General features: G+C 38.2%; 1 protein-coding gene across 1 annotated transcript; it reads right to left on the bottom strand.

Annotated features, from left to right (window-relative positions):
• Positions 1-41,024: 41,024 nt before the first annotated feature.
• On the bottom strand, positions 41,025-210,378 carry MAN2A1 (mannosidase alpha class 2A member 1). Its single transcript, XM_046666313.1, has 22 exons — positions 209,291-210,378; positions 181,810-182,064; positions 179,362-179,506; positions 160,383-160,554; positions 141,767-141,894; positions 134,620-134,793; positions 131,668-131,854; positions 127,639-127,816; positions 121,673-121,872; positions 118,475-118,657; positions 114,291-114,399; positions 112,938-113,005; positions 84,652-84,817; positions 83,112-83,330; positions 82,259-82,381; positions 78,767-78,881; positions 64,378-64,511; positions 61,445-61,586; positions 59,724-59,857; positions 54,352-54,546; positions 45,412-45,522; positions 41,025-43,766 (listed from the first exon to the last, which is right to left on the bottom strand). Exons 1-22 carry the CDS (start codon positions 209,423-209,425, stop codon positions 43,614-43,616), a joined length of 3,426 nt encoding a protein of 1,141 aa, XP_046522269.1. The 5' UTR covers positions 209,426-210,378; the 3' UTR covers positions 41,025-43,613.
• Positions 210,379-288,358: the final 77,980 nt, after the last annotated feature.

Genomic DNA, 288,358 nt, shown 5'->3' on the forward strand with positions numbered 1-288,358 from the left:
TCAGATAAAATGCTGTGTAAATTCAAAAGAGGAAGTTACTGATCACTTCTGACTCAGAGGATCATTTGGCATTTGAGCTGTACCTTAAAGGGCAGGTATGATTTGGACCTATCTGGAAGGCATTCTAGAGGCAATGAAATTTGCAAGCTTTTTTCCTAATTTTTGAATAGTAAATATTCTAAAATAAATACCTGATTTTGTTTTTCAGATAAATTTTCTCTGTGGCAAGAGAGATCTGGGACCAGCCAGTGTTTCATCAAGTACCACACCAAGCACTTCAGAAAAAAGGGCAGCAAAGCAGTGGGAGAGCACAAGCCAGACCAGTGAACTTTCCGGATTCACGTTTTTCTTGCACCAGACAAAACTTTGATGTAAGTGATAGGAGCTGATGTTTCTCAGTAACTCCTTTGGGAGATATACAGTTGTCCTCCCATGTCCACAGTTTTGCTTTCTGTGATTTCAGTTATTCATGGTCAACCACAGCCTGAAAATATTAAATGGAAAATTCCAGAAATAAATAATTCATAAGTTTTAAATTGTGTGCCATTCTGAGTAGTGGGATGACTCTTGGGTGTCCTGCTCTCTCCTAACCAGGGCACAAATCATTCCTTTGTCCGGCAGATCCACACTGGTATACACTACCCATCCATTAGCCACTTGGTAGCCACCTCAGTTATCAGATCACTGTCGTGGTATTTCAGTACTTGTGTTCAAGTAACCCTTATTTTAGTTAATAATGGTCCCAAAGCACAAGAGTAGTGATGCTGGCAATTCAGATATGCCAAAGAGAAGCCATAAAGTGCTTTCTTTAATTGAAAAGGTGAAAGTTCTTTGCTTAATAGGGAAAAAAAATTCATTTGCCAAGGTTGCTAAGATCTACTTTTATTACAGTGTATTGTTATAATTGCTCTATTTTATTATTAATTATTATTGCTAATCTCTTACTCTGCCTAATTTACAAATTAAACTTTATCGTAGGTATGTATGTATAGGAAAAAACATAGTATATACAGGGTTCAGTACTGTTTGTGGTTTCAAGCATCCACTGGGGTCTTGGAATGTATCTCCCAAGGATAAGAAGTAGGTACTGGATGACCAATGGAGATATGGGCCCCAGAAGGGCAGGGGGTCCAAAGCCCTGCCTATGGCTGGGTGTGGGGGCTTGGGGAGGGACTGCCTTCAGGCTGGAGGGATATATGGGAAAGGTGGGCCGGCTGTGGCGAACAGTCCAGCTTTCTAGAGTTGTCAATACAAAGACAGCAGGTGTGATGTCACAGAGAGCCTGGGGCACAAGGTCGAATCTAGCAGTTCCTTGAGATACTGAGACTGATTACAGCACCTTTTTTAAAATTTTTTTTATTTCTAGTTGTGATAAAATATACATAAAATTTACCATCTTAACCATTTTTAAGTATACAGTTCAATAGTGTTAAGCTCATTCAGAGTTTTTTACAGCCAATCTCCAGAATCTATTCATTTTGTAAAACTGAAACTTTATACCTATTAAACAACAACTCCCCATTTCCCCCACCCCTAGCGCCTGGAAACCACCATCCTACTTTCTGTCTCTTAAATTCGACTACTCTAAGTACCTCAAATAAGAGGAATCATACACGTTTTGTCCTTTCGGTGACTGGCTTATTTCACTTAGCATAACGTCAAGTTTCATCCATGCTGTAGCATGTGTCAGAATTTCCTTTCTTTTTAAGGCTGAGTAACATTCCATTGTATGTGTATACCACACTTTGTTTAACCATTCACTCGTGAATGGACTCTTGGGTTGCTCTACTTTTTGGCTACTGTGAATAATGCTGCAATGAATGTGGGTATACAGACATCTCTCCAAGACCCTGCCTTCAATTATTTTAGGTACCTATCCAGAAGTGGAACTAGTGGATCATATGCTAATTCTATTTTTAATTTTTTGAGGAACAACCGTACTGTTTTCCACAGCAACTGCACCATTTGACATTGCCACCAGCAGTGCACAAGGGTTCCAATTTCTCTATTGTTATTTTGTTATTTTCTGGTTTTTTGAAAGTAGCCATCCTAATGAGTATGAGGTGGCACAGAGACTCAGAATATTGTGCCCAGTGGACAAGCCTGCTCGTACAAGGAGGGAGCTCTCAGACATCAGAGTTGGTACAGTTTCATCACCTAAAATAACAGTGCCCCTCAGCAAGGCTGCAAAATAAGGTAGAGGGAGACTTCACAGAGGAGGGTTGCCTGCCTGGGTCAGGCCCACTGGGCTCATTCTGAAGTTCCTGAGATGTGCATGTGCCACCCACAGCCTGAAGCTACTGTCCTGCAACTCAATGGACCAGTTTCAGCAGGTAAGGCCTGTGTTTGGCCCCGTGGTGGAAGGGGAACATATTGCTCAAAGAAGCAGTTGTTAGGTGGTGAAGCGGAAATGCTTAACCCCTCCTCTGAGGTCTGATATCCAAGCAGCAGGCAGTGTCACAGGCATTGCTGAAGGAATCCCAATCAATGTGTGGCCAGACGAGAGACTGAAGGAGCAGCTGGTTCTATCCTGAGCCTAAAACAGTACATAGGTCATAGAACCAAAACTTTCTTAGTGACATTGGATAATACAATTAGCCCATCATATTGTACCACAAACTCTTGTAGGGAGGAGGGTACTGAATATTTTTTTACAACAACGCCGTGCGTGTTTTTGAAGGGGACAAACTGGTGTTGAACTGCTCTTCTGGCCCATTTAGAGAAATCCCCAGGATTCTGGTAAAAGCTTCAACAGAAGCATGACTCCTTTGGATGTAGCTGGGCCCCTTTTTTGCTGGCATCTCTAACCCTGACATCACACCGAAATTTCCCAAAAGGCCACTGTTCTTTTAAATAGGCCACCATATCTCAGCCCACGTGACCTCTGTCTACCAGCGGTCAGTGACCAGATGCTAGGTTCCATCAGTGTAATCTGAAAACATATGCATCCAAGCAATTCTTCCCCTGGTTCAAAATGATATTTTGGGACACAATCTGCTATTTAAAACAGCTGTTGTTGATTTACTTGGGGCACATGCTGATTTCACGTCAAACAGAATGTCATGCAAACTTCTCCAAGGAGTCCTAGGGAATAAAAGAAGAGCACAGACCATAAGAAGAGCATTTATAAATGTTTGCCTATATTTGAAATCCCCTGTATAAAATTTTTCAGACGCTCTGAGAAACAATGTGCCTACCTGACTTCGGGTTTCCTGTTTCGTCATCCATGAGCCTATGCTGATGTGACCCAAAGAGAAAAAGGAAAAAAAATTTCCTATTGACGGTGAAGCACTAGCTACACTGATGAAAACTTTGATAAATACTGAAACAATAATGGGAAAAAAATAGGACAGTTCTCTATTTTCAAGGAGGCATGTTACCTCCTCAAGAATTCATTTGCTGTTCCACTTTCCTTTTGTCCCCTAATCGCAATAAATTTTCTCCATCTTTATCTTTCCTGAAATTAAACCAAGTTTATTTGGCTTAACAGAGGTTTCCTGTGCACGTAGGTTTGTCGAGGACAAGGAGCACATCAGACTGCGAGCACTTTGAGGACGCAGAAGGGATCTTTAGCTTCCTATCAGAAAGCCTGGCAGATATAGGCACTTAATAAATCCCTAAATAATTGATTAAGTTGAATGCAGAGTGTGGTGAGTGCCCCAGAAAGAATTATCTGAGGAACTCCCCAAGTGGAAGTTTGCCTCTCCTTTACCACTATGCCCTCCCTCTTACAGAAGGCTATCTACTCCTGCGGCTCAGCGCCATGATCATCTCCCTCGCCTTGCCATTGACCGTTAGTAGCCTCCCACCTTCCAGCCACAGGGCCTCTCTGCTCTGCCTTCAGGTATCATATTGGTCTGTGCCCCAGGCTCTCAGTTCTTCTTTCTTCAAAGTGCTGGGACCAACCCATGACCTGGCTTAATCTTTTGCCAACCCACTCTCCTCCATTCTCAAGTCTAATTGCTTCAACCCACAGATACCATACTGACACATGTGTGTTTCAGGAAGGTGACCAAAAAAGAAGAACCCAGTTTTTTTATAGTTTCACCAAAAAGCCAATTCCAAAGCACATCCAGGTGGTCAATTTCCCTTGTGATCTGTGATACACTGACACTTCTAGGACTCCTTAGGGAGGAAAAAAACACAGGAGTTAGAAAAGAATCAGCCACTAAATAAACACTGCTATTCAACATCACTACGACAATAAAGAATAGCACAGTGGAGTTAGCCAATACAGCAGGCATCTTCTGACACCATAAGGGAGACCTGGTCTCCTTATGCATCAAAAGATAAACATACCAAGGCAATTTTGAAAGAAATTTAAAAGGTGTGGTGAATTAATAAGACGCCCCTCAAAAAATCACTATGGAGCATGTCTTAGTGTTTGGGCTTTTCTAACAAAATACTGGGTAGCTTATAAACAACAGAAATTTATTTCTCACAATTCTGGAGGCTGGGAAGTCTAAGACCCAGGCTCTGGCATGGTCACATTCTGGTGAAAGCCCTCTCCCTGGTTCACAGCCAGCACCATCTCGTTACGTCCTCACGTGGTGGAAGGGGTGAGGGAGTGTGGGGAGTCTCTTTTATAAGAGCGCTAATCCCTTTCACGAAGCCTCCATCCTCACGACCTAATCACCTCCCGAAGGTCCAACTCCTAATACCCTCACTTTTGGGGGTTAGGATTTCAACATCCGAACACAAACACTGAGGCCCTAGAAGAGCACCTACTACGTGCTAGGTTTATTCTAGGTGGTGAAGATCCAAGAGTAAATTTAAAAGTCCTTGCCTTTCAGGAGCTTACATTTATTTGGGAAGAGAGAGAAAAGCAAATAAAAATAGAATGTAAAAGATATAACTTCAGATACTACTAAATGCTCTGAAGAAAATATACTCTGGTTGAGAGACAGTGGTGAGACAGTGGGGCCTAAGGACTCTTTTAGATATGATGGATGGTCGGGGAAAGATCCTTCATGCAAACTCTTTCAAAGATCTGGAAGAGACACTTCAGACAGAGGGAAGAGTAATTGCAAAGATCCTGAGAAGGAAATAAGCCTGGCAAGTTCATGGAACCTAAGAAAGCCCACACGACCAGAACAGAATATGTAATGGGGACCAAAATAGGAAATTAGATTAGAGAGGCAGCTGGAAGCCATATTATGTGGGATTTGTTGCCCATGGTAAAGAATTTGGGTTTTATCATGGGTATGACAGGAACATATCGGAAGATTTTGAGTGAGAAGTGACAGGATCTGACTTAGATTTTAAAAAGATCACTGAGGCTGCAGTGCGGAGATTGGATCTGGGGCAGTTGCAAGCAGAAGAAAAAGATCTATAAGGATGCTTTCGCACTAGTCCAAATGAGAGACGATGGTGATACAATAGGATGGTAGTCTTGAAATTGAGGAGTAGTTAGGTTTAAGGTGTAATTTGAAAAACAGGCAGGATTTGCTGATGGATAGGATCTAGGCTATGAAGAAAGCAAAAGATTAAAAGCTGTCTCCTGTAGTTTTGACCTGAATAACTGAGTAGATTTACTGGACATGCTAAGTTTGAGAAATTTGTTTGACATTGGAGGTGCCAACAAGGCACCTTGATGTGAGTTTGGAGTTCAGAAGAGGGTTGAGGCTGGAGACGTAGGATACTCGTAATGTTTAAAGACATGAAACTAGATGGAATCATGTAAGGATATAGAGAAGGCAGATCTGAGACGTGAGCCCCAGAGCACCCCAAAATAGTGGTCAGAAAGAAAAGGAGGAACCAGCAGAGAAGCGTGAGAAGTAGTTGAGGATATAGAATGAATATCGGGAAATTGTGATGGCCTAGAAGCCAAGTGAAGAGTGTTTGGAAAACAAGAAGAGAAAATTTATATCAAATGATGTTAAGAGAGTTCACAAAAGATGAGGGCTGTAAGGTGATCACATAATTTGGCAACATGGAACTGACTGATGAACTTAACAGAATGGTTTCAAAGGAGTGTAAGGATAACACCCACGGGAATGAATTAAAAAGAGATTCAAAGATGAGCAAGTACAAGCAGAGAATAGACAACTCTATTGGCTGGTTTTTCATCAAGATTAGCAGTGAAAGTAGGTAATAGGTGGAGGAAGCCATGAGACTTGGGGGTCAAGGAAGATTTGTCTACAGGGTTTGTTTTAAGATGGCAAACATTAAGCATGTTTGCACATCTATGGGAATAATCCACTAGAGAGGAGAAAATTGATGAAAGATGCTATGGACCGAATTTTTGTGTCCCCCCGAAATTTGCATGTTGTCTAATTCCTAATCCCCAGTGGGATGGCAACTGGAAGAATGGCCTTTAGGAGATGATTAAAGCATGAGGGTGGAGCCCTCATGAATGGGATTAGTGCTCTTACAAGAAAACGCAGGACAGACATGATTTCTCTCCACCATGTGAGGATATAGCAAGAAGGCCGCCATCTGTGAACCAGGAAGAGAGCACTCACCAGGAATTAAATTTCAGAAAATAAATGTCTATTGTTTAAGCCACTCAGTCTGCAGTATTTTTGTTATAGCAACCTGAACTGACTAAGACAGTGAAGAATTGCCAGAGTTTATAAGTAAAAGAAGATAAGCTCCAGTGCCTAAATGGACAGAGAAGTTGGCTTTGATAGTACAAATTTTGGTAATCTAAGTGCTTTTCTTCCAGGATAAATATTCTAACTGCTCTCATTTGTCTCTCCTTTAATAAAGACAATCCTGTGGGTTCTATATAAAAGGTAGGTATTATTTCTTTCGCTTTCCACATACCAGGAAACTGAGAAAATACAGTTAAGCAACTTGCCTGAAGTCAAATAGGTAATATCAGTATCAGAGCAGGACTCACACTCTGGGCTTCTGATGTCCCATCCATGGTTCTTTCTGCTTTTCCACACAGCACGTGTGTCAGTGATAGGCAGTGGAAATCTCACACTCAGGGGGCCAATTCAAAGTCACTGGTTTAGTATCTTGTGGAAATTAAGTAAGGCAAACTTTTGACAAATTCATTCAAAATGAGTGTTTTCAACTTTGATCTGCAGCTGCCTTTTCCCCACCAGCCTAGCCCAGAGACTCAAAGCTGACAGATGGTTGTTACGACTTATCAAGGGAGCATTCCTATCCCTTCTCTTCTGCCAGTCCTTCCAGATGCATTTCTTCTCACATGGCAGTCTTATCAAGGGTATAGTTCATTCTGCTAGCAAATAGCCAAGGGAGGGACTAGAAACATATTAGACAGCAGAGGGAAGATGGTCTGGAATTATAATTTGCTGAGCCTAATGCTCAAATTAGCAGTTAACAATTGTTCTGGGTTGGGCACAGTCCTGTAATGGTCAGATCAAGGCACAGTCTACAGTATTTAAATCTGGGCATTTGCAATTCTTCTCCCCTTCATATAAATTAGGAAGTTGGAGCCTTTCTCTCTTAAACAGATTTTTCTTTTTCCTTTTTTTTCTTTTTCCATCTCTACCACCACCTAACTTGCCCTTTAAAAATATGCTCAGATTCTTCCCAGGATAAAACCAGAGTGAGCGACAAAGAGGATATGAATCTGAAAGGTGGTCTTTGCTGTTTTGCCACATCTGCTTGAAATTCCACAGCTGGCACTGAGTCCTAGAGACTACCGGAATGACTAATGAGTCACACAGCTCCCAGTCTTAAATGTGCTTGTGAAAATGTTCAGGGATTTGACCACGACTTTTCAACATCAAGAATGAGAAGTGTGAGAGCTCCCACGTATCAGCTAGCTCATCTCTTGCCCGGTCTGGATTTTTCCCTTCTGGATAAGATTCTAGCAGATGCTTTAGCTAGTCTTGTTTTAAATATCTTAAATGATGGCACTCCCTCCCCTTTCCACTGAAAGGCTATTTCACAGTCCAGTGGATCTTATCACCAGACTGTGTTTTCCAGAAAGTTGCCTGAAATTCATCTTTTGTTAATTTCTTAACATAACTCATGTTCATTCACTCTGGCAACTCACCTGTAAGCAGCCTCTCTCCCTCATTAGCAATTAAGCAAGTAAATCTACAAATGAGAGATCATCAGCCAATCGCTTCCCTCTATTCGTTTTCCTGCTGGATAAATCCAGCATGCTGAGATGCCCTGGGCACTGAATACCCAGTGGTTTTCTGTGCTTTTTACTCTGTCTCTTCAATTATCACCTCACCACTCTCAGCAATGCATGGACTGTTCCCATCTACCAGGCTTGGCAGGGGACTCAGTCAGGGACTCAGATATCAACACAGTGCAGTTATTGGCACCGATTCCCTCCCTGGCCTTGACCCCACAAGGATTCTTAACAAATTTCACAGTCACGGATTGCAGAGTGGGGACAGTCAGCAGAAGGTACACACTGCAAAGATGGTCAGAGTAGAAGACTCCTTCCATCTCCCTCAAGGGCTTCCACATTTCCCACTGCCAGAGGTCTTGTCCTTTCTCGGCCAGCTCCTCTCTACTCAGACTCGCTGGTGCTCTTCTTTCAGCTCATCCTCCTCAGTCTAGTCACTACATTTGGCCCCTTTGCTCTTTACTTTCACATTTTCACTGAACCTACATTTCCCCCCTGCACATCACCCCCAACCCCCAAATATAGTAATCACTTTCATCTTTTTCTCCTTTGATAGAGTCAATCCTGTGGGCTATATAAGACAGATAATATTTCTTTCACCTTTTAACGTACTGGGAAACTGAGACGACACGGTCAAATGTCTTGTCTGAAGTCAAGCAGCTGCGACCAGCATCAGAGCAGGACTCACCCTGAGCCTCTGCTGCCCCATCCATGTTCTTCCTACTTTTTCACACAACACGTGTCACTGACACTCAGCGGAAATAGGCTTTGCTATTGACTCCTCTGTTTTTCTAGGAAGCTGTTTCTCACCTAAATATACTTATTTTACGTGCCATAAAGAATCAACCTTTTAACTTGTCTTTTTATAAGAATTGTCTGTGTTGGATGCTATTTTAAATGATTAAAAACAAAGGAACAGTTTCTCGCCAAGTTAAATTTTTTCCCTTTGTGTTTAGGCCAAAAGTGTTTCACTGTCTAAAAATGCTTAAGTACATTCTATGATGATTGAAAAGTAGCTTAATAGAATTTACATTTTGAATCCAAGAAAATTCCGTTAGACTAAGGACTTATAAAGACAACTTTTATTTTGCTCAGTTCTTGCTTGAACGAAACACCCACCCAGACACAATCAAACGAAAATCTTCTTTTGTCTTCGTGAACTGAGGTCACTTGAGTTGTTCTGGGTTAGAATCCACAGGACTAGAATGAAAGAAAAAAAGCAGGAACTGGAAAGCGAACACGATCAGGAGGATCTGACTAACATACCTGCGTACTGCTTACTTGCTTACTAAATCGCTTTGAATTTCCACACAGTATGGTCACACTGTATTTTAAGACTTTTCGCTTCACTACTCTGGTTTAATTTCTAAAAAAAACACAGGGTTTCACAGTTATGGCCAACTGCTTATCCCAGGCAAATTAAATTAAGCCCCTGGCATGCAACTAAAAGTTTGTTTCGCCTAATTGAGCAGCTAATGGGTATGGATGAATTTGAGGTACAGATAAAAATATTGTTTTCAAAGAGCCATTCTGATTAGCATGCTCTGAAGTGGGCAAACAAAAATATTTATGCAGCCATTTTTATAAGCATGTTCAAATCTATTCGTTAAGCTCCCGGGAAAATTTCACAGGGCACTGTCCTGTCTTTACATGATGTGATCCGCTCCTTGCTAAAAGAGGGCTCCTTGTTAAAACCCTTCACCACAGACCTTCTGACATTCTGCTATACCAATACGCAGCCATCTTTAGGAATGCCACTTTCTCATTTCCAGCTTACGTCTTCGTTCAAAGATTGAGTGAGTCTCCACTCCAATGCAATTCCATTGTTTCGTCTAATAAATGGCCTCATCTAATAATTGGCCCTAGTGCCACTAAAGCAACTGTTAGTGGGTTGGAGGAATGAAGAAATCAATTGTTGAGGAGAATTCTCTGAAATATTAACGTTCTGGAACTCGTTGCATCAGTTCTCTAGCATTTTGCTGTGTTTGCTTTTATGGTATTGAATGTCAGGGCAGATGGCCATTTCTCCCCATGAATCTCCTACTTCAATATTGGGTCCTTTTAAAGTAAGCTTTCATTAACAGCAAAACAAAATACATGTTTTATTTCCCAAATGTTACAATCATACAAGAAATGAAAAAAAATGCAATGCTGATCCAGTTCACATGCCATTTTAAAGTCAGTTAAACAAAACTTTAAAGATGGCTGTTTTAAATGACAGCTATCATTTAAATGACAGCTATCAGAATTACTCAAACTCCGTCTATTATTCCTGTGCATATACAAGCTCCTGAGGCTTTTATGTTTGTTTGTTTCTTTTAATTTTGGTTGTCTTTTTAGATCTCCTGTCCATTTATAGTGAAAGAATGGAGGAAATACTATGGGTAGAGACTAGGATCCTCAAGACACCCAGATTATGTCCCAGAAGCTACATTCCTTCCCTGAAAACTGAAGTCAGCTTGTTGTGGGGACACTTCTCCTACAAATGCTTGCCTCTGTGGTCTTCTATGCTCTTACTTTGTTTGGTCCACAGGTGAACTTCTCACATTACATTGATAAGGGGAAGTAAACCTTACTGTTTCTGTTACTTCCTGAACCTTCAGAGAGCTTCTACTAGAAGTATTCTGTATTCAAGTAATCGGGTTTTCATACCTGTATCCACAACTGATTGTCAGAGACACAAAAATGACCATCTTAATATAATTTGGCCCAACTTTTGCTGAGCTAGGAGCATAACATCTAGCAGAGACTTTCAAGTTTCAGATCTGTAATGAAATTTGGTTAAATTATATCTCCCACAACCATTCCAAATTCATATGTTGAGGTCCTAATCCATAGTACCTCAGAAGGTGACCGTATTTGGAGAGAGGTCTTATAGAGATAAGAAAATTAAAATGAGGACATTAGTGTGGGCCCTAATCAGATATCACTGGTGTCCTTATAAAAAGTGGAAACTTGGAGACAGATATATATAGAGAGAGAGAGAGGGAGGACGGTCTGAAGACACAGGGAGAAGACAGCCATCAATAAGCCAAGAAGGGCCTGGGACAGATCGTTCCTTCACAGCCCTCAGAAGGAACCAAACCTGTTGACATCTTGGTTTTAGACCCCTAGCCTCCAGAACCGTGAGACCATCAATTTCTGTTGCTGAGTAATGCAGACTGACCTGAAAAGGCTTCCACATCTACCAGTGGAAATCCCTCACTCTTGGCTATCAATCAATCTTTAACAAAGAAATTCTATTTCTGTACTACTCATCCACCTGCCTCACAGTAAATTCATTCTTATTCCTGGCTTGAGTAAGGAAATTCCACTTTTGTTTGCCCCTTTAAAGCTGTAGAATGTTTTCTCCTACAAAGTGACATTAGCCCAGCAAGTCATCTCTCTCCACATTGAGATGCAGATTCCAATTACATTCTCTTCTGGGTGCAAAAGTAACAAATGCTAATTGCACATCATTTTATTGTTCACTTACTACATCAAAATGCATAGCAAATATAAGTTTACCTTTTTGTAACACATGTACACCACTGAGTCTTATGCACATACCTGTATACACACATGTATCAATCTACTTTCCCCCTTTCCACAAATTCTAGCTATGTACCCTGAAGCGGTCCACCCTGGAGGTCACAGATAGAGCTCTCACCTAGAATGGGAAGGAAGAGAGGCAGGAACTTAACTGGTATTTACCATCTACTATATGTATGTAAAGTTGACATATATTATCTTAATTAGTACAACAACCCTCTGAGGTATGAATTATTATTTGTACAGATAGAAAGAAAATAAACTCAGAGTGGTAATGGTCACTCACATTTGAGTGTCTTGGCCAGGACAGACACCTTCCTTTTTCCCCAAGTCTTCATTGCAATCCCACCCATGCACATATATCCAGGCTTCCTCCTCCAACAGTGGAAACTTCTGAAAGGTCCAGAAAAGGAAGCACTGTTCAGGCCTCATGACCACAGCAGAATTTCCTCCTTGAAAGTTTCCATGATAGGGCCATTGACTGGGGCCAGGAGCACCTGGAGGCGGGAGAGCTCTTCTCCCTACCTGTCAGGACTTGGCTTACACGCCATCCATCTCACAGGCCCAGAGAGTGTTTAATGAAGCCGATTTGGATCAGTGGCGATCAGGGCTTAGGCCATTCTCCAAGACCTCTAAAATGGCTGGGAAACATGCTCATTTTTGGCAAGGAGTCTAGTGCTTTTTGTGGCTTTATTTTTAAATAAACCTCGCTAACATTGTTTTAGTTGCCTGTACTATTGAAAGCTCTTTCAATTATTCACATCAATTCCATCAGAACTTATCAAGCACCTATTCTGTGCCAGGCACAGCAGAAGTATGAAGAGATCAGTAAGACACTGCTCTAGGAACTTGAGGAACTAGGAGCATGCAAAAAACCCACAAATAATGCTAAGAGGCAAAGACGAGAGCTAAAAAGGAGGACAGGTACAAGAGCTACAGGAATTCAGACAAAGGAGATATCGCTTCTGGGTGGGAAAAATCAGAAAAGACATCATGGATAAGGAACTAGCATTTGATACAAACGTTTAGGAATTCATTCATTCAGCCAGTCAGTCAACAAATATTTTATGAACATCTACCATGTGTCAGGCATATGCTAAGAATTGGAGATACAAGAGGGACATAATCCCTACCCTCAAGGCATCTGCATTCTAGTGATGACTTAGACAATGAGCAAGTAAACAAATTCAGTAATTATAGCTTTTTATGGATACTAAGAATTGAATGAGCAGAATGCACTGGTAGTATTAACCAGGGCCGGTGGTGCTGGTGGTGGGGCAGGGTATCTACTTTGGCAAAGTGTTCAGGGAATTTCTTGCTAAGGAAGTAATTTTTAGTAGAGATCTGAAGAATGAGGAAGAACTAGCCATTTGAAAAGCAGGGGTGGAATGTTCAAGATACTGTGAGCAATAGGCGAAAAGTTCCTAAAAAGGAAAAGAATTTGAGATAATCAAGAAAGACTCAAAAGGTCACTGTGGCTGGAGAATGGGAACAATGGGCAGGCCAGTTTGAGAAGAAGCTGGAGAAGTCAGTGGAGTTCAGGTCTTGCAAGGTATTTGATGCTGGGAAGGTGTCTGAATTTTCTCCTATTGCAGCAGGATCTTTGAAGGATTTAAAGCTGGGCAGTGGCACGAGGTCAATTTGTATTTTGAAAAGAAAAGTCAAGTCAGAATGCCATGTGGAGAAAGGGCTAGAGCTGGCAGGTGAATTAGGAGACTACAGCTTTGGTCCATTTGCAACAAGGTGTTTTACACAAGAGTGAAGCTGGGAGATACAAAGGTAGATATATCTGAGATCTATTTAGGGAGAAGAAACAAGAATTGACCAGATTGAGGTGGAGCAGAGCATTTAAGTAGACAAAACAACACAAGCAAATATTCAGAGAAGAAAAATGGTGGGTCTGTGTGGGCTTCCATGAGACTAGAACAGCATAATTCTTCCTTGCAACAGAATGCTAAGGCATGGAATAGCACTATGACCACTCCTTAATTCCAGCTTTATTTCCCAACCCCCCCCCCAACCTCCGCTCTCCACACATGACTCATTATAATAAAAAAAGTAAAGGTTGCTGGAGTTCATAGACACCTAAGCAAACACTGAGGTCAACATTCCCCAAAATGTATTGTGTCTAATACTTGTTACAGGAGATGCTGCTTGAAAAACAGGAGGCTTTGTAGTCAAATACATTTAGAAAATGACTATCACATCCTCTTCCTAGAGAATTACAAGCACATTGACATACCAAAGACTTTAAGATGTCCTTCAACACAGAAACCTATTTAGCTTTGTTGTTAACTCATTTTTTTCCAAACTAATAGGACTTAGGGTCCCTATTCCACAGAACAGCCCTAAGGATCCTGTGGAATCACTGACCTAGCCCACAGGACCATTTGCATAATTTGCAGGGCCCAGTGCAAAATGAAAATGCTCAGCCCCTTATTCAAAAACTATTGGAATTTCAAGAGAGTGACAGGATAGCACTAACCCAATTATGGGGCCATTCTAAGCATGGAGTTCTGAGGGACCACACAGAGCTAGCACAACCACAGACCCAGCCTTGAAGGCCCATTATCTTCAAGATACAGAAGAAGAAACAAACCCAGAAACATGAAGTGGACTCCCCATGATCTCACATTAGGTCAGTTGTGCACCAGATCTGTCCCCTGGACCTTGTGATCAATTACAGTATTCCAGATTGGCTTTTACAAGGTGAACCAGACATTTTGGGAGATGGTTCTTACTGCTACATTTGTTAATTGATGTCACTCCCCAGGGTCCAACTCTGGCACAGGTTACCTCTAACTTGCTGCTGACGCTAATTCCACTGTTCTCTCTACTCATCACTCTGGTTTATTGCAACCGGTCACAGAACCTATTTACCACTCTATCAGCAGTGCAGGGGACAAGATATGGCTTTAAAAATATTGTGAAATGGACTGGCCCAGTGGCATAGCAGTATGTTTGTGCACTTTGCTTTGGCAGCCCAGGGTTCATGAGTTCCAAACCCCGGGCGTGGACTCACACCCCACTTGTCAAGCCATGCCATGGTGGCTTCCCACATACAAAACAGAGGAAGATTGGCACAGATGTTAGCTCAGGGACAATCTTCCTCACACACAAAAAAATCATGACTGATTAGAGGCAAGTAAGAAAGTAAGGTTAGGAGAGGGGAGGAGAAGACCATGATTATCTGACTCTTGCCCTGTTCCTGGGAAGGAACCAGGTATTTCCTATCCATATTCCATAAAACATTTAACAGAGCGTTTTGTACATAATAGGTGCACAAAAAAGAAAATGCCCTTTCTCCCTTAAAGTTAGGGAAGCTAAAGAAGTCAATGTGGAAACAGAATGAGCAAATTGTGAGGAAAGTCCAGTGCCCTGTGAAACTAAAGTGGGTGATGCCTAGTTCTCCAAGAATAAAATAAGGGAGGACTTTAAAGGAGAGGATAAGAATGAGCTCTGGAATAGGCTCCCCACATGTTTCAGAGATAGGAAGGAGAGAATGCAAGTAGATAGAACACAGGCCTTCAAAGGAATAGAGGCTTAGAGAGGAAATGGAGAGTGTAGAGGGTTTCTACTGTTTTGTCTGCTGTATTAGCGTTCTCCACAGAATCAGAACTAATAGGATATATATACATATATAAATGTAAAGAAATTTATTATAAGGAATTGGCTCACATCGTTAAGAAGGTTGACAAGTCCCATGATTTGCCAGAAGAGTTGACAAGCTGGAGATCCAGGTGAGCTGATGGTGTAGTTCTGAGTCTAAAGGCCTGAGAACCAGGAGACACAATGGTGCAAGTTGCAATCTGAAGACAAGCAGGCTCAAGACCCAGGAAGAGCTGGTGTTTCAGTTCAAGTCTGAAGACAGGGAAAACCCACGTCCCAGTTCAAAGGCATCTAGGCAAAGAGAAGTCTCTCTTACTAGGAGGAAAGTCAACCTTTTTGTTCTATTCAGGCCTTCAACAGATTGGATTATGCTCCCCTACATTATGCTTTACTCAGTCTACCAATTTAAATAGTAATCTCATCCAAAAACACCCTCACAGAAACACCCAGAAAAATGTTTGACCAAATATCTGGATACTCTGTGACCCAGTCAGGTTGACACAGAAAATTAATCATTACACCTGCCCAACAGCCATTCCTTCCTATTTTAACTTTATGACTCAACTTTTCTTTAGGGAATTACCCATTGTCCACACTCAATCTGTATAGTTGGGCCAGGGCTGACCTGAACTCTGAAGTTCTAGAAATGGGCGATGAGAGCATTCCAACCCCCTGGATAGAGTGACTGATTCTGAGACAGACCAAGGAGTCTCAGATCCCAAACCTGGGCTATAAACTGTTAGTAAAGAGAAAAATAAAATGAAAAGAGAAGATTTCTGCTTGGGTTAATATGCTGGTGGTATATAGGGCAGGAACTGCTGGGGACCATTATGTAGAAAGGATCTACCTAAGAATGATGCCAACATGGAAGAACAGAGTTGAGACATGAGGAGAGAGAAAAGAGAGAGAAAGAGAAACTGAGTTCTGGTGACATGGTTTGGTTTGAGCTCCTGACTTAACTTTACCTGGACTTTTTAGTTGTATGATTTACATGAGGTAGTTACTTGAGTTTCATTTTGTGCTTCAGTTGATTTAAGGTAAGTCCTCTTCTTTTGAAAGCAATGAGTCCTGACAGATGCTGTGAGCACATTATGCTCAGAGAATAAGCCAAGGGAATGGGCCTCCCTTATCTAAGGAGCAGTGACCAAGCAGCTGGCAGCACAGCTTTCCAAATGGTCCTTTTGAACTAAGTTACAGTATCGCTGGCAGATGAGTGAGCTGGACTTAGCTCCTGAGGCTGAAGCTAAGTCTATCAACTACTAATGTCACTCTATTAACTGGAAATGGTTCTGTTCCTGAAATTGCATTGCTTTGACAATAAAAATCATCTGGTGTCATTTAATATTAGCATATATAGTGTACTGTCAGGCTGGGATTAGGGAGAGTGAGCATAGCGCTTAAAATCCCATTCCTATTACTCTGAGCCATGGGAACAGAATTTGGAACCCTGGATGGTTCCAGGGATAAGTTAAAAGTACAAGCTGGGGCTCTCTTGACATTAGCAAGATGGTGGAACAGGAAGCCCTGCACTCTCCTCCCTTCCACAGACACAATGATTCAACAGCAACACATGGATGAATACCCTTTCTGAGAAATCCAGAGACTAGTTGAGAGATTCCTGCACCTAGGGCAAGTGCAAATCCAGTCACATCAAAACCAGTGGGAAAAACAGAGAACCTCCTCTCGCCATAATCTCCACCCGTGGAATAGGACCATATGATCAGGAGGGAGGATCCAGCTCCAAGTTCCTCCCTCGGGAGCAAAGGAGTTGGAACTCGTGTCCCAACTTTTCTAAGTGCTACCCAAGGGATTGGCTTTTATCATGCCTATGTCAGAGAGTTGACAGGACCCAGCATTTGCTAGTCCCCTGGGATTACAGAGAACAAAGCAATAGTTTGAACTGGTGTGCGACACTCACCATAGCTCCTCCCTTCAGCTCAGCACAGAGTGAAAGGGCAACAACCCCCAGCTCCCAGCTTCTCCCTGAGGAGGGAAAGAGTTGAATCCCACATCTAATGTTCCAACTTTCCCTAGTGCTGCCTAAGGAACTGGCTTCAGTCTCGCCTATCTCAGAGCACTGATGGGACCTGACACACATTTTACCCCTGTGGGCTACAGAGAAGTGACAGTTTGATCTAGCACACAACTAGTCACCACAGCCCCTCCTCCCAACTCAACACAGAGCAGAGGCAAAAATCCCTGATCCCAGCTTCTCTCTGAGGATGGAAAGAGTTGCACAGAGCATTCAACCATCCAACTTTTGGGTTGGCTGCCCTAGGAAGTGGCTTCAGTCTCACTTGTTTTGGAGTACTGATAGGACCTGGCATACACTAGAAGCCTGTGAGCTGCTAAGATCAAAGAAAATAGGTTAAATTAGCACACAAAAGTTGAGAGGCCTCCAGAATCTCTGGCTGGACATATTGGTGAGAGTATTCTCCAGTACAAGCTCAGTCCATGAAGATGGAGACAAGTGATTGTTTTATGTAATGCATAGACACCAACACACAGAGTCAAAGAAAGTAAAGAAACAAGGAAACATGTTCCAAAGAAAGGAACAAGATAAATCTCAAGAAACTAACCATAATGAAATGGAGATATATGATTTACCTGATAGAGAATTCAAAATAACCAGGATAATGATGCTTACTGAGATCAGGAGAACAACGCATGAATAAAGTGAGAATTTCAATGAAGAGATAGAAAATATTTTAAAAGTACTAAATAGAAATCAGGTTGCTGAAGAACCCGCTACTTAAACTAAAAAATATACAAGCCAGACAAAGACACCACAAGAAGAGAAAACTAAAGGCCAATATCCTTGATGAACATAGATGCAAAAATGTTCAATAAAATGCTAGCAAACCAAATTCAACAGCACATTAAAGGAATCAAAGACCATGATCAAGTGATATTTATCCCAGGGATGCAAGGATGGTTCAACATAAAAAATCAATTAATGTGATATACCACATTAAGAGAATGAAGGATAAAAATCACATAATCATCTCAACAGATGCAGAAAAAATGTTGGGTAAAATTCAACCCCCTTTCATGATAAAAATGCTCAACAAACTGGGTACAGAAGGAATGTACCTCAACATAATAAAAGCCATATATGAAAAGCCCACAGCTAATACCATACTTAATGGTGAAAAACTAAAAGCCTTTCTACTAATATTAAGAATTATGCAAGGATGCCCATTCTTGCCACTTCTATTCAACATAGCACTGGAAGTCCTAGACAGAGCAATTAGGCAAGAAAATGAAATAAAAGGCATACAAATCAGAAAGAAATAAGTAAGTGCTCCTGTTTGCAAACGGCATGATATTATCTATAAAAAACCCAAAGATTCCACAAAGAATTATTAAAACTAATAAGCAAACACGGTGAAGTTTCAGGATACAAAAATCAACATATAAAAATCAGTTACCTTTCTATACACTAATAATAAACTGCTTGAAAAGGAGATTAGGAAAACAATCTCATTTACTATAGCATCAAAAGAATAAAATACTTATGAATAAACTTGACTAAAGAAATGAAAGACTTGTACATTGAAAACCACATAGCATTGATGAAAGAAGTTAAAGACAGAAACAAGTGGAAAGACATCCTATGTTCATGGACTGGAAAACTTAATATTGTTAAAATGCCCATACTATTCAAAGCAGTCTACAGATTCAATGCAATCCCTATCAGAATCCCAATGACATTTTTTACATAAATAGAAAAAACAATTCTAAAATTCATATGGAACCACAAAGGACTAAATAGCCAAAACAATCTTGATGAAGGAGAACAAAGCTGGAGGTATCATACTTCCTGATTTCAAAATACATTACAAAGCTACAATAATTAAAAGAGTATGGCACTGGCATAAAGGCAAGCATACAGCCCAAGAGAAAAAAATAGAGCCCAGAAATAAATCTATGCATATATGGTCAACTAATCTTTGCCAAAGGTGCCAACAGTGCATAATGGGGAAAGGATCGTCTCTTCAACAAATGGTGCTGGGAAAACTGGAATAGTCACATGCAAAAGAATAAAATTGGACCCTAATCTTACACCATACATAGAGATCAACTCAAAATGCATTAAAGACTTAAACATAAGAACTGAAAGTGTAAAACTCCTAGAAGTCTACACAGGGGAAACGCTTCATGACATTGGTCTTGCCAATGAGTTCATGGATCTGAAACCAAAAGCACAGGCAACAAAAGTGAAACTAGACAAGTGGGACTACATCAAACTAAACAGGTTCTGCAGCTAGGAGTAAATCAACAGAGTAAAAAGGCAACCTATGGAATGAGAGAAAAGATATCTGATAAGGGGTTAATTACCAAAATATATAGGGAACCCATAGAACTCAATAGCAAAAAACAAAAACAAAAACTGAAAACTTGATTAAAAAATGGGCAAATGACTTGAATAGATCTGAGTCCAAAGAAGACATACAGACGGCCAACAGGTACACAAAAAGATGCTCAACATCACTAATCATCAGGGAAAGGTAAATCAAAACCACAATGAGATATTACCTCACACTCATTAGGATGGTTCTTATCAAAAAGACAAAAGCATGTTTTGGTGAGGATGTGGAGAAACTGAACCCTTGTAAAGTGTCAGTGGGAGTGCAAAATGGTGCAGACAACATGTAAAACAATATGGAGTTTCCTCGAAAAATTAAAATTGGAACTACCATATGATCCAGCAATCCCACTTCTGGGTATTTATCCAAAAGAATTGAGATCAGGATATCAGGCAGAGATAGCACTTCCGTGTTCACTGTTGCAGTATTCATATGAGCCAAAATGTGGAAACAATCTAAATAGCCAAGTATGGATAAATGAATTTTAAAGTGTGATATATATATACAAGGGAATATTATTCAGCCTTAAAAAAAACTTGGATGTGACATATGTGACAACTTGGATGAGCCTTAAGGACATTATGCTAAGTGAAATAAGCCAGTCACAGAAAGACAAATCTTGTATGATTCCACTTATATATCTAAAATAGTCAAATTTATAGAAGCAAAGCATAGAGTGGTGGCTCCTGTGGCTGAGGGGAGGAGGAAATGGAGAGTTGTTAATCAATGGGTATAAAATTTCACTTATGCAAGATGAATAAGTTCTGGAGATCTGCTGTACAACATTGTGCCTATGGTTAACAACGCTGTGTTGCACACTTTAAAATATGTTAAGAGAGTAAATCTCATGTTAAGTGCTCTTACTACAAAAAGAATAAGATAAAATAGAAATTTAAACTCAAAAACAGCATAGGATGGGAAGCTGGAGGCATTTGCACATCAGTGCTAACTTCAGACAAATCCATGTTGAGTATTAGATTGTTTCCTTCTCTCCCTCTCTCCTTTGCCTCTCTTTTTCCTTCTTTTTTTCACAATTTTTGAGCCCTCTACTGTTCCAAGCACTATGCCAGTCACAAAGATTACAAAAACAAGCACTAAAGAAGTTGACAGGCTGAGACTGGGAAGGTCATGGTAGTGGGGAGAAGGCAAAGCGTGCATCACTGTTATACCACAGTACAAAGAGTGTTGTAACACTGACTCAAAAATACCTTGGAAACACAAGAAGAGAGTGACTCATTCACCATTCGTAGGGATGTAGTCAAGGTATTTATCCAAAGAACACGAAATCAATAATTCAAAAAGATATGTGCACCCTTATGTTCATCTCAGTGCTATTCACAATAGCAAAGACGTGGAAGCAACCTAGGTGCCCATCAACAGGAGAATGGATAACGACCATGTATATAAAGACATATAATGAAATAATGGGTAGTAGGAATGTAAGTAATTTTTAAAGCAGCTTTCTTTTTTTTTCTCGGTTGTCTACAATAAGTATATGTTAACTTTACAGGCAACACTAACAGCTTTTAAATGGACAGGAATTAAAAAAAGAAAAAAGAAATTTCATTTCCTTTGTATACTTCACTGATCTTCAGCGAGAAAGAGGAAAAGGGGAAAAATACATTGAAGAGGTATGTATTTAAGCATCCTATTCCTAAAGCAACCACAGAAAAGATGGTCCCTCCAACTTGCATCTCTATTCAGGCAGGCAGCCATGGAACGGGGCCTTGCACAGCCTGCATACAGCCATGTCTCCTGTGGCTGCCTCACGGAGAGGGTAGAGTCCCCAAAAACGTTGTCTTTGCAGAGGCTCAATTCCCTTGTCTTCTTGCAGCCATTTCCAGCCTGGCCAACCTCACAGAATGAAGGCGGGTCAGAAGTTATATCTAACCTTGGGTTGACATCAGACTAGATACTGAGGAGCTGGATGAATGTGAGCCTGGCTAACAGAGATGCTGCATTGATCCGCACAGGGAAAAAAGCCTGTGCTTTGGCATCTTATGAGTCAGGTTCTGCCTCCTCTCTGTCTCCTAGTTGAGTGGCCATAGCAAAACTCCTTAACCTCCTTGAGTCTCAGTTTCTTCCACTATAAAACAGAGATTAAAATCTCATCCTCATAGCGCTGTGAGCAGGGCCTCTATCCAGGCAGCACACACTAGTACAGCTGTATGGATTGTTAAATACTGAAATTCTGCTGTACAAGCTGGTAAATAACCACCACCCAACCCGCTCAGTGTTCCTCACGGTCCCTACTCATGCTTCTCCATATTCTTCCAACTAAAGACATGGAGGGGCCACCAGGTCCCTGCTCCAGCACTATTCCAGGGTGCCACTTGAATCATCCATGCAGGTGCCTTATTAGTTGTTAAATATTTACCTCTAAAAAGATAAGGACTTGAGGAGAGGTTGAAAGAGCAGTGAACAGTGTGACCCAAAAGCAACTCTCTTGGTGTTTAGGCACTGCTCACCCTGAGCCCAGAGGAGTGGACAAGTTCATCGGGCCTCGTTATGTAGTCACCAGAAGTGACCTTCCTTAACCTCATTACTTGCATATGAAGAATAGAACTAGCTTTTAACAATAAAATTAGTTTTTCTGAAGAGGCAATACTTGGCCTTAGATTTTAATAGATCATCTGAGAGTTTTTGACACTGATAAAGTTTAAGAGTTGAACTTCTGGCCTATCTTGCCTCAGGGCTGGGCTGCCAACTCTTCAGAAAACAGAAGCTCTAAGAAAAAAAACCATGAATTTATGATTCTGGTCTTTTCTTGAGGGCATTTTGTCTAATCCTTAGAAAAGACGGCCTAACATGGTCTGCTCACAGATATTTCATGGGAGTGATCACTAATTCTGGTAGACACCCCTCATAAGGGACAATCAACACTCTTACCTTTCCCCAAAACATTTTTTTTGTTCTTTTATGAGATAATTTTGAGAAACCTCTGGATGCAGATAATCTAACATAAATTTGTTAAGAAAAAATATTGTCTAGATTTTCTAGAAATATGCACATTAATGATGCTGAAATGAATACAATTTACACAAGAATTACTTCATTCTTGTTCTTGATTAATGTCCTACAAAAAATAACATGTAATACTAAACTGGGCAGCTTCCAGGGGCATTGTTATTTGGTTGGAGTGAGAATTATTCTAATCTGAGCACATTTAAATCGTATAGAATTTAGATACTTTTTCCACGTGCTAGGTTTCCTATTTAAAAGGCAACTGTCTTAACACTCTTATGTTCTATTCATTCTCACATTCTCAGTCCTTGCAAAGTCCTGGGGAAAAGAGAACAATCCAAATTCTTGTGCCCATGTCTTTTTTTGGACACAATTTGCACACCTGCTATACCAATTTGGAATACTGATACCCAAAAGGCTTCAGCCCCTAAAGACAATCTCATGAACTATTATTGAGTGTTTTTTCTCCAGGATCAGAAAACCTTCCGAACCTCATAACCAGGCTTTGGATGAGGGCAACTTGCACTTTTCACAGGTGTTCTTGTCTATGACAAAGGACAAATTAATTCTCCAAAAAGACTCATCTGCCAGCTTTTTTCTGACGACTTCTATTTCAAGGTCTTCTCTCTCCAATTATCCTCCCCAAATGGACTGTTTAATGCATAACTAATCTCAAACTTGCTCTTTTCTCTGACTGAAGAGAAAATTGCACTTCATTTTGTTGAGCTATGGTGCTTATGTTGCACATTGATCAACGAGTGATATTTTAGAATTCTACATGGCAGCTGTTCAGAGTCTCTTCATTGACAATATTAGATTGGGAATTGCTAATGGTGACTATATAAACCCTCATTAATATGCAGTTTAATAAAAATTGCTCTAAATATTTAGCTTCTTAAATTCAAGTTATTTCCAAATTATTATATTGGTCTAACATGAACAAGAAACATTATTTTTTAGAATGTAGTGGAAAGTTGAAAGCATTTATAACATTTATCATGTGGTCAAATAAATTATTGATAACAATGCAATGCAATGTGTTGATTTTAACATCATCCTAGCTGTGCATCTACATCATTTTAATCTATTTCTATTATTTTCTTTTCAGTGGTAAATAAAATACTTAAGAAAAAATTTTAGTCTGAAAAAAAATGGCCATGTTTGCTTTGTGCTGTTTTACCAGAGTCATTTTTTAAAATTTGCTTTTGTTTATTTTTCTACTGCAAGTAAAAAAGTGGAACAAAGTACATATGTATAAGTTGAAATACAACTGGCAAACAGAGTTCACAAAATGATTTCTTTTAATGCTTGATACCACCCTAAACAACAGCATCTCTTCTGTCCCTACAAGCAGGCAGAGTTCTCTTGAAGAGAGCAGGAACCTGTGGAGGGACTGGATGACAATACTGAGGGGAGCAAGAGCCCAGGGTACTGGAAAACCCTCCCTAACTTCCCTACCAAGAAGCCCTTACCTATTTATAGGAGCTTGAATTGTATTGACAGTAGGAACAAAAGCTAGAAATCCTTAGGTTTGGGGACGGGGAGGAAATATCAAATTGGGAAGAATCACAAAACCAAAGAATGAATAATGGTATGAAATAGGTGCTGTGGGTTGACTTTGCAGAAGGAGGAGGCACTTAGCTGGAAGAGGAGAAGACAAAGTCGCAGATGAAAGAAAACTCAGAGGTGGATGAGCAATCAGAGGCTATGTACACACCATCCCACCGCCCCATCGTACAGATCTGTCTCCAGCTGAACACAACAGGAAGGTAAAATTGGACTTGGTCTCGGTTCAGGCTGAGGCTCTAAGACAATAGGTGGAAACTGCTCCCAGATTCCAAAATGATGCACAAGACTACCTCTGCAAGACTTGTAATGGACATGGTCCAAATCCAGTTGTGTCTTTCTCAAAAGAAGGGTATTAAATGGTTGAAATTAAATACCTGGAAAATAGCAATTAGAGAAAAAAAATTTCCTTAGAGAGATTTGTCACAGTGCTAAGTCTTATCCCTTCCTGCACCCCATACCCTCCCCGAGCCTCATTGGGAGAAATATCGATGTTACTTTCTCCTGCCTTCAAGTCTAACGAGAGGGCTTAAAGTAAGACAAGTAGAAGCTGCAGTGTGATCGCTGATAACAGACTAGTATGTGACTTGTGCCTGAGAAATCTAAAAGTTAACTGTATGCTTGAGGCTGCATGCCTACCAGTGGCTAAAGGAAAAATGGGCTGTGTTTTGGTAAGATATCGCATTCAAAGATGGAGATGCACTACAAGATACCCAAGGGGCTGCAAGAGGAAGCCAAAGCGAATAGCAAGAGCATATGCCCACATCAAGGGAAGGGTTGGTGAGAGATTCCCAGCAATGGGTATTCCCAAAGAACCCTGGAAAGTGCCCCAGGACAAAGTCAACTTTAAGTGTCTAAATGTCTATGTTTATTTATTTATTTTCCTAAAGATTGGCACCTGAGCTAACATCTATTGCCAATCTTTTTTTCTTCTTCTTTCCCCCAAAGCCCTCCAGTACATAGCTGTATATTCTAGTTGTAGGTCCTTCTGGTTGTGCTATGTGGGACGCTGCCTCAGCATGGCCTGATGAGAGGTGCCATGTCTGCGTCCAGGATCCGAACTGATGAAAGCCTGGGCCACTGAAGCAGAGCACACAAAATTAACCACTCGGCCACGGGGCTGGTTTCTAAATGACTATGTTTAAATGGTGTAGATTTATGTCAGTCAACAAAGACCTTCTCCAGCTTTTTGCCTCTTCTCCCTCCCTCTCATCTTGTCAGGGATTGTGGAGGAAGGTAGAAAAGAGCTGGCAGAGTAATGAAGCCAATCACACCCCACTCACCTTCTCATTTTGGGCCCTTACAGGCTGAAGCTGGAGGAGAGAAGAGAGTTAATTTTGAATAACGTTTAGAGTTTTGACTGGACATCTAGTTGACTGAATTGAGACTCCTCTGGAGATTAAAGGATATTTTATTTTCTAAGGAAAACCAATGGTACCTACTCCCAATTTCATGTGGGGACAGAAAAGAACCAGCCCTTGGAATGAATTTTGTGTCACAGTTGTAAAAGAAAAAAAAATAAGCTACTTTATGATTGTTCCTTAAAAGCCCTGTTTGTTCAACACAATGGTAACATAAAAATGCACTTAAACATATAAACAGGTAGGTGAAAGTAGGCTGTAGAACAACTCTAGAAACGAGAAAGCATTCCATGGAAGAAAAGTAAAATTAGGAAAACTGAAAATCTGCTAGAGATTCAAAGACAAAAATCTGCATTGCATTTAAGAAAATAGAGGAATGGAACTAAAGTGGCCTCTGATAACAGCAACTGGTTCACAGCAGCTGTGTCTTTTAAAAGAAATTGTCTCTGGACTTAAAGCCTAACTTGTCTTCTCAGGCAAAACGAAATAAGAGCAATCTACTGGTGGAATAAGCATTCCTCAGTGAATCCTTCAAATAAGAAGGGGTGACATTTGTGGATGGATGACTGGTCTTGGTTCTGGGGCCACATGTACCTCCCATATAATGCAGGAAATCGATACAAAGCAGTCATGGGTGAGTTTGGGTAATAAGGCAGCTCTTCCAGAACCTCATCGTTGGAATTCTTTCAGGTTCTTCCAGAACCTCACCACTGGAATGTTTTGACCATCAAAATTCTTGTGTCACTGGACTGAGAATGCAATTCCCAGCTAAAAGAGTTTACTGACCCAGTCACATCCATATGAACAATAGCTTAAAGAGAGCCATGGTGTGGAGTGTAGGAAAGAAATGAGCATTATGAGACTACAAGCCAAGATCAATCAGCCTGGTATATCTCATACAATCACTCCTACCATCTTTCCATCCTCTTTCTCCATACTGTGTATAGAAACTGACTCCTTCCGTTAATGAACTACCGACAAGCATTATTAGACAACAACCTGGCTCGTCTACTAACCATTGGAGTGATCAAGACCAAGTCATTCACTCTTCCCCTGTTTTCTCATCTGCTAAATGAGGAGCTGAACTACATCAGTGGTGTAGGGGTCATAAAGGAAATCTGTTATTTAAAATGCAGATCCTGAGCCCATCACTAGAAATTTATGATTCAGGAGATAAAGGGTAGAATCTGCATTTGAGCACATTTAAGATGATTCTGATGTAGATGATCCAGAGAAACATTAAAATACATGACTTCTAAGGTCTCTTGCAATTTAACCCTCTCCTGCTCTACTCTATCACAAATATTTATTGAGCATTTACAGAATGCATTTACAGGAACTAGCATGTTCAATTAATGTATTTGTATTTGAAATCCATATTCACTGAGTACTACGATTGGGTAACAAAGCTTCCAGTCGTCTAGCACATCACAGCATTCTTCTGGCTGCACATGGTAGGCTCATTTTTTCGCTGGTATTGGCTGAACTAGATGGTTTGACTAAAAGATCACCATTAACCACGAGATGCTATGATTCTTATTCTATTTCTGCCATATCATTAGGTATACTATCAGGAGTTGTTAATTTTTCTCTGTTATTTGGCTAAACACACATTCACGCTCCCAGAAGGTCTCCAAGAAGTTCTCCATGTGGTTAAGAATACCGTTGTAGAGAGTTCAAAAGTTACACACTCTGAGTAAAAATAAACTTTCTTGATTCTCTATTTGCTATCTAAATATGCCACAGTCTTAGATTGTTCAGAATTTGATCTCCTCATCCTGCTCAAGATGGCATCTGGACATAAAAGTAGCTTGTGTGTGACACATCCAGTAAATGAAATGTCCTTAGGGTCATGTACAGCCCTCTGGATTCTTGGTGGTCTCTGATACATTGTAGCTTGTTTGTTCTGGGGCGCAGGTAGCAGTGGCGGCATCCACTGAAGTGTGCTTTTCCTTATGTTGTTCCTTCAAAGGCCATGCTGGCATCCTCTGCTGAAGTCATAGCTCTAGTTGAAGGTCATACTTGTGAAATCTTCTTTCTAATCCTAGGCCTCTTCTGGTCCTCTGCTTCTTTCATTTCCCATCCCAGCCAGGGATATAGCATACAGTAGGATATAAAGAAATGGAGTAATATCTAAAGCTTAGCCCTCTAGACACCTCCCTCAGCCATTTCCAAAATCCTGTCTGGCACCATGTTAGATGTAGTATCATGCCAACTGTGGGGATGCTCTCAAATATATGCTAGGATAAGCCCACTCTTCTGGAACGTATTTCTACTGCAAACTCCAACGAAGTTCAACCCAAAGGGGTCCAGACAGCTGAGATATTGCTGTGTGATAACTTATATTTCTTCTTTCTCTGCCCAGCCACCTCCTCTCAGACATAGGAAGGGCTTTCCCTGTTCCTCTCAGGTAGAAATGTCATATATCAGTCCTCTCTACACGACGGCTTACAATAAAATTCAGTGAGCCAGATTCCCTAGGTTTAGCATTTGATTTGTAAAAGGAAGTTTGCCAAATTTAAACAACCTTTTTTTCTCTCTCAACAAAGCCTGAATTTCAACACTATGGTCTCACTGTAAATTTTTCAAAATACGGTTTTCCACTCACAGCCAAGACATGACTTCTCTGTTCCAAACTCCTGTGAAATGATGAAGTCCATTGATTTAATAAGTGTAGAGCCACATAGCAACGTGATTTCTGGGAATGCAAAAATGTCAGTTTAATGTTTGCAAAAATATTATTCCTATGAAAATAATTATCTAAACAGATCTGCCTTTTGGAAACTGGAAGCTAAGAAAATAATTTATGCAAGTGCAACCTTTTCATCTAGGGCCATAGACGGTTAACTGCTTAAGACCGAATATTGCTGAGTTTCTTTACTGTTGGGTCTCTTGCAGATGCTAGGATCACAAAAGCATAGGGAGTATGGGACTCTAGAGATCATTACAGAGAAATTTGGTACAATGAGAGATGACTTCTCTTAGGAAACCAATAAGATTAGTAGTGTCCATTCTTTCACAACTTGGCCCCTATCTAGCACTCCAGCCTTATTTGTCACTCTTCTCCCATGTCAACTTCTCTTCCAACAAAGTCAGCCAACCTATGGACCTTCTGACCCACCAACTGCATTCCTATGTCTGTGTCTTTGCTCACACAGTCCCCTCAGTGGGAATGCCCTTAGGTTAAGGCTTTAATGAGTAGTGAGTAAACCCCTGAGGATTAAGCGAGTATCAAAAATCTTGCCTCCTGCTTATATTTCCATCAAACAGGGGAATTTTGTGTTGTTACAAGAATGGAAGTACCATATTTAGTTAGATTCATTTTGCAAAAAAAAAATTGGATCATAGCGGTATCTTACTTTGAGGGAAGAAGAGATTATGTTCAATTTCTATTTGCTAGAATTTATCTATTCTTTTCAAAAGGACTTCTGAGTGGGAGCCATAAAGCTAAGTCTGGTTCAGAAGAGAGGGAAAAAATGGGAGAATAAACACTGAGCAGGAAGCAGGGAGAACACAGTTGTTACCATAGTGATGAACATCCAGTCCGGATGGTGCTGTTACCGGCTTGTGCTAGTGTGTGGGAGCAAACCACCCTCCTTCTGGACTAGTGTAGCTGAGAACAGAAAAGTCTGAGATGACCAATTTAACTCTCTACTTGAGAGCTTGAATTGTATCTCTGTAGATATGGCCAATGTTTATTAAGCACCCACTAAGTGGTTGGCAATGTGCTGGGTATATTAGAAGATTTAATGTACGTAAACCCAGAACGTTAGGGACTAACATCCCCATTTTAAACATGAAGCAAGTAAGGGGGCTGGCCCGTGGTTAAGTTTACGCACTCTGCTGCAGGCGGCCCAGTGTTTCGTTGGTTCGAATCCTGGGCGCGGACATGGCACTGCTCATCAAACCAGGCTGAGGCAGAGTCCCACATGCCACAACTAGAAGGACCCACAACAAAGAATATATAGCTATGTACCTGGGGGCTTTGAGGAGAAAAAGGAAAAAAATAAAATCTTTAAAAAAAAATATGAAGCAAGTAAGGTGTCAAGAGGGTAAATAATTTGTTATTTAATGACCTAGCTAGCAAAAGTGCAGGGACAAGATTTAAATTCAGATCCTTAATCTAATTAAATTTATTTTTAGTGTAAACTTATTTCCACCAAGTCACAACTATGCCTGTCAAGTGACATGGCAGGAAAATCATATCCCTTTTAATAATGCAAATGTGAGAATCCATGGTGGTTACCCCAAGTTTTGACATTTTATAGTTTTCCCTGTCTTGCAAGTTTTCTAGGAAAATAACTGATTGTTAAAGTTTTCTTTCCTTCATTTTTAAACTGAATTGGTTTTCTGAGAACAGCTTAATTAATTGATTAAGAAGGGATCCCAAATGACAGCTTTCAATGTATTTTGCATTAATGTGACAGTGTGAACAATTTACTCACTGTAAACATTGTCTGGTAGACAGACAAAGTCTTGGAGTTATCTCATACATTCTTTTTCTTTCAAAACAGAAGTACCTCTGAATTTTCAACATATTACTAGTAAACGCAATAAACAGTATGGAGAAATTAAAGGCCCCTATAGTTCTATTCCTATTCTCACCCTGACTCTAAAATAATAACTGATGGTGTTTGTCTTTTTTGAACGTCTATGCATTTAAGAGTGTGGATTCACATTCCAGCTTTGCCACTTATTAGCTGCGAGACTAGGCAAATTAAGATCTTAGTCTTCAATTTCTTATCTGTAAAATAAGGATAATAATACCACCTACCACATCTGAATATTATATGGAATAAGTGAGATAATGAGATAAATTATGCCAAGTCCTTAGCACAGTAGTTTGCACACTGTAGCATTTCATAAATGCTTGCATACATATGTATATCTCTCTTTATATGTTGTTTACATAAATGGATCATGCTATACATATTGAGTTATAATTCTCACTTTAAAAAAGTCATTAGACACATTCCCATGTCTATGTGTAAGAGTCCACCCTATCAGTTGCTGCATAATACTCTCTAATATGCTATGTCCTCACACGGCCTTTCCGCAGTGTGAGGCTGTGGCACGAGAGAGCAAGCTCTCTGGTGTCTCTTTTTATAGGAGCACTAATTCCATCATGGGGGATCTACTCTCATTACCTTATCCAACACTAATTACATCCCAAAGGCCCCCAGCTCCAAAGACATCACATTGGGGGTTAGGGCTTCATCATAGGAATTTTGAGGGGACACAAGAATTCCATCCATAATATATTGAAAAGAGGAGCAGACTTTTAAATTGTAAATGTTGATTAGCATCATCAGATTTTCTACAATTTACACTCCTACCAAAGTGTATGACAGTGCCCAACTCCTTACATTTCATCATTAGTTTTTATTGTAACTCATTTTATTCCTTGATAATCTGATGGAAAAAACACGATATCTAATTTTGATTTGCCTATCTTTGATTATTCATGAGGCTAAACATTTTTTCATATGTTTATTGGTGAACTACATTTCTTCATTTGGGAATCTCCAGTACAAATCCTTGGTCAATTTTTCTATGTTAGTATTTTTCTCATTGATTTCCATGAGTTCTTTATACATTACAGATGTTAACTCTCATCTGTCAATACTCATCCCATTATACTTTCCTATGGCATCCAGACTTGACCTTCATAATACTCATCATACTCAAAAGTACTTGTTCAATGTGGGTTCCTCACTCACTAGACCACAAGTTCCACAAGGTCAGGCCTGTGCTTGTCTTATTCACTGTTTTGTTCTCAGCACTGACTACAGTGGCTGGCCCCTAGTTGGTGCTCCAAAACTGTTGACTATGTTAATGAATTACACTTATATTGCAAATATTTACCACTGTATATTGCTTTGTGTAAGATTTTTCTTTTAAATCTCTTTGTGGCATCTGTGTACACAGTATTTTTAATTTTTATAATTGACGGCCTATTTTTGTTTACAGCTCTGAAGTTCATGCCATGCATAAAAAGGTCTTCTTCACTCCCAAATGATTAAAATAGTCTCCTGTATTTTTTCTACTATATTCATAGTCTTAATTTTTGCAATAGAATCTCTAATCTTCAAATTATTTTTGCATACATTTGAGGTAGATACACAAGTTAATTTTTCCCCAAGTAAAGACCATACTATTTATTAAATAATCTACTCTTCACCACCAACATGATATGCAATCTTTATCATACTCTATAGTATCATACATAGTATAGATACATATGTTACATTTGAACGTTTTTTAATGTGATAGGGCAAATTTCTACTTTTCTTCTTTAGAACGTTTTTTTTGCTAGTCTCATGCAAGGACACTTCCAGGTAAATATGGTGTCAATTTGTCAAATCTCTTTTGAGACCAGTCATTACCTACAGAGTAAACCAGTGACCAGGGCATTGGATCAGAAAAAATCATCTGGCTTTCTCATTAGCTCCTGGCTTTAAGATGCACAGCATTAAAAGATCCATAATTATACCTGTCTGACCTGCTTCACGGAGTTATTGTGAGACTTGAGAGAGAAAATTGATCTGCATATCAGAAGTGCCCTAAAAATTAGAAGTTCCTGAGAAGTAAAAATTATTCATATTCTCTATTATTGACAAGTATCCAGTGATTTCATCTTGAGAAGACTTTACTCAAATTGGAACTAGATGAGTAACATTCTGCAGTAAATGGTGGCAAATCACTGAAAACATCTTCCTGTTTTTATTCCAAGTTGTACTCTACACTGCCGGTGGATAAGTAATCCTACAAAATGAATCAAATGCTGAAGGGGTTCTTGTCTAGCTCTGTGCCTGTTTCATTTTGGCACAGTGCTGTGTCTGTCACAAATCAACATAATCCCGCAGCCCTTCATTCTGACAGGATCCCAGGGACGACTGGGGAAAGCCCTGGCGTGCTTCTCCAGAAGGGCAGTGGATGGATTGGATAAGTGTATTCTGAGCACTATATTAGTTTCCTGAGGCTGCTGTAACAAATTACCACAAACTGGGTGGCTTCAAACAGCAGAAATGTATTCTCTCACAGTTCTGGAGGCCAGAACTCTGAAATCAAGGTGTCAGCAGGGTCACGCTCCCTCTGGAGGATCTAGAGAAGCCTTACTTGACTCTTCCAGCTCTGGTTGTAGCTGGCATTCCTTGACTTGAGGCTGCATCACTCCAGTCTCTGCCTCCATGGTCACATTGCCTCCTCTTTGTTGTGTTTTCTCTTCTGTCTCTTATGAGGATATTTGTCATTAGGTTTAGGGCCCACCCAGATGACCCAGGATGACCTCATCTCAAATTCTTTAATTATATCTGCAAAGGCCCTTTTTCTACATAAGGTAACATGAGCAGGTTCCAGGGGTTAGATCATGGACATATCTTTTTGGGGCCCACCATCCAACCCACTACCAATGCCTGTATCTTAAGAGGAGGTCAGGCTCAGGACGTGCACTGCTTCATCAACTTGAGTCCCAACAGGCCACAGCTGCTATTAGTCAAATGGAAGTTGTGACATTTTGCTGTTCCTAAAATATACATATTGCTTCTCTCAGACTCAAATTTGACTGAGGTTGAATTCAAAGAATATGTACATTTAATTATCTCCTTCTTGCTCCCACTCCAAATCTTCATACTCTAAAGAGAAAATAGTCAAGACAGGATCACCAAACCAACACGTTTCTTGCTTCAAACCACCACGATGCATCATGGAACAAGATAAAGGCCCCATCAGCAGCCTTCTCATCAAGTCCTCTTTGCATAAGACAGTAGCTCAGGCACTTCTCACAAGGCAGCTTATATTTTTTCCTAAGGAGTCCTTTCCCTTAATCTTTCAGGATAAAGTGACATCAGAACTGATTTTTAACCAGAGACACCAAAGACTAAGATTTCTTGAAATCTGAAGTGATTTCCTGTCTTAGTCCTTCAATGGAAGAATCTCCTGTTCCATAGCTCCTTGCACTGATCTGAAGCTCATGGCACGTAGGGGCTGCTGGCGCTGATTCACAGGCTGAAACTCAGTGGTTTTCAAATAATCCTTTTAGAATTTTTCCCATTACCCTTCAAATTCAGTCTTCAATCTCCTTAGGGAAAGCTTCAGACTTAGGTTGTTTCAGTGGAAGGAAACACTGGCATTCTCGAAAACAAAACAAATAAAAATAAGTTTTTGCATTAAACAGATAATTCTATTCCCATCCTCAAACACCTATCTACCCAAAGTGGCCATAACCAACACATGGAGAAATAGGGCTTCACAAGGTTATTGGCAAGAGCTGTGAGGGTTGCCATGGAGAACCTGTACAAATGCATTTTATTTGATCTGCTGAAACAGCTTTTTGCAAACCAGAAAAAGTATTTAGGAAACTTTCTAATTTGGAAACCTGGCAGTGTAGCTTTCATTAGTAGCTCAGGAAAAAGATTTCTTAGGAGGTGGAGTGACTTTTTCAAGGTCCCGTGGCTACTTTTTGACAGAATTGAGACCAGAATCCAGATTTCCAGGCTCCCAGTCTAGGGCTCTTTCCACTAGTGTTGCCACATTTTCCACTATCTTTTATAATTAAAAATATAACCTGAAGTGACAACTCCAGGGATTCCACATCAAGTGGACTCTGTAGTCAGACAGGCAAGAGATCTATTTTTTTCTCTAGAGGACCATTAGTAAATATTTTCAGCTTTGTGGGCCAATGGTCTCTGTTGCAACTATTCCACTTTGCCTTTGTTGTCATACAGCAGCCACAGAAAGTATGTAAACAAATGGTAGGACTGTGTTCCAATAAAACTTTATTTACAAAAAGAGGTGGGGGGCTAGCTTTGGCCTGTGGACTATAATTCTCAGACCCCCAGATAGACCAAGGTTGGAGTTCAATTTCATTAACCTTCACTTTCCTGTTCTATAAAATGAGTATAATAATAGTCCAGCCTTTACTGGGTGGCTGTGAGGATAAAATGACCTAAGCATGCCATGTGTTTACAGTACCTGGAACATAGCACTCAGTAAATGTTCCCAATTATTATTATCATTACCATTATTTTACTTCTGGGCATGTCTTCTGAAAAAGGAAGAGAAACAAAGGAATAAACACTTAGGGATCTTTCTTGCTCCCTTGCCCCAGACAAATCAAGATCTTCCCACTGCCACGAGGCCCCTGCTGCTTTACAAACATTATCAGGTAGCTGATTGTCACAATCACACAGATGGCAACGTCACTCTGAGCTCCCAGGGCCCCACAAGCCCCGACAGACAGTCTGCCTTTTATTTGGAATCCTGGCAAGTCCTGAACTCCTGCAGCCTCCTGCCTCCGTGACACCAGGTGCCCAGATAGGTAGTGCTCTTTTTAAATATTGAACAGCTTTCATTTTCATTGTTTATTTCTAGAGATTTTAATGAAGCCAGGTGCACAGTTTCGGAGACCAGTCATTTTTGCTGGTGTCACCCTGGCCTTTGTGTTCCCTTCTAATTTGAAATTTTGTCCTCTAAAGAGCTCCTCTTTTCCTGCACTTGTTAAAGCTACAGGAACTGCGCTACACTTTGCTGAAACCTCACTCATCTCTCTCATGCAAACAGGGTGGGATTCAGGATAAGGTGAGCTAGTCTTTCACCGTATGTAGGTTTTACTGAATTATAAAACCTCATCGCGATTACCCTTCAACTACACAGGCCCAAGAGATTGCATTATGACAAGGTTCCACTAAACTTTAAAATATTAGACCCTTTTAAAGCTAAAAGTATTTTAATAATGTGTCTCATTAATTCTTTAAACTCTTACCTGGGTGACAAATATTCCTGAGTTTATGGTTGACAAATTAAACCCTAGAGACAATCCTGAAGGAGATTGACGGTGGACTAATGAAAGGAGCTAGTTACTTCAATACTCTGTAAAATTGTTCCATCCAAGCTTAGATAGACACTATTATTTCACTAACAGAATTGCTGCAGAGTTCTGGAGTCAACAGGCTCATATATAAGAAATTTACATTTCGTAATTGCCTAATCAAGCATCACACAGCTACAATGAAGAGAATCACAAATTTAGAGGTATGTGTCCTTTTCTTCACAATTATTGGCAATTATGTGTAGTTATATTAAGGTTTCCTGAAAACCACACATTTCTTTTTTTCTGAGGAAGATTCACTGTGAGCTAACATTTGTGCCAGTCTTCCTCTACTTCTTAGGTGGGTCATGGCCACAGCATGGCTGACGAGTGGTATAGGTCCATGCCTGGGATCTAAACCTGTGAACCTGCGTCACCAAAGTGGAGTGCATGGAACTTAACGACTACACCACAGGGCCGGTCCCATACACACGTTTCTTTGCTTTTACGTCTTTACGTTTATTTACAAATCAACATTAATGTGCACACCACCAAATATCCATTTTCTTCTGTTGGGTCCAAAGTCTAGATACAGATTCTGGGGAGCCTTTAAATTTGACAAAAACATTTCTAACTTGCAATGATTTCCCTTCACAAAACTTCCACCAGACATGAAATTTCTTGTTTTTGTGCTGTTGGTGTCGTGCCACCCTTCTCTCCCACACTGACTTGGTGATGCATCATATCCTTCCAGGCTCAGCTCAAATCCTCCCACCTCCTCACCTTCCCTCCTCATCACTCCAGACGGAAGCAAAGTCTCCATCCTCTGTACTCCGGGTATCTATCAATTGTGCCGCCGATGCTAACGTGGGCCTCTTGCTCTCCGATCTTATGGCACCTTCACTCCATGCAAGACTTCTCTCCCTTACTTGACAGGAGGGCGGGATTAACAAAATCCTACTTTCCCAGAGCCTAGCACAGGTACCCTGCCCAAATGACAACTTTGGCTAATGTTCATTGAAAGCTCAATGCAAAATCTAAAAGTGATTACCTTCAGGTTCTATTAAAGGGAGCCCCATAAATTCAACGAGGATGAATTTGTAGATTTTACCTAGGAAACACATTTTAACTTCAAAGTAATCTTATTAATTGCACTAAAAAATCCATTTAGGAAGACAAAATAATCACGAGTCAAATGTTTTTCTTGAAAACTCACTTCCATACAGCCAGCCTGAATGATTTCAATCCTGCATGTGGTGAGGAAATCCATCCCAAGAAAGACAAGTGCTCTGATCTTCTGCTTCGGGGGGAGTTTCGGACTAAAACAAAGGCCTCGCGCCAACTTTATATTATGCTTTGAAAGCCAACCAACGAGAGCTCCACTTGGTTAAAAGAGTTTCACATACCCAGACCTTAGAGACACATCTTGCTTGTTAGCATTGCCATTTAGATTTGGGACTGGAAAATGAGCCCTAAGGCTAAGCTTGTGAATAAAAAAATTGGAAGCTATATAGAGCATGGGAGCCAAGAACACTAGGCTCCATGTAAAGCCCTTAAAATACGCCCTTTTAAATAGCACTGTTCCAATTTCCCTCCTTCGCCTGTTTGGAGATTCTGTAATTCACTTATAGTTCTTCAAAGATATATATTTGGAAAAAATCTTAAAATATTTAAAGACTTAGCTGACACACTTCAAAGAAGCTAGCCCCCACTGACCCACTCCCCCCCCCCCCCCACCCAGCCCCTCAGTCTTCTTCCTCTCTGCCTCTAGACTTTGTTTGACCTTTGGAAGGTTCATCTTGCTACACAGGAGCCAGCCCCCATTCTCCATATTTTAACTGAAATGCTCTCCGAGTGTACAGGCCAAAGGAACTCTGAAATCTTCAGGCATTTTGCTAGTACACACATCCTTGATTCACTTCACATTTTTTTAAAACCCTTCTTTTCACCTTATATTTGAAAAAAATCTCCACACAATATAATTAAGTGTAGCTTTATTAAACATTTTGAGCAAAATGTGCACAGTGGTGGGAGCAGTAGGAACAAAGTAAGAGGCTCTGTTCTGAGGAACTGACTTTATGACCAAGGTTTAGTCGGGCAAGAACACACGTACCCATTCGGCCAAGTATCTAAACAAGAAAGCATAGTGCTGAGGCAGCGGTGAGGAACATCAGTTCAAATACTTGCAGCTCTTTGTAACATAACACCAAACTCAAAATGGCGTCAACAGTAAAGTGACTTACTATTTCATCTAACAAGGTTGAAGTTGGCTCATTCAGTAGCTCAACATCATCAGGGACCCAGGCTCTGCTGTTTTTACTTGGTTCTCCAGTTGACTTTTGTCTTCAGGCTTATTTCTGCAGAGTTGCAAAATGGCTGCAGCACCTCCAGCATCAACACTTACACAATACTGCCTTTGAACACTGTGGCGTGAGGGGAAGATGCTCTCCCCCTTTGAAGAGGGAGAAGGCCTCTTCTGGAAGCCTCCAACTGACTTCCCAGAATAGTTCATTGGTCAAAATTGTGTCACGTGTCAATTCCTAAATCAATCATTCAGCCTGGAGAAGGAAATTATCATAACTAATTTAGATGAATAAAAATTCACCTTCTGAGGCTCATGACTGTCTGATATATGAGTAAAATCAGGGTTTTAATAGCAAAGATGGTGGCACAGGGGCAGTGGCTGCTCGATAAGAAGTCACTACAGTATTTTCCATAGGGAGGTCATATCCTTTAGGGGGATTAAGAATATGGTTTGAAACATTTATAATTTAATTTCTGGTAATGAGACCTTCCTGAGGGTTTATAAGCAGGAAAATAACACGAAAAGGCAAAAAACAAGATGTAAGGGACTTTGCAGCTTTCTATTCTGAAAATTCAATTTTTATTTCTCCACATTTACTGGTTATAAACATTTTCATTAATTTATTGAACAAATATTTTCTGAAGCCCTGCTGTTCTGAGGGCGAGGGTACAATGCTGAACAAATGGCTGGGGGTCTTGCCCTCAGTAGAGCTTACATTTTAGTAGAGAAGGCAAACCTACGTAAGTTCAAGTTTGGCTCTGTTAAGAAGACAAGCAGCAAGACAATAAAATCCTCAGTGAAGGGGGCGAGTATAAACTGGCTGTCCAGGGAGATTCTTGAGAAGATGACACTTGAACCAAACCAGAATAACAAGGAGGCTGCCCTGGGAGGATCTGAGGGCAGAAGCTTCAAAGCAGAGGCAACAGTGCAAACTCTGAAGCGGAATAATCTTTGCATGTTAGAGACCCACAAAAACCCTAGACAACAGTGAGGAAGAGGGAGAGTGGCAGAAGCAAGGCTGATCTGGGTCAGGAAAGGACTTCTTAAACAACACATCAAACACACCCCATAAGGCTGAGGTAGGTGGAAGGGACCAACCAGGCCACATAGGGCTTTCAGGCCATTGCAAAAGTTTGTACGTTATTCCAAGTGTAATGGGAAACACAAAATTTTCAAGGAAGCAGCTTTTTGAATTTCACTTTTTGGCTTCTGCGTGAAAAAAAGAAACTTAAAAGGGGCAGGACTGGCAGTAGGCAGAGCTGTTAGGGAGCAAAGGCAGCAGTCCAGGTACAAGAAGGTGGCTTGGAATTGTGTGGCAGTGGGACAAGTAGACAGATTTTATGGAATATTTTCTAGGAGAAGAGATTCTAGGCCAGTGCTTCAGTGTGCCTGTGAATCCTCTGGCGATCTTGTTAAAATGTAGATTACGATTCAGCAGGTCTAGGGTGGGGCCTGAGATGCTGCATTTCTAACACATTTCCAGGTAATGCCAATGTTTCTTGTTTGAAGGCCACACCAAGTAGCAGGGTTCTAGCACAACGTCACTTTAACTTACACTTTGAGTCGTCCTTCCTATTAGTATCTTATACATACCGTGTGCTCCAGACCAGTGCTGTCTGATACAGTAGCCACACGTTGCTATTGAAATTCAAACTAGAATAAGACATTCAGTTCCTTAGTTGCATTAACCACATTTCAAATGTTCAGGAGCCACATGTGGCTAGCGGTTGCCATTTTGGACAGCACATGTATAAATAACCTTTCCCTTATTACAGAAAGTCTTATTGAACAGTGATGGTCCAGGCAGAAGAAACTATTTCTGGTTCTCTAGACTTACTGTTACCATGTCTTTGCTCATTCTGGTCTTTTTTAGGGGGAACACACATATTGTGTCTATCTGCTAAAAGCAAATCTTTTGAGAAGTATTTCAAGTCTACCTCTTCTAGAAACTAGATGTGCTTTCTACTTCCTTTAAATCTACACATTTGTTTTATTGCTGTAATGTATGTCTACTCTATTTTGCCTGTCTAGTACTCAAAGCATCCTAGAATCCACTTCCCTTTTCTCTGGTTGTAGAATCTCATTTTCTATGGGGGTAGGGGGGAGAAGAGGACTATTTCTCATCCATTTTGTCCATGTGATTCAGCTGAACCTAACTACCCCTAGCTACAGCCATAAGGATCTGAGCCAGATGACAGCCAGTGACATCAATCCCAGGACATTTGCTGAAAAATTAGATAAAGGTGTTCTCTTTCCAGAGGTTACTAAACTGTCTGGATGTTAGTCTGGGTCTACTGGTAGTCATCTTGCCATCAAATGTGCAGTCCTTGCCTAGGAATGAGAAAAACTCAGAGGAAAGCAAAAGCAAGGGATACAGACAGATCCTGGATGACATCAGCTCCTACTTGGCTACAGCTATATTTGGAGTGCTCTCTATCTACCCTTGAATGTTAGTTACTGGCGACAATAAATTTCCTATTTTTGCTTAAGTTGATGGAGTCTTGTCTATTACCACCCCTCTTCAGGCGTCTGTGTTCTGCTTTGACATATGGAAGCAGCGTGGTCCTTGCTAGTTCTTCCCATCTCCCTTTCAAGCCACCTCTTCAACCATTCACAGTCACAGTCACTTTTAGTTGGTTTCATATCACAAGTTTGTAGGAGGCATGTGAACATATGCCCATGTAAATTAAATTTTTCTTTACCAGTTTAAATATTCAAATTATTTTGACATCTTGATAATCAAATGTTATGGAGCCAAGGACAATTTTCATTATCTGCTGATAATTTTTGTTAATATTTCTCTAGGTTCTTACAGCTTGTTATCTATATATATCTATATATATATACACGCATATAAAAAACAACTTGATTAATCTCTTTACTGCCTAAGTCACCCATAACAAGTCCAAACTTCCTAGTATGTATCATTTGCCTGGCTAACCTACATGTACCTCCAGGATATTTATCCTTCACTCTCCCCAACCTCTCGACTTTGAAGGAACTCCACTAAAGCCACTAAGCTGTGTGCTGGTCCAGGCCAGCGGGCTGGTGGACCTCCAGTGCCTCCAGACCCCACTCTTCCAACCTGCCTTATCTCTGCATCAGCTCACATGGACCCTCTTAGTTTCAAGTCTTGGCTTACTCTCCTCATCTTTGTCCTGGAACAGACGGAATCTGACCACAATCTGTCCCTCCTAATCGGCTCAGAAGGGCCCCTGGGCACTGTGTTGCTGGGAAGGTTCCTAGACTCCAACCTCAAAGGTGACTGACCCCAGATGCGAAACTCACCACTTGCCCTCTAAAGCTATCCTTTCTAACTACATTGGGCTGAAGAAGGAGCAATTTATTCACAAATGCCCTCACTACTCCACCCCACCCCTCAAACTGTTTTAATATCTCTTGTGTACAAAATAGGATTTAAGAACTACTCTAGAGGACCAAACACAAGATGAGATTTATCTTTTATTAGAGATCATATATTACATATTCCCAAAAAGATATAAAATCTTCCAAGAGAAAATATCAAAACCTATTGATTTCAAGGTAAGCAACATAATCAAAATGAAAGCAAAGATTTTTTCTCCAGACAAAGGAATGTGAAAACATTTCTGCACAAGTACAACAAAGACATGGGAAGGTAATTACAATGTTTTACAACACGTTTTACAGCATTTTATTTTAATCAGTATTTGCAGAAAACAAGGATGCTGAGTTCTCAAACGCTGCAGTTAGAAGCCCAAATTAAAATTTAAAAAAATTAAGAGAAAGTAATGAACTACTTGGTCAACCGAACATCTGCGATAATAAATGTAATAAAACCTAAGCCAACAGATATGTCACCAAGATCACAACTGAAGTATATGGTTTTAGTGTGTGCCAGAGACACTAAATTATTTAATCAGTTCTTGACCATAACCCAAAACAAAAGCATCCTCTCTTCATTTCCCTGACGATTTATTCTAAAAACAAAAAGCAGAAACTTGCTGGTTAAAGAGAATTTCTGCTTTACCTCTGAGCAGCTGGTGGCAACACACACTGAATAAGACCCCAACTGACATGGGACAGATCCATCTCAAACAACTGGAAGTGGCAAAACCGCTGTTATTGCATCAAGAGTTTTTATTTCAACTGATCAGAATTTCCAGAACGATTAAGCACACCCACTTAACCACAGGACACAGTGAACTCCCATAGGAAGGTTTTATATTTAAGATGCAATGAAAATATTGACCTTATTCCTGGGACTTGCTTCAGGCAATCCTAACATCCGTAGGTGTCCACAAAAAGGAAGTCTTTTTTTTTTTAAATTGTTTATCCCCCACAAATGAGGGAGGAAACTTACAGTACGTGATTATTGCATGAAATTACTCCATTGTAATATCTTTACTAACTCTGGTATGTTTCCTTAATTATTAAAGGCGAAAGAAGTTTATGAATTTAACATAACTTAACAATAATCTTAGGAGCTGCATCTTGATTGTAAATCCAGATGATAAGCAGACTACATGGTCAAACAGAAATTAGGTTTTAATTTATCTATAAAGATGTTGGAATGACAGGAGGTAAATGGAAGTTTAAAGTCAGATAATACTAAGTCTATTAACACAAAGAGAATTTTCATACTCAAAGAGTTCTATGCTAAACTGAATGTTCTAAATGATGCTAATGTTGCTTTTATTTATGTCAAGTTAAAAACGATCCCAAATAAGTTTTATCAAAAGTATTGTAACGGCACACAGGCTTAAAACTTCACTTTGAGTTTAGCACATACAAAAGTTTGGAATTAATTGAACAAACATATTCTTTAATGAGGAGCCACATATAAGTGGGTTTCAAAACAGAGTCTATTTTAAAGCATTCTCTCTTTATTATGGTTAACTCCTGTGAAATGGAAACAGTATGTGGATTTTGTAAGTTACAAAATCCTTGCTTCAAGTTGCAGTCTCCTTGGCAGCAGCATATTTTAATTAACAATATTTTTCTTCCTTGTTTTGTTTTCTGACATCTCAGTACATTCAAATAGTCAAAATGTTTAGAGTAACATCACCACAAATTTAATGAAACAGATCCGAATGTGGCCAGCACTGTCAGGCAAAAATTGTACAATTTATGCATCATAGAAAGAACCCAGCCCCTGCCGCCCCCACAGCTTACCCCCTTCCCCAAACACTAATATGGACACCAAAAGATTTAACAAGACTTATAAAAAAATAAGGCACATTTATTTTGATATGGTAATTTTAAAATAGAAAACCCCTTCTCAGAACATCTGTATTCAAATGAGCTGTGTAAAAAGACACCTTGTGGTACCTAAAATAGGTTACGGTACCTATGGAATTGCTTCTTCTAGTTTAGTGACAATGGAATAAATTGCACCTATCCCACATTGTCAAGTAATGAAAATATGCCTCTTATTCGACTATTGAATGATCCAAAATCCCATATTTCTGGAAATACTTACAAAGGGTGGGAAGGAAGGGGTCAAGTGGTACATTAGAAAAAGGTGTAAAATCACCCATGTAGATCATAAGGTTGATGGATTGCACTTTTCCACATATTTCAATACATAAAATTTCTCTAATGTGTATGAATGATTGCAACCATTTTGGCCATTAGCTATTACCCACCAGCTTTTTATTCCATTTTGGTAAAAATCGATATTTTTGTAAAACTAACAAAGGATCAGCAACGTGAACACTTATGACAATCTCTTCACAACCCCCAACACAGATATAATTAGTCAGAATTTAACCTGAGATACAATCTGTTGAGAGGTTGTCTTTAGACATTTCTTCGTTTGTTGCATCAATTCATACCGATGGTGGTAGTTCATGGAAGGAACTTAAGGGGAAAAAAAAGGTTTATAGCATGGCTTTTTTTTTTTCTTACTATATGGGTAAAAAAAAAAAAAAAAAAAAATCACAGAATTCGTGTTCTCACAGTAGCCAGAAGCTAAAATAATGTGCTTCTTTATTGCACGTCAAACCAAGAAGTGTACAAAAGCCAACGCTTTCCAATCCAACCGTGAAAGCCTGCTTCACCTCAACCTGATTCGGAATGTGCTGATTTCCATGGGACTCAAGTTGATCTCACTTATATTTCGGGCATCTGGACGTGAGTGCATCAAGGATAATGATGAAGGTACGAGACTTGCAACAGTAAACTTGCTAAAAAGTTTCTGTACCAATATCTAAAAAGTAAATGATAAAAAATTTGCATATTTAGATCAACTTTGAAGAAAGACTAGTAATGCATCTATATATTCCGTGAAAAATAGTATGAGAAAGAGTAAAACAGTATGTTTGAAGCTCCCTTTTAAGGAAAAAACATGGGGTGGGGAGGGAGATTAAATGTACCTATGCATGTGTGAATTTACAGACTACGTCCGGATGGAGACATAAGCAGCTGGTAACGAGGCAAGAGTGACTTGCTCTGCCTTCCTTTTCTGTATTGCTTGAGAACTTATGTGCAGGGGCCATTTTTTCAATAAAAGAAAAGACATCTAATGACCAGCAAGCTTGAAAAACATCCATATCCTCTTTCAGTCGACACTTCGGCCCTAATAGCAGTGGTTCTCAACCATTTTTTCCTGTTCCGAAAGAGCTGAGAGACAGGACATGGGGCCCCACAAGGAAGGCTCATCATGTCAGTGAGCCCCATTTGCAAGGTGGGGAGTTGTTTGGAAAATACTATCCTTACCCCTGCCATCTTATCCTAATGTCTCTCTGCCTTGTACAACCACCTTAAGACTCAATGCTTTAGTGTCTGAATAAAATGCCCACAACCAAGCACACTCAGATCATCAACAGTAAGGTACAGTGCAAATACAATTAAAAAAATAACAAAGATATCAGTGCTTTCTTGGCACCGACTCTGTGCAGGGTGAGGTTAAAAAAAAAAAAAAAAAAATGGAGACAGTTATCTAAGTAGATTTAGGCCCCCTACCATATTTTCTTTTCTCTTCTTTTCAGATCCCACATATATGCTAATTTGTAGGGCTGGAACTGAATCACGTGAGTCTGGGCTACAGAGTGTCTATGAGGTTTTGGAGAAGAGCTGGGTCAGCTGAGCTGCCTGGTGGGGCAGACCTGTCTATGTGGTAGAACCAACCCAACTGTCTTCTCTGAGTAACGGCCTACTCAAAGCCAGAGACCAAAGACTAGAGGTTTGTTTCCTTCCAAGGAAAGGCTTGATGGAACTGTCAGCAAGACCAACTCGAAGAGAAATAAAAAATGGGCAGCCAGCAAGCAGTGGTCTGCCTGAGGATCTTTTGGCCTGCAGTGTGGACTCATATGCAAATATGGCTTCATCAGAAGATCTAGCCCTGCATTTTTCCCACGGGAAACATCTGACAGGAGCCACGTACAGCTGCCTTGGTGGCTGTGGGTCAATTATGCCCCTGGCCACAGTCTCACTGCTCCCTTTGGCTTTCCTATTGCTACCCCAACCCATTTTAGTTATTCTAAAACTTGCCTTGGCCCCTGGAGGACTTAGGCTTGCCATTCCTGAACTAGATCGTACACGAACATGTTGGGAGGAGGAAATATGGGGCGGGGAGAGAAGGTGCTCTGTAAGTTGGAAACGGAAGGCCTAAGAATGGATGAGAGCACTGTCTTCAAATGCGCACATGTTCTGGCTATACGTTTGTCGACAAGGAGCGGAGACTGAAGGTTGAGAAAGTGCTTTCTTAAGATGGGGAGACAAGTTCGTTTACAGCTGAAGAGAATGAATCAGCAAAGAGGCACTGAAACATTATCTTACGTCAGGATTATTTGCAGAAAGTAAGGATTTCAAAGCACACAAACTTGACAACCAAAAATAACCTCTCAGCTCACCTTTCCCTGGGTTGTGGAACAGAGCAGCCCCGTGTCTCTGCTAGAGAAGCGGCAATCAAACACCTTTCTGTGGAGGATCAAAGCTGCCTCATCCGAAGGCTTGTCATTCTCCTGCAAATGAGAGAGCGCCAACACGTCACAGCCCCATTAAAGCAAATACTGACACTACTGCACATTCCACTGCCTTGATGTCAGCATCCCTAAAACAAAAACGCTCATTTTATTTAATGGTGAAGTAAGGCAAATCCGTTTCCCCTCAGGTTCTGTGGTCACTGTGCATGTACACCTACCATACACCGCTCCCCTCCCCCAAGGAGTCAGGATATTATGTGCTAAGGGTCCTTGTGAAGTCACTCATGCCCTAGTTTCCTCCCTAGTCCTTAAAGACTTGGCTTTCCTTTTGCCTATATATTACATCCTGTTTCATCAGAGTTTCTCCAAATACAGCATTTCATTTTTATTTATTTCTATCATGTACATCAGTTGAATAAAGTATACCTGAATTTAGTCCTCATCTGGTCATTGAATGATGTATCATCCATTTTAAAACTGAAACGTGCTTCTTTACTGAATACTAATTTTTGCTAATTGCATTAACATTTTTAATCTTTAATGTATTGGTTCATTATTTTTATATAAGAGACATTTAAATTGAATTAGTTATGCTTATCACTTGCTAAGCCAACCACGTTTATTAGCTTGATGTATCGCTTAAATTCACATTACAGAAGCTATTCTTCTTGTGCAGGCAAAAAGAAAAATATGAAAGAAGACAAGTCAGCCACAGGGATCAGTACACACTTTCTTGCAATAAAATTTTCTGCATCCATTTAAGTAACGATGCTATGAATGGTTCAGGTCTTTGAGTATTTTAAATTATAATTTTACTCAATAAATTTCATGTTTTCTAAACTGAGGAGATGTTTACGATAATAAGCAAAATAAATTTAAAAATTGTTGGAAAAATTAAGAAGCGTACAGTTATTCAAAGGAGAGCCGTATGCTGCTTGGCACTGACACTGTGATGGAATCAATCCCTTTTTCTCTTCTGTGGCCACAGATATGAATACGCCAGGTTCTCCAACATCCTCACTAGGGAGTAAGATTTCTTAATGTGCTATAGGGACATCTTTTCTGAATAGCTGCCAGCATTCCCACCACTGATTTGATTTTAATGTGCCTGAACAATTTAAAGCTGTCCTCAGCTCAGATTCTTGGCTGGAATAACCTGTTTTATGACATTTCACACTGGTATTTTGCAGTGGTACTGCTAAGATTTTGTTTGAAGGGAGAGAAAAAAGCCATGTAAGGAATTCTGAGTCATTGCAGGACCACATGATACAAGTGGCAAGTTTAAATCTATGATAAAGATTTCTAATGAAATTTCAAAAAATTTCACACAGTCCCAAAATAGCAAGAAACTAGCATACAAGAAAATCCTTCATTTATCATACACATAAAATCTCCAAGAGAATAACAAGAGAACTCTGTCACATGCCAATTGTGAAACCTTGGAATAGTCATTTATTCTTCTTAAGCATCAGTTTCCCCATCTGTGAAATGGAGATAATGCATATCTACCTCCTTCGTGGAGTCACAGGGTGGGTTAACTCACTGAAAGTACAATGTAAAGTAGCCCAGGTTACAGGACAGAATGTGCTAGTGCAGAAGCTGTCGAAATGAGTGGTTCAGAACCTGAGCTGGGAGGGAGACAGCCTGAGATCTGGATCCTGGTCCTGCAATTTACTAGCTGCTGAGTTCAGTAAAACCAGGTTTGTCTTTACCATAAAATGGAGATGAAATGAAATGAAATAGCATTAACAAGGACTTAGACCAGTGTCTGGAGCATAGGAAGCCCTCTGTATATGTCAGCTACATTGTTTCTATCAATAAGATCCATCAAATAAATAATTGTGATTATTTTGATAATAGTTACAAACCAAACAAGATTCTCATTTAACTTCTTATTCATAAATTTCCTTTATAGACATCATAACTTTGTAGCTGAGGAATCAGGAAACCCCCAAATTATATGTCTACAATTATACATCAAAATCATACCAGATTATATACAAAAAACATAATATAACAATCATAAAGTCCTGACTAAACTTCACAGATTAGACGGCCTCTTAACTAGAGTTTTAAAAGCATTATCACTGTTACCCTGAAGCATCTGGGCTTTTTAACTCATTAGACCATCCTTAGAAAAACCATTGATAGCAGGCATTGCTAAAATTCCTGCAACACGTTTGCTCCTGGAATAATGAACGTGTAAGGCCTTTAGCAGACTGAAGGCAACAAAAAAAAGCAGGAAGAGAAACACCTTCGGAATTCTGCCATTGAATTTGATAAGAGACTTAAACAAATAACACAAAAGTAGAGATTAAAGTCATAAAAATTAATTTTCACTGACGGAATACAAGTTATACTTTCTCTAAACAATAAAATTGAATCACTTCCGTGAGGATGAGAACACCAACTGAAATAGCAATCATCTTGTCCAAGTTTTTAAAAATCAAATATTCATGAAAGTATCAGCTTTCAAGCAAAAATACCTGAGGCAAAGCAGCAGTTTTTCAGCTTCAAAGTCTGTCTAGACATTTTATTTCCAAGAAAACTGTTTTTCAAAGTAGAGAAACTGTGAATTTAACTTGAATATGCATGCAAGAAAACAGATACCTTCAAGTAGTCACATTGAATGCTCTAAGACAGTAAACAGATTTTTAAAGGCCTGTTTTTACATTCAATAACGCATTACTAATACCTAGACCTCAGAAAAGAAGGGGAGGGTGTGGGGAAGAAAATTTACAAGTTTTGAAATTACACCAAGCACTGTGCTAGGTGGGCTTCAAATTAAGTGCTTTTGTAAAACAGTTCGGACCACAATTGAGGCTGAATCCCTCCAGGAAGGCTTGGGTGTTCTAAAGTTGCACAGGGAAAACCCACTGCAGAACTTATTTCAGGGGATAAACCAACATCCAGCTAACGGGGCCTATGAGGCTTCTCCATGACTGGGCGGAGTGTGGGGAAGACGATCTGGCTTGCAGAACCATGCCATCAGGCTTAGAGAAAGCTGGATTGGAGCCAGGGTTTGGTTCCACCAGGCACCAGTTAGGTGATTTTGAACCCCTTTGAGGATGGAGGGCCAACCATAGTGAAAATAACAGTAACTGCAGTTAACACTTATTGAGCACTTGCTGTGTGCCAGACCCTGTGCAGAATGCTTTTCACAGATTAGCTCATTTCATCTTACAACAACTGTGAAGTAGTTGAGGTGGTATACAAGTTAGCATTATTATATTTAAATGTAGAGGAACACCCCCCTATCACAAAGCATTCTCTCTCATACTCAAAAAGCAATTACCGCTAATGACTCTACATTAACCCTTCATGATCTTTTCCCACCAGTGGTTGGCATATCCTTCTATGGGTGCCCCATTATTACTGAGTAGACAAGACAAAAATAGCAATGTATTCCCCAACATTTTGAGTACTTTCACTCCCTTTTGTTCCCATGCATGAGGCAGTAGTTTTGGGTAGGGATCTGGAGTCAGACGCCAGAGTGTGCCTCCCAGCACCACCACTTACTGGCTGTGTGACCTGGGAGAGTTACCTACTGTCCTAGGTCAGTTAGTTTCCTCTTCTGTCACGGGGTACAAATATTGCCAACTTTCACAGCGTTGTTGTGAGAGCTAAATAAGACTCACGTAAAGCACTCGGCAAAATGCCTGGCATAGAGACAATTTTAGATATGTTGTTTTGAAATATCTGAGGAATTGGTAATAAAAAAGTATATAAGGAATACAAGTCAAAAGGACATCAACATTGACTTTGGTGATAAACTTCAACTTTCTCCAATTTATAAAAAAGCGCCGATACTTTTACTTCATTATTAGTAACAATCATGACTGAAAACTGCTTGTGACTGAATATCCCAGTTGAGAACCTTTATGTGTGAGGCACTTAGCCCTTGCTACGTGCCAGATGCTGTTCTAAATGCTTGACAAACACTGACTCATTTAATCCTCAGAGCATCTCTAAGGTGGGTACTATTATCATCGCCACGTTCCTAATAAGGAAAGTGGGACTCGGAGAATTACGTGACTTGCTCTAAGTCCCTCAGCCAGCAAGTAGAGGAATGCACTCAACCCGGGGGTCTGACCCCAAAGTCTGTGCTTCCACAGTTGCAGTCTCCTGCTCTTGTTCTAGAATGGATTGGTGCTCACAGATATCTAGCTAGGAGGGGAAAGAGGAGGACTACTTGTGATGTAATATAACAAAAGGCTATAATCTAAAGGAGATCAACACTCTGATTTGAGGCTGGATAAACGGAGTATTCAATCAATGTTTTCAAGCAGGCCTAAAACTATGATTTATCAAAACATATATCAATTCAGAAGTAGGGTTTAGAAAATTGTGATTTCTATCCATCCACAACGTGTTCATCCATCCATTCATCCCATTTTAAATAAAACTTAAGGCCATTCGGAAAATTACATATGCATATGACAGTCTTTCCTAAGAAAAGCAATAGGCAAATGTCCTTCTACTTAAGTGGATGAGAACTCAAAATGTGAGAGTTGTGATATTACTGTTTCACACCTAAAGAAACTTGCCTTGCTCATTACTAATGTGAGGTTCAGAAATTAGTAAACTTCTGGAAACCGTAGTAAACATTACATACACTTTTTCTGAAGAAGAAGAAGAAGAAAGGGACCATAGCTTTGACCAGATTCTCCAAGAGGAATGTGACCCCACCCTCCTCACAGGATGTGTGAGGTGTGCAGAGAGATTAAGATATGGCTAAATACCTGGTAGGAGAATTTCTCCAACCTTATTCAGATTCTTTGAAAATGCCTAACACCGCTAATCTTTCAGTGCATTCCGGCAGCTGGAAAGGTTAGAACTGTACACTGTGTTGAAAGTCCTGAGACAGGAAATAACCAGTAGAAATTCATTTTCTAGGGTACCCATTAAAATGTCCCATGACATTTATCCTATTTTGATCAACAATATAACATGACAGAAGGAAAGGGGAAGGTGAATGGTTATTCTTAGATATGTGCAACAAAGGAAACTTTTTCCACAATTTTCACCTTTCCAGAACCTAGGGAGATCAATAAAGCACCAATCAATTCTTATAAGAAATGCAAAAAAAGGAAAAACTTTAAACTGCCTCTTATAAGAAAAGAAGGGGAAGGTATAAACAAGTGGGAAGAGAAAATCTTACTTAACAAGCAGGGCTGATGTTGAAATGACTGGTTAACTGTTTGCAAGAAATGGTTAAGCACAAATAAAAAGAAACTCCAATTCTATAGAGAATAAAAAGTTAAATATAATATATAGACATAGAGGTAGATATAAAGATATACATATATAAATTAAATAAAAATATATCTGAACATAAAAGCAGTGGAAATAATCTGAAAAAAAAAAATAGTTGAACTACATATCATTGTTCAAAACACCAAGGCAGAATGACTCCACAAAGCCTAGCTGAACGGCTTAATCAAGCTCCAACTCGTCCCTGGAATGTCAACATTGCAGGGTGAACCTATCATTCTAGCCTACAGAACCCCAACCCATGATCCATCCTCCCATGAGATTCTCCCAGCATCCTCTCTACCAAGATTCCCTTCTCCCTTAATCAACACCCTTTCCTGATGACACGGCTTTCCCATTCAGTGCACCTGAGTGGTGATCCTGTTCCCCAGTGTTCAAACTTTTACAGAAGCTTCTTTTTAATATTTCAAACTCTTGGCAGCGCAAGAAAAGGGGGTGATAAAGATAAGATAATTGGAGGCTGGGCCTACAGGAGGAGAAGGCTAGTTAAATTCCTAGACAGTGGCTGGAACCTGGTAGGGCCATACAGCATGAAAAGGTCAGGCAGAAAGAGAGAAGTGCCCTTATCAGTCCAAGGTGGTCCTCAGACAGATTTATCACGGAAATACTGTGAAGCGGTGGTTAAGAAAATGCTTACTTACATATAGGCCAATGTAGACCTCTGGTCTTGCTTGGAACCTGACTTCTATGTTGACATTATTTCAATGGAAAAAATGCATAGCAATCTCCAAATAAATAACTCATTATCTCCAAATAAATAACTCATTACTGTATGCTGTGAGCTACCAGTACACAAAAACAAGAACACAATCCAAAATATTTAGGTTTGGCTTCTGGATTTATTCATTGAGTCATTTTTGTCTTTCTTTTAGTCTAACCATGGAATTACACTTGACACCTTTTAAGTACCAAGCTTTCTTTGAATCAATACCTACGTCAGCTTCCTTCAATGATTATTTTCCTATTATCCGAGGTTAGGGGACAGAGAGCAATCTTTTAAAGAAGCGATTTTGAACGGATCCATCAATACCTTTGGATTACTAGCGGGCTTTAAACAACCGTTAGAAATACTTGCTAAGAGTCAAAGACTAATATAGGGACTGGCACCAATTGATAGGAGGATGCAAAACAGCCCCAAATATTTCGTTCTGATCATGTGCTAGCATGGTAGTTATCATTAGGTATTAACATTTCAGTCTTTATTCTTCTGGCCAAATATCTACATTGTTAAATTATTTTCTATTCCCTCTGCTAAAACCCCAGTTTGCACCTGAGTTGGCATGTACTGTAAGCATCATTAGGATAACAACCTATGTGTACCAAGCACTTCTGTTTTCAAAGGACTTTCACAGCATTATTTCATCTGTGTCTCACATCAGACCTAAAGCAGGCCTACCTGATGTCAGCCTCATTTTATAAACAGTAGCTGAGTCAGCAGTCACTCTGGCAGGAAGTGAATGAAGGTGGTCCACCCGTCCAAACGTGAGAACAATGGGAAGCCAGGAGGCAGCAGTGAGTGGAGCCCAGACTGTAGAGGGCCTGAGTGCTCAAGGGTCTCAACCCATTTAGTAGGCAATGGTATTTTTAACCTGTGACCTGATCAGACTTGTATCACAGGAAGACAGCCAACAGCAGGAAGAATGACAGGAACAGGTAACCACAAAAAAGAAGTGACCTGGAAAATAAGGGCTAGCCTTGGATTGTAGAGGATAAAACCTTATACTCACTGACTCTACTCAGCTGGAGTTGCTTTGAGAAAACAATTCCTTTTAAACGATTTTGGGCAAGAGTCATCTAGAAGTGAAGCTAGGGAACAGCGGCCACCATGCTCCCCAGAAGTTCTCAGATGCTTCAGGTGGCTAATATCCTCTACCACCTATGCCTGGAGGTGACAACCTGAGGCCCAGAGTCTTTGGTGCCCTACACTCTATCCTTTCGTCACCTTTAGCTAATGAATTAATGACAGGTTACCTCAGGAAGGCTGTCCTTCTCTAGTGTGTTCTTTCCATGAGTTGAAAAGTAGACCCACAAAAGACCACAGCAGAATCCTAGAAGGAACACTCACAAGATTCACTCAATCAAAAAACTGTTACTGAGCCCCCACTATGTGCAGGCCCTGTTCTAGGCAGGTGGGTACAGCAAGGAACCAAAGAAAAGCCCAGCTCGCATGCAGCTTCCATTCTGACTACATCTCCCGTCTCTGGGCCTTCACACCTGCTCTTAACTCTGCTGGACCACCCCACCCCAAAAATCTGCATGCGTCTCTTATTCCCTAATCTCCTTCAGATTTTGACTCCATTATCCCCTTTTCTGCAAGACCCTCTCCAACCACCCTATTCACACTTGCATGGCCTTCTAAAATTGTCCCCCTTCTTTTCCCTCCGTAACACTTATCACCATCTCACATATTATGTTTCTCCTAATTTTTCTTCTTTAATTATTTTTCCACTCCTACTAGAATCTACGCATCAGAAAGGCAGGGGCTTTTGTCTGTTTTATTCACGACTGTATCCTTAGTGCCTTTAGCAGTAACTGGCACATAGCAGGCATGAAATAAACCCTGCAAGTTCACCCACATGATCAAACAAGGCTTGTCTTTGACACACAGAGGTATAGACACAGGCCTCTGGCATTCACTTGTATTCATTATTATGAGCCATATGTATTTTCCTACATAGGCATAAGTTCCCTATCTGGGACATAGTTTTAAAAGTCCTAAAAGCCCAAATTTGTAGGCATTTATCCATATTTTATTTGGTTTGCTTTAGTTCTTTGTTCCTAAACTAAACATTTTTCTCCTCTTATATTGTCTTCAAACATGAACATTTTCCTCTTTTCATACTCAGGCCTTTTATTGTAAGATATTTCCCACAGAATCCATAACCACTTACTATTTCCAGCCAAGAGTATGTCAATTCACAATATCAAAACAGCTCTACTAAACATAAAAATGATGTCAAATACCTAATATTTATTCTTTTCAAATGTAATCTCTAACTTTAAATGTAGGCATATATGTAAACTAAGGCAGTCTAACTGAATTAAAATTCCATACCTAATAAAGCATGGCCTACTTTTCTTCTAATATGTCTTTCTATTTCTCCTGCATATTTCTCAATGCAAAGGTTTGAGCTGCGGTGATTTTTAGGAGAAAGATACAAACAAATGTACAAAGCCTCTGATACAGAAATAACTAAACACTACGCTTTCTATTTATCTCCTGAGAAACGCTGGCTAACAATGAGAAATGAGTGGAAAATGCCAGTAGAGCTGATCTTAAGGAAGGCCTGGTTCTCTCACCTACTAATTATGTGACCTCACGCCACTTTGGCTTCTTTATCTGTAAAAAGAAGATGATATTCCCGACCAGCTTACCACACAGAACTTTTGTGAGAATAAAACAAGTTAGTGCAGGGATATGTTCTAAATGATAGAGTGATAGTCAAAGGAGAAGTACAATGATTTTGCCTAAAGGTGAAGTCCTCTTAATCGTTCCTCGAATAACAGTAAAACTAACAGTATGTTTTTCTTCCCACCTCCTCATACCAAATACATTACAAAAGGTAATTTTTTACAGATATATTTGGGATATACCTGTGACTCTATAGTCCTAAGATTAACCAGATGAATGTCACAAGGCAAAGACGACAGTAACGGAGAGAATTCACCAAGCAGCTGAAGAGTGGGCACAGGGATCTTTTCTGTCATTGAAAAGACAGGATGATTCAGGAAAGATGAAGTTATGTGGCTAAGGAGGGAAGGATAACTGACTGACTTCTTTTCTTCTTCCTATCAAGAAAAAACAAACATGCTTTGAGTTACACATTTGCAGTTCTCATAATATTAACTGAATTATCTGACAGGGTTTAAATAGAAAATATAAAAATATGTAAATACTTTGATGTTATATTTTATAAATAACAATCTTAGAAAATGCACAGATTATCAAGTTTAGTTCTAAGCAATGCAAAAAAATGAAGTGTCCATTTCACTTATATATTTTGAAATATCTCTTTTCTAGTGCTTTAATACTAAAAGTCCTGACATTTTCCCCAAACATTTTAGGACAAGGTATAACATTTTATGGAGACTCTTTCTCAATCTACCACAAAACGCTTAGTGTAGATGGGTTGGGATGTTCATATATCTTGCACATCAAATGTTATCTCTTGTCTCTCAGGTTTTATCCATCATATTCTCATGGCTTCATTTATATACTTAACCAGACCATAAAATCATGTATTGATCCAAAGCTATGTTCTATAAATGTTACCCAATGATAGGATTTTTGTAAAAACTCTCAAAATAAGTAACATTTTTAAATAACACAGGTGGTATATTTAGATCACCTGAGTGTTTTCTTTAAATTTGTTAAGTCACTGTCAGTTGCTTCCCTCTATTTTATTCCAAAAACAGGACCTGTTACATATGTTACAGAATAGTTACCACACATTTACATGGCACGCAATTATTCAGTATAATTTAAAAATACTTTAGTCTTTGCCATGGTGTATACTTACAGACAGGCATTTCAGCATGTTCAAACATTAAATAAGTCTACTAGGGCTCGGGATACACATATGGCGGATGACATACACAATTAATTAAATCAATGACTAAGTAGAACCTTAACCAGCAATGCCTAAGGTGTAAAGGCAAACACAGAAAAGCATTAAGGAGAGAAAATAATTTATGTAGAAAGGTCTTTTGATCACCAGTGAGATTTGGAGCAAATTTAATTTCGTATCTTATTTTTTAAAATGACTTTCACTGATATCTTCTGATTTTGCATCCTTTTTGTAATATAGAGCTCAAATAAAAGGCTTGGCTACTTATCTGTGTGAAAAGACAGAATTTATAGAAGATACAGAGCTTAAAATTCAGAATGTCAGATTAGCATTGAACAGAGGGTGTTAGCAAAGAGTGATGAGCATCTTGCCAGCAGCGAACTGTAGATGTCATTACAATTCAGATCATGGCAAGAGGAAAAAAAATTTAAAGGCAGCATAGGGACACTGTAATATTAAGATACTGACAAAAAATATTAGGTCTGAAAGAGTTGTAAAAAAAAATCCATCTATTTCTCATTCTTTTCTTAAGGAAAGATTAAATAAAGCATATAAAATAATATTCTCCAACAATATTGAAATTTAATGCAGCTTGTAGAATAACATGAATAGAGAAGGAACATTTTCAAGAAGACACTTTAAATGTACTCCAAGATCAAAGGACTTCATAATCTAGGTCAGGATTGCTGACAAAATCACTTCTGACTAACAAAAGATAGATTCTAACAGAAAGAAAAACACCTGCCTTATCAGATTCGGGAGGCATTAAGTCCATTCCAGGTCCAGAAACATTCAGAAAAAGCCCTCTGGCTTTGTTCTATGCCCTTTGAGGAACCCCTGGACACTTTAGTGAGTAGGTGGGATACTTCCTGACAGATTATCTATACCTTGGAAGCAGTAGTGTGCATATTTACCATTCCTCAAACCAAAATTGGTTCTCCCAACCCTCAGTGCTTCCCCCAAACTGACCATACCTCACACCTCCCAGTGATTACCACCCGTGTCCTTGTTCTCACTGCCTCTCTGCAGAACACTCGAGAACAGGATTCACTTCCATTTAGTCAGCCAGGATTACTCCCATGAGGCTCTGCTAGGCTCAAGGCTTCCCACTAAAATGCTTCCTATCCAGGGAACATCTTCCCAGCTCAGTTTCTACTATCAATAATTTAGACATTAGAGTCTAAGTTGAAAATAAAAACACTTTCTAGAAAATTTTATATGATAAAAAGTTTTACATGATAAAAATTTTACATCTAAAAAGTTACATGATGTGTAACATTTAATCAAATGTCTTTATAATAAATCTCACTAAAAATTAAAATGTATTTTCTCTTCTCTAGTTCATTTTATATTTAAAAGAAACTATTGATTTAAGCCCAAGAATCTACAGTTGAGAAAAAGAAAAATTTAACCAACATAGGATTATAAAAACATTGGATCAAATTTAAATCAATTTCTATCCAAGGAGTTTTGAATGGGAATACACAAATTATTTAACTTCTAAGTGAAAGCTTTATAGATCTGACATGAAAATTCTTATTGCCATAGTTAAAAGAAGTTTTGTAAATTAGTGTCTATATATAGAGAAAAATCATAAAAGGCAAAAACATTTTCAGGAGGAGCAAAAGACAGTAGCTGCCAACACTCAGACAATAATTTTTCTATGCAGTTTTAGTCCTAATACTAAGCCATCTTGTCAGCAATTGATTTAAACCATGAGTCCCAAGAACTAGTATATATCTTGACATCCAAAATGGATATAAAAATCTTTTTCCTACAAGATTCTAGATACTGGAAGAATTCCTCCCTTTAATTAGATGTTGCCATTTCATTCAATCAACTAGTATTTTATTTATAGAATGCCTACCACAGGCAAGGAGGCCCTGTGGGGCACATGAAAATGAAGTAGACAAGTCCCTAGAATGTAGTAGGGGAAAGAGAACACTCATATGATGACAAGGTGGTAAGCAATTATTACGGTAAACACAGTGGCGCTATCTGCTATCACAGCTCATTCACTTATGCATTTGTGTAGTCATTTATACAACATATACAGAGTGCTTCCTCTGCTAGAAACAATCCTAGAAGTAGAGAGAGACATAGTCTCTACTCTCAAGGAGTTTATGGTCCAAAGGAAGAGAAAGACAATGATCAAATAATCACACACATGCATGAAAGAGAGATGCATGGTTCTGAGGGTACATAGAAGAAAGGGGTTTGATCTGGTGAAGCAGAAGCAGTTGATGATGTGAGCTCTGATCTTAACTATTACCAAGAGTCACCTAGGCAAAGAGGATGAAACAGCATGCACAAAGGTGCTGGGGGGTAGGGTGCATGGGAAGTACTTAGGACCAAAAGAAACCCAATGGGCCCAGAACAGAAATAGTGAGAGTCACGCTAGATGAGGATGGGGGACAGGTAGGGCCCACATCATGAGGGGCTCTATAGGCCATGGTGAGGATTTTGGCTTTTATGTTGAGAGCAATGAGAATACATCAGAGTAACAGGGGACAATGAGGTTAGATTTGGTTTGAAAAACACTCTGCTTACTGGGTTAAGAACAGATACGGTAGAAAGAGGAGAGAAAAGTAGATGTGTATAGGCTAGATTCAGGAAACATATGATGTTAGTTTAGACTGGGGTGGTCAAAGTAAACAAGTTTATAGATTTGAAATATTTAGGCAATGAGATAGCCAAGCACTGGTGATCACTGTTGTGAGAAAGGACCGGTGAGGGAAAAGTGCCTATCGGAGATGACTCCAAGGTGTCTGGCACCAGTTGGAAGGTGGTGCTAGTCACCAAGAGAGACAACACTGGAAAAGGGCCAGGTTTGGGAGGAAGGGAGATCACGAGAGTGATTTTGGATATGTCCAGCTTGAGATGCCCTTAAAAACGCAGAAAGAAACATCAGGAAGCAACTAGATAGATGGGTATGGTGAAGCCAAAGCTGGGGATATGAATTTGTGGGTTCCATCTGCACAGAGGCAGTCACTGAAGCCATGGGAGTAGGAAAGATTACAGAGGGAACATATATAGTGAGAAAAGGAGAAGGCCTGTGGCCAAGCCTTGAGGGCTCTGATATTTAATGACTAAATAAAGAACTATAAGAGAGGGAGAGAAAGAACTCCCCTGGACGTAAGAGGAAAACCAAGGAAGTGTGGCGCCACAGAAGCACTGGCTAGGCGGTGTTGTAAAAAGTGTCAACGGTCAGTGCTGAATGCTGCTGAGAGATGAAGTAAGATGATGATCTAGAACATACACTGGATCTAGTGACTTTGGTAAGAGTGTACGATGGAGGCTAAAGTCAGACTGAAGGAACTGAGTGTGAGAGGAAAGCGATGAAATAAACTCATCTCATAAGCCCTGGCTCAAGAGGGTAGGGGAGACAGGAGTAGCGTAGGGGAAACGAAATGAGAGTCTGAGAGAAAGCTGTTTCCTGTCTTTATTTTTAATGGAAAAAAAATGAAGAGTGTTTAAAAGCCAATAGAAAGAATTTCCTAGGGAAATGTTGACTATGAAGACAGGGAGGGGGAAAAAGGTAGGACGACTAGTAACTGGAACCTGAGGAGGTGACTGGGGTAAGTTTCAAAGACAAGTGGAGGGACTGGCCTCAGACAACAGGAAGGTAAACACCTCTGCTGTGACGTGAGGGAAGACGGAAGGGATAGGAGTAGATGCTGGTATCTAGAACAGACAGCCCTGTCGAAGGGCTGTTCCCTCCATAAAGTGGATGGTGAAGTCACCGGTTGAAAAAAAACGATTTGAAATGGTCAGTGCAGAAAGAGGCAGAGCGGAGTAAGAGAAAAAGGGCCATGTCAAGGGCCATCTGCCGTGAGTGATCAGTAATTTATGGAGGACTCTGAGGATAACGTTTTTGCCATCAGATGAAGCATAATTGTCAAGTTGGTTCACGTCCGATGGAGCCTTTGCCACACTGTTTAACATGGAATGCTGGATTTTTGCTTTGAGGAATGAAAATTGAACAAGAAGATAGACAAGTAAATCCATTGTCAATTGATGGGTCCAACACTAGAAAAAGTACACTATAGTTTCAAATAAATTTTACTAATCAAATTTAATCTCATAAGTACGTGCTAAGCTCTACTCTTTAACCGAACTCTTATTTCTTCCAAAATAGTTTTACGAAATTTTGCCCAAACTGATTCTTTAACATTATTTTATACCTACATAATAAGCAAAACTAAAATGACTCAAATGCAAACCTTGCACTATGTATATAACAGAACTTCTCTTTCTAGTGAATATAGGCTAAATCTATTATAAAGATATCTCAATACTGGAAATTGTAAAAAAATTAAAAGGCGAAAAGTCATAATTTCAAATTTAGGTGGCAAAGAACAATCAACATCAGAACATGCAAGTTATTTTTTTTCCTACCATATTCACAACAGTTCTTTTTTCTAGTAGTATTCGAAATAAATTAGCTGTAATCTTGTTATCATGGACACCTTGATCAAGCCCTCGATTATCATCTTGCATGAGTCTTCGATCCATGATAACTTCGATCTGACCTAACAAACAAACAAACAAACAAAACAACCGGCCAGGGTTATTTAATACAAACATTCACTGAGGATCATGTAAGTACAAGGCATGGTCTTGACTGAAGTTTCTCCTCCAGTCAGGGAGACAGAGCTATACAACCCACTGTACCATGGCCTTTCTCTCCATAATAGCTCAAAGCAGCTAGTACAAATTCATAAAACAAGACTGTATTTCTCCTTTCTTCATTAATGTGTAGTAAAATCTGATTAAAAATTTTAAAATGGAACAAAACATCAAAATTGTTTTTATGTTGGTAGCTATCCAAACACTAGGGCATTTGGGTGTCTATAGTGGGGCCAAGAGAGCTTTATTTCTCACCTCATCTTTATCAGGGAAGTAAGATAATCCTAGATAGGTCATGACTGCTAGAGTCCTACTGTCTGGTCCCCAATTTAGAGGCCAACTTTGAGAATTCAAGGCAGGGCTTAAAAATGGGTGGCTCAAGAGTCACCCCTGGCACAAAGATGTTTTATGTTTTGAGCTTTTTAAAGTTATGTCAACATTTACAAATTAGAAAATTTCCATAAAATTCCAGACTTCTGGGCTCTGTTCAAAAACAGAAAAATTTGGCAACACTGGGCCCCTTTCCCCATGGCAACAATGAACTGGCGCTAAGTAGTGGCTGCCCCACTGTACATGGGGAACCTGCTCTCCAGTCTGCTCAAGTCCCACCACTCCCTACTGGATCCCTGACATGAGGCCATTAGTATTTATATAACTGTATTCATGTCTTTATGGCATGACCTCATAATTCTGTCTAATGAAAGCCACAAAGAAAAATGACAAGTAGTATGGTTTTTTGTGTGCAGAGGTACAGAATGTATTTATACACCTAATACAAAAAGAGGGTGTGTGATGAAGGATACACCAGGCATCTGCACTTATCTGCCTGGCTCCTTAAGACATCTGTCTTATTAGATACTCTTAGTATGTAAGGAAAGAAGAGCAATTGATGACATGTAAATGATAATTAAAAATATGTATTATAGAGGAGAAAAGCCGCCCAACAGAAGGTTTTACAAAATTTAATCAGCATCTACTATCTATTTTCTCTTCCTCTCTATCTCGTTCTCTCTTTTGGAATCTTTAAAGTCGTGTCTGTCACCTCTTTATCACACACCTGTATCATCTCTACTCCCTTTCTTCTTTTGAGTAGTAGTGTCCTAGAAGGTCGTGATTCAGAGAAGGACCTAAGTTTGAACTGTAACCTCCCACCTTTCAAACTTAGGCAAGGTACCTAATCTTTCAGAGTCTGAGTTTCCATAGCCATTCAATCATGACAATGACAGAGACTTCTGCAAACAATGCGCTATCAGAAGAAGTAAATTATCTTTAAAAACAATCACTTTCTAGGGTCCCCGTTCTTCATGTGAGGACAGAGGAAATTCATCATTTTATGTTACTCTCACAAAACTCAAAATTACCAACAGTTTGGGTCTCAAAAGAAGAAAGCTAGTGACTGGAGATGACAATTAATACATACGACCAACAGAAAAATTACACACTCGGAACTGAAACTTAAAAGAGGAAAAAAGAGTCTAAACAATACATACCACTTTCCAAACTTGAAACACCTAAAGACTGAGCAGAGAGCAGTGTCAAGCGATACTTGGCATCCTGGATATATGCCATTGTAGTCATTGGATAGACATTTGCTTGAAGAGGCAATTTGCTCATCGTCCTTCTAGGTTGAATCTATAAGACCAAACAATTCTCTTTAAAAAAAATCAAGTGATATTTACACATGTACTTAAAAAAATTAGTATTGACTATAGATGACTTTTCTTCCAACGAGTAACAGGTACAGCTTGCTTTCTTGTCCAAGGGAAGAACTAATTTAAAAATTAAAACATTCTTCAAAACACTATGACGAAAAATCATGAGAATCCTAGAAAACAGTTTTTAAGTGAGAAAGGTAGAACTTGTCCAGATTTTTAAAAGAGGCATTCCTATTTAAATTCAGAATAAAAATCCTTACCAAAAGTCTTCTGGCTCTCCAATATTTGCATAAAACAAATTATAAAGGTATTAGGTATTCATTTTTCATCTAAATCTAACATCCTGCTTGTGTAATGAATGCTAAGCATAATAGCTCTCTATCCCCTTTCAAGAAATATCTCTTATCATGCTTGAATCAGTTTTAATAAATACCACAGATCTCTCCATCAAATCCTCTAATATATTACATTATAATAATCAAATGTATATTCATATTTAAAAACTATTCCATGTTTACTCTTGTTTACTTTCAACGTAGATAGTTTCAAATTCCTGTTTTTCTTGGTCTAGCATCTGAACGCATGAAATATAACTCTAACTTTATGTTTTGAGAGAGACTGACAACGCACTAAGCTAGTCTGGGTCAAGGAGACTCACTCAAACCTCAAGAGGAGACATCAAACAGAGACCCTGTTATCAGGAATCTTTCTTATATCACATAAAAATGCCATCTCTTCTTTTAAACTCATGCAAATTTGACACGTAATTCAAGAAAAGGAGAAATACAAAGTTAACATAATAGTCGACATATACTGAGTGCCCATTAACACCAGGTATGTAGTGGGTATTTCACAAACAAGATCTTCAACCTTTACAACAATCCTGCAGTTATGTCCTTCAACTTAATGGTTGTATTGACTAGTGTCTTTCCCAAATTCACGTTCACTCAGAACCGGTGAAAGTGATTTTATTTTGAAATAGGGTCTCCGCAGATATAATTAAGTTATATTGGATTAGGGTGGGCTTTAATCCAATAACTGGTGTCCTTGTAAGAAGAAGGAAATTTGGATACAGAGAGACACAGATAGAGACACAAGGAGAACATGTGACAGGAAAGGCAGAGATCAGGGTGATATGCCTACAAGGCCAAGGAGTGCCAAGGGTTGCCTGGAACCACCAGAAGATGGAAGAGGCAATTTTCCTGGAGCCTTTGGAGGGAGTGTGGCCCTTATGCCACCTTGATTTCAGACTTCTAGTGTCCTGCACTATGAGACAATAAACTTCTGTTATGTTAAGCCACTCAGTTTGTGGTAATTTGTATCACAGCCTTAGAATATTAATAAACTGGTGAAGAAATAACTGTAAAATGTTCAAAAAAGAAGAAAGAAAAGTTAGTTTGAAAGACTTCTCCGTTTCTCCTTTCCAATCCTGACCCTCTCACTCCAATTAACTGACATACTTATAAAAAGGACACTTAAAACCATCACAACTGTGTTGCTGTTACCTCACTCCCCACCTGTGGGCTTAGATTTCCATCAAGTATTACTTTTTCCAAGGCTTAAAAATTGGCCTACTTCAAAAGCAGAAATATTTAGAGTTTAGACTTAAGAATATTTTCTTATTTATTCAAATACTCAATCCTTGAAATTCACATTTTTATTCATTCTTACTAAGTATTTCTCATTCATGCCTACACTCACACATACAAGTAATTGCTTCTGTAAGATTTTAAGAAAAGCTTTTCTTTTGTACACAGGAAAATGAATCACCATAAAGTCGGGGCTTCATTTGAAAACCAAACAGCTGTAGTAGAATTAACATGTTAATTCAAAATGTCTGGTGCAATTTTTATGCTTTTGGAAAAAGTTTAAATTTAACTTTTGCAGGAAATCGTAGAAGACAAAATTATCACAATCCTTTCCACTCATCCCAGTTGAAAATCAGACAAAGTTAAAGCATTTGTTGTGAAATTATTTCTATTCATAGCCAGAAATTTCAAAAATGCAAATGTCTCAAAATCATGCTAATGCTTTTAATAGTATTATTTCAAAGGTGTGTTGTCACACACAAACACTTCGAATGCAGAGATTTAGGCAACAACCAAAACCACTCATTAAACTAGAGAAGTGACAATCTGAAAAATTTTTATGAATCAATTTTCTCATTACTATTTCAAACTATTTTGTGAAAATTTTTATTAAATATATACCTATCCATATTTCTAAATAGATATGTCTGTATTTGTATGTCTATGTACACATGTGTATGCATATAAAGTATACAAACATACACACATATTGATAAAGAGAGGAGAGGAGTTTTCCTGAAATTTAAAAGAACCCACTATTAGATCATACATTTAGAAATATACATAGAATAAACTATACACGCATAGAACAATTCCTTATGAGGAAAAAAAGATATAATCCGTCAATTCCTAACTATGTTTCCTTTCTATTAGACAAATTCACATATATTTTTACATTAAGGCATTTAACAGGCCTAATGGTCACCAAAGCTTCCTTTGAAAAAATAAATCCTTACAAATAGATGTTTTACAAAACAGTACCTCAAATATTTGTTCTAACTTTGGAAAATCTTACGAATGCAGAACCTACAAATGTCTGTTAAAATTCAGTTTTATTTTAGAAATAATTTGCCACCATAAGCATATTTTTCAAAGGATCCAAAATTAACTGGCCCATTACCATACATAAAAGTTACACACTAATATAACCATTACTCAGACATTTTAAAGGAAAATTACCTGGTATCCATTTAGGTCAGTATAAAATCTATTTTGGCTGTCTATGCTAGAGGAAATTCTCATTGCAATCTCACGGTTATATACTCTTCGGATGTCCACAATATTGGAAACTTCCACAGACTGTCCTTCTATTCCTAAATTTAAAAGAATACATACATTAGTAGAAAGAAATTAATTGCCCCACTTTTCTAAAATATACTATACATAACTCCTTCCAAAGTTACATATATTTTCCTGTTTTCTACTTTCTATCTTTACCATCTCTCATAAGCTAAATGATGTCACAATTCACCTTTTCTTTTTTTTAAGTAGAAGATAGTAGATAACCTTTATTCAGGAGCACATATAACTCGACAGAAGGATGAAGAGCTAGGGATGAGATAGTAGATGAAGTATAACATGCAAATGATTCTCCAATGAGTTCTAGAGGGGGAAGAGGACATTAAATGAGAAAAGGTCAGCCCCACTACAGGCCAGTCCACCTCTGGTATACACTGCCATTTCCAGCAGAGCCATTCAAGCCTACTTTTTCACCATTCTCTCCTTCCACGCTGGAAATTAGAGCAGTGAAATTTATAGTCTGTTGGTTCAAGAGACAGTGTATTATTGCCCATGATCTACATCTAGGAAAAAGACAGGAGATCCAATGAGATGTTTATGGCTGAAACTGATATTACCATATTAGTATTTCGGAGTATAATCTGGAGAGTTCCCCGGAAGTTAAATCAATTTTAATTGAGTTTGGTATCTCTTAGGATCGCTTATTGTGGAGTGATTCATTTTGCCCTTTGCTATATAAAGCACAGGACAGCTTGAAAAAGTCCCAGACGTATCAAACATTTTTTTTTTGGATAACCCTAAAGTGTTTACTAATTTCTGTCTGTCATGCTACCCTAACTATATCTTCAGGTCCTCAGTGAAGCCTTGGGTCTATTTCAGAGACTGAGAGAGGAGTTATGAAGAAACCCAACACTCAATACAGGTCGAGTGTGTGTAAGAGATACTATAGGATCTTTTGAGAAAGAGAGCAGTTAGGAAAGCTGTCAAAAGAAGAAAGACTGGCCCTATCCTATTTCATACAGCTGAAGGTTTTTGAGGGTCCAAGAACCTCGGGCACTTACCTGCAGTTGTTATTTATTATCCACCTCTCCCTACTCTTCACACAATCTGTCACTCTGTGCTGATAACCAGAATACTCTTTAGATAAACAGGGCTGTATAAAGAAAAAATGGGGAGGGGAAGAATAGAGAGTAGGGAAGACTTTTTGTAGGAGCCAAGAAGAATCCCCAGAGCTTAGAAGGTGAAAGCAAATAGTTAAAGAAAGGAAGTTTGAATCTGTGGGATTTGTGGAAAAGAATGTAAATGCAGCTGGTCTAGGCACTACAAGTGTACGTGAAAAGGACACTGGAAATTGTAAAAGTAGCAAAATGGTGACAATACTACATATGCCGAAGCCACCATAACAGAATTTTCAGAATGCTCAGGGAAGTTCTTTTCTGGTATATGCTGCTCTTCCAATTCAGCAACCTCTATCAGAGCTGACTTCAGTTCCTTACTTGTTAATAAAGCTATGATGAGAATGATCCCCATGGGTGGGGGAAGGGAGTACCTTTTTTTCCCTACTTTATGGCCATACTCAGAACCACTAACCTCTGCCTGCTAAATACACACATATATTTCCTTCAGAGAATTACCAGAAGAACCTGCCAAGATAGCTGATCCAAATATTTCCACTACTATTAGGAAGTTAAAAAAAATCACATACACTGATAATAGAACAACAGTATCTTCTTTGAACGAGGAAATGTTGCTTTAAATGCAAACTTTCCTTTCAGTATGCTTACGATAGCCAGAATATTTTTCTAAAACCAAATGAAATGTATATGGAATTTTAAGACAAGCTTCTACAGATGAACCAAAGATGCCTCAGAACACAAAATGCAGCATTAGGGATGAGAGTAGTCACAGAGCATTAGGGAGAATAGCAGTAAACTCTAATCTATTGGAACCATTTGCAGGGTGTTTAACACTACTTTAAGTTTTCTCCTCTCTAGTTTGGATATTCTCTCAGGGTCAACAGAATACACGAAGTGAAATAAAGTCTTAATAAAGGAGAGCATCATAATTTCAAGTCATTTAGCTCTGGAACTCATTTACAAAAAACATACTTCAAGAAAAAATTAATAATTTCACGTTACCTTTAGCAACAATAAATTATTTCTGTTGAGAAACTCATCTTTCCCAAGCTCAGTATTATGCTCAGATCCTGTTGTGGCAACAAATCCTTAAAGCTCCTTAAAAGGAGCCTCTATGTCCATTCACAATTCAGCAAGACATAAATTTAAATTCTGTGTCAGGACAGTCCTTTTAAAATAAGATCAACTTTAATATGCTTACTATGAACAAACAAAATAAAACCTGTAATGGTAACAAAAGCAAGGAGGTACCCCTGAGTTCTCAAAGAGAATGTATTACTTTTTGAAGAAGAATGTGTGTGAGGGCGATAGAGGATTGCTAACTTGTCCGATGCTGAGTCAAGAATTCCCAAGGTGTGCTGTTTCCAAAGAAGCTCTCGGGGCTGAGGGGAGAACTCCCTGGGAAGCAGGGTACAGCCCAATGCTCCCTGCAGTCTGCTGGATCTTTGCAGTACGTGGCAGCAAAAGGTACTTTAACAAAGTGGTTCCACCTGTGCCTGGATGGCCAGAGCTTTCTAAGCTCCTCTGGTTTTTCTTCAATCCTGGGAAAGAAAATAGCTCCTACTTTACAAGAGCAGTCCATGGGGGCGGTGGGAGGTGATGCCATTTCCAGATTTCAACAAGAGAAATAAGTGTCCTCTTGCTGCCGACACCTCACACTCTGTCCCCTTGGAGAGGATGGAGATTATCTATCCTTATTGACACATGCAATGCAAGATAAAATTGAGCCAGTCCACAGGTGAAAAGCTGTAATAGAAGCCAAATAGTCTTTCAAAAACTTGGAGCTTTATTTTTCCTCTCTAGAGCCTGTTAGCTTCTCTTACATACTCCTTACATTCCAGTTTTTACAATGGTTTGGGCATGTGGTAGGTGCTGAATCGAGATTACACATAATTGGTGAGGATGTGAGAGGCTGTCCCTCATCATACAGAAGTTAGGTGACATGGGAGGAAAGCAGACTGGGCGGTGGATAAGGCTCAAATAGATGGAAAGATGAAGGAGCAAGTACTTTCATTTTGAGCAAATACATGTATGTTAGGATGTAAGCTCAAGGATAGGGACCAGGTCTTATTTATCTTTATTCCCAGCACATAACAGGACAAGTGTCTGCTGAATGAAGGGTGGCAGCTCTATGGGGGAATGACAACAGCCAACAATTACTGAGTTCTTACTATGTACCATATGCTTACTATATGCTTTACATATAACAACTCATTCAATCCTGACCTAAGCCTAGGAGGAAATTACTTGCCCCAGGCAAAGGCTGGCAGAACCAGGACTAAATCTCTCACCATCATGCTTCACTGGCAGACCAACTCCGGGAGAAAGTCGAAGTTACTTTGGGACCAAGCATTGAAAGAAGCTTTGCAGTAACTCTAAGTAGAGAGACACTCCAGATTATTTTTAAAAAAGAGAGAGGGCACTGATCTGGGATCTGATGTGCTGTAAGAGCTACTTCACTGAGTGAAATAAAATTAAGGGACAAGGCTTGCCAGAACCCCAAACTTCTTTAAAAACAACCCAAAAATCTCTCTAAAATGCCACAGTCACTTTAGAAGCCAATAAAGTAATATATATTAACTATTAAAGACACATACCCTATTGTCTCACTTATCTCCCTAAAATGAGCACTAATCACAAGCACAAGCAGGTTCACTGTACAGCGGTGCCAAGAGTAAGAAGATGGGAAAACACACTAGATGTCCGTCAACAGGCAAATGAATAATAAAATCAGGTACACCCACATTACAGAATGCTGTGTAGCAAAGAAAAGAATGAGGTAGCTCTCTGTCCTGGCAGAGAAAGACCTGATGAAAAAGCCACAGCATTTGTGTAGTATGGTAAACTTTACGCTGGAAACAGACAGAAACATAATACTATACATTTCTACAGGTGTGTGTGTGAGTGAGAGAGCAGGGATGTGTATTATCTCTCTTGAGTAGTGGATAGGGGCCAGGCACAGATTCCAGGGGGTTTTCCTTATATTTGTAATGTACAAAATTTTTGTCAAAAGAGTGTGTGTGTGTGTGTGTGTGTGTGTGTAATTTGTATTTGTATACACAAAAATAATTTTAAGCATTTTGAAAAGAAGAATATTTTCTAAGAAGTTTAGGAAAAAATAAAACTAAGTAGGCAAGGGGTCAGGGTCAGGAGGCATCACCCTCTTAACTTTGCTGCTTAGCACCAGTCTTAAGGAAACCAAGAAGCATACGCCTTCAAGTGGAGAGAAAAACTGGAGGGTATCTCCTCCATGTCTGAAAGAAGAGGTGGAGGAAACATCCAGGAGGGTATAAATGACTCTGAGTGATGCAGATGGAAAGCCTGGGGTCATGGCTCTAAGCAGCAACTGACGGCCTCTGGAGAATCCTAGGTGTCATTTCCTCTGTACAATTTACTCTCATCACCTGTCAGATCACTATAAAATCTATCTGGAACAGCCTAATTCAACCCTTAACTGTGGAATTTCAGAGGGCCCAACCCTCTCCACCTCTCTAGATCACCTTATTCCAGCAATTCTGAAATGCAAAGTATACTTTTCCAAGGAATATACCTGATAAATCAGACACCACTCTCACCACACTCAAATGGTTACAGGAGTGAGAGGCAGCAGCTTGGGAGAAAGAGCAAAAGAGAGCCTCACTCATACCCCAGCAAGAATCCAATATCCTATTATAGTGGCACTCAGTGTGTGATTAGGACAAGTTATTAGATCACGATGGAATAACAGTAACTGGCCCACACCCACCCAGGAAAATTAAAAGTGATGGTGAGAATCCTAAGAGAGGTGTTTAAGTCTTCAAACAAATGTTTAATTGAAATTTGACATAGATATGAAATCATATAAAATAAATCCTCAGAAAACCTATCTGAGATTCAAAGCAAGGTCTTCAGTGAGTGTCCTTAAAATGCAGGCTCTCAGGCAATAATGGAAGCTTGCTATCTAATTGTTGTCCTCATCCCCTTCCCTCGAATCTGTGTCTAAACAGAGAGGGTGACTGAGCCATCAATGCATAGCAAATGTAGGACAATAACAGCTGTCATGAAAAGCAGGGCTTCTAATTTTGAATATCTCCCCTGAAATTTTGGGAGTATTTTGTTTTATATTTAAATCGTCAAAAATATAAAAATACCTTTCCCATTATGTGTACTCACTTTTGCAGCATTTGTTTTTGTGAACTTATCCAACTTAACTAGGATTTGACACTTACAGTTATTAATTAACATGCACTTAGTTCAATACATACACTTAAATGACAATTCTCACAATATTAAATTTAGTAGGTGTACGATGGTTGCATCTGTACTGAACGTGTACAGACTTTTTTTTTCTTGTCATTATTCTCTAAACAATACAACAGCTATTTATATACCATTTACATTGTACTAGGTATTATAAGTAATCTAGAGATTTAAAATATAAGAAGATGTGCACAGGTTATATGCAAATACTATGCCATTTCATATAAACTATTTGAGCATCCATGCATTTTGGTTTTAAGTGGGGGAAGAGGGTGTCCTGGAACCAATCTCCCTTGGATACTGAGGGACGACTGTATTATCATGACTATATTTTTTAAAAACTGTACTCACATCTGAAAGTACAAAGAATAAAAATGGCAATAATTCCCACAACCAGATGACCTTTTTCTCCATGTTAACTTATTCAACTTGTCATCTGTTATAAGATCTAATTTATCCTCTAAGGTGCTTACTGATTTACAGGTCTGTAAATTTCACATTGATTATTTCTACACAAGTTAAAAAATTAACATCTTTCATGAAAACAAATTTTAGTAAATTTCTTCCAAGTCCCGGATTTAAGAAAATGCTGATGAACTACTTTGTTTTATTTATAAAGCACTAGATAAACAACAACTACTACTTATTGATCAATTTATTATGAGCTAGACACCAGTCTTATATTTTATGCTTTTCATTTCAGTAATTCTCACAATGACACAAAAGTAAATAAATAATAGGAAAGGTATAGCATGTTGAGCATATGGATTACAAATTTTGGTAAAAGACTATACCAATTAAGCACAATATACTTGAAGAAGGCTAATAACTGAAAAATATACATCAAAACTGGGAAGCTATCTTTTTTTCCCCTAATAAACACTGATTTTACAAAACAACAGATTTTTTGAAAGCTCTGCTTTGGAGGGAACATAACATCTACATCAGTAACATTTTCTTAAATCCAAACCAGACAAGGTCTAACTAAAGCCCTCCCCTGGGAGGTGAATAAAACAGCTCACGACTCCGGAGCTTTCTGTCACCTTCCCTGCAATACAGGCTTGTGGTGGTCTGGGACAGGGGAGGGAGAAGTGCAGGACTAATCACGGTGGTCTGTCTGCATTCCCTCCACACTGACAGTCCTTCTCAACTACTGCTACTACTTTCTGTTCTGGCAAACACGTTCTTTTCTAAGGTGCCTGTAGGCAGGAAACTCAGATTCTATACATTCTCATTCCTCAAGCTGATCTGCCTGAAACAGACCTGCCATGGAGGCATGTGGGTCTTCCTTTTCTTTTTATACCACACTTTGTCCCCCTCCCAACTTAGAAAAAAAAGCAGCAGCATACCCTAACCCCCCCAACTCCAGTGGGGGCTGAACAAAAACAATTTGAAATACTGGTGTCTGACTGAACTTTAATGACTGGGGAACAAATATTTTTGTAAAAGACATGGTTTCCAATTGTCGGCTTTCAACAAAATTGAACACGTACCTAATCAAGTTGTCAAGCAGTAGATCACTAAACATAATTGAATAAAATAAATGTTTGACAATAGATCACTCTGATTTATGGAACATAACTCAGAAGGAGTTCAAGAAATTGAATGACATTCCTATAACAAAACTTCAATTCTCACCTATTTAAGAACATTCCTTTGCCTTACATTTATAAAAATAAAAAGTAAGAATAAAATCGACGCTGAAACCAACCTCAAATAAGTAATATTCAGCAATGGATACGTGAACATTTAGAGATACTAAGGGTGTAATCCCATCTCGTTGAGAGAAATGTTTCCATTAAAGTTTATAAAGTAAATGATCGAAATGGTAATACAAATAGATTGTTTTGATCAATTGTATACTATTAATAATTTCTATAACTCAATCCAGAAGAAACTTAATACTTCCAGTTTTAGCATCACAGAATTTTAAAATTTAAATTTATATACATATATCTTTCCAAAGGGTAATGAAAAGTCGACCAATAAGAAGACTCTCAAATATAAAATTATTACATTAAGATAAAATTCCATAGGGGAAATAGAATGGAAATAGTTCAAGGAGAAAATAACGACGTGAAATTTGACTGTTAAAGAAGAGCTCATTCAGGTTTTTAAAAAGTGCATAATTTAGTATTAAATGACTATCCATTGGATATGCTTATTTTAAAATGGCAATATTTACAATATACTAAAAATTACATCCTTTGCAATTATTTAAGTGTACAAAGAAAAACTAGATGTCAACTTAAAAATATGTAATGGACACAGAGTTCTTCAAATTCTTATAGGAACAAGGGAATTTGATCTAACAACCCCTCTTCATGCTTTGTGATAGTCTTTTCCTCCATTCTGCCCCTTGAAGTGACATTTCTCCAAGACCTGTTAATCTCAACAAGTCACTTCCTTTATCAGATCTCCCCAACTGCCCAGCCCTACGAGTCTTCTCTCTCAGAAATACTTATCATCTAACTCATCTGGCTCGCACATCCTCTTAAGGAGACACAACACTTAGCATGTGCTAGGCTTTACATATATTAACTCAGTTAGGAGGCAGACTCTATTACTGTCATCATTTTCAGGATGATGAAACCAAAGTCAGACAGGTAATAACTTGCACAAGGTCAAATAGCTAGTAAGGGCAGTGCCGGGATGGAAGCTGGGAATGAAATGCAGGTGGGCTGACTCCAGAGTGTGAACAGATAACCATCACAGGTCCCCTGGTGTTTCCCATCCCTGTGTCCTTCAACTGAGTTTAGAACAACACACATTTGTGGGGGATGCCATTTCCCTGCTAAGAAGCTACACCTTCAACACAACAGCTGCTGTCAAACAGCCCCCAAGATAACCTCTGAGTTCTGAATTTGTGTAACCAGAATGTGCTTATAGGCTCTTAAAATAACCTTTTTCATGCCTGTTGGGAATAATCAGATTCGACACATAGCTACTTTTTAAAAGTTCCAATTAACAGGAAAAAAATCCTTAGCAGTCAATTGCATACTATGATATTCCAAAAATGTTTTAATTACCTAAGTCTGCCTAGCCATAACTAACTTAATGCTTTTTACTCTTCAATCAAACTAAATATGGAATGTAGTCCTGGGGAAAAAAAATGAGAGATTGATTGCAAACCATTTTAATATCCTCATGAATCTTTTTATGGAAATAAAAACAACTTCAGTGAAGCTCTGAGACCTTGTTGACAGGTGGGAGGTCTCAAGGGATGGGAGCCCCAGATTCAAGCGCCTTAGACGATGAATTTAGAAACAGGGAGTCAAGCACCAGAGAGACTTTATGTGATGCTAAGTTTCGTGAAGACTTAGATGGTTATACTGAATTGACCACTTAGTCTTTTTTATGGTTTAAGAAATCAAGTCTCTAAGAAATTAAAGGACAAATTCAAAGTCATTCTAGTTTACTGAGAGGTGAAATTAGGGATTCAGATCTCTCATTCCCAGTATGATGCTCTTATATGTTTAACTACATGAAGTTCATTTTGACTTTCTAAAAAGGGTCATGTTATGAACCCATTTAGATTATATACTCAAAATAGGAAAAAATGAAGTAATCTCTCTTTGATTGCTAGATATGCCCTCGCAAACTATCAATCAGCCAAATGAATGTCTTTTCTCCCATACTTTTAGATGCCAGTTCATTACATTTTATCTCCAGGCTTCTTGTTTTCTTTTAGCAAGACCCATTACATATGTTGGTGGAAAACAGGCAAAAGTATTGCATTTAAGACATTTCTCCTAAGGGTTGAAACATGGTTTACACACTAATACTCATTCACTTAGAAACATTTGCCTAGTAGAACACAGTCCTGGGGTGGGGGTGGCGGGACCTTGAAGGTATATATTATAACAGACCTGAAACCTGAACCTTCTGCCAGTAAAAATGTACATGACACATTGGTAACCCATAGCAACCTAATTCTTCAAAGTAGCTGCTGATGTCAGAAAACTAGGGCACCAAAGTCTAATAATTACAGCTCTGAAGACAAATGAAGCCACAGCTAGCAAATGTCATTTATTGATCATTACATCACTGCAACGTATGTATTTTCTGCGATGGTACAATATCAAATATAACACATGGGGATACAGAGGCTTCTGCTTGTATCATATTCTATCTTCTAATCCAAGATTAAGGACAAAGGCTAAAGTAGCCTACTTGGCAACACTCAAAGCTTCAATCTAATGAAAGATGATTACACTATAAGAAAAATTAATCCCCACTTTTCCCACATTTTCCTTCAGAAAAATGTTATTTTCTACAAACTAAGTAATTTTTAGAAATCATAAAATAGTTCCAAAAGGGCATTTTATTAAATTATGGTTGCTATAAAACGGATTTCTTATTTAACCTGCTAAAAGGCAAAACATTATGTTTCATTAGAAATCTCTAAAGCCACTCTGATCTTTCGGAGCTTTTAAAGCTAGTGAGCACAAGATTTCCTCTATTTTAATAGTTCTAGAACTCTTTTGAATGTAATGTCTGAACAATATGAAAGGAAAAACACAGTGTTTTCTAACAGCTTAAAGGATATTAAGAGAGAGACCTTAAACTGCACCTCTTATTATTTTCAGAATCTGGAGAGAACACAAATAGAGAAACTAAAGTCAAATACGAAAGCAAGAACAAGACCAGAAGTGGTGTTGGACCCAGGCCTCTCAACTCTGTTTCAAAATCAATAATGACCACACAGTTTACATAACTTGGGAAGTGTTGTTTGATCTTCGTTCTTGATTTTGTTTTCTCCTGAAGCTTAATTTTGGAGAAAAGTTACTTTGGGCAGAAAAGAGTCAAATAGTAACTGAAAAAGAGATTAAAAAATTTAAGGATATTTTGTCAGGTCTGCAATACTTTAGTTTTTTAAAAGAATGTTTTGAGTAAACTGAATTTGAAAGGAGGTTTATATAAACAGACACTCAATAAAGACAGACAATCCATAATATTAACTAATTTTCTGTTTCTTTACCCTTGTTCCTGAGAGATAATAAAATCTTTCGTATAATCAACTGGTTTAGCAAACTAATATAATTACAGTATGCAATCGTAAAGTACTAATCATCTCTCTCCCCCAACCCCTACTTCTTTCTGGATTCTAATTTGGTACTACCAATACATAGGCTCTATTCATTAATACTCATTCAAATAATAGCATCTGGTCAGTGTAAGGGAGGCAAGATTAGCATTATTCAAAAATAGTTTAATGAGTTCAATTTGAGAACAGATATTTTTGTTATTTTAAGAAATATTAAATAAAAGCCAATCTACAAAAGCTTGGAAGTTAGCTAAAGTTTTCTTTGGACCTAAGACGAAAAGTTACATTCTGTCTGTGCACTTTGATCAATCACCCAGATGCCTGGTTTACAGGAGGCCAAAGTTTAAAACATCAAAGAGTTTTTAAGTATTTCTCAGAAGAGATTCCTTGGAGCAGCATAACCAAAGCCCTTTCAGGTAGTTTGAACACCTAGCGTCATACACCCTGAAAACTTTACATCTCTGTCATAGGTCTCCATTAGTGATTTAATTAAAACTCCAAAGAGCCAGGATCCAGGCAACCTGAGCCCTCATCAATGGTGTATGAAAGAAAAGGACAGATGGAAGTGGGTCATAAGGGCTACTGAGAAAAGACTCCGTCTCCACAATTGGGTTTATTTTTTCCAGGTGGGAGATTTGTTGAGAAGGGCTGACATACAAACATGGGAGAACATACAGTTTGGAGAAAGCCTTTCAGGTGATTTGGCGTCTCCATCTCCTACCAACTACTTTCATGTTAGAAAAAAAATAAATGCTCCAGGCTTGAGAGAGCAAAAAGAAAGACTGATACGTCACTTTGAAAAGTTTCAGGTTCAATCCAGGAAAGCACAGTGAAATTCATCTGGAGAAGCACTCTGACTTAACTTCGTATTATAGCTAACTTACTTATCTGTCATTTCTCACAAACTTTTGAAGGTTTCTGCTTTCAAACTACAGAAATCTAATATCAGGAAAAAAATGCTTCAGCCCAAGTTTATTCCACCCACTGAAACATCCAGAAGGCACTCTGAAGTCTGCATACTTATTTTTTTATTTTTATTAAGCTAATACTTTTTTTTTTTGAGGAAGATTATTCCTGAGCTAACATCTGCCACCAATCCTCCTCTTTTTTGCTGAGGAAGATTGGCCCTGAGCTAACATCTGTGCCCATCTTCCTCTACTTTATATGTGGGACACCTGCCACAGCATGGCTTGACAAGCGGTGCATAGGTCTGCATTCAGGATCCAAACCAGTGAACCCTGGGCCACCAAAGTGGAACATGCAAACTTAACCGCTGTGCCACTGGGCTGGCTCCAAGCTAATACTCCTAAGTGTCCTGTTCAGAACAATCTCTCTTCCTTATCTGACTAACTAGAGTCAACACTCCATCTTGGAGGACAAAGAGTCAGTTAAATCTCGGTGGCCTCATCTCCAGTCAGGGACAGGCAGAGAGGAGGAGAGGAGAAAAGAGAAGCATTCACTTCTTTTTTTTTTTTTTAAAGATTGGCACCTGAGCTAACGCCTGTTGCCAATCTTTTTTCTCTTTCTTCTTCATCTCCCCAAAGTCCCTCAGTACATAGTTGTATATTCTAGTTGTAGGTTTTCTGGTTCTGCCATGTGGGATGCCGCCACAGCATGGCTTGATGAGTTGTGCTAGGTCTATGCCCAGGATCCAAACTGGCAAAACCCTGGGCCGCTGAAGTGAAGCACATGAACTTAACCACGCAGCCACTGGGCCAGGCCCTAGCATTTACTTCTGATGAGTGGGTGTTTGTTGGAATAAGTAAATAGGCAAGTCAGAGCCTATTAATCTCCAAATCAACCACTGAAGCATGACAGCAAGCTAACATACAGAGACAGCAAGCTAAGCTTACAGCCACCGCAACAGAAGAGGGCCCTCTAATTTATAGAAACCATGCTCTGATATGAGATCCAGATCCCCTGGACAACCCAAGAAAAATCAGAAGCTGCTGTACTGGTGACAGAAGCAAATAATAGCAAAAGCAATTAAGCAATTACACTTTATTGAGAAGCTGGATTTTTCTGATGAGCAGCTTCAGCATTTATTCTGAGACACCGCCTATCCCCAAATATAACTGATGAAAAACAGTGGTAAACCAAGCTTGATGACACAGGTCTGTGCCAAAGTGTGTGCCATGTTGTACTCAAGGAAGAACTTTCCCATCAAAAAAATAATAGTTTTAAGTAAAGTTAAAAGTAGTTAAGTGCGCCTCCTGTGTGATACTGTTATTTTCTACTCATAAAATGCAACCTTTTCCCACAGCTGAAAATGTAATTTTAGATTTCTCAGAGCTGTTAAACAATGGCTTATACAGGAGTACAAAGGGATGGTCAGAAATATTCTTTCTGACTTACCAGAGGTATTAAGAAACTCAACAAAAGATTACTTCAGAACTACAAACTTTCTTGTAGGTAGCAAAGTAACTGCAGATAATTGTAGAAGTCACATTTAGGACACAAAGTTAATGTCTAGTATGATTTTTCCCACCTTCCAGAAAATCTTTTACTTCTTGATTTAACCTATGAATCATGGGTTATTCTGAAGACATATTATATCACGACCCAAGAAGTTGCATGAGAAAGTTTGTCCACATCTGAAATTCTAACAAAAGGTAAACATTAATGAAATGTGCAGTTAAAAAAAGTTAATTAAAAGCAAAATTAAATTTAGATACTGAAATGAGAAAACTGAACTTCAGCTAAGAAATTCCCTGAACACAGTATCCCTTCCTTCCTCATAATGTCTAAAAAGTAAAGAGTGCCTGTCCATCCATTTTATCATTAGTTTGTGAAGTGCTTTATTTGCTACCTGTATGAAAATTCAGGCAAAGAATATTTTTCCTCTTCTAATTTTTTTCAGCTCAGAAAAATTTAAAGCAAACAGCAAGAAAAATTTAAAGTGGTGTTTTCATGAGGCCCTTTTCTAAGAGTTGATACCATGGTAAATGGTCTGGTTACTAGGATTAAATTTGTGGTTGGAAAAGTACTCCATTCTAAAAACGCTGAATTTAAAATCAGTCAACATAACTGTACAATTCTGAGTGTTTGGGAACCACAGCTCTACCCAGACCCTATGGAAGGACCAGTGCCATTGCCCATGGTTAAGTTCCTAAAGGATCAAAGGCTGTCACTCAGTTAATAAAGATGTTGCTCCATACTGTCCTAAAAGCAATAAACAACTGCCTGATTTTATACTCTAACAGCTAACGAGTTGTAAACAAACAGAACTAGTTTAGAACATTTTTCTTTTAAAGTTCAATTCCAGTGATACACGCTATTGCAATCCATTCTATATTTAGGGCAGACTGTGTGTGTCTGTGTATCAGACGTAGTCAGTGATCCACTAACAGGAAGCCACATTTGACATAATTCCCATTTTATAAAATAAAAAATACCACACTGTTTTTAGATCCTAGAAGTAAAGTTTCCAGTTAGTAAGCTCACGACAAAGACAAATATTGCAGTGGGAAAGAGAAGATATACAGAAAAAAAGAACATGGATATGTAAGGAATTAAATATTTTACCTTTTTTTTGTTTTTCTGAGGAAGATTCCCCTGAGCTAACATTCATGCCAATCTTCCTCTACTTTTAGTGTGGGAGCTGCCAGCACAGCATGGCTGCTAACAGAATGGTGTAGGTCTGCACCAGGGATCCAACCCTGGGCCACCGAAACGGAACACGCCAAACTTAACCACTAAGCCAAGGGGCTGACCCCATGTTTTACCATTTTTGATTGTCAAAGAGTAAATATATTTTAAATCATACAATATGCATGATGTCAAGTTTAGACAGATTATGATATCATCTCCAAAATCCAATTAGTAATTTACTAAAAACGACAAGAAAAGCAAGATCTCAAGAACCAGTATACATATGTTTCACAACTGTGTTTCTCTGTTGTCTTACCCTGTATGTTGTACAGTCGGACTCTATGGGTAACATGTTCAAAAAAGCAAGTCACGTCTGAATAAAATCTTCCACGTTGCACTCTGACACGGGGCAGTGTTGTGTAAACATAAGGCTGAGGAGGAAATGACATTTTTAAGAAAAATATTTTGGCTTTTAATTTTTCTGAGAAATGTTTGTTATAGTTTCCAAAATGACAAACACACATCATCTGATATTTGCAATTTTAAGTGAAAACCAAACCTTTACACACATGCTATAAAAATTGAATATAAGATTTTTCATTAGACAAAAATGACTGAAAATAGAAAATAAAAATGTTCGCAACTTGATTGGACTGGATGATCTACAAACATTTCCCCACAGCTATAAAAATTTCTAATTAAAATCCTCCTATATTGTCCATATGTCACTTATTAGAAACAGTAATCATTCTACAGCAGTGACATTTTCCCCAGCAAACCTTTATTGTAACCATGGCGCCCTAATGTTCAGGAGTCGGGGCAGGTGGCAAGGATGACCACAGGGAGTCATCTAAGCAAACAGGAAGCAGGATCCAGAAACACGGTTCAATCACAGTTAGGTTTACTATGTTATAAAACACCCTGCCCTTTTACTGGAAAGAACCAGCTGAATAGAAAGCAAATCTACAAACTTGAAAAAACTAAGGCAATCACTGGTTTAGTTTTTATTAGTTAGAATCTAGGTAAAGAAAAATGGAATCAAACGTATAACTTATGTGACATAGGAACAAATTGAAAGCATTTATGAAGAATTATATTTTCTTAAGTATTACGCACCTTAAAAAGCTCAACAATAGCATAAAAAACTAGGCTTGCAATATGAACTACTTAAGTAGCATAAGATTTTCAGAACCGTGTAATTTTCTTCCAAATTTACCTCTTTGGTTAGAGAAAAATTTTCTAAAATTATCCTAATATTTTATAGTTGGTATACCAAGTTCTCGTACCTAATTACTGCATAGCTAGGAAGTTAACGGAGGGGGATGAAACCTGGAACGGTGATTTCTGGACTCTGGCCTTTTTCTGATATATCCAGCTGCCTCTTCCCCTGATGTTCTTTTATTTCCTCTTTCTAAACATATGATAATTCTCTTTATCTTTCTATCTACATTAGAGCTATTTAAAGATACAATTTTAAGTAAAGTCATTCCTATCGCCCATGCAAAATACTCCCTAGCACAATTACTTTTGTTTTAAGCATAAGCACAATCAACCAAAAGGGAACCCCTGTTCCAGGACAAAAGCTATGTTAAGTGAGAAAACGGAAGGATCCGCTGCCTGTCCTGGAATGCCTCCTACGAGCTATAGATTATCTTTAATTTCTCACTGATTTAAAACAACGAAAACAAAAAACTAGAGTCCTTAGTGTGGCCAACACAATCCCTTTTTAAAATCTCTGAGTTTGGTTAGCAGGCTTTTCTAAATTGTAAAACAAAAGTAACTTTTTAAAAAGACAGGTCCCTAGGCAACAACATATAGAGAATATTTAACTTATCTTGAAGAGAGGAAAGGCTGTATCAGTATAAAAGCAAAGGAAGAAACTCTAAAGAAAAAAAATACAGAATTGACCCCGCAAAAATTAAAAATTACTCTAACAGAAAAAGTAATAAATTAAATGACACATTCAGGGAAAATTTTGCAATATATATGGAAAAGGATTCATTTTTACATTACATAAAGAGTAGCTACAGATTAATGTCATAACAATAGAAAAATGGACAAAGAACTTTAATAGGAAAATCATGAAAGAAATATGAGATAAATCAATTTATAAAAAAGTTTAACCTCAATAATAATCACAAAAATCTTAATAGTAAAATATTTTTCACCTATTATTATAAGTAAAGCTTTTAATATGTCTAATTCTCAGTGCTTGGAATGGTATATTAGAGAGCTACTCTCAAAAAATGCTGGTGCGAGTGAGTATTTATGCAGTCTTTCTAATGGGAAAATAAGGAGTACATCCCAAAAGGCCCAATTCACTGACACAAAATAACTCTTCTAGAAAGTTATTCCTGGGAAATAATCAGCATTATATGAAAAGAACAGTACAAGGAAAGCCTATCACAATGTTACAGTAGTAAAGTATTGGGAGAAAATTTAAATATGCAACAATAGGAAATTCTTTTTTTTCACAAATATATATATACACATATATTTTTGTGTGTGAGAACATTTAAGTTCTACTCTCTTAGCAAATTTCAATTATACAATACAGTGTTATCAACTCTATATAGTTACCATGTTATACATTAGATCCTCAGACCTTATTCATCTCATAGCTGAAAGTTTTTAAACACAACAGTGTACATTAAAGTTGTGTTTTCAAAGAACATATCAGCAGATTGCGAGCACTGTCACAACAAAAAAAAATCAAACAAGTACATGCAGAAGACAAAGCTTGAAAATGAAGGAAAAAGGGATATACATAGAATAAAAGACAATAAAAAAATCCATCAAAATGTTGACAATGATTTTCACAGGCTTGTGGAATAGTTGATAAATTTTATTGTTTTCTTCACAGTTTTCTCCATTTTTACAATGTGCCAGAATTTGTGTATTCTACCTTTATACTCGAGTGTAAGGAAAACTTTTTTTCCCCCTGAGGAAGATTCACCCTGAGCTAACACCTGTTGCCAATCTCCCTCTTTGTTTTGCTTAAGGAAGATTAGCCCTGAGCTAACATTTGTGTCAATCTTCCTCTATGTTGTATGTGGGATGCCACCACAGCATGGCTGCTGATGAGTGGTGTAGGTCTGTGCCCAGGATGCAAACCCAGGCTGCTGAAGTGGAGAGTGTCGAACTTAATCACTAAGCCACAGGGCTGGCCTCCAAAATTTGGGGGTTTTTGTTGTTGTTGTTGAGGAAGATTATCCCTGAGTAACATCCGCCACCACTCCTCTTCTTTTTTGCTGAGGAAGATTGACCCTTAGCTAACATCTGTGCCCATCTTCCTCTACTTTATACGCGGGATGCCTGCCACAGCATGGCTTGACAAGCAGTGCACAGGTCTGTGCCTGGGATCTGAACAGGTGAACCCTGGGCCACCAAAGCGGAGCGCGCAAACTTAACTACTACGCCACCAGGCCAGACCCCAAAATTTTGTTTTTTAAAGTGCTAAATGGTAAGGAGAAAAATGGCCCAGTGCCAATCTATTTTCCCACATGGCTGGATATTTTGCGTCTAAGTACATGCTGTGCCACATACGTACATAATACCACAAACGCACACTAACCCTAAATCAAATCCAGCTTCTTTCCGTGGAGAGCATGTGTTTCTGCTGATTTCCAACTCTGAAAAATTATTTATCTAACATTCAACTACAAATTGCTAAGTGTCAAGAAGGAGATATAACAGTGGAGCCACTTATCGGGTCCTAATAGATGACAAAACAATGAGATGCACTTATTTTTTTCCTCTTTACTCTTTCAGTAAGTGCTTATTCACTGCTCAGCTCATCAGTACTTACCTTGGCTTCCCCATCAGGTAAGAAGAGGTAGGCACCACTTTTGTCCCTTTTATTCGAAGTTCCATACCATGAAAACTGCACTTGTACTTTATGATGTCTACCATCTTCTTTATTTATCATTTTCTAAGCATAAAAAAAAAAAATTAAGGCAACTCACTATTAAGATATTGACAATGTTGCATCTGGTTCTATGTATATGTCAATTTAAAAAAAAACTACCTGGGAATAGTTTGAAAACTGCTACTGTTCAGCCTCTAATATTCACAATTCTTGGATGAACATCCACATTTTATACTTATCCTTAGGATTTGAAACCTTCACAACAGGAACAAAAAGTCTGAACACAGTTCATCAAGGAAGAAAGAGATACACAAATTAAGAAATCTTCACTGGTGCTTCTAAAACTTTCTGTAGTAAACAAGCAGGTTTATTTTTTATGTCCAATATGCATGGACCAATATTTTTGTAAAGTACAATAAAAGTGAATTACTAGAAAAATTATATTTAAAATGATATACCAAAGATATACTCAAATTTTTTATTTCTCGATTCAATAGGCATAAATGTGCTGTGTCAAATTGCTTTCAAAGTTTCCATAAACATTTCTCAACAGCCATGGCTTCCATCCTTATCTTGAGGACCGGTAACAAACACTTCACAGAGCAGCAGTACCCATAGAACACACTGGTGAGGAGGAAGTGGTCACTGTGGACCACAAAAAGGTACATAGAGCTCATCCATCCTTTCTCCCAGAGCACTTGTGTCGACTTTTTCTCCTTTGCATAAGTAATCTGCACATATTGTAATAAAAGTGATAAGGCTTCTATGAATTTCAGAACTAACCAGAACATACCTCCATAAGCCCCGACTGACCAAACTGAAGCTTAATAAAGGAGTTTTCAAGAGTTATATCTTCTTCAGTACTTTTTATATTCTCCATTTTGAAAATTCCTTTATCTTCTATGTTACCATTATACAGGGCATATTCAGCTAAATGTGAATGTGAGCTTCTTGATTCTGAAATTGTATATACTTTTAGTCCCAAGGGTGGCATCTGTGCTAGAAAAGAGATCTTTAAAAAATAGAGGAAGGAATTTATTAAAGAAAAATGTAATCTACTGAAGGAAAACCATTTACACTTCTAGTGAAAACAACAAATTACTCTATTTTTTGAAAAGAGAATATAATACCATTCTATAAATATGTTTTGATAACATAGGATAGAATATCCACATCTCAGTTTATCCACGGAACCTAACTTCAAGTCAGTAGGATTATCAAAGGCAATAATGTTTTCATCCAATATGTGAAATTACGTGACCATCCTCAATTGTCCTACAGTGCTCTTAATAGACGCTCAGAGCGGGAAATTCTGGATGAAGGTTAGGGCTTACTATGAACTACGATTTTTCCTAACAATCATGGATCTTTTTACAATACTAGGATATGTCAGTACATTAAAAATAAAAATGGTAAACGTAATAATATAAATATTCAGCACACTGGTTCAGTCAATACCAGCCATCTGGGGTCTAGCAGAGACTAAAGGAGGCACAGACGATGCACACACTGGAAGACACGGCCCCTGCCTCCCAGGAGCTACTGCTCCAGTTTCCACATGGGGTGTTTCCTGTAAAATCTGACCAAAACTTGCATTATACTTTTCCTTTCTATGTGAAGGATTATGGGTTTAGAAGAGCAACCAGCAATGGCTTTTAACAAGCAGAAGTAATTCTCTTCTAGAGTTCCTAACTTATGGCTATGTCTTCAGAAGTACAGTTTAAACTACACTCCAGACTCTAAAAGTTCAACCTTTCTAGTCATTGGGGGGTTCAGTTTAATATTGCTTCTTTTAAGAAATTTTCCCCCAAAATGTCTATTACATGAACCCAGATTTCCCATAATTATATCTCAGGAAAAAAAATCTTATTCTAGGAAGTCTTTCATGTCACCTTTGCAATGGAAAGTTGAAAGTATTCAAAGTTATTTAGAAGGGTGGTACTTATCTCAATTTCAATACGTGTAATTGTCGTTAAATTGTGTTAGACAAAAAAATTCAAAATTTTATGAGTAATGATTACTTCATTAGTTCAGCAAAAAGTTACAATATATACATACCTACAAAGGTACACAATATACATACTAATAGCATGCTAATAATAACATGCAATATACATACTAACAAAGATATTAATATTTTGGGAAACAGAGAATCTATTTTCATTTAGTGTCATTTACCTGGTCAGTTAAATCTTCTGGTATTTACTACTTTAACCACTTCACATATACCAACTTGACAGCTCAAGGAGACATGTATACATATATATATATAAACTATACTGCCCGTGCTTTTCTTTTATGATGCCTCTTTAAGTTCTAGGGTAAGAACCTACCTCGTAGGCTGTCTTTGAAATATTATCCGCTGTATCCCACACTGCACTCATCTGAATCTCCACAGGCTTTCCTGAAGCAGAAGACAGCAGCACTGTGGGGGAACTCACACAGATGGAGACCATCGATTTTCGGTCTTGTTCTGAAGGATTATAGATCACAAGATACCTGCAAAAACAGCTGCTTTACTATTGGGATCTCAAAACCTTTTTAGTTCTTTAACACTATTTTTAAGATCTCAGCTCATAGATGGTCATAGAGTCAACATGTGGAGAAGAATTAGAAGGAATAGTCTGGTAAAACTTTTGGAGAACAGGCAATTTCATTGCAACAAATACCACACAGTACAAAGGGTAATGAAATAATTATTCACTTTCTAAGAATAAAATGTTATACAAATGGAAGTTATTAATAGAACTGTAATAAAAATATTTCCATCTCCTAGAAAGTGATCTGTATACATATGGTTTAACTGATCTGTCTAAAAGAATCAGACCTATACAACTAATATCCAGACTCCGGCCTAAGCTCGCTGAATAAAAAACACATAAATTATTTGTTTGCAATTTAGCCATAATTAATTTCCATTAAAATTCTGACATTCATTTTAGACCACTAAAACACAGTGAAAATGCATAGTTATCCATGTAGAATCACATAATTCATACATTTATTTTATATACAGAAGGCTCTTATTATCCAAGACAGCTGGTTCTAGAAAAAAGGCCATTTGACGTGAATCTCCTTAAAATAGGGGCTAAAATTTTATAATAAATAGTGATGGGTAAAAAAAAGATTTGGGACTTAGCTAGAACAAGGAAAATAAAAACTACTAAAACAAGTTTAGGCAATATTTGCGACTGTATGCAACTCTAAGAATGAACAAAAAAATGAATGAACTGGAGTTTTGGGCAGAATTTTTCTAACAATATTTTACACTAGCACATTATGATATCCTTCATGTAACATTTAATCTTTACAAGATGGTTTTAAACATAACTATATTTGTAAAAAATAGTCAAGGACTTTATCATTTTTCCTAAAGTACTCTCGTAATTCTTTGATATTCAAATAATTCTCAATCGAAGAACTTAACATCCTTGGTTTTCTCATTAGCATAACTCTGCCAGATCCTCATTGTTTCATACCTTCGCCTGTGAGTAGAAATGTTCCAGACCATCATGTCACATACTTTGCAAGATTTATGATTTCACTTTATAATCAATTTGTATCGCATTATCTTCAATTAAATCAAAGAGTATTTGAAGAGGATGTTTGACTAATAATATAACTTACTGACTCATTAGTGAATATTTTCACAATCTGAAGTATTTTGTTTTCCTATACAATTTTTTAACTGTAAGAACACAGAACTGAATGGTCAGATAGCAATTGCTGTTCCCCCTGAGCCACAGTAGCTATATCAGACACGGGCGAAGCAAGCTGGCATCGTTTATTTAGTGCATCAGGAAGCCCAGCAGTGGTCTTCTATCCTACATATGTGTCCTGTATATTTCAACTGTATTACAAACCATTTATTAAGAAATAAAATTAATACATACATGGCCAAAACTAAAGCCAAGGACAATAGGAAAACACGAAGAAAAAGAAAGAATGTAACATAAAACCTACAAAACATCTGACTTACAAATCGCTTATCAGAAGAAGCACTTATGATTGAAACAATATTCTGAGACACCAAAGGTAACAATATGAAAATAAGAATGTCTCTAATTCCTATTAGGCTTATAGTATGCCTCAGGATCACAAGACCTAACATCATGTATGGGCATTGAGATTCCTTATGTATATGAGAGAAGAGCAGCTAGAGCCATGTTCTCAAAAACATATTCACAAAGGGCACTGAAGCCGCCGAGTACTAAATAAACTCCATTTTATCCACAGAAGTCATTTTCAACCAGACTGAGGGTAACACACCCTTGAGAGGTGTGCTCAACAGACTTACTTAAGAGATGTGTCAACCTATTTGCATCCTCCCAGTGCCCTCTACCAGAGCTTATACTTCACCTGACTGTTCTCCCACCACAAACACACCTAGAGAATCACAACTGCCAGGATTCAGTTACAGACAGGACTGCACTATATTCCTAATGTGCCCTGGGGAGGAAAAACAGTTGAGAATCACTCATCCTCAGCACCAAAGATGTCCAACCCAGCATTCTAGAAATGAGTGATTTACTACTGAAATCTCATGTTCCCAAAGGCTTAGAGTGAGCACGTGAAGAAATCTGAAGATTTAGGCCAGTCTCCTAGTTCTGCAGAAGCCCTGGGGGACATCCCACTAGCAAGTTCTTTGGACACTCCACTACACAGAGCTAATCATAAAGGCTCTGACAATAACACGTAACATGTGCCCAAGCAATCAATTAGGTAATAAGCATCCAGAACACTGATTCCTTGCCATGGGGGAAAAAATGACTCACGTTTAAAGCAAATAATAATTTTAACCATACATTTGGTTTTATACAATATTAAACACTTTTTATAATAAGCTGTGAACTAGGTTCTGTTTTGTTTCATTTTAGTAGCTACTTAGTATTTGACCATAATGATGTTTCTACTGTACTGAATGATTATGTAATTATCATGCCAGGAATCTATTCAAAAAACTACATGTGTAGAGTATATGAGTACAATGTTGCTCTAAGAAAATAATTTTTTAACATAATTAGAGATTCACAGCATGTTCTTCAAGTGCATCACAGCACAAATGTGTCTGACATACACACAAACCCCTATGTACATTTTAAGTAGAGTACAGAGAAAGCTGATCATATATAAATTATATTTCCTTTGGAAATAAGTACATTACCACAAATTAACTAAATTTTCACTGCCATCATCATGTTTGGTAGGCAAACATTTGTTATACTGCCAGTATCCCCAAACACGAGCTCTTTTAAAACTGTCACTTGTGAAGGGAACCAATGGTTTCAGTACGACATCATTATATCATACTCACTTATTGAAAATTAATATTTGATGCACACCAACAAAAGAAAAGAGTGATATTTATGTTCTGAAAATGGGGATAGTTAATTTCTACTTTACCTTGGAAGTAACTATATAGGAAGCTCAGAACTTTTTTCCCCCAATTTCCTACACATTTGCATTAGCTTCCTACCTATCGTCTTGTCACAAAGTCATAGCCAACCTCCTCGTTCTCATGACACTAAACACCCACAGCTTGGGGTTACGGGCAATTATTTCAACTCTCTATGTACAAGAACAACTCTCATCTCATGAAGACAAAGCACTCATATGCTCCCTGTCAATCAAATTAGAGGGCAGAAGATGATCTACTTTGGCTGGGATAAAAAGGAACGGAGAAAAATGAAGCATAATTGTACGATTATGTTAAACTGGGAATCACTTTATGGAAGAACTAGAATCCCACTATAAACACGGTTCTGAAAATTTTGAGGATGAATATATATAGAATTCCTTCACCCCTTTTGTAGAAATGATTTATGTCATGTTAAGAAAGACAACTGTGGTAATCCAAGTTCTCTCTTTGAGGTAATTCTGATCAGTACCCACTATAAACAACAGAATAGGACCACATGGGTTTCCTTCCAGGACTGGATGAAGGGCAAAGCGGAAGGAATAGGCCCTTGGTCAGAATGAGCTTGGAGTTTTCACTCACAGAGCGCTTCCTGTATGCCAGGCCAAGTCTTCAGGCCTGTATGGGCAACCTACAAGGCACATCCTTTCATCCTTTCCACTGGACAGATAAGGAAACTGAGGTTCAGAAAGGTTAAGTATGTCGCCAAAACTCACCCAGCTACAAGTGTCACATCAGGGCTTAGAACTCTATCTCACCCCTAAAGCCATCTTCTTAACCACTTCACTCACAGGCCACGTGTATAGGAAACTTTTTGACAAGTGTTGTTTCCTGTAGAGACTCCCTTAGTTCCAAATTCATACATGAAAAACTTTCTTCTCATGGATGCCAAAGATCTCCACAGAGCCTCTCTCTTGAAGAAGCTCAGATTGAACAAAAAGCTACTTACATCTCATGTATATTATATTTACAAAAGAAAATTTATAAATTGGAACATTGAAACAGAAACAATCTCGTGATACATATTAAGGAGATCATCTTATGACCTCATTGCATGAGGTAAGCTAGAACAATATTCAAGGAAACATTTAAAAATCACTGCATACTTTTATGACGGTGAAAGGAAGACAAAAATGAAAAATATTTGTAAGTCCCCTGTAAGTGTAGTTTAAAACCTGTTAAGCAGACACTAGGTTATATGAAAAATAATTCTAACTTCATGTGCCTAGTGTAGTACCTGGAATAGAATAACATTCAATAAATAGTTGATGAGTGAGCAATGCATAAAAATCCCACCAGGAGAATGTACCATTTGTAAATAATACCTATTAGAATGGGGCTTTATAGTTTTATCAGATTACTTTTATTTTGATATTTCAATTCCTCAAAAAGTACCTTTAAGGTCAACAAGACATATAATTAATCCCTTTGCAAAGATAGAGGAAATGACAGATCCAAGATCAGAGAGATAGGTAAAAACAAAGATTAGAGCTGAGTTTGGCTGATTCTTAATGACAGTATATTAAAAAAATCATTTCAAAAAAGAATATATTCATCTTCTCTAACTAACCTCGTTAGTGGAGCACAATCTAAAGAAGAGTATTAACCTATATATAGTATTCTAAATATATATATAGTATAACCTATATATAGTTTTCATGGAAATATATGGATTTATATGTTTATGAAAATTGCAATTTCCAGATTTGGAGTCCTTTTGATATAGTCCACCTAGCTTTTTAGGTTTCAAACATAATTCTTACCATATTAGCCAGGAGAAAAACAAAGTCAAGATACTAAAAACATAGGGAGGCTTTTGGAGGTCTTCAATAATCACACTCAGTTTTGTGATTCCTGGGCTTTGCAGCCAGACATGTTCAAGCTCAAAGCCCTACCACGGCACTTGGAATTTGGGAGGTTTTGGACAAGTTATTTCATTTCTCCAAGCCTTAATATCATCATCAGAAAATCAGGAGACAAGATTGTTGTTTGGATTAAATGATAAAATGTTTGGAAAATCACATAGCTCAGATCTGGCACAAAGTATAATCTCAATAGCAATTAATTTCTCTCCTTTCTCTTATAAGACCCTCCTTGTGTCCTGACCAGGGACTCTGGTACATAAATCACACCAGATGGTGGAATGAATGTTTTAATTAACCCAGGTCACTGAGCTGCTTTAAATGTCTTTTTGTCTGTGTGTAAGGAAGATTGGCCCTGAGCTAATATCTGTGCCAATCTTCCTCTACTTTGCACATGGGATGCTGCCACAGCATGGCTTGATGAGTGGTGTGTAGGTCCACACCAGAGATCCAAACCCATGAACAATAGGCTGCAGAAGCAGAGTGCACGAACTTAATCACTACGCTGCTGGGCCAGTCGCCTTAAATGTCTTTTTTTGTGTAGGCACATATAAATCTAAATGAAAGAAATTAACAAAACCACACATGTGATAACACAGAGACCCTGAAACAAGAATTCAGATAACATGGGGGGATAAATGCACAGGTACATAGAATATTCACATGTACAAAAAATTACATGTGGATGGCTAAATTAAAAAGTAAAAAGAAAAGGACAGAGAAAAGGACACCTCCTGGCATGTGTCATTATAAACTTTTGAACATGATTACACAGTCCCTGTCCAGGAAGTACCTATAGTCTAGAAGGGGAGAGAGACAGACAGTAACTGTTAAGTTCAATATATAGGATAGGTAATATGACAAAGGTATGCACAGAGTGTCCTGTGACACACACAAAAAAATGGCATTTAGGATGATTAAGAATTAATTAGGAGAGAATTCAAAATAGAAAACTAATTTTACATGAAATGAGCAGAACGTATATACAGAAAATGACAAAACTTTATTGAGGGACACAAAAGTGAATAAATGGAGAGACATACTTTTCTAGGTGAGAGAACTAAAATAGTGCAAAAAGACAACACTCCCAAAATTAATTCATAAATCTTATGCAATGTCAACTAAAATCCCATTGAAATCCTTTTGTTAGGAAAAAGGCGAGGGAAGAAAAAAGATCCTAACCTGGGAAAAACAATTCAATAATATATCTATAGTAATAGATGGACAAGACAAATGGTTAAACAGATGCATTAAAACAATATGCCAACACTCATTCTAGATGAATTAAAAATTTAAAACATAAAAAATTAGTAGAAAAAATAAATACATAATTTGTGGTATAAAAAAATCTTTCTAACCATAACAGAAAAATATAGTAAAGGAAAAGGATGGTAAATTTGATAACCAAAAGTAAAACTTTTTCCAACTTAAAAAAATAAGATCAAAGAGTAAAAATAAAAGGAAATCAAATTCAGGAAATTTGTAAAGTCCTCTTACAAATCAACAGAAACATAAACAAAGTAGAAAAAAGTGAGCATTTTTCTTTTATCAAATTGAAGTTGAAAAATAAATGATGCTCCTACTTCCAGGAGAGATGGAGTAGCCGGTGACAGACAAGAGCTCCCACTTCTATTGGTCATCTAGAAAAACCAATAAAATACAGGATCAGCTGCTGGAAAGCAACAGAGAACTGCTGAGGAGAGGAAAGTACTTCAGAGAAGTGAGCTGTCCTCTAGCCATTTTCGCCTGGGGCATGCCAATTCTCAGCTGGGAGAGGCTGAATTCCATGCAAAACCCAGTACAAAGCCTAAAGGAGGCTCACTTTGGGGACAAAGAGGCCAAAAGGGCATCCGGTGAAGACTCGGGAGGCTTCAAGTATACATTTGGTTTTCTCACCAGGACATGTGCCAAATACCAGGGGCTGCACAGAAAGAGAGGCTTAAAACTTAAACCAAAACCTTCTGAAAAACAGAGCAGAGGCATCTCAGAAGATTTCAGAACCCACAGGAAGCAGGGCTTAGAGAATATACTAGTTAGAAACTTGGCAAGCTAGATGAACAAGACATTGAGTGAATTAGCCTTAATTTAGCATAGTCCTTAACTGGAGTATCTAGAAGAAGATATTTTCTGGAGCCTCTATAAATTTTATACACAATGTCTAGCACTTAACATAAATTTCCAAGATGTCCCAAAAGACAGAGCCACAAGACCAAACACCAAGAAGAAAAAGACAAAAGAAGAACCAGAACCACACATAAACCATACATTGGAGTTAACTGATAAGACTTTAAAATAATGACTAACATGTCCAAGGAAAGAGGAAACATGAATAAAGTAGACTAAAAGATGAAGAGTTTCACCACAGAGAGTGAATACATTAAGAAAAAAAACAAATGAAATTCCAAAAGGATAAATATTTGAAATTAAGAACTCAGTGGATGTGTTTAACAACAGAATAGACTCAGCAGAAGTCAATAAAAAATACCTAAACTGAAATTAAAAAAACAAAAAGGAATGGGCAATACAGAAAAGAGTGTTAGGAACATGGGCCACATGGTGAAAAGGTCAACACGTGGAAGAAGATGTATGTGGACAGAGATAAGAGAGAAAACAGTAGAACACAAATATTTGAACAGCTGAGAATTTTCTAAAACTAATCAAAGAGATTAACCCACAGAAACAAAAAGTTCTGTGAGCCCCAGATGGAGGAAAAACACACCATGGTGTATCATGTTAATTCCTCCCACCTCTCTGATACCCAAAAGGCAAAATCTTAGAAGCAGCGAGTAAAAAAAAGATAATACTGTCACAGGCACAACAATAAGATCACTGGCTGACATATCAACAGAAATGAATGAAGCCAAGAGATAATGGAATTACATATTTAAAGTGGTGAGGAAAAAATAAAAACACCGAGAATCTACAAATCCATATCCAGAAAAGTTTTCTTTAAAAAATGATAAAGATAGCTTCAGACAAACAAAAACTGAGAGAAGTGGTTACCTACCAGCAGACTTGCACTAAAAGAAATGCCAAGTCTTTCTGGCAGAAGGAAAATAATCTCAGAGGGAAACATGGAACTGCAGGGAAAAGTGAAGAGCACAAAGGGGGATTAAATTTATGAGAAAACATAAATGAATATCAACTGTACAAAATAACACAAAAGTAATCACTTGAATTAGACTATATTAAGTCATCTGTGCTTCTCTATGGAAAACACTAAAGTATCCAAATAAAAATATTCAAAAGATTATATTTAATAGCTAATCAACATACTGACTGAATTGAGGGAACACGATAGTTAATAAAAAGTATACTGATGGGCTGGAATATTAATAGTCATTAAATACTTATGAGGATTTTTTTTTTCTTGGTGAGGAAGATTACCCATGAGCTAATATTCATGCCAATCTTCTCTAATTTGTATGTGGGATGCCTCACAGCATGGCCTATGAGCAGAATAGCTCTACACCTGGGATCTGAACCTGTGAACCCATGCCACCAAAGTGGAGCACATGGAACTTTAACCACTTGGCCACAGGGCCAGCCCCTGAAGAATCTTTTTAAATACAGGATATAAGAAATACAGATATAAGAAAAAGGATGCTATCTTTAGGACATACAGGCCATCAAAACCACTAGAATCTACATAGTAAAGTGCACCTCTAACATGCCAATATATTAAGCTAGACAGGGGGATAAACCTCAAGCCACAGTGACGGGTAGGGTGTCATTTAAGTCATTACAAGGACCTTAGATCTTCTTATTATACAGGTTATGGAGAGTGACTGGAAGGTTTAACATGGTCAGATTTTCATTTTTAATAGATACTTCTAGTTGCCAAGTAGAGGAAAGATTTAAGGAGTCAAGACTCAAAGCAGGAAGACCAAGTAGATAGCTACACCAGTCCAGGTGATTAAATCAACCAGAGGGAGGAAAGGTGAAGACCTAAGTTAGAAGAATGGTAGAAACACAAAAAGAACAAATTCAAGAAACAGGTGGGATATCGTATCAGTAAGATTTTCTGAATTCCTTGGAGAAGGATGGGTGGTAAAACAGAAGAGACAGTCTTCTACAACTCCTGGTTTCCAGTTAGGGTGGGATAGATATGGTGGTAGCATCAACCAAGATTGACCACCTAAGAACAGATAGTGGGAGGAGGCTTCAAGATAAAGGGGATAAATCCAGACTGACACTTCGCAAATTTGAGGTGCCTGAGGAACATCCACAGATATTCATCCCGATGCTCCTAAATTAATGAACTGAAACTCAGAATCCATGTTTCCAGTGGAAATATAAAAATCAGCTTTCTAAGTATGGTAGGCAGAACAACGCCCCCCCTCCCCACGATGTCCACATCCTAATCTCCAGAACCTAGGAATATGTCACTTTACATGGTAAAAGGGACTTTGCAGATGTGATTAAGGATCTTGGGATGGGGAGATATCCTGGATTATCCAGGTGGGCCCAATCTACTCACAAGGGTCCTTATAAGAGAGAGACAGGAAGGTCCAACAGAGAAGACAGTCATGTGACAACAGAAGGAAGGGTCTGGAGTATGTGTGGAAGGGGCCACAGGCAGAGGAATGCAGGTGGCCTCTAGAAGATGAGAAGCGCAAAGAAACAAATTCTTCCCTCAAAGCCTCCAGAAGGAGCCACTCCTGCCAACAATATTACACTATTCCTCTTGAAAATGAGGACTAAGCTCTGGTTTCACATCACAAAGACTGAAGACTTTTTGCCACCAAATACATAAAAGAAAATCTTCAGACCTGGAAAAGGAGACAGGGGTAGGGCTGGGCAAAGAGCAGTGAGAAGAGCTTCGGGTCCTCGGAACTGGGCCCAAGCAAAGATTGAAATGAAGTACGTCAAGCCCTCTGACTCCCTTTCCTTTAGAGAACTCCCTCCCACTTCCTCATGTGCTGGCTACCAGGCCTGATGTGCCCAAACTCTCAACGTCCCAGTTCAAGAGACCACAGCTAAAAACAGAGAAAGCAAATGAAAAAACCCCCAAACCTGTACTCTCTAAAAAGTGAATGATTGATAGTCCTTACACTGACCAAAGTGGTTATTCCTAACCTTCAAAAATTCTATTTTCTAATCTTTGTTTCTTTTCTTTTTTTAAAGACTGGCACCTGGGCTAACAACTGTTGCCAATCTTTTCTTTCTTTTTTTTTTTTTCTGCTTTATCTCCCCAAACCCCCCCTGTACATAGTTGTATATCCTAGCTGCAGGTCCTTCTAGTTGTGGGATGTGGGACGCCGCCTCAACATGGCCTGACAAGCGGTGCCATGTCTGCGCCCAGGATCCGAACCCCGGGCTGCCGCAGCAGAGCGCAAGAACTTAACCACTCAGCCACAGAGCTGGCCCCTATTTTATAATCTTTGAATACATTATGCAGACTCCACTCACTGGAGAAATGTACATGTGCACAAAATTTTTCATACAGGTTCTAAGGCCTTCCAGTTTAAAAACTTTCTATTACTATAAAGTAGGGCTTTTTTTTTTTTTTTTTTGAGGAAGATTAGCCCTGAGCTAACTACTGCCAATCCTCCTCTTTTTGCTGAGGAAGACTGGCCCTGAGCTAACATCCATGCCCATCTTCCTCTACTTTATACGTGGGATGCCTACCACAGCATGGCTTTTTGCCAAGCAGTGCCATGTCTGCACCCAGGATCTGAACCGGTGAACCCCGAGAATCGGAATGTGCAAACTTAACTGCTGTGCCATGGGGCTGGCCCCAAAGCAGGCCTTCTTAAACAGGTAAACATTTAACTGTTTCCCCTTAAAAATCTCTCTAGAAACTATAGAATAACAATCTCACTTATCTTCAACTACCAGATATTAGGATTTTTATTTGCAAAGGAAAAAATAAAAAATGATGTTTTCTGAAGCTTCCAGTTGATTAAGTAACAAGGTTGGCCTCACCTTAGAAGAAAAAAATTCAACACTGAGGAACAGAACACCTTTTCTCTCCGCAATAAAGATTAGGATTTTATTTGAATATAATAGTGTATAAATGTTACCTCTCCTTCATAATACATGAAAGTTTATTTCACCTTTCTTTTTAAATGTTTGGGAGAAATAACTTAAAATTCATGGACAAAAATATTAAGAATCTATTATCCATTGGAGAGTCACTTGTCCCAGGACAAAATTCAAAAAGAAAGTAAACGAGCGCCCTGCATCTGTGATTGAATCTGAGGGAAGGCTGCCCCTGACGAAGCACTGTGATACAGCCCCTAACACTGCTCAACTGAGTATGCAATTTCTGACAACACTGTACTATCCTCGAATCTAAGAATTCCATAATACTAACACAAGTTCCTAGTTTAGATATGAAGTACAGATTATTAAGTAAATATTCTAGAAAGCTATTTTAGAAAATATTACTTTGAGTAAAGAATATTTGTTTAGAATACTAATACACAAAGCAGTAAGTTAAAAATAAAATTGTATCTTAGAATATTTTTTTCCATTTTTTGATTCAAAGTAAATTTGACTTGGCAGGTGGTAGAGAGTTTTTCAGATGCAATGGTAAGAATAACAACAAAAATAATAACAATAATACCAAAAGCTAGCACTTAAGGAGCCTTTAGAATACCACATAGCATATAGTATGTGCTTTACTTGAATTAAGTCCTTTCAGCTTCTTAACCAACTTATGAAGTCCTAAAATCATGCCCATTTTACAGATGTGTAGGGTGGTTCAGAATCCTGCTCATGGTTACACAGCCATTTAAGTGGGAGAGCCAGGATTCAAACTCAAGCAGTCCGACTCCACGGCATCTTGGAGGTAGGGAAGGCGGCTCCGCTCTTCTCCAGTGGGTAAGACACTCAAGTGGTACGTGCTATAAGCACAGATGCAGTATCTGCAGCACTCAGCCTCATCAGAGCCCCATCTCCCCAAGGTTCTCCGAATCCTGCTCCATCAGAGAGCTCTATATCCACCCCAGCAAAGAGCTTTCACTCTGAATACCTCCAACCACCAGCAATGGCTGGACTGGGGTAAAAGGGACTTCTCTGAGGTGATTCTGAAGGTGAGGCGACTTCCCTTAGCTACTATAATGACAACACAAGCTTGTTTATTCGGTAAGTTCTTACTTTTTGTAAGGAATGATGGGAAGAGAATTGCCATATAATAATATTAGTGGTATTTCAGAAAATAGTTTCTTATGTCCCAGTTATAGAACAAAATTGATTATTTTCCAGAGTTGAGTTTTCTACCCCAAAACTTCCTTTCCTGGTGCTTATCCAAATGGCTGCTTTATAAATGATTTATGTTTGTTTGTTTTGGGGGGTTTTTTGGGGTAAGGAAGATTGGCCCGGAGCTGATCTGTTGCCAATCTCCGTCTTTTTGCTCGAGTTAGATTGTCACTGACCAAACATCTGTGCCAATCTTCCTCTGCTTTGTATGTGGGATGCCGCCACGCCACTGCATGGTTTGATGAGTGGTGTGTAGGTCCACACCTGGGATCCAAACATGCAACCCCTGGGCTGCTGAAGCAGAGCACGCAAACTTCACCACCATGCTACTGGGCTGGCCGTTGATGTGTTGATTTACGTTTTAACAGACAAGAAAACCAAATGTCAGTTGGATGTGACCTTGGGGATCCCTACCTTCACCCCTCTTTCCCAAGACATATAGCAAATGGACTCAAGTTTCAAAAACAGGAAGCTGGTTGGTGACAGTGGTGGAGCTGGGATGAGTCCCCTGACTCAGTCCAGGGCTCCCTTCACAAAACTGTGCTCTTTCCAGGCATCTGACAGTGAGATCCACTCAAAGCTCAATGGTATGGAAACAAAAGAGTTAGTATCATAAATGTTATCAGAATTTATAGCTGCAAATGCAACTCAATACTATAAATTAAAATGGTAACTCTCAAAAGTACTATATATTTCAGGGCTTTCCCACAATGACAAAGCATTTCTAACAGCATAAATAGAACCAAAGTAGGATCAAAATAATTTTATATCTTTTATAAACAAAATAGGACTGAAAAATCTTACAACTATATCTAGTATATAACAGAAAATAGCAAGTCAATAAACAAGATAAATATTCCTTTCCAACTATTCTAAAACTTTTGATACTACAGCAATAAAAAGAAACAGACACAAAAATTGTACTTAATTTGGTCGACCCCAAGAGTCTTGTCACCAATTAAGTTGCTTTCATTCTGAAAGAGTTTTGCCTAAAACAAAAATACCATCTGTTTTACCTAAAACATTAAGATGTTCTATTTTCTTGTCAATTCAGAAATCACATCTGTAGCCATTTTCTGAAAAGACAGCAAAAGATATTATATTTATGGGTGACTGCATAAGGAATGATGTTCAATCAAAATGTAATTTTCATCTACTGGAAGAAAATTTCATTTCTCCACTGACTATAACGCTGTAACTTTGGAGGAACACATGGTACATAAACAGGCTGATTTTCACAAATAAAAAGACCTTAAAAGTTAATGCAATAAAATAAGGTTGTTTTGTTGCTAAAGAGAGAAATAGTGAATACATTTGTATTCACTTTGTACATCTTTGTAGACAACTGATATCTATCTTGTGTGGGTTTTCAGGTGAGGAAAGGAAAAAACAACTTTTTACTGGTGCTACATCTCTACATGTTAGTGAGTCATCACATAAAAGGTAGAAATATGAAAACAACAAAACACAAACCACCTTCTCTTTTCAAAACACTTTTAGACACAATATTGCTCCCAGGAAAGACACTCTACTCTACAATCCAATGAACCAATTGAAGAAGATACAAAACACGAGAGAAAACATCACTCACAGTGAAGGCAAACACGATGTCACAGGGGATAAATATGAACATGTTTCGAAGAAAAACATACAAGCTATCCAACTACCTATAACACTTGAAGTAGATATTAAGTACCTACAAAAAAATCTGAAACTCAGCTATGTTTTAGTTTGAAAAGTAGCCCAGTTTCACACATAATTTTCTTGCCTAAAATAATAAAATAAAATAATGCTACTCTCCAGATAAGGATGAAATAAATAAGTCCAAAGGCTCTATTTAAAATTTTTCTTTTACCACAAAGTTGTGAAGTGTTCTGAAGTCCAAGATGGGCTTGAAGCCCTCCCTGACTTTTTCAGGATCAGGATACCTTCACTAAAATCCTTTTCCTTGTTCCTCTTGTAGTGCACGCTTTATTAATCTGCATTTAGAAGGAAAAAAAATCTGGTTCAGAAGAATGGAAGACTTTGAAATATGCCACATCACTTCAGTCTATGCTCTGAACTGCTCTGAGTTAATCAGGTTTACGTTAGCAATTTCAGAAGACATGATGGACACTGGGAGGAAAAAAAGAGAGACAGCAGAGGACTAAGTGTGCAAGAAACTAGAAAAAATAAACTAAGGAATTTCTCACATATAATTGTCAATTCCCCACACCCCAATACAAATCACTTTTAAAAAATAACTCATATACCAGATATTTAATTTACTTTAACACTTTCATAGTGCATTATGTAACTCCAACTAACAGGGGAAAAACTTTGGCGCTATGGCAATAAGAGAACAGAATCATTCAAAATTTGCATTATCTGGCAGACACACCAAAATTAATGCCAGCTCTTCTTTGACACTACCTCATCTCCTTTCCAAAGTTTTTCTTAGGTTCCGTAAAGTTATGCATTTCCAAACATCTTAACTGGAAATTACTATAATCCTTCCTAGATTACAGGTGGTAGTCTCCACGCTAACTTTGCCTTCATATTGTAAGGTATCAAAATATCTCATCATAATCCCACATATACAGGCACATATATTTCCTCCCCATCTTCTGCACTTCCTGATTATGATCCTTGATGGGGTAATTGTAAGACATTGTAAGCAACAAGCAAAATCGTTTTAATTTCATTAGACAAACCATACAACTGAAACACTCAGTGTAAACTTAATTCACTGTATAATAATCTGACAACAATAAACTAGGACCACACAGCTAGTTAAGAAAGTTTGATTTAAAGTATAAACAATAAAAAAGCAATTAAAACAGACTAACCAGGCAATTTAGCAGGTGTTCACTGAATACATAACTACTTTGCCATTGCTTTCAAGAAATAAAACTTAAAACTATCACTTAAAATGCAGTCTGTTCAACCACTTCCACAAATAAAATTTAAATCTAATAAAATCTAAAATGACTTTGTACCTAGGAACAAAATCATAGCAGACTAACTATAAAGGCATGGGAAGGAAGATTCTTTTAGATTTCAAGTGAAATTGATGAAAAGAATGATTTATGATACCATGCCTTGAAAGTACTAAGGAGACAAACTCCACAATATAAATCGGTATGTCAGACTGATAGTGGCCTACTGACAAACATTTTCTTCAAACTTCTAAATGAGAGTAAAATGTATAAATAGTTAATACACAATTATATTATTTTAAGTAGTCTATCATAAACTTTAAACTGCCTAATGCAAGAATTGTGAAAAGTATTATTTCAGGAGATGCAAGAATGGAAGAAGAAATTTAAAAAAAAATCTGATAATGAGGAAGCCTGAAGTACAGTCAAGAAGCTAGAGAACTCAGTTGAGTCAAGGAAAGGACTCTTGCAAAGAAAAAGTCAACACCTAAATCCCTCCACGCTTAGGGCATGTGGTACAGAAGGGTGAAGTCAGCACTGCTCCACTCACCAAGATTTCTTGAGAGACAGATAGTTGCCAAAAGACTTTTGAAAGAGATGGGGATCAGGACAGAGAGGAAAAGCTGACACACCCAAGCGTGATGCTAATAACAATCTGATGCCAGTCAGAAGAGACAAGTGGTTTTTGCTGTACTGTGTCTTTATTAGGGAACTTGCTAATTACTTTAAACGATTTCACAATTCTTCCAAACCATTACTCTACAGGTCTACAATCTCTATATCTGCAAGATCCAAAAAGCTCTGAAAAATCAAGATTTCTTCAAAACTCACTTGGTGCCAAAACCTAAACTGAATTGACATGAAGCTACATATAACTGTTTACCCCACTTGATCTGAATATTCAGAAAATTTAAAGTATTTGATGAGTCCTACCCCATAAAGTATTATGTAATATGCCATATATACATATTAACTTTCCTAAAATTAAAAAGTTCTGAATTCACAAATATATCTAGCTCTGAAGATTTCAGATAAAGGATTGAGGACCTGTATTTAGCAGCAGGCTATGTGGTAGAGTCTAAGTGACAGACTACTCATAGAAGACACCCCGCCTGTGTAGGTCCTGAGCAAGAAAGAACCAAGAAATGAAGGGGAGAGAAAACATGAACACGTCGCAGCATAGTGCTGCTTAAGGCATGGACGTAAAATAACACTTGTCATTGAATGACAGACTGCCTGAACCAAGGAATAAGTATATTTTAACATGGTTCTAAATAGGTCACCAAGAAATAGTAAATGTTTAAGAATATTATATTTTCTTAATATGAGAACACTCTAAATCCCAATACAACATATTGCTCTTATTCTATGAGATTTTACTTTATATCTTCCTCAATTCTTAATTTTGCAATATCCAATTATGTTTTGGAATAAACAGAAAATCTCTGTTTCTTTAGTATTATGAGTGCTTGGATATGATTTTTCTACCTAACTGAAAGGAAATCTTGAGAACAGGTTTTTAAGACGCTTCTAGCACCCAAGACTGATTTATTTGGTACAGATCTGTTTCAACCATGTACAGAATACGATTGCAGTCTGAGGAAGAGCAGGCAGGGAAGAGTAGCCAATGATCAGAAAATATGGTAGCTGCTCGGGGGTCTAGCTGATGAACCTAATGAGTAGATGCTGCTAGTTGCCTACACAATAGCCATTCTCACATTCTCCTTTACCGACAAAAACCCAATTTTACTCGGGATGACAACAGTACTAAGCTTTAAAAAAACTAATCAAAACAAACAAAAGCCTTGATATGCCCATGCTTGGGGTGGCCATGTGACATACTTCTGGCCAATGAAATGTAATTAGAATTCAATAGGGGAGCTTCCTGGAAAGCTATTACATCCCCAACTTAATAAAAGTCAGCAGACTCAACTGGCAGAAGTTTTATTCTTGGCTCCTCTTTTGTGGCTGGGACACAGATCCAATGTCTGGAGAAGCAGGCACAATCTTGAAACAACAGCCACAGGCTAAGGACAACAGAGCTAAAAGGTAAAAGAGGTCTGGTCCTTTGATGACTCCATGGAACACATCATGAGTCCTGGACTACGTACCTTGAAACTTGTTCATAAGAAAAATTAACTGCTTCATTGTGAAGCCAATGTACTAAGGTTTTTGTTATGTGCCGTTGAATGCAATGCAAAGTAAAGTACCATACACACAAGAAATATTGGGTAACACAGGGAAGCCAAAAAGTACCAAAAACTTAATATTAATCTTAAAAGGAGAGAACGTTGAATACAAGATGATTCTCCCAAAGCAAAAAATGTTCTCATAAAGACTCATCACTATTGACATACTTTTCCTTAAAGGGTTGCTTATTTTTAAGTATGTCCTTAACTGCCTATCAAATATTACACATAACTTTTTCTCGTAATTTTCACTCTCTCCATCTCAATTTTCAGTTATCAATTCAGCAAACACCTCCTATGTGCTAAGCATTTCTTCCTTATTTCACTCAACTATTCATAAGTTCTTTAATTCAAACAAGTCATTTTCATATTCTCCATGGAACTTGAAAGGCAAATTTCATAAAAACTTAAGTTAAAACCTCAGAATTTTGATTTTATTACAAAAAGAAATGGTAATTTATCATATTTTTTAGCTTTATATAGAATTTTATGAACACAGAATATCTGATCAAATCATTGATGCTTATCATTGATGAACATTTAAATCTTTTAAAGCATTTGTTCACATGATAAATAAAGTTGAGAGACATAGCCTTGTCCACAGTCCTCTTCATCTCCAAATACGATTGTTTTCTGCAGCATAGATTTCTTCCAGTGCAATGCCCAGTTCAAATGCTCCTGGCACATATCAGTAGGTCACTTTCCTGAAAGATTGCTAGGTGTCATGTTAGAATGATGAACAAGACCCAGCCCATGCCTTCACAGGGTTTATAGCAAGTCCCTTCAGAGGAAGGTTAAATAGGAGGCAAGTGGGACAATAGTGGGTACACACGCAGTCCCACGAGAGCATACAGGAGGGACACCTAGCCCTGACTTAAGGATTTCAGGGAAAGGTTTCAGAGGAAGTAACAACTAAGCTGAGTCCTAAAAGATAATCAAGAATCAATCAGGGAAATTGTGTGCATGTGTGTGTTTGGGAATGGGGTGCCTGGGAGGTTTTCTATTCCCCCCAGGCAGCAAAGGTCTGGAAGTGAGAGAGAACATGGCATATCAGAGAACTGATAGTTGAAGGGCTGAAGTACACAGTGCATGCTGGGGTGCTGTGAAAGATGATGCTACAGAAACCAAAATGCAGACACATAGGTCAAGTTATGGAGTCTGTGAGTTTATCCTTGGATAAATGGAGAAAAGAAGGGTTTTGAGCAGAGAAGTTACAATATCATTGCTAATATTTGTTGAGTGCCCACTAAGTGCTAGATTTTATATGATTAAGTTCATACACATGATCTTATTTAATTCCTCCAACAAATGTATGAGGCAGGGACACCTGTCACAGGGTTGTTGGCATCACTCAGGGGAGAGAGAGTAGCAGCCTGAAGAAGGGTAGTGGCATCGAGGATGAGGAGAAGTGGACAAAACAGAGAGACAGTTAAGAAGTAGAACAAAAAGAACTGGTGTTTGTTTGGATACAAGGTGAAACAGAAGGGACAAAGATAATCAGGGTAATCCTATAATTTACTGTCCAAACAAATACACTTTTGAGCGCAAAGAGGGACACTAATGAAAAACTGGAATACACGATCACGCTAAGATTGAAGCCCAGGCTTCTGGCCTGGGAAACTAGATGACGATAATAAAGCTTTATTAAAGAGCTTAGGACCACCACAGAACAGGTTTGAATGGAAAGAAGTTCAGTTTTAAATACACTGAGATGGAGGTACCAGTGGGCGGTTCCAATGGAGGTATTCATCTGGCCTGCGGGCGTGTGGGTCTAGAACTCCAGAGATTTTTCTCAGCAGAGATATATTTTGGAAGTCAACAGTATATTGACAATTAATAAAGGCAATGGAGTAAGTAATATCACTCTCACTAGAAGCTTCTGTCTTTAAATCTTCCTGAGGCAAAACAATTGTTTAAGATCTCCTATATGCTCCTGACTTTCCTTTTTCAGACGGTAACATTATCTGAAGCTACAGACCTACATTACTGTTAGTAAACTATCTTTACACTATAAGAGCTCTGCCAAAACTGGAAGGACATTTCTACTTTCAGTTTGGTAATCAAATTTACAATAATGATTTGGATTCGCACTGTCTAATTATTTCCAATGCCTTCTTAATTTTGATTCATATATTAGTCAGCTGAGTTTACTTCATTAAGAAAACTTTTAGAAAGAAAAGAGTATCTGTGGTATATTTTATAACTGTTTTCATATTTGAAAATAACTTGCTGTTGCCTTCACACATGAAAGATAACTCGGAGTACAAGATGATTTCAAAACTTGACAGTCTTCTTGTTACAGAGAGGAAACCTAAGTCAGTCTAGCCTTTGTTCCATATTATACACTATCTGTCTTTCTGCCTGGGTACTTTTACAATACGTCTTTTTCCTTTTAATTGAACTAAGTTACCAAGACATACTAGGGGTGACTCTCTTTTCATTTATATTACCCAGAACTTAGCCTTTTTCATCTATAAAGCAAGGCCTTCTCAGCTCAGAAAACTTTTCATCAATTATATCTTTGATCATTGCCTCTGCTCCAGTTTTCTCCTAGAGAAAATCTATAATTCTTCTGTTGGAATCTTGTCCTCCATAACTATCATCTTGTTTCTTATGGTTTCCACTCGTCTTTCTTTTCTCTGTATTCTTGAAAAGCACCTCATGGGTTTCTTTTCTTTTTCATGTCACTGAAACTCTTTCACAATGGCCGCTTCACTCCGCAGTATCACTAATGAAGATGTTCTGTTAACCCCCCAACCAGTCTTTCCTTACCTCATGCCTCCTCTTTTCCATGTCATCATGTCATTTTAGTTTTTTGGTTTCTGTTTCATACTCCTTAGAGATCCTGACTGTTCTTGAGAATCTCAAAGAGGATTTTTAAAAATTTTTTTTCTGGTTGTTGTAATGAATCCCTTTAAGATCTAAGGTGTGCTTCTGCGTCTTCGTGTTATCCTTATTTTTTGTTGTTCTCTGGAGGTTTCTCATAGGTGTCCTACGATAACTTTTCACTAACTTACCCTCATAGAAGTAGACACCCACCCAGACCCTGTGTGTGCCAAAGGTACCCTTGGTCTTTATTTTGGTATTGGTTGAAGTCCCTCTCTTAGCTAGTTAGTTTATTTGACAAGTATGTGTTGATCATCTATAATGTGCCAGGTATTTGCCAGAGGGTGCAAAAGCACACAAGTTCCCTGTCCTCATAGAGCTAACATTTCAGCAAAGGAGATGGAAAACAAAAGGTAAATAAAATAACCAGTTTGTTAATAATGCCTGAAGGATGTAAAGAAGATGCAGTGATGGAGAAAAGAGTGGAAAATAAGTTCACATGCACTGATGTAGCCTGACTGCAAGTTCCCAAAAGGTTGCCGTCCAAGGTGGCTGTGCCTGTAGTGTTCTATACCAGCTCTGGTGCTCAAAATGAACAGAGTTTCTTTCTACAACAAAGAAGATCGTGGCATTCTTCTGGCCCATGCCACCATCAACAGCAATTTCCTAGAGCAGACACTTCCCCTGATGAAGGCTCTACCATCAGTTCCCCATTTGTCCCTGCCTATTTTATGTCTGGCAGATTCAGTCTCCAAATTAGTTGTAAAATACAGACACAGTGGAAGCCCTCTTATCAGTGTGATTAAGGCTGGCAATAGACCTGTTAACTGAAAGAGTTAAAGTTGACTTGAAAGTAAAAGCTAAAGTAGGACATCTTTAAGAAATACATATATATTTATTTATTCTTAATACTTTACCATAAAACATACAAATATGTATCATTTACTAATCTACTAATGTAAAAGCAAAGCTTCTGCTTTGACTATGGGACCACTAATTGGAGTCCTATGTCATATTTTCTGCGTAACAATACATGTGATAAATCATCTATAGTGTTTAGCTTAGGTTTCTCTAAACTAGACCAAGAAGTTCAACACTTAAAAAAATATTAAGCAATCTGAATACAAACTGCTTCTACATCTTTATGATTTCTTCCCAAATCTTTTGTAGACATCTTGCCAATATTTATCAGTGATTCACCTTTGTTGAAAATTTCCAAAGCACTCAACTTCATATAAAAAAAAATCTTTTTTGCATAATTCATCAGTTTAATGAAAATCAAATTATGAGAGAAAAATACCAAGAATAACTCATATGGGAATAAATAATTGATTCATGATAATCACACAACTCAACTGAAATACTGGAGGGAGAGAAGTATGCCATTCTCCATAGCTAGCAGCCTGTTAGTGACAAGATCAGGGTACCACAGGCACAGAAAAGGAATGGAGAATATCAGTTGATCCAGTTCGCCAATTAAGTGGAGACTGATTAACAGAATTCTTAGACAGAGAGGATGAAAAGAAAAGAATAGTTACCTATTTCATTAGCAATCTTAAAAAACAGCACGCTACCTGTATTAAAATGTGAGCCCACTTTTCTACTTGGTAAAGTAGAAGAATTTCAAAACCTTAGGGGTAGACATTATGAAAAGGAAAAGGAATCAATCTCCATACTTGCTTTAGAGACCTGCATGTTGCTTTTATTTCTGTTTATCATTGGCTGGTGAATAATTGCATTTCTCAGTCCAGTCAATCAGCTTTATAGTTTGTGGATATCTCAGATTGTGGCAATAGGCTATAAGACCAAGGTTTTGGTATTCCTCTGATTGTTCATCATTTTCTATGTTTTCATGAGTTTTAATAGGAAATTGAGAGTCAGGCTCAGGGTTCCTAGTCAGCCATCACATAAAATAGAAGTGTCAACTTATTTTTAATATATAGGTGTTATTTCATGAAAGTCAATGTGAGGTTGCAACAGTATTTCAGGAATTAATACTCATAATTCCTGATATAAAATAAATAGAAATGTCAAGAGTAAGGAGAATATTGTGGGAAGGTGGAGTCTTTCCTCCTATTCCCTCCCCCAAAGCCATTATATTTCTCTGAAAAATTAGGCAAAATGGAAGCCTATGAATGACTGATTTAGAATGGCAAACACCAGATAAGATTATTTTATGTTGCTACCCAGACAATGATTACTCTAAAACCAGTTCCAACCACTAGGCAAAGAAGTTTTAACATAAAATTAACTAATGTATCATACTGAAAGTATCTTCAGTTCCCTAAGAAACTTTTCGTTATTTAAATAATGTACTATATTCTACTTAGTCTTTTGGGTAAAACATCCTTTCTAAAAATGTCCCAGATTACAGATATGCTGAAACATGCTTCCGGTTAATCAGAGAACGGGTCAATCTATATCTTGAAAAAGTCAAAGATAACACAGTATAACTCAGATGGAATGTAGATGAAAATACAGAAACACCTTTCAAAAGCAACTAATACTTCAACAGAAAAGCATCTCAGAGATGAGTTTAGGAACTCATCCTTCAAGTCTAGTAATGAGTATTAATTCATAAACACACTATGCTATTAATACCCAGATAGACCTATACTAAAACTAGAATAGTTCAGTTTTTTATTTTTAAGAGTCTCTAGTGCCGCCAGTTAAGAATTTTCCCATTAAAAGAAAAGTTCTAATGTAGCTTTAAAAGGAAAGGACATTTCAGCTGCTCTCAAATAATAGAATCTGGGGAGGGCCAAGAATATCAAATCCCAGTCAAATCATGTATTCTCTTATTACCTCGAATTCCCTTGGGATAATTTTAAGATGTGAGCCAGCATTTTCAAGAAGGGAAAGTCTCAAGCTTCCTGACTTTGTACCTTTATTTTTTCGCTAACCAATATGAAGACATTTCTATACTAGTTTTTCCAGTACATGACAAGATTTGAGCTTAAACCATACAATCCATGAGCAACAAGCACAGTTCTTACACCAATCATCACTGCTAACACTTCGCCATCTCTCTCAAAGAAAAACAGCCAAGCACAAGGCAAGCTCCATCTTGACATTGACAGCCCTCTCATCAGACTCCAGTTTCTCAGACTTGAACCACCTTGGCTCAAGTCGTGGAATCTCAATTCAGTTCTTGAGCTACAAACACTTCTACCAAGCTTAGATTACAATAAAAAATACTGCCAGAATCTGAGTGGTTAGAACTCTGTTTTCCTAGAAATTTCATTTCCAAACAATAAAAAGAAGCCTGTGAGCTTGGTTTCTTCATTTAAAACTTATGTTTAAACAACTGGTAGAGCTACAGATACCTTCTTACGTACATTTTGATTTGGTATAAAAATATGTTGATGACATGATGACCAACAAAAAAATGATCTAAAGCCTTGAATCCCAATACACTAATAGATAATTATTCCCAGAAAGAACTGTTTCTGATAACAATAGTAAAAATAAAAAATGTAGAATGAGGCAAATCTATGTCAACACCAACAACAAAACGTCTAACGTACAAAACTGATCTGATAAGGCCAACTCATTCAGGTATTTGGGAATATCTTTTGAACTCATTTATTCTGAAGAGCCCCCCAAGAATGCAATCTCAACAAACTTAATTGTATAAGAACGAGATGATGCTGAGATGAAACCTAAAACTTTTCAAGCCTCATTGCATGAAACTAAAATCTCAAATGAGCAGTTGCTCAAATGCTGAGCAAATTCTAAGCTTTATTGAATTACTGTTTAATTTATTTTTACTTGTAGTAGTATTTAGTGTATTAGGAAGCCCTCTGGCATCAAATTTTCAAATATTAGATGAAAGAAGTATTTTGGGAAAATATATACCAAGACACCACATTTTCACATAGAATGTGAACTGTTTTATGTATATCTAGTGTGTGAAGTTTAATATTCTCTTCAACCAATAATTAAATGTATTTCAACAAATCTTTATTGAATTCTCACTATGTTGAATATAATACCACAAGCATGGTGGGGGAAATAAATGAAAGAAATAGTTCCTACCCTCAAGGAGTTTACAATCTAGCAGGACTAACTTCAAATAATTCTACTGGCAGAAATAAGCCAATACCAATTCCCAGCCATACGAGTGAACCATATTGGAAGTGATTTAGATGAAAATTTGGAGCCAATATCATAATGCGATGAGACTGTGGGCATCTTGGGGGGAGGGTGGAACATTTTGGACATGAAAGGTATGTGAATTGTGGTAGCCAGTAGGTGAACTATGGTAGACAGTCTCCAGAGATGACTGCCTTCATTCCCTTTGCTTCCAGCACATGCTCCTCACATCAAGCAAGAGAGAATAATCCCTCTCCCCTTGAATCTTGGCTGACCTTAGTGACTTGCCTGATTAACAGAATGTAGTGGAAATGACCTTCTAGAACTTCTGAGGCTAGGTCCTAAGAAGTCCTGCTGCTTCCACCCAGGTAACTTTCTCAGAGTTCTGCTTTGGATAGATTCCTCTGATAACTACATGAATAAATTAGGGGCACAGTGAAATTGAAGATAAAAGGGCAAGAAGCCATTGCAGTAGTTCAAGCAAAACATAAAGGATGGCTCAAAACCAGAAAGTAATAGGAAAAGAGGAGATGATTGATGTTAGAGATGAGAAAGGCAAAATCCAAAAGACTCCACTTGATGAAACTTAAGGAATAAGAAAAGGCAGAAGTCAAAGTGGTTCTGGGGTTTCAGCACCTAGACAACTAAAAAGAGAATGATGCTATTAATCAAGACTGGGATCCAAAAGAAAAGCACCTATAGAGAAAACCAGAGGAAATTACTTTAGTGGTGTTGGGAGGCCACCCACAGAGAACCATTCAACAAGTACATGGCAATGGGGGTATCAAGTGTCTTTTCTGGAATTAAGTACTTTTTATATCCAGCTGATATTCTGAAGTAACCCAAGCCCAGAAGACACTGACTTTCTTTGTGTCTCCACAGTTAATGGTTTCTTTTCAAATTAATCCCTTCTTTTTCCAGCCAAAAGAGATGTAGGACTCCTTACCAATAAACACCTTGCTAAAAATTATAAGCACTGAAGGGTAAATTTGCAATAGCCGTTTGAATAAATTACTCTCAAACTAAAAACGTTTCTACTTGAAAGATTAAATTTTCAGAATTATAGAAGCTATCTCAATGTAATTTTGATGATATACTTGGCATTCAGAATTCTCCACCTTATAAACAAGTTCCTTTACACCTTGTCAAACCACGTGGCTTCCTGGCCTGTGCTATGGCAACATTTATGCCCACTCTGCACAGACGGAACACTGAAAGAAGACTGAAATCTCTGCTTGTCTGCCTTTCACTTTGCAGCCTGGGTGTCCTAAAAGCTCCTCATCCTCTAAGTCTCTGCATTAACTTTCTTTACAATCACTTTCCTTAGGCAATTATGAACGCGGAGAGAAACAGAAACATCGTTTAAGGATTATTTAAGGCTAGAAAATTTATGACTTGTTCAGGGTACCCTAACTTTTAACTCTTAAGTGTACCCACTTCTGTATAAAGACTATGAATGCATACACTACACAGCTCGCATAACGTTGTGAACTAAATTAGGAACATCGACATGTACTACTTCACTGTCAGCAGATTACAGACTACTTTTTAAATACTCACAAACTAAACTGTTAGGTTCTAACAATAATTAACATTATTAACAGCATGATCAAATTCATTTACATTTACTATTTAAATTGTATAGGTTTAGATCAGTGTTTCTCAACCCTTTTTACATTAGAAACTCCTTAAAGACTCCTTTTAGACATTTTTTCCTCATCATTCCTCCACAGAATTTTAATACTACACATGAAATGTATGTCTGTTATGTACTAGTATGTATCTGTGTTTTATATATTAAAAAGAGTAAGTTTTTTTGACCCGCCCCAAGAACCAATTTTTACCCTCCTGGGGAGGATATCTCCCACACTGAGAATGCATGTTTTATTTAGATTAATAATTTGTTGCTCAAATAAGAATTACACTTATAACTAATCAAAATAATGCTAAGCCTTAGAGTATCATAGAAGACCCATGAAGAACACGAGAAAGAATCTCAGCCACATCTCCGAAACTTTCAATTTAAAGACTGAGAATTGCAGACAGCTCAGTATCTGCTAAATAAAACTATCAATGAATTCTTCCATTTTAAAGGCCACCATCATTCCTCCATCCTCCCCTGGTTTTACTGAGAGATCAGTGACTCAGATAATTTGTAGCTAACAGATAAAATATAGATCTTAAAACCAAAAATATAAGTAGTTCTATTCATGAGGCTCTAAAGTACAAAACGGATCGTAAAGGTAAAAATAAGAATCTGACAATCATATGTATTCCCAATTCACCTAACTGTGGAAATGGTAGCACTGATATTTGGTAAAAAGGAACTGTGAAGAAATAATATTAAGATGAAAAACACTATTTAAATACAAACTGTTAAAAGGAAATATCAAAAAGCGATCATTTTACTAATAGCCTATTTAAAATAGACTATTTATGTTTATCTATAATTAAAATGACTTAATTTAAAGCTCAAAATATATTTCTCCTTAATGAATACAACTATATCTCCTAACTTTCTTCCTCCAGTATAAGGAAGGCTAAATTATCACTTACTGCTGACTAAGGTAAGGACAGTAGGAGGAAGAGAAACCACAGGGCACATCTCTTCCTCTGACCCATCATGGCCCCATCCCCTCTGCACCTCACCCACCCTAAGATACACCCACAGGAAGACTATTTTGGGGTAGGCATGGGACATGAATTACTTGTAGCAAGCATAAGCCATTCATACAGTCAGCAAAAACAAAGATCTTCCCCCCACCAAAATAGAAAAAGGTAAAAAAAAAGGTAAAAGATAGGAGGATTATGCCTAAAGCCAAACAGATTTACTAACACCACAGTCTACGAGGGACACGATATTTAAGAAAAAGCCAAATAACCCTGCAGTCTATGATGGACATGATATTTAAGAAACAGCCATATAACCCCAAATGCATTGAAACGTCACTTATTTTAAGACAAAGAAAACATTTGGTGATTGCAGTATCATTATTCTTTCATCCTAGTTACGGCTTGGCAATATGAAAGCCTTTGACTTCAGCAAGACTTTAAAAACTTTCTTTTCAAGTTAATCCCTTCTTTTTTGGCCAAAAGAAAGAGACGTAGAATTTCTTTGCTATTACTTTAGTGATACTTCACTATTGCTAAAAAATACTTTTCTTGCTCTAAAGTATGAGCTGTATACGTTTTAAGTCTGTACTTACCGAAGAAACTTAGTCAGCTAAGGCTTGAAATCTTAACTTTACTAGCAACTGTACATTTTCTGTAATACTTTAATTCCACTTATTTTAAAATAATTTTAATAAAATACACCTAGTTAAAACCACAAATTACTCCTTACAATTATTCTTTTATCCTGCAATTTGGAAGAGATGATATGAAATTTCTCAATTTAGACAGTAAAAAGTTATATTAAAAAAATACACTGCGTATCTGGGAGTACACTGGATACTAACTGACTGATATTTGATCGTTAAAAACAGGTAACTTGGTTAAATAATTGCCAATAAAAACATAAAACATTTCTTTGCAAATCTGAGACAGCCACCAATTAAATGTCCCATTTTTAGGTCAACTGAACACTTTTCTCATTTACCTTAACATAAATCAATAGTGCTAAAATAAGGCAGGTCAACCAGCACAATGACAGCTATCTAGTAAATAATTTACAGTAAAAGCACTTATCTTCTGACAATAATTAAGTTCCTTCCTTCATTTAAAAATTTAGGATCAGGGATTAATGAAAGCAAGTAAACAAAAAGTTAATCAAGAAAAAATGTACTCTGAAAGTAATCAATATTATAAATATAAGGCAATTTTTATCATAAAGTTACATATTTACCATCTCACATCAAATATCTGTAAGTAATATTGTTATAATAGTTTATTCGGCCATCAGTGTACCAAGGCCTGTGTTAGCTATTAGCACTGAACATGACACACTCATGAGAGAAAATTCATTTCTTCAGAAAAATGTTTTAAATTAATAAATTGATTAAATGAAATACTGCCTCAAAATATATGCTGGTTACAGAATAAAATCATAAAAATCAAAAAAGTCAAGGCAGAAAAGTGGTAAAAGTTTATGAGAAATCATGTATTTACCTTGGCTCCGCACTCAGCTTTATTACATTTTTTCGTGGCAAAGAACTTTGTGATTTTTGTGTTAAATCCTATAAAAAATAACAAAAATTATTAATTTACTTTTAAAACTAGTTTCAAAATTATTTACATAATAATACCTTGCAAAAATCATGAAAAGGGCACCATAGGAAAAAAAATCCTTTTTCCAGCTATATAAAGTCCATCAAAGTTCAAAATAGATAATTCTTGTGTGTGTGCATGTGAATACATGTATTTACACTCCAAGTGCAGATACGCTACAGGGACTAGAGTCCATAATGGGTAGTTCCTATTATGAACCAAATAAACCAGGGTTCTAGAGATAATTCTGCAAAAAGTTTTACTATTTTACTTTTATATGATGTTTCATATCCTTAAGAAATGTATGTCCATTTATTGTATTTTTTACTTTAATATGAAAATGTATAATCATAGTCTGATTATAAGCAGCAGTCTATGGAAATATTGAAGCTGTATCTCTGACTCCAGATGTGTAAATTCAAATTACATGTAAAATTTCAAAGCCTATCATTCACAATAGATTCTAATGATAAGTAAATTACAATTTTAAAATATCTGAGTTGCCAAGTGGAAGTGTGAAGAGGATGGTAATCAACCATTTTTTTCAACTGTTCTTTCTTGCTGCAGAACAGAGTGTTCTTCCTTACAGAGCAGTCTGCTCTACTACCTCATCTGATCCTATTAGCGACATAAGCCATGGAGATATTATCGTCCCATTTTACAGATAAATGAATGAGGGCTCAGAGATGTGAAGCCACTGTTTCAAGGCGCACCCAATCAGGTGCAGAGGTTGAGCTAACAGCTAATCTCCTAACTCCTCCATCACTGCCCTACTGTTACACGTATCTCAGCACCGCCCACAGCATGGACTCATCCTGAAAACAGAAAGCAATTTAGAATCATTCAAACTGAAGGTTAGCAAGAATACATTAAGAATTTACAGAAGTTCAAATATCAAGGGGCTTCTCATTAAAGCCAAGCAAAATAACTAAGTATAATGTCCAGTTACCTTACAATATCATCTAGTGTTCTAAAAGCTTCTACATTCCACATACCTTGAAATAAATTCAGTGTTTTATTTTTCATGCTTAGATTTAGTCAGAACAAAAGACACACTATAAATCAAACAGATACACTTAAGAGGAAAGAAGAACACACAAGTAATTTATATAAACGGATACAAATTCTTTCAAATAATATATAAAGAAATAACTATATTTCAATGTTTCTGTTCATTAAGCTTATCATCCCCTTTTCCAATCCAAGAACAAAAGAATCACATTTTTATGATGAATATAGAAGATATCAACTAACCATTTCTAGGACGGTATCAGTAGAGTCATATGAGTATTTGTCCTTCAAAATAAGTAGTAGTGCAGAATTCCCAATTATCTTCCTCAAATTAATGAATGAATGAAAGAGTCTGTGAAAAACAAAAATTTTACTAGACTGAGAAGTAATTCAAACATCTGTACACAATATTCTTAGTTTCTGTAATAATGCTGAAACCACCATTACCTTCGTCCTGTATTCTAAGTGAAACCTATAATGAATCTATAATGAATTGACTTTTTTTTTTTTTGCCCATAACTAAGTACTTAGAAAAAAGTGGTTTATCAGAAGATATCATTGATAAGGATTCATTTAAAACAGAAAACTTTCTGGACACACCTGAAACACATAAACTTATTCAAACTATTTATACTTTCTCTGAATATTATTCCAAATACTAAGAATGTCCAGCATAATCACTTTGTTAGCTTTAAGGCATTCCACCAAAAAGTAAAGATTTGATACTTTACTTTAGAAAAGTCTTTAACAAGCATTGAAACAACAACAGAAGACATGAGATCAGCTTGTTCACAAGAAAATTCAATCAGTATAAACACTTCAAAGAATTCAAATTCCCAAGAATTCAAATAGATATTTCATTGAATTTAATTTCATTTTCTTGTTGAAAAGAATAAGAAAAACGAAAGTTTTTCACAGGTCTGGATAAGGAAATCGTCTGTCCTTGCTACTTTTCTTGGTCATTGAAACTGTTAACTGTATTCAAATTGTATTTTTATGTCTGAGGAACCAAAGGGATGTTTATGAATCAAGTGATTCAAGATCAATTCGCGGATATAATCTTGGTACATTATCAGCTATTGCTGAAGCACTACGCATGCGAAAAGAATTTGCTTAAAGTTTTCTTCAAGCTCAATCTTGTTTCTTTAAAGCTTTATAGAGCAGGAAGGCATCCCTAAGTAAACTCATATTGGAGAAATTTGTAGACAAACATTGCTAACCATGTTTTCAATCAACCACCAGACTGAAACTACTATGTTTACAGAGTGACTATATTATTTTCCCCAACACAGAAAGCAATTTTGGATTTGTGCATTAAAAACATTTTGGTTGGCATGCAACAACAAAAAATTAGTAAAAGAATTAGAAATCACTTGTTTTTGCAGAGCATTATCTTCAAAGATGTATATGATCATGATCAATAAATTATTAATTAAATAAACTGACATAGTAAATCTATAAACATAGAGTTAAAATCTTATGAACTTGAATTCAGGTCATCCTCCAGCTAAATTTCTCAGTCTATTCAAATGTTTCCCTAGATAATAACTAGTGTTCTCATCAGACTAAAAGACCATAGGAATGAATACAATCCAGTTATGGAAACAAATCCCTCAATCTAAGTTTATTTTTATTATCTACATTGCTATCTGTATTAGGTCTTCTGAACCTACAGAATAAAAGTCATGCTCTCCAACAGCTAAAACCTTATATGTATTATAGTGTATTAAAGAGTCCTAATTAAACTGAGCGAATGCACGAATCAATGTTCACACCCCAAAGGCACACATGCAGTCTACTAATGAGATGAACATGAAAGACTAGCACAGCATTCCCCAAAAGCTATCTCAAGATATAGAAAGCTGTTTTGTTTAAAACTAAACTAAACACAGTAAGTGCGTTTGGGAAATACTGGGTAAAACAAAATTTTAAATGTTTCAACATTTCATCAATGTGAGATTTCTCAGAGCCTCTAATTTCCTAACATGTCCTTATCCTGTTATTATGGAACAGTTCAGGGAAGATCACTTAGGAATCAGAATCTTCTAGTTTGTTACCATTGCTGCTGTTTCAAGATGTCATTACGTTTGTCATTCAATAGTTGGATCTACATGTTGGGACCCTCACACTCACCCTTTGTTAATTTTTCTCCTACCTACCTTAATTAAAAGTTAATTAGAACTGGCAAAATTCTAAATCTTTCTGTAACTGATCTTATTCTCATCCACACAGCCCCGTTATCCACTTTTAAGCTGAACATCCATTACAAACACTGTCCCAGTCTAATTCATTTTTTTCTGCTATGATTAGAATTTCCAAATATGGCATGATGCATTCCCACTCTTCAGTTTATAATTACACAAACATTCAATCTACTGTTGAGAGCATGACTCTAAGAGTCACCCTTAGATGGAAAGAGAAAGCTAGAAGGGCCTGGAGTGCTGATGGCATTGTGAAGCTGTCATATCTGAACCAGTGGCCTGCAGACTTCTTCCATATGGCATAAAAATAAGCAGGATAGGATTTATCCTGTTTTGGGTCACTGATACTAGCAACCAAATGCAACCCCTAATTCATACACTTGTACACAGGGACATTTATGCCAACATCTGAATAAACAGTAGTCAATAGTCCAAGAAAAGAGAACACCCAATGCTAACTGCCTCTGTTTATAATTCTCTAACTTGCGTTTTGAAATTTCCTACTTAAAATGTCTATGCTAATGACTTGATAATTGTTTATTACTTTTCAATGAAGTGTGAAGTGCTCACAAAGCAAATTTACAAATGTCCAGTACAATTTGAGAATTATTGTCTTTTTTCTCTAAGATGCAATTTTGTACAGGGATGTTTTTACAAGCTAAAAGGAATACAAACATCTGTAGAAATTAATGACAGGCCTTCTGGAAAGATTATGAGACAGAAAACGTTCTGTAGCAAAAATTCAATGACCTGTATCCAAATCTCCTTCAATATGGCAGCCAGAGAGGGAGAGCAAGTAGGCAGTGTAGGAGAATGACTTTTGTATTTTCTCTTAGGAGCTCTGCTCTGCTCTGATTCTAAGCAGCCTCACTTTAAACTCTCAATAAACTAAGAAGACAGGAGCAAGTGAGAAGAAAAAACGGAGCTATTACTTTCAAAAATGCTTTCTGTGGGAGAAATACCAACATCATTATCATTCAATGAGTGTTTTCCACTTTAAGTCCAGCTCAATTTCAACAGATGGATGTCAAATACATTTGCCACAAGAATATTTGGAAGATATTCAAGATACTACCTTGAATATATTTTTTAAGGACTCAGGTCAGTTAATGAAACCTCAAGAATATTTTTTCCCTAATTTCTAGAAAGGCAGTCAAAATATTGTAACTAAAAATTTAATTAACACTTATTACAACTGGTAATATCAGTTGCGAATCAATTTTTTAATGTTGACTTTACGTGCTGTGTACACTTTTCAGAAGAAAATATTTATAAAAAGAGATTCATTTTTAAATCTATAAGAAAACCAGAGCATATTTTTAATAATTCTAAAATACTGTCAAAGCACACCATTGTTCTTAGGGAGAAAAATATGGAAGAAACAATAATCTAAACTATAGTAAAAGAACAGTCAAAACTCCTTCCCCACTGTAGGAATCTTCTTTGCACTGATCCTAATGAATGGTAACCTGAACTCTGGCATGACATGGAAGTCCCACTATGGCAAAGTGTAAGCTTCTCTATTATGGGGAAGCACTATTTTCAAAGTCCTCTGCTATTCTGAGCCAAAACCTGTACTCATTGTTCCCAATTCTGCAATCCGAAAATAACTGAGCTTCTGCCCTTTCATTCATCTGACAAGTCTTCAAAGAGCTGAAGATGGCTTTGATATCATACGCAGGCCATCCCTTCTCATCCTAATTTCTCATATTATCCATGTATGACAACGTTCCTAGGTTCTACTTCCTGGCTCTGCTTCTACACTAATCCTTTTTTGTCAATGTCCCTCTAAAAAAAAAAAAACAGGTATCCAAGAACAACTGGCTATGAAATAAGATGAAATTAAACTGCTATACAATGAAGTAGGGCTCTTTAGCTCCCTGGATTATAACCATGATTTATTTGATACCAAATCCTTAGTCAAGAAGGCAATCCCAATTACCACACTGTACTTAAGAGAAAATAGGATCAGTTCTATAATAATGTTTTACTACTCCACTTGCAGAAATGCACTGCAATAAAAAGTTGAGACAGCTAGTACTTTGTCAACAGATTTCTTGAAAAACGCTTTGAACATTGGTGGTGTTTTTCTACAGCAAAATTTATGAGAGATATCATTACTAATGTGGTCTGATATACATTAACAACTTCATCAAAAGATACAAGCTTACAACTTGAAATTTAAAAAGATGTTGTTTTAAGATCACTTTTCAATAATTATATTACCTGGTACCATAATCCACAACCACCCAATCCTTTGCGGTTCCTGTGATAGCATCATGATGTTGAAACAGTCCCAAATTCCTTCTGGCTTCTGTCAGCGCCATATAATAGGATGATGAAAGAAATTTACTTATCTTGTATTTCTGAGCTTGTTGCAGGGCGAAATAGTAAAGAATTTCAGCAGCCCTAATTGCATAAAACAGTTATTAATTTTTATTTCAAGATATTTTCGTTTACTATTTAAAATATTGACATTGATACATTTTCAAATTTGGTTTTTAAAAAAATCCACAATTTCAGTACAAACAATTTATAAGAAAGATATTGATAACAAACATTTCTATAAAACCACCACGGTATCCATCTAATATATCTAAATTCTTCATCATCAAAGAACATCACATCTATGCTGATATAAGGGGCCCTTGTTCGAGATGGTCCTAGAAGGAAGCCAGTACCTACTGGCAAGTAAGATGGGTTTACTTATGTATAACCCAGTGAAAAAATACCTCAACACAGTAGTAAGAACTAGACAAATGTTTCTGTCCTTTCTTCTCTCCAAAAGCAGTGCAGACATATACCATGGACATCACCAGAAAGCCATTTACTCTCATACATGTACTTTTAAGAGGAGAGGTGGCAGAAAATGCATGGTCACATGAGTAGACTAAATGTAAAGGAGAAGCAAAAAATGATGGCCCCCTGGCTGTGTGACAAGGGTTAGTCTAGGTACTGAATGATAACAGACAATTATAGAGAATTTAACAACATAAACTGAAAGATGATAAAACATATGCTGTCTTTTCTCATTTATTTTAAAGCAGAGAAAAAACACTTTAGTCTAAGAATAGCTTTTGAACAAGAATAAGGGGTTTATGATTTTCACCTTTTTTCATCAGAGGATATGCTTCAAGATAGGTTTCTAAAAAAGTTCTTTAAAAAAAGAAAAGGCTTCACGGAATAAAAAATAAAAGAAGGTTCTTTATGCCAAACATGTTAAGGACAACAGGGAGAAAATCAAAGCAGCTTGAAAATGTATCTAGATATCAGGAAAAAGGAGAAATTCAAAGTGTATTTATAAGAAAAAAACAGAATTCCTTAAATTGCTGAAATAATTAAATACTAAATAATCTCCACCTTTAAATTCTAACCCTTCCGAAATTCATGGCATGAGAACTGCTAAATTTGAATTACGGAAATTGTGTGTATTTGTTCACATACATCCATAGCAAATATCCTAGTTTTGAAAAGAGTGCTCATACACCTAAATACCTCAAAATGTAGAAAAGTGAATTTTAAGAATATTTTCTTCTTTATACTTTTCTATTTTATCCATATTTTTTACAAACGGGCATTAGGATGAAATATCACTATTCTGAGACAATAAACTTATGTTCAAATAAATTGATTACATTTTGAAATTGATAATTATTATATGGTGTTTTGTTGGTTTATTTTAAAGCAGTCGAATTTTCAAAATTTATTACCAGCAGTAACTATTTCACCTTAAATAAGTTGAATAAAGTAACACTGAACCAACATTCAGCTCTGCCACTAAAAAATACCTGAAACTTAAAAGTCATGCAGTGGTCCGAAAGAATCTCTACAGTATTTAGTACTTGCTCTGTTTTTATTAGTGACACTTTAGAATAATGTTAATAGATAATTAATTAACATTCTATTAGGTAAGAATGCATAAAACTCTATAATATATAAATACCATTTTATTATAAATACAATACTATGTGTTTATTTGGCATATTTGTGAATATCCCCCAAAAAAACCAGTCAAAGGTTAGGCTTTTGAAAAGATGATAACAGCACAACAGTAAAAATAAGAACACATCCTACTATATCAAAGTCCAACTCTTGAAGAAATTCATGATTTTTATCAAAAGGATTTCTGAAATGTACTCAATTTCCACTGGTACACAGAAAAGGGTAAGTACAACTTTTTTTTTTGGTTAGGAAGATTGTTGCTAACATCTGTGCCAATCTTCCTCTATTTTGTATGTGGGACACTGCCACAGTGTGGATTGATGAGCAGTGTCTAAGTCCACGTCTGGGATCCGAACCCACAAACTCTGAGATGCCAAAACGGAGCACATGAACTTAATCACTACGCCATCAGGCCAGCCCCACAACTTATTTTTAATACCGAGATTCACCATGAAAAGTAATCATCATGAAAATTAATCATCAAGAATTCATGATTTGAACTGAATTGAAAATAAATTCATAATGAAAAGAAATTACTCTCCCAGGCTACACACTCTTGGAAAAGGCCTCAGGAGTCCCTAAAACAAAAAGCAATCACACTCTGTTACTTAGAACTGTACTCTCCACCGTGATAGCTGCTAGCCACACATGGCTATTTACAGTTAAATTAATTAAAATTAAATGAAATTAAGAGTTCAGTTCCTTAGTCGCACTCGTCACATTTCAAGGTCTCAATATTACATGCGGCCAGTGGCTATCATATAACACAGTGTAGAAATAGAAATAGAATATTTCTATCACTGCAGAAAGTTCTATTGGACAGTGATTGAAAGCTCTACTGGATAATGCCAGTTTAGCCTGTTTTTATGTCTTCTATTGACTTTTCTGTCTTATCCATGTCAGTTTACTTTTTCAACCAAGCACTCTGCCCCCATCAGTTCTCAGCTCTTTCAAATTTTATTCTTTAAGTAGAAAAGCATGCTTATAAAAATGTGTTTCAAATAAATAAATAAGAACTGAGATGGAGCCTCTAAAGTTCTCCCACATTAGTTTAGCTTTAGAGCATGTACTTTGAGGCCCACGCTTTGGCTGCTGAGAGGCCCTGTTTGCTCCTTTTGACCCTTGCCCCTGTTTCCAACAATTCAGCCTGCTTGAATAACAACCTGCAGACACACAGGACGATGTCACTGAATAATATCATGAGGTGCAAATAATACAGGTGTTAATTAGAAAAATAGAAAACACAGAATACAACTCCCAGAAAATCTAATTACATAATTGCCTTTCCTTCCAGAACAAAAACCCACGTAATAATTTGATTATGCTTTGGAGACATATTTCTGATTGCATTAAGATTTCACAATCACATTAAGCACATCGTAATACTGCATAAATGTTGTAGATTATGCAGAACTCTACAAAAACGCTATGACAACATAAAAAAGTGCATAAATAAACATAGCTATCTAAAGATAAATGTACCTTAAGTAAGATTCCAATATCCTATCCATTCGTTTGTAAAAGGGTCTTGATGTAAAGTAGCCACTCCAGTAATGATCATCTCGGTCGGCATAGGTGAAAAAATCTCCACTCAGAACAGGGAACATTGATTGGCTATTCTGACTGGTTGCAACTTCTTTATCCACTGCATCAAAATAATCTGATAATGTCCCAAACTGTATCTGGTAAAAAAAAAAAAAAGTTACATTTGAATTATTTATCTCTACCTTAAAATTTCTCCTAGCACCGAAAGGAAAATTTACTAATAAATATTTAAGATGCTGCCTCCAAGTTAAGATGAATATATAGCTTAGATTTTACAAAACTCAAAAGCAGGGGAAAAAATACTCAGTGACTCTTTCTTGACTTGCATCAAGTACCAAATTAAACTAAGAGAAAACTTGTACATTTAAGCTCTTCTTAGAAGAAGAGCTATTTAAATCTACAGATTTGTGGATCTGAAAACTCCTTACACATCTCTAGAATTTCAAAGCGGGCAAGGATCAGGGCACGGAATAATACAGACTTGAATGAAGGACGGAGGAAGCAGCAATAATCAAAGACATTTTGAGCAAAATGTTCTAGAAATCTGGAAGAACAGTTTCGTTAGTCATTAAGTATTTTCATGTATCATATGCACATACCCTCCCTTGGCCTCTCCTTCCCTCTAGTTTAAGTTCTTACAAGAGAGAAAGGAGAGACTTTAAGAACAGCAGGTCATTAAAAAAAATGGACTTTCTCTACCAGCAGGTAACACTGAATAGAAGAAAAACACAAAGAGAGACAAGAATTGCAAGGTTGACTGCTCAAATGAAAGGTCTTTCTGACTAATGATTTAAATTCCCAGTACATAAATCCACCTTTATGAGCCTAAACTAGTCTATAAATCAAAAGAAGAAAGAAACATTATACCAGACCCTGTAAACAGATATTAAAAGGCAGCATTGTTAGATAGAAACAGATAATTCAATAGGGAATGTGTTCCCTTTAATAGTAAGACACTAATTTTGTATTTTCCTACCTTATACATACATACGTAAACATACACATTCACACACACAAAGATATTGAAAGCCATTTGGATTCAACATGTCAGAAAAATAACTAAGAGCAGTTAAAAACAGTTAGCAGCACTCTAGCAGAGTGTTTAAGAGCAGCCAGAACCTGGATCCAGATGGCATGGGTTTGACTTCTCTCTCTACCACCTACTAACTTGTGGTTTTGAGCATACTATATAATGTCTATGTGTCTTTCTGTGTTATAGCCAATAAGGTTCTAAGTAAAATGCTTAGAAACACAACCGGCAAATAATGGGGTAAGTTTTAACTATTATTTCTCCATTGCAAAGGCAAAAAAAATTTCAACTGGAAACAATGGTATTAGCAAGACAAATATGCTATTATAATCTAATTAAGATACGATAAATTTTGCAACAGCAAAATAGATGATTATTTCTAAATCCTGTTTACACTAAAGAAAAGCAATTTTCAACTATATTATCTACTCTTATGCTGGCTTCACTAAATACATGTGTCTTGGGCAAGTTAATCTATGTGTGCCTCAGCTTCCTCATCTATAATGGGAATAATTATAGTACCTACCAGAAAATGTTCAGAGAATTAAACAAAGTAAAGCACTTTAAAAAGTTAAAGCAAATAATAAGCACTCATACATTTTAGCTAATATTGTATTATTATTCATTTATTGCATTACAAAGAAGCAGAATATAAGCGTATGTGTAACCATACAAGAAATGAGGGTCACAAATATAAGGAAATATGGCATTAACTTCAGACCCAATAGGTACGGATGGGCTCAGGGAAGTATACATAGTATAGTGGCAAAATAGTGAATGATCTAAATATTTTTTAGTCTCACTTTGCTGATCTATATAAGAGATTTCTATTAGATAAAAAAACCCCTTTCAGTTTCAGATTTTAGGGAACTATGGCATGCTACAGAGTTGATATTAACAATCAGTATACCCTTTAAATATATTTCAATTAATTTTTGGTATTAACCAGGATGAAAATACTTCCTTCCTGGCAACTTCCCAGAGCAAAGTTTATGTAAGAAGCCTAGTGGGCTTTCTCACAAACTTAATTCAATCTTAAAGGATTCAAATATAATCCTGTATCTATGTTAGAGTAGTTTCAAAAGAAATTATTTCAAGTAAATTCTTTGTCATGGAGTCTCTTGGTAGTTCAAATAAACTAAATATTTGGGATACCTAAAAAAAAACCCCAAAATTTAAATGGTTTTTACATTAAAAGGCAACTAATTAAATCTTAAACATAACAATCTTAAAGATAATCTTAAACTCCTCTATCAGGACAACACATAGGAAAAATTACACAAATTGTTAAATCAGTGGTGGTCAACGGCAAACTGGCTGTCTTGGCTAATCCAATGTGAAGTTTTTAGCCATCTAAACTCAATTACTCACTTTCATTAAAAGAAAATAATAATAAACTTATGCTTACAGCTTAGACAAAGTAACTTTAAACATCCCAGAGAATATATATAATTAGATAAACTATACAGAGAAAAAAAAAATTTGAAGATATCTGAGGGCAATCAAAGCAGCCAGGACTTGAGGGACAAACATTCTAGAAAGAAAGGAAATGCATCAAGGTTATGGGATACAAGGTTAAAAAACAAATGTCAATTGTACTTTTATATACAGAATATACCATGTTCATAGATTAAATGGCCTAATATTTGTAAAGAAGTTAATTGTACTCAAATTGATCCATGGATTCAATGCGATCCCCAAAAAAATCTCAGCTTTTGGTAGTGGGGGCCGGCAGGGTGTGTGTAGAAATTTACCAGTTGATCCTAAGCAAATGCAGAACTACAAAGAATTAAGAATAACCAATGTAATCTTGAGAAGCAGAACAAAATTAGAGGACTTATACTATCAAATATTAAGTTCTATCATAAAGCTGTAGTAATTAAGACAGCATGAGATTAGTCAAATAGACAAAACTGAGAGTCTAGACACAGATCCACACAAATACAGTCTCACTCAAAATTAATGACAAAGATGGCACTGCAGTGCAATGGGCAAACTATGGTCTTCTCAATAAAGGCTGCTGGATATCCATATGGGCAAAAATGAATTTTGATCTCTATTGTCACATGATTCACAACCATCAATTCCAAACAGACTGTAGACCTAAATGTTGAGTACAACAATAAAGCTTCTGGAGGGCAGCTTCATAAGAAATGCATTTTCATGACCATGGGGTAAACAAAAATTTCTTCAACAGAACATAACAAGCACTAACCATAAAGGAAAATATTGTTACATTAGATTTAATTAAAATTAAAAATTTCTGTTCATCAAAAGACAGCATTAAGAGAAAACACAGGCTACAAAGTGAAAGACATTTGTGTAACTTTTAACGGAAAAAAGACTCAGTCTAAAATATACAAAAGAACTATTAATGGTAAGAAAAAGACAGACAACTCAATTTAATAAAAACTCATCAAAAGACTTAAACAGACACTTCACAAAAGAGGATACCCAAATAGCCACAAACTTACAAAGAGGCTCAACCTCATTAACTACCAGGGAAACACAAAATAAAACCATCAAATCTATCACAAAGGATAAAATTTTCTTTTTAAATGATGACAACACAAAATGTAAGAAAATGGAGCCCCTGAAATGCTCATACAATGCAACAATTAGTGCATCTACTTTGGAACATTGTTTGGCAATATCCACTAACGTTGATTATGTGTATATCCAATGACCAAAAATCCTATCCCATTTTAGACCCATATAAACTTATACACATGTATACCAAGACATGCACAAAATGTTCAAAGTAGCTTTATTTCTAATAGACAAAAAAATGGAAACAACCTAAATGTTCACCAAGAATAGAATGGGTAAGTTGTGGTATATTTATCAAATGGATACTCAAGATACACACAGCATTAAAAATGAATGAACCACTGCTACATCCAACATAGACGATTCTCACAAACGTAACATGGAGCAAAAAAAGCCAGACACAAGATAACACACACTTAAGATTTCTTTCTTATAAATTTAAAAACAGTCAATACTAATCATGGTGATAGAAGTGAAAATAGTGGTTACTTTTGCAGGAGTTAGTAACGATTCGGAGGACATCTGAGGGACTCTTCCAGAGTGCTATAAATGTTCTACGTCTTGATCGGGTTGATGGTTACATGGGGCCTCTTGAACTTGATAAAAATCTCTGTACAACTATGATTTGTGCCCTTTTCCTATGTACGTGATACTTCAATTTTTAAAATTACTTCAAAAAGTTGTTCTAGTGGGCAAACAAGGAAGAAATAGGTAAAATAGTAAAATCAGGATTTAATTCTTCAGAATCAGGCAGTAATGTCTTCTATGGACCTCAAACCATTCTCCAGGAAGATGTATTTAGAGATAAGATACCCACATATACACGCACGCCCTCCTCTAATCAAGGGTTCATGTATGAGCTTCATCTTTGAGATTATAGAAATGATTTAAACACAGTCCTGATGCTCAGAGCTCACACCGTGGTAGAAATTCAATGGTAACTATCTTAAATAAATGACATTTTATTTATTTATCTATTTGATATTATTCAAGTTTACTTAATAAACTTGAATTCTCATTACATAAAATATGATCCATCATCAGCTTTCCAATTTCCTACACAGTAACATCCCTTCCTTTCTATAGTATTTTCACAGATCTTCTACTGTCTTAAAGGTTACCATGTGAATATAGTAAACATGTTGGATAATTAATTTTCTCATATAGGGTCTAATATATGACTCTTGTGTGAATCTTGACTCATACAAAGTATCTGTTTAAAAAATGCTTTTATGAAATCAGGAAAATTTGAATCTATCTGGATATATGATACTATTGAATTACTGTTAATTTTTTAGATGTGATAATGTTATCAACACTATATTTTTAGGGGCTGGCCCTGTGGCTGAGTGGTTAAGTTCACATGCTCCGCTGCAGGCGGCCCAGTGTTTCGTTGGTTCGAATCCTGGGTGTGGGCATGGCACTGCTCATCAAACCACACTGAGGCAGCGTCCCACATACCACAACTAGAAGGACCCACAACGAAGAATATACAAATATGTACTGGGGGGCTTTGGGGAGAAAAATGAAAAAAAAATAAAATCTAAAAAAAAAAAGATTATATTTTTAAATAGAGTCCTTTATCATTTAGAGATACATACTGGAATGGTTACAGATGAAACTACATGACATCTGAGATTGGCTCCAAAATAATCCTAGGGAGATGGATGAGATGACAGGGGGGTACAGCTGAAGCAAGAGTGACTTTAAGTTGATGAATGTTGTAGCTGAGTCATGGATATGGGGAGAAGCGGGATATTTGTGTTATTCTCAAAACTTTAGGGCACATTTTCTGTTATTCTCAAAACTCTAGGGTACTTTTTAAATTTTCCATGGGGAAAATAAAAAACTACAGGCAAATGATCAATTTTAGAAGTTTTCTCATCTAAGAAAAATGCTAGTACCTTCTCTGGACACAGGACATTTGTTTGCAAAATTCATGACATGTTCATCTGCACCTGCTAGTCACACTACTAAATCACAAGGATGCCATTGTCAGAGAGAAGCAAACTTTCAACGCTGGTAGAAAAACAGGACATCACTGAAAAATGAACATCACAACCTAGTAGGTGCATGTTTCAACGACATAAAAGTAACGCCTCTTTAATCCTTAAGGAGTGGTAAGAAAGGGACAACTTTAGAAATGCAACTAGAGTATAAGATAATTTTCCCCTTAATAAGTTACATTTTTACTTAAGAACTACATATTCTAAGAAATACTGGGATGCAGGACAAAGAAACTAAAGATATCGTGTTTTAGCCTCATTTAAAAATGAAGGCTCAACTTCGAATACAGTATCATAACTAAATATTTTCTCATTACCTTAATATTATATTTAGATTGAGAATTCATATAATCAAAAAGTAGCTGATAATTCTTGAACTGGTAATCCCATTCTGAGTGTTCACGGTAGCGGAAATCATCTCCTAGTGGGACCAGGAGAACTGTAGTACGGAAAAGCTTTGACTTCTTTCGGTACTGATCTAGAAGCAGCCTCGACCTACAGAAGAAAAGGGGAAAATATGAACAGTATTAAGAAAAAGACAATGGGACAACTCATTAGAAAGTGTATTATATTAATGGACACTATTGCATATTTTACCTGTATTCTAGATTAGCAATTTATTTATAAGGCACATTTTTTTAAACTACTGTACTATTTACATTATCCATTTAAAATACTCCTAAATTCTTATCAAAGGGAAAATTCATAGCTTTCCAATGGATTATCCTTAGAGAAATAAAGTCACATACCAACTGTGGCACATAATTACTGGGGGTATCAATGCCCTCCTAAAAGTCAGCACCAGAGATTAGATCCCAGGTTGCCCATGTTTTAATTTAGCCCAAGAAAACAATACGGATTTCTCATCTAAATCAACTTTGAAGTTTGCTTCGACTTAATACCTCTTTCTCTAATTTAATCTAAAACTGCCTGATTAAACATAAAAAAGTATAATATTTGGAACCAAGCCAATTATAGAACCATATTTCCTTTTCTAAAGGAAGAAAATCAACTCATTTAACACCTGCCATCAATAATCTGAGTATTTGTGTCACGGTGTTCTTCTCAATACTGATCAAAAGATAAAGCTTAGGAGGTGAATGACCTATTTTGGTCTTTACCTCTCTCGGCTCTAACCTATGACTCAAAAGGTCAGCTAAACACAATGTGTTCAGATGCTTTTACATTTCATATTCTAGTTTTCTGCAGAAAACCCTTTGGGAAATGCTGAACTGGGGCACCATTTGAGGAAGTCTCAGAATACCCTAAGAGGAAGGGCTTGTGAAAATTAAATAAAACAAGCAGAAGAACCAGAGAAGTTCTCCATGTTTATAAGGCCAAAGCTTAAGAAATCAGTGCTAAATGACCAAAATGCCTTTTACCTAGTCTTCCAACATTCACTTCAAGGATTATTCCGAAGTAAATTCCAATTCACAACAAAAAACTTATGAAAGAAACTCAAAGAACACCAATGATAGAAAGAGGTATTTTATAGAAACTATGAAAAAACATTTAACTAAATTTAGAATCTCATAAGATCTTTTTAGTCTCTGAAACTGCTTTGCAAATATTAAATAATTAGCAAAAATTTAATAACTTGGTTAGTAAAATATAACCACAATATTCTTATGTAACATATAACAGTTTTCCAAGATTAGCTTTCAGTAGAGTACTGAATTTTTACTAGTAATTTACTAATATTCCACATGTACCAAAAACAATTTTAGATTATTACTTAGAACTAAAAAACATACGAGATTAATCACATAGAAAGATAAATAAGACCAAAAGAAATAAGAGGAGAAAAACCAAATATATAAATCACGGATATACGATATACTATGATTGAGCATCCAACTAGATCCTACAAGCAATGACCATAACAAAGGAAAAAAGGATATGTGATTTAAATGCATCCCAAGGTTTACTACTAAATATACCATATCTTGCACATATATGTGTAAAACACATAAGAGGAAAGAAATCATAAACATTAATTAAATTATAAACATAAACATTTTCTATTCACCTTCTATCCTAACTCCCAAGCTCCTGCTCAGAAATTGTTAATACTGGGAAAGCCAAGGGACCAACCTACGCCACCTGGCCAGTAGTGGATACTCACTAACTATACAGTAAACTAATGAGGAATGAATTGACCAACATCACATCTGAGGACGTGCAACTGCAATTTGCTCTTCACTTATTCTACCAGGTAAAAAATCTCAACTTAACTAAAACAAAACAAAACAAAAATTCCCTGAAACATCAAATCATCTGACATGTAAATCATCATCATACGTAAAATACAGACCAAAAACTGAACTTGACGGAGAATGGTATTTCTTTATTTAAAAAGTAAAGGAAGCTACTGAACTGAAAGTATCAAACATGTTACCTGTATATGACAGTTAAATCTCATTTTCTTTAGGGTTTAAAAAAAAATCAAGTGCCATCAAGCTGGAATGCCTGTGTTTAATCTCATCACAGAGTCAAAAGGAAGGTGATACCTGGATGTGAAGTAACCAGTAGAGTTAAGATTTCAAGACTCGTGAGAAGTTTTTAAAAAATCTATGTTAAGGGACCACTCCCATGGCCTAGTGCTTAGTTTGGCACACTCTGCTTTGGCGGCCCAGGTTCAGTTCCCAGGCACAGACCTACACCACTCATTGGTGGCTATGCTGTGGTAATGATCCACATACAAAATAGAGGAAGACTGGCACAGATGTTAGCTCAGAGAGAATCTTCCTCAAGCAAAAAGAGGAAGATTGGCAACAGATGTTAGCTCACAGCAAATAAATCTTCCTCAGCAAAAAAAACCCCAATAAACTACATTAAGCATTATATAGATTCATTTACTTGTATGCCCCCAGGTACCTGGAAATCACTTTCAGAATCACTGGAACTGACTAAGCACAATGCATGCTCCTTGGGGAGCAATCTTTGAAGGGTTAGATGACACAACAAAAGGATTACACAAAATGGTTCTTGGGTACTCTCAGTAGCACCCAAAAATGCAAAGGAGGGGCCTCACAATACCTGTGGATGCACTGGGACTCCTCAACTGAAGCATCTGGCTACCCTTCCAAAAGTTCCCTATCCCTGACCACCTGCCCTGGGAGGAGTAGTGTAAATACCTGATTCAGGGACAAACAGCTGTTTTCCCAAGTAGACAGGTAACGTTACCTCTTCCCCCTCACCTCTTCATTTTCACTACATCTTTTGCTACATAATATACTGGATTATTCTCTTATGGCTAACTAGCCTAACCCTGGAAAGCCGTGTTCCTCACTGATTCTCATTGCTGCAGGAACCAAGAAAATGAAACCAGGTTGATCCCTAATCTTGAACAGTTTTTCAAAACGACTATGAAAGTCCGATTTTGATAGAAGGGATCCAAGGCTTCAAGAAAGCTGTCATGCTCAAATACTTCTGTGTCTGCCACAGTGAGAGGCTGACACTGGAATATTTTCTTTATGAACACAAGGACTCACTCAAGACCCAATCTCACCTTCCTCCTCATGCACATTTTTTTTAAAGGCAATTTTTTAAAATAAATAGATTTGATAAAGCACAGTGCAAAGATCTTACTTTATTTAAAAGGCTATCTTATTTTTCTAGAAGAAGTGAGTGGTTTATATTAAAATACAATGTTCTATTTTAATGCATTATACACCACTAATTTTTAAGTGAAGAAATTAAACTTTAAAAGCACTCAAATTAGAACTATGGGTAACTTTGTTTAATGAGATTAGCACAATTTTCTTCTTTAAAAACATGATTCATTCCTTTGATTTTTATTTAAACATCTTTAAGTATAAATATTCCTAATTAAAGTTTTCTGTAAGCAAAAAACATCAGAAAGATGCAAAGATGTGTATTCATCAGAGCTGGGCAGCATTCACTATTATTGAAATTGTTATTAAGGGAACAGATAATTACACTCTTTATGTGTTCCATTTCAATAAATGTGTTTTTGCAGTTGGGTTGCTTTTCTTACCAATTTATACAATAGAGACCAGAAGTTTTACTACCAACAAAAGTATACAAAATCAATCAAACACAGTAGAAGGCTTTTATAATGAGGGCAAAAGAGATGGTAATAACAGTGTATTATAGGTTATCCATTGTATATTGATCTACTATTGTTCACTTTCCATTAAGTTATAACACATAAGAGGCATAGTCAGGCTCTGGTATTTTTAATTTGCTTTAGATCTGGTTTGAATGAATACCTCGAACAAACATAATGTTGGCTACTGAAGCCCATTATTCAACCTTTCAGCAACAAGCAACTAATGGTTGCTTGTTCAAGATGCTGTCTTATGAAATGCATATTTTCATACCTGCTTTGGATATTTCCATTAAATATTGTTTCTGGGGGGACTCCCCAGGGACAACCAAGTATGCCTCCAGGAAGCCGTTTAAAATCAAACTGGCAGCATATTTTAGGATCAGGTCCACAAGTGTGAGGGATGTCATAGCTGTAGAAGGGCATCATGTGGCAAAAAATATCTGTGGCAGATCCCAGATCTAAAATAAAGAGCCAACAGACAAACCTGTATTTATAAATTTTGTTCCCAAAACTGTTCAAAATGCCAGTACTTTATATATATATAATGCAAACTCTACCTTAAACCAACAACCCCTTAAAACTACTAATAATACATAAATTCCAACAGCATTTAATGACCACCAGACTGAAAAAAGATGCTCCTATCTAGGTCTCTACCAACCTCTGCTATCTACACTTGGTTGAGACAGAAAAGCCCTGTTATGAACCAGTATCTGCTGGAAGGATACAAATTGAGCAGAAGCAAAAGTTATAACCGGCTCATCCGTGTCCATCCCTGGCTGCCAGCTCCTGCCCCATCTGTTCCCACCTCAGCTAACAGGACACACTGAGAGAGACCATTGCATTCACTGCAGAGGCTGGGTAAGAAGAAGAGAGAAAGAAAGCAAAAGGCAGAACTGGAAGAACAAAGGACCAAAGGCGGGGCTTGTGAAAATCCCCTGCAAATTCCTGTCTACTTGCAGTGAGGAAAAGGAAGGGCAACCAGCAGAGTTCATGGAGTCCCCTGGACGTTCACCAATAAACAGCCAGGGGGTCTCTTCACCAAGAAGGGAGCACAGGAAAAGTAAAAGGAATTTTCAAGACCAAAAAGAAGAATAAAAACAAAGCAAACAAAAAAGATATGGAAAACAAGTATTGATTCCTGATGCAGACTTGTTTTTAACTAAAACTTCAATGTTAGTATGTGTTGATACTACTGCCCTTGCCCTTGAGGGGTCTGAAGCCAACACTAAGTGAGATTGGAGGACTTAACTAGTAGTTAAAAGTGGTTATTTTGTATAATATACTTTGTAAAATATACGTTGTAAAATCCTGACCTGTAAATACCTCTCTCCCTTTATTTATGCAAGGATTTCAAATTTTGGGGAATGGGTATGCATTGCTTTTATAATAAAGACAGACAAAAGGGCAAACAAAAGAGCAACATTTACACTTAAGAAAATGAAAATATTTGCTTCATTAAGAACCAGAATACACAAAGAACCAGAATACACGAAGAACTTAATTCTAAAACATAATTTCAAAGCAACATGTCCAAATCTATCAAATGTCTTAAAATATTCCAGTTTTTACCTCATACTCCATTTAGTTAAAATAATTACCAGTTCTTTTCCAAATTTTAAAGCTGTTATAATCTGTATATTTCTGTGCTGTCAGTTTCACTGAATCACATTCACAAACGTGACAACACAGATACGGGTCACTAATGCGTGCTATCTGTACTGAGGTTGTCACACATCCCAGAACTGATGCCAAATTCCTTCTCCTTTCTCCTACGCATCAAGGACCATACTCAACCCCACTGCTTCTCCTCACACCGTACTATTTAGCAGCTCATTTACACATTTCAGTTTATCTGGGGCATTTAGTGTTGTCTTTTATCAAATTAGACTTAATTTTCTTATAGGCAAGGATGTTTTCTATATTTCTTCCTAGCGCAGTATTAAGTACATAAAAATACTCAGTAATTTCTCGCTGACTGATATTTATGGGCAATTTGAATGTAGGCAATTGTTTAAGTAGGGCTTCTTCAAATTAATAGTCATTTTTTTAAATCAATATACTCCTTTGCATTTGATCAAACTATACAGGGTACCATCCCCTACAAGTTCTTGTTTTCCCTACAGGTTTAATTTTCCAGAATAAAAAATTATATAGCTAATTTCTTTCCTTATTGAAAAAACAGCAGTACATACAAGAAAGTTACTGTCTAGATTTACAAGTGACTTTTCCAAAACACTCAAGAGGGTCTGGATTACACAGGAAAGCAAGTATGACGTAATACAGTAGTTTCTGTACATTGTTTTAGCAACAGAATCCTTTTTTCAGATGAAATCTTGCTGAGAACTCAATACTGGGATGGCAGTGTATGCCGGGGGGTTAGGTGTCTGGGCTTCAGAACTGCATGGAACTGAACTCATACCTCAGCTTTGTATCCATCGCCTGCCAAGACTTTTGGCAAACGGCTTCACATATCTAAGCCTCCCTTTCTCTACCATTTAAAAGGGATAGTAATAAAACATAATTTAAAGGAGAATTATAAAGATTCAATGAGAGAGTGGATATGAAGCATATAACATAATGCATGGCCCATAATAAGGACTCAATAAATAAAAAATAAGGTGTTCTGAATTAAATGGGGGTTGCAAAAGGCAAAGACTCCCAAAAGGACTAAATCTCATCTCCTTTCCCCCCGCAAAGAGCTGGAAAACTATGTCCTTGGAACATCCAGATGCCCACAGAACACAGTGTAAACTGCAATATAGGTAATATGAGGGCTGTTGTAGAAGGACAGGATTAAAGTTTTAAAAGGCAGTTCTTACTAGATGCAGAGACAGGAAAGATGGAAGGAAGAAACACTGGCTGCATATGAGATAAATGACTGAATATCAGGTCTAATGCACATTTAACTTTGTGATAAAACAGGTGCTTTTAAAAATAGAAGCGAAAGCATTATTTGCAGAACACTGATTCTTTATATTTTACTTCCTTTAGGCATAAAAAAGAATCTACAATATTCTATAGATAAATATCTTTACCAATGCTTAAAAGAATCTTGACACAAATACAAGGGAAAAATAATTATAAGAATGTGTTATCTTTAGGCAACCTGATTTTCAAGACTGACACTCTGAATAAAACCCGTAACAGCATGAGTTCATAACCCTTGTGAAATACCATCTAGATCAAGTGAGAGCTTCAACTTTCATCAAACCCTACATACCCCAATTCTGTCTCCAAAAAAACTCCAGCGTTTTACCCAATGCGAAATGTTTTTTAACTGCATAATGAACTCTCTGGATAAGCATGTGAGAAAATCCAGCACGTTTTAGAAGATAAGCCATTGTTGGTGAATGTCCAAAAGGATCAATAGCCCAACCAGACCGAGGTTTCACTCCTGTTGATAAAGAAAATAAGAGTTATCTTTTTTAACAGATAAACAAAATAAAAAGAAGTCATAACACATTCAGACCCACCAGAGTCCTATGGTCTGCTGGCTTCTAAGATAAAGGAGCTGCCCAGCATCACCCTTTAGGGAGCACTCCCACGAGGACTCCCTCATGGGAAGATTCTGCCACTGCCATGTCCTCTCAGACAGGAGAATCACATGGAAGTTAATCAGTTGAAGCTGAAATAAGCACTCTGCCATCCTGTAGATATTAGAAAGCTACTGGCATTCAATGGAGCTGGAGAAAGGAACAGACCAAGTCCCGGCCCTCTAGGATCTCCAGTCCTGTCTTTTGTAGAGCTAGATAACTCACTCACTGTTATGTAATAAAGAAAAGTAATCTAACTCATTTCAACTTGTACTCACCAACCCCAACATTTACAGATTTTTAGACTGTCTTTTACAACTCACAAAAGGCCCAAATCATATTATACAGTAGCAGAACTGGCCAAAATAACTATACTGTATTTCATTAAATCAAGATATTTTGATGCTGATGCTTTCTCTCTACATAGACGGGAATTTTTCACACCTTATTCACACCAATTATAAGAGCCATCAACTGAAGATATATCTCAATTTCACAGAGGATAAAATGTAAAAAATAAAAAATGGATATGTTCGAATTAAGGAAGTAAGATTATTCATCTGGCATTACACAAATCTTATCTTTTATTTATTCAGGACTCTCAAAGAAGGCTTCCATATATAAACTGTAAATCGGCATAAGTAATAATATTATGCACATTTTTTTCACTCAAACATCTGTTTAGCACCTTCCATATACCTAAGACTATGAGAGGCCCTAGAATTACAAAAACGAGTTAATCTTAATTCCCACTCTAGTTGCAGAGACTATCCTGCAAATAGGTCTAACACAGAGTAACAAAAAAGACAGCAAAGGGAAGAACTCTGTAGAACAATACTGAAGATTAACACAGAGATGGGAAGGCAGCAAAGGAGACTGAGAAGGAAAGGTCAGAACTCTCAAAGGACCAAGAGTATGTGTCAAAACTCAAAGAACTGACCACACAAGACTTGTGCATTTCACATATGTAATTTACCTCCAAAAATTGTAAAGAAATTTTGAACTCTATTTAGTAATTTTGTTTTTTGTGGTGGTATTGGTTTAACAATTCTGAAACTACCTCTCATGAATTCCAAGGACAAGGGAGTCAGGTTTTATACTATTAATAAAAGGAACTAAAAAATATATAAATGTGGGAGAGTGGAATGTACTCTATGATAGTGAATTGAAATAGGAGATATCGATATTAACTTATGGTTTTATATACACACACATCTCCTAGCTCAGTGCGCCAAGAGGGCCTATATGCAATAACACCTCAGTACCAATGAGCACATCTTAGCTCCCAGACCTTGACCTCTAAAGACCATGCTCTATTAAAAATAACCTTAAAGAAATGGCTTATTCTAAGGCTGAGGTCAGGAAAGCACAAAAATAAGCCTGGCACATATTCTTGGGCCATAAAGTAAAGAAATGACCAAAGAATAATGAGAACATATTAAAATAACTCAGGAGACAGCTTGAAGGGGCTTCCAGTGGTCAAATTTGGGACAACTGGAGCAGCAAAATAAATGACAGTACTAGATTATAACCCACTGAATAAAATAAGCATTCATGAGCCCATAAATGAACAGGAAATAAAAAAGAAAGCTCTTCTTTTTTAGAGAATGCCAACTAATAATTATAGAAGGAATGATGAAGTTAGAAAATCATCAATGGATCCTAAAATTAAAACATGAGAGTTTCATGAGGAACAAAACATTTACCTATTCTCAATGTATCTCCCACAAATTACTTATTAATTAGAAAGGGGTAAAATGTAACAGAAGAGTGAAGAAACTTAACAGACACAACTTAAGCAACTGATCAAGGCTAGCATCACCAATATTGGAAGAGAGAGACATCAAGGATGCATTGAAGACAGCAGAACATCACTGCAGTGATACTCTACCAAAATAAATAGGTTAGATTACATTAATACATGGGTGGGTAGATAGACAGACAGATAGATAGATAGACAGACAGATAGATAGATAGGAAGAACAGATAACCTGAAGCTAATCAGGAGGGAAGAGACAAACTCAAATTGAGACACTTTCTACAACAGAGGTCTGCACTCCTCAAAAATAGCAAGGTCAAGAAATCAAAGAAAGCGTGAGGAACTATTCCAGATGAAAGGTGACTAGAGAGACATGACAACTAAATGCAATACACGACCCTGGGTTCGATCCTGGACTGAGAAGAAAAAAAGCAGCTTTTATAAAAAAAACTATTGAGACAACTGATAAAATCTGAATATAGCCTGTAAACTAGACTGTAGTATTTGTATCACTGCTAATATTCATGATTTGGTAACTATCTTCCAGTTATATAAGAATATGCCCTTATTTCTTAGGAAATATACAATGAAGTATTGAGAGACAAAGGGACGAGATGCCTCCAACTTACTCTCAAATGGTTCAGAAAAATATGCATATAAGTCTAAGCACTGGATATACAGGAGTCTTTCCCAAGAACTATCATGAAGTTTGAAATTATATCAAAATTAAGTTACAAAATAAAAAAGGAGTATGTGTTGTCTCAAATAACAAGTGCAGAATAAGTTTACAAATGAGTAAAAATCAACACCAAATCTACAGTTATGTCTGAGATTTTAGCATTACTGGTGATCTTTTCAGTATCAAAACCACTTGATCCACAGGAGTAGCAATCTAGCTGCAACGGATTAAAGAATCTCTGAATGGTACTGTTGTAGAAAAGAGACAATGTAAACTACATTTCTTACAACTTTGATATGAAAGAAGGTGAAAGCTAGGGAGAGACCTAGAGAAGGAACCTAGGATCCCACTGGGGTTTTCCTTGGTGTAAGCAAATATTTTTTAAAAGGGAGGTAAGGGGCAAATTTAAGGAAAAGTGCAGTAGAAGAAAAACCCAAAATTTTATAGAGAGAGCACATTTGCCAATAAAATCAGAAAAGGTCATGGAAAAGATTTTTTGCCATCATGCAAGAATTAAGATTATCAAAATATGTAAAAGTAAAAACTGTTAGGAAAAATTACGGGAAACAATCATCAAAAAGAATAAATACACCACTCAATTTCTGACAAACCTAAGAGGCTTAAAAATTAGAACATGATAATATGAACAATATAATTAATAAAATTGGATTATTCCAAGTACATTTAACATTAACGCTTAAGAGGAATCAGAGAACAGTTACAAAAATGGATATTATGGGCAAAAGATAACCTTAAAAACTCAAACCAAGTTTATAATAGTCAAATCTGTATAAAGTTCATAAAAGTAGAAATTAACAACCAAAGACTAAAAAATTTAAAAAGCATCCCATAATCAAATGTAAAAATAAAGTCTTCAAAATAACATCTTGTTCTAAACTGTTTAGGAAATAAAACTGAGAACACTACTCTAATTTAAAAGATGCAGCCAAAGCCACAACAAGAAAAATCTTCATATTCTCAAGTGTGGTCATTATCTAAATATAAGAGGTGAAATCAAGAAAATGAAAAGACAACTCACAGAATGGAAAAATATATTTGCAAATCATTATCCAACAAGGAAATTGCATCAAGAATATATAAAGAACTCAGAAGTTAACAATAAAAAAACAAACCCAATCTTTTTTTTTTAACCTTTTTTTTTCCCCGAGGAAGATTAGCCCTGAGCTAACATCTGCCAATCCTCCTCCCTTTTCTGAGGAAGACTGGACCTGAGCTAACATCCATGCCCATCTTCCTCTACTTTCTATGTGGGACGCCTACCACAGCATAGTTTGCCAAGCAGTGCCATGTCTGCACCCGGGATCCGAACCAGTGACCCTGGGCCACTGAAGCGAAACGTGTGCACTTAACCCCTGCACCACCCAGCCGGCCCCCAAAGAACCCAATCTTAAACGCAGGCATATAGATATCTCTCCAAAGAATAAATATCTCTCCAAAGAAGATATATAAATAGCCAATATACACATGAAAAGATACTTAAGATCATTTGTCTTTAGGGAAATACAAATCAAAGCCATAATGAAAAACCATTTCACACACACTTGTACGGCTAAAATAAAAAAGCCAGACAATAAAAAATGTTGTTGAAGATGTGGAGAAATTAGAACCCTCGTATATTGCTGGTGCAAATGTAAAATAGTACAGCCATTGTGGAAAACAATTAGGCAGCTCCTCAAAAGGCTGAACAGAGAGTTACCATATGACCCAGCAATTCCACTCCTAGGTATATACCCAAAAGAAATGAATATATGCCTACACAAAAACTTACACAATTGTGTATAGCAGCATTATTCATAGTAGCTAAAAAGGGGACCAATCTGAATGTCCATCAACTGAAGAAAGGATAAACAAATATGATATATCCATACAACAGAATATTATTTAGCCTATAAAATGGAATGAAGCACTGATTCATGCCATGACATGGAATAACCTTGGAAACATCATGCCAAGTGAAAGAAGCCAGTCACCAAAGGCTACATTGTATGATTCTATTTATGTGAAATGTCCAGAATACTCAAATCCATATATACAAAAAGCAGATTAGTAGTGGCCAGAGCCTGGAGCAGAGAATGGAGGAGCCAGAAAGGGGTATGACTTAATGGGTAAGAGGTTTCTTTTGAGGATGTTGAAAAAGTTCTAAAAATAGATGGTGGTAACGGTCACACAACTCTGTGACTATACTAAAAACTACTAAACTGCACACTTTCAGTGGTGAATTTTATGATATGTGAAACAATACAGTTGTAAGAAAAAAATTTATGCTGAGCAAAGAAGTCAGATCTAAAAGAGTTAATCCACATATATAAAGTTCTTAAAAGGCAAAAATAATCTACAGTGATAGAAATCAGAGAGCAGTTGGCTGCAGGGGGAGAACTGAAGAGGATGAGGGAACTTTCTGGGGTGATGAAAATGTGGGTCAAATGAGTATATACACTTGTCAAAACTCAAACTCTATAGTTAAGACTTAGATGTTGCTCTGCATGTAAATTACACGTCAATAAAAGCTAAACGTAAGAAATCCGCAAAAACTGAGGTTTATAAAATGAATATTCTTGGCTTAGAACATAGTTATATATTTGAGAAAAGTGGCACTCCTTGGGGTCCCAAAGTCCACCTCCAGGTTTGGTGATTTCTTAAGAAAACTTACAGGACTTGTCATCAGTCACACCCACAGCTACGATTTAGCACAGTGAAAGGATAGAAAGAAAAATCAGTAAAGGGAAAAGGAGCATAGGGCAGAGTCCACAGGAAACCAGGCACAAGCTTCTAAGAGTCCTCTCCCTGTGGAGTCCCACAGGACGCATTTAATTCCTCCAGCACCGAACTGTGACAACACATGAAATGCTGTCAGCCAGGAAGCTCATTAGAGACACAGTGTCCAAGGTTTTTACTGGGGGTTGTTCATGTGGGCATCCTCTGCCTAGTACATACTAAGATTCCAGATTCCGAGAAGGAAAACAGTGTTTAGCAGAAACTCATTGCTTTTACAAACAGTTTAAACAGAGAGAGCTACTCTTATCATTTCAGAAATCCAAATCCTTTCTAAGGAGAGCAGTTTCAGACGTGCTATGTTAAACTCTTTTCTACACAGGCATGATATCTGCAACTTACTCTAATAATAACAATCACAATAACAACAATATGGAAAGAGGGGAAAAGAAAAAAGCAAACGTGCCAAAATGTTAATAACAGGTGAATGTGGTTGGGGTGTCTGTGGGAGTTCTTCATAGTATACTTACAACTTTAAGTTTGAAATTATTCCAAAATAAAAGTAAAGAAAAAATTAATGGAGAGGTTGTCCCTAACAGAATATTTTAAAATAATAAAATATCTAGAAATAACTTCAATAAAAAACATATAGACTTACCGTACAGAAAACTACAAAATTGTACTGAGAGATACGAAATATTTGAAAAGAACTACATACTATGTTGCAGAACGCAAATATTAGATATTGCAAAGATTTTGATTAGTCAGTCTCACAATCCTATGAGTTACATGACTGTCTGATTTTATCAGTCCAGTATCCTTTTTCCCACTTCTTGTGGTAAGAGGATCCTTCTTCCTCATGGAGGACCCATTCACATGGTTTGAGTCAGAACCATGCGCTCCACAAAGCCTACTACCTCATGACCATTTCCACCAAACTGATCAGGCCTCAGTGATTTCAGTGCCTCCATCTCTGGCCTTAGTTAACTGGCTTGGCTCACAGATTAAGTGCTGAACCCAAATTGGGCCAATTAGGTAAGGTATTAAGGAACACTCCTTCTCCTGGTTGTTAGACTAGGAACATGAGAGTACCAGTTGTCTAGAGCCATCTTACTCACCATGAGGTAAGAGCCAGGAGAAGACTGAAGACATGCAAAACTAGGCAGAGCCAAAAGAGACAGTGCCCAGACAACAAAATTTGAGCCCCCTGGATCCAACCTTACCTGAAGCTACTACCATCTCTCTGGAATTCTTGATGACAAAATTAATATCTTTCTTTCTTAATTTTCTTTTTTTTTTTGCTTAAGCTAGTAAATAGGTTTTTGCCTCTTATGATCAGGAGTCTTACCTAATACATAATTAAAATCCCACTAAGATATTTTTAGGAAAAAATTATGCTACAATTAATCAAAAAACAGATAAAAATAATAGATAAAATAATAGATGAAACAAGGTAGATGACCCTAAAAGTGACCATATTATATCTACGCAACTGAGTTTATGATTAAAGAAGCATCATAAATTAATGAAGGATAAATTATTCAACAAAAACCAGTATTGAGAAAATTAGTTATTTAAAAAAATAAAATAGAGCCTCATCTCACATTCCCCAAAATTAACTGCCCAAAATGTCCCTGTGAAGGAGAAAGACATCAATACGTACCTAGATTTTTTTCCAGCCACTGATGTCCTTCAATTAGTTGGTCAATTAAGGCAAAATAATGTGCAGCAGCCTCATCAGGCATAACCCAGCCACCTGTCACAATTTCCAACTGACCATTTTCTAGTAACCTAGGGAGAAAATAATACAAGTGTTCACATTAACATATATAAGAAAAGTTCAAATAAAAAATTAAAATAGCATAAACATTAGGTACAGCCTTTAAATATAACCAGTATTTGTATTAGCTGTTAAAAAATTTTTTAAACCAGTAAATGAAATTCAGGTTTGGGATCCTGGTGATCAAGCATCCTTAGTAAAGCGTCTGAGGTGACCCCTCCCTCCCCAGGCATAGCTAGGCAGGTCACTTTGGAAGTTTCTTTTTGAGGTATAGCACAATTTCAACGATTCCTGGTGTCAGGAGCCACATCTGATTTATTTCTGAATCTTGCAGAGCACCAAGCAAAGTGCTTTCCTCAAAGTATATCCCTGATGGGTGTTTACTGGAGTACTGTCACTTTAAGCACAGTATTTGTTTCAATACACCTATATTGAAAAGTCAACATTTATTTTAGTTCTTCTGACACTAATAAGTTAATCACACAAACTACACAAAAGCAGTAATAATAAAGGTAAAGCTAGTAAATATTACATGCCTCTGGGAATATAGAAAACATTATAGAGCACTTTGCTCCAAATTCAATTAAAATGTAGGCTATATAGTCTATTTTTCATTATTGAATAAAAGGCTCTAATATCATCATTATGTGTCCATTGGGTACTCCTTTGCCATAGTACCAAGGTAACTAGATCCCCAGCCCAGGAAAATTGAATTGTTACAAGAAAATACCTTCCTTTGAGAAGAAAAAAAAATCAATATTAAAAATCTGAAGACCTACCGGAGGAAGTATAAAAGTCAAGAATTTCAGCAAACATCTTAAATGTCACAGACTTTTGAGTTTGCAACAAGACAGTTTAGAAAATGGTGTAAAATTTCAGAAAGAAAAGCAGCTTTAATAAGGATACACATCACCGGATGCCTACAGCTAACAGCCAAGGACCAAGTCAAATTTAGTTGAAGCAGACCACAGGCATAAAGGATAGATAAGTATTTTCCCACAAAGCACATAACAGAAGCCACAGCATTAACACAACACTTGGTTTATTCAAACCTATTCATGATCATATAACCGGTGACAGAGTGCATAATGGACACAATTTCTAAAAATGAATGAATGAATGAGTAATTCCTTGCATAAAATGAAAAGGTACTAATTAAGTTTGTATTGCCATGGGGATCCCCAACTAATATAATTTCACATGAAGAATATGATGGCTCAATACGGTGTCTAAAGAAACCTGTGTCCCAACAAACCTCAGATTATCACAGGTCCAAATCAAGAACTTATAAAACTGGAAATTTCTAAAAATTGCATTTCTTTAAGAACACAACTAAGTCCAAGGCTATTTTGTCCCACTCTTCCTGTCAATGGGACTCTGTTGACAGTTCGGTCTTCTTCTCTTTCTGGTGACTGCCTGCTTCAGCCCCATTCTGCAGACCACAGACGAGACCTGCCTGATGCCTTATGACCAGTAGTCGGGGGCCTGAGATAGCACAGATTTGGGATTTATCCTCTGACCACCAAATGTAGAAACTAGACTTCTTTATCTCAGCATCCCAATAAACAGATCTTTTAGAAAATTTCAGAAATAAATTGGTCAAAACAAATTCTTTGCTGCTCTTGAAGAGACAATAGGAACTACAGATTAAGAATCCAAAAATTAAAATTATAAAAATCACTCCAATGATGAAATTTTTCATTTCTATCAGTCAGTTTTATTTCGGTACATAATCCCCATCCCTTAGGCATGAATGGACTCCAAGAAACAGTCAACTGAGTGAAGAATCATAAATACAGTAGTCCCTCCTTATCCAAAGTTTTGCTTTCTGCAGTTTCAGTTACCTGCGGTTAACCGCAGTCTGGAAAATATTAAATGGAAAACTACAGAAATAAACAATTCATAAGTTTTAAATTGTGCACTGTTCTGAATAGTATTATGAAATCTCGTGCCATCCCTCTTGGTTCCACCAGGACGTGAATTCATCCCTTTGTCCAGCATATCCACACTGTATACACTACCCACCTAGTAGTCACTTATTAGCTGTCTTGGTTATCAGATCGACTGCCGCAGTATCCTGCAGTGCCTGGGTTCAAGTAACCCTTATTTTACGTAATAACAGCCCCAAAGAGCAAGAGTAGTGATACTGGCAATTCAGATATGCCAAAGAGAAGCTGTAAGGCGCCTCCTTTAAGTGAAAAGAACATAGCATATATAGAGTTCAGTACTATCCACAGTTTCAGGCATCAGTGGGGGTCTTGGAACATATCCCCATGGATGGGGTGGGGGGGGGCACTGAACTACGTATTTGTGAATAATCTACCCCTTCCCCCTCCCCATGACGTCTGAGATGCTACTGTGATGTGTACTGAGGTCTTACCTGCACATAATGATTACTTTAAAGACTATACTGTCTATTAATTTGGGGGAGGCATGAGAAGCCTCCCACTCATTAAAATGTTTTCCAGAATTTTCTTACCTATTTATTTTCTCCTCTCCTATCTTTCCCAATCTGTCTGGACCCAGATGCCCTATTGTCTCAGCTCAAACATAACTTATCCAGAGAAGTCTCTCTTACCACCCAACCTAAATCATCACTCCCACTGTACCCCCACATTCTATCACTCAGTAGCATTTATCACAAACCAAAACTCACGACACATCTCCCCTCTCTCCCTCCTCACCCTGCCACCATTAGAAGGTGAGCTCCAAGAGAGGAGAGACGAGGACACGCTGTTGTGGTCACTTTTCCAGGCCCAGCCCTGAGAAGCTTGATGGGCATATAACAGGCACTCCAATGGTTGTTAGATCAATGAGGAATGAATGAATGAGACTCTCAGTTTAAAATTAGTTATTACATAAAGTTTTTATATTAGATGAAGCTCGCAGACATATGCAAAATAAATTGGACAGGGAAGGGTCAGCTGGAAAGCAGTTTGAATAATCTAGGCATGAGGCGATATGATCTAGAATATAGTGGTGGTAGGAAACATGGGAGAGGAGGAAGACAGAGGAGATATTTCATGAAAAAGTTATCAGTGGGAATCAGGAAATGACTGGAAATAGAAGAAAGGATTAAAGCACATATGGCTTGGGGTTTGAATTCCAGGTGTCTAGTGGGGTGGTGGTGCTAATAAATACACAGTGCAGTTCAGAAGGGAAGTCACTTTGAAGTAATAAATATAAATTTGGACAGGGCTATTTGATATGACAGTGAGACACCCAGAAGGAGCTAACTGAAAAATAAGTTTAGGAAAAGAGGCTGATATAAAAACTAAGTTTTACGGGCTGGTCCCATGGCCAAGTGGGTAAGAGTTCCATGCACTCCGCTTCGGCAGCCCGGGGTTTACAGGCTCAGATCCCGGGTGCAGACGTATTCCACTCATCAGCCATGCTGTGGAACCACCCCACATACAAAGTAGAGGAAGACTAGCACAGATGTTAGCTCAGGGCCAATCTTCCTCACATGCACAAAAGAACATATATATATATATTAAGTTTGGGGGACTGAAACTAAGAGGAAATAGAAAAGGATGGGAAGTCTGGAGAAAACAATCAAAACAGTCAAGGATCAAGAAAAGGAAAGTGTAAGAGGAAATAGAGGCAATAAGAAATGTTAAAGATAAAAACAATAAATCTGTGAATATAGCCTGAAACATTCCAGAAAAGAGTAATGAGAAGCAACCTGCACTTCCATTTGGTATAAGGCGTTTTTACAGTTTAAAAAAGCTGCTATTTAACTGTGACTTACTCAGAAATAAACACATCAGTGGGTCAGAATATAAAGTTGAGAAATTCTTAAAATTTTATATTATTGAAATAGTCATTAAATTAGTGGGGAAGAATGGATTATAGTTTTTTCTAAAAAGCTCCAATCAGAGTAATTTAAAAGAAGCTCTTAAGAAACCCAAGATATTATGTCATGGAAACCAAAGGACTGATATTTTGAAATAGCACGCTCACATGGGTATTTAAGAAAACTGCATGGGTAGGTCACAACAGGCATAAGTGATGTCATAATAGCAGGCTAGAAAGAACACAGATTTTACTTGTTCTTAGCATAGTTTCTCTAATCAGGCAGAACAAAAACCTAAAGGAAGAAAACAGAAAATATGATTTAAAATATGAAGCAATGTGACAATGACTAGACACCTGGGCAAATAATCAGGTCAGTGAGTACTCCTATTTCAATGAACTTCTTGCTTTTCCTAGTCCGCACATAAGAAGGGTAAAAACAAGATTATAAACCAGAAGATTCTTACAGGTAGGAAGGTTTGCTTTGACATAAAATATTCACTGTATTACGCAAAAACACTTGCCACTTGATGAATTAAACCAAGAAACTCCCCCCACCCCCATACACACACACAGAAACTGTAGAAGTGCACAAATTTGCCATGTATATCCCTGGAATTCTAGAACATACGAAGTAAGCACTTAAGAAGCACCTGATAAATGAAAGAATAACAAAAAGGCCCAAAGAAACACGAGGAAAATGCGACCTAATGATGGAAAAGCACAGCAATGATCGTCAACATATATTAACAGGTAAGAAAAGTAGGAGTGACAGTCTTAGAAAATACTCAGAAAAATATAAGCAATAACAGAAGAGCTATGTTAGCCTACAGAAAAGTACCATATTTAAAACTGCTATTGTCAGCAAAATGATGAAAATAAAATTAAGACAGACTGCAACTGTACATTCAAAACTTTAATAATTCTTTAAAAAAAATCAAGTAATGGGAAATACCTGTAACTATAGAAAAAGTAACTTAGAACAAATACAGGTACTTTCAAGTATTTCCATTTATTCAGTACTCAACAAGCATCAATTGAGCTATTTCTCTGCAATAGACAGGGGAACATAAAATCAAAAACAATGTGCCCACCCGTTAGTGTCGATTGCTTAGCTTCTGCCAAGAGACTCTGGTTTCTGGAAAAAATTTTTTGCATGTATACTTTTCCTAATAAACAAGAGATCTAGAAGCAAAAGAAAAAAGAGAAGGAAAGAGAGGAGTATATACATGCAGCAAATCCAGAACACAGGAAACTAGACACTGACTTTCAAAATTAACACCACTCCTGTTTCACTTTTTAAAATTGCTGACTTGTAACCTCTGGTTAAGACATTACGTACTTCCATGTTTCTACTATTTCATTGCTTGTGCATTTGGTATAAAAAGCTTAAGAAAACAACTGATCAAAACTAAGCTGAGTATATATGTCACAGCTCACTTTGCCTAAAATGCAGAATTTACACTTAAGAATTTACTTTGCCAAGCACAAGAAGCTGCAAATCATTTTCTCTGAGTGCCACTTCTCCCCTCTGTAGACTCATCACACATTTGGAATTTAGTCACACACAGAAAGACAGACTCAAAGAGCTTTTTTCCCTAATGGGGAAATTGTTACAGAAAACTTAATAACAAATAATGCATCATTTAGCGAGCTTTAAAGAATCACAAATTAATTTCACATGAGAAAAAGAGTTGAATTTGTAATCATACATCTGGGAAATAGGAAATAATACAAGATGATATACAGGGTTTCATTCTCAAAAAATTAGTTAACGGAAAATTCAAAAAGACAGAGGCTCCTAATGAACCAATTAATAGCCTAAAATCATTTGCTTATCAGATTATCTGACTCATATGCCTTTCAGGGGAAATATCTAATATGAGGGTAAAAATAAAATTCGTTTTAAAACCCGTCACATAATAATTGAGGAAACTCATCACATGCTTCTGAATATTGTTGATGCCTATCTTTAAAGATTTAGCGTATGAGGGACAGATAGAAAATTAGGGACAGATCTCATCATCTCTTCCTCAATTCTTTCCAAACATACTCCTTCTTGCAGTTCACTGTCCATGCTCTCTCTCTGCCTGGAATGTTTTACCTCCCAATATTTGCCTGCTGGTTCTTGCAGATCCATTAGGAGCCTTCCCTGGCCACCATCTCCCATCCAAACCCCACCTAAATCGGTATTTCATAAAACCCAAAACTTCTTTCATAGCACTTATCACAAAATTTAATTTCACATTTGTATGTTGTCTCGTTTACTGTCTCCCTCAGTAGACTGTAAGCTTCATGAGGGCAGGAATCACATGGTTCTTTCTCTCCATTTAACATTCACTGTTCCTATTAGAAAAGAATAACAATAACCCAAAGGAAAAGCCGAAGCAGGATATGAAGCAGATATTTCAGAAACAATTGGCTCCTGAAAATGAAATGTTGGCTCACCCATAAGGAAATTCAAACGAAAACTTCAATGAGATGCCACTTTTACCTATCAAATTGGAAAGATCAAAAAGTTGTATAACATACTGCGATGTCAAGGGTGTATGAAAATAGGTATTGTCACCTATTCCTGGTAATAACTATCCAATTGAAAAATGCCTATATACTTTTATCCATGCTTATTCAAATTAAGTCAGAAAACCTGTCAAAGTATAAAAATAAACAAAAGCATTGTATACGCTAAAGATAGAACATATACCCTATGTATTCGTAAAAGATCAGAAATAAAACTACATGGTCATCAATTGGAAGAAATGGTCCACTCATTAAATAGACTTTTATACAGTCTTTAAAAAGAAAGGGGCTCCTCTTTGCTGAAACGTTCTCCAAGATATATGAAATTTAAAAAGCATGGTACAAGACCCATTAAGAGGGTTAATTATCAAAAAAATAGCAAATAGGTGTTGATGAGGATGTGGAGTAACTGGAAATCTTGTGCTTTGTCGGTGGCGATGTGAAATGGTGCAGCTGCTGTGGAGAATATGGGAGTTCTGCAAAAAACTAAACCTAGAATTACTATATGATTCAGCAATTCCACTTCTGGGTATATATGCAAAATAACTGAAAGCAAGGACTCAAAACGATATGTGTACACCCCTATTCATAGCAGCATTATTCACAATAGCAAAAAGGTAGAAACAATTCAAAGGTCTATTGATGGATGAATGGATAAACAAAACATGGCACATTCACGCAATGGAATATTATTCTGCCTTGAAAAGGAGAACACTGACACATGCTTCAACATGGATGAACTTTGACAACACTATGCTAAGTGAAATAAGCCAGACATGACAAGACAAATATTGTATGATTACATTTATATGAACATTTTTATTAATTAATTTTTTTTATTTTCTAGAGTAGTCAAACTTATATAGAGAAAAAGTAGAATGGTGGTTGCCAGGGGCAGGGGTGAAAGGGAATGGGGAGCTATTGTTTAACAGGTACAGAGTTTCAGTTTTGAAGACGAAAAAGTCTTGGAGATGGATGATGATTATGGTTGCATAACGTGAATGTACTTAATGCCACTGAATGGTACACACAAAATTGTTAAAACAGTAAATTTTATGTTATGAGTATTTTACCACAATAAAAAAATAGACTCACTCAAAAAAAAAAATCAGCACTATGTGCATATATATATATTTTCCCGTATATCTATAAAATAAACAAGACTCTGGCCATGGCTGCCTCCTGTGAGAAGAACTAGAAGATAAGGAGACAGGAGTGGTTGTTTAGTACCTTACCTTTCATTGTGTACTCTTCATATATTTGGGCTGATATTAAAATACAAATTAAATGAAAACTTTTTTCTAAACTATATACTGCATTATATATAAGCATTGAAAACTAATAAAACCATAGCATAAAAGTCAAGAAATTTTACTTAAGAATATTTCTCATATTAGATGGTTCAATTAATAGTTTCTGTTGTTTTATTATAAGCAGAGGATCTATTTTAAATATTTCACTGTATACTAAATAATACCTCATTTTCCCAAAATAAAATTAATAAAATGCTCACTCAAAATAAAGTGGAAAATACATAAGAGGTTAAAGAATAAAATTTAAAAATTTACCCAATATCTTACTATAAATGCATAAGGGGCTATGGTAGGCACAGTTTTTTTTAACCAACTTATTTTACTTAATACTATACCACAAATATCTTTCCATGTTAATAGACATATATCATTATGTCTATGGTTGTACCGTATTTTTTAAAGCATTTTTAATTGAGATATAACAACATACAATATACATGTGTTCAGTCAGATAAATTTTGACAACTGCTTATATTCTTGTAATAACTACTCAAAACAAGATATAGACTATTTCCATCAACTCAGAGAGTTCCCTCATGCCCCTTTCCAGTCAGTTCCTACCTCATCCCCTCAAAAGAAAGAAAGACAATCTAACTTTATGATTTCTATCGCAATAGATTGGTTTAGCTACTCTTAGACTTTACAAAATGGAATCACACAACATTTACTCTTCAGTATCAGGCTTCTTTTGCTTAACATGTTGGTTAGATTCATTCCTATTACTGTCCATTTCAGTAACTTATTATTTTTCATTGCTTAGTAGTATTCCATTGTACGAATATGCCACAATTTTTTAATCCATTATCTTGTTGACATTTGAACTGTTTCCCGTTTGAAGTTATGAAAGATTCTGCTATGAAAACGTCTACACAAGTCTTTTTGTGTCTTGGCTAAATTCCTAGGAGGGAGCTCTTGGGTCACATGATGTATGTTTAACCTTGGAAAACTGTCTGGTGGCTTTTCAGAAAGTGGTTGCCCCATTTTACATTCCCACTAGCAATATACGAGAGTTCCACTTGCTGCACATTCTTGCCAACCCTTGGTGTTGTCAGTCTTCTTTATTTTAGCAATTCTAAAGGGTTTGGAATAGTATCTTGCAGTGGTTTAAATTTGCATCTCCCTGATAACCATCCATTATCCCACCCCTGCATGCACACCCTCCCCCACATCGTTGCAGCCTAATTAAACCTCTTTCAGGTGTTTGAACATGCCATGCTCTTGCTAATCTCTGGCCTATAATCACAATTCTCATCTCATAACCTGGAATTCCTTCCCCACCCTCTGCTACTCCCTTCTTAACTGGCTAGTTCTAAATACCTTTCATGTTTCAGCTTGAACAGTGACTACTTCAGGAAGTCTTCCAAGACCCCCTTCTTGCTTCCACAGAAGGAATGTTTTATTGTGATATTGCGTTTAATTACATGTCTTCCCTGCTCTAGCCTGAGGGCTGGGGCCAGGTCAGTCTTGCTCACCTCCTGTATCCCTGGAGTCTAGAACAGTAAATACTTGTTGAATGGAAGATGGAATAAATAAGGGAAGGCCTCAGAGATGAGGTAATATTTCAGCTGACCGCTGAAAAATGAGTAGGATTGAAATTACCCAGTGCGCAGAAGGAAAAAATATTCTAAGCTCAAAGGCAAATTCTTAAGAAGCAGGAAATAGCATGTGGCTGAGGATACCCATGTGGTTCTGGGGCAAAGTCGCCTGGCTCTGGTCCTCACACCACATTTACTAGCTGGGGGACCTTTGGCATGTTCCTTAACACCTCTGCCTCAGTTTCCCCAACAGTAGAATGAGGATAATAAAGGATTTTAATTCATAGGAATGGTATAGAACTGACGGAATAAATACATGTAAGAGCTTAGAACATGCCTAGTACACAGTAAGCACTTAATAAGTGTTAGTTGTTACTATTACCATTAACTAGGGAAGAAGAAAGAACCTGAGGTTGGAGCTTTAGGTCTGGAAGCAGACCAAATGCCTGGTAACTAAAACAACAGTGTGGATGAACAGGCAAAATCAAGAGGAGAATCCAGGGGTGCTCCCTACGCCCTAGGTGAGAACTGGGACATTAGGAAAGAGCAGAAGTGGAAATCAGAGGTGATGAAAAAAAGGAAAGCTCAGCAATGCAGGAACAGAACTAGGAGGGAAATAGCTCTGGGCACAGAATACAGGAGAGCAAAGAATTTCAAGGAGAATCGAGTGGTCAGCGTCAGTGCTGCAAAGAAATCCTTCCAGAGGACTAAGGAGGTAACCAACGGACAGAGCGACTGAGAAGTCCCTTGTCGCTTCCACCAGTATCTGTGGCGCAAAGACGAAGGGAGCAGGTGAAGTGAAGGAGAAGTTTGGAAGTAAAGCAAAGCCACCTCATTGGAGACGAACTGGGACCAGAGGGAGTGGGGATGGAATATATGCTAAGATAAATGTACCCCACTGCTTCAACTATCAGAACTGCTGTTATTTTAGACACTGGTGCAGTGCTTTGATTCCTTTGATGAAATGCTATGTATCTTTAGGCTTCAAACTCGATCCAAATCTGCAATTTACTCTGAACATCATAAAACACATTGTAACTTCTCATTGCTCTGCAAATTTTACAGCAGCCTTTGGTCAAATAACATAAAATCTGACCTGTATAAAATGTATAATAAATTAACCTATATAAAAAGTTTAAAGGTACATTTTCCTAGTGAAACTCAAAATGCACAACAGTAAGTTTGGATCTGTATTATTTAAGAAAGTAATCTCAAACATTCCTCTGATTTCAATAAGCGAACAGAGACAGTTAAGAGGATAGGATCGGAGGCTCACTGAAATATAAACCTAGGAAAAAAGATGTGAGAGAATGATAGAAACATGAGATAAAGACTCTGCATTCTTGGCAAAGTAATAAAACCCAGCAATGTGGTGAAGATACAGTATCTTTACTAAGTGACGGTACCTGTCCTCCCAGCCCACACTTGGAGCCATATTTCATACGAGAAGGTCAACACAGAGAAGCTGGTCAAGACTTTGGCGATCACACAAACTGTTCTAGGTTCCAACCACTCAGTGGGCTTCTCCACTGAACCCTGGTCTCCATAGCAGGAGCTGATGCAAATGTAAAAATGGTTCCAACGTCTCAGAGCCCAGAGAGGAAAAATGAATATGCAACATGTTGGGTGCTAGTCAAAGGAAACGCTAAGGCTAACATTTCAGCTGCTTGACTCTGAATGAGGGTTCACATTTTGATGTATTATAAACATCATGCAGTATTTAACTGCAGTTAGCCAAAAAATATTCAAATATGAAGCCTAAAAAGTAAAAAGAATGTTAATGCACCAGTCATTTTCAAAACAAAACAAGTGTAGACAGAAAATGTGCCGATTTAGCGGAAGGCAGTTTCTTTTAAATCCACTGGTTATGTGTTACAAGCAGGTACCATGACTATAATTGATTAAATTACTTTGAATCACAAAAAAATTAAAAAGCTAGATGTTATTTGCATGGATCTCCCTTTACTTAACTAGATTTTCATTTTTAAAAGCTCACAAAGCTGAATACTGCTGCCACGAGGGGCAAGAATCAAACAAGTCACTGATAGAAAAGATTATGGGGATCATTTGAGTTATGCTTCTGTTAAGTTACCGCCACCAATTGGTATTCTCCAGGGACAATAAAAGCTTACGTGGAACTCTACTGGAATTAACAGGTTCTGCTCTGCAACAGCTAGCTTGCAAATTTAGATACAGACATTTAATCCATAGACTCATCTTCAAAAAGGGAAAAACAAGCCACTGCATAAGCATTACATTAGCAGCCAAAAAAATTCTATCAGCAATGCCACTTAGTACAAGTTCAGAATTTTAAATAATGTAAGCAAACCTATATATCTATTAAGTTTTTCCCAAAAACATGCATTTAGGCAAGGAACACCAAGAATGTGATGTTTAAGAAGGAAAAAAAATGTCATTACCCTAGTTCCATGGATAAATGTAATAAATGAATAAAAGTGAAGGGTTATAGCTAGAAAGGAGAGAACTTTAGCAAAGCTTGAGCAGAAGCAAAACTCATTTGCCCTAACATGGCTATAAAACAATTTTTTCTTCAAGTAAAATGACATTATCAAGGATCAGGCCTATACTCCAAAATACTTCCCATTGCCCAAATAGCAGCTTTCAAAAGGACTTTGAGTAAGACAATGGATCAAATACTAGATTCTAATTTGCCTTCCCACCCCTCAACATCTTACAATTCTCGATCCTTAATATTGGGTTGAATCACACGAAATTGCCACTTTGGGAGATCAAAAGTAATCAAATATCAGCAATTTCACATGGTCCAACCTAAGTAAAATGGCCAACAGAATAGGGGAAAAAAAAGGGAGAGGGAAAAACTTGCATCCAGGTAGAATCAGGAGAAGGAGGCCATCCGCATGCCATAAAATTGTTGGCATTTCTGACAGCTACTGTGCAGGTGAAACTATAAGAATTCAACAAGTACGGAGCTGCAACGGCCTTGTCTGAAAATCAGCAAGGAGTCTCAAGTCGCAAATAGAGAAGATTCTGAGGACTCTAGCTACAGCCCTCAATTTGGAGGGCCAAGGGCTGAAGCAAAGCTGAGTCTTAGGACAGACACTAATGGCAGTCCCATCCTTCACCCAAAGGGCACCCATCCTACAGGAGCCTCTGCACTCCCAGACTCCAGCTGCTGCAGAGGGCGGCTCCCTACGCAGCCACACTGGGAGGGAGCCAAGCACGGCATCCTCACCTTGCCAAAAGCGGCAGGCAGCCAGCCTAGTTTCCTTCTGAGGTGGCTGGGCTCTTTCCTACACTCCGGGAAACAGCACCTTCAGACAGGCCACAGCTCTCACTAGTTTACAGGCCACAAAGGAAAGCTAGATGCAGAAAGCCAGCCCCAGCTGAGCAGACTCACCCAATAAAGAGCAGACACTCATGGATCTCAACCTTCCCACAGCCCCAGCTCCTCTCTCCCCCTTGGCCAGTCCCATTCATAACCTGAGCAACTTCCCCAGCTCCTGGTTCTCTGGTGCTCATGCAAATTTCAGAATCAGGCTCTCCAACAAAGCATCTGAGAAGAAATATATCAGACAGCTTTCTTGTTTGCAGGTAACACTCTTGACTCTGGAGAGGAAATGTACTGGAAGACTCTCCAAGGCACGCAGAATTGGGGACAGGCTAAAACTCCAGACTTAATAAGGGCTGTAAGAAAATGAGGACCATGCTATGGGAACCACAGGGACCACGTCACAGGACAGGAAAAGTCTTGTGAATGCACCAGTGCTGTGAGCGATGACCTGCAACCTTCCCTCCACATCTGTTTCCCTTCCTTCCATCTGTCCACCATTGCTTCACTCTAAAGATTCCAAACCCTAGGAAATAATATATTGATTAGCTGACTCAGGTCGTAGCTGGCCTGTCTGACCCAGGCCAGGAAGATGGAGGATCTGACTTGTGTGACACAACATTTCCCACAAAGAAAGCAGGTTGGAATGGATGCTGGCCAGCCAGTATCCCATAGCAGGGAAACAAAGTATTCAGTTAGAAAAGGAATGGATTCGAGGCAAGTTATACTCTCTGTTTTGGGACAAATTCCAGGTGTAGATACATCTGTTATTGCTCAAAGATGAAGAAAGGGGGAACATACTTGGACTTATGGACAACAATATAAAAAACACAAAACTAAAGGGTAATTAAAAAAACACAGTTAAAACCAATCATTGAAAGCCAGAAAAGAACAAGTTCCATACCACAGAGAACTAAGTCTGAGGAGGAAAAAACCCTTGAGAAAAACCTCCCCAAATGCAGTAAATATAACCAAGATGTTAAAAGAAAAATGCAGAGGCAAAAGAGAGACTAGAGACTCAATAACTAGATAATTAAATTCTAAAACAAATGAAATAAAGATAGCAATTAATTAGTAAGAGCAGAAAACATAAGCTGAAGAAATGCTTGAATTGATAGATGGAAACTTAAGTAATATATACCTAAATACACGGTGAAAATCTAGAATTTTACGGATAAAATTTTTTAAAATCCTAAAAACATCTGAGCAGAGGGGGGAAAAGGTTATCTTCACTGAGGCATTATATAAGGAAGCTTTTTTAAGATAGAAAATATAAACTTTATAGTTAAATTCTCCTATTAAAAGATGAAGACTCTACTCTCAGGATGACTTTAGAACTAAAAACTATATTCAGTGTCCAAGAGAAATATTCAAAGTGGCAAATAAAAGTTAAAATAATAAGAGTTGCTAATATTTATTAAGGACTTAAAGTATGCCAGGCATTGTGCTAAGTATGTTATTTGTATTTACCCAATCTGCATAAAAACCAAATAAGGTAGGTTCTCATATTATCCCCACTTGACAAATGAAGCAAATAAAGCACAGAGAGGTTAAGTAACTTGCCCAGTCACGCAGCAGACAGAGTTGCCAGGATTTCAACCCATGCAGCCTGGATACAGTGCCCAGCCAGTTGAACTATCACTCTAAATTAACTGTCCTTAAAGTAGAAAAGGCAGCACAGTTAGGCAAATCCAAACAAATGAACAACAACAATAGAGTGTCCGTGATAGTACTTTTAGTCATTAAAAGGAGAAAAGACGGTAATTTGTCAATGATGAAAGATACAATTTACAATCAAGAAAAAGAAATACCCAGCCCAGGGGTACCCAAACTTTGCAGTCCCTCCTCCATAGAAGATGTTCAGGAAGCAGCTGTAGAAGGAATGAATAAATGAATGAATGAGCTAATAAGGAAGCAGACAAAGATCAGGCATGAATCCTTATGTACTGAATTTAAAAAATGATAAAACACCTAAAAATAAAAGGAAGCAGACAGGGGGACAGTAGCAAAAAATAGGTACAATTAGTTCTGCTATAAAGGCTTGTTTCAAAAACAAAAATTTGTCCCAAAGTGACTAATTATATTAGGGAGAAAATTTTGCACTGCTCATGTGAAATTTCACCCCTGAGAAACAGCAGATGAAGGCAGAAAACTGCACCCAGGTGAACTGAGCCAGTTAGGAACACACAAGACACAGGCACACACCTCGAAGATCTACCAGCTACCTCGGTTCACTGCCTGTGCGCACAGCAGGTCTCATGAGCCACTCCCATCCACACACGCTGGAAGACTTTTTGTCAGATTTCCCATAACCCGCCTTCCACCATTTTGCAACAACTCGCGATCTGCAGCCTTTCTGACGCCTGCTTCCAAAAGCAAACTTCAGGTCTTTTTCAAGGTAAACTGACATATGTATTGTAGCATTTATGTCTTTATTAACCATTTAACGTGTGTCAAACGGTACTAGGATCTTTACAAGGTTCCCATCTTTTTCACATGCGTCACTAATGAAGTTATTAAATGCTGTGCCCTAATCTCATTTTTTCCATAAACTTTTTTTTATTGAACAATTTTGCATAATACAGTGGTTTTTAGGAAGATGTATGCAGCATTACAGCAGAATTGACTATACACATAGGAAAACAGAAATTGTAAAATACTGAATTAGCAGACACCCATCAAACTCTGTGTGCTACAAATACCTTCTTTTTAAGGTCCAGCAGAAGGTTCATTCAGTGATCACATATTAAGTTACAAAGAAAACCTGAAAAAATTCTGAAGAATAAAAATTGCACAGTCCATACTCTCTGACTATAAAACATTAAAACTAGCTTTTAACATCTAAAGTATAACTGGGAAAAAACAGCACTTGGATACTGGAAATTTTCCTAACATACTCAAGTCAAAGAGTAAACAATAAGTACATTTACAGAATGTTTAGGAAAAAATCCAATAATGAAAAAATAACATAAAAATGTGAAAGCTAGTTAGAGCAGTGCTAAAAGGCAGATACATCGATGGAGACATGCTCCTTATTAAAATAAATGCACTGGCCCATTTAGCATCACTAAGAGTAAGTAGAAGGAATTAGTCAAGATAAAAGCAGAAAGGTCGAGAGTAAAAACCAGTAAAATATAAACAGTTTTTTGGGGGTGAGGGGGGTGCAAAAACCAACAAAAATAATAAAAGCTTCAGAAGATCTAATCAAGATGAAGAAAATAATCAGATTCCCAAAAGGAATAAGAAAGCAAAAAAACCCCACAATTGTGACAAAATCTGAACAATTTAAGTTAAATCTCTATAAAATTATAATTTAAGAAAATGTGGGAGCCGGCCCTGTGGCTGAGTGGTTAAGTTCACACGCTCCGCTTTGGCCACCCAGGGTTTCACAGGTTCGGATCCTGGGCGCAGACATGGCACCGCCCATCAGGCCATGTTGAGGTGGCATCCCACATGCCACAACTAGAAGGACCCACAGCTAAAAAAAATACTCAACTATGTACCGGGGGAATTTGGGAAGAAAAAGTAGGAAAAAGAAAAAAAAGATTGGCAACAGTTGTCAGCTCAGGTGCCAATCTTTAAAAAAAGAAAATGTGAAACATTATTTGTACTTAAGGAGTAACGTCAGATCTAGACAGATAAAAAATATTTTTTTAATCTTTAAACTTTGTTAAAGAATTAATATAAGACAAACACCAGTTCCACAGGGTTTTACAGGACAGTTCTTAATTTTTAAAAGGTTGCAAACTAGGAGGCAGCTCGATCTAAACCAAGGATTCTGTTTGGCTCTATGTGTGTGTCAATCTAAATTAGATGCTAAGACTTCCATTTAAAAAGTCAAGATATTTTACATAACATTTTAGAATTCCAGCTTGTCTTGAATAATTGGAGGAATACTCTGACAACTCAGGTTCCTATGGCCACACCTGGCTGGAGTGGAAGGGTGGTACCCCTTTGGGTGTGGCAGTTACTCTTGGTTCATCCCACTACCCCCAGAGCCGGCAGCTATGGCAGGTTCCTGGCCAGTCTTGTAAGCATGCTATCCAGAAGTGTGCTGGCAGGAAAGAAAAAGGTCTGATGGATAATGATGGAAAACCAATTCTGCCCAAATTACCTTTAAATGTTTGTGTCAGTTTCCATCAAAATTCTGTTTTCTTGATAGGATAGGAAGAAATTTAACAAATTAATTCTAAAGCTTTTTGGGAAAATTAAGCGGTCATTCATTAAAAGGATTTTTCGATAAAGGAAGAGAAGGAGAGATTTAAACTGTCAGTTAATGAAGCATATCATTAAGCTGCAACAATTATAGTCAAACAGAAAAGTCCATGAAAAAGGTCAGAAAGCTCAGAAATCAATGCATATTTAAATACAATAAAGATGACACTTCAAATCAGTAGAAAAAGACAGACTACTTTAATCTTAGGGATGCAGCACAGCACAGCGTGTGAGGGAACAGCCTGTGGGGCTGGACAGGCTGTACTGGATGGCTGACCAGCATGGCACATCCCAGCTGGGTGACCCTGGATGACTTAGTGTCCTTATCTGTAAAATGAGGATAGTCACTGTACCTACTTCACAGGATTGTTGCAAGGATTATCAGTTACCACTGTAAAGTGCTTAGAACAGTTAAGTACTGAATATGTGACATTAAATAAATAAAAGAAAGTGATTCATGCTAAGATAATCCCTGAACTTCTGGGAGCAGGGGGGAGGGAGACATGGGGAACAAAATCTCCCACCATGCCACATTAAAAAAATACATTTCAGGATTTAAAAAAGTGAACAGGGGCCGGCCCCATGGCAGAGGGGTTAAAGTTCTGGGCACTCTGCTTTGGAAGCCGGGTTTGCAGGTTCAGATCCTGGGTGCAGACCTACTCCACTCATCAGCCATTCCGTGGAGGCACCGCAAATACAAAGTGGAGGAAGAGTGACACAGATGTTAGCTCAGGGCAAATCTTCCACGCCGAAAAAAAAGTGAACAATAAAAAATGAAACTAAGGGGGGCCAGCCCCATGACCAAGTGGTTAAGTTTGTGCACTCTGCTTCGGCAGCCCAGGGTTTTGCCAGTTCGGATCCTGGGCACGGACATGGCACTGCTCATCAAGCCCTGCTGAGGAGGCATACCACATGCCACAACTAGAAGGCCCCACAACTAAAAAAATATATACAACCATGTACTGGGGGCCTTTGGGGAGAAAAAAGAAAAATAAAAAAAAAATGAAATGGGGAAAAAGGACTATTTATCTGATCTCTAGATTAGGGAAAACCTTTTAAAATATGACTGTAAGGTCAATATCAAGAAAACAGATTAATACATTTGACTACATAAAAATGTTAAAAGTCTGGGGGCCAGACCCATGGCATAGTGGTTAAGTTCAGCATGTTTCACTTCATTGGCTCAGTTCATGGGTTTGGATTTCGGGTGCATGTTAAAAGTCTATATAGCAAGCACCAACAATTAAGCAGAAAATAAAAATTTGAGAAAAATAAGGGTTGATGTGTATAAATCTTCTTACAAATCAGTAAGAAAAAGTACACAGTCAAGCAATTCACAAAAACCTTTGTATACATGAGAAAACATGCAACATTATCACTAATCAAAAATGTAAGTTAAAATATTTTTCAACCATCAAATTGGTCAAAGTTTTAGAAAAAATTATATTGTTGGCCAATAGGCAGAAAAATTGGTACATTTCTACATGGAAGACTGAAGAATACACTGAAAAAACCTTTCCAGGGGTCACTTTGACTATATACTTCAAAAAACCTTTAAAATATTAAGCCCTTTTGACTTAGTAATTCCGTTTCTAGGACAAAGTTAGAACATAAGAATTTCAATGGGAAAGTTTAAAGTCACTTTTTCAGAGATCAACCACAATCAAGTAAGTAAAAAAGAATGTGAAGAAGCATCTTAAGTTTCAGACATAAAGCTAAGAATTTTCACTTTGTAAAAATTCAACATTTCTTTCACTGTGAAATTAATGTTTAATTTTACCAAATTTCAAAAAAATAATTTAAAAACAAACCTTTTAACAGCATCCTTCTTCTGACTATCTATAGTATCCCACCACCTTGAAAAGTAAGAGATCTCGGGCCATATAAATGTCCTCCGTGAGTCTTCACTCAGCTTGACGACCATGTTATTAAGAATAAACCGAGTCTTCTCTCTAAAGTAGTCCTCAAAAGTCTTCAACCAACCTGAATCAAGACACAAGCACACCACAAAGGTCTGATTCATATGTCTGATTTCCACTTAGTCACATTCTATTGTATTACCTTTGGAAACCCTTAGATGTTTCATTCATATAAAGACATATTTAAAAATTTAACAAACGTTTTCAATTAATGAAATTCCATTTGAATGGACAAAAGACTCAAAAATCACTAACATTGAAATGAGAAAAATAAGAAAGATGACCTAAGGTCAAATAGCATTTATTTAATATTTAGCAATGACAGTATCTAATTCAATTATTTATAATTTATCTCTAATTTAAGGAATTTTTTTTCATTTTAAAAATCTGAACATTGTTAACACTTTGGCAGTACTATTCTCACAGTATGAGATCAAATTCTCATCCTCTCATGCCACATCTAAAGGTCCACCCCCTTGGCCATTAAGCAAGTTAAACTAAGAAAAAGAAAACCACAAGTATAAACCATATCTAAAAGCCAGCAGCAGAGCAAGAAGGTAATTACAGCACAATTATGAACATTGAAAAGTAGAATTCCACCAAAAATAGGCATTAGTTTCCAAAGCCTGTTGATTATTCCAGTCTTTGGAAGCACAAATTGACAATAATCAAATAACAAACGTGTCTACACCTATGTAAAGTTTTTTCAAAAGAGAATTGTAGATGCTGACAACTTCGTTCTCTAACTTTTTCTACTACTTCCCAAACATCCTGGAAATTTTATCTAAAGACACTTGTAATTTGGTTATAAGAAACATTTTTAACGAGACTCGTAGGTCCAAACATCGCCCCATCTGGCAGAGTACTAAAGCAACATGATGACTGGCTGAGGCAAAAACGTGCACAGCCGCCAGTTCCACCTACTGGTTGGAGGCAAAGTAGACCCTCTGGAGAATAACCTCTCATCTATGCAATCTTACAGAGAGGGGAGTTTCTATACATCCAGGCTGAACTACTGCTCTATTGTTTCCATATATGAAACATATGAGAGGACTAAAATATAAGAGGTCCAACTGGCTATTTCTTCTGTTCATCTATGATTAAGTATAATGTAATGTATACTAGATCTGCTGACAAAAATCTGGTAGGGCACAGAAGACAATATAACTACTGTGACAATGCAAATATGAGCTTCTGAAAAGGGAACTGCCATGGTGACTGTATTTCTCCCTTTTGCTTTAACTGAAATCTCTCATTCGTTCTATGCTTATTCACTAAGCACCTACAAAGTGATAGGTATGAATCTATGAGCCAGACAGGAATACAGTGTAAAATATTCTTTATGGGACTTTCTTGATCTGGGGCACATTTAAGCTGGTGTGTCACCAAGGAATGCTATCTGGATAAGGCAAGTTTCCATGTTAAATAAAAAGCCTGCACCTATAGAAAACTCAAAGATATCTCATGAAATAGTGCTTTGCAAAGACTCCCACCTTGCTTTACAAAGGTACAAACCTGGATCCCTGCCTCAGAGCAGAGCCAGGACACACATTTGGATTCCCAGGGACAAGCAAAGAAAATCCAACCTACCCTTTAATGAGGATGCCCTATCTCGCTGCTGACCATGCCAATACCCCTGAGATTAAGAAAGCATCAAGTAGAGTACAGTCACCATCAGGGGGAATGAACTTGCCCAGGACTCTCTCCCCTCCAACATACCATGAAAAGGGGCATCCATACTCCCACAGAGGACATCCTAACACAACATAAAAACATTGAAGACACAGGCAGCCATAAGATGGAGAGCAAAGGGGCTGGAGTCCCCCTCGGAGGAGCTGGAACAGGGTAAGAGAGAACTTCGCTCCCTCCCATAAAGACTGTGATCCCAGATGGTGGGAGGCTCCATGAGGGAAGGAACAGGGGAGGGGAAGTTCGTTCATGGGAAAATCAAGGACCCCCAAGGGCCAGCAGAGGCTAGAGGGAAGACCTCTACTGGGGTGAGAGCGTTCACGGGGGATGACCTCATCAAGCCAACACCCCAGGAGACTAGATAGGGAGAGTAGAGCAAGAAAGCCCGGACAGCACACAGGAGAAAGCGTCCCTCCCCCAACCCACCTCACACCTGCTCCACTGCCTAGAATCTCGGCTGAAGGCAGGGGGCTCAGAATATGCAGCTCTTGACCCCCACCCAGCGGCGAAAGGCAGTAACTGCAACCAAATAACATAAGGATGCATAAGATCCAACCCACCTCCTCTAGCAATATTAAACACTGTATCAAATCTCCAGATCAGAGAGAAAACAACAAGTTCCCAGAATTCAGTCCTGAGGACACAGAAATATGTAATCTAAATGACAATGAATTCAAGATAGCTATCACCAAAAAACTGAATGAGGTAAAAGAGAATGTAGAGAAACAATTCAACGAGTTCAGGAGCTACTTCACAAAAGAGATTGAAACTATAAAGAAGAACCAATCAGAAATATTAGAGATGAAAGACACAATGGAAGAGATAAAATAAAATATGGATTCCCTGAACACTCGAGAGGACATAACAGAGGAGCATATCAACATAATCGAAGATAGACACGTTGAAATGCTCCAGACAGAGGAAAGAGAACTAAGACTAAAAAGAAACGAAGAAAGTCTCCGAGAGATATCCAACTCAATTAGGAAATGCAACATAAGAATTATAGGTATTCAAGAAGGAGAAGAGAAGGAAAATGGAGCAGAAAGTGTGTTCAAAGAAATAACAGCAGAGAACTTCCCAAACCTAAGGAAAGAGAGGGAAATCTGTATGGAAGATGCTTCCAGATCTCCTAGATATGTCAATGTAAAAAGACCTACTGCAAGGTATATAGTAGTAAAACTCGCAAAAATGAATGACAAAGAAAGAATACTAAGGGCAGCAAGGCTTAAGAAAATAACCTACAAAGGAACCTCTATCAGGCTTTCAGTGGATTTCTCTGCAGAAACCTTACAAGCTAGGAGAGAATGTAATGACAAATTCAAATATTTAAAAGACAAAAATTTTCAGCCAAGAATATTCTATCCAGCAAAAATATCCTTCAGATATGAGGGAAAAATAAAAACTTTCCCAGACAAACAAAAGCTAAGGGAGTTTGTAGCCACGAGACACTCCCTACAAGAAATCCTCAAGAAGTCCCTCATATCTGAAAAAAAAATAAGAGAGAAAGGGATCACAAAACACAGAGTAAAGAGATAAACAGGTAGACAGAATCAGAATAAGAAGCAAATACTGAAGTATAGCGTTAAGCTAAAGGGAAGGAAAACACCAAAAACAAAGATAATCCCATTATTTAACCACAAACTCACAACACAAGTTGGATTAAGAGATGGGAAAAACAACTTAGGAGGGGAGGAGGAAAGAGACTGAATCAGTTTAGATTAAGGCAGTAAGAGGCCATCAATAAATGGACTATCTTATACATGAGATTCTGAATACAAACCTCAGGGTAGCCACTAAACAAATAAGCAGAACAGAGACACAAAGAATAAATAAGGAGAAAACAAAGGAACACATCATAAAAAACTACATAATTCAATGGGCAGACTAAAACATACAGGATGAGAAACAAAGGAAATGCAGGAAAATAGGAAAACAAGTGATGAAATGACAGCCTTAAGCCCTGATACACCAATAATCACCCTAAACGTAAATGGATTGAAGTTTCCAATAAAAAGACACAGAGTGGCAAGATGGATTAAAGAACAAGACCCAAAACTATGCTGCCTCCAGGAAACATATCTCAGCTCCAATGACAAACACAGGCTCAGAGTGAAGGGATGGAAGATGATGCTCCAAGCTAATGGCAAACAAAAGAAAGCAGGTGTCACACTACTTCTATCAGACAAAGTAGACTTCAAGATAAAACAAAGAGAGACAAAGAGGGGCAGTATATAATGAAAAAGGGACACTCCATCAAGCAGAAATAACACTTATAAATATCTATGCACCCAAAAGAGGAGCACAAAAATTCATAAAGCAACTATTAATAATCCTAAAAGAAGACATTAATAATAACATAATAATAGTAGGGGACCTCAACATTCCACTCACATCAATGGATAGATCATCCAGACAGAAAATCAACAAGGAAACAGTGGAATTAAGTGAAAAGCTAAACCAGCTGGACTTAGGAGACATATACAGAACACTCCATCCAAAAACAGCAGAATACACATTCTTCTCAAGCGCACATGGAACATTCTCAAGGATAGACCATATGTTGGGAAACAAGGCAAGTCTCACTAAATTTAAGAAAATTGAAATAATAACAAGCATCTTTTCTGATCATAATGCTTTAAAGCTAGAAATTAATTACAAGAAAAAAGCTGAGAAAGGAACAAAGATGTGGAGACTAAACAACATGCTACTGAACAAGCAATGGATCATTGAAGAAATTAAAGGAGAAATCAAAAAATATCTGGAGACAAGTGAAAATGGTAGCATACCATACCAACTCATATGGGATGCAGCAAAAGCTGTATTAAGAGGGAAATTCATTGCAATACAGGCACATGTTAATGAACAAGAAAAATCCCAAATAAGCAATCTCAAATTACACCTAACTGAATTAGAAAAGGAAGAACAAAGCCCAAAGTCAGCAGAAGGAGAGAAATAATAAAAATCAGAGCAGAAATAAAAGCTATCGAAACAAAAAAGGAAGTAGAAAGAATCAATAAAACAAAGAGCTGATTCTTTGAGGAGATCAGTAAAATTGACAAACCCCTAGACAGACTGACAAAGAAAAAAAGAGAGAAAGCTCAGATAAACAAAATTAGAAATGAAAGAGGAGAAATAACATGAGACACCACAAAAATACAACAGATTACAAGAGAATACTACGAAACACGAAATGCCAAGAAAAGGGATAATCTAGAGGAAATGGATAAATTCTTAGACTCTAACAACCTCCCAAATCTCAATCAAGAAAAAACAGATAGGGGGCTGGCCCCGTGGCCGAGTGGTTAAGTTCGCGCGCTCCGCTGCAGGCGGCCCAGTGTTTCGTTGGTTCAAATCCTGGGCGCGGACATGGCACTGCTCATCAAACCACGCTGAGGCAGCGTCCCATATGCCACAACTAGAAGGACCCACAACAAAGAATATACAACTATGTACTAGGGGGCTTTGGGGAGAAAAAGGAAAAAATAAAAAATCTTTAAAAAAAAAAATTTTTTAAAAAAGAAAAAACAGATAATCTGAATAGACCAATCACAAGGAAAGATATTGAAACTAATCAAAAGTATCCTAAAGAATAAAACCCCAGGACCAGATGGCTTCCCTGGGGAATTCTACTAAACTTTTAGAGAGAATTTAATATCTATCCTTCTCAAGCTATTCCAAAAACTAGGGAAGATGGAACACTTCCTAAGACATTCTACAAGGTCAACATCACTCTGATACCAAAGCCTGACAGGGACAACACAAAAAAGGAAAACTACAGGCCAACACTGCTGATGAACATAGATGCAAAGATCCTCAACAAAATTTTGGCAACCCAAATTCAGCAATTCGTCAAAAGGATCATACATCACGATCAAGTGGGATTTATACCAGGGACTCAGGGATGGTTCAACATCTGCAAATCAATCAACATGATACACTGCATCAACAAATTGAGAAATAAAAACCACATGATCATCTCAATAGATGCAGAGAAAGCATCTGACAAGATCCAACAGCCATTTATAATAAAAACTCTTAACAAAATGGGGATAGAAGGAAATTACCTCAACATAATAAAGGCCATATATGACAAACTCACAGCCAACATCATACTCAATGGCCAAAAACTGAAAGCCATCCCCCTGAGAACAGGAATAAGACAAAGATGCCACTATCATCACTCTTATTCAACATAGTACTGGAGGTTTTTGCCAGAGCAATTAGGCAAGAAAAAGGAATAAAAAGAATCCAAACAGGGAGTGAAAAGTGAAACTCTCATTCTTTGCAGACAACACGATCTTATTTAAAGAAAACCCCAAAGAATCCATCAGAAAACTAACAAATAATTAACAACTACAGTAAAGTTGCAGGGTACAAAATCAACTTTCAAAAATCAGTCGCTTTTCTATACTCCAATAACGAACTTACAGAAAGAGAACTCAAGAATACAATTCCATTTACAATTGCAACTAAAAGAATAAGCTTCCTAAGAATAAATTTAACCAAGGAGGTGAAGGACTTATACAATGTAAACTATAAGACATTACTGTAAGAAACTGATAATGACATAAAGTGATGTAAAGAGATTCCATGCACATGGATTGGAAGAATAAACATAGTTAAAATGTCCATACTACGCAATCTACAGATTCAATGCAATCCCAATGAGATTCTTCATGGAAATAGAACAAAGAATCCTAAAACTCATATGGGGCAAGCAAAGACCCCAAACTGCTAAGGCAATCCTAAGGAAAAAGAACAAAGCTGGAGGCATCACAATCCCTGACTTCAAAATGTACTACAAAGCCATAGTGATCAAATTGGCATGGTACTGGTACAAAAACAGACACACAGATCAATGGAACAGAACTGAACGCCCAGAAATAAAACCGCACATCTATGGACAGCTAATCTTCGACAAAGGTGCCGAGAACATACAATGGAGAAAAGATACTCTCTTCAATAAATGGTGTTGGAAGAACTAGACAGCCACATGCCAAAGAATGAACGTAGACCATTATCTCAGGCCATACACAAAAAAACTCAAAATGGATCAAAGACTTGAAAATAAATCCTGAAATCATAAAACTCCTGGGAGATAATACAGGTAGTACAATCTTTGATATGGAACTAAAAAGGATCCTTTCGAATACGATGTCTTCTCAGACAAGGGAAACAAAAGAAAAAATAAGCAAGTGGGAGTTCATCAGACTAAACAGCTTCTGCAAGGCAAAAGAAACTAGAATCAATACAAGGAGACAACCCACCGAACTGGGAAAAATATTTGCAACTCACATATCTGACAAGGGGTTAATCTCCATATAATATATAAGGAACTCACAAAACTGAACAATAAAAAACAAACAACCTGATCAAAAAATGGGCAGAGGGGGCTGGTCCCGTGGCCGAGTGGTTAAGTTCGCGCGCTCCGCTGCAGGTGGCCCGGTCTTTCGTTAGTTCGAATCCTGGGCGCGGACATGGCACTGCTCATCTAAGCCATGCTGAGGCAGCATCCCACATGCCACAACTAGAAGGACCCACAACGAAGAATATACAACTATGTACCGGGGGGGCTTTGGGGAAAAAAGGAAAAAAATAAAATCTTTAAAAAAAAAAAAAATGGGCAGAGGATATGAACAGACTTTTTCCAAAGAAGATATACAGATGGCCAATAAACACAGGAAAAGATGTTCAACATCACTAATCATCAGAGAAATGCAAATCAAAACTACAGTAAGATACTACCTTACGCCTGTTAAAATGGCTATAATCACTAAGACTAAAAATAACAAATTTTAGAGAGGATATGGAGAGAAGGGAACCCTCATACACTGCTGGTGGGAATGCAAACTGGTGCAGCCACTATGGAAAATAGTATGGAGATTCCTCAAAAAACTAAAAATAGAACTGCCACATGACCCAGCTATCCCACAATTGGGTATCTACCCAAACAACTTGAAATCAACAATCCAAAGTAACATATGCACCCCTATGTACATTGCAGCACTATTCACAACAGCCAAGACATGGAAACAATCCAAGAGCCCAGTGACTGATGATTGGATAAATAAGATGTGGTATATATATACAATGGAACACTACTCAGCCATAAAAAAAGGCAAATTCATCACATTTACAACAGCATGGAAGGACCTGGAGGGAATTATGCTAAATGAAATAAGCCAGACTGAGAAAGACAAACACCACGTGATTTCACAAATATGTGGAATATGAACAAACACATGGACAACGAAAACAGTTCAGTGGTTACCAGGGGAAGGGGGTTGGGGGGTGGGCACAGGGGGTGAAGGGAAGCACTTGTGTGGTGACAGTCAAGAAATAATGTACAAGGGCTGGCCCTGTGGCCGAGTGGTTAAGTTCGTGTGCTCTGCTGTAGGCGGCCCAGTGTTTCGTTGGTTCGAATCCTGGGCGCAGACATGGCACTGCTCATCAAACCACGCTAAGGCAGCATCCCACATGCCACAACTAGAAGGACCCACAAGGAAGAATATACAACTATGTACCCAGGGGGCTTTGGGGAGAAAAAGGAAAAAAATAAATTCCTTAAAAAAAAAAAACAAGAAATAATGTACAACTGAAATCTCACATTGATGTAAACTATTATGAACTCAATAAAATAATTAAAAAACAAACAAACAAAAAAAACATCAAGCGCTCCGACCAGAGCCCAGGATTTAACATAGCAGTTGACAAGTATCAGCTGCTATTATCAACATCATCATCATATTCAGTCTTTATTTGCCCCGTCCTCATCTCTACAATCAAACCAGATAAAAGGGGAAATAAAAGATATTTCTAACATCTGATTTTGAAAAGTATACAATTTATTTAAAATATTTAAATAAACTGATCCACATCTTAAACATATTGGTTACCCAAAATTTCAGTTTGCATTGAATTCATTCTATGTCCCAGTTATGGGCTGAATTCTGTCCCCTCAAAATTCATATGTTGAAGTCCTAACTCCCAGTACCTCAGAATGTGACTGTACTTGGAGATAGGGACTTCCAAGAGGTAATTACCAATAAAATGAGGTCATGAGGGTGGGCTCTAATACAATGTGTGTCCTTATAAGAAGAGGCACTTAGGGCACAGGCACACACAGAGGGAAGACCACGTGAAGACACTCGGAGAAGATGGCCATCAACAAGTCAAGAGGCCTTCAGAGGAAACCAACCGTGCTGACATCTTCTTTTTTTAAAGATTGGCACCTGAGCTAATAACTGCTGCCCATCTTTTTTTTTTCCTTTTCTGCATTTTCTCCCCAAATCCCCCTGGTACACAGTCGTATATTTTTGTTGTAGCATGTGGGACACGGCCTCAGCGTGGTCTGATGAGTGGTGCCATGTCCGCGCCCAGGATCCAAACCAGCGAAACCCTGGGCCGCCGAAGTAGAGCGCGTGAACTTAACCACTCGGCCACAGGGCTGGCCCCGCTGCTGACATCTTGATTTCAGATTACTAGCCTCCAGAATTGGGAGGAAATAAATTTTTGTTGTTTAAGCTATCTAGTCTGTGATACTTTGTTATGGCAGCCCTAGCAAAAATTAGTCTTATTACCATTCAAAAAGTAAAGATTGTACTATGGGGAGAATTTATTTTACCAAGTAGCATCATAATATTTAATTTAATATACATCTACCTCCATATTGCAAGATTGAGCTGAAATCAAATATGTAAGTAACATTTATTTCTGTACCATGCTATTATTACATATGTGCCATAAGGATAATGTAAATTATTTAAACGGCTCTGTCAGAATTATTGTCTTTAAGACATCACATATACCTTTTACCTAAATTTTAACAGAGGTCAAAATGAATCTAATTATTTGGCTATTAACTCAATTAAAGAAAAGAACTATGATCAGTGGAATGTCTCCAAAATTAATTTATTATTAAAACTCTAGTAATCTAGCATAAAAAGCAAATTTAGAAGAAACAGTCTTTATGAAGATTAATTAGTAAAAGGTTTTCTTCAAGTACAATTGCTTTTTTCATCAATTATACTTTGTTATGAACTAAGACCACTTCAAAGAATAGTTTATCACAGGAGTTTTCATAGAGGAATCACAGTGACGGATTAATCTACTTTGCCTTCAACACTACATTCGCCCTTCAACAATCATGCAGAAAATATGTCAAAGATATTTACATGAGCCAAAATACAAGCTCAGAGATGTCAACTTAAAAGCCTTCCATAAAACTCATCTATAATAGGTACTCATATCACCGCAATATAGCACAATTAATGAAGAATGAACTGAAAGATAGCCTCTTTCAGCTTTCAACATTGAGTAATATAACAGCAAATTAGCTTTTATTGCTCTTATACAATAGAGTAATCAAGTATTCCCTTTACAATGAATGGGCTTTTTCTTTCTCTAAATTACTGTAAAACTACAACTGTCTATTAACATGAGACCAATCGGAAAGATAGTATTTTACAAAAAGTTGTATGAGATGAATTTTTGTGACATAAAATTATATTCCTACTTCTAGATTTAATAATCTTAGGACACTGAGTTGCAAACTGATTTACTTAAGTGGTCAATTCCCAGCCTTTTTCTTTCCTTTGAATACACTTGGAAATTAACCAGGACTAGATTAGCATTAAGAATACCTTTCAATTTATTCTTTCTCTCTCTAACTCTCACCCATAAAACAGCTAACTGCTATTTTAAATAAGTGGGGAAATATTTAAAACAAAGAGTACATAAGTAGAAGTCCTATAAAGCAGGCATTATTCCAAATTTGATATCACTATTTTATCACAGAAAAAATTTTAAGTCCTAAAATATAAAACTAATAAAGTTGAAAACTCTACTGCTTATTTTTAACATGCATGAACAATTAAGCACCTAGTAACTGTTCACTGACGAAATAATTTATTTTTTTGAATTTGGACTCAATCTAGCTTTGAAGTCTAAAGACTTTGTGGAGAGCTCATCTTCCTAAGGAACACTTAGTTTTATTTGATTCAGGGGCATACACAGCACCAACTTAGACCTGGGCAATCGTCACCCACCCTGAGCTCTGGACTCTCAAGGGATCTCCCTATTCTTCCTCTGACCACATCCCTTCCACACGATAAATCCACAGGGCAAAGAACTTGGCCCCCCAGAGCCTGTCCTGCCCTGCCCTTCTGAGTTCCAGGGCCCAGAAATCTGTGTCCAAACAGCCTAGAGCCAGCTTCCAGAGCCTACCGTGCCTTCTCCAGGTCCTTCCCTGTCAGGGCAGTTGCCCTTGCAGCCCTAGCCTGAGCAGTGGCCAGGGAGTTGCAGTTTGTAGGCGTGTGGGCAGAGTGCGAAGGTGTCTGCAAGCAAGGCCCCTCCTGGTTTAGGACAGGGCCAGGTCTGGGAGAAGAGGGGACTGCACTGCCCCATCGCCTGGCTCTCCCCACATATATCACCACACTCCAGTGGGGCAATGGAGCTGGGGCAATCTAAACCCACACTTGGCCTTCCAGATCACTAAGCTATTTCTCAAGGCAGGAGGAAACGTATTACTTTGATTTGTAACTTTTAAATGTTTAGAAATAGGCTCTGAGAGCCTCAATGTACTTTTGCCCCAGGTCCTGCAAATTTTAGAAGCCAGCCTGGATACCTACAACCGAACTTCAAATCAGTCAATTCTCATGAACCAACTCGGTTGAGTTCACTAAGTACTCAACAGATAAATGAAACGTATGGCCAAAAGGACTGAAAAAAAGGTATGTGGAGTATAAATGCAAATTTATTACTTCAACTAGAAATGAAACCAAACGTGAAAGTTACCACACACTATTAGCTCTAATATGTTCACTGTCTGTTCTGATGCTAATCTAATAAGTTTTGACCAATATCTTTAAGTCTCTGTTTTATATTTTAAAAGGTTCTGCAAGTCCTAAGATGATTTAAAACACATCCCGAAGAAGGCATGCCCCTCAAATCATTGTTACACCATTATGGTTTAACTGGTATAATAATGATTTTTTAATGAGTACATTAATTCTACTCAAAAGTTAAATAGGTACCAACTGTTAAGAAAACATAAAAAGATTGAGTCAAAAATAATTATATCCAGATAATAAACATTTAAAAAACGCAAGCTAAGCTTCAAGTTATTTCCATGTTAACATAATATTCTCAAATTTAAAATACAAATAGGGCTCATAAAAAAAGAAAGCTTTACTTTAATAATTAAGTTGTTCTCTACCAACAAATGATCAACAGGTTTCCTCTAGCACTTATCAAATCCTTCAATACCCAACAGCAACATCCAGTCTCACACTTAAGGGGTCACACACAATCTTAACTGGTATTGTCACAGCTCAAATATCCTGATGATTAATTTTAATTCCAACATTTCCATTATAAATTAAGCTTGTTTTTCCTTCCTGATAAACTGTTAAAGAGTTTTAATTAACGTTCTGTTCTGGTTTATCCATTTAAACACAAACCAAGCATCTAATGAAAGTAAAGCAATAAAGCTAAGCTAAATGAAAATAGATTCTACAGTGAAAATATAAACAAAATGCTGTGAGAATAAAGAAAGGGTAAATTCCTACCAGAAGGACAGAAGAGAGATTCTGAGATTATTCATCATCTGCATAGAGAGAAAAGTTCCAAATAGACAGAAGAGCATATGGAAAAGACACTAAGCCATGAAGGTATGCCTCAATTTCAAGAAACAGAAGGCAGCTGGGTATGGCTGCACTGCAGCTTCCATGGTGCGAGAACGGTGAGAAATAAAAATAGAAGTGGGGATCAGATCACTGAAAAGCTTCTAAACAATCCTTGTTTCTTACTCCAAACTTCGGAGGAAGGAAGTTAAAGGTTTCTGATCTGTGCTTTCAAAAATAACTGTACTGTGAGTGTAAAGGATAGACTAACAAGCTAAAGTAGAAGAGAAACAGGAAATGAGGTTGCTGCAATAATTCTGCTAAAAAATGGTTACAGACTGCAGTGGGAACAGAGGAAAGAAGAGGCCAAGGAAGCAAAATGAAGAGAACTCAGTAACTAACTAAAGTTTCCAGGACAGAGTAGAGGGAGAGTCAAAGATGAAGCCGAGGATTTCCAAAGACCTATGAGTTTTTGGAAACCTACAGACCTGCTGATTCCTCTAAATGCTTCTGAACTCAGGTTTCCAAAATAACCTGATCTTTTCTCCAGGTGCTTCAGTGTCATCTAATAGTTTTCAAAGCATATCAGCTTCACTTCCATTAAGCTGTTTGAGATATAGCACTTTTTGAACCCTTGTAAGATGCTGTCACCAGAAATTCTATCCCACACCACTAGAATCCATCTGCATTACTGTTAGGACAGTGGGGTTTTGTTCATCCTGCAGCTATTTAATGTCCAACTGTGACCCCTTACTCTACTGCTTTTCTAAGTGCCCTTTAAAAGACCTGCATACCTTGATACCTGATACCTGCAAATGTGAGATCAACCTCCAAAACAATTTCTAAATCTATCCTAGAGTTATTTCCCTCCCTTGTTAAGATTCCATCCATGAGCATCTACTCACACCAAATGAGGACACTTCAGGCCTACGAGGTCTCCCCCAAACAGAGCTTGGTTGTTTGCAATAATGAAGAGTGTCCCTACTATGAGAGACATCGTTATAAATAAAAGAAAGACCGACTTCATTTCAGGAGTTACCCTGAGGATATGAGAGAAGGCTACTTAGCTTTATGATCAGGCAAATATTGGGCAAATCATCAACGTTTCTGGAAGAAACCGTTTTAAAAGCTGGAAAATACTGCTTCTAAATCACTTTCTAATTGTAAAATATGTAGCAATGAGGAAAACCACTCACCATCTCATGTACTAATGTAGTATTTAAGAACACAGACATCCATTTCAATAAGGATAGACCAGAAGAAAAAAGGGATAGGAAACAACGCAGCAAGGTGTCTACTTTTGCAAGATCGTTAAAAAAAAATGTTTTATATGATTAATAATACTAAAGTAGACGACATTTGGCTTGGAAACACCTAAAAGACTTTCCTCCTAGATGCTCTGCCTGCGATTTCAGGAGCATTACCTGCAAGAGGGAATTAATGGTCACAAGTCCTAATTCCAGAGCCAGAGGACTTGGGTTCAAATTCAGCCCCATCATGGACACACTACTTATCCTCTCTTCTGTTTCCTCATTTGTGAAATAAGGGTAATATCAGGCCTTTGTCATAAAGTTGCCAAGAGCAGTAATGGATATTTGAGACCCATATATACTAAAAAAAATTATTCATTGTTTATCAGAAATTTCTATTTAACTGAGTTTATTTTGATTTTTTTTATTCAGCTAAATGCAGCAACCCTATTAACCCAAAGCTCAGATAAATTTGTTGAATTAGCTAAAGCCCATAAAGCAAGAAAAGAAATAGAAATCTTTAGAACTAAATATAAATAAAGTATCTCAAGAGGCAATATGGTAAATGGAAAGAACATGGATCTTAAAACCAGGCAATCTGAGCTTCAATTCATCATCCTCTGCCAACTTATAACTGACTGACCTTGAACAAATTACTCTACCTCGCCTGGTAAATGGGCTTAATTTACCACTTTTCAGGGTTGGCAGAGTGCATTACATGAAGTAACCCATACTTGACACTCCCCTGATGCAGGACAGGAACGAACGCCAGTTCTCTGTTCTTCCTCACACTATCAGCTTCAGAAACTCAAATTTCCCATCAGAGTAGCCAAAACAAAAGAACTCACTTTAACCCACAATAACTAAACACAACAAAGTGCTCCCCAAACTATGCCCACACACAGACCTCTCCCGCTCCTGACCATCTCATCCCACTTGGCAGGTGCCTCTGGCAGCCAGCATTCTAATTCCCCACCGCCCATCACCTGCATGGGCATTCCCCAAGTATGGCTGACCAGAGCTGTTCTCGTCTGATTGTGCTTAATAGTATTTGAACAGAAAAGTTTAAAAACAACATAACACTGTGATTTCCTCACAAGTTTTTGCTCCTTTTCACAAACGTTTTAAGAATAAGGATACATAAACTCATTTCAAATTATCATATAACATTAAATGCATAAATCTGTTCTTTTAATTTTCAAAAAAAAAATCTTAATCACTCATTTGAGTCAATAAAAATTCTTAAAAAGAATTGCAAATACACAACAGAAAATTATTTTCCACTGTGACTCTTGGGCCTAGATCTTCCTTCTATTTTGGAGTCATACCACATGGGGATTATTTTCTAATGTTCATTTCACAAATTGCTTAACTAACACTATGCTGTCCAACTTTCCATTTAGTATACCTTATCTTCTCTGTACACACTGTGATTTCTTTGAAGGAAAATTAACTAAATATTTCAGTAGGTTAACTAGCGGGAAGCAAAGAATTAAGATTGTAGATACAAAGGTGCTGTAATTGTATTTTAATCAGCTTATTAAATACAACATGAACATGTATCAATCAACTAACATTTAATTTCATGGTCTATGATTCAAAACTTTTCAAAAGCATAACAGTACAAAATTATCAGCATTTACTTAACAATTCCTTTCCAATTTTGTTTTAACTCATGAAAACCATTTAAAATATTGTATGACAATTGTTACATGTCATTAGGGACTGGAAGAAGACATAATTAGGAATTTTATTAAAATACAAACATAATTTGAAATTTATCTTTCTTGTGAGATATTACCAACTTGGTCCAGAAGGAAACACAGCTCCTATACAGAAACACAGCAACATAATTCTTTAAGTTAGGGGACTTAAATACAGGAAGATGGGAATCAAGTATTTAAATACTTAAATATAGGAATCTTTTAAAAATCTATTTCAAATATCTCTGTCCCTAACAGACAAAATTCCACTGCTGAAACAAACTACTGAGCTAAAGCTTAAGTTGGTGCTGCAGAAAATGCAAACAAATCTCTTATCAATCTCATTTAGAAAGTAAATTGCCTAATTGTGCATTCATTTAGGAGTCTTACACAAAGACTTCCCATTACAGAGTCACATTTTGACTTGCAATGTATGTGCACATACGTATCTCTTTTCCTCCTTTGAAAGAGTGGTTTTTCATGATCTGAATGATTCAGTTTTTCACAGAATAATTTAGTTTATCTAAATTCTACTTTTGTTAAGCAGCAGTGAAAATTATTAAAAGTCAGCGGGTTCTTTTCTCTAGCACTTTGCTTGACAGCAAAAATCGCTTTAGTTTTAAAAGGTCTGTTTCTGACCATTATTTTTTCCTCACGTGGAGAAGGACCTGAGGGTAAGGGTCATTAACATCTTTTACTAAGACAAAAAGATTCTACTGTGGTTGCTAGGATACCAACAGACAGATTCATTTATTGTGGTCTGAACAGTTATCAGGGATGTCTTCTCTCAAAACAACATACTAACCGCAGCAGGAACCATAAGGCAAACAAACAAAATCTAAAAGGCAGAGGCAATTCCTGCCCTTGAAGAGCTTAATGTCTGCTATTGTTGGTATTTAAAATGATAAAGTGCATTTCTAAATAATATATTTTTTAAAGGACTAGAAATAAGGAGACAACAGGAAGGAGGAAGTGTAGGCCAAGGTCAAATATTTCATCTGAGTCTGCAGAGTTAGATTCATTCCTTCATTAACTTATTTAACTGAACCACGAGTCTGTACTATGTGCTGGGTACTGTTCTAGGCATTAGCAACCCGGTGGTTAATAAGACAAAGTTGAGCCTTCATTGAGCTTACATTCTAGTGAGGAGACCAAGCAAAAGTGTTGTAAATATTTACGTCTGTGCGTATGTGCAAGCATGGAGGTGTGTTTGTACTGTATAAGAAAGCTGTGGAGGGGCATGATGACAGGTCAGAGAAGGCCTTACATATATTTATCAATTACTATATGCGAAGAGTTGGGCTAGGCAATGAGGATTGAGTTTAACAGGAGAGACATGTTCTCTGCTACTCGCATTTACTCTGGTGGGAGATCCAGGTAAACTAACAGGGAAGTGATCTGGTGCCACTTACTACCTGTGTAACCTTGGCAAGTTGGTAACACCTTCATCATGAATAGTGGCACTAACCTTCAAGGGTTATTGTGAGCATTAGATGTTTATAAAACATTTGGCACACTGCCTGGTAAACCACAAATGTTATTATTACAGTTAAGTGCCTGTGTTACAGAATAACAAGAAACAAGACTAGTAGAAATTGAGGATGGCAGAAAAGGGTTGAAAGGATAATAAAGGTCTTCAAAAAATCAAAAAGGGGGGAGAGAAGGGTTCACATGAGGAAGACTTGTAAAATACACTGCAATGTGTATTTATAAAACTACAAGGAATAGTATAAAATGGAACCACATCACACACCCAATTAAGTGACCAGAATTAAACTACACATGATTGGCACAGAAAAGAGAAGGAGAGAACAGTTTAAATACTGCAAGTGGCTCTGCCACTATTTCACTCAGTGAGGGAATATTTCAGAATGAATGAGATTTGTAGAAAAAGATAGCTGCGGTCCTACAGGCAGATTCAGATCCCACCTGTGAAGTGTGAGCACCTCACCTCACTGAGTGTGAGTCAACACATAAACAAGATATGTGTTTTTCCTATGAATTCCCTAAAATGCAAATGTACTATTTAATCTGGTGCTCAAGTGAATAAATAGCAAAAGCACTTGTGATTAGATGTGATTTTCATCACCTTTTGTACTTATTTTATAACTAACTCCTGCTTAAGATGCTACTCCACCTCTATGATCTCCCTTTTACAGATACACAAATAAACATGCCCAAGGACCCCTGGGCAGCACACAGCAGAGCCAGGATACCTGCCTCATTCAGCCTGGCTCCCAATCACTGCAGTCTTTCCACAATGCCCAGCCATCCTCGAGTCTGGGTTTGAAGGGACAGGCTAAGATTAAGAAGGAAGATGACGCAAAATATCTAAGAGGAAAAGTTAATAAGACAAATAAGTACTTGCAGGAAAAGATAAACACATTAAGACTAAAGAGAGAGAAACCAAGTCAGAAGCTGATGTGTGCAAACTGTTCACCAATTTCCAGAGCAATATTGATTTCATATATTTTATACCTCTGTGCATTCTAAATATTTAAGTATTTTGGAAATTCAAACATTTCAACATGCAGGCTATCTCCCCAAATACCTCTCACACCCAAAAGCAGCACATATACACACAACTTTCACCAAATCAGGTGTCCAGACAAAGTAACAAATTCTGCTGCTTTAGAAACAGAAAGAAAGGAATACATGCCAATAAACTAGTGGGAAAGAATATAAGTAGGAGATAGCAATGTAGGGACTAAAGAAAAAGCCTTCAAAGCACTAGGTGAGTAGTGGTGCCTCTGACAGAAATGATGAAATTGAGAATCTTAGAAAACAAATAGAAGGGTAAGTAAGTGCTTCAAAAGAAGTCTTTGGAAGAACATTCCAAAAAACATCCTGCAATCAAATTCATTGGGCATTTACTCTGTGCCCAATATACTAACAAGTATACACATTGAAATCATATTTCCCATTATAATTTTAGCAATTTCCCCTTACCTTGGGGGGAAGATCTCTGGCCCCAGTAAATAACAGAAATCATAATATGAAATAACAACAACAATAACGATAGCAGGTACTGTCGGGCCATGCACCATGCCTTTCCATTTCACCCTATGAAGTGGATACATGATCCTGATGCCACCAGGCAAAAACCTTAGTCTTGGATCAAGTAACTTGCCTAAAGTTGTCTAACACTGCTGGGGTTGGGACTCACACCCCTGTCTGCCGGACACCAAGGCTCTTAACCACTTTATACTGCTTCTCCATTTTAAAGATTCAAACTTTCCCATGAGCACTCTGCCTTTTTAAATGTAGAGTTTACGGACACAAAATAATTCTTCCATACAATATTTTACAAGAAGCAATTAAAATGCAGTCAGTACCTTAAATGCAGACAACTTTTTGTCCCCGAAAGCTAAGACCTTCTCGTGTCTATTACTCTTTCATACTGCACAAGTACTATTCTTGAATGGCACATAAATTGATAAAATGAGAACTCAAAATATAATGACATATAAAAGAAATATGTTATTGTTAAAAGTCAGAGAATAATGTCTCAAAAATTTGAGAAGTGGGCTCTACCACATTCTCATGAAAATACTCTGTGCATACAAGGGCTTAATAACCTCTAGTTTTTTTGAAATGCAAACTTTACCTGGGTCATTATGGGAATGAGGCACCACAAAGACTTGAAGAGGCTTGGTATCCCATTCATTATTTTGATAGGTAATGTCAAATCCTTGCTTCCAAACTCCACCATCTGGATTGTCAAAAGGTATTAGACTGTAAACATCCAACATCTAAAAATATAAAAGAAAAAAAAAAGAGAGTAAGTTTAACTATGTATAACCATTATTAATTTAAACTAATGTTTGAAAATATTGCCTCAAAACTACTCATTGCTGTACTCTGCATATATATTCACAAGATAAAATTATTTTTGTAGGCATTAACTGAAGAGTTTAAAGCAGAAATCATTTAATCACCATTCAAAGGCTTAAAATGCTACTTGTGTTATATAACTATACTGATAATCCCCTCCCCAATCTGCTTCTCATAAAAAACAATCTCATTCAATTCCTTCTTCCCCTGCTTTACTTCCAATACAATGTAATAGAAATTGGTAGGAACTGTACGGCAAACAAAAAATTTCCTGATAGAATTTGATTATGACCAAATATGCAGTATTTTCAAACACAGTACTGTAAATTATTTTTTACTTTATTTGTGAGATGCCTTTATTTTGTAATCAATCTCATACATTTTAAAATCTGTATCTGAATGGAAATGCACCTATAGCTATTCTTTCATTCAGCATATGCTACGTTTACCTTTTTTATTTTAAGAATAACACTATACCAGGGTCAACTAGGCGTAATCATTGAAAAATGGAAGATTTTTTTTTAAACTGAGATTTAGCTTTTAAGTGTTCAAATGTTTTCTAAGTTTCCATTGGAGTACTCCTTCTAGGTAATAATTTATTTGGACACAAAGGAAAAAATATTGCCAAAAAAAGAACAGTTTTATTCCTCTTTCTCTCTATAATACTAAATATAAAAAAGAACACAACTCCCGTTCAGTAAAATTTAAATTATGTAAAAATCACATCCTAATGTATACATGGGTTATAACAAATTTTTTAAAGATATCAAGCAAATTATATACAAGTGAATCCAAAGAACTTTATGTATCTCTCACTTAGGAATTTATGACTTTAAACATAAAATAAAATACTGAGTCAACAAATCCTTGGGAACCAGCTGGACAGAAGGATGTGTTCGCAGTTTCTGCTATTCCTTCCAATTCTTTCTTTGGCCCTGCAGCTCTCCCAGCGCCCTGCTGCCTCACTCTACCTGCCCTCCATGGCTGCTGGGCAGCTTCTCTCTATCCAGCCCAGATTTAGACAAAAAAAAAATTCTGTTGTTCCCCTTTAAAAGATACCTAATTAAAACCTAAACATAGCCAAGCTTCACAGAAACAGCTATCCCTTCAAAGCCCAGGATTCTGATCCTACGTGAACCTGGCCACACACTAGCTGATAAGGTCACAGGCACAAGGCCAGACCAGCCCCACTGTCCCCAGCTTCCGACTTGGCCTGTGAGCCATGCTTCAAGATCATATCATGTTCTCTGTCCCTAGGAGTCAGTGAAAACTTCTACTCTGAAGCAAAGCCAGAGCCAACTCATTTTACTCTACTTTAAAATATTCACCCATTGGGGTTCTCTCACCAAGTTGCAGTTTCTCGTCTCAAGTACAAGGTTAAACACAGCTCTCTGCTAATTTGCAGAACAGAGCAAATATGAGTGACACACCTCAAGTTTAAGAAACACAGAAGTCCTTTCTGCCCTGGTTTCCAACTCCATAACCCCCTAAGATAGTGCTATCAGAGAGAAACATAATGCAAGCCAAATACACAATCTTAAATTTTCTAGTAAAATGAAATAGGTGAAATTAATCTTAATGACATATTTTGTTTAACCCAATATATTCAAAATATTACCATCTCAAGATGTAATCAATATAAAAATGAATATTTCGCACTGTTTTTTGATACTAAGTTTTCAACACTCTGTGTGTATATTATACTTAGAGCACATCTCAATTCAAACCAGCCACATTTCAAGTGCTTAGGAGCGACATGTGGACAGTGGCTTCCATACTGGACAGCAAAGCTCTAGAATATTTCCCCTCCCTCTCACAAAGAGATATTCAGCAAAAAATAATAAAACTCTGCATTGTGTGAAACCTATTATTTTTATAAATATACAATAAGAGTAGGGCTTTTCTTGTAATCTCCAAAGAAAGGTAAGAAAATCTCTTTGGCCAAATTTAAAGCTTGAAAGGTCTTCAGCTACTATAGAAAATAAGACCTAAGAAGCATACAAAAAAGGCCATATTCATAAAGTATGAAATAACAAGAAAAATGGGAGAAACACAGAATTGTGGAATTTTATCACTGAAAAGAACATTAATGATCAAGTGACTAATCAAATCACTTTACAAAACAGAAACTAGGATCCAGAGAGTTTAAGTGATTTACTAAGAACAGATACCAGATCAAAAACAACAAAGCCCAGTAATTATTAACGAATGTATACATTACCTGCACATCTGATTTCTGACTTCCACTTTGTGAAGCAAACAGACAATCTTCAGGGTTGACTTCAAGTGACAGTTTTGATGGCAGAAGAGGTGAGCCAGCACCTTGGCCGAAACCACCTCGTGAACTTTTCGGACCATCCTCCACAGACTCACTCAAATTGATAACCGAGTCTCTAATATTTGAGATGATCTCATTATTCTCAGCTAGCAAGCGCTCCAAATGGTCTATTTTTTCTTGCAACATTGAGAGTTGGCCCTACAATAAAAAAGAAAAAGGCAGCCATATGAAACTCTAATATAGCTCTGCTGAGGCACACACATTTTTTTTTAAATTATGTGCCTGCCCAAGAGGGCAGCCACTCACCCTTCACTTTCCACTTTTATAAGTGGGATCACAGAAAGCATGAATAGCTGGCAGGGTTGAAACACCAATTTATAGCAGAAAATCTCCATGGCTGAAATCTTTGTTTAATCATATTTTAGAATGCGCAACAAAAAGACCAAAAATATTTGTATTTTGGGATATATTTCCTATTACACCAAACCCAGCCCTAAAAGTCCTTTGAGTCTCCAAAATCACTAAATACACAGCATATTATATCCAGGTTTGAAATTTTTAATTTAGGTATAATTGATTCTAGTTACTCATAAGGGTCAAAAGGTATGAACCTGGGAGCTGACCCATGGTGCAGCGGTTACGTTCGCATGTTCCGCTTTGGCAGCCCAGGGTTCGCTGGTTCGGATCCCGGTTGCCGACATGGCACCGCTTGGCAAGCCATGATGTGGCAGGCGTCCCACATACAAAGTAGAGAAAGATGGGTACAGATGTTAGCTCAGGACCAGTCTTCCTCAGCAAAAAGAGGAGGATTGGTGGCAGATGTTAGCTCAGGGCTAATCTTCCTCAAAAAAATAATAAAATTAAAAATTAAAAAATTAAAAAAAGGTATGAACCTGAAAAAGATCATTCCATCTTAATTGGTAGTACTAGTGGACAATCGTAAATAAGAACTCTCATCTATAGAAAAATCAATTAATCAACTCTTAATTAGCCATATGCATGAAAAAGACTGGCGGAACATCTCCTAAGTAACCACACTGTTAAGTCAGTTAGACTGCTTCTACTATACTGTGTGACTTAGGTTTCTGAATTGACCCTCACGTTAAGAGGCCTGCCATCTCTCTAAAATAAACCTTGTTTTACAGAATAATACCTCAGCTTATGAAAGCAAGAACAATCTTTGTCTTGTTCACTCCTATACCCCGCGTTCCAAATACACAGTAAATACTTATATATTTGTCAAATGGTCCTCTTATTTCTGGAAATCAACAATAATTCTCTAGTCAACACCCACTGTGCCAGGTATAATGCTACATGCTGGGAAGGCAGATACGCATAAGATATAAGTTCCTGTCTGAACACACAAGGTGACATTGTAACTAGCAATAGCCTACCCCCGTGCCCCAAAAAGTCCACATTAAGGTTTAATAAAATAATTATATGCATAGTGAACAAATAACTCTGAACGACCAGAAACAAAAATTCTATCACCAGTAAATAATAGGAACACAAAAGTGAAAAGAGAAAACACCTAAATGTCCAAAAGTAAAGGACTGGTCCTATGGTATATCTAATACCATGGAATCGTTTTCAGTCACTGAAATTTTAGAATTATAAATTTTTAAAAAATAGAGATATATGGGAGCCGGCCCAGCAGTGTAGTGGTTAAGTTCCCAGGCTCCACTTTGGTGGCCTGGGGTTCATGGGTTCAGATCCCAGGTACAGACCTGAACATCACTCATCAAGTCATGCTGTGGCAGCATCCCACATACAAAATAGAGGAAGACTGGCACAGATGTTAGCTCAAGGCCAATCTTCCTCAAGCAAAAAGAGGAAGACTGACAACAGATGTTAGCTCAGGGCCAATCTTCCTCACCAAAAAAAAGAAGAAAAGAAAAGAAAAATATATGAGAAAGTACTTTCAGGAGATACAGTGGAGAAAAAGCAGTACAAAAATAGTATGTATGAGAAAAAATAGTATGTTTGACATGATCTCCTTTTGAAAAAATACATATGGAAAGCCATAATTGAGATGGTAAAGACCAATTATGGGTATTTATATTCCTCTTTAGTTTGTTATGAATAGTTGTTGGTTTTGTAATGGGGAGGTCAACAGAAACAAGGAATCTACTCCTACTGGCCAGGTCAAGGGGAGAGAAGTCAACAGACTGCTATCTACCAAGAGATGGCCATTTCAACAAACTGTGTGAAAACTGACAGTAGTCTGAAGGGACTAGGGAAGATATTCTGGAATAAGAAAAAAAGTAGCCAAAATTAGAAGCAAATCAGCAGCAAATTATCTTGGGAAGTGTTGGGGAGAGACAACACTGAGGATGAATACCCAAAGCCCTGTTGGAGAGACGAGGAGCACAAGACGGCCATGTAGCTCCTCAGACCTGAAAGATGCACTCACAGGCCTCTCTTCTTGGACACACGTGACAGAAATTGCCCCCTGCATGTCAAAACTATAGTCCTTTAAGGCAACTGTCACCTCTAGAATGACCAGGTATGTTCTCCACAGGGCAGAACTCTGAAGCCTGTTTATCAATGTATACAGAAACAGGAAGTGCAAGGTTTTAGCACAGAACTTATCCTGCAAGACAAGCCCCATTTCCCCTAATGAAAAGCAAGAAAGAGAACATGGATCTGTTCACAACTAGAAATGGCAAAGCAAAAGAAACTGATGGATCAGTGCAACACTAGTTCAGGGCTCAAAGAAAAGCTAGTTGAACCATGCAGATTCCAGGTCAGCAAAGCTGTTGAGCAGGATTACACTATAAATCCTTCTTGATGAGCTCACATCGATGTTGGCTGAGTGGTTCTCAGTGGAAAGACCAAAGTGGATCCCCTGGCATAACCCAAAGTTCACACAAAGAAGCTAAAACGATTTGAGCGTCAGGTGCACAGCTGACTAACCTGTATTTATTTTCCTAAACAGACATGCCATCAAAGGCTGTCTGAAATAAGGGAAAAACTTTTCTTCACTCATTATCACAACACCACAGACTGCAGCTCTTTGAAATCACTTCTGATGAGTTCTGTTGAACATTTTCAATACTGAAGATACAAGTATACTTCAGAGATGCTTGCAATTTCTACCGCAGCAGGTAACAGTAAATCAAGTTCCTCGGATCTCAAGCAGAATTAGAACATGTTGACTCATCTTGCCTGTAGTAAAGCTGCACACTTTCATAAAAGAAAACCTTAGCTTAGTCTAAAATACCACCATCCTAGAGCTTTTAAAGATGCTACATGTTTTATCGGACACTTACAGTGTATAAATCAATTACATGGGCGCCTGCATTTCTCCAGATCTTTCTATACTTTCAGGAAAAGATAATTTTGAAGCCATGCACACAGCAAAGCTGCCTATAGCTCAACAAACACACAGTGAGAAAGCGGCTTCCTTATGGGAATATTCTTACTATGGCCCTGGTTCCATAACCCATGGATGAGAGTATTATTCAAAGTAAACATTACAAGAGACGGATGTTTCATAAAAAAGGATCCTGCAGGCACTAAAGTGACTTTCAATCTCATTGAAGCTTTAAAGATACAATTAATGATCAGTACCTGGAATTCTGTACTGAATTAAGTCCATGGAGAAAATTGCGGCCTAGAGATACGTCAGCATAATGGTATAATGAAAATCATTTTTTAAACTATATTATGCAGTGGAATAAAGTCTCCCTCCAAACAGCTGAAGTTTTTGAAATACACACACCTCATAAGAAAATTCTAGACACACGACAGAGGAGAGTGGTATAACCTTAAAAGGATGTACTCGTGGTCTGCATTAAAGTAACAGAAATCATAGATAATGTTTCAATTATGCTGACAAGTCAAAGAATACTGATGGTAATATTGAAAAAGACAATTTTCTGTAGGGCAAGAAAATCACTTGTGAGAAAACCACTTTATTCTTTGATTTGCTAATCAGTGCTATAGGGAGGCCACGGTGCTGCACTGCTGAATGGGGAAGGAGGCCATGATATTTGATTTACTCTGCTTTTGATGAAAGAGAAAAAGTGAGCAAAAAAAATCATTGGTATCAAAGACTTTTGAGAGAGAAAATTTAGAGCCTACCAGAAGGGAAAATAGGATCAGTACCACTCAGCCTTATGAACAAAATCAATCAATGTACATCTACAGATAAATGCTAGAACTTACTATGTAATTATTTGCCCAGGTAAAACACTAGCCACTGGGATTGGTATCACTATGATCACTGACGCATAGCTGAAACTGCACATCTTCTTCTTCCTTCCTGTTACAATTGAAAAAACGTGTGCCTTCCCCTCTCCCCACTTCAAAGGCAAACACTCTGCTGGTGAGCTCCAATCCCATTCTCTCTCAACTGCTCAAAGGCTGTACTCTTGTGGTTAAACCCTCTCAACACTGCTTCATCAAACTCTCCTAAAAGTAACTCATTCTCAATAGTATAACATACCATGTTCTATTAGGTCAAACTATACGAAACTGCCATTCTCGGAAGTCAAAAATAGTCAAATGTCACCAATTTGCTACAGTTCAACTTAACATTATATCCTATCTAAAAAAATAAATCAAACGTCAGTGCGTCCCTCAGCCCCACGTTGCCTTCCAGGGCCCCGTCCCCCTCACAGACATACAGGGATTATCAACAGTCTATATTCATTATCCCCTTTCCTTACAAATTCCCATTTGCTCCTCTGCCCAACACTGCACCAAAACTGCCCTTGGAAGGTCCCCAGAGGCTCCCATGTTGTCAAGCCCAATGGGCAAACACTACCCTCATCCTTAAATTTATCACCTCAAGGAGCATTTGGCACAGAGGACCACTCCTTCCTCCCGGAAATATTTTCTTCATTCATTCCCAGCACAATATACTCTTGGTTTTCCGCCTGCCAACTATTTATGAATTTCCTTCTCTCCCCAATATCTAAATGATGGAGGGCCTCAAGGTTAGCTCCTAAGCCCTCTACCTTCTCTATACTGTCTTAAATTCTCTTATCCACTCTATGGTTTAAGTTCCATTTTTTGTACTGTTATCTCCCATATTTATATCTCCAACTGAAATCTCTTCTCTGAAAAACAGACCCATATATCCAAATGACTACCTGACTTTTCAACTTGGGTTTCAAACTTAAGTCCAAAAAACACCTTTCCAAAAAAGCCTTCTGAAGTCTTTAGGTCTTCAGTAAGTAGCTTTAGTCTCCAGATAGTTGGTCACTCTCAAAATCTTGGTGGCATAACTGATTCTTCCTCCTTCCTCACTCTACTTACACATCCAACCTATGTCTGAGCGCTTTTTATCCTACCTCCAAAATACAAGTATCGCTGATTAAGTATTTTGGAGGTACTCTCTCCCTTTCAACTGCTACCATACTGGTCCAACCCACCAACAACCTCTCCTAGGCTAGTACAGGAGCCTCTTAACCGACTTCCCATATCCACATCTTTCAACCATGCCCTACTCAGATGCTGCACCTTTCTTACAATCCAGTGCTGGTTTACTGCACTTAAAATAAAAACACCTTACACTACAATCAGTAAGGACCTGCATATCTATCTCCCCTCCCCTTTCTCTCTCTCTCTCCTCAACTTAGGTTCACCCTGATCTTATCTCAGTTCTAAGCCAGCTCCTCCCCACCCCATCTCAAGACCTTGGTAGATGTTCTCTCTTTACACAATGCTTCAACTCTCACCTCAAATGTCCCCTCTGCATAGCTTTCCCCAGCTATCCTATCTAAAAATAGGTCTCCTCATGCTATACTCCATGTCAACCTATTTTTTGTTTCTTCCACAGCATTTTTATCTATTTTATTCAGGTACTGCTTCCCCATCTTCATCATAAATGAATCTCTTAACTGAGAACAGGCACTATAGCTGTTTTACTCACCACTGTACCCCAATGCCTAGCACAATGCCTGGCACACAATAAGATTGCATATATTTACTGGCGGGAAAGAAAGGACATAAACAAAAACCGTGTGTAACAGTTTTTCTAAAACAAGGAAGTATTAAATGTGTTTTTGGTACATAAATCTACACCAAAATAAAATAAACAATTTTTAAGAAAGAAAATCCAGAAAATATCTTTACTATAACCCAAAAAGTAGGTAAGAAAAGAATGAGAAGGAAAGTCCTAAATAAAAGGTGATCTTCATGGATTGTTTGGGAAATCATGTAGAAACTGACCCTTGTTTGGCCACAGGGTGATAATAATGACCTCATGAGTAGAGTAAAATATGTGGCTCCTTTTCTAGGGCAAAGACTATGGATTCTGTACCGTCCAATCAAAGGTTTTCAACTTTCACTACCATCAGTAACGATGGCTCAATGGGCTATGATTCTCAACTGGTGTGGAGGATGGAGGGAGTTTGGAAAAAGAACCCTGAATCGATGCCAGACTCCTTCCTATCATGGCCATGATATAAGATCTTTAGTCAACCAAATCAAATTTCCAGTTAAGAGAATTGTACAGGAAATACTATTACATGTTTGTAATGTAACCACCAATGGCAGCATTCAAGAGAAACAAAACTTCACCCCAATGTGTGTGTGTACGTATTTGAAACTCCAGATCTACAGCACCTTTCATACATACTTTTTTTCTACTCTGCAAATCTAGTTTTGTTAAATTAAGCATATCCATCACATCCATATTTTTGATCCAACTGCATCACATCAAGATTTTTCTGAACTTGGATTCCGTCATTGAACCTGCCCACCATATACCAAGTACGCTTGGGTGAACAGGCTCTAACAGTGACCATCAGAATTATCCAAAAGGCTGCTCAAAATTACAAATCCTAGGGATCCGTCCTGGAATCTCAGGAAGGGCCCCAGAAACTGCAATGTTTATGCTCCACAGGTGATTCCAGTGATGAGCCAGGTTTGGGATCTATGTCTCTAACTTCATGCAGCCAATGAAATATCTAAGAGGAAACAGCTGAGAATAAGCCATTTGGCAATCACACCTGTATTCTTCTATAGGGTGACATGAATTCACAAATCTGTACCCTTTGAAAATCTGTTTAACTAGATAATAATTCTCCTAATTATCTTTGTACCAGATTTCTCCATCTCTTGTTCTAGGATATTATACCTCACCACATTTTTATTTATTTTATTTTTTTGAGGAAGATTAGCCCTGAGCTAACATCTGCCGCCAATCCTCCTCTTTTTGCTGGGGAAGACTGGCCCTGAGCTAACATCCATGCCCATCTTCCTCTACTTTATATGTGGGACGCCTGCCACAGTGTGGCTTTACAAGCGGTACAAAGGTCCACACCCAGGATCTGAACTGGAGAACCCCGGGCTGCCGAAGCAGAATGTGCGAACCTAACTGCTGCGCCACCAGGCCAGCCCCCTCACTACATTTTTATTTTTAATAACAGCAAATAATGATTACCTATCTTTTTTAACAATTCCCTTTACCAGATAAAAGTAAAGGCAATTTAGCTGAATGGTTAAGCACATGGGCTTTGGGTCAAACAACTTGGGTTCTAAACCTTGCTCTGGCACTTATTAGCACTGTGATCTTGAGGAAGTAACAACTTCTCTGGGCTTCAGTTTCCTTCTGGGCAAAATGCAGTACTAATACCCATTGCTTAGAATGGTTGTAAAAGAACTTAGCACAGAACCTGCCACCAAGTAAGCACTCAAGAAGACAGTACTGCCGCTGCTGCTGCTGCTGCTATAATAAAAGTATGGCTTTCTAAAACCACTTTGAAGGGTACAATAATCATGATTAACAGCAGACTCTAAAGTCAAGAGAAGAGAGTGACATCAAGCAAAATGGCAGCATGGGAGACCCCCCAGCCTCCATCCTCCCACAAACATCAACAATTAGACAGCTTTCCATGAACGAAACAGCTCTAGGAGAGTTCTGGAGTCTACTTATGAGACTTTCAGCAACACAGTGGAACAAAAAAACTCAGAGTAACTGCACAAAAAAGGAAGGAAGACAGCTTCATTTTGCCTGTGTCATCCCATCTCCTAAACAGAAATTGCTCAAAGCCAAGAGGAAATTCCCCAGCTAGAAAAGAGTTCCTTTTCTGAGAAAGAAGAGCGGGGTAAGCAACGCTTCCCTAGCCTTCTGGAGCACTGTACAAAGAGATGTACAGAGCTTGGAACAAGAAAGAAAAGCAGAGGCTACCAATAGCAGTCATGCAGAGAAAGTGAGCATGGTTTACAGTGCCCTGCTCTACAGATAAACTCAGCAGCTTTTACCACTGCAGAAGGAACCAACGGCCACCACAGCTGCCACAGGACCCCTGCAGATTTCTTTAGTTTTCACCCTACATATATTCACATTCGCTGATGCCAGCCACCTGTGTCTCTCCCAACCTCCTCCCTCCCCAGCCCCTCTGGAGCCCAGAAATCACATTAGCAGTCAGTTCAGGCCTCTATGGATGCAGGAGTGCAAGACTCCAGCCTATACCTCCATTACCATGGGGCTAGCCTCTCCAGTTATGCACTTGCATGCTGCCCACCTGACGCCTGTCACCAGCCTCCACTGCCTATGCACATCCAGGAAGAAACAGTGTAGCCGTGGGAGAGCACACCTACAGCCAGGGCCCCTGCAGCTGCTTGTTGGCCTGAAGGCCCAGTCTCTGTCACTGGCTTGCACCATCACATGCACCTGCAGCGAGACCCTCCAGCTTTGCACCTGCAATCCCCCAGCCCAATCACAGTCACCAGCCTCCACTACTATGTACTTACGGTGAGACTGAGCACTCGTGGTAGTACACATCAACAACCAGAGCCCCTGCAACTATCATTGCACCTGCAGTTAGCCCCAGCCCTTGCTGCCTGCCTTAGCTCCCACCACTATATGTATGTGGCAACCAGCTCCTTCCACAACACAGGCACCTGAAGCTGACCCCCAGAGCCAAATGTAGGCACATCATAGGCTCTGGCCACCACCACTGTCTGCCCTGTCCACTGGAACTAGAGGCACCACTGAGAACTCAAATAGTTCTTGCAACCACTGCAGACACCCTACATCACTCACAAAGAAGCACACAGTTGTCTTGTGGATCCCAGAAGCCTGAGCTGAAGAGACATCACACTGCCCCCAGACCTGATGCAGTCTCATGCCCCTGCAATTGGGGCCATGCACCACTAGACCTGGGGTCACAGCATGCTCCAGCATGCCCCCACCAACAGATGAAAGGCTTCCCTTACCAAAGTCAGTCCATAAAGTCTGGAAGAAGTGACTGCTTCTTCAAATGTACAAACACTATGCAAGGCTGTGGGGATCACAACGAATCAGGAAAACATGACTCTACCACAGGAATACAATAAACCTCCAGTAACTGGCCTCAGAGAAATGGAGATAGAGGAATTTCCAGACAAATTCTTGAAAATAATTGTTCTAAAGATGCTCAGAGAGTTACAATAGGACATAGATAAACAATTTAACAATATCAGGAAAATAACAGAAGAACAAAACAATATGTTCAAAAAAGAAATGGAAACATAAATAAGAACCAAATAGAAATCTTAGAACCAAAGAATAAAATGACAAAACTGAAGCAGTCAATAGAGAGCTTTAATGAAAGATTTGACTAAGCAGAAGAATGAATAAGTGAGCTCAAAGACAGATCAATTGAAATAATCCAACCAGAAGAGAAAAAAGAAAAGGAATGAAAAAGAGTGAAGAAAGCCTACATGATCTATGGGATACCAACAAGAGAGCCAATTTGCAAATTTTAGAGTTCTAGAAGGAGAAGAGAAGGAGAAGAGGACAGAAAGCTTATTTAAAGAAATAATGGCTGGAGCCAGCCCTCATGGCCTAGCTGTTAAAGTTGAGTCACTCTGCTTCGGTGGCCTGGGTTCGGTTCTCGGGCACAGAACTACACCACTCATCTGTCAGTAGCCCTGTTGTGGCAGCGGCTCACATAGAGGAACAAGAAGAACTTACACCTATACAGAACTATGTACTGGGGCTTTGGGGGTGCTGGGAGGAGGTAGTTAGCTTAGAGTGAATCTTCCCTTGCCCCCACCAAAAACATACCCCGGAAATAATGGCTGAGAACTTCTCCAATCTGAGGAGAGATTTGGATATGCAAGTTTATGAAGCCCACAGATCACCAAACCAAATCAACTTACAGAGATCCTCTCCAAGACACTTTATAATAAAAATATCAAAAATCAAAGACAAAAAAAGAATCTTAAAAGCTGTAAAAGAAAAAAAAGCGTGTAACATACAAGGGAATCTCATTATGCTATGGCAGATTTCTCAGCAGAAACCTCATAGGGCAGGAAAGAATGGGGTGACATATTCAAAGCACTGATAGAATAAAACTGCCAACCAAGAATACTTTACCTGGCAAAGCTGTCCTTCAAAAACAAAGGAGAGAGAAAAACTGTCCCAGACAAACAAAAACTAAGGGAAGTCATTACAAGACCTATCTTACAAGAAATGCTGACAGAAGTTCTTCAAGCTGAAATGAAAACATGCTAATTAGAAACATGAAAATATACAAAACATTCATAAAGGTAAGTATATAGTCAAATTCAGAATACTCTAATACCATAATATGGTATTACCACCCAACTCTAGTAAAAATATTAAAGGACAAGAGTATTAAAAATAACTACAGCTATAATAATTTGTTAATGGATATATAACATAAAAAGAGGTAAATTGTGACATCAAAAACATAAAAGAGAGGAGGAGTAAAAGAGTAAAGTTTTCATATGCAATCAAAGTTAAGTTGTTAACATTATAAAATAGACTGTTATATCTATAAAATGTTTTATGTAAGTCTCATGGTAACTGCAAAGCAAAAAGCTACAGAAAATTCACAAAACATAAAGAGAAGAGATTCAAAGCATATCACTACAAAAAGCCATCAAGTCACAAAGGAAAGCAGCAAGAGAGGAAGGAAGGAACAAAGGAATTGTAAAATTGCTAGACAACAATTAATTAGATGGCATTAGTAACTCCTTATCTATCAATAATTATGCTAAATGTAAATGGACTAAATTCTCCAATCAAACAACACAGAGTGCTAGACCTAATTATATGCTGCCTACAAGAGACTCACTTTGCTTTAAGGATATAGACTCAAAGTGAAGGGATGGAAAAAGATATTCCATGCAAATGGAAATCAGACCAGAATCGGGGTAAATATATTTATATCACACAAAATAAACTTTAAGCCAAAAAAGGTAAAAAGATATAGAAGCCATTATATACTGATAAAGGGGTCAATTCATCAATAAGATGTAACAATCATAAATATATATGTGCCCAACATTGGAGCACCTAAATATATTAAGCAAATATTAACAAAACTGAAGGGAGAATTAGACAATACAATAATAGTAGGGGACTTCAGTATCCCACTTTCAACAATAGATAGATCATCCAGACAGAAAACCAACAAGGAAACATTGGATTTGAGCCATACTTTAGAACAAATGGAGTTAAAAGACATATAGAGAACATTTCATCCAACAGTAGCAGAATATACACTCTTCCCAAGCATACAAAGAACATTTTCCAGGATAGATTATGTGATAGGTCACAAAACAAGTCTTAGCGAATTTATAAGACTGAAATCATATAAAGTATCTTTTCCCACCACAATGGAATGAAACTAGAAATCAATTAACAGGAGAAACGCTGGAAAATTCACAAATATGTAGAAATTAACACACTCCTGTATAACCAATGGATCAAAAAAGAAATCAAAAATATCTTTACACAAATGAAAATGGAAAAACAGCATACTAGAAACTACAGGATGCTGCAAAAGTAGTTCTAAGATGAAAGTTTACACCAATAAATGCCTACAGTAAGGAAAAAGAAAGGTCTCAAATAAACAACCTAATTTTACACCTCAAGAAACCAGAAAAAGAACAACTAAGCCCAAAGTCAGGAGAAGTTAGGAATTAATAAAGATTAGAGTAGAAATAAAAGGAAATGAATACAGATATCCTGTATTCATGGATCAGGAGAGTTAACGCTGTCCATAAAATTAATATTAAACATAAAAATGTCCATATTACCCAAAGATATCTATAGATTTAATGCAATCTTTATCAAAATCCCAATGGCATTTTTTAACAGAAATAGAAAAAACAATCCTAAAATTTGTATAGAATCCCCAAAGACCCTAAATAGCCAAAGCAATCCTGAAAAAGAACAACAAAGCTGGAGGCATCACACTTCTCGATTTTAAACTGTACTACAAAGCTACAGTAATCAACATAGTACGATACTGACATAAAAAGACACACACACCAATGGAACGGAATCAAGAGCCCAGAAATAAATCTTTGCATATATGGTCAACTAATATTTGACAAGGGAGTCAAAAATACTCAATGGAGAAAGGATATTCTCTTCAATAAATGCTATTAATAAAACTGAATAACCACATGCAGAAGAATGAATTAGACACCTACTTTATACCACTCACAAAAATTAGTTTGAAATGGATTAAAGACTTAAATATAAGAACTGAAACCATGCAACTCCTAGAAGAAAACATTAGGAAAAAGTTCCTTGACACTGGTCTGGGCAATGATTTTTTGAATATGATACCAAGAGCACAAGCAACAAAAGCAAAAATTAGTAAGTGGGACTACATCAAACTAAAAGGCTTCTGCACAGCAGAAGAATCAACAAAAAGCAAATAGAACCTATGGAATGAGAGAAAATATTTGCAAATCATGTATCTGATAAGGGGTTAATACCCAAAATATATAAAGAACTCATACAACTCAATAGTAAAAAAACAAACAATCCAATTAAAAAATGAGCATGGGAACTGAACAGACATTTTACCAAAGAAGATATACAAATGGCCAACAGGTACATGAAAAGATATTCAACATCCCTAATCATCAGAGAAATGCAAAACAAAACCACAAGGAGATCTCACTTCACACCTGTTAGAATGGCTGTCATCAAAAAGACAAGAGACAACAAGTGTTGGGGAGGATGTGGAGAAAAGGGAATCCTGTGCCCTCTTGGTGGAAATGTAAGTTGGTGTAGCCACTATAAAAAATAGTTGGAGTCTCCTCAAAAAATTAAAAATAGCACTACCATATGATCCAGCAAGCCCACTTCTGGGTATATTTCCAAAGGAAATAAAAACAGGATCTCAAAAGAGATATGTGTATTCCCATGTTCGTGGCAGAATTATTCACAACAGCCAAAACGTTGAAACAACCTAAGTGTCTCGGGCTGGCTCTATGGCCAAGTGGTTAAGTTTGCGCGCTCCGCTGCCACGGCCCAGGGTTTGGATCGTGGGCGCGGACATGGCACCGCTCGTCAGGCCATGTTGAGGTGGCGTCCCACATCCCACAACTAGAAGGACCTGCAACTAAGATATACAACTATGTACAGGGGGGTTTGGGGAGATAAAACAGAAAAAAAAAAAAAGATTGGCAACAGTCGACGCCCAGGTGCCAATCTTTAAAAAAAAAAAAAAGAAAGAAAGAAAGAAAAAGAAACAACCTAAGTGTCTAAACAAATGAATGGATAAGGAAAATATATAGGGCCAGCCCTGGTGGCTTAGTGGTTAAGTTTGGCGTGCTCCACTTTGGTGGCCCAGGTTTGGATCCTGGGCGCAGACCTACACCACTCGTCTGTTAGCAGCCATGCTGCGGCAGTAGCTCACATAAAGAAGAAAAAAAGAGCAAGATTGGCAAGAGATGTTAGCTCAGGGCAAATCTTCCTCATAAAAAAAAAGGAAATCTTCCATTTGTAACAACATAGATGGATGTTGAGGGCATTATGCTAAGTGAAATCAATCAGAAAAAGACATATACTGCATCCTATCACTTATATGTGGAATTTTAAAAAGATGAACTCATAGAAACATAGAGCAGAATGGTAGTTACCAGGGGCTGGGTTGGGGGGGAAGGGGAGATGTTAATCAAAGGGTAGAAACTTCCAATTAAAAGATGAGTAAGCTCTGGGGATCTAACATACAGTATGGTGATTACAGTTTATAATACTGTTATTATATACTTGAAAGTTGCTAAGAGAGTAAATCTGAAATGTCCTCACCATAAAAAAGAAATGGTAATTATGTGGCATGGTGGAGGTGTTAGCTAATAAGATGGTGGTAATCATTTTGTAATATCTAAGTGTATCAAATCAACACGTTATATACCTTAAATTTCCACAATGTTATATGTGAATTATAGCTCAATAACGCTGGAAAATAAAGAAATAAAGCCAAGCCAAATCTGAATTATGGATGCACTATTAATGGCTATGTAACCCTGGTAAAGTTACATAATTTCTCTGTGTCTCAGTTTCCTCATATGTAAAATGGGGATAATTAATATAGGTGGTTATGAGTGTTAAATTAGCATATGCAAATCAGTTTAAACAGCACTTGGTGTGGTAGGCAGAATAATGGCTCCCCAATGATGTCCACGTCCTAACCTCTGAAACCTATAAATCTCTTACCTCACACAGCAAGAGACTTTGCCAATGTGAATAACTTAAGGATTTTGAGATGGCGAGCTTGTCCTAGAATATTCAGGGAGGCCCAATGTAATCACATGGGTCCTTATAAGGGAGAGAAGGATACAGGAGAGTCAGAGCCAGAGGAGCTATGAAGACGAAAGAGGAGGTCAGAGCGATGCCATGCTGGAAGGGAGCCTTTCGAAAGCAGCAGCCTCTAGAAGCTGGATAAAGGCAAGGAAACAAATTCTTCCCTAAAGCCTCCAGAAGGAAGGCGGCCCTGCCAACATCGTAGTTTTAGTCCAAAAAGACCTGTTTCAGACTTCTAACCTGCAAAACTGTAAGACAATATATTTTTCTTGTCTAAAGTCACTAAGTTTGTTGTGATTTGTTACAGCAGCAACAGGAAATTAATATACCTGGCAAAGCGTTGACCCTATATAAATGAAGCTTAGAAAGTATCCTTACACTCTGCAGTCCCTGGTAGAGGAAATCTGCCCAAATTCCCAGCAGAAGAGCTGCAGAGCTGCTATGAACCTAAAGAGCCCAGGCAACGGAGCAATGGAGGGTGAGATCACATGACTTTATAAGCTGTTTTCCCACAGGCATATTTTAGTCTAAAAAGGCTACACACCTATCTATGAATAAAGGAAGTTGGAAAAGACTTTATGGTTAAAAATACCGTTCAGGGAAAAAAAATCAGCATCTTCATCTTCGACAGTTTTTGGATAAAAAGTGTTTTAAAGCTATTCTGGAGCTACGGTGAGGCAAGTGGAATAAGAGACTGCCACAGTTTACCAGGTAAACGCCGTGGTGACTTGGACCAGGGCAGCAGTGGTGGAAGAATGTGAAAGCATTTGACAGGACAGATGAAGTAGGAAAGGGACAGACAGGCAAAAAAGAAAAATGGCTTCTCTTTTTGCTTAGGCAACTGGAAGGATGATGTCTTTTGCTGGGGCAACTGGCGGGTGATACTTGAGGGAAACAAGGAATGCTGGGGAAAGAGCAGAGTGAGGGCCAAAGGTTCTGTTCTGGAACTATTAGCACAACAGTGGTGTCAGGTAGACATGTGGGTCTGAAAGTCAAGAGAATATATAAATTTGAGTGGTCAGTATAAAAATGAATTAAAGCAGTGGGAACGAATGGATTACCTAGAGAGAGAGCACAGATCCGCCTTTTATAATTGTAAAAGGCTCACCAGGTGATTCTCACACATCCTCAGTTAAGAACCACTGCATTAAAGATAAATATAGGAACAGTGATTTGCTAAAAGAGAGTCTGTATTTCCAGCCAGAATGTCACCGTTACTGCAGTAGTTCCGAGTCAGCCGCTATTCAACTCCATAGAAAATCCTATTTAGTCAGATCTCAGGCACTTAACAGGAAAGCATCTTGGTTTGATAAAATGACAAGCAACCTCTCAAGGAACCACTCCACCCCTTAAGAGGCGTAGTGCTTAGGCCAAAAAGAGCGTGATCTGGGGCTGTGGCCACATTTATGTATGTAACTCTACTTCACCATCAACAAGCCACAAACCACAGTTACAAATGACCTTTTAATGGTATTTCCCAGACCTGGAGCTTATGCCTGAATCTCTTCCAAGGCATTGTCTTTGTGCTTCCACTTGTCCATTCAAAGAAATAAATGCCCTCACCATGTGAGCATAAAGAATATCTAATTACATAATACCTTGCCAAAACACAGGAGCAATGCAGTCTTTGCCCTGGCAAATCACTATTCATAAATCTCACACCTGCCTAGGTGTGACGGTAACAGAGGCTACTCAGATGCAGGTATATGACAAAGAGAACCAAGTGACTGCAAAAGAAGAGCTGAGGCTCCAAGCTCATCCCTTGCCCCAGTAGGGTACCCACAGGACCGGTGGCCCCACCTGGGTAACTGCAGCTGCCAGAATCACTGTAGAGAATCCCAGCCCTGACCTGGAATAACAACAGGCCACACCAGTTTTCCCTACCTTTGAACCCCCTACCTCCTACCACTTCCAAAAGTGTGGTCAGGACTCCAGTTGCTGGCACTTTCTCCAGGCTCCAGGACACAGCTCCATATCCACCCTATGAGTTTCCAGATGTAAATTTAGATTAGAACCATATGGCCCCCACCTGCACCAGCCGAGTGCTGCTGCACAGAAACCACGTCCTGTTGAGGTAACATTTTAGGCACCAAGCTAGTTCACAAAGCAAGATTCTGCAAACCAAGTATCTTTTTAAAAATGATTATTAGAAGAAGGGCTTGTAAGCAGGGCAAAATGTGTGGATTATAAAAAATAATTTTCATACAATGCAGCTTTATTATTTTCAGATACATTTAACAACTGCAAGTAAGTGGCACTAAGCAAATTAAGTGTTGACTAACAGAATTCCTTAAGTCAGTGTTTCCCAAACTATTCTATGGAATACCACTTTTCTTTATAGTTTCTGCAAAAAAATTTCTTTTAAAAACACACTGTTCTGCTAAAACATGTTTTTAATGCATTTCTATTTTTATACATAGCACTCTGAGATAATATGTCAAAAGTGTATCCCACTCAAGAACATGCATGAAAGTTCATGGGATACATTTGAGGCTGTAGCATAGCACTTCCCAGGGAACCAGGGTTATGATGTCATGTCATCGGCTCAATGATTGCTGGTCTATGTTAGTAATCTGTCTTACATGTGTTGACATATGCTTACCTTTGTACACAAGGATTATTATGTACTATCCATTTATACTACCTAAACTCATTCCCCATGGATGAATGGGATATACTGTATCTGCTGATAATAGTTCTATCAACATATTATAATTTTACACAAGTAATTTTGAGAAACACAATTTTAATGCAAAAAAGAGAATAATTGAGAATAATGGAAAAAGCAAATCAATCTAAATAGTATTAGCTCTTAAAATAAATGCAACTGACATGTCTAAGCTGGTTTTTCATGCAGAAATAGTTTGGGGGAGCCTCTGAAGGCAGGGTTGTATTAAGCAGACAATCAGCCTGCCTTCAATCTTATTTATACTAGTCACTTCCTGAATAAGCCCCTTCTGTTCTTTACTGACAGAAGACAGGTATTCAGCAAACCCTGTCTGAATGATTATAAATTCTGAATTTCCTAGCTATTTTTTTTTTGCAAGGCCCGAAGATTCTAAAGTTTCACAAATCCTTTCCTACAGAATTTCTTTATAAAAATCCATCTGAACCAGTAGATCTACAAGGGGAAGGTGGGGCATGGTGAATACCACAGAAACAACAAACATAAGAGTAAGGCACAACGTAATACACAAGAATATAAGAAAAGCAAATTTCTAAATACCATACCATCAGTTTTCAAAGATGAGTTAAGGATACAAATTTCTTGGGTTCTTCTCAAGTCTTTTTTTTTCCTTTTAAACAATTATCGGTTAAATCTTCTCCCTAAAAGTCACAAGAAATATCTTGCATCTCAAGTTTTGCCCTCAATTGGTCCTACAATTTTCAAGAGGTGGCCCTGGGACAAAGACAGTTCTTACTTCTTCAGTTTGTTGGGGGTCAGCCAATAATCAAATGGGAAGGGCTGTTCTTTAAGATAAGAGGCTGTTTGGAGGTATTCTCAGAAATCTCTCTGATCTTCAGAACAACATGGAGCTATGAGGCCCTAATTGAGGTGTTGCTTTTTTATCTTTAATCAACATCTCTCCTTCTCCACCACCTCTCCCCAACACTAATACACAGTTATCTATTTTCTGTTCTAACAATCTAGAAAAACTAATTTAGCCCCATAATTTGAGCGAACAATGAGAAAGATCTTTTTTAGTTTCCTACTGAAATGTTTCTTTGAAATCCTTCCTTATGATAGTCTTATCTTTTCTTAGGTATGCTGATCAATGAGCTGGTTTCTGATAATTTGAATACAGGCTGCTTCATTTTATTAACATCTGCTACACAATCATCTTAATATAAAAAGCGTAGCTTTTGGCTATAAGAAATGTTCTTGGCTCTCTGCTGTCTTCTCACAAAGCACAGTCCCCAGCGAGCTCACTCATTCTCGACTAAGCTGATGACAACCAGATCAGCATCTCCCTTCTCTGATCTCCCACTCTGGCACTCCAGCCCACCTGGCTATTTCCACTAACCTCCACCTCATCATAAATGACACCACACTTGACTTCCCAAACCAGCTTATTTTTCAAACGATCCCCTTCTGCAAACAGTACAAGCAGTCTCCAAACGCCCCAAAGAAAAAAGGTGGGAGAAATTTTTTCACTCAAGCCACCCATCATTACCCTTTATCAAATCTGTTAGAAAGCCCTGATGCTGCTTTTTACAGAATGTCTCAACATTTTTCCTCCTCCTCTTGATTCAAGCCAATTCAATACTGGTTCAGGGATTTACTGCCTTATGTCTGTATTACCTCAAACAGATTCTCAGCTCCTTCCTGCTTCTGAGTCTTCCTACACACTGCTACCAGAATAATCTAGATTGAATATTCTCTTAGCTCCCTTCCAGGTCTAAAATTTTCTATGAAATTAATTCTCCAACACTGCTTTTCTCAAGCAGCTTTCTGGTAGCCTCCGTAACATCGAATAGTTCACTATCATCGAACTCATAACTCCTCAGACTGGCTCTCAGGGCAATTCACAATCTGATTCCAGACTACCCACCCTGTCTTCCCAACTACTCTTTACAAGCACCAAAGATTCTAAATGCAATCTCCTTACCTCTTCTCATGAGGCCAAGCTCCTTCATGACTCCAGTCAGGGCTTCAGAAGCATTGTACTTCACACTAGGAATGTCCTTTCTCCCTTCAAAGTCCCACCAAATCAGAAAAGCCTAGCTTCTTTCCCATGTCCTATGGTCAGCTTGACCTAGGCCATTACCAGAATTTAGTTCTGTTTCTGAATTCCCTTTAAGGCGTTTGCCCTTATATCAAAAATATAAATTAAGATCACGGACTCGTGTTTAATTCTTAGCTTCCGTATCCCCCAGAACCTACAACAGTGCCCGGTATATAGTAGGTACCCCTTAAATCTCTGGTCGTTGGCAATAATTAGTATTTATTGAGCATTTACCATGTACTAGGCACTGTTCTAACTTCTTTAACTCTTTTAATGAATAATTAAATAACACTCAACTGTCTCTAATTGTCTCACAAATGGCAGTTGTGTCCCCTCAAATAACTAAGAGCAAGTAACATATCTAACATGTCTATCATAATTGCCATAGTACCTAACAGTAAGTTCTCAAGTATATGCTGGGTATAGTACAACAGAAAGGCCACTGAATTATAGACCAGGATGCATGTCCCAGGTATGCTATGACTGGTGACGGGATCTGGGGCAAACGGCTAAAGTCCAGTTTATGTGGCTCAGTGTCCTTATCTGGAAAATCAAAGACTAAATTACCTGACCTGGAAGAACCCTCCCTATTATTACTAAAATTCTATATTTGACTTTTTCATATTAATGACTTTTCTGGGGTACTCACTGGATTCTAAAAACACAGATTGAGGACTTTTTTAATTAGAAAATAATTCTGAGAATGATATCCTCTAATGCTCCAGAGCTAAAAATACTACCACAAAGGCCAGGACCCATACATTCCACATTCTTCCACACCTGTGGTATGAAGAAACAGAAGGGAACTGCTGCAAAGTACATCTTCAGCCCCAAAGTACAGCCTCATCCTGAAGGGGAAGAGCTTCCCATCACAAAACTAAACACTGTCAGTGGAGGAAACATGTATTTAAAAGAAAAAAATCATTGGCAAATTCTCCGGCTCTCCAGACTCCTGATTCAGAACAAGGTTCACTGGTGGGATAGGGTCACATCTGGGGCCTGCTCTGCCCTTGGAAAAAGCATTTAATTTCTCTGGACTTCCAAAGCCGTCTACCAGCAAAGGAAAACAGTGGGAAATCCATTTTACATGTGAAAAATACACAAATGAATACATTTAAAAATGGAAAAAAACTTCTTAAAAACTGCAATACAACTCAATGAGAATTACACCCATTTTATTCAGACTAGGTATATGGCAATTTAACAATGATAGCAAAATCTCTGAGGACACAAATGGGACGGTGGCCTGTGAAATAAGGAATGACGAAAGTCACAAATAATCTTTAATAAGCATGAAGAAGAAACAAAATTGGCAGGAATTAACTATTCTTTGCTAAGCAGAGAAGCAGTCCAGTGCCCCTAAGGACATCCTGGTAGTTCTCCGCCTCCAAGCTGAGTAGTCTTCAAGGTCCCAGAGAGGACTGCCAAGTTCTGGCCCAGATCTACAGTTTATGAACAAGATACTTGGACCCAGTCTCTCCCTCTACAGTACTTACTAACCCAAGCAGTCAGATTAGGTTCAGAATTCAGCCCATCTGTGAATTACAGCAAATCCAAAATACAATAAAGTCAAGATTTTCAACCTTGAGACTATGGATCAATTTTGCATAGCTCATGCCCCAGAACCCTGGGTCCCAGAGCAGTTCTGTAGTGAGAAAACTTCAAGTGATAGAAAGGAAACAAATTAAACATGTCAAGCATGACCACGCTCTAGCATAGAAGTTCCCCAAGGATACTTGGAAATCTATGAAACATGTAGATATCATTAGTTTTAAACCACACTCTCAAAACACAAACTAAGTTTGACTAATACTTATCTAATAACCAGTTTATGAGAATTTTGTTTGTTCTTAATGATCCCACCTCTGCCTCATCAGATCTAACCACACTATTTGCCTCCAATGCTAATACAGAAATAGAGATTAAACTAGGAATTGGCAAACTTTTTCTGTAGAGGGCCAAACAGTAAATATTTTAGGCTTTTTGGACCAGTTCCTGTTGCAACTACTCAATTGTGCCCTTGTAGTACAAAAGCAGCCAGAGTGACTATGTCATGAGATATTTAACCACTTAACAACATAAGAACCATTCTTAGTTTGTGGCCCTACAAAAACAGGTGGCTGGCTGGATTTGGCCCACAGTGAGCTGACAGGCAGAGTCCAAGACCAGAGGCCTTGGGGACAAAAAGCGAAGGAAGGAGGCTATTTGAAACGAACTTTATTCTTTTCCATCCCTACATCCATCCCCCATCTTAAAAAAGGTTATTTAGAGCAAAATGAAATGAACAGGAGGGAGTCCCCATCCACTTTATTTTCCAGTTTCTTTCCCTGCTTTTTCTCATCTCAAGAAGCAACACAAAATGCAGTAACTGGAATCATCAGAATTAACAGAAATAAATATACTGAAGAAAGTAAATAGCTTGCCTGAGAAAATTTCAGACATCTCAAATTATTTTTGCATATGACTTTTATACCACCTTATTACTAATCAATGCATCTTATCTTCCTGTGCTAAAAGGCACCTGGAATAAATCTAGGCTACTGCCAACTTCTAACTGAGCTTGCAGAAAGTAAAAGATGATCTACTTACTATCACCTGACCATAATTATTTTCTCAGAATACTAAGTATATCCAATTTTTTAAAATTAATTTTCATCATCATAATCTGTTTTTTCTTTGACTTGCATATGAACATAATCTATCTTTGTATTTTTTGTAACATACTGCAATTGAGAATCCTAAAAACATAAGTGAATTTTAGGCATCCAGAGAAAGGATTCATTTCTATGATCAAAAAATGCTACTTATCCTTTTGAATATTAGAATTAAGCCTTTTGATCACTCCTTACCAAAATGCAAAATGCTAACAAACTGCAATGGGTATAACGGATAGGCCTTTGGCTAGAATGCAGCCAAAGTGGTTTTCAACAGGGTCGACTTTTCCCCCAGAGGACATTTAGCAATCTCTGGAGACATTTTTGGTTGCTACAATGGGGGGAAAAGGAGGGAGAAAGGTGTTTCTGGCATGTACTGGGTAGAGACCAGGGATGCTGCTAAACATCCTACAACGCAGAGGACAGCCCCCACACCAAAGAATTATCCAGGCCGAAATGTCAATAGCAACAAGGTAGCGAAACCCGGGGCTAGAGGCAGCCAAAGACAGAGCATGTACAGTTTTAAACTAAAGTGCTTCTAGGTTGATCTTTTCTTTAGAAAACGATAGATTTACAAATTTAGCATAAAATATTTACTGGATACCTACTATGCGCCTGTCTGCACAGAAGTACAAACAACATAACCCTAAATATACTATCTCACAGAAAAGCTACATTATGACTTCAAGAGACTGCATTCATTTAAATCAAACGATCACTTCACCCCATCACAAGGCAAGTTTAGCATTACTCAAGCACGAGGTCTGAACTCCAATTCAGTACAATCAACTCTCAAAGTTGTTTGAACCTAAACATGGTTTCAACCTTAAAATTAGCAATTTGGCTTGAAATCTATAAATGAAACAGAAACCTGTTTTAGCTAAAATGCTTGACTTCCTCTCCTGATGAACCTACTATCACAACTATGAAAAGAAGCAAAACTCCCTCTTTTAGACTAGTTCCTCCTCTCCTTCGTTCTATGAGTAATATAGATGCCCATGTTACCAGGAACTTGACCACCAAGATAGAAGGGGCCAAAAGCCCACTGAGGCCTTTACAACCCAACAACCAGAGATCATACCCCAAGTGTTGAACATCCTCCCTTTTTCTTAAAGACGGAAGATGTTGTTCCCTCTGTATGGAAGTCAGGGAACAACAAGGGAAAATTAAGACTGCTGGGCTCAAGAAGCTGAGAATAAAGCAGGGAAAAACAGCAGCTACTCAACCACTCCTTCTAGGAAAATCGCAACACTTCTTCCCATCTGTCAAAAAAGGCCAAAGTTTTAACAGCTATCACAAAAACAATAGCTGACTCAAAGTAAAAACAACAAATAAAAGTGGTAATTTTAGTCAATGTTTTGCTCACAGCCCAGACATCCCTTAACGCTAATTAATGAGTCACCAAAAAAAATCTCCTTCAGATAAAGAGGATTGCAACATCTCCCCAACAAAAGTATTTGTTTAGGCCCTAATAATAGTGTTGATCTGGGAACAACACACTCAATTCAACTAAAAAAATAACAAACGTAAGCTTTCAGACCAGGTGAAGTCCTGAGTGTCTGTGCCAATCGATGTATAGGAAATAAGCCTGGGTCTTAGTGAAATAAGCTGGGCAGGAGTCCTGTAGGACTGCTGGACTCAGGAGGGAGTGGAGGAGACCAGAGGCTTTCACGTCCTTGCAATCCTCCTAAATGCCTGATTGCCACCTCTGTCAAAGTTCCATCATTTCCCAAAAGCCACAGATCTCAAACATTATACTCCAAGAAATGAAACAAACTCCCTTATACACACCTGTGGAAACCCCAGCAACAAGTGCTATAGTTTATAAATAGAGTACACTGGAGTGTGAAGAAGCAGGCAAGATCTTATTTTTCTATCATTCTTAACATGCACAGATTTCAGAAAGCAAGAGAAAAAACAATTTGGGGATTGAGGTCAATTTTCATTAAAGATCAACTATGTTGGACTCCTTAAAAAGTAACAGAGATGTAAAGCATTTCACCATATTTTTCTACGTGTATTAACCTTTCACAATAAAAGTTAAAAAAAAACAGAAGGCATAAAAGTCCCCCACCTCCCAATGTCTTTCAATCAAATACTTATTTAAAGACATTCTCACTTACTCACTTGATAAGTGTTATCTGGGCATAAAGTTAAAGTCTGAACTTCACTGTCATATTTTCCATCAGTTTCAATCTCTGAAGAGACCTTCAAGAGTTAACAGTAATCCCTATGGTCATATGCTATACTAGCTATTTAAAGACGGATCATTCATCATACAAAACCTGACTCATTAATTTAATTCTCCAGATGCAAACATAAGACATTAATAAGACATCCTATTGTATACAATGTAGATAGTAAGCAACTTGTGAAATCAGCTTGAAGAAGTGATAGAGAATTTCAGGAAGACTTTAATAATGTTTCTCCTTTCCATCTGTTGAAATTCTTACAAGCTACCTCAAAGCATCTTCAGGGCTTTAGGCCCTGGCCAGCCTCTCATTTAGAGTGGAACTGTTATTAACTTTTCTAGCTGAGATTTATTAACCCTAAAATATACACACAAGCTAAAACAGACAAGGCCACCTGTTGCCTCCAGGCTCAAAGGAATTCCTCCCAGAAGCACAGGGGAAAGCCTTCTAAAGGCGATCTCAGAGGCAGGCAGCTGCTCCAGGGTGGGAGAAACTGGAGCCCCCGAGTTGGACCCACTTCCACCCTAAAGTCTGGCCAAGTGGTGGAAAACCGAGTTGTGGGAGAAGAGATAAAGAACGAAAGCCAGAATAACTTCTAGCAAATAGACTGCTCTCCATCTTGGAATGTTTTAAAACTTATCTTGCTTACAAGATAGACCATATCCCTTTCTGAAGGTTCCATATTAACTGAAAGAAACTAAAATGGACAATTCAGAGGAAATCAATCCCTTTCTAGATAAATTATTCTACTAGACACCAAAAAATGATATACAGTGACTGACTAGCTTGGTTCTATTAAAACTAAGGAATTCAGTACCCAAACACACCAAAGAAATACAGTATAATGCAACTAGTTTTGCTATATTTGGTGTTCTCCTCAAAATAAGGTTTTCATGGGAGTTAGAAGTAGTGAGAAAAATAAAATTCAACTCAAATGCTGGATGCTGTGCTGCATAATGGTTTTCACTACAATGTTTAGCTCTAAAGTGAGCTAGAAGACATTCTGGGACAGGTATAAATCTCAAGCATTAAATGTTTCAGAAAAAGGAACACATTCATTAGAGGTTGATAATAAAAGTTCCTTAAAAAAAAGAAAAGTCATAAGCTAAGGAGCCAGAGAGCAATATGCTCTATCTTCTACAACAGATCTTTCTACAAAGACGACTCAGGCCTAAACAGTAGGCAAAAAATTACTAAGAGGCAGTACAGCATAGTGGCTCACAGCCTAGACTCCAAAGGCCACCTGCTCAAATCTTAGCTGTTAACTGTGTAACTTCAGGCAAATTAATCTCTCTGTGCCTCAGTTTCCTCACCTACTGGGTGGTGGTTTCAGAAACTGACTTTATTTGTGTAATACATAGGCTGACATAGAAAAGTTAGGCTTACAGAACGTTTAATCCCGTCCACCTGCTTGGGGATTCAGTGGCTTCCCAAAACTAAATTAGCAAAGGATGCCTTCATCTTCCTGACGGCAAATCCAGTACTGACAATCTGAGAAAAGCAACCTTAGGTAAAAGAGCTCCGCCTTCCAAACCCTCTCCCCTTGCACAAAAACAGAATACACACAGGGCCTTCTCTTCCAGCAGCCACTGTCAATTTCCATCAAATGCTTACACTCTAAGCAGAACTTCAGCCCCTTGACAAGGACTAGGGCTGGATATTAAAATACTGAAATTAACTCTGCCTAAAATTTACCAGTAACTGAATGAATCACTTCTTTAGAAATAGTAAAATGTCAAGGTTGCCAGAGAACTCCAGCCCCAGATGTTTGCATAAATCATGTCCAAGTGATCACCAAGCCATAGTCAAAGGACATTATTCAAGATAACACTTTAAGTAAAATATATCAGCTTTTATGATTTTTCCTGTAATGGAGAAAATTCTGACAATGGAGTTACTGGCAAAAAGAAATCACAGCAAGTTTAGGCCTCAAATTATACAACAGATGAAACCAGGCTTAGACCTTAGAACTCGTTTTGCTCTGGCTTCACAGAGTTTATTTTTTTCAACTGTTTTATCCAATCTCATCAACGAGCACTGAACAAACTCTAAACTCAACATTTAAAGATATCCCATACAGCTTATATCACCGTATTTCTCTCTATCATACTACTCAGGAGAAGCGAAGGCTTTTAAAATTTGATGCATCTGTTTGCAACAAGATTTTTAATACCTCCACCGGCAAAATATTTTGAGTGCTCTATATTAATGAAAGCTACCAAGGGGTCTTTTTTTCACTTCCATAATAATTCAAGTAAAGTCTGTAGTTTAATTTGAATTAAACTCAAGCCATTTGCTGTAGCATATCACAAGAACAAATGGCGAGGATATTCTGTTTATTTAAACTGTCACAAAAGAAAACACATTAAAACGTCAGCTTGTTCAAGTCCTACATTTCTTTATCCCTAAGTCAAGTAATCGTTAGATCGGCCTGTGAGGATTCTGAGTTCTTCGGGTTCATTCCTTACAGAGGATACTACACAACACCCAGTTTTACTAAAATTTCTGAAGTGTACCGGTCGCTGGAAAATAACTTGAAACTGAAATTGCACACAGGGCGCGGTATCCTTCCAAACAAAACCGATCGTGTCCTTTTGCTTATTTTTAGTAACTTTAAATAAAAGACTTAAGACGGGTCGTTTTCCCAACTCGTTTGACAATTTGGCCACTAGGCGCAAGACTGAGCGCCCCACAGCTTCCGGCCAGAGTATAACACGCGCTTCCCCGTTAGGCTCCCACGTCTGCTCCAAGCAAACCCGATGTAAAAGCTGACGAATGACGACACCAAAATCAACCCAACAGATTCACATCTAAGTGGACTGCAACACAAAATAAACTTTTGTTTATCTCTCAAGAAACAGTGAGAGGGAAAAAACCGCTCAGATGGAGTCTGTTTGATCCATTTCCGCGACTGGGTGCGCGCAGTCGGTCTGTGCAGCTTAACCCTGTGCGGGCCGAGGGGCTACCCACGCTGGCCAAGGAGCGCCTCACGCTGCGCCCGGTCCCCGGCCAGCAGGTGCCCAAGGCCACCCAGACAGGCCCGGGGGCGAGTGTGGGGACATGGCCACTTCCCCTGAGCACGACCCAGCCACCGCAAGCCGCCCGGCACTTTGTTAACTCGGCGCGCCCAGGAGGAGGAGGCTCCGGGGTCGCGGTCACCGCCGTTGGAGCGCCGCAGAGCCCGGGCTGGAGGCGGCTCAGACGCTCCTCCAGTTCGGCCTCGCCCTCCCCCGGCGCGGGGCCGCGGCGGGAGGGAGAGGTCGCGGAGCGGCGGGTAACGACGGGCCCTCAAGCCTACCCTCTCGGAGCCCCGCGCCCGGCTCTCCCCGTCCTTACCTGGGGAAAGGAGCCCTCGCGGCGCGGGCTCTTGGGATAGTCTAAGTGACCCCGGTCCAGCATCAGGTAGAGCGAGAAGATCACCACACAGAAGATCGCGCTGCCGAACACAGTGAACTGACGGCTTAACTTCATTTTTCCTCGAGAGACTGGGGGCCAGGACACTGTCCTCACCCGGAGGACGAGGCGGGCTGTGGACTCCTGGAAGCGGCCGCCGAAGGCTCCCTGCTCCCGGGCTCCTGTTTTCCGCGTTCTCGGCGGCGGGTGAGGATCCGGGCCGCACTCTGCACCTTGTCTCCGGCGCCACTAGGCGACCTCGGCCTTCGCCCGGGCCGCCGCCCTCCCTGGGGCCGGGCGTCCCTCCTGAGGCGGGACCCGCCTGCAGCCCGGAAGGGGCCCCGCAAACTTGATCTCGAGCTCTGCGCCGCTACCAGGCAGGGTGCGCGGGGCAGGCAGAGGAGAGGTCGCTGCCTGGACTTCCTGCCACCGCCGCCCGACCGAGTCGGCAGGAAAAGTTTTCTCGACGAGGGCAGGCGTGCCCTCCTCACCGAGGAGGCGCGGGCTCGGCGGCTCCGGGGCTGGCGGCGCCAAGCTCCGTCCGAGGAGCCGAGGGGAGAGGAATCAGGTCGGGAGGAGCCGAGCCCCACAACTTAGGGCCGGGACTGCCGGGCCCGCCCCCGCAGCGCTGCCCCCGCCTCCCTCGACTGAGCCCCTTCCTGCCGCCGCTGAGGCCGGGTCGGGGTGCACCCTGGGCGCGAGGATGCACTGATCGGGCTGGAGTTTCCTCCGAGCGCGCGTCCACCCGCCGGCCTCTCCAGCCCCCGGCCGCCTCTTTCTCTCCCTTTCGGACCCGGGCTACGCGGGCAGGGCGCAGGGGGCGGGCGACGACGGCGCGAGGAGGAGGAAAAGGAGAGCAAGGGGAGGACCGTCCCCGGAGAGAAGCCCGCTCCAGCTGCAGCCGCGAGTCCCCCTCCCTCGTTCCCGCCCCGCAAACGTGGAGATGGCAGCGGCGGCGGCGGCTGCGAAAGGAAGCGCCGGTTCTCCAGCGCTACTCGGCGCTCGTGCACCGCCTGCCACGAGCAGGAGGAGACAGCGGCAACACGGCAGCCGCTGGGTCAATAAGCGCCCGCAGCCTCGGAGCCGAGCAGGCGGCTGGCCCCGCCCCCTCCCGACGCACCGGGATGAAGGGGCGGGCTCCCCGGCGGCCAATCACAGCGCGTCGCCCGCCGGGCCCGCCCCGTGCCCGCCTCCTTGCGCCCCAGGCGGTGGGAAGACCTCAGGAGGTTTTGTGACCTGGAAGGCAGCGTTGCTGGAATTGAGGCCCTCAAAGGCCAGGCGCCAGCAGCCCACGTTCCACAGGGGCTGAGCTTTCTCCCCACTTCTTTTTCACTGCCTAAGTTTCTGTTCTTGAGGACTGGGGCGTATAGTGCCTTGGTGGGAAACTTGGTGAGGAGCCTTAGGAAAGGAATGAGGAGAAGGGGGCTGCGAATTCTCTTCGGACTCATCTTTTCCTCCGTTGCTTTTGGTGACTTCCAGGTGAAACCTCGGGGAAGGGAGCCCACCAAAGGACCCTCCAGGCAGGTGTAGACATTTGGCTGCAAAATCTGTGAGAGGAACCTGAGAAGTGATGCTTGTGCCAGTTGATTTATTGTACTCAACTCCAAATTCACCCTTTTTGACTGCACTATGAAAATGGATCTGGGCCTTTTTAAGTAAGTTTTTCTTTGCGAGCTGGGGCTGAAGCTTTGTCAGTAGAGGGCACTGAAGAGACATTACAGGAAGAAAAGGGGTTCGCTTTCTGGTTTTCGTGTATTGGTAGGTAGGCTCTTTCAGTATACCTGGCTTTCTCCAGTGCCAAGCTCCTATGGGGGGCCAGCAGTTTCCTCCCACGTCCCCAACTCTAGTGGCTTTGTAGTGGAAGGCCCTTATGGTAAGACACTACCCCATGAATAGCTTTCCAGGCACCCTACAGACAAGATTGGTAGCAAGTTCCAGAGGGCAGATTTTCAATAAGTTCTGCAGATGTGGTATCACAGTGACTTCTCTGCCATTCAGTGAGGTGGGCTGTGCCTTCGCCAATAAGGTCTGGATCTTAGTCGCTCTAGAGTGGGTGGGGGAGCTCTTCATTAGCTCTTTATAGCTCCTATATCTATATTCTCCAAGATTTTCTTCTCACTGATGAGTCCTTCATTACTCTAATCCCTTGTTATAATTAATAATAATTTTTTTAAGCTTTACCTGTTCCAGGAGTAGTCCCAAAAGATAGACCTGCGAAGATGGGATTAGGAGTTTGGTTCGCTTGGGCCTTTGGGCTTGGACTCAGTGCTGAGCTCCTTGCCAAAGGGAAATACGATGCTAGTAATTCATGGCTCACAGGGCATCCCAGTTCATCAGTCAGTCACCTGTGGCTGATTGTGAGGAAGTACCAGCTGACGCACGTACCTTGGGGGCCCAAGTGGCAACTGCATTTGACTGTATGGCTGTAAGGTGACTCTAAGGACTATGGTGTGAGATGGATTCTTTTGAGTTCCTTTGATTGCTTACAAAGAGAAATGACAAGTACAGTTCAGTCTTATGGGATGAGAACCAGAGAGCTTCCATAATAATTCTAAAAGAAGGTCTTATTTATTGTAGTATCAAAAGTGATATTTCTGAAAATCAAACAAAAAATTTTAATTTTCAGTTTATTGAATTATACCTACTGTTGAATTCACAGATTTGCCACGTTTCTCATGTAAAAGTTAGAGTGTTGATTGTTAAATAATAGGATATCAAAACTTCGAATGGGTTGGACCCAGAAACACAATCTAGAACCTGCAAGTCACTCTGAGCCTCTCTTACCAGTGGAAGTAGGTTGCCCTCCTGTGTCTGAGGAGGTAGGCTTCCTCTCCTTGAAAACCTGTGACAACCTCACCTGGGGCAGATGCCTTGAGAGGGAATTCACATTCTCCTCAAAACCCACCACAATTACCCTCTATGGCCACTATACCTGTAACTAAGGTCTAATCTCAGCATGCTCTTGGGGGGGTAGGTGCACACTATCATGGAGGAAGGAATAACTTACACACCAAAATAATTATAAGACTTTGCTAATATATAGTCAGAAGCCTGGAGAACATGTGTGGGAGTGGATTCTATGGGTGTTAGACCATGGAACATGGAATGTAACACTATATTGAGCCAAATTTATTACTATAGTGTTAGTTATATGTGTTAGCTCATGCAGCTTGAGGTGGTTCTAACAGCTTACTTGGTTGATTGATGGAAACTTGGACTCAGTGGTGGCCTACAGTTTGTGAGATTGAAATGATGGAGCTTCCCTGACATGATGTGGAAGAGGGAATCTAAAGGTTTAAGGAAATGTTATACTGAACTTATATGCAACCTTCATACCATTCCCCAACTGTGTTCCATGCAAAGGCCCAGAAGATACTCTCTTAACTGAAGAATTGAGGAATACATTAGTGAGAAGAAGAAAAGCATCTTTGAAAATCTCTGTGGATGTTCCCCTCTGTAGGCCATGTGTGACTATAAAGGGTGCTGCTATTGAGATGGGCTCCCTGATTTCAGTAGGGTCACAGGATCCTAGAATAGCAGAGTCCAAGCAGCACTTAACCACCAAAGATAATGTGGATACATCTACCTTAAAGGACAGCAAGTGTGTACATGCAATCAGACTGCCTTAGCCCACAGAGATGCCTTAGGAACAAAATTTATATGTAGCCTAATAGACTATCACTTGATATTTATAACAGGAAAAGCTCTAGGTTAGGTAGCCAAGATCTGACAGTGAACAGTCACAGCCTCTTACTCAGTTTTTGGACATAAATCAATTCACAGACCCAGAATCCCTTGACTGAAGGAGAGTCTCTGTCCCCTTTAGGAAGGACCTTGCACCATTGCCACAGTGCACATTGCAGATGTTTCTCCAAGCCTTCACCAAAGAGATGTGTGGCCATTTACTAGAGTGACAGTGCACTGGAGAAAAGGAAATATACAGATCTTTTGAAGTGTTCTAGACATGGACTCTGAATTGATGTTGATTCCTGGGGACACAAAACACCACTGTGACCCTCCAGCTAAAGCTGAAGCTAATCTTGGTCAGTAGATAGATGAAGTTTTAACTCATGTCCAACTCACAGTTGATCCTGTTAGTTCATTTGGTCCACACACCAACTGTACGATTATTTTCTCAGTTCTAGAACTGGATTAGACATACTTAGCAGCTGACAGTATCCCCACATTGCCTTTCTTACCCAAGGGGTAAGGCCCATTAAAGTAGGAACAGCTAAATGGAAGCTCCTAGAACTTTCACTCTCTTCCAAGATAATAAACCAGAAGCAATTATGCCACCATAAAAGACTTGAAAGAAACAAGGGTGGTGATATCTATCACATTTCCATTTAACTCACCAGTTTGGCCAGTGCAGAAGTCATATGGATCTTAGAGAATGAATGTGGACAATTATAAACTTAATCTTGAGGTAATTCCAATTGCAGCTACTGTCCCCGATGCAGTATTTTTATTGGAACAAATCAGCACAGCACCTGACAGTTGGTATTCAGCTATTGACTTGGCTAATACCATATTCTCTATACTTATTTATAAAAACCACTGGAAGCAGTTTGCTTTTACCTACAGGGCCAACAGTATGCCGTCACAGTATTGCCTCAGGGGTACATCAGTTCTCCTTAAATATAGTCTACAGAGATGTTGATCGTCTTCACATTCCACAAAACATCACACGGGTTCATATTTGTGGTTCATAATGACATTCTGCTGATTGGTTCTGATGAGCGGGTAGTAGTAAGTATTTTAGATGCCTTGGTAAGATACGTTTGGACTAGAGGGCAGGAGATGATAATCACGAATATGCAGTGACCACTCTAGAGTGGTCCCGGCAAGACCCACACCTCAGGGGTAGGAGAAGTCCTAGGATGGTACAAGCTATATAAGGGAGAAGCCACTGAGAGATGAATCCAAGTAAATGGTGTGGGTTAGAAATAATGGGGATTGGAAAAAAGTGAAGTGAGAGCTGCAGAGACTGTCCAGACAAATCATGTGGCATGAAAGGAAAGCAACAACCCAGCCGGTAGGAAAGGAATACCATAAACCCTGGAAAGTCAGGAGTTGGGGGAAGAATCATTAGCCTTTCTTGGCACTTACCTGTAGGACACCTGGCCTGGTTGCTTATCTCAGAATGCTTCGGTAACCATGAATATCCATTCTTAACTTAGATCCTAGATCCTTAGGTCTTTGGACTTAGATCCTTGTTCCTTGGATCTTAAACTAGGGACTATTGACCTTCTGGGTGGATGACCTCCACCTGAGATGACAGAACAAGCTTAATTTTCTAGATATTAATATAGATCCCCTAGCCTGATACTATTGTCAGTCCTTTGTGGTCTCTCTATACCATCTAAGAAGAAAACAAATTCTCTTATGTGCTTTCCATAGACCTTAGCCACTGCTCTGCATTTCTCTGCTGTGTCTATCACTCTCTCCTGACCTTACTGACAAAAACTTAAGCTGTTCCTTTGAACACTGAAGAATCAAACCTTGACCCCCATGTCAGCAAAATGGTTTTGCTGAAGTCACTACAAACCTATCAGCAGACTTTAGTTCACCAGGAGTGGTCCATACAGTAAGGGCTAGGCTGGTTGGCTACGATGGCCAGATCGTCCTCTGCAGAAGCACATCAGCCTGCTTTGCAGGAATTATTTAGTTCTAATAAAGGAGTTTGTCCGTCACAAAGGACACAAAATTGACTCACCCTTTTTGTAATAAATGATGTTTACACGCCTAATATAGTTTATGCCCCAAGTAGGGTACTACTTCTTATGTGGACATTAGACCTCTACTTGCCTAACAAACACAAACCAGTCTAAACTCTCTAATGTGAGAGGTTATAGACAAGCATATTGTCCTGGACCTCCTGCTTCCAGTAAAGGTAGAATATAATCAAATACCAACAAGTGCTGCACTTGGATTGATGAATCAGAGAAGGTGGAGCAATCTATCTCTTACCTTAGAGAGAAAGCAGTATGGCTTTCTAAGGTCAATCTCAACAGCACCCGAGACATACTTGGCTGGCTTGGCTCTGGATGGGGAGCCTGTTTACAATTTATCCTTCAAGTTGGCCTGATCATCCTGCTAGAAGTCACTCTCATCTGATGTGGCCTAAGACAAAAAAGAAAAGATTTGGTCCAGGCTTCTACAATTAATCAGTACAGTTGGTTACATCATCTAACGGATGACCTAAACTCCTGAAAATAATTGTTACTTGGACACATCAAAGGTCAGGGGTAGTGTTATTGGGAGACAGCTCTACCACTACATGACCTTACATGTCTTCACATAAGCCAGACAGGAAAGTCTGACCAGAGTCTTGGTGGAGTGCCCTGCAATTCCTCCTGGAGCAAGGGGAGATGAGCTGCTTATGAGGAACTGCCAAGAAGAAGCTTGCAGGACTGCCATAAAACCATTTCTCAACCATCTCCCTGGTTTCACTTGAGCACAGGACTTTCCATTTCATTCAACCCCCCTTCAAATACAGCTTCAAGCTTCTGTCCCAGTCTAGAAACTGCCTGGCTATAGTTTACAGTGGCTTCTCGATAACAGATCAACCCATCATTCCTGTCTCTATCTTCAGGTCCCTCAAGTTCAGTGTTGACCTGTGGGACTAGGGATGTGGGGAAGTGACACCTTGTTTATATTGCTTTTGCTGTGTAAATAATAAATTGTCTGAATCCACTTGAGCCTGTTGTCTTCTTGCTGGCTGAATCTCTGGAGGTGTGGCAAGCCAGCCTAGTAGCTTCTGTAGTGATCCTTGTGGTTCCGTTAGCCACCACACTGCTTCTTAGGGGCTGCTTGACCCCTTGTTACTTAGAAGGGTATGGTCTTTATAACCTGAAGGGTGAATAAACCATCCTACTCAGGGGAAAACACTCATGCAGAAAAATAGGGGTGTGCAGAAACAAGACTTTGACATATTGGTGCAACCAAAGGCTGCAGGGATAGAGCAAGTGGAGAGAGAGTTGAAGACAGGAGAAAAGAAGAGTTAACTGAAAGATCAAGGTGGTAGAGAAGAAAATAGAGTCATGGGGATTGATAGCTCTTGTGGAGAGAATCACTCTGGAAAGGAAGAAGACCCCTCCCCCCCCACTGAGACCGAAGAAATCAGCCTTCTCCCTGTCCTTTCCTGTCACGGAGCCCCCATTATCTTGTCTATCTCTTACCAGGTCTCCTTACTAATCTTGCCCTACTGTCACCACTTTCTCAATACTCCATGTTTGTGACATTTTTAAAATGTCAATCACGTGTTCTTGCTTATAATCCCTGAGTAGTTTCTCAGCACCTTCAAGTTTGATTCTAGTCACATTAGTATGGACCCTAACTCCCTCCAAGTTTGACCTCTGCCTTTCTATCTAGACTTGTCTCCTACCACTCTTCACATATAATATTCTCTCTGGTTACACTGAACAACTTGCTTTCTCCCTGATGAGCCAAGCAGACAGGGCCACTATGTATGGTTGTACAGACCACATGTTGAACATCTCTAAGAGGTGCCATACACATTGCTGATATTGTCAATTTGTGTAGTCATTAGAACTATTTTGTGCAAGATGGCAGTGAAGTGTCTTGTTCTAATAAAATTAATATAATGTGACAATTTTGTGACATACAGAGGTAAAGTACCTTGAAGAAAGGGCCAGTTTTATAAAAAGTTGAATACAGGTGCATGTCACATCCTTGGTATAAGTCCTTATGTTTGGAATGTCCTTCACCTGCCTTGTCCACCACCAACAACTCCTACTCATTCCACACAACAAAGTTCAAACACCATATGACTTCAAATACTACGAGATATTTCTTATAACTACTTATCTCATGGCCTGGAAATATTTGTGTTCTTATCCCTCCTCTGAATGGTCTAGTGTTGGGTTTTTAATATTCATCTTTATTCATTTTATCCTGAATGAGCACATGAAGTGTTCTGGATCAGAGGCAGACTTCTTATTATCTCACAGCAAATAGGAACTGCATGCTCCCCTCTCCCAGCTTGCCCCAGGCCTTACCCATAGGGCGATGTAATGAAAGCCAATGGAAATTGTTTTGCAGGAGTGGCCAGACAAGTCTATAGGCAAGAATAAGGAAAGATGATTTTTCTCTGCTTGTAAATGTGCAGGTGGCAGATGTCCCCCAACTCTCCTGAAAGGATCTTCTCCTTAGTCTAGCTTGTCTCCAAGCTCCAGGGCCTCATTTCTAGATTAATTTAAGTAGCAAGAAAGATGACACTTCGGTCTCTCTAACACATCCAGAACTAAGCTAGGCGCCTATCCCAGGATATAATCTTTTGCTTTGCAGAGGATAAGAGAAGTTTCATTCACCCTTTGGATCAGAGTAATTAGCTCTGTAATTGGGGAAAGCAACAGCTACAGAGCTGATCTTTATGGTATGAGAAAATGTATTTAGGAAAAGTGAAAGGAAATGTTCTTTATAGTGCATGTATTTCTGTGGCTTAGGAGGCCAGAGCTTTTTATACAAACACTAAAAAATGCAGGGAAGTTTTATTTTCCCACATGTAGAAGGTGCATGAGGGCAAGGCCCGTATCATAAGAATTCAGTCTGGTTCCTTCTTCAGGACACACAGCCTTTGTGATTTGGAGAACATTATATAATTATCTCCAAAGCTCCATTTTCCAATATACCTCATTGGGATAGTAATAGCTATTTTTAAGCATTGCTGTAGGATTACAAGAGGTAACAACTGACATGTTAGGAGAGCATTTCCAAGATACCCTCCATTTTATCTGGGAAAGGGGAAGATGGGCTCCATGAAGGGCTGAATAGGGTAGAGAATGTTTGAAATAGCTGCTATGGGAAATGGATGAGACTCCACATGGATCATTGGACAGCACTGATTTGTCATAGAGCAAGTATACAATTTTCTCTCCATGACACTGAAGTATGGCCTGAGAGTCCAAGGAAAGTGGGCTGTGAGGATGAGCCAGGAAAGATCTCTTTCTACTAGGATGCAGGAACAATGGCCGTGCAAGGAGTGGTCAGGGCTAGGAGTATATCATACTCTGTCCTTTTCTCTACCCACATAAATATATTTTTGCAGTGGAGATTTATTAAAATGAGGGCTCAAGGTAATCTTGATCAGGAAAAGAGCCTAAGGTGAGGTTTCTGGAAGGCGTGAGGTATGGTGCCATGCTTCTAGTGATGAGCGGATCTGTACCTTTACAAGAGCCTCACGTTATACTTGGTAACAACTGGAAAATCTGTCTCTTCCTTTGTCAACTGCTCCACTAAGTCTGATCTTCAATTGCCTAAATACATAATATCTAAAGTGAAAGGTTGGAATGGGATAAGGGACCAAATTCTAAGAACTTTAGAAAATTTTACAATTATGATTGCATAAAACTATAAAGGATGGAGGGTTCAATCATTTTCTCCCTTTGCCTGTTGGGAAAAGCAATTGGCCAAGGACTCTGAGCATCTCTACACATTATTTCTGTGGATGCCAAGAATGCGAATGCTAGGCCTTGACTAGTCTTTTATTGGGTCATTTCTCAAGGTTGCATTTGCAGCGAGCAACCTTGAGCAAGCAAGTAATACCTTCTCCCAAACAAAGAGCAGTCTTGCTTACCAAACACTGTAAAAGCAGTAAATTCCCTAAGGTCAGTATTCCTTGGTTGTGACAGAAATTCAATGAGTATGTGGCACCCCCCAGACCCTCCTGTTAGAACCTGTGGGATTTGGGGGACATGGGAAACTAGCATCAACATCACACTCTTGCTGCTTTGACATGTTCCTTTGTTTCTAATCCAGGCATCTCATGTCTTCTGCTGGAAGATCCTGAAACTACTCACCTACGTAAGAGAATCTCCACATTGTTGGCATAATCTTCACCTCTCTGTGCCTTTCCTCCCATGAAAGGAAGTTGAGAGAAAGGATGAGTCAAGTAACATAAGAAACTACTGAGAAGGTAAGAGAAAGAGAGCTGAAGGGAGTGCCTTTTCCTCATAGTCCTTCTTACTATTTGAAATCATTTATTGACTTATTTTATGTCTGTCTCTCCAATAGAATGGAAGCTCCTGGAAGTCAGAGACCTTTTGATTCACCAGTGTATCTTAATAAGTAAAGTAGTGTCTAGCAATATCGAGGCTTAATAAATATTTGTTGAATGAATTAATGATTATCTGGGCCCTGAACGACCAGGTGGATTTAATTGGTAGTACTCATAATGGGTTTCCCTGGCTCATAATAGAAGTCTGTTTGCTCTTGAGCTGCATTTAAAACTATTCCTCTTGTCTTTTTGAATCAGCACTAAATCTTTGTATTCCTATAAGGTTTCTTTTTAAGTCCTTTAAAGAGAATTTCCCCAAAAAATTATTTTACTAATCATCTCAATCACTAAAGGAAGTCCGTTATGGGGACAGAAAGAAGTGAACACTGTATTACTGAGTGACCAGTCTATGCTAGGTGCTTTACTTGTATTGCTTCATTTAATTCTCAAAACTCTGCAAGATTAGTATATTAATGTCTATTTTATATATAAGAGAACTTAGATACAGAGAGCTTAGATCACTTGCTTTAGGACACATAGCCACTAAATGGTACAGCTTATTTTTTCTGGCTTCAAAACTCCTTCTCTCTCTGCTACAGCATTCTACATAGCTATGATACTTTATACCTTGTGTTACAGTGAATAGCTTTTCCAAATAACATTTAGGATATGTATCAGTCAGGATTAAGTGTAAAGAAATAGAAAAAATTCTAGGTATTTTAAGTAGGAAGGTATTTAATAGAGGCTTACAAGAATCCTTGTCAGGATTGGAGAAGTGAGTTATAGACTAAGCCTCCAAGAATGAATGATTCCAGTACCATACAGAGTTTACCTCTCAATGGAGCTATTATTGCTGAGGAATACTGGAATACTGGGCTCAATAACATAACCCTATGATAGAAGGTGGAGTCAAAAAGCTACTGCTGTCACAACTGCCACAACTGCTCATTGTCTTCCAGGAGGCTGGATTAATGGACCATGGAACACTGCTGCAGAAAAATGTTTCTATGACCTTAATTATAAGAGAAATACAGCCAAAAGTGGTCAGGAGGATGCCCCAACTTCTCTTATGTTTTCTAAATCTTGCATGAGTATATCTAATTGACAGACCTAGTTCATATCCATTGCTGTAAGTGCAAACAAGTCTAGAAAATGTTTTAAGCTTCTAGTCTCTGCCTTATGAAAGCTGCTGTAAGAGGAGGGTGGCATGGATATTGAGCGAGCCAACATGCAGTACTTACCATGGGCAGTGTTGGGAGAAACACAAATACTTATATAGAGAGAATGGGTTAAAACTCTGTCCAGGAAAACTTATACTACGTGATTACTTGTTTGAACTCCAAGCTCTTGACATTTAAAATCTTTATGGCTATGATTTATCCTGAGGAAAATATCCTCTATGCACGTGATAATTAAGGCCAATAATATATCTAAATGTGCACATATCAGACATGAGGAAATTATTTGTGATGTAGGATCATCACTTTCATTTTTCTATAGCCCTTTGTTTGCTGACATTGTTATTGGCATTATTTGGGGGAAGAGGAGGCTTATTTCCAGCAGGCCCCAGGCCTTTCTCTGGATTCTCTTTGGCTCTGATTCTCATATGCCAACACAATTCTCAAATAGGAAGGGCTTAACAATTTAGTGCTCTAAAGCTTCAGAGACACTTAGCGCATCCTAACATTTTACATGGAGGGCCCAGAGAAGTAAAAAGATTTGCCCAAGATCTCATGGAGACTGCACCAGAAGCCAAGTTCTCTGGCTCCCTGTCCAAAGCTTTTTTCATCACCACAAACCAAGCCTTAGATTGTGTGCTTCCTAAATACAGAGTTATATCGTGTGTGTGTGTATGTGATTCCATTTACATCAACTTCAATAACAGGGAAAACCAAGCTGTATTTTGGGGGACTCATACTTACATGTTAAGGGATGAAGCAAAGCAAGGAAGTGTTAACCATCAAAGTCTGGTTAGTGGTGGAGGCCAGGAGTTGTTACTGGGAAAATGCACATGGGGACTTCTGTGATGATGGCAATGGCTCAGGAAACTCACAGTTTTGTAGGACTTAAGCTTTCTTTTTAAAATACTTTTGAAACCCAACGTAATGTATTTGACTTTCTTGTCTTTAATAACATTTAGTTTTAGTACTTATTATATGATAGAACCAGGCTAAGTGCTTCCCACGTGTTATTTATCTTAACTCTTACAAGAACACTCTAATAGAGGCACTATTTTTATCCTCATTCTAGAGATAAGGAAACTGAGGCACTGTCTTTACTAACTTGCCCAAATCCACACAGTTAGGTAGCAGAGCTGGTATTTGATCCATCTGGCTCCAGTGTCAGGTGCTTAACCACTCTGCTGTGCTAGCCACCAGAAACTTAGTGGGTGAGTAAATTATGAACCTTTCTTTTTATTATTATTTTATAGTCATAAAAGTTATAGTTATGAAAGCCATAATAATAAGAGAAAAAAGCAGGATGCAAAATTACACACACATGCATATAATTATGATTACATCTGGTTAAAAAGATATATGCATAGGTATAAAAGACTAAAATATAAAACTCTGGTAAGTTAGGATGATGAAAATGTGGTGATTTTTTTCTCTCTTCTCTGTTTTCCAAATTTATCTTAAAGTGGCCATATTAAATTTACAATAGGAAAATGTGCTCTAAAATAAGCTTCCCATTTACCTGAAACATAAAGTTTCATTTCCACACTCTTCTCCCCTATAGCTTTGTATAATCTTTAGAAGCCTCTTCTGCTCAATGAGTGACTTCATTACTAAATTGATGGCACCGGATCATTCTAGCTATGCAAATCACAAACCCACAGCCAGCTGAGGAAAAGGCGGATAAAAGATTACATTAAAAATTAAAGGAACGTGTGGAGATAATGTGCTTACAATTATTTCTACGTATTTAATATTTATGCAATTGCAAAGCCAGTCATGGCAAATCTTAAACCTTACTCATATTCCTTTTGCCCTCTGATATTTTTGACCTTGAACTGAGACTGCCAAATAATATATAAAAAAAGGCTGTGGGAGAAGCATTTCCTTTGGCCTATAAATGATAAATGCTTTTTTCTTAGAAAGTGATCTCATTTCTTCCTAGCCTTTGTTTATTTTCAATGCCTTGTATTTTTTTGCTCTGTTATATTCTGATCACCCTTGAAAGCATTGGGCTTTCAGTCAGCCACAGTTTGGTTGTGTTGTTTTCTGGTGCTGCTGCTGTGATGTGTTTTCTGTCAGAGGAAATTTACAGGCACATTAGCCTACTTGACAGGCACAATGAGCCACAAGGCTCTCCTAAGGAGAAGCTTCCTCGCGCTGTAGTGAGGTTTTCTCTCTCTCCACCCCACCCTCCCTCTTACACCTTAATATGCCACCATGATTCAGATACAAATCCCAACGGCTTTCACTTATGAGTATTGCTTTGGATCCAGAATTTAACTCTCTGGTTCCTGGTAACAGCATTTTGTTGGTTCTGCAGTAATTAATTCATATTTCTGCAACAATCTGACTACAGCAGTTTGTGGATGAAGCCAATGACTTCACTTACAGCCATATAGATACCAAGTAAGGAATGGGTGGGAAACTTTTTTTTCCTATGGTGAGTCATTGACATGAAGAGGGGAAAACAGCTTCCAAGAATTATATAAATGAAAGCAATATAATTAAATTTTTTAGAGGGTGTTTAGAGATAAATTTACTTTTCTCAGTGTGTCATAGGAAAATGGTCAAGGAGAATCAATAAAACTTATTAAAAATTCAAAAATATAAAATGAGACATAACTGAAAGGGTAAACTGTTTTCTTGGCATATTCCAAATAAATTAGAGTATTTCCCTACAGCCATTGGGAAACTGAAGGCCTTGCATTTTCAGTTTCATGTATATTATGCTACCCCTCGGGGAGTAAATTTGCTAAGACATAGCAGTTCTGGTACATTCAGATTCTGACTTGATTCTAAGCTCTCTCTTCAATTTAAAATCTTCCAGGCCTTTTTAGTAATTTTTGAAGGGTGATTTTATTTTGAGAGCATTCCTTTTGTCCTTGGTATGTTTGAACCATAAGCATGTAACTGTGTAACCCACAGAAATTTAGAAGAACAATCCAAAATCACATATAAGTTTCTTGCTTGATTGTCTGGCAAGAAACAAAAATATTTACCAAGTCAATCCATAATATTACTCTGAGCTGCTCTATTTGTTGAATGAATAAATAAGTGAATGAACCTTGTATTATCTGGAAACTAGGAATAGGTGGTTTCCTGGTGGACTCACTCTTTAAAGAATTAGCTAGGAACATTCTTAGTTTGGCCCTGTCTTAGTTTAGGCTGCTATAACAAAAACTATAGAGTAAGTGGCTTATAAACAACAGAAATTTATTGCTCACACGTCTGGAGGCCAGAAATCTGGGTGCCAGATGATCAAGGTGCCAGCATGTTTGGGTGAGGGCCCTCTTCTGGGTCGCAAACTCTTTGTTGTGTCCTTACATGGCAGGTGGAGCTAAAGAGCTCTGTGAGGGTCTCTTTTATAAGGTCACTAATCCCATTCGTGAGGGCTCCATCCTGATTACCTAAGCACCTCCCAAAGGCCCCACCCCCTAATACTATCACCTTTGGGAATTAGGATTTCAGCGTATGAGTTTTGGGTAGACACAGACATTCAGACCATAGGAGGCCCCCTTCCCCTTTTGTTCTTTCTGCTTGGGGCCAAGCTCTCCAAAGAGTTTCAGAATGGCCAACTATGGCTGTGTTCTCACCTGTCACCTCTGTCCCTCCCCATCCTTAAGAGGACAAATAAGACTTTTCATTTCTGGCAGCCTAGTGGTCCTTGTAGAGTTTGACTCATTCCTCAGGCTCCCTAAGCGTGAAAGCAGATTCCTACCTTTAGAGTGGTCCTTCCTTAGTCTGGTTTTCTGCAATGACAGGGATTTTCCTCTCTGCCTTTTGCCCCTTGGTAATGACAGGAAGGATGTGGTGAGGGACTTAGTTTTCCATGTTGTCAGGATGACTAGACATCCCTGCAGCTAGTCCACAGCAAAGGCAAAGGCACCATTAATCCTCCCCATCATCTGGAAAATACAGAAAACCTGAAGAACAGGAATTATTTACCATCATACAAAGAAAACCGAGACACCGATCAGTGGACTTTTGTATACAGCCATTCTTTATCTAAAGGTCTTTAGAAACAGAATTCATTAATCTAGGGTGATTTGAATAAGATTCTTTCTGAAACAGGAGGCTAATTTAGATAACACCTCAAGGTGTCTTTAAACTCATGTTTTTGTTTGTTTTGTAATTCTCAGGGTCATAAAACAAGGGATAAATTTTCACTAACAATATAAATGTATGTCCACATCCCAAACCAGTGGGAGATTTTCTCTAATTTTAACACAGAATTATCTTAACAAATAATCATTAGACATCTACTATGTGCCAGGCAGGTCCTGCTGTAGATGCTGGAAATACAACATAATGTGGACATTAAACCTTCAATGTGCAGACTGCATACAGATGCTGAGAATTCTTTGGGTCCTCTGATGAATCCATTCACATTTTCTGTGCCCACTCATACTTTAAACTGTACTCAAATAAGCTCTTTAAATCATGGGTTTCACTTGCCTCCTTGATCCTAAGACTAAATCAAAGACACTGAATTCCAGCTCCTTCATCCCCAACCCCAGCCTAGTTAGAGGCATTTTTACTGGGATGAGTATATTCAGAAGTAGGATTTTATCATCTCCCCAAAGTCCTGAGGACTTTTTCTTTCAGTACTGAGAACTCTTTACTGAAAGTCAGTGCCCAAGTGGATGAACTGCCAAAAAGGAGCCTAAAACATGGAAACATTTGCCAGTCTGGATGTCTGCACTCATAGCTATCTGGGGAGCTGCTGCAAGATGGATGGAGAGGGAAAATTACCCACCTGGAAGCCTGGCTGTCTAGAGAAAATCCAAACCCAGAAGCTTTTCTCCTAAGAATCCCTATGACATTTTATTCTTTAAATAATCTTTTCTTCCTCTCCTTAGGTGAGAGATTGACATTTTAAGATCAATCATGCCTCTGCTTTGCAGGGTTGGTAGACGTAGAACAGGATAAATGGAAATTAAGTAAAATTTCCATATTTTTTTGAATAAAAATGCTCAAAATAGCTATATTCTAACTCAATATAAAAAAGCTCTTCCCCCAGTGGTCATTCTCATTACTATGGTTATCTCAAGACCTTTTGATGTCAAAATTTTACCCTATTTTCTCTAAAAGAACCATTCTGAATGTACACCTGCTGTTTGAATAGCAGCAGAAAGCAAAGGAATCTCATGCTATGTTTTTCTCCATCACAGCCAAGGATGTTTTAGTACTTCGGATATAGTCACAGATTACCAGCTTTTCCAGCTCTTCCCCATCTTGAGATAAACTTCAGCTTGTTACTGTAGGCTGTAGTTGAATTCTTTCTTCCTGTTTTTATATTATTCAGTAGCCCCTCTTCTTGTTCATAATGGTCTTGTTAGCAATTGGCTAGCCTCTCCAAAGACCAGATTTGTTCAGTGTTTTTAATTAATTTAAAGTGATTTCTTAAAAATATTAAGGTTCTCAGGCCATTCAGTTATTCAATACACATTTATTGTGGGCCTACTATGTGCCAGGCATTGGAGTAGGTGCTGGGTACCATAGAATTCCAGGGAGCATGCTGTGGTCGAAGGAGCACTAGATGAGGGTCAGGAGGTGCCATTATAGGACCAGCCTTACCCTGACTAGTGTGTAGGGTGGGCAGAGCCATCAGCCTCTGGGGTTCCAGTTTTCTCACATGCAAAATAAGAGGTGGAAAGAGCCACTCTTCCTTTAGACTGTAACATTCTGTGATTGCTGCTGGTTTGGTTAACTCACTGCAGTGGAAACCCAGTGGCCTCACAAAGGTGAATGCTTTTATGTCTTCCCAAAGGGTCCTAATTCGAATCCAAGGAGCAGTTGCAGTGCTAAGATGAATGCCTTTCAAAGACCCAAGAAGACATTTAAGGAATGGGTTTTTCACTTTACTATATATTTGAGCATGTTCTCCCCTAAAATGCCTGCCTACTTTTCAGTTCCTAGGTACTGTAGGGAGTAATCTTCAGGTGTGGAGGGTCATTTAGAATTCCAAGCACCATTGTCTGATCTCCTCAGGATAATAATAAATCAGTTACGAAAACAAATGATGAGTCTAGATAATTCTGGACATACAATAGTGACAGTTTATTAGGGCATGTTAAAATGCCTAATTCTATGGCATTTCAGTAGTTCCAACAGTTTTCAAAGCATCTGAGACTCCCTATTATTACTATTTATTTGTGAGTATTGACAATAAAACAAATGCCTGCTGTTTGTATAATACTGTATTGTTGCTTATTTGCAAGCCACTAGATGTTTGTCTAATATCATGTGAGAATTGCTTTTTCCTTCTTTCTCACTGTACAAAATGTATCTTATAAAATGTTTTTTAGAATGCATCTCAATTTGTGAAATATGCAACAGTTTGGTATTGGGACCAGGCAGATTATTTGAAATTCAGCATGATTCCCAATTTCTAACACTAAAAAAGGGGGAAAAAATAAAGGAAACCTCATATTGCTTTTTAGATGTCATCTTCTTCATTTGTGGTAAGACAAATTTCTTTTGTCAAAAAAATATAGTAACTTACCATACATCATTGATCAGAGGGAGAACAGTTTCTTGTTTCCATTTCTTAATAAAAGACCCCACATATATGTCATAAAAAACTTTTTTTAAATGAAGAACAGGTAGTAAGGTATGAGTTATATTGAGTAGCTCTATTTCTCTGACTTCCTAATAACATTTCATGGCTTTCTCTTTTTTCTTTCCTTCCTCTCACTATAAATATCAGAGCTGATGACTGACTTTTACTGCTTCCTTTCATGCAAACTCCTCAGGCTTGCAAATCAGCTACTGATTCTGGGAACAATCTCCTTGTCTCCCGCCCTTACTCACCACAGTTTCCTGATGGGGCTAAGGAGCCACAAAGAATACACAAGCATTATGCAGCACATTGATTTGAATAGCAAAACTCAAAGGTTGGATTTTAGACTCATTGCTTCAGCTTGCTTCATCCCCCTTGGTGGGTGGTACAAGGCACCTGCCCAATAAACATTTTCCTTATTGAAAGGATGGCAAAAGGGTGGCAAGGACAGGTGACACAAATGGGGAAGGAGAATAGAAACGTTTGCAGCGAAGCCTTCCTGCAAGCAAGAATTCTACTCCCTCCCTCAAACATTGCTTCTCTTTAAAATAACATCTAAAGATACTTCATCTTTCTAAAATAAGTCACCTTCCCTAATAATGGTCCAGTTTAACATTCTGTTTCACTTGTCCTCTAACCTTCTCCTAGCACCTCACACTCACATTCTTATCTGCCTGATCAAAACTTATGAAGCAGAGTTAGTGGATATATTGGGGGGAGAGGTGTATGTGTGTGTGTATATATCTAAATACCATGTTGACTTAGAAACGTGGAAGAATGGAATAATTAACCATAGCGATTAACATTTTTGAGACCATACTATGTACTAGACACTAAGCCCTTTTTTACACTCATGCTCTCTCTCTCATAAGCATACCCATTCTCCTTGAACAATCTGAGGTAGGAAACTATTATCAGCTCCATTATATAGATAAGAAAACTGAGACACACAGATGTTAAATGACTTGCCCAAGGTCACACAGCTAGAAGGTATTAGAGTAGGCGTGCTAACCCAGGCACTTCACTCCTCTGCCTAAAACTGAGATGCTCTACATCACCCAACAGGGGACACAATGTATGTGTTATTGGGGAACTTGGTTCCAAACATTGACTAAACTTGAGTGTTACTGCCAAACTTCTAGATTTTGTGATAACTGTATCCCTCCAAAAAGTGAAAGTTCCTAGAGTTGCAGTTCCTGGAAACAAATTTAAGCCTCGGGCTTTTGAACTGTGCTGGCCAATATGATAGCATATGTGGCTACTTAAATTAGATTCATGTAAGCCCCTCAGTTGCACCAGCCACATTTCAAATGCTCAAGAGCTGTAGGGGCTAGTGTTTGCTCTGGTAGCCAGCACAGCTATGGGACATGCCTACCATAATAGCAGTGCTGTTCCAGGAGACAGATAAATGAGGAGATATAGAAGAAGGGTAAATGATCCTTGAATCCCTTCCAGAAAAGGAACTGACGTGTTTCCAAGGAAGGACATTTATTGAATGCCTACTCTCAGCCAGGTCCTGTGCTAGGTGCTGAGGGTACAATGATCCGTACAGATCAATGAGCGAGATATGATCTCTGCCCTTCTCAGAACTCACAGTATCTGCCCAAGCCAGTCACCAGAGTGAGCACTGCTGTGATAAGGGAGGTTTAACATGCGAGGAGGCGTAGAAGACCTAGAAGACGCAACATCTAACCCCGGCTTCAGGGCAGGGGTCAGGCAGTTTCCTGGAGAAAGATGAATCTAAACTAAGGCTTCGATTGTGAGAAGATCTGTGAAATAAATATAAGAGGAAAAATACTCCTGACTGAAGGAAGAGCCTGTGTGAAGACGCACAAGGGGAGAGATCATGCCATGCTTTGAAGGACTTTAAAGAAGTCAGTAAAATTACTTCTCCATTCTGTTTCTTAGAATCAGAGCTTGGGTAATTTTTGTTTGTTTTATTGCATTTCGTCCAAGTACTCAGCACAGAGGGAAGGGAGTAGAGAAGGAAAAAGCAGAGGATAGTTCAGAGTAGATATGCAGGAGCCGGAAGTGTCTGGTAGCTACCCCTCACCTCCCCGCCAAATGCTCCAGTGTGAAGAATGTACATGGACAGCAGCTTTGGAATGATAACAACAATATGGAAGGCAGTTTAGATGAAGGGGATATGCCAGATACCATGCTTGGCAGTTTACTAGCATTATTTTACCCACTCTTCACCATAAGCCTAGCTATTTCCCTACATTTATATTTACATAATTAGACATAGTAGAGCAACCCATGAGACGAACAAGATGAACTCATGAGCTCTTTATCTATCTGCTGAAACAGCAGGTTACACAGTCTCCCCAGTGATTGCTTCTTCTCTGCCCCAGGCTAATACTACCTAAAATGACTAGCCAGAGGGATGGTTTAACTGACATAAAGGCATAAAGAGTGGAACTAAGAAAACTTGTGCTGCAGAGAAATTAGTTTTCACCCATCTAAAAGTAAAGTATAACCCCAAAAAGAAACAAGTAGCTAGGGAGTACCAAACTAGGAACACTTGAATTTGTCGTCTTAGCCAGCAGTGATCAGACTGATTCAAAACATTTACGACTTACAGTGAGATAGTTCAAGCCAACTTTCTTCACGAACTTTCCTCTAAGATTGCCTCAATCTGTCGGAAACTGTTTTATGACTCAACCCAGCTAAAATTTAAGCAGCGCATATCTTCTGATAAAACGCTTCATTCACATCAAGCAGTAATTAAATGTGCAGGGCATGAAATAAGCAGCAAGTTTGGCTTCAGAGCCATCTTGCAATCTGTAAGCAATCCAAGAAAGGCCATATGCCTTTAAATCTAGATGACTGCATACGTATCCAAGAGAAAGTTAACTGCCATTTCTGCAGAAGAGTCATCAAAAGATGAGAAAAGACAGATTTATGTAGCTTGTCTGATAAGTGTATATTGATGTATATATGTCCACTGAGACTTGGTAAACTGCCCTTAACTTTCACTTTGGGTTCTTGATTCAGTTCTACTGGAGAATACATTCAAACTGACAACTCAAAACACCGTTATTCTTAAGTATCTCATTGCAGGGGACTAGGGTAGCTATTTGGACAGACAGAGGTTTTGTCTGTCTAGCAAGGGTCACCACCTATCTCCTTTTGATGCCTTAAAGAAATTCTTCCCTGACTCCACGCTGGGGTTGTCCACCACTGTGCCACCCTGACTCCTGAACGGCTCGCTATGGTCTGGGTTGGGGAGTGGTTGGTTCAATCATGAACACATGCTATAGTAAGGCCAATCTGAATCTTCCTTGGGATTGCTCTACAGACATGGGAAGGAGAAATCTTCCACCCATGGTCTTGCTAAGCTAGGAGGATGTGAGAGTGGGGCTGCTGCCAGTCATCTTGCCACTGTATGAAGAGACTATGAGAACAATCAAGCAGGGAAAAGCAGAACTGGTGGATGGAGACAATCAGAGTCCTCATCACATTGTTTGGGCCCCTGGCTTCTGTCATGTCTGATGTCACTTCATGAGCATTGAATGAGCTAAGCAGTGTCCAGCAACACAGGAGGTGTTCAATAAATGTTATTTTCCACCTCTTTTCCTCCTTCTTCGACTGTGGCAGCTGCCAGACAAAGATTCAAACCGTCTTTGGCAGCCAGCACTTGTTTCTGGCTTTTAGAGGAAAGCTAGTAAGACAGAATGGAAAATGATGAGCACAAATTCAGTGCCCCAGAGCAGTGCAAGCTCCCTCTGCATCTTCCAGCCAACTCTTTGGAAGCAACCATTCTTTGCTCAGTGCACTCTCACAGCTCAGACAACCACCCAGCCATAATCAAGCTGGTACAAAAAATGACACTTTATTCTCTGGAGGAGGAAGGAGATGAGTTGGTTAAACCCTAAAGTGGAATCTACTACAGGAAGCAGGCTATGTAAGCACCTCAGTGGGCATGTAGTTTTCCAGTGGTCAATTGTATGAAGGTGTCAATCTGTTTGTTTGGCTGTTTGTGAGTGGCACCATTCTATATAGAAAGCAGGCAATCCAGAATGTTAAGAATATAGAACTTGTCAACTTAACTGTGTTTAACCTCATAAAAACCAGATAGCATGGTGGTAATTAGTGCTAAAAATTATTAGTGATTTTAAATTCAGTTACAATACGGCAAGTAAAACCATTGCTACTGAATAGTGTTTGTAAAATATGCATCCTCTCACCCCTGCACTGTTGTACAGATAAACCATTTGCTTGCACAATAAATGCTGGTGGTTGATAATCAAATTGAGTTGTTTATGTGATACAATCTGTGTAGTAGGAAAATCTTAAAGGTAATTTCTGAGACCTTATGTTTATGATATTTTCAGACTCAATAAGCAATATCATAAAAATCATAGATCTTACAGACAAAAGAAACCAAGGCTCAGAAAGGTTTAATGAGTTGTTAAATGGCAAGGCAGGGACCTAAAGCCACCTCTTCTGGTTTTATCTCTCTCTCATACCCTGCTCTCTCATAGACAATAGCACAGGACATTAGAGTTGGGAAGGATCCTTTAAATCATCTAGTCCACTCTGCTCATTTACAGGTAAGGAAATGGGGCCCAGAGAAATGAGCTTCTTACTGATGGTCAGAAAGGAATAGGCTAAAATTTGTTGACTTATGGACCAGTGCTCACTCCTTGTTGCTGTGGATAAACATGCTGTATCAAACTTAGTTGTAACCACAAGTCATTCCACCACTTAATTTCTGTCAAAGGCCAAACAAACTAATAAGCACCCAATCATTGTGAGGGAAATCTGGCCATGTATGATGTCTGGCAATGAAATTTTTGAGAGAAATGGAGTCTCTTAGTCAAGTACGTGCATGGTGAAGTATAAATAAACAACTGAACTGAAAGACTGTAATCTGCCAGGTGTGTTGTGGTATTTTATTTTTCTCACAGTCACTGAGATCTAGAGACTGCAGCTATTTCTGACACTGAAACCTCCACTGGCTTCAGCGAGAACACCCTTAAATGGCCTAAAGCATCAAGTCTCTTCTCAGTTCTTGGTTTCTAATTTATTCTGGTACAGTAGAGGGGGTCAAGCATAGAGTATTTGTGTTGTTGTAGTTTAAAGTTCCCTGCTTCCTGAATTCCTGTAGGATATATGTATACCAGGTGGAGTCTACATAGCTGTAAATAAGTCTCAGTCTCTCTCTTCCTCTCTCCCTGAAAATTAGAGGAGTTAAGTCATTCTATCTAAGGAAGAGGGGGAAGGTGAGAAGCAAGCTTCTGAGCTGCCTGTCCTCCTACAGAAGAACATTAACATTGTTAATCAGCATTACAGGCTTTGCTTTGCTTCCCAGGGAAATGGTTGGTAGAGATATAAAATGTTTTAATCCTTTCCAAGCAGTGTTGTCCTTGGTGATAGCCAGGAAGGAGGGATTTTTTGTTTTCATTTATACCTTTTCCCAACCTTGTACGGTTTACAGCTACTAACAATAAGAACTAAACTAACGTCAAATCAAGTTAATCAGGAGTTATCAACTGCTTGCTCTGCCCAACATTGTTCTAAGCCCTACAGGAGAGACAAAAAATATTTTCCTTGCCCTTGAAGAGTTCACCATCTTCTTAGAACAACAATATTTAATAACAAAAACAATAAAATGTTTCTGTCCCTTGGGTATAGTGAATTCTGGTAAGAGCTGACCTTCATGCAGTAGGGCATGACTCACGGAAGTAGTCAGAAGGCCAAGGAGGGAAAGAAGGTAGTTCTGAACACTGGAGGGCAGCCCAAGGATAAACACTAGGTCTGTCTCACATGAATGCATGAATGGAGTCATCTCCATTTTTTTTTTTCTTGCTTGCTTTGGCTTCCTGCAGCCCAAACTCTTAAGGCTGCAGTATAATGGGTCCCTCACCCAACTCTCTACTCCTTGGTCTGTATGTGATCTGTTTTGTGGCTCAGAAAGTGGTGCTCTCAAAGACTCAGAGAGATGGTGTGAAAGAGCCCCTTCGTTCCTTGCTTATAGCATCATTGGCCTCAGATCCAGGGACTGACTGTTATGGGTCTGGGCAGGTACCTTCCTCTGAGCCTGAGTCATTACCCTTAGATCAAACCTGGAGTCTTGACTATCTCATTACTAAGAAGAAGAATGTGGTTTTTGTTGTTGTCATTATCGTTGTTTTCCGTATTTTTTTTCTTTTTCCTAGCCCACACCTTTGTCTTAGAGGCAAATAATGCCCTCGATGGGTCCACCCTGTTTGTTCTTCAGTTATATTCTGATTTATCTGAGTCTTGGGTAAACAAAGCTGAGGCAGCAACCACAATCCTTGAACAAAGAATAATAGTCAATCAATCCATTAATCGCTGTTGGAGCAAAGTAGATATGCCTGCCAGCTGTCTGTTCTAAACTGCTTATTTCAGGCTCTGTTACTGTTACTAGCAAGGACTTTGGACACCAACCCAAAATGCTGAGAGTTCCCAAATAAGTTACTTAACTTCTCAGAGTCTCTGCGTCCTAATTTCTAAAGAAAGACAATAATAATCATACCTCCTAAGGCTCTCTGGAGGATTAAATGAGGTACTGCAAGCTAGGTGCTAAATACTGTGCTTGGCCCATGGGTGAATAAGCAATGTTGGCTTTTGTTTTTATTATTCCTAACACTGATCTGGATGCTCTTTTCAGTTCAAATTTACTGTGTCGAAAAATGTTGGGGGTGAGTCAGAGGAAGGCCACAATGTGCTCAGTAAAAGAAGAGGAAACGCTGAATTCAGGCACAGACCTGTAACAGATGAACTCTAATGGAAATTTTTATTGTTCAATCAGCAGCGTAATAATACCAAATGATAAAAATGGCAGCAAAGCACCTACTACTCCCACACCCTAACAAATCAATTCTTATTTTTCTATGTTCTTTTTTGATTTTGTCCATCATCAAATGTAATTTTGCAGTTATAGCAGTTTGGATACATTCAAAAAGTAAATAAATCCCCTTATGCACAATTATCGACTGCCTACTAAGTACCAGGCACTATTTGAAGGTACCGGGAGCACAAAGAAGAAAACACCTTGAAAATTTACAGTCAGTCTAAATAAAATATTGGGTTTTGTTTTGATAGGGTACTTTTTTTTCCACAGCATGAGGATTTTCACATGTTGCTGCAGAGGAATAGAGGAATAGTTAAGAAACAGAAGATAATGCATTTTTCAGAGCTCATGGTAAAATAGAGAAGTGACTGGAGAATACCTGACCAATCCATGTTTAATAGCTGGGCCCATTCCAAGAGGCATAGGAATATCCTGCATTAGGAATCATTTATTTTATAGAAAAGGTAAAGATGAGAATAATATAAAAGAAAAGAATGGGGGCCGGCCTGGTGGTCTAGTGGTTAAGTTTGTATACTGCACTTTGGCAGTGCATGGTTTGTGGGTTCTGATCCCAGGCACAGACCTACACACCACCAATCAGGCCATACTGTGGCAGCACCCCACGTACAAAGTAGAGGAAGATTGGCACAGATGTTAGCTCAAGGACAATCTTCCTCACCGAAAACAAGAAAAGAATGAAAGGAGTGCATGTAACACATGTATCATGGGATATGTGCCATAGTGATGACTTAGAAATAAATAGAAATAAAGAAACAATAAAAATATGAAAAAGGGACTGTTTATGAAATTGAAGCCATTAAGGAAATGAGAGAGAAGAAAAAAGAAAACTCAGAAACTTAAAAAATTGTTTGTTTTGACTATTAACTTAGTGCTGATAGATACCACAAAATGGGAGGTGTCAACTAAAAAAAAGAGAAATCTACCCATGAATAGAAAAGTAAGAAATCAATTGCAATCTTTTAAAAAAAATTGTTAAACACTCAAAAGCAACAACAACAAAAAACTCTACAAAAATATAGGAGATAATTGGGAAGCACTTGGCACATGTGTAGGAGAATTTTTGAATCCTCTTTTTCACTTTGAATTTTCTTGCTGCTATGATTGCATTTCCTATGAGAACCACACAAACGATTAAGCAATGTGCACAGGCTCAACCAAGATCTTACTGATCCACTATCTTTCTGGTAAGCATTGATTGTCTTCAAAAAGAAAATTATATATTTGACCATCAAAATAATCAACTTTCTTAAATCTTAGCAAACTCTCACCCAGAAATGAAAGTGTGAGTGAATTTTACTGACAAAAGTAATGCTTCTAGGAAGGTTATTGCTTTAGTTAACTGGTTTCCAGAATACTGCTAGAGTTGCAGAATATGAATCATTGTTGGGACAGGGGCTGGCATAGGTTGGATATTGGTGAATTTCAAGTCTGTCCTCTGGTCAGTTGATGTCCATTACTCAATAATAGAATGGACAATTTAATTGATGTCGCTCATTTTATTAAAAGTAATCTAGCAAAAAACACACCTCAAAATGTCTTAAATGTTCATGAATTGAAGACTAAAAATTAGGTACATCCAATGCAATGGAATACTAGTCAGTGATTAAAATAACATATACACACAAAAATGTATTTAAATATTTTACAGAAATCCCATGAACAATAAGAAATATATATAAAGATACTCAAGATATGGAAAGATATTCAAGATAGCTATTAAGTAAAAAATTCTAGTTACATAATGGCGTCATAGGCATATCTTTTTTAAGAGAAGTTACATGTGTATATAATTAGTCCTGGAAGGATACACAAGAGATTCTGAACAGTGACTGCCTCTAGGGGTAAGACTATGGTGAGAGGAGTATTTGTGCTTTTCAGTTTATATACCTTCGTATTCTTTGAATTTTTAGCCTTGAGCATGAATTACCATAATAGTAAACCAGTTTAAAACTGAAAAAGTATTTAATAAAAAACTGTAAGTACAGTTAATGGCAAATATCAAATATATCAAAGAAAAAATTGATAGCTTAATAAAGGGAAATGATTATTTAGTCAAAAAAACTGAGATAAATAATTTTCAATGGAAATAAATTTATCTCATGATTCTAAAATAAAATAACCAGAAAATAAATACTAAACAATACATTAAACACATTAGTTGCCACGTGTTAAGAGCACTAAATTACAAACAAAACTGTGAAGCTAAGGGTTACCTTTCAGTCCATTGCTTTAATTTTCAAAAATAAAATATATAAATGAAACTTTTCTCAAAGAACTTTATAAGTTTCCTCATGAATATGCATCTTAAAGACAGAAGGCCTCTTCCCTTCTTCCTAACCACACTCACTCACGCACACAGCTCTGCCATGCACTGTCAACATATGTTCACTACTGAAGGGAAATTTAATTCATGACCCACCTAAAATATCAACATCTAAATGTAGAGATTCTTTTCATTGCAATAGCTGTTGCAACCATATCTTTTTGTGATAAAGAAAAACTCAAAGAGATATATACATTTTTGGAGTGTGTCAAATGGTAATTTAACATGTGGAACTTGCAAAGGATAGACTTTGGGGTAAGAAGAGTTGCTTCCTTGCTTTACCAATTCTGGGCCAAATCATGCCTTTTATTATCAGATGTGTCTACTGCCTCACTCCTTTCAGTATTCATGTTAATATCACAGGGGATTCTTGTAATGCCAAACTTTGTAATGACAATGGAAAGGGCAAAATAAGAGTGTCTGAATCCACACTGGGAATTGAATATACAGGATTATAAATAGATATGCAAATACTACATGGTGTGGTTCTACAGTAAACCCAAATCCTTCTCATTAAAGGGTTGATGAAGCCTTGACCCTGGTCCCGTTTGGATCCTCACTTTCTTTCATGCATTCCACTGATCCTCATACATGTCCTTTAATGGTTAAGGAGCTATTATTATTGATGATGATTCTTGTTACCATTTATTTGGAACCTAGTATATGTCAAGCATGTACTAACTACATTGCATGTATTTTCCAAATTCTTATAACTACACAAGGCGCATGATTAATAGTTGTCAAAGCTAAGATGAAAACTCTGGTATACCATTTAGGGTTCTGGGTTGCAAACTATAGATTCTGGTTAACATAAAGCAGAACGGTATTTTATTGGAAGGATATCAGAGAGATCAGAACCTCCATGTGTATCCTTCCAGAAATTATATATATGTATTTTTTCCCTTTAAAAAGGGTATTATCAGGAGCTCAGCCCAAGTCATGCCACTTGTTCATAATAGAAAAAAAAAGGAGACAGTGAATGGCTATCAAGGAGAATGGCTGAATAAATTACGAGGGAATTAATGAAATATAATGCAGCTGTTAATTAAGATGAATAGAGCTCTCCCTGGTACCTTGGATAGATTTCCACAAGGGAATTGCTGAGTAGGAAAAGCAAGATATGCAGAAAAGTTTTTGTAATAAAATCCCATTTTTGTAAAATGTAACAAAACCTACATATTTGTATATACATATATGAATATGTGTGTGTTCACATATGAATATATGATATGGAGAAAATCATAGAAGAATATATTCTAGGCTGTCACCAGAAGTGATTGGCTCGGGTGAGAGTAGGAGGCAGGATGAGGATTGATGGAATAAAATAAAAAGGGAAAAAGAAAAAAACTGAAAAAACACACCATGTGCATATGATTACATTGCTGCATTTATCTGAAGTTGTGTCTATGTGTGGTACCTGTAGTAAATCACAATTTTTTAAATGCCAGAGGAAGAGTCTGGTTAGGGTTCTGTCACTGCTTCTGCTGCCACAATCAACATGAGCTCTGTGCCTCTGTGCCTTCTCTGCATCCTTTGCTCCAGAAAGAAAGCAGCTAAGGATGGAAAGCATCTGCCTGGGTCTGGGCTAGTGTACTGGTTAGCTCAGCTGCATACCAAATTACTACAGGCTGGGTGGCTTAAACAACAGAAATTTGCTTCTCACAGTTCTGGAGGCTCGAAGTCCAAGATCAAGGTTTGGCCAAGTCAGGTTCCAGTGAGACCTCTCTTCTTGGGTTCCAGATGGCCACCATCTCACCATGTCCTTACATGACCTCTTCTTTGTGTGCCAACAAAGAGAACACACTCTTCTCTCTCTTCCTGTTCTTATAAAGCCACCAGTACTATTAGATTAGAGCCCCACCCTTATCATCTAATTTAACCTTATTTACTTCCTAAAGATCCTATCTCAAAATACAATTACAGTGGGGCTAGGGCTTCATAATGTGAATTTGGGGGGCACATAATTCAGTCCATAGTGGTGAATCAGCTTCTTTATTTTTTCTTCCTTCATGGGAGTCTAGGTCCTGACTTCCGATAGTCTCATACACACAGTGGCAGATTCTCCAAACACCTAAAGGTGGTTTGGCTGGATGGCTAAAGACACTTGACAAATATGCAGATGTCTGACTCCAAAACCTATGCATACTTTTCACTATTCCAGGTTGTTTTACCGGCACAGAAATTCAGTCTCTCTGTTTCAATGATGTATGTTCAGGCTTTAGGTATAGGGTCTTTAGCAGGTATATTTCTATTGCATTAGCTACTGCTGTTCCTAATTTGCTATTGTATAGATCCAAACTTAATCTGCAGTATAATTGCTTTTAGGTATTGTGGGGAGGGGTGAGAGATATCTTTTATATTTCTGAGCTTTCTCTCTTTGCTGTGCTGTGACAGTGAGAAGGATTATTCAGACCACTCTAGCTTTTGGAGAGAAAATATTAATTCATACTTGAAAAAGATTCTCCTTCTGAGCAAGAATTATTGGCTATAATACTTTTTCTTATGTCATACATCAAATACCTCCTGGCTCCAGTCACTTGTAATTTTACTATTTAATTATTTCATATCCATCTTAATGGATTAAGCCACTGTACCTAGAAATTACTGTTTTTCAGGACCCCTTGGTAGGCCCCAAATCCAAAATGACTCCTCATGTCTTGTCCAAACACAATTTCCATGAGGCTGAGACCCATGCAGGTATTAAGAATGCATAAAAATTCTTGAATCTTGAAATTCTATTGAACATATGCAACAGATGTTACATAATGGATACTAAAATTCAAAACCGTGTTTAACAAAAATGCCTCTGACAAAAGTCAGCCAGAAAGTACAATAGAATATAAATACTATGCTACCATTTGTGTAAGAAAGAAGGGAAATAAGAAAACATTCATGTATCTCCTTATCGTTACAAAAAGAGACGTAAGAAGGTATTTGAACTGAATTCTCTCTCGCCAAAATTCATATGTTGAAGCCTTGACCCCACAGTACCTAAAATGTGGCCATATTTGGAGATAGGACCTTTAGGGAAGTAATTAAGTTAAAATGAGGCCATTAGGGTGGGCCCTAATCCAATCTGACTGGAGTCCTTATAAGAAGAAGCAATGAGTACATACAGAGGGACATCAGGAGCAATTGAGCACAGAGGGGTGGGTGCCCATACGAAGAGGCAGCAAGAGAGTGGCAAACAGAGAGGCCTCATAGGAAAACAACACTGATGGCACCTTGATCTTGGACTTGCAGCCTCCGGAACTGTGAGAAAATACTTTTCTGTTGTTTAAGCCACCCAGTCTGTGGTATTTTGTTAGGGCAGCCCTAGAAGCTAACCCAGAAGGATAAACCAGAGAATAATGAAGTTGCTTACTTATAATGGGGAGGGGAAATGGAGTGGGAGGGATACGAGAAGAAGTTTCACTTTTCTCATTACAGTATAGCTTTTTGCATAGTTTTGACTTTTAGAAGGATGTTAATGTTCTATAAATTGAAAACAAAATTAATTCAACCATAGGAGAAAGGGAGAAAAAATTAAAATGTCAAGCAAACTACAACAAACAAATGCAATTATATTTCAAATATATGCCATAACTATACTAAAGGGGGGAAATTCTAATCCAAGTAATTTATAAACTCTGTATTTAACTATATACCCCCAGACTTTGTTGGAGGATGGGATGGGGAGAGTACTGAAAGCAAATCCTCACCTCTCTTTATTAGTTTTATTTGTTTTGTAGTAATATGGGCAAAGCAATGTGGAACCATTTTAGAGTCATTATAGAATTAAGCAAGTAAATAGATGTATTGATGTTGTTGAGAGCCAGGGTTCTTCCTACGAAAGAAGAGACCCACAAATATAGAACTGAGAAAGACAGGAAAGAACCCCATGGTGATGAATTAGAATTGGAGGCATCAGTGTGAGTTCACGATTTCTAAAATATGTGTATTTGCGTGTCTAGGCATATCTAAGTGCATGTGTATATGCATATATGTATACAAATGTGTATATGATTATGTCTACATACATGCATATATTTCCTTGCCCTGGCCACTGAAAGCACCTGGAAATAAAGAGACCACAGTAGCAATGAGCACACCTAGCAAGCATATTTTGGTGTCTAATATACTTTTACAAAAAGGAACCAGGGCTTCTTAGAGAAATGGCTGCTTCCAAGACTGATGCAGCATAGAAAAAAGAGGAGCCTACAATATTTTGTTGTGCCAGAAATAAAAGAAGTGATAAAAAAAAAATGATGGAAGCCAGCTTGAAGGGGCTGATACTGGCCAAATCTGGGACAATTTTAGTGCCAAAATAACTGAGTACAGTAATGAATTATAAACCAATTATAAGATAGGAATCCATATATTCGTACAGATAATACATAGATAAATCTATAGAGGAGAAGGAGGGTGGAAGGCTGAGAGTCAAATGGCAAATGTAAAGGGAGGGCTAGCCTTGGATAAATACCAATTTGCAAAGCTTCGTCCAGGCAAGAGTCACCAATGGATTCTAAATAAAGGGGTAATTTTGATGGAGAGCAGGATATTTTTATGGTCTTCAAACAATCCCCGTAGGTTGTTTATTAGTTATTGTTGAAATATAATAACTATATAGTGAACAAATGCATAGTACAACACCTTCACCATGTAAACAAAATTAACATCACCAATGAGGGATATCACGTGCTTCCAGATGTGATACCTTGAAAAGGACACAACATTGCTCTTGTGATATTCTGGCCAGTAGTGTATAACCTGAATTAAATAACGAGGAAATATCAGACAGCTAGAAATAAGGCATATTGTTGTATATTTTTGTATATTTCAAAAAAAAAATCAATAACATGAAAGACAAAGAAAGCCTGTGAAAATATTCCAATGAAAGACTGATAACTAAATGCAATATTTGATCCTAGACTGGATCTCATACTGGAGGGAAAGAAATGCTATAAACATGTTGTGTTAATGGACAAAATTGACATATAGATAGTGGACTAGATAAAAGTATTGTTTCATTGTTATCTTTACTGAAGTTGACAAACTATATTGTGATTATTTATGTAAAAGAAAATCCCTAACATTATGAAATGTACACTAAAATATTTAGGGGTAAAAAGCATGATGCATACATGTTACTCTCAAATGGTTCACAGAAAAATATTATATATATATATATATATATATACACACTGTACATAGATAGGTGACAGAATGCACAAATAATAAAGCAAATGGGATAAAATATTAACAATGGTGAATCTGGACAAAGTGAATATTGGTATTTTCCATAATCTTGTTCTTGCATCTTTGTTTAAGTTTGAAATTATTTCCAAATAAAAAGGATATTTTTGTTTGTTTGTTTGCTGGGACCTGTTTGTGTCTCTTGTATGTCTGGAAAAGATGCTCTAAGAAAAGGGCTTTTTCATCTGGAAAGGTTCCTGTCTGGGAATCAGTGTTCTTTTAGTGAACTGTTCCCTTGTCTTTCAGAGGACACTGATCTGTGCACAAGATGGCAGAAATTAGGAAAGCAGCTAAGGAAGCTAGTTATGAGTACTATTTTGATTCGGGAGAAGATATTTTTTCTTATAGTGATGAATTGTTAGCTCAAGAATGAACAAAATTTTAACAGGAAGAATATAAGATTGTGAGTTATAGCAAATTTATTTATAGCTTTAACATTTTACGTTAAATAAATGACAGTATGTAAGAGGAAACTAACTAGTTCACTTTCCGTAGAACAGGTATAGTATCTCAAGAAGAAAAAAAACAAGAATTACAATGCTTCTTCAGAAACAATCGCTGTCCTCTAGTCCTTTCCCCTTTGAGTTATCTAAGGAATTAATTCAGTTCTCTACTCCATTTTGCTTGTGCACAGTCTGCTCTGCTCGTGTCTCCCTGTTTCTCCTCCCTGTGGGTTAGCAATAATGCAGAGATTCTCTGAACGCCAGGAACAGCAAACCTCCCCACCTACTCATATACCTAGATTTGTTTTCTTTCAGTTATAGGGCCATTTCATTGCAATTATTTTAAGCCACTAATTTGTAATTGAACTAGTCCCAAATGAAGTGCTATTCTTTAAGATAGTTCTGTTAGAATTTTTAAAATAGTCGTATTCAGATACTTAAAATTGATTGGAATGCTACAAACCCCTAAAGACTACAACATCTAAAAGCATTTTATAAAATACGTATACTCTCACTATATACTTTAGAATTTATTTTACTTTTAAACTTTTTTTATTATAGAAGTGTTCACACATGTACAAAAGTAGAGAGCATTATACAATGATCCCCATGTACCTATCACATAGCTTTAACAATTATGGACATATGGGCACTCTGATTTTGCCTATAACCCCACTTTTTCATACCCCATCCCCACTGGATTATTTTTGAGGGAAATCTCAGATATTATATCATTTCATTTGTAAATACTTCAGCATGTGTCTATTTGGAAAAATACTGTTATTACATTGAATAATTTAGTAATAATTTAAGGCAATTCTAAATAAAAATCTTATTTTCAAATAATTATTCTTTTTCTTCTCTTTATGACATTTCTTCTTGATCTTTCTCTTTGATCTCTAACTCTCGTTGTACAATATTGAGACAAAGAAAGAGGCATTGCTCAAAGCCCAAGAAACCTTCTCCAGATTATAAATAGCCTACAGAGTTATGCTTGTAATCTAAAGCTACATAGCATTAACATTTTAAAAACCTCTTTATTTACAATAAAACAGATACAGAAAGCTAGATAAATGTATGGCTTAATGAATTATTACAAGGCTAACATCCTGGTAACCACCTCCCAGGTCATCTCAAAAGCCTCTCCATGTGAATTGTCTCAACCTCACCCATTCCGTCCCCTAAGAGCAACCACTACCTGACCTTTATAATTGTCCCCTGCCTGCTTTGCTTTATAGTTTTATCACCCAAGAGTGCAAACCTAGACCCTGTAGTTTAGCCTTGCCCATTTTTTTTTAACTTGGTATATGTTTTTGAAGCCGTATGTCGTTTAAGATAGGCCGCATGCTTACCCCACTTAATTTTCACTACCTTCCCCTAATGAAAAGTTATTGTTTTGTTGCTTTAAACATTCTTTTCTTCAGTGTATCATTACTATAACTAAAATATATTCAAATAAACCCACACAAAAATTAAAAGCAAACACTTTTTTCCTGATGTAAGCAGACAAATTAGACCAAAATACTTTGATCTAGATTGAGGTGGGAGGCACAAAGCACATTTTTATAATCGCAGCCAACACTAGAAAGCCCAACAGTAGGTGTTTTATTGTATTTTGAATAACTTCTGGTGGAAAGTTTCCTCTTAGTTGTCATGACAATATTCGCATTCTTTACAATGAGGAAGCAATTAGAGAGTAGTTGGGAGATTAAAAGGAAAAAAAAGATAAAAACTTCTAGACAAAGGTATTGATTTAGGATAATTAGGGTGAAACAGAGACTAATACATTTTGATCAGTTCTGGGTAGAACATTTTTTGAAAATTCTTCCACCTGCACTTTTATTGATTAGGGAAAAAGTATGGTCTCAAAATGACAGTTATGTCATTGAAGAAAAATATGACAAAGCGCATACATTAAAATATGAATTCCCATTTTGTATTCTATCTTTTCACTAAGTCTACTATGCTTGCACATCATAAGGTAAAAGTTCAGAAGCATAGCTTATGCTGCAAAAAGGGTATCCATTTCAGAAATGGTGTCAGCAAAAGCTTTCTTCCAATAAGATAGTAAAATAAATAATTGTAGGATACTTTTCTTCACTTATATTTCATAGTCAGACTTACATTAGAAAGAAAGTAGAAAAAAATCTCTAACATTAACATATTTGATAATGAAGATGACAATAACATTACTGTTTATAACTTGATTCTTGTTAATTCTTTTGTATGTTGGTGAAAGTAATAGATCCTAAATTTCATTCTTTTATTTCCCTTCAACTTTCTTTCTGGCTTTAAGTCTAACCTATTAGAAAAATAATCACATGCCATCGATTATCCACTAGCTATAATATCAATCATTAATGTGAAAAGTGATTTTTCCCTCCTTTAAAATGGTTTTATGAGACCTGAAAGAATAAGCCAGATTTAAAAAAGGCTTGAAGGTGCTAATAAAATGCAACATTGTTAACTTTTGGTCATATTTATTACCCAAAAGAATGTTAACTGGGGAAATAGCCACATTACTATTATTATGCATTTACATCAAGTAGTTTTTATGTTAAGGTTAACATAATATTTTTTCCACCAATATTAGATATGGCAATGAAGGTTCAACTGAATAAATATCTGTCCTTGTGAAATTGTGAGGTGTTTGTTAAACTATGCTCTAAATTTAATTCTGCCTAAATCATATCACTTATTTTTCCTTAAAAACTTGATTAGAAATCATTGTTTATCTATGGGATCTTGATATTACCTTAAGCTCTTGTAGAGCCTAGCAAAGACGTGAACTCTGTCCTAAGTTTTATATTTCAAATTTCCTTAAGCGGAAAAAATGACTTCAAGATCTGGTCACCATTTCTCAGCTGTCAAAAATGTCTTTTCTTTCTGGTGGTAGAGAAATATCACATTGCACTGCTTTGTTTCAAGGTCATCTGTCAAGAGTCTCAATTTACCTGCAAGTCTTGATGGATCTTAAACATGAATAAGTGTCTCATTCCTACCTTGCAATATAAAACTGAATCTGTTCTTGTGTCATCTAATAAGACCTTGAGTGCTTTTTTAGCAGTGTTAGCAGTACACACTCAAAAGCATCACATCTAGTTCTCTTTTCTTTCTCTCTTGAGACAAGACAAAGATATCTCCTCCTAAGGAATGGAAACTCTGTTATCATCTCTTTGTCAAACAGTTCACCTCATAATGAAGCAATAACCTTTCTATATACAGAATCTTTTAAAAAGATGTTTTATGTCTCTGTTGTGAAAGAGAAACTATCCTTGCCTAGTCGGTCCATAAAGCATCACTTTTGTGTGCTTCTTCCCTATTTCCATGGAATTTAAAGCATTCTTTTACATTGATATACTAAACAGCCATCTGGACTATACAGTAGTGGGCAGTTTATTAAAGGGAAGTTTTAAATAGGAAACTGTAAGAGCCAATTTTATTCTTTATAGTGCAAGTGTAAGAACATCAAATGTCAATGAATGTATTTTTGTGTGATCCTGGGTACCTCTATGCTGTTGTGTGGAACATAAGCTCAATGATTCTTTGTGAAGTTATAATCCTCGTGTCCATGCCCAGGTAGCCTACATAGGCTGCAATCTGACTGGATAAGTTATTTAATGCATTTTCCATGATTAACGTTAATGCTAATCATTGTAACATTTTGTCAAGGCATTCTGTTTTAAGTAGGCTGGCTCTTTCCTTCACATCTCCTCCTGTGCCATTATCTTTTATTTAACAGAGGGTCAGAAAATTCATTTATTTATTTATTCAGCCATCAGAAATATTTATGGAGAACATCTATGTGCAAGGCAGTCTTCTTAATGTTAGAGAATATTCAAATAAGTTTAAGAAAAGACTCGCTTTCAAGGACCCTAGGCTGTTGTGGAGACAGTAAGACATGCTCTCACAAACCCACAATAGACAGCAATGCTATTTGAGTGGTAAAGGGAAGGGAAATATGTATTGATCATCTAAGTGCATTCACGTATGATCTCATATAATTCTTAGAGCAATCTTCCCCCAAGGGTATTATTATCAGTCCTTGTTTTTTTTTTTGTTTAGATAAAAAGCGAAGAAACTTGCTGAAGGTCAAGGGGTTTTAAAGTGGATCTGTCTGAGTCCAAAGCCCATATTCATTCTAACAGGAACACAGTCTTACACTTTCAGCAGAGGAAAAGGTCACTTCAAGGTTTGGTTGAATAGGAGAGAGGATGTTCCAGGGATAAGGCACAGGGAAGGAAGTTGGGTGGAAAGGGAAATATTTGCTTGGGGAACAACAAAGAGTAGTGCTGATAAGCAGTGGAAAATGAGGCTGGAATTAGCAGCTGTGGACCTGAGGAGTAAGGCCATTTAGTGGCAGACTGTGGAGGCTGTACTTTATCCTGCAACCAACAGGACCACTGGAAAATTCTGATCAAGGGCATGGGATGATCAGTGTCATCTTTTAGAAAAACATTCCGCCAGTAGGGTACAGAGGGAAGAAATATAAGCTATTCTGTCATTCCCAGTGCAAGCCACACTTCTGGTTTCTCGGTTGGCACCGGAAGCTGCCAATCATGCTCTTTGTGGTCTGTAGTGGACATGTTCATCCCTTCCTGTGTAAGACTCACAATTTCTTCTTAGTTCTAAGTGTGTCATGGAATAATGCTTCTGTGGCTGACAAGAAAGGGGAGCAGGGCAAGAAAAAGGGGACATCCAAACTCATTATACTATAATGAAGATAAGAATTTTACTCCCTGATTAAAAGAACAGAATAAGCAACTTTTTTGTACCTTTTGATATCTCACAATAAGGCAAATGTCCTTTCTGGGGTGATAAATGAGAGAAGAGATGCTGGTGTCATTGCTACTTCATAAATACCCTTCAGAAACTCATAGTAATACAAATTTTAGAAGGTCTAGGTGGGGAAGGGAAAGGGGTCACAGCCAGCTTAGAAGGGAATTGCATTATTGAAGCTTCAGTAGCATACTATTAGAAGTTGAGGGTAGGAATTGAGTGCTAGGAGACGCAGATATGCACAGATATTGCAGGAGTGCCCAAACTCTGCACCCAAACCATTCTTAATTTTCCTATATTAAAGGGTAATGTTTCTCTCTGCTGATTTGCACATTAAAATCGTCTGAAGTTTTGAAAACTATACCCATATCCAGGCCCCATCACCAAGAGGTCCTGAATTAATTTCTCTGGGACATTTTTTTTTCCTATTTTAAAAACTAGGTTAAATTTACATAGGGTAGCACATACAGATTTTTGGTCTATAGTCTGATGAGTGGATCCAGTTCTTAAAATTAAGATGCCATAAACTTCAGAGATGCACAGTCATTGACCTTCAAGTGGCAAGTTGAGCATCTACAGGTCTAGAAGAAGTTCAGACTTGGCATAAATAGGCATGATTATTAAAATTGCCTTTAAAATATATTTTGAGCTACATTGACAGAGTTTAAGCAAGGGTCACAATATATAATTTTTTTAATTTTCTTTTTTGATTGTATATGCTGGAACATTGGATTAATGATGCACATCAGTGAACTCTGGGAAGACCATGCATCATGAGACCAGAAGAGTTTTTCCTTTTGTGATTCATCCCCTCCACTGACATGTCCTGAAGGCCTGTTATGGAGGACTAGGATTGTATAAGAGTGAGTGCAGGGGGCTGCTCTCAGTGGTGTGATCTAGGCCCCAAAGCTTTAATAGAGATCCTTAGTTAGTCCTGTCATATACAGAGGAGATAGGAGAGGGAGCAGCACAGGGAATTCTGCCAGCACCAGTCTGTCTAAAGGAAAAAGACTTGCCTTGTGCCATGTTTCCAAGAGTAGGATCCTCTGCATGGAAAATTACCAAAGAATACCAAAAAGGCAAACCCAGAGAGCATTAAGGAAGGAAAAATGGAACCAGGAATTTAAGGCATTGTTTGGTTTTTTAATCACAATTAAAACTGCCTCTGAAACATTGATAAGAGGGAGGATTGGGAATTTTATCAGTATGAAGGAGTGACTTTGGTAAACATGTAAGCAACTAAACAGGCAAGATATAACTTTATTGTTTGATGTTAATTTCTGGCAGTCTTTCTGGGAGAACTGATGACAGATTAAAACCTAACTTCCAGAACAAGTTTTTGGAAGCTCAGATCTTAAATTCTTATTGGTTATTGACAATAAGCAAAAAACTCTTCATAAAGCTGAGAAACCACACATGGTCTCCATTCCAACTAGCATTAGGCCTAGAAAAATATTTAGTCTTAATTTGAACATTCTAATTTCAGAGGTGTGCTAAAAGTGAGTGAATAAATCATGTATAAGTTTAGTTAGCTAAAAAGAAGATTTTAGTATTTGGAAATATAAGCATAGCATGAAACAACATCATTGAGTCATCATTTCCCCTGAGTACCCCCATATGTAAATGGATGCTGAGAGAAACAGCTGTTGAGAGTTTCCTATATGCCAGGCCAGGCTCTGAGAAAAGTTTATTACAAAGCTTATCTCATTTGATTCTCACAACACTTTCATAGTGTTGGTCTTGTTACTATCATTCCTGTTTCACAGGTGAAGGAACTGAGAAGTTAAATAACTTATCCAAAGTCACCCACCTAACAAGGGCAGGACTGGAACCCAGGCAGTCTGATTTCAGACCCAGAGAGATGTTCAGATTTAATACATCAAATCCCACAATAATGTTCAATGTACAACATCAAAAGTACAGTCCAAGGGGCCAGTCCCAGTGGCCTAGTAGTGAAGTTCAACACACTCTGTTTCAGCGGCCTGGGTTCCCAGGCATGGACCTACACTGTTCTGTTAGTGGCCATGGTGTGCTGGCAGCCCACATACTAAAAAAAATAGAGGAAGATTGTCACGGATGTTAGCATAGGGTGAATCTTCCACAGGGAAAAAAAAAACAAACAAAAAATAGTCCAGGACCCCTGCTGGAGCCTGTTCAGAGGAAGGATAGGAAAGGCAGGGAGTTGAAATCCTACTTCCCTTCTCCTCCCCCCCAGGCCTTAGTCAGTCCTCACAAGAAGCATCAAACAATCAGGTAGTTTTCTTTTCTTCTCCAGCCTCTCTCTTCCCTTCAAGCAGTAGATTCAAAGTGACCAGAAGGGGAGTCACAGTAGCAGACAGGGCTAGTGGTTGAGGAGGCTCTCCTCTGCCTATCATTCTGTGAAGCTGAGGACGTTTCAGAGCATTGTCAGCAGCAGGCCCTGGGTAGGCAGCTGAGTCCAGCCTAGGTAAGTGATTCTTAGGAGGCCCCTCTATCTGTGAGTATCCCTACCACAGTTTGTCATTGTGCCCTTAAATCTCTTTACTCAACCTTTGAACCAAAGAAATGTATCTAGAGAAAAAATAGTGAGAACTAAGTCCTAAGTAATACTCACCAACTACAGGCCACTGTTCTAAGCACTTCACATACACAGCTCCCTTCACCTCTTTCCAGTCCTGTGAGGTAGCTACAGAGGTGACCAGCTCACCCCCATTTGCTTGGAAGTTCTTGGTTTGTGCACTGAAAGTCTTGCATCCCAGGAACCTCCTTAGTCCCAGGGAAACTGGGATGGTTGGCCAGTACCCAGGTAGGTACTATTACAAATAAAAAACAACAAAGAAGTTAGGTGACTTGCTCAAGATGACAGACTCACCAAGTAACAGAGTCAGGATTTGAAGCCAGGTGATCTGGCTCCAGAGCCCTCACTCATAACCGATAAGATATAAATGACTCTTTCTTGAGAAAAGGGGACCATTAGTGATGGACTAATAGCACTGATAACAATATCATCCCAAGATGTTTGAGCTTGGAAATTGGAAAAGGGAAGAGACATTGGGACACTGTACCAGGCAGGCCCTTGGTTTACATGATTTCATTTAATCTTCACAACAACCCTGTTAGGTATCATTATTCCCATTTTATGAATGAAAAAATAGGGGCTCAGGAAAGTTAACAGTCTTCTTAAGGTCACAGAAGTAGGAAGAGCAGAGATGGATTTCAAATCTAATTCTTGCTGTCTCTGAAATCAATGGTTATTTTATTGAATCTGACTACCTCGAACAAAAATTTACATTTATGGAGCACTTTACAGTTTACAAAGCCTTGTCACATGTACCACTTTCTTTGATCCTCATGAACTCACTGAGGTGGGCGTAGCCAGTAACAACATTCTCACTGACATGTGAAGACAGCAAAGATCTGAGAGGTTACATGTTTTTCCAAGGTCACACAGATATTATGTGGCCAAACTGAGACTAGAAGCCAGGTTTTCTGAAAAATCAATGTTATGGAGTGAACGTTTCCCCTAAATTCATTTGTTGAAATCTAATCTCCAATGTGATGGAATAGGAGATGGGGCCTCTAGGAGGTACTTAGGTCATAAGGGAGGAGCCCTCATGAGTAGGATTAGTGCCTTCGTAAAAGAGACCCCAGAAAGGTCTCTCGCCCCTTCCACCATGTGAAGACACAGTGAGAAGACAGCAGTCTATGAACCAGGAAATGAGGTCTCATAAGACACTGAATCTAGTGGTGCCTTTATCTTATACTTACCAGCCGCCAGAACTGTGAGAAATAAATTTCTATTGTTTATAAGTCATTCAATCTGTGGTAATTTGTTATAGCAGCCCAAATGGACTAAGACAGTTAATGTTCTTTTATTCTTTCTTCCTAACTTTTTAAAGAATCTATTCTGTGGGACATCCATGAACCTATGTGACAAAAAGAAATGGGTGATGTAATAGGTGTAAGGTAGAGGGTGGAGCAAATGTGAGCTCCAGTTCCAGGAATAAAAATGACAGAATCAATAGACTAGGAGGCAATTATTGTAGGAACTGCTAAATAGGTAGTCAAAGAGGGGCCAGGAGGGAATAGGCTAGACTTTTTTGACATTTGAACAAAAACCAGAACAAACTGTACATCTGTGTAAAAAAATTTCTCCTGTCTCCAACTCATTCATTCATTCATTTAACAAGTACTTAGTGAATACCTAGCAGCTCCAAGCAAGGAGGATACAAGAGTGAACAATACAGATACAGGGCACCTGGACACGTGGAGCTTATTGTATCATGGGGGAATACCACCACTGCTTATTAATCATGCCAATCCTGGCTCTTTCCACACCAGCTGGGGGTGGGGGACAGCCAATTTGTAAGCAGTTGCTTGCTAATTCATGGTGTAAGTACTCCTACCTATGGCTGATTGTAAACTGCCACAGTGATGTCAATTGGCTCACAAAATTCCTGAAAATGTAACAGTAAGCTCTCCAGGCTCAGCACAGTGCTGAAACTACCCCCACCTCACCCACCCTACCCTCATATAGTTAACAGCAAGAATTATTATTTCTTACAAATTCCAAAGGGTTCCAGAACTAGGAGTGTGTTTCTAGCACTAGGACGGTACCATCAAAGTTGGGAAACTATAGGGTAGCTTGGGTTTTCACCTAGAGTGACATAAGTGAAGACAGGGAAATCCAGTAATACTGATATCTGCAAGACATATCTGTGGAGCTCTCCAGGAAGAAAAGCTGGAGCACATTCAGAGCCTGCTAATGATCTAGAAGTGTACCCCCATTCTAGGACATGGACAACTTCCGTAAGTCTGACTCCCTCACAGCTTAGCCTTATCCTTTCAGGCCCATTTTCTCATGGAAGATCCTTACCTGAGAGATACAGCACTGTGATCCATGAACACGGGTCAGTAGATTGCTCTGGTCTGCATTTTGCTGAGAATATGGCCTTAAAATTAACTGTTAATAAGTGGTTTGGACAGAGATCAGGAACTGGGTTCAGGGGGCAAGAAACCTGCTGGGAGAGAACATAGGTGAGAACCCAGAAAGCAGAGTGGGGAAAACACCAAAGCTTCATGAATCCTTCATAATTTTGCCTGGGGCTGGTGAGATATGTGCATTTTGAGCTATCAACAGATATAAAGTGTTAAGGATAATAAAAGCAGGTCAAAAAATAAAGCAAGGTAACTTGGAAGGATTTCTTACCTCCTATGTTTTCTAATAACCCCACAGAAGACATTTGACAGCAAATAAGAGTTTACAGCTGTTATGGCTCCCATAGAGATTAAAGGCTAGTCTTGGCAATACTCTGTAGTACTTAGCAGCATGTGTGAAATTACTCATGGAAATGCTTCTCATTTTGTGCATTTTATTTATTTTTTAGTTTTTTAACCACGGTATGAGACTGAATTCTTTCTAGCTGCAGTGAAGTGAACCACCAGATTGCCTTTCAGTGATAGTACAAAACTTTCTGGCCACCTAAGGAAGAAAAAACATTATACGAGATGTTTGGTATAACATCAAAGTTCCTGAAGACCTGCTCAATTGGAAATTATTTATGTAATGCTTGAAGGCATTTGGTAATCAGAAAATGCTGCAAATTTATAATGAGAAATTGGTCAAATGAGTTGGTTGTGATGATATATTTAATTATTTCATTAATGCAGAATGTATAAACATGACTCAGTACTTTAAGACTTCGACTTGATAAATAATGGCCAAAAAAAAAAAAAGACCAGCAACGTGGATGTGATTGGATTTAACCTGGTCACCTCATGGATGATCCCCCATCTGTAACAGAAATTGCTCTTCACACAGGTGAAAAGATGGTGGTGAAGGAGGGAAAGAGCAGTTTCACTGTGACGTTAATGGTATTAACATTTCATTACAATAGTTTGTCACCATCTACTTGCCAGTAACATCCACATAAAATGTTCACCTGGATAAATGGTACAACTAACATATAACACACAGGCTCTTCTGAAACAATACATTGTAGGAAATTTGGGGCAAACTGTGATGGTTTCTAAAATAATTTCTCAAATAAATTAATTTGGACAAAATGTATGTGAATATACTTCAATGCATAACCCTATTTTCTAATTCTTACTTATAGGACCTACTTCCTTTTCTTTTTCCTCTTCCTATTCTTGGGAATTACAATTTGACAATATAACAAGTAGATATCAAGATTTAGTAGGTGCTTCTTTTAGAAGCTAGATTTTTCTCTTCTTTATAGATTTATTGCCACACCATCCCCAACTCCTATCCCAAATGACACTGAGTTTCAATACTCAAGGAATCTAAGTTCCTAATTAACATTAGGGGGAAAAAACCCTACACTAAAGAATCAGAGACCCACAAAAAATACAGCTCAAACAAGTTAACTCTAGTGTCTAACTATTTTCCTATTTTTTTACTTTCTTTAAATTATAAAATTAATATAAAACCAATATTAAGGAAAGTTTTGAAAAAATAAGAAAATCCACTATGATCCTGGATACCAGTGTAATTATTTTGAATGGTGCATTTGCTGTTGCATTCTTCAGCCTGAGGCATACACGTGTTACATAGTTGCAATTGAAACATATACCCAAATTTGTATTACTTTGATTATTTTCATGAATGTCTTTTAGTGGTTGGTTGTTGTTTTGTTCATTGTCAAATATCCACTAAGTACCTCAAACAGCTCCTGGCACATAGTATTTGTAATAAATAAATACTTTAATAAAGGGTAGCAGAAATATCAAAGTGTCCAGATGCTCTTTAAAAGGCAGGAGGGACTATGTTTTATGCTAAACTGGATCCCCTCTGATTCCAGGTAAAGCAGAGTAGCAGTTGTTGTTGGGGAGAAAAAGTATGTGTTAATGAATCCCTCCATCCTTTTCACTTTCTTCTGAGATGTTTCAAGTCTCTCCTCTGGAAGGATGCCCCAGCCTCAGGCCTGACATGAGCTTCGGGTTCTGCCACTGTGGCTGTGTGCTTGTTATTGAAGACTATGCATGCCATTGATCTCCATGGCTCCAAGGGGACAAGGAAGACACGTTCTTCATTTGCAACTAGTGTTTGCTTTCCTCTGATAGTGAGATTAAGCTGTTCATACTCCTGGCAGCTGAACAGGACAGTTGATGGGAGAGGCAGGTCATGGTGAGGACCAGCTGGGCTGAGAGAAATCCGTCCCATTTCAATGGGGTATTGCATGGAATACGAAGATGAGCTTCACGTGAATGGGTCACATTTTCTCAGTGCCAATGTAACTCTCTGCTTCAAGGTGGTCTCTTGTGGAGGCTGCCTAAATTCCAGCCCCTGCATTGCAAGGTGTATGAGTACTAGAATCACGTGCACAAGAACAGCCCTGTACACTTTCTCCTCTTGCCTGGCCCACAGATAGGGATGTGCGTAGTAAGAGAGTCAGTAAACTGTTCTGATAACTTTGTATTGAACAGAATAGCTCAGGAGCATCTCAAATACCACCTTAATGGACTGACCAAGTTAATGTAGTCTCCCTTGGTTATTTAGTGGAAAGAGCCTGGAATTTGGATTTAGACAAATTCTGGCTTGCCACGTAATACATTGGTTGTATGACACAAATGAATTTCTTAGTACCAGAGTGCCCCATCTTGGAAAATGGGGAGAAAAATGCCAACATTGCGGGGGTTTGCCAGTATTAAATAAGATTGTAGATGTCATCCTTTGAAGTAATGTTAATAGCATGTAGTAGGCCCTCAATCAATCTGAGCTTCCCCTCCTTTCCAGAGATCAGCTAAGGCCCTGGGACAGTCTGGTCCTTAAGCACAGCCCTTTGCTTTATTAGGGACAGTGGTCTTCTAGTTTTAAAATAGTCATAGAAAATAGAAGTCTATAGCCATTTCAGAAATTTTAAAAGTTTGCTAGAAGTCCCTAATGGCCACTGTCACTTTTTAATTATATGAGATCAATTTGGAGACTTGACTGTCCTTACCGCCCTGTGTGCAGCCGATCTAACGGAACGCTGGGCTCAACCAGAAGACAGATCTGAGGCCTTACACGGTAACTTACACACAGAGCAGCCTGACAGAAAATCCTGCAGAGCTCAGATTTCCACTGATAGAATTCAACCCAAGACATAAATTACACGGTGCTTACAAGGCAAATGAAACACAATCTATCAAGATAGAATCACCAAGCTTGCACCTCATAGCCAAAATGGATGTGATTGAAATAAGTTTTTTTGCAGATTCTTATTTCAGATTCTGACATTTTCCTACAGTTTGTTTAAAAGTTTTCTGAAGTAACTGAAAAGTAATTGTATTTTTTGGCAACATAGAATCCCTAGGAAAGCACTTAAAATGCAGCAGCTACTGGCATAGGAAGAGGAGACTTTGCTTGATTATAGATATTCTGGCAGAGATTTCAAAGTATTTTTGTACACTGAAGAATTGCAACTGAATTATCTTTCTCTATGCAAATAGCACCTTCTTTGCCTTCAACACAAAATGCAGATAATTTACCAGTCTACCAAAAATTCTTGACCAGACTAGTTTTCTCAGAATAAATAATATGAGGCTTTGAGAAAATGAGTGAGCACAGTTGATGAGCAAACTGTTTGATCTTTTCCTGTCTGATAGGTGAAAAATCATTATCTCCTTGTATCAACTACCCTGCCAGGTGTGAACAGGTCCTCAGCTCTCCTCTCCAGCATCCCTGTAAGTCTCCATGGGAGGCAGGTGCTAGACTTGGCAACCAGCATCCTGGCAGCTGATGTGGGGTTCCTTATCATGTCTGCAGCTACTCTGTGGGGCACTCACTATCCACACTGCCTTCAAGCAGTGGTCCTGATGGTCATCCCACTGCTATGTGGGTTAGGGGAGGGCTGGGGATGGTTCAGCAGTGGCTGGGTGTGTGGTGTCGGACCTGTGGTGTGTCAGGGCCATAAAAGGGAGGCTCAGGTGGAGAAATGTACCTCCTTCAGACTGTTTCCTCTCCTCCCACCAGCATGTATTCATCTAATCCCTACAGAATTATAGGGCAACCACACCTGCAGAAACTGCTGTACCTTTCTTATGTGCTACAGGTGAAATAAGAGAAGATGAACAAGGAGATACTCTGCCCTGGGGCAAGGCTGGCCTCAGGTTACTCTTTCCCATTACCAGAGCACAAGGCAGGTAGAAGACAATATTCTATAGAATTCATTTGCAAAAGCATCATTTATTGAATTTCCTATATTAAAATAATTTCTCTGTTCTACTAGACATGTGATTTACTATGTTCTCATTCCATGACATCTCAATTTTTTTCCTTTCTGAATTATTCTAAATTTTACTATGATTAATTGTGGCCTTCATCAGATGACACATCTTAGCATCCATTCTTTTGGGCTGACTAGAAACTGTTTTCTCCTCCGTGCTGCGTAAGTATTTATCAATAAACTTGAGGAATTGACTTAGCCTTTATTAATTCATTCAATGAACATAACTTCATTCCAGGCATTATGCTAGGGTTAAGGAGAAATTAAGAAAAATAAAATATTGTCCCTGTTCTCAGTTGCTTATAGTCTGGGACTGTATTTCCCAAAATGTCTTGCAGAGAAAACATATTCCTGTAGTTAGTTCCTAGTTGCTTCTCTCTCTAATCAAATATATTTGGAAAATGCTATACATAGGGTACATCAGCATTAAAAGCTCTGGGTGTTTGCTGATGAAGAATCCTATTTAATTTTATTTCACTCACATAAATTTAGACATACCTTTTGTGTAACACCTGTTAACAGTCCAAAAAACTAGCATTTCTCAAACAAACAATGAAAAATGCTTTTCTGAACATCTTTCCTATTCTACTGGAGGAAGAATTCAAGGAAAACCTTAAGATCTTAGATTTCCCAAATAGGTTATTGAATTCAGAGCATTTTAAGGAGAGAATGTGTCTTCTATATTTGAAAGAGTTGTATGTAAGTTAAAGTTATGCATTATTATCACTTCTTATATAATTGAATTTTAAAATTCTGAAATCCTACAAGAAAAGTTTAAAGGATTGTCGTAACAGACCACCTTTCCATGAAACTATCACTGTGCTCCACTCGTTTCCTCCTAATTTTGTAGGTCTCCAAGCGAGGTAAGGTATCTAGGGTTTTGTTGTAATTAACAAGATCTCAGGAAAATCGTATGGTTGGTTGGCCAGCATGGGTTGGAAACAGGAGTTCTCATCCTTTTTCGGGGGGCCGGGGGCTTACTGTTTTCTAATACCCTGACCTCATTGAGGGATTCCTGATAGCATCTGGCTCTGTCACTTTCCTGCTTGAAATACTCTTGAGCAGCTGCCCCTCACAGCAGGGTAGCTGCAAGCGACTGGCTAGGGATCCCTGTTGTAAATGACAGCTGCAGGGTGATTTTGGTCATGGCTGCCAAGAGGCAGAAGTTGAGTGAAAACATTATAGAATTTTCATTATTCACAGTGGCAGTGTGTTCATGGCCAAACAAAGAGGGCACCAGTTGAATACAGAAAAAAGAAACATTGGATCTACTTTCTCAAAAGCTTCGCTGATGTCCTTTCATGGCCAGAAAGTAGAAGAAGCAAAACAAAACTAAAGACACATTGAATATTTCAGCCCCAGCTTATTCTGCCTAGTTTATCCATCTTTGGCCTGAGAAACTGAATAATAGCAATGCTGTTACTACTAATAACATCTACCATTTATGGAGCTCTTACCAGATACCAGACACCACTGTCTATAACCATTATCTGAATTTTTCCTCCCAACACACTTATGAAGTAGCTGCCTTTTTACAGATGAAAAGACTGAGATGCTGGGAGGTGTATAACTTGCCCAAGGTCACATAGCTAGTAGCTTGTGAGACAGAAACTCAAACTCAGAACAACTCACACGGGGCTAACTGGAAAGTCCATACCATTGACTTAAAGAGCAAGAATAGTGGCTGTCATTTAAATAGAGATGGCTCTTCCCAGCACTCTGGTCAGATCACAGCACTAGTACAAGGTGGTATTTCCAAGCAAAGGTGAACAACAGGAAATGAACTTAGTGATTGAATTCCATTTGTGGCTCCTAAATTTCAGTGTGAACTGTGCCTGCTTTCCCCTTTAGTAAATAAAGTTAAGATATTAAGTGACCTTCGTGGACATGAAAATAACTACCCAGCATATCCGAACTTCATAGCTTCCTTTAGACTAAGGGGGCTTGGTTATCGTTTGTTTCTGTATCTTGAGCACCATCTTGTCCCCTGACTGCACTGACTGAAATGAGGATCAGTCAATCTCTAGCTACCCTGCAGAGGGACAGGTTTTGGGGAGTGGAATATACATGAGAATTGGTCCTCAAGTTTGTGAAATACAGTCATTTGGGAGACAAAGCTTGGAAACATCATGATTCCCATGGAAATGGTAAACCCTGTGAGGGAAATGCAATTCAGGTTCCCATCCATGTTGAAAGTGTCATTATTAGTGCCAAGAGGTGGATTTCTTAGGAATGCTTTTCTCTCTGAACACGCCATAGGATTTTCTTTATGGCTGCTCAGAGATTTTCTTTTCCTTTCTTTTAGAGATTAAAAAGGGATATTATTTTTAAAGAGCTCAGTTCCAGTGTGAGAAGTACAGTGACACCCTGTTCTCTTTCACATGGTTGTCAGAGCAAAGAGAGCTGGGAGGCCATTCTATTCATCTCCCAGCCACTATAGATGAGTTGATGGAGGTATGAGAAGGTCTTTCGAAGACCTTGTGACTGAGAGATCAGAAATTACTTCTCTGAAATTGTGAGGTGAGGGGCTTGGTCCGGAAGTAATTGTATTTTTCTCATCCTCACAGTTCTCACAATTCATCCTTATTTCTTCATTGCCAAGTTTTGACATAGAAGTTTCTTTTTCGATAAGCCTGAATGCTCGGGGATGTTGCTCACCATTCTCACAGCAGCCAGTGCTAAGGTTTTGGTCAGTGTTTGAGATAAACTTTTATTAGAGTGTTTCCATTAAGATGCTTCAAGGCCATTACATCAACGAATGAGACACATCTATCTTGTTCTGATTTAATTGCAGAAAGGAAGGTTGGTTTTATATGCTATAAAGCTGCTTTCAGGGAAGACAGAGCTTCATGTCTATAGTTACAGAGTTTCATTTTGTTGAAACCTTCAGTTTCTCTTAACACTGCTGAAATTATAATGGCGTTTCACTTTATGAGACTCCTGAAATGGTGGCTACAGTCACTGCCTGGTTTACCAAATTGACAATGACATGTACAATATGAAGTGCTAGGAGCGAGCTCAACTGGCTTCACAGCAGCAGTTCACAGGATTTGCACGCTCTGCCTTAGGAGATTGCTTCATAAAGGTTCATGCTGCTGCCAAGAGGATTTCTCTCCCCTCCTTGACCAAGTTGCTTTTCTCCTTAACAACAGCTCCCTAGAGCTCACCGTCACCCCGGTTCTACATCAGCGTTAAGTCCTTGACCAAGATGCTCTGATGAACTAACCACCTCTAATTGCTCCTCTTAAGGCTTTCTTCACTCTCCTAGCCCAGGTCAGCTTAGTGTTGGCCATTTGACAAAGAATAGACCCAGGTAAAGAGAAGTCAGTGTCCTTACTTCTTCCTGCATTCAGCCAGTGTGTTTATTACTTCTAGTTCTACCCATGCCCTGTAGACTCTGAGAGGCTGAGCCGAGGCAGCCGCTGCTGCCACCACTACATCCACCTTGAGCACCATCATGCTCCCCGACTGCACTGATTGAAATGAGATCAATCAGTCCATCCCTAGGCCATTGGTTTACTGGAACAGATTGATCCTTTTTTTTTTTTTCAAAAGGAATTTTTCACTCGAAAACCAAGTGAAGAGCAGACAAGTACCAAAGCACAGAACCTGACAAGTTTAAGACCTTTGTCCGGCCTTTTCCGCTTCAGAATTAGTGTTTCCTATTGGACTGGCCACAGAGATCTGTTTCTTTGGATAATGTGAAAAGATGATTGCCGTACATCAAGGTAATTGGTGCCACTCATTTCCCAAGTTTCTCTTAGACAGTGCATTCCTAAGACAAGCCCAGGAGAAGCCCTTTTCAAATCCATCATTAATCATAAAATACAAATTGTACATTCTACAAATATATTGGATGTCATTTCAATCTAGGTATTAAACTAGGCGTCCTTCTCTCCCATCTCCCCCAAACATGAACCTTCACATCTTACTTAACTGGGGTCCTCTGGCACTTCAAAGTTAGCTCTGGTCCACCCTGTGTATCAACAGAAACCCCAGCTCTTTCATAAGATATTCTTTGGTATCAAACCTGGCTCTAACTCTCTCCTATTTTACTCCAAATGATTGGTCCTAATAATAGAAGAACTTCTAGAGATGTCTATGTCACTTCTTCATTCCTGTAAATAATCAAGGAGCTTCATCATATATACACTGCCTATGTGTGTTCACATATTGTGTGATGTCCTGCCGAGATTTTCCACTCCTTAAAGACAAGGACTGTCTGTGTTTAACAGTCTAGAGCTATGATGTATGTATCTGGCCACTTAGAAATCACCATTTAATGATAATGATGTGGAATTCAAGAATTGGAAGGTACCTTGGCCATAACTGCAGAATAACAAGTTAGTTCCTTTTAGGCACAATAGGTTGACTCTAGGAAGTTAAGATATTTGGAGATGATACTATTTTGAAAAGGAAACATCCAAAGGGCTGCTAATGGGAATCAGTGTGAGAATCTATCCCTCTTATAAAATTCCATAATATTTGTACCTTTTTATGGCAAATATTACTTTCTATTTTAAATTATAGCTGTAGGTCAGACATAAGATCCCCGAGGGCAGGATTCCTATTGCAATCATCTTGATATATTCCTCATATTTAAGTAAGCACCATGTCTTGAAAGTACTAAATACTCAATGAACTTCTACTGGATTAATGGAGTTGGGGTGGGCTGTGGAGCCATAATGGAAGGGACACTGGTGGAACTAGCTTTTAATGATATGCTATCTGTGTAGTTGGTTTGGGCACTCTTTCTATACGGCAAGAGCCCTTTACTGCACTCTCCTGCTGTCTTCACCTCCTCCCTGATCTCCATCTGAAGGATCAATTCCTATAGAAAAATCTCATGCATGTTATTTTCAACCTTTAAACTATTAAATGCGTGTGGTGTAGAACTAATCCTCACTTTCTACTTTTGTTTCTTTCTCTTTATCCTTCTCCTTTTGTTCTTTCTTTCCCCATCTCTCTTTCCACCCTGATCTCTTTCTCTTTCTGAAACCCTTCCTCCCACATTGATTCACTTTCTTTCTACGGAGATGAACATCAAAGAGATGAGAAAGAGATAGAATGGATAAATACATATATGGGGCAGCATGGAATATGCAACACAATTACTGATCCTGTCTTTATTTTGTGTATACTTTAATGCTTGTTTCATACGATATTTATTTAGGTGATTTCTTTTTAAAGAGTACATCATTTTCGTAACAGACTTTCCATATGAGTGATTAAATGCAGTATAAAATGACAGAACAGTTATAGAATATTCAATATATTCCTGGGTAATTGAAACAATTTTACACTTAGTTTCTTCTTTCCCTTTACAAGCATGCATTAAGTACCAACTGTATGTCTGGCAACATGTAGGACACTGGGCATACAAAGCTGTTAAGACACTACCCTTGCCCTTAATGAGTTCTACCGAGTAGAAGGGTGATGAAATGCCAAAATCTCACCTCAAAAAAGTCCAGGACAATATTAGCTCTTTGGTCAAACTTTCTAGGAAATTTTCTTGTTTATAGGAAAGTACTGCACGACTCTTCCTTTCCAGAATTTCACCATTCCTCATTCCAAGATGAATGAGAGAGAGAGGCCAGCTCTCCACCTCCAATGCCATTTCAAACTTATGACTGTTAATACAGTGCCTAATTGCTATTATTATTTTTACTAATCACACAGAGAATGGAAATAATGATTTCATTGGGCAGTTTCTGCTCTGCTGCTGCAATTTCACCTGTTTGCTTCGCTCACTTGTCCTCAACCCTCACAGAGCATCAGAATCACCTGGGCAGCTTCTAAATCCACCCCCCCCCCCCCCACCCCAGAGATTCTAACTGAATTGTCTGGGACTTAGAGAGGGTTCAATCTCTCCAGGTGATTTTAATGTGCAGATTGTGCTGAAAAATGCTGATTGAATTGGTTGGTTATTAATTAGCCTGATCATCCCTCTCCACCAAAAAAATTCATCAAAAACAGAAATAATAATAATTAAAGGAATTTAAATAGAAGGAGTTGGGGTGGTAGAATTCAAACTTTATTCCCTAAGGGGAGGAAACAAATTAGTGCTTTGGAAAACAGAGTTATTCCTGGCACAAATTCTGAAATTCTCATGCTTGATGACAAAGTAAAGGCAATTCCTTTTTTAAAAAAACTTTATTGAGGCTTTACTGAGATATGATTGACTTGCAAAAAGCCATACGTATTTAATGTATACAACTTGATGTGTTTGGAGATACGTGTACATCCTTGAAACCGTCACTACAATGAAGGCTGTTCTTTAAGAGATTGCAGGGCTGTGGTTTTAGTGTGTAGCCCTGAGGTCTTCAAATGATGCAGAGACAGAACTCAGAATGCAATACTAGGGGAGTAAACAGGTAGGATTATCCCTGTACCTCATCGCACCTCAGACCTTGAGGATATTACCTTCAAACAGCTCTTTCTAGAAGCTGGAATTAGCTGCACCAAGTTCTGCTCTCTAAAGAGGGCTTGGATGAAATGATCTTGTCACTGCTAATTCATTGGCTTTGGAAACCATGTAGGTGAGTAGGGGATAAGGATGAAAATAAGGCATATTCTCCTCTATGTAAAAGGGCAGGAGTATTTGAAATCCTAGTCAAGATATTTAGTAGGAAGCAGTTCTGAATTCCTTGTATCACTTGAACCAGTGCTTAAGACCCCATTTTCAACACTGGAGCATAAACTAAGTTTGGGCCTCAAAAGTGTTCAGGCCCACACTAAGCAGAGTATAAGAAAATTATTTGTCATACATATCATAACTCTCTATGTAAAGAGCCCCTTCAAACCAATAAAAAAGTAAAAACACAATAGATATACCATCAAAGGTCATGTGCAGGCAGTTCACAAAAAAAAGACATACAAATAAATGGCTCTTTAGAAAAGATGGAAAATGCTTAACTTCACTTATAAGAAGGAAAATGCAAATAAAAATTAATCTGATATATCATTTTTTAAATCTATCAGATTGGTAAAAATCTAAAAATTTTCAGACTGTGGGGAAACATGAACTCATGCATTACTGTTGGGAGTGTAAGCTGACATACCTCTATGGAAGACAGTTTGTCAATATCTAACAAAGTTACAGTGCACATAGCATTTGATTCAGCAATTTGCCTTCTAGAAATTTAACCTGGAGGAATATACAAGGTTACTGCTACAGAATTATTTGTAAGATCAAAATTTGGATAAACCTAAATGTCTTTATAGTAGCACCAATATATGGTACGTCCATAAAACAACACCATGAAGCCATTAAAAAGCATAGGGGACTGTTTAACCTACTGATTAGGGGTGATCTTCAGATATATTATTAAGGAAATAAAACAAGGTATATATGTGATATGTTGCCCTTTGGTTCTTTCTGAATTTTCAATCACGTGAATGTATATAACACTCAAAAAATAAATGAAGGGCTGGCCCTGTGGCTGAGTGGTTAAGTTCATGCGCTCTGTTTCGGTGGCCCAGAATTTTGCTGGTTCAGATCCTGGGTGCAGACTTAGCACCACCGCTCATCAAGCCATGCTGAGGCAGCATCCCACATGCTACAACTAGAAGGACCCACAACTAAAATATACAACTATGTACTAGGGGGCTTTGGGGAGAAGAAGGAAAAACAAAATATATATATATATATATATATGGTTCTTTCAGACATTAGTTGGCCATCTTCAAAAAAATTAATTAATTAATTAAAAAATAATCTTTCAGATTATTGTTGCCAGTTGTCAAAAATAGTCACAATAACAAGCAAGTAAGAGCCCTGCATGAAATCCCATCTTAAGGCAAAATGGCCCCCTTGCACATTTACCAACTATGTGGAAATATTAATTATTGACCTCTTCTGACATTGGAGAATGTGAGCAAAGACAATGATTGGAGTTTGGCTGCTCTAGTTAATGAGAAACTCATCCCTCCCCGTCGGCCAGGATTGAACACATTGTCTTCCTGAAAAGTTTTCCCACATGCCCCAACTTCTCACTCCTTTCCCCTAACTCCTGATTCTTCTGGTCTTAGCCTACACATCTATTCCTCCAGAGAGTATTTCCTGACCCCTTCCCCAAGTGTGCTTGGTTGGATTTCCCTTCCATGTGCTCCCAAGTGTCCCTTATTAATCTTCAGAGTGGTTCTTATCTTTCGGTATTGCAGTCACCTGTTAACTTGTCTTTCTCCCCCAAGACTCTAAGTTCCCTGTGGGGCAAGGACTGAGTCTTACTCACTGCTATATCCTTACCCTGCCTACCTGCCTGTCACAGAAACTGCCCAGTAATTTGCATTCAATAAATATATATTGAATGAAAGAATGAGGAACAGTTTTGTCATCAAAGATCACTCCTAAATCAGGATAAGAAAATATGTTCTTAGCATAAACTCATTCGATTTGGAGAGCAGGGAGAATAGGTGGGGAGACATTGAATTTCTCAAAAAATAAAATAAGCCCTGTAAAGATATTGTAATGTAAGTTTATTTAAAGATCACTCTAGGGACTGGCTGGGTGGAGTAGTGGTTAAGTTCATGTGCTCTGCTTTGGCAGCCTGGAGTTCGCAGGTTCGCATCCTAGGCGCGGACCTACACACTGCTCATCATGCCATGCTGTGGTGGCATCTCACATACAAAAGAGCAGAAGACTGGCACAGATGTTAGCTCAGGGCCAATCTTCCTCACCAAAAAAATTAAAAATTTAAAAAATTTAAAAATAAAGATAACTCTAAACACATTTTTCTTTTATGTCTTAAAAAATGTTATCACTTGTCTTGATTCAGGCACTTGCATTTCTCTGTTTCTAGGGGGAAGAATATGGACTGATATCTGCTTATACTCTCCCCCCTTCCCAGGATAACCTAGACAGGTAATCAGGAGCCCTGTCTCTGAGCTGACAGTTGGAGTATTATCCTCACCATTTTTGGATCCTTTCTGTTCAAATAAATGGACCATTAATTTGAAGCATGGTATTTTTGGAAGTTAAATAAATCTATGGAACAGCGCTTAAAATTAACGTTCAGAATTATTGTCAGAGGACCTGTTTTCCTCCATCCGAAGTTTATGCATCAACAGACCAATTGCAAGTCATGAAAGGGCATGGAGCCAGTTTCTCATCCTTTCAAACTTTAGTGCTAACAATAATACTTGAATTTTATGTTCATATACACATAGACACTGCCCAATTTGGCTGCTGTTCCCTAAAAAGCTGGTGAGGCATTCCTGACCAATGACTCTAGGCATGGTCAGAAAAGAAGAGAGGCCTGGGCAGGTAGAAGCTATAGTACTCAGAGCAAAAAATAACATTCATAAACCCTTTCTGACGTCTACTTTTATAAGTAACCCAAATGTATTAGGGAGGGGAAGGACATTTTGTGGATGAATCCTTTGCCGTACTGAGAACATCTTCCCGTCCTAAGAATAGAGTAACTTCAAAAGCTTTATAGTTTGGTGCTTCAATTTAAGTGTGAGATTTACTTCACTCTCATTGTCTGAAATTTCTGTTCCCTTAGAAGGGAACTTTTCAAACTAACTTAACTGTCCTTTCTTGGTTGACTCATTTCTTTGCAATGGAAATGCAGTGGAAAAGATTTGGGATGTCTTTATTAATACCAAATACTCAAAACTATGTTTTTTTCAACCAACTTTACTTTCTCCAACCCTCCTCCTTACTTTCAACCAACTTGCAGTATTGCCTTTAGCAACTGCCAGAGGGTAAACGTGGGACAAATGAAGAAAATGCCTCCCTCTTTCCTCTGCTCTAACTCATCCCTCAGGAGAGACTGGCTTATGCCCTCTAGACCTCGGCCAGCAGAACTGTACCTTCTTCTTTCCTCACTACCACTGAAGGCATTTGTATGTTTCCTAGGAGTTGAATAAGTATTTCAGAACAAGCAGTGTGACGGTTGAAGCTTGGAGTAGAGCCCATTATGAATTGAAAAGAATTCCCAGCTGCATTTTCGCTAGTCCCCAATCCCAGCTGGAGTGATGCGCAGGAGACTTTGTTTCTTAAGTCCTGGATATTTGTGTACATAGTCACATCAGTGCATATGAACTCATGACTTTGAAATTTGGGAAGCCCTGAACCTTAGAGATGAATTAATTTTCTTTGTGAGACAGACCTGCATATCTACAGATACAGGGTAAATGCATCATATTTCTCTGTTTATTAAATTGTAAAGATTCTCAGCATAATGTTAAACTTTAGGGGCATCAAAAGAAATCAAAAGCGTAACTTGTCATGTCAAAGCAGATAAGGGCATGGAAACAAAAAAATAATTTGAAGTGGGTCAAAGAGTATCAGCATACACTGAAAAGAAGAGCAATGAGATTTGAAGTTGATTCAAGGTTCCTTCTCTCTGGCCTGGAATAACATAAAGTGTGCATTTCCTCCTTACTGGGGGAACTGATTCTCATAAATATATGCTAAATTTCCCTTTACGATTATACATAAACAAGGGGAAGCTAATTATACTACAATGAAAAGGAGAATTTGGAAGTGAGGTATAGAAAGAAAGCAAAGCTCTTCTAAACAAATTAGAAAATTAAAACTTTGGGTGTCTATCACTTTCCAGTGGATTAACAGCCAGTGAAGCTCAGGAGCATAATCTGAAGGCAAAGTCAGAGTTAAAGGAACGTGGTCTCCAACTTTCTTTGACAGTGTTTATCTGATAACCAGTAAGGTCCATCATTTGCCACTTTGGCCACAAGGTGTAATCTGTCAAAATAAAAACATCCGACCCAATATATATTCCCAATTGTCATTCAAGCATGATGCCATTTGTATCTTGACCTATAGTCGTCATCATTTGGCACTGACTATAACCCATATTGGGTTTCTGAGTGCCTGATCGAATGACCTCTGATTTCTCTATCAAGCTTTAAATGTCAATTTTCCCCAGACCCTGGGCTTAACTTTTGCTTTCTTTGTTTACCAGCTCACCTAAAGTCATCATTATCTGTCAATTTAGGAGCTTTTGAAACATTGTCTTTATGGGATCATTCACATCCTCTTTGAAAAATCCCAAAACACAGCAAAGGCTAAAATGACCAAATGTCTAAATGTCCTCAAAAGCCCTAGGCAGGATGGAGGAGGAAGAAAGCAGTTTGGGAAAGGCGTTGCTGTGCCTAGAAAGACAGGGACGTTGTTTCAGCCTTAATTGCCAGCAATTTTCTCTGCATTCATTATGCTCATTCACAAGCCTCGTATTATTTTGGTGTCATTATTATGCGGATGGCCTTGTTTTTATTTTTTAGAATACAAGAAAGGGACAAAAAGAATTTCATCACAAGCCTGTCAGGCAAACTGTTCTCAGAGGAAGAGAGTGGTTGAATCTGTATCAGCATAACTATTCGTTACACACAATTTCCTTAGAGCCAAAATACCAGTGTCCAGGGTGTGACTTGCTGTCCCCTTGTCCTCAATATCGACATTAGGGTTAAATTTGGAGTTTGATTCCTGAGTCTGTTTTGGACCACACCTCCTTGGCAGCAGCATTTTTATGATGAAAGGAAAACACGCAGATGACTAGGATTTAGAGCTTTGGTCAAGGTCGAAAGGGGCACCTCCATGTGACAGGCTTCCTGTGAAAAGCCCAGGGCACCAGCAGAATCAAAGCTATTTGTTAAGGCATGTAAGGAAGCCAGGAGCATCTATTAAGTGCTGTTTGTAGAGAATTTAGAGAATTAAAATGAAATGGAAGATATGGCCCCTTCCTTTTAAGACCGTGAAATCTAATGGAAGGAATAAAATACACAGGCAAGAAAATGGGACAGTTACAAATGAAAATAAATAGGAACACTTACAGGATAGCAGCAGAAACATGCGAAGACGGTCACTGCTAATTGAACGTGTACAAAGATAAATATGCTTGTGTGCTAAAACAGCCTGGAATGGCTGGAAAAAAGTCTGAAAAATATGATTTTTAAAAAGATATTTCATCCTCACTTGATGACCCACTCCCTCTCTAGGCTCTGAATCCTATGTACCCACTTCTGCTCTGTTGTTGAGAATGACCAGACCCTATACCAGAAAACACAATAGGAGAGAGGGCAGATGCTTAGAATGGGGGTGGAGAAAAGATTAAAAGAATGTAAAGGAGGGGCTCCATGGAGAATGTGCCAGAAATTGATAGGGTGGACATGTGCAGTCTCCAAAAGGCTAGAAATGTGTCCTCATGCCTACAGACAGGGCAAAGGAACGAGTTGGCCAGACTAGAGACCCCTACCACATGTTGGATTCTGTCCAGTAGATTACATTACTTGAATCTAAGGTAAAGAATTTATAATAATTTTAGGGATTCTTTGTCACATTTGCCTGGCTGGGGGATGGGATAAACCACTCTGTTGTTATAGACCCTCCCACACCTATTCCTGGTCTATAGACACACTCAATTCTTCCAGAGTAGAAGTTGGAGGAAGACAAGCCATAAAGGATTAACCAATCCACTGTCCAGTAAAGAAGGCCATCTGACCATCCCATGTGCTTCCCTCCTTGGATGAGGTGGAAAGCCCAGATTACAGAGCTGTGGGCATATGTAAGTGTAAGGTGTCTGACAGAGGGAGAAGTTGGCCAGATAAGGGATGCTTGCAGGGCACAGGGAGCACAACTTAACAAATTTACCTTTCGTTACCTTTTCTGGTGTATTGCTCAAGTACCTTTCTACATAGTTTGCATAACAAGCTGGCTTTCAATGAACAAACAGCAGATTATGATAAAACCATGCAATTTTTCTTTGCATTGGAATTGCTTCCTAAACATCATGCTTCATCCAGGGCACAATCCCCCAGGTATAAGTTTCAAACGTGGAGGAGGAAGGCCTGATTCCTCACGCTATGGGTCTCCTTCTTCCCAAGGCTTCACTGTGAAGTGATATTCTTTGTCCTAGACTCTAGGTGAGAAAGTGATATAAAATATCTGTGAACCCTCTCCAACAAGTTTCCATACAAACCTTGCCTGATAAACCTTCACTGCCTTGCACTGGACTAGATACGAATTCTGATTATGGCAAAAAACAAAAACAAAAAACATTATTTCCTAAAAGTATCATCCAATTTATCTCCAAATAAATACCTCAAAGAGACTTCAGGGACAGAGTTCTTCCTCTCCCATTGCCTTTTTGTACAAATCAATTATTTTAAACCACAAACATAGATAAAATTAAAAATAAAATATAATCAGAAAAAGTGTGCTGAATTAATTGTACATCCTTGAAAAGATGCACATATCAATACTCCTTCTTATAAATTATTACTTTAAAAATTATCTTTATGTTTTCTTTCATAGTGTTTTCATTTCAGAAAGCAACTTTTAATTAATAATCTTTCCTTCGCTAGGGATATCGTAGGATAAAGAACTTATACTAGCAATAAATGAGTGTTTTGCAACTTGTGCTTTGGCAAAAATGAAACATTACAGATGACATCAGGAATAATGAATTGCAAAACAGTAGTGGGAGAAATCCTGGAGATTTTTCATGGGAGAGTTAGAATTACTGCAAACTTCCCTCTTTATCACTAGCAGCCTTCAACCCACTGTGTGAGTGAGAGCTTTGCGAACCAGTGAGGGCCCTACATCACCGTGCAAAGAACTGTGTGTGCAGAGTAGGTGTCAGGAAGTAGCCCAGAATCCATGTAATTTTCTTCGCAATTAAAATTTCTTGCTAACAGTTTATAAGTGGATTCACAAGAGGTTAATTCTACAGAGAACAGGAGGGAAATAACTATTGAAAACAGGACAATCACAATTCACCACAGGAACATTTGCCAACATAAAATTTTGGCCCAAGGTACTAATATTGAGCTGTGGATTGCAGTCTTTAGTATGACTGTTGCCATCTACAATTAATTGAAAGGAAATAATTTCCTAATTAGGATTGCCACCCATCTAGAGCCTGAGGTTAAAAAGTAGGAAAGAAAAAAAAAACCTCTGCACACTAATTTCATGATCTTTTCTATTTTTAATGCTCAGCCAGCTTAAAGTGGCTCTAAGAAATGAGATCTATAGCCTACAAATTTAAGTATGGCATTAATTCCCTTTTTAAAAATTGGATTATTGATTCTCTAAACATTTGGTTGCTAACTAGCACTTGTCCCTGAGATTGAGTCATTATATGATACTGAGGTGGTATCAAAATTAGGAAGAACTGAATTTCACTCCAAGTTTTTTTCAAGTACCTAAATATGGAGTACTTATCATTTGGGGCCCTATCTGTTCTTCGTCCCTTGGGAATAGGTAAAGGATGAGGTGGAAAGAACACAGGCCTTGGTAGAAGAGGGTAGAGGATTCAGATCCACCCCTGACTGGCTCTAAGGCCTTGGGCAAATCACTTAATCCATCTAAGCCTCTGCTTCCACGTTCATACAAAGGGGAAAGAAGTATCCTATATATCTATCTTAAAGGTCATAATGAAGGGTAAGTGATATAACACGTGTAAAACTGACTAACAGAGGGTAACAGATCACTTGGTTGCCAACATTTGTACTCAAAAAATTGGATTTCTTTTGCCTGCAGATGAGCTCTGGCTGGTAAGATCTCTGCCACCAAAGAACAGTGAGCCAGCAGGGAATCTTTTCACTCCAAATAATAGCAAATACAACTCTGAGTGGCTTACACAAGAAAGGGAATTCATCAGTTCACATCTCTGAAAGTCTGGGGATAAGGTTGATTCCAGGCATGGCTTAATCCAAAGACTCAACTCATGTCTTTGGGCTCATTTCTCTGTGTCTTGGGCTCCGTTGCCCTCTGTGCTGGCCTCAGCCTCTGACCAGCTTCCCTTGAGGCAGCAAGATAGCTGCAGACCAAAGCCTCATATCTACACACCACCATATCCCGTGGAATAATAACAACAATGACAACAATGGAAGCAACGGCGGCTACTATATGTTGATCTGTGTGTCAGGTGCCTTTCTTTTCTTTGTTTTCTTGTATATATGTAAGATGTACAAGTTGGTGATTTGATGTATGTATACTTTGTAAAATATTCACTACAATTAAGTATGTGTGTATATATACTCCCTACTATAATCTCATGCCTATTTTACATAGGAAGAAACTGAGACGAAGAGAGGTTAAGTAATATCTCCAAGGTCTTTTAGCTAGCTGGCCATGCAGTCGGGACTCCAACCCAGTCTGGAGCTAAATTTTGTGCTTGTACTTTCTTTGCAGAACTCCCCCTTCCCAAGAAGCCCCAGCTAAGAGCTACTGAGGGCTCATTGACTCTGACTGGGTTACATGCCTCTTCTTGAACCAATTACTGTGGGCTGCTGGGGACAGGATATGCTGATTGTCTTAAAGTGATTCAGACCCATTCTTGAACTGGGAGTTTGGTCAGCCCATTGACAGCACCTGTCTGAGGAGGGTGCAGGAGTACTTGCCAAAAGGGACTGTTAAGAGGGGATGGATGCTAGGCAGCAAACATCAAATTTTCCCTAAAGGGGTATGGATGTAAACCATAGTTGGAGCCTCCCAATAAGCTTACAATTTCAAAAGAAAGCAAAACGGGTGTGTAGGGCCACCATGTGAGGCACCCAACCACTTCCTTACAGCACTACAGCAGGTTGTTCATTGTCTACATGGCATCAGGGTGCTTGCAGGTGAGCTCAGGCTGGTAAGGCCCCATTCCTGTCTTCTCCTGCCCTGAATTGCACCTTACCTATTTTCATCCATCCGTACATTCATTCAACAGATACCAGAGCACCTACCTTGTGCCATGCATTGAAGGCACTGTGAGTTCTGGAGTGTACAAGATGGGCACAGTTGCTGCTCACACGGAGCTCACAGACCAGTGGAGGAGCCACTGTTGCAATTACTGTAGAACAAGCAGGTATAATAGGGAGCTGTGGTTAAGAAAGTGCAGGGTGAGGTACAAGTCCATAACAGATCTAGCCCAAGCTTGGGGTCAGGGGAGGTTTCCTGGAAGAAATGACACCTAATTTGAGACTCAAAGGAAAAGAAGGAGTTGGCTAAACAAAGGTGGATGGAGATGGGACCACAGACATTCTGTCCTGTGAATACTCTGGCTGGCTCTTTTCTGTGAGTCCTATAGCAATGGCCTCTCCCGGTCCCCATTGTCCTCAAAGCCTCCATCAGCATTCTTCTAAAGAAATAAAAAATACGAGGTTAATCGAATTGATTTACATATGCTGTGCATTGGGTAAGGCTGTTCATTATTAAATCATGTTCCTGAAGCTACAGGGTTCCACACATCAGGGGCTCAGGGAGTGAAGGTGTGGGCTGGAGATGGAGGATCTGTCGCTTGTCAAGGGCAAAGAAGCTGAACAGGGAGATTCTTGGATCTCCTTTCCCTGATTCAACCAGACCAGCTCTGCTTTTATGCTTTATGTAGTGGACAATATAGGTATATATTATTGGGGGGCAAGGTGCTACTGCTTAAAAATAAAGTTTGAATAGTTCAGAGATAAAATATTAGACAGAGATTCTTAAATTTTTTGTTTCAAAACATTTCTCTGTACTTCAGAGACCAGGTCCTTAACTGGGAGGAAAACCATCATCATGACACAGTCTCCATAAGAAAGTTCTGATTTGGCTTATGTATTTCAAATTACAATGCCTGTTCCAGGAACGCAGCCCCCTCTATAACTATCTGGTTGTGGCAAGTAAGACGAGAGGTCCCAACATATGTAATCAGATTTCAATGAGGAAAAGGTGAACTTTTGCTGGAGGTTATCAGTGATGCTTTCACAGAAAGGGTGACCTCTGAACTGGGTTTTGCTGGATTTCCATAGTTATAGATAGGCAAGAGGAGGACTTTCCTTATGAAAGGAAAAAATGGAGAAAAACATGGCAGCGGGAACACGAAGGCATGTTTAGAGAACAGTAAGAATAATAATTTGGCTGGAATCTGAGTATTGTATGGAGGAGTTATGTGAAATTAGATTAAATAGCTAGTTGGGTCAACATGGGAGGGCCAAGAATGACAAATAATTCACTTTCCCTCCTTAGGGCCTTTGCACTTGCTGTTCTCCTTGCTTGGAATGCCCTCCCCCAAGATCTCCAGATGATCAGGTCCTGCTCATTATTCAGGTCTTCAATCAAAGTCATTTCTTCCAAAATGTCTACCTTATAAAACTTGTCAAAGTAGTTCCCTCTTTACCCAGCAACTCACTCTCATTACTACATCTCCTTTCCCTCATACCACTGAATTATCTTGTTCTTTTGCTTACTTGTTTACTGCCTGTCTTCCCAGTAGAAGGCAAAGGCCATGAAAGCTGGAATCTTTTCTATCTTGCTCGCTGCTGAATCCCTAACATCGTGCAAGTGTATGGCACATAGTAGGTGCTCGATGAATATTTGTTCGATGAATGATTGGATGAGCTGTTCTGTAGTCAGTAGATAATGAGGAGCCATAAGAATTTTTGAGTAAAGGAATGAAACAATCCCAGCAGCATTCAAGAAAAGTTAATTTGATAGCAGATTTTAGGATGGAATGAGGCCATGTGAGATTAGGGGCAGGGGGATCAATTAGGAGGCAGTTTTAATGGTATAAATAAGGATAAAATCCTGAACTTTGGCAGTGGCAAATGAGCATGGAAATATGGGATAGATGAGAGAAGTGTGATGATCAAAGGCATGTGACTTGAGGGCTGATTGGTTATGAAGTGTGAGGGACAGCTGGGAATTAAGGGAATATTGATGACTTACTTAGAGAGACTGGGAAAAGGAGGTAGTTTGGGCAGAGTGTAATTGGAAGCATCCTGAACTTTAAGTGATTCAACAGGTGGAAATGAAGTAGGAAGTCATGTAGGCAATGTGTGCCCTTGCCTGGAAGGAGGATCTAGGGGAGGAAATAAAGATTTGGGAGTTAACAGCTTAGAAGTGGTAGTTGACCCTGTGATAGTGAATAAGCTCTTGAGGGAAAGTAGAGAAAGAAAACAGCAGAGAGCTGAGAATAGCAGCATGGTGAGGAGCTGTATTTCAAGGATAAGAGAAAGGAAAGCAGACAGCAGGAAATGGGGAGAGGAAGGGGTATGATTCGAGAAGGAAAAAGTGAATTAGGAAGAGAGCATTTCAAGGTGGTCACAGGATGCCAAAAGATGGAGGATGAAGATGATGCAGGCTGAGGACAGGAACCTCTCACTTCTGTTCCTGCGATGGGAAGAGTAGTGTTCAATGCATTCTACAGTTTAGCATCACCAAGACTCTCTACCACGTTGCCTCTCTTCCTAGAATCCTGCACCTACCCACGTATGAGTTGTACATAACTCCTTAGCAAGCACACCTTTTCAAAGACCCTCCACAATTTTAAAACTTAGTTGCTCTCTACTGCTTTCCTGTATGTGATTTTTTCCTTAATACCCAGTACCTTATGGTTGAGATCTAGTTTGAATCTCTTAATTGCTAAACATTGCTTAATACATCAATAGTAAAACCATGCAAATCACAATAATAGTTCATAATAGTTAATCATGTATACCCAATCTCATTAACATTGCTATTGCTTGTCATCCCTGTTTACCTCTGATATAGAATATGAGAAGAAAAAAGATAACTTCTTTTTTACAGTCATGGACTGTTTCTAGTCTTCTCTGGTGTGTGTCTCTGTATGCCTTTGTTTTTTACTGAGGTTTCACTGAATTTAAATGAAAGTGGAATCTTTGGTGCAGAAAAAAACTTGATAGCACAAAAATTATGCAGAGGCATAACTAAGGAAATTTAGAGCTTCCACTCTCCCTTCAGGATCTACCTACCTAGAGTCACGTTATGTGAAAACAACTGCTACTCTATAGGTCTTTAAAAATTAGAGCGATCAAACATCTCCTTGGTCAGCCTGTTTACTGAGCACATGCTATGTTTATGCACAGAAAGTGAGAGAAATATGAAAGGGAAGCACCAGCCTTGGGCCACTCACAGGCTGGGGATGGGCATGCCTGATGCAGTGATGATTATGACGTGAGATGAAGACAAGTGAGCAGAGATCTGCAGCCCTTGCCCCTGAGCCCTAGGAGTACTTTGTAGTACAGGCTGTGGGCAGAAAAGACCAGGCAGACAGGCCATCATTCAGACCCACTGGACCAAGACAAAAGTCAGAGAAGAATGAGAGTTCTTGTCACATGCTTGATTTTTGGGCTCAAGACATTGTGGGTCACTAGAGACAACATGGATGAGAGTACAAGACCTACAGACCAGAGTTAGGCCGCAGCTGGACTAAATTAGCTCTTCTGTAGAATGGACACCAGCACGGACAACAGGGAAGCTGAGACCTAGTGTCCAAGAGAAAACAGTTTCAGTCCCTATATTGGAAACTCTTGGTATTGGTCCAATAAGCATGCAGAACAAGGATGTTAGTTGGTATTTAAAAATAAGGAAGAATATAGTTGTCATCTGCACATTTGTCTATTCAAGGTCTTCCAGGTACCACTTCAAGTTCTTCCTTATCATATTTTGAAATCTGATTCCTGTGTCTTTCTCGTTTAGAAGCTCAGAGAGCAAGAGTCAGCCCTATCCCGTTTCTCTCTGACAGCTTTGGGAAATGGGCAGCAATTCTCCACTGGCCTGTGCTCCTATACCTGCCTTTCTCACTGATGCTTTGGCCCATACTCCTCACAAGAGCGAAGTCTGAGCAGAGATGAGAGGGAGGAAAACTCAAGCCCTCTGAGTGAGATGACATTGCTGGCACTCACTGAGCTGTGGGCTGCTTTTCAAATCATCAGAATGGTTTTACAATGAGCTATTCTATTTATTCTATTTCTTTCGCTTGTTACCGCTTGTCACCAGTAAACAAACATTTTAAGGAATCTGTGACCGCAGAACAGAATGTTTTTCACTTGGCAAAGCAGATTGGCTCACAGCCAATCATATCCTCACCCTCACTCAGTTTCATTAGTCTTATGATCGACTGAGTGTGGGCTCATGAGTTGGAACATCTGGGTTCAAATCTTGCCTCTATCACTTCTTACTAACTCTGAAAACCTGGACAAGTTACTTAGCCCTGTAGGCCTCAGTTTCCTCATCTTTATTTTTATTTTTTTTCTTTTTATTGAGTTAATGATAGGTTACAATCTTGTGAAATTTCAGTTGTACATTAATGTTTGTCAGTCGTGTTGTAGGTGCACCACTTCACCCTTTGCGCCCACCCCCCACCCCACCTTTCCCCTGGTATCCGCTAAACTGTTCTTAGTCCATAATTTTAAATTCCTCATATGAGTGGAGTCATACACAGATTATCCTTCTCTCGCTGGCTTATTTCACTTAACATAATTCCCTCAAGGTCCATCCATGTTATTGCAAATGGAATGATTTTGTTCTGTTTTACAGCTGAGTAGTATTCCATTGTATATATGTACCACATCTTTATCCATTCCTCTGTTGATGGGCACTTAGGTTGCTTCCACGTCTTGGCTATTGTAAATAATGCTGCAATGAACATTGGGGTGCATAGGACTTTTGGGATTGCTGAATTCAAGTCTTTGGATAAATACCCAGTAGTGGGATGGCTGGATCGTATGGTAGTTCTATCTTTAATTTTTTGAGGAATCTCTATACTGTTTTCCATAGTGGCTGCACCAGTTTGCATTCCCACCAGCAGTGTATGAGGGTTCCTTTTTCTCCACAACCTCTCCAACGTTTGTTACTATTAGTTTTAGATATTTTTGTCATTCTAATGGGTATAAGGTGATATCTTAGTATAGTTTTGATTTGCATTTCCCTGATGATCAGCGATGATGAGCATCTTTTCATGTGCCTATAGGCCATCCGTATATCTTCTTTGGAGAAATGTCTGTTCATGTCTCCAGCCCATTTTTTGATTGGGTTGTTTGATGTTTTGTTGTTGAGTTGTGAGAGTTCTTTATATATTATGGATATTAAGCCTTTGTCAGATATATGACTTGCAAATATTTTTTCCCAGTTAGTGGGTTGTTTTTTTGTTTCAATCCTGTTTTCATTTGCCTTGAAGAAGCTCTTTAGTCTGATGAAGTCCCATTTGTTTATTCTTTCTGTTGTTTCCCTTCTCTGAGAAGGCATGGTGTCTGAAAAGATCCTTTTAATACTGATGTCAAAGAGTGTACTGCCTACGTTTTCTTCCAGAAGCCTTATGGTTTCAGGTCTCACCTTTAGGTCTTTGATCCATTTTGAGTTTATTTTGGTGAATGGTGAAAAAGAATGGTCAATTTTCATTCTTTTACATGTGGCTTTCCAGTTTTCCCAGCACCATTTGTTGAAAAGACTTTCTTTTCTCCATTGTATGCTCTCGGCTCCTTTGTGAAAGATTAGCTGTCCATAGATGTGTGGTTTTATTTCTGGGCTTTCAATTCTGTTCCATTGATCTGTGCACCTGTTTTTGTACCAGTACCATGCTGTTTTGATTACTGTAGCTTTGTAGTATGTTTTGAAGTCAGGGATTGTGATGCCTCCCGTTTTGTTCTTTTTTCTCAGGATTGCTTTAGAAATTCGGGGTCTTTTGTTGCCCCATATGAATTTTAGGATTCTTTGTTCTAATTCTGTAAAGAATGTCATTGGGATTCTGATTGGGATGGCGTTGAATCTGTAGATTGCTTTAGGTAGTATGGACATTTTAACTATGTTTGTTCTTCCAATCCATGTTCATGGAATGTCTTTCCATCTCCTTATGTCATCATCCAATTCTCTCAGAAAGGCCTTGTAATTTTCATTATATAGGTCCTTCACTTCCTTAGTTAAATTTACCCCAAGGTATTTTATTCTTTTTGTTGCAATTGTGAATGGTATTGTGTTCTTGAGTTCTTTTTCTGTTAGTTCATTATTGGAGTATAGAAATGCTACTGATTTATGCAAATTGATTTTATACCCTGCAACTTTGCTGTAGTTGTTGATTACTTCTAAGAGTTTTCCAATGGATTCTTTGGGGTTTTCTATATATAAGATCATGTCGTCTGCAAACAGCGAGAGTTTCACTTCTTCCCTCCCTATTTGGATTCCTTTTATTCCTTTTTCTTGCCTTATTGCTCTGGCCAGAACCTCCAGTACTATGTTAAATAAGAGTAGTGATAGAGGGCATCCTTGTCTCGTTCCTGTTTTCAGGAGGATGGCATTCAGTTTTTGCCCATTGAGTATGATGTTGGCTATTCAGTTTCCTCATCTTTAAATAATGATAATAATACTATCTACCCACAGTGTTCTTACGTGGATTAAATGTGTTAATCCACATGAGGTTCTTAGAACAGTGTCTGACTCATGGAAAAAACTCAGTAGATATTGTCTAAAATGCACATATAGAAACAGCCACAAAGTTTAAGTTTGTGTTAAAACTTAAAAAAGTTAAAGTCAAGTTTAGTGGGGAAGGTATATTGAGATAAGGAGGTAAGCTTGGTACTCCCATATTTTAACCTTGAGAAAGACCTGGCTGGGAAAAGTTTTGCAAGGTACTCGGAACCTACTGTGATAAGGAGTATATTCTGCTTGGAAGCTGCAGCAGAGACTTTTATCTGTGGTCCTGTGCGTATGCAGAAGGGGCTGCACTCTGAGCTCTGAGCACAGCACAGGGACAGAACAGGTGTTCAGTAAGTGTTGATCAGTGAAGACTGCTGTTGCCCACTCTCTCACTATTGCTAGTTCTGCCTGGTGGGCGTTCTTAGAGATGGCCCCAGGTACACGTGGAAAACCTAGGAAATTGGTGGTATTTTTGAGTTAGGACAGGTTCTCCCTAGCACAGGACATTGAGGATTTCCTGTCACTCCCTCTGCATGCTGCTGAGACCTCTGGCTCAGCATCAGATGCTTTGAGTCTTGAGAGCTGTACTAAATCCCCGGGGAGTCACTGACTCCACTCTGGGAAATTAGTGCATTGCTGCAATTATAGCTGGTTTTCTAGAGAGCCACTAAATGGCACCCTGATGACTAGAAAAAAGATAATGTTCAACTCTATACACCTAACTTCCTATTAGAAAATTACTTAGACCCTGGAGACAATCTATAAGTCATTAATAAATAAGTTCATTTCTGTGTTTCCTCATCCAGACTATGAGTAATTTACCCCATACACTGATCCTTGAATTTATAATCCTTTCTCTTTTTTCCTTCTTCGTCCATCTCTTTAATTGTTAACAACTTGATTGAGGTATAATTGACATACAGTAAACAATATATTTTAAGCATGCAATTTGATAAGTTTTGACATATATAGACATCTTTGAAACCATGACCACAATCAAGTTAATGAACTTGTCATGTCCGTCACCCCATAAATTTTCCTTATGCTCCTTGGTAGTCCCTCTTTCCTACCTGCCATGGTCCCAGGCAGAATCCTGGGCAATCACTGATGTGCTTTCTGCCACCATGGATTAGTTTGTATTTTTTTAGAACCTTTAAAAAACAGAATCATGCAGTGTATGCTTTTTTATTTTTGCCTTATTACACTGGCCAGGACCTCTGGTAGGATGTTGAATAGAAATGGTTAGAGAGGGTATCCTTGTTTCTCTTTTTATCTTAGAGGGGAAGCATTCAGTCTTTCACCCTTAGCTGTGGATTTTTTCATAGATACCCTTTAAAGAAGTTCCCTTTTACTCCTGTTTCATAAGAGTTTTTTATCAGGAATAGATGCAGCATTGTATCAAATACTTTTTCTACATTATTGAGGTGACCCAGATAAAGTTCATTAAAAAGATAAGTACTTTTGTGTGCTAAACCAAGCTTGCATTCCTGAGTAAACTTCCCTTGATCATGATGCATTTTAGGTCTATCTGTTGTTGGATTTGATTTTCTCTGTTTAGAATTTTTGCATCATATTCGTGAAGGATATGGGTTTGTAGTTTTGTTTTCTTGCAATATCTTTGGTTTTAGAATCAAAATAATGTGCTGGCCTCCTAGAATGAGTTGGCAAGTATTACCTCCTCTTCAGTTTTCTGAAAAAGTTTTCATAGAATCAGCATGATTTCTTCCTTAAATGTTTGGTAGAATTTACCAGTGAAGCCATTTGGAACTGAAGATTTAGGGGGCGGGGTGAGGGAAGACTTTTAATTACCAAATCTATTTCTTCATTTCTTTAATAAATATAGGGCTGTACAGGTTATCTTTTTCCTTGGGTAAAGGAATACCTTGTCTTTCAAGGAATTTGTCTTATCTAAGTTTCTTACTTTATTGGCATAAAGTTGTTTATAGTATTACCTTATTATTCTTTTAATATTTGTAGAATATGTAGTGATGTCACCTCTTTCATTTCTAATATTGGTAATTGCTACTCACTGATTAATCTCTTTTTATCCTAATTAATTGAGTTAGAGGTTTATCAATTTTATTGATACCCTCTAAGAAACGGTTTATGATTTCAGTGATTTTTTCTATTGTTTTTTATTTTCTTTTCCATTGATTTCTGCTGTAATCTTTGTTATTTCTTCTGTGATTTTGAGTTTCAATTTGTCTTCCTTGTCTAGTTTCTCAAGATAGAATTTGAAGTCATTAATTTGAAATCCTTTCTCTCTTATAACATAGATGATTCGTGGTATAAATTTCCCCATAAGTGGCATTGTACAAATTAAAATGTGTTTTTTTCCTTTTCATTCTGTTCAGAATTCTTCCTGATTTCTTTTTGATTTCTTCTTTGGCCCATAGGTTATTTAGAAGTGTCTTATTTAATTTCCAAATATTTGGGGGAGTTTCCAGAGGTATTTCTGTCATTGTTTTCTAATATAATTACACTGTGGTCAAAGAATGTACTTCTTATGCCTGGAATACTTCCTAACTTTATTGAGACTTATTTTATGGCCCAGAATGTGGTTTACATGTCCTGTGTGCACTTGAAAAGAATGTTTGTTCTGCTGTTTTACAAATGTCACTCAAGTTGGTCAAGTTAGTTAATACTGTTTTTCAAATCTTTTGAATGCTCACTGAATTTTGTCAACTTGCTTCATCAATTAGTGAAAGAGGGGTATTGAAATATCCACTATAACTGAATTTTTCTATTTCTCCTTGAAGTTCTATGGTTTTTGATTCATGTATTTTGATTCTCTGTTATTAGGTTCATTAATGTTTGATTGTTATGTCATCTCAGTAAATTGACCCTTTTATTATTACAAAGTGATCTTCTTATCCAGTGTAGTATTTTTTACTCTGAAATCTTTTTCTCTTAATAGTAGTTACTCCAACTTTCCCTTATATAGTTTTATCTTGGTATGTCTTTTTCTGTCCTTTTAAATTGAATCCATGTGTATTTTTATGCTTAAAGTAAGTTTCTTGTAGACTATTTGGGTCCAACAATCTTTGCCTTTTAATTGGAATATTTAGATTATTTGCACTTAATGTGATTATTGGTATGATTAGGTTTATATATATCATCTTGCTATTTGTTTCCTATTTTTCCAATATCTTTGTTCTTTTTCCTTTTTTCTGTCTTATTGTGGATTATTTAAAATATTTATGATTCCAATTATCTCGTTAGTTGGATTATTAGCTATAACTCCCTATTTTTTTCGTTTAGTGGTTGCTTTAGTGTTTATAGTATGCATCTTCAACTTGTCACAGTTTACTTTCAGTTGACATTATACCACTTCACATATCATATGAGAAACTTTCAGCAACATACTTCTGTTTCTTCCTTTCTGGTCTTTGTGCTAAAGTCACACATTTTACTTCTCGTATGTTATAAGCTACATATTACATTGTAATTATTTTTGTTTAAACATTCAATTATCTTTTTTTAAAAAATTAAGATTATGATAGTTAACAACCTTGTGAAGTTACAGTTCTACATTATTGTTAGTCATGTTGTAGGTACACCACTTCACCCTTTGTGCCCTCCCCCCACCCCCCCTTTCCCCTGGTAACCACCAATCAGTTCTCTTTGTCTATATGTTAACTACCACCTATGAGTGGAGTCATACAGAGTTCATCTTTCTCTGTCTGGAGTTCACTCAACATAATACCCTCAAGGTCCATCCATGTTGTTGTGAATGGGACGACTTCGTCCTTTTTTATGGCTGAGTAGTATTCCATTGTATATATATACCATATCTTCTTTATCCAATGATCAGTTGCTGGGCACTTAGGTTGGTTCCATGTCTTGGTTATTGTGAATAATGCTGTGATGAACATAGGGGTGCATAGGATTTTTGGAATTGCTGATTTCAGGTTCTTGGGATAGATACCCAGTAGTGGGATGGCTGGGTCATAAGGTATTTCTATTTTTAACTTTTTGAGAAATCTCCATACTGTTTTCCATAGTGGCTGCACCAGTTTGCATTCCCACCAACAGTATATGAGGGTTCCTTTTTCTCCACAACCTCTCCAACATTTGTCACTCTTGGTTCTGGATATTTTTGCCATTCCAGCAGGTGTAAGGTGATATCTTAGTGTAGTTTTGATTTGCATTTCCCTGATGATTAGTGATGATGAGCAACTGTTCATGTGTCTATTGGCCATCTGTATATCTTCTGTCATGAAATGTCTGTTCATGTCCCCTGCCCATTTTTTGATTGGGTTGTTTGATGTTTTGTTGTTGAGCTGTGTGAGTTCTTTATATATTATGGAGATTAACCCTTTGTCGGATAAATAACCTGTAAATATTTTTTCCCAATTAGTGGGCTGTTTTTTTGTTTCAATCCTGTTTTCCCTTGCCTTGAAGAAGCTCTTTAGTCTGATGAAGTCCCATTTGTTCGTTCTTTCTATTGTTTCCCTCGTCTGAGGGGTTATGGTGTCTGAAAAGATTCTTTTGAAACTGATGTCAAAGAGTGTACTGCCTATATTCTCTTCTAGAATACTTATTGTTTCAGGCCTAATCTTTAGGTCTTTGATCCATTTTGAGTTTATTTTGGTGAATGGTGAAAAAGAATGGTCAATTTTCATTCTTTTACATGTGGCTTTCCAGTTTTCCCAGCACCATTTGTTGAAGAGACTTTCTTTTCTCCATTGTAGGCCCTCAGATCCTTTGTGAAAGATTAGCTGTCCATAGATGTGTGGTTTTATTTCTGGGCTTTCAATTCTGTTCCATTGATCTGTGCACCTGTTTTTGTACAAGTACCATGCTGCTTTGATTACTGTAGCTTTGTAGTATGCTTTGAAGTTAGGGATTGTGATGCCTCCGGCTTTGTTCTTCTTTCTCAGGATTGCTTTAGCAATTTGGGGTCTTTTGTTGCCCCATATGAATTTTAGGATTCTTTGTTCAATTTCTGTAAAGAACGTCATTGGGAATCTGATTGGGATAGCGTTGAATCTGTAGATTGCTTTAGGTAGTATGGACATTTTAACTATGTTTGTTCTTCCAATCCATGTGCATGGAATGTCTTTCCATCTCTTTATGTCATCATCGATTTCTTTTGAGAAAGTCTTGTAGTTTTCGTTGTATAGATCTTTCACTTCCTTGGTTAAATTTATCCCAAGGTATTTTATTCTTTTTGTTGCGGTTGTGAATGGGATTGAGTTCTTGAGTTCTTTTTCTGTTAGTTCATTGTTAGCATATAGAAATGCTACTGATTTATGTATGTTGATTTTATGCCCTGCTACTTTGCTGTAGCTGTTGATTGTTTCTAATAGTTTTCCAATGGATTCTTTGGGGTTTTCTATATATAAGATCATGTCGTCTGCAAACAGCGAGAGTTTTACTTCTTCATTGCCTATTTGGATTCCTTTTATTTCTTTTTCCTGCCGAGTTGCTCTGGCCAACACCCCCAGTACTATGTTGAATAAGAGTGGTGAAAGTGGGCACCCTTGTCTTGTTCCTGTTCTCAGAAGGATGGGCTTCAGTTTTTGTCCATTGAGTATGATGTTGGCTGTGGGTTTGTCATATATGGCTTTTATTATGTTGAGGTACTTTCCTTCTATACCTATTTTATTGAGGGTTTTTATCATAAACGGATGTTGGATCTTGTTGAATGCTTTCTCTGTATCTATTGAGATGATCATGTGGTTTTTGTTCCTCATTTTGTTAATGTAGTGAATCACGTTGATTGACTTGCAGATATTGAACCATCCCTGTGTCCCTGGTATAAATCCCACTTGATCATGGTGTATAATCTTTTTGATGTACTGCTGTATTCAGTTTGCCAAAATTTTGTTGAGGATTTTTGCATCTATGTTCATCAGTGATATTGGCCTGTAGTTTTCCTTCTTTGTGTTGTCCTTGTCCGGTTTGGGGATCAGGGTTATGTTGGCTTCATAGAATGTGTTAGGGAGTGCTCCATCTTCCTCAATTTTCTGGAATAGTTTGAGAAGATAGGTATTAAATCTTCTTTGAATGTTTGGTAGAATTCTCCAGAGAAGCCGTCTGGTCCTGGACTCTTATTTTTGGGGAGGTTTTTGATTACTGTTTCTATTTCTTTACTTGTGATTGGTCTATTCAGATTCTCTATTTCTTCCTGATTCAGTATGGGGAGGTTGTAAGAGTCTAGGAATTTATCCATTTCTTCTAGGTCATTTGATTTGTTTTCATAGTTCTTCATAGTATTCTCTTAAGATCCTTTGTATTTCTTCGGTATCTGTTGTGATTTCTCCTCTCTCATTTCTAATTTTATTTATTTGAGACTTCTCCCTTTTTTTCTTAGTGAGTCTGGCTAAGGGTTTATCGATTTTGTTAATTTTTTCGAAGAACCAACTCTTTGTTTCATTGATCCTTTCTACTATCTTTTTTGTTTCAATATCGTTTATTTCTGCTCTAATTTTTATTATTTTCCTCCTTCTACTGACTTTGGGCTTTGTTTGTTCTTCTTTTTCTAAGTCTGTTAGGTGTCATTTGAGGTTGTTTATGTAAGATTTTTCTTGCTTATTGAGATGAGCCTGTATTGCAATGAATTTCCCTCTTAGGAGTGCTTTTGCTGCGTCCCAAATAAGTTAGTATGTCGTGTTTTCATTTTCATTTGTCTCCAGATAATATTTGATTTCTTTAATTTCTTCAATAATCCATTGTTTGTTCAGTAGCATGTTGTTTAGTCTCCACATTTTTGCCCCTTTCCCAGCTTTATTCTTGTAGTTGATTTCTAGTTTCATAGCATTATGATCTGAACAGATGCTCAATATTATTTCAACCCTCTTGAATTTATTGGTGCTTGCTTTGTTTCCCAAGATATGGTCTATCCTTGAGAATGTTCCATGTGCACTTGAGGAGAATGTGTAACCTGCTGTTTGTGGATGAAGTGTTCTATATATATCTATTAAGTCCATCTGGTCTAATTTTTCATTTAATTCTACAATTTCCTTGTTGATTTTCTGTCTGGATGATCTATCCATTGGTGTTAATGGGGTATTGACATACCCTACTATTATTGTATTGTTGCTGATGTCTCCTTTTAGTTTTGTTAATAGTTGCTTTACAAATTTTGGTGCTCCTGTGTTTGGTGCGTATGTATTTATAAGTGTTATATCATCTTCGTGAAGTGTCACTTTTATCATTATATACTGCCCCTCTTTGTCTTTCTTTATCTTGGCTTTGAAGTCTACTTTGTCTGATGTAAGTATGGCAATACCTGCTTTCTTTTGTTCATTATTAGCTTGGATTATTGTCTTCCATCCCTTCACTCAGAGTCTGTGTTTGTCTTTGGGGCTGAGGTGTGTTTCCTGGAGGCAGCATATTGTTGGATCTTGTTCTTTGATCCATCCTGCCACTCTGTGTCTTTTGACTGGAGAGTTCAATCCATTTACATTTAGAGTGATTATTGAAACGTGGGGGCCTACTGCTGCCATTTTATCACTTGTTTTCCGGTTCTTTTGCATTTCCTTTGTTTCTCGGCCCATGATTTTTGGATTCCTAATTCAGGTAGGTAAATTTCTGTATTGGCTTTCTTCTTATTTGTAATTTGTGTCTTTATTCTTGTTATTTGTTTAGTGGTTACCAGGTGGTTTGTATAACATATCTCGTAGATGAGATAGTCCTTTTTCTGATAGCCTCTTATTTCCTTAAATTAAAATGTTCCATCCGTTTTCTCTTCCCCTTCTAGGTTGTTATTGTCAGATGTTTTTTTCTCTTCCTTCTTGTGTTGTGAGTTTGTGGTTAAAATGACAAGGTTGTATTTATTCTTGGTGTTTCCCTTCTGTTTATCTTTAATGTTTTATTTAACTTTTGCTAACCTGTTCTGATGGAGAGCTGCTACTTTCTGTTATTGTCCTTCTGCTTATCTCCTTTCTTCTGGGTCTTGTAACCCCTTTCCTTGTTTTGATTTTTCAGGTATGAGGTTCTTCCTGAGCATTTCTTGAAGAGGAAGTTTTGTGGCAATGAACTCCCTTAACTTTTGTTTATCTGGGAAAGTTTTTATTTCTTTTAAAGAGATTTAAATAATAAAGAAATACATTTTATATATTTACCCATGTAATTACCATTTCTGGTATTCTTCATTCCTTTTGTATATCTTTATTTCCATCTGGTATCATTTGTTTTCTGCCTGAACACTATCTTTAAAATTTTAGTTAGGGTACATCTACTGGTGAATCCTTTTAGCATTTGTACTTCTGGAAATAATGTTATTTTGCCTTTATTTCTGAGAGGTGTTTTCACTGAGTATAGAATTCTAAGTTGATAGTTTTTTTTTTTCTTTCAGTACTTTAAATATATTGCTCCACTGTTTTCTCACTTGCATTGTCTCCAGTGACAACTCTGTCATCTTTATCTGTGTTCCTCTTTATGTAACGTAACTTCTTTCTCTAGCTAACTTTAATATTTTCTCTTTATTACTGCTTTTGAGCAAGTCAGTTATGATGTGCGTTGGTGTTGTTTTCTTCATGTTTCTTGTGTATGAGCTTCATTGAACTTCCTGAATCTATGGATTTATAGTTTTCGTCAAATATTTTTATCCTCCAACACCTTCAGGACTCCAATTACACATATATTAGTCTACTTGAAGTTGTTCCATGGCTCACTGATGCTCTGCTCATTTTTTAAAAAGTTATCTTTTCTCTGTATTTCATTTTGGATAGTTTCTATTGCTGTGTCTTTAAGTTTACTAATCTTTTCTTCTGCAATGTCTAATCTGCCAATAATTCCATCCAGCATATTTTCCGTCTTACACATTGTAGTTATAATCTCTTGAAATTTGATTTGGCTCTTTTTTTATAGCTTAACTTTCTGAACATGTGGAATACAGTTATACCTGTTTTAATGTCCTTATCTGCTAATTCCAATACCTGTTCAGTTTAGGTGGATTGATTTTTCTCCTTATTATGAGTCATATTTTCCTGTTTCCTTGTATGACTGGTATTTTTTAAATTTAATTATTTTATTGAGGTCATATTGTCTTATAACATTGTGTAATTTTAGGTGTACATTACTATATTATCAGTTTCTGTATAGAATGCATCATGTTCACCACCAGTAGTCTAGTTTTTATCCATCACCATACTTATGTGCCTCTTTATCCCATGTGCCCTCCCCCCATTCCCCTCTGGTAACCACTAATCTGTTCTCCTTATCCATGTGTTTGTTTATCTTCCACATATGAGTGAAATCATGCAGTGTTTGTCTTTCTTGTGTGGCTTATTTCACTTAGCATAATACCCTCATGGTCCATCCATGTTGTTGCAAATGGCACAATTTTGTCTTTTCTATGACTGAGTAGTATTCCATTGTGTGTATATATATATATATATATATATATACCACATCTTCTTTATCCATTCCTCCCTTAATGGGTACTTGAGTTGCTTCCACATCTTGGCTATTGTGAATAATGCTGCAGTGAACATAGGGATGCATAAATCTCTTTGAATTGTGGATTTCATATTCTTTGGATAAATACCCAGTAGTGGGATAGCTGGATCATATGGTATTTCTATTTTTAATCTTTTAAGAACTCTTCATACTGTTTTCTATAGTGGCTGCACCAGTTTGCATTCCCACCAGCAGTGTATGAGGATTTCCTTTTCTCCACATCCTCTCCAACATTTGTTTTGTGTGTCTTATTAATTATAGCCATTCTGACAGGTGTAAGGTGATATCTCATTGTAGTTTTGATTTGCAGTTCCTTAATATCTAGTGATGTTGAACATCTTTTCAAGTGCCCAGGGGCGTGCCTGGTAATTTTTTTTTTTAAGATTTTATTTTATTTTTTTATTTTTTTCTCCCCAAAGGCCCCCAGGTACATAGTTGTATATTCTTCATTGTAGGTCCTTCTAGTTGTGGCATGTGGGACACTGCCTCAGCATGGTTTGATGAGCAGTGCCATGTCTGCGCCCAGGATTCGAACCAATGAAACACTGGGCCACCTGCAGCAGAGCTCGTGAACTTAACCACTCAGCCACGGGGCCAGCCCCCCTGGTAATTTTTTTATATATACACCAGACCTTGTGAATTTTACATTTGTGGTAAAAGGTGTATTTTTGTATGCCTACAAGTATACTTGAGCTTTACTCCTGAATGTAGCTATTTGGAAATAGTTTGATCCTTTTGGATCTTTTTTTTAAGATTTGTTAGACAGAACTAGAGTAATGTTCATTCTAAGGGTATTTATTCCCCACTACTGAGGCAGTACTTTTCTGTGTACTGTATTTAGTTCCCCATGAATCTGGAGGTTTTCCAA

This window comes from Equus quagga, chromosome 7 (assembly GCF_021613505.1).
Source record: "Equus quagga isolate Etosha38 chromosome 7, UCLA_HA_Equagga_1.0, whole genome shotgun sequence".
In the NCBI taxonomy this organism is placed as follows: domain Eukaryota; kingdom Metazoa; phylum Chordata; class Mammalia; order Perissodactyla; family Equidae; genus Equus; species Equus quagga.

Excerpts from the sequence above, each read along its gene's own strand:
- MAN2A1 (XM_046666313.1), bottom strand. The coding sequence starts at position 209,425 with ATGAAGTTAAGCCGTCAGTTCACTGTGTTCGGCAGCGCGATCTTCTGT. Across the intron at positions 84,818-112,937 it reads AAGCTGAGTGCGGAGCCAAG|GTATCTTGTGATCTATAATC; the intron begins GTAAATACATGA and ends CTGTTTTTGCAG. Across the intron at positions 59,858-61,444 it reads TGTTTCAAGTTTGGAAAGTG|GTCAGATCGAAGTTATCATG; the intron begins GTATGTATTGTT and ends TTTGTTTGTTAG.